General features: G+C 50.9%; 5 protein-coding genes across 8 annotated transcripts in view; 3 read left to right on the forward strand and 2 right to left on the reverse strand.

Annotated features, from left to right (window-relative positions):
* The first annotated feature begins 9,562 nt into the window (after window positions 1-9,562).
* DRC1 (dynein regulatory complex subunit 1) lies at window positions 9,563-44,637 on the forward strand. Its single transcript, XM_036263298.1, has 17 exons — window positions 9,563-9,717; window positions 11,772-11,859; window positions 19,133-19,245; window positions 21,811-21,994; window positions 22,722-22,859; window positions 23,814-23,900; window positions 24,720-24,842; window positions 31,682-31,821; window positions 34,447-34,581; window positions 35,128-35,360; window positions 37,430-37,542; window positions 38,778-38,867; window positions 39,407-39,504; window positions 41,529-41,732; window positions 42,804-42,947; window positions 43,281-43,383; window positions 44,514-44,637. The coding sequence occupies exons 1-17, from the start codon at window positions 9,563-9,565 to the stop codon at window positions 44,580-44,582; spliced, it is 2,217 nt and encodes a 738-aa protein (XP_036119191.1). The 3' UTR covers window positions 44,583-44,637.
* A 1,306-nt stretch (window positions 44,638-45,943) lies between these two features.
* Window positions 45,944-135,862, reverse strand: OTOF (otoferlin). Of its 4 annotated transcripts, XM_036262470.1 has the most exons (47): window positions 135,609-135,687; window positions 119,106-119,164; window positions 105,322-105,410; window positions 99,877-99,976; window positions 98,788-98,969; window positions 93,872-93,916; window positions 86,322-86,395; window positions 84,854-84,980; window positions 84,355-84,409; window positions 79,529-79,660; window positions 74,629-74,691; window positions 74,159-74,243; window positions 70,095-70,254; window positions 69,573-69,759; window positions 68,933-69,119; window positions 67,391-67,614; window positions 67,030-67,138; window positions 66,307-66,487; window positions 66,075-66,195; window positions 65,416-65,516; window positions 65,205-65,295; window positions 64,924-65,040; window positions 64,482-64,634; window positions 64,026-64,215; window positions 63,818-63,942; window positions 63,317-63,451; window positions 62,504-62,665; window positions 62,207-62,326; window positions 61,570-61,731; window positions 61,294-61,456; window positions 60,617-60,687; window positions 59,203-59,232; window positions 58,664-58,795; window positions 56,407-56,473; window positions 55,405-55,541; window positions 55,146-55,280; window positions 54,612-54,749; window positions 54,183-54,310; window positions 53,908-54,078; window positions 53,138-53,298; window positions 52,341-52,483; window positions 51,627-51,715; window positions 48,925-49,023; window positions 48,564-48,805; window positions 48,245-48,423; window positions 48,048-48,148; window positions 46,090-46,270 (listed from the first exon to the last, which is right to left on the reverse strand). In XM_036262470.1, the coding sequence occupies exons 1-47, from the start codon at window positions 135,685-135,687 to the stop codon at window positions 46,090-46,092; spliced, it is 5,982 nt and encodes a 1,993-aa protein (XP_036118363.1). The 4 variants fall into 4 exon arrangements, with proteins under 4 accessions (XP_036118362.1, XP_036118363.1, XP_036118361.1 ...); XM_036262469.1 differs by lacking the exon at window positions 93,872-93,916 and having other exon boundaries at window positions 45,944-46,270; window positions 60,617-60,747; window positions 135,609-135,862; XM_036262468.1 differs by lacking the exons at window positions 46,090-46,270; window positions 93,872-93,916 and adding an exon at window positions 47,606-47,802 and having other exon boundaries at window positions 60,617-60,747; window positions 135,609-135,862.
* A 5,937-nt stretch (window positions 135,863-141,799) lies between these two features.
* Window positions 141,800-156,728, forward strand: FAM166C (family with sequence similarity 166 member C). The gene is made up of 4 exons (XM_036262181.1): window positions 141,800-141,873; window positions 152,688-152,955; window positions 154,018-154,130; window positions 156,584-156,728. Exons 1-4 carry the CDS (start codon window positions 141,800-141,802, stop codon window positions 156,726-156,728), a joined length of 600 nt encoding a protein of 199 aa, XP_036118074.1.
* A 1,894-nt stretch (window positions 156,729-158,622) lies between these two features.
* CIB4 (calcium and integrin binding family member 4) lies at window positions 158,623-200,067 on the reverse strand. The gene is made up of 7 exons (XM_036263068.1): window positions 199,962-200,067; window positions 199,493-199,527; window positions 194,353-194,449; window positions 168,480-168,621; window positions 161,175-161,284; window positions 160,311-160,399; window positions 158,623-158,656 (listed from the first exon to the last, which is right to left on the reverse strand). Exons 1-7 carry the CDS (start codon window positions 200,013-200,015, stop codon window positions 158,626-158,628), a joined length of 558 nt encoding a protein of 185 aa, XP_036118961.1. The 5' UTR covers window positions 200,016-200,067; the 3' UTR covers window positions 158,623-158,625.
* A 48,262-nt stretch (window positions 200,068-248,329) lies between these two features.
* KCNK3 (potassium two pore domain channel subfamily K member 3) overlaps window positions 248,330-283,392 on the forward strand; it is a 35,469-nt gene continuing 406 nt past the window's right edge. Inside the window, exons 1-2 of the mRNA XM_036263235.1 lie at window positions 248,330-248,612; window positions 282,870-283,392. The exon at window positions 282,870-283,392 is cut by the window's right edge and continues 406 nt beyond it. Of these exons, the coding sequence (XP_036119128.1) occupies window positions 248,330-248,612; window positions 282,870-283,392 (806 nt within the window). The remainder of the gene's footprint in view (window positions 248,613-282,869) is intronic.

A 283,392-nucleotide genomic window follows, 5' to 3' on the forward strand; every position in this document is an offset into this window, starting at 1 on the left:
CAGGTGAGAAATTGATGCTGAAAAGTCTGGGTAATAATTTCATGTTCGTTGATAAGTTGCCAGCATAGAGGTCAGAGAACAAATCTGTGTACATTGTTCTTTGTCATCTGTAAAATTGAACTGGATAGTGTTTGGGCTGGGAACAGAGCTTTGTGTTAAGGTTTCTAAGCTAATGATTTTACTTTTTTTGGGTTGTTGTTGACCTTATACACAAGAATGAGATTAATCTGTATTATATAAGAAAGGAACTGATAAATATTTATAAAATGACAAGTTTGGACCACAGGCTCTCTTCACCTTTCATAGTATAGTCAGAAAATGTCTCCTACTTCTGGCACAGGGTCCATGTCCTATAATTTTGGGGCTTTTACCTCAAAGTGTGTTTCTGCTGTCTTTCTGTTGCATCAGTTTTATTTGGAAATTGTTTTGTGCCTATACTTTATGACTTATTTCCCTGTGGTGGTGAAGAATTATGCCATAGTCGGTTTTATCCACATCCTTAGATGAAGGAAAGGTGGCTTCCACAAGGTGGAAGTGGAACTGAGGCCTACCTGTCCAGAGTCCGCGAACGTGTGCACCTGGAGTGCTGCTGACCTCGCTCGGGTTTAGTCCGTCATCTTGAAAGCCCCCATTTGTTATGTGGTACTAGGGTGTGCGAAGCAGTTACAAATAGCTCTGTGGACTATGTCATGCCAATTAACATTTCCAAAGTATAAAAGACATTTTCGGCTTTTGCGTGATATTTTGGAGTGAGTTCACACCTCAGCCTTTCTCTCAGCATACACTGAGCTGCCTTGTGGGGGAGCAGTGGGAGGGCTGGTCACCCATCGTGTTTTCTGTCCATTTCGGAATAGAGTGCCTTAGCCGGGCCAGAGGCTTGCTTTGTGTTTCTGTTGGCCAAAGTTACTCAGACCTGTAAGAGAAGTTTCTTTCCAGGTTTTGGTATGAAAAAACGTCCTTTCTTGCTTGTCAGAAAATAATCCCCTACATTTGAGGGAGGCATGGGATAGAAAAGTTAGAAAATTACCTGGATAGAGCAGGTTAATGCTGCCTTTTGTGATCCTTTAATAACATCACCTTAGTGCTGTGCACAGTTTAAACCATCATTCCTCCACTATATGTAATAATTATAGTTGATGGGTTTTAGTCTTAATGGTAATAGAGTGAATAATTTCCAAATAAAAATAAATAATCTTCCTTGATATTTAATAATATCATGGTTAACATACTTCTAATATTCATTTCAAAAGTAAGTTAAATGCTGATTATAGTCTAGAATGTTACAATACTACCACCAACATGTCGTTTATTTTCATATAGAATTGTTGGGAAGATGAGTATATGTCTAGATTGACCAAATACTAAATTAGATATCAAAAGAGCATTGTCCATGACCTGAAGCCTGGGCATTGGGGGAATATGCAAGGAAGAGGCATATGTAATATCTACTTTGAGGGGTAAAGGAATCACCTTAATGCTAATGCCCTCAGGGCCCAGTGATTTAAATGTAATGCACAGTCTAAAATTGTTACAGTTTAGCTCATCATTCCTCCACTAGTTTCAGATTCAAATGTGAATTTGAAAGTTTCCTAAGTGTTTCATTTTCAAAGAATTAGTTTATTTTGTAGTCAGTCATAAAGCATTTGGAATGTACCTTGCTTTCCAAAGGAGACTTTGATTCTATAACTTATGGAGAATAAAAAGATAATATGAAGGTATTTGAATCAAAGGCTACTAGAATTCTGTTTATAACTCTTCCTCTTCAGTCTTCACCTGGGTTTCATTTTCACTAGCCACCGCCTGGGACAGAGATGCCCACTTGCCGTGTTGCCCTAGATCTTGCCACATTCAAATCTCCTTGATTGCCTTAGTTGTCCTGTCTAGTCGAGGACTGGGGACGTGCCAGAGGGAGCAAAGGAAACCTGATGAGCTAGAGCGTTTGACTTTGGGTCCCCAAATAAGCCAGAAACAGATCCAGACATTTTTGGTTATGTTGACGATTCCTGTGTTCAGAGTGGCCTTTATCTTGACCTCAGTTCTGGACTTGATGAGCACACCCTGTAGGACATTTGTGAAGTCAGACTAGAATTTTCTTTGTCTTGTGAGATTTCTTTGTAAGGTAGCCAGCCCTTTCTTGAACATCCTGGGGGTGAATAACCTAATTAACTTAGCTGCCAGTACTAGAACCTTCCAGGAGTTTAAACTAGTAAACTAGTATTTGAAGCACTTTGACGTGTACATTTAAAGTGACAATTTTAACAATAAAATGGTGTTAAATTAATCGCTGTGAAACTTGAAAGTGTGATGCTCTGCATTTTAGAAAGCTTATGTAGATTCTGATTTTCCTCTATTAATTATGAAATCCATGTGATTTGTATATTGTACTTTCCATCTTTGACAGTAGTTCAGATAACTGACATTGGCAGGCAGCTACTTTTAGGGTCCATGGTAAATCATGGTGGTTTAACTTTTCCAGAGAAAGTGGCGATGTGCTTTCTTCTTCCTTGTGTGGAGCCATGGGAATTGGATTTATTGGCTAGTTCATTTCCAGTGTTTCTAGAGTGCAAAATAAATGTAACCATACTTTTAACCTGCATGCTAGTAATATGCTTTGCTTTTTAGTGAACAGATATGCAAGAGATAGTAATCTGGCTGATTTTGTTTGTTTTTAATCAGGGTCTGCTCTTTATTGGACAGATCTTAAAAGCTAATATTTAGGGTAGTAAAAGCAGTTTTGCCATTTGTAGCCTTCTCACGGGTGGCCTGAGCCAAGGGAATTGTGTTGCATTTGGTCAGAAAGCGTTTCCAGAATTGGAAAGTAGCACGTGGACTGATGTTAGAATATTTTAATAAGGGCTTATCTTCTTAGGAAAGTCCATTTGGACGCAGCAGGAGTGTCTGGTCCTCCGCAGATCATTCACATTGCCTTAGTCTTCACAGAATCATTCCTAGAAAGCCAGACTAAATCAAAGTGGTGCTGTTTTTAAAGCATGTCAGTTGGATCATGGCCATAGTGTACCTAATGCTACATTGAGATTAGAGACAGGTTTGAAGATGGAGTGGTAGGTGCAATGGGTGCCTACTGGCTCTTTGGCTACAGTCTTTTCTTGAGCATTGTCTCTGGGTAACGATTAAATTAGAATTAAATGTTTTATTAAAACGTACACAGTTCTCCATGAATTCTAGATTCTGGTATTCTTGACAAACACTTTTTATTATCTAAAAAGTAAGTTCTTGACCAGGAACATGTTTAGTTAGTACTTGATATTACTAATCAGGAGCCTGTTTTAATTTTACAAGATCTATGAATGCTGCATTATAAACCTGTTTAAAATACTGATATCACTCAGTATCAGACTTTGAGTTTAATAAGTGCTATTTAAGACTGCCCCACGATATTAACAACTTTTTGAGGTTATTTTGTTTAGATAACTTACCCCATTAGAGCAGCCATTCAGGAGACGAAGACCCAGCTACATGTGTTATTTACTCATTCTGAAATGTGCCAAGAAAGCAGAATTTAGCATTTTGTCCAAATTCCAAATTTTTAAAAAAGTAGCAGTTGCGCTGGGTAAAGGGGGAGGCAGTGAGTAATTGCCTGGGTGTGTAGAGGTGTCAACTCCCTGCTGCCTCTTCTCCCCTTTCCCCCCCCCTCGTAAAATAATAGTTTGGATACTTTTCTGAGTAAGGTTTCATGCCCCATGACTAAGAATAGGGGGCAAGAATCATGGCGGAATGAATTATTGAGTTGTTCCTGTTGCAGTTTGCTTTCTGTAGTATTCTGAAACAAAAGGACGGTCCCATCCCTTCTCAGGTACCTGGAAACAATATCACTCAAGCAACTGGAATATATTTGCTACAGATAGAATAAATTAGAGAAGATGAAGAGGAGCACAAAATCTTACTTTCCTTTTCAAATAGTTTAATTGAACATACTTGTAACCAGTCTGTCTAGGACTTGCTGTGTTCATAGTAAATAATGTAGCATTTGTTTTGTCTGGTTATGTGTGGTGTGTGTATATACATATTTAATATGTACACATGTATTCTGTGCATATATATGTATGATATATTCATATCTACATGCAGTCTCCTCTTGATTATCAGCGAAGTGGTGAGCCCTCAACGCACTTTCTTCACGTTGACGTAGCCTGCATGCAGCCCGCAACTCCGTGGAGCCTCTCCCTCATCGGGAGCCACAGTCTTTCCTCTTCTAGCTCATCTCAGTCCCCAGGAACGGCCCTGGAAATAAGTCCCTTTTCAGTTCCCTTTCACCAGGGATTACTGTATGAGCCAGAAACACTGTTTTGGAAAGGTGGCTGAGGCTTCTGGCTCTGAAGGAGATTGGGGCCCATCCTTGGCCGGAAGGCAGCTCGGAGCTATAGTGCTCCTGGGTTTGTTGGGGGAGAAATCTACGTCTTGCAGAAGTGGGGCTTCACAGCTTGCTTAAATTCCTTAGCAGGAATGTTGCAAAATCTTAGATTAGCCTTTGACGTGCAAGTAGAGTACAACCATGTATTTTGCTGATATTTTTGCATCATCGGTATTGCTGTTCCTCATCACTAGCCCAGATAATCAAGACCTGACTGTTTTTTGCCACTGGATTCAAGAAGCCTTGTCTTTTCAACTGGATTTATGTTTATTTCTGCTGCTGTGAAACCCAAAAGGAATGCAGTAGGTTTTAATTTAAAATTGTTTAATTCTATTATTGATAAATATTTATTGTAGTAAAAGTAAAGAGTAAATAATTTTTAAATCCTTTCAATTGTTTTCAGACTGTCTTCTTTGTTTTTCCTTAGTAGGCACAAAATGGGAGGGAGCTGTGGGGAGGAAATATTCAGCCACGGGTCTCAGAGAATCATTGCTTGTTTTAAAGCAAAACATTAAAAGGATTCTTTTGTTTTTTTTAAAGAGAGATTGGGGGGGGAAGAGAAACATCTGTAACAAAAAATAAATCAATAAAATAAAATTTAAGAAAAGAGTGATCAGCCTGCTTGTTCCTGGGTGTTCTAGAACCATGAGACTTGTTTCACAAAGCAGAGTATTAAGCAGGTGGCACTAACAACTATTCATAATGTACTGTTCTTGACTCCCCTAGGACTGGGTGATGGACAATAGATAATAATAACTGGGTCACACTGAAATTAATTTGTAAGGTGGTTGTTTCATACTCCAACATTTTTCCATAGAAAGAGTGTTCATACATGGCATTAATTTTCCAGGCTAATTCCACAGGAACCCAATAACCCACTCTTAATACCCCAAAACTATAGTATATAAACCATAAGTTCTTATAAAAACTCCGATTTTCTAACATTGCTTCTGAGGAGAATTATTTCCTTTTTTAATTATTTTTATTTTTTGTTAATCCTCACCCAAGGATGTTTTTCCATTGATTTTCTGGATAGAGTGAAAGGGAGGAAGGGAGAGAGAAAGGGAGAGAAACATTGATGTGAGAAAGATACATCAACTGGTGCCAGGGATTGAACCAGCAACCCAGGCACGTGCCCTTGACTGGGAATCAAACCCGTGACCCTTCAGTCTGATGCTCTAACCGCTGAACCAAACCTGCCAGGGCTATTTCCTATTTTTTTTTACATCAGAATTGATCTCCCAGTTCTGATAGTGGGCATTTTTTTAAAATGTCAAGAAGGCGAAAGAAGAAATGTCCCATATTTTAAAGCAGGCTAATTGTCCAGCTGTGTGCTCTTAATCCTCTGCCCTCCCAACTTCTCGGTTGCCCTCGCAGTCGCCCTCCCTTCTGCCTGCAGATCTAAATGCCTAGCAAGTACCTGACGCGCGGTGGGTATGTATGAAGTAACCACACCGGGGTCTAAATTTTAAAGACCCAATGCATCTAAAGTGTCTTGCTCCTTTTCCTGCTCTCTCATCGTTCCCCCTCTGCTCACAAATTTTCTGAAAGAACACATTATAACTGCTCCTTCCATTTTTCTTCTTGCTTTCATTCTGAAAGTTTCTTCGGACCTCCCAAACTATTAATACATCAACTGTTTCTTAGTCATGTTCAAACTTTGACCCCAGGGCAAGTTACTTATTTTTTCTAACCCCCAATTTCCTTATATGTAAAATGGGATTGTTAATATTACCACAGTTGTGTTACATGTTATGAATGATGCATGTAGAGTGTTTAGCACAGTGGGTTGCCTGAGGTGGGTGCTGGGTTTCTCTACTAATACCTAGTTCTCAATTTTTACCTCTGAACTTTCCCTTAAGCCTTATGACCTACTTATGACTTCCCTTCCCTTCTCTATTTCCTCTATCTTAGGCAATGCATGGATATGATGGCGAGGCAGTTCTAAAAATAACTAAAACTGAATAAAACAAGATTGCCTTCTGAGAATATATTAGTAAAATTCACACCAACTGGGAGAAAGGAATAAACCAAAAATATTATGTAAATGTTTGATGAATACACAAACCCCAGTTAAGGTGACTTGGTGTACATTATGGATGTAGAATTAAGTGTGGGACTTGACTTGGGATGCTAAAATCTAATCAATGTAACATTCTTTTTCTGGAAAAAGACTATAAGCTGAAGGTGGATGTCCAGCCTGCAGCATAGCAGAGCAAGCCTACATAACCTTGATCACCCAAAACTTACCGAGGGATGGGGGTGCCATGCCCCAAGGACTCGACCTATATAGTCTGTGGCAAGTCATACCCATGTGGCCCCTTGAGTTCATTATAGTCAACTGTACATCATCAAGAAACTTCCTAATTATACTTTGATTCCCTTTGTAGATCAGCCACAGAGATGTGCTGGTCACAAGCCATAAACACACATATGCCCTGTTGTAGTTTGCTCAAATCAGTTAAGTGTATTCTCTATATGTTTTTCTTTCATGGGCTTATTAATGTAAGTCATTTCTCAAAAGCAAGTCTGCTTTTGGAATATTGGCTACCAATTGAGGACCAGACTGGAAGCTAGTGAATTATCAAGGTGGACATCACATACATCCCTCCCTTGAAACCTTTATTCCACGATTCTTGTCTACTGCAGCCTCATCTCCTGTCACCACTCTTTAAAATAACAAATGAATAAATAAACTATTTTTTCATTACATCAAAAGTGATTTGTGTTCTTTGTAAAATTTTTAGAATGAAAATCACCCATAGACCTAGCCCCCCAGAGATGCCAACTGATGTTCCTTCCTCATTTTTTGTGTATACATACTACATATGTTACAAATAAAACTGGGATCATCCTCTACATACTGTGCTATGTTTCCTTCCTCTTTAATATATCTTGGGTGTCTTTCTAGGTGAGATTCATTCTTAGTGGTTTCATTGTTTTTGATCCCATGAAGGCTTAATCAGTTCCTCTACTGATAGATTTTAGGTCATATCTAGTTTTAGTATTACAACTAACTGCAGTGAGCATACAGATACATCTGTGTACGTTTCTTTCATTTGGAAAATATTTGTTGAGCACTCCCTACGTGCCAGGTATTGCACTAGGTGCTATATGAACAGTGATGAATAAAGCCAAATGATTTTGGCCCCATAGAGCTGTAGCCTAGACTCATTATCTTTCTAGGATAATTCTTTTGGGTAGAATTCCCTAGTCAATGCATAGACTTATTCAGATGTTTAAAAAATATGTTTCATTGACTTTTTAAAGAGGAAAGGAGAAAGAGAAACATGGATCGGCTGCCTCCTGCACGCCCATGGGACTATGCTCAATCCACTGAGCCACACGGGCAGGGCTACTTATTCAAACTATTAATAGATTTTGGCAAGCTGTCTGAAAGGTGTCTTTCCACATCTATAATTGAAGCTGTCTGTGACCACTCAAGGAAGACCACCTTCTAGCTGGTTGGAAGATGGCTAGAGAGAGCCAGGAAAGGAGACTAGCTTGGGGCTTTCACTGTGGTTAGGGGGTAGGGCTGGGATGATGGCACCCAGCTCACACTGGAAGCTCCTTTCAGCTCCAAAGGAGAGAACACCGGGCCCCTTCCCCCCCTAATTTAAATCAGCTGCCCAGATGTGGAGCAGAAGAGAAGGATGAGGCTTAAAAGCCGTCAGCAATCAAACAGCAAAAAAAGGGTGAATCCTTATCTGTCTAGAATGAGATACCTGAGGATGGCTTTAGGGCCAATTATCTTACTGTTCAGTCTTCATGGGATTTTATCTCGTTTGTAATAGCTGATTCCCACTGACTTTCTCATGGCTGCCTACTCCCTGCTGTAGAAATGTTCACACTTGTTTGTCTTCTTCCAGATAGTGGAACCATGGACCAGGACCTGGAAAGAGTTCACTACCTTTGACTCTGGGGCCCCTGGGGAAGTTTAAGGCTTGAGGTTACAACCACAGGAGAGTGATTTGCTAGAGGACCCTGACGCCCAAAAGCAGACACCAGATATGGGACAAAGATTCAGGCAGCTATTGGGACTCTTGGCGCTCCAAGATTTTGGCACTCCTAAATCTCTCTACCACTTGCAGACTTGGGAAAATTAAAAAAAACAAACTAACAGAAACACCCCAAAACTCCATTTGCCTCTGGGTATTTCTTATTCATGAAGGGTGTGTCTTCTTCGGCCTCACTATTGCCTGTGAGTTAAGTAGGCAGACAGTTGGAAAAATGGTCCTCAAATAGTTGTGACTTATCCAAGGTTGCAGGGCAGTCTAGGACTAGGACCTGCTTTTTCTCACTACTCCAGTGCCCCTTCCAGGGTTTCCCCTGGCCAATGTGACAAGGCCCTGTCAACTGGTGTACAATTTGTTTTTCAAAGGGCTTTAATTTTTAAAAAAAACACTATTTTGTTGACATTGAGACACACAAAAACCACCCAGGAAATAGTGCTTTTTCAAGGGATAGTGCTTCCTTGAGAGTTTAATTGTGCTTCTGTATCTTTAACTTACTCCTCTCCCCCCCTCCCCCCGGTACTATTTCCCTGTGCTCCCCCTTTCCTCTTTCTGCAAGGTGGTGACGGTGGGATTGCCCTAGGTTTTAGCCCTACTGAAAATGGCTACAGAAGACAATAATCCCTTACTGGGTAAACTTTATTGATAGTATAGAGTTTCACATTCTAGGGGAGATGGGGCCCCATGCAGGCCCCATGTAGGAGCTCAAAAATGAATGATGAATAGATGGATTGCAATATACTTTAAGCTTTCCAACGAGGCAATAAGCTCAGAGTGGACCTATTAATCTATACTCTGAGGAAAGGACAATACCCATACCCTTAGCACAGTGCTTGGCGCTGAGGTGCTCAATAATATTTGATGAGTTTGAGGACTATTCATACGATGATGAATTAGTCATGAGAGTCAGTGAGGGATGAACCACAACTCGGTCCAGATCTTCAGTCTTCCGGTCTGCGCTAATATGACCGGGCCTTCGAAGGTGCTCAAGACAGTACATCCTACTGCAGGAGCGAGAACGCACCCCAAAGCTGGGACGCGGCGTTCGGCATGACGGTGGGCGGGGCCTGAGCTGCACGCGCTATCACCCAAGCCGGACGATTTCCTGGCAACGACTTGTTGTTAGCAACCGGCGGTGGTCCTGCCTTTGTCTTGGCGGAGCTGGGAGGCACCCGCCATGAATCCGTCGGGATCCCTGGTGATCCTAGAGGATAAGGAGGAGGAACACTTAACCACTCCGATTCTCGGGCCCTCGATCCATTCCGATAACCCTCAGGAGCGGATTCAGGCCCGGCGCCTCCGCATCGCGGCGCGCCTGGATGCCCGGAGGCGGTGAGCGGGGGCTGGGCCGGCCGCCGCGGGGCGCCCCGGGTGTTCCGGAGGCAGTGTGGGGGGTTAGGGTTCGGAGCCCCGGCAGTGAGGGGTCTGAATACCCTGTGTGTGAGAGGATCTTATAATAATAATAATAATAATAATAATAATAATAATAATAGATTGATTTTAGAGAGAGAGGAAGGAAGGGAGGGAGGGATAGACAAACATGATTTGTCGTTCCACTTTTGTTGGTTTGTTTTTAAATTGACTTTAGAAAGAGAGGGAGAGAGAGAAATATTGTCTGTTGCTCTAGTTATTTATGCATTCATTGGTCGATTCTTGTATGTGTCCTGATCACGGATGGAACCCACAACCTTGGCCTATCTGGAGGACACGCTCTGACCAACTAAGGGCCTCGTTTCTTGATGAAATAGAAAACATTTCTTCCAGAAGATTCAAGCAAAGTATGGGCTATTAAGACATTCAACACACTACACTCAAAAACAGAAGCAATTATCCCTGCAACATTTTCACTGGGAGCCCGGTGCACCCGGCACTGTGGGCCATACACTGCAATGCAGGCCACCCAGGACCGGCCCTCAGAGGTTTTCCCCTTCCCTCTGGCCTGCCTTCCTTCCGCAGCTACCACTTCTGCTGGCCTCGGTGGCTTATCTGCTTGCGTGAGACACGCCCCCATTCCTACAGTGTCTGAGACTGATGTCCTTTTTCCTTTCAGGCCAGGGTTGCCACGCCATCCATTCACAGACGCAGTGGACTGTCCTAGGGGGTGCCAAGAGGCACCTGAGTGATTCCCTGAATGCCTTAACGCCCTCACTGTGTAACAGCATTGGACTTTGTCCTCCTGGTCAGGGTCAGCTGCCCCACCAAGATGATGACTTCCCTTCTTATCTGCTGGCCACTGGACTCATGGGGCCCACAGTGGTGTGGCTGTGTTCCAACCAAGATTTAGTTAATGGACACTGAAATGTGAATTTCACACAATTGTCATTTTTTTATCTTTTTTATCCCCTAAATTAATAAACTTCATTTCTTTTAGAGCAGTTTTAGGTTTATAGAGAAATCAAGTGGCAAGTACAGAGTTTTCCCATGTACCTCCTGCCCCACCCCTATGCATAACCTCTCACACTAGAAACACCCCCCCCCTAGAGTGGTACATTTGTTACAATTGATGAACCTCATTGACACGTCATTGTCAGCCAAAGTCCAAAGTTTACATTGTGATTCACTCTTGGTGTTCTGTGGATTTTGACAACTATATAATAGCATATATCCACCATTATAGTATTGTACTATATGATTTCACTGCCTTAAAAATCCATGCTCTGCCTATTCACCCTGGTCTTTTTTTTTAAAACCCATTTAAAAATGTAAAAATTATTCTTCACTTGTGAGCCATAAAAAACAGGTGGGTCAGATTTGTCCCACAGGCCACACTGCCAACCCTGATGTGATTAATCACTGAGATGTTCTGTGGGAGATCCAGATGGTCCTGATCTATTCAGACTATATTTGGACAGAGATCAGGAGAATTACCATTGCCCCCTGAGTGTGAATATGTATTATCATCAACCTTTGAAATCTTTTCTAGTTTGATAGGAGAGTAATGATACCTTACAGAGTTTTCAGTTTCATTTCTCTGGTTATAGGTGAAGTGAAACATATTTGTATTTCTCCTGTGAATTGCCTGTTCACAATCTATGCCAACTTTTCGATTGGTTATGTTGTCTTCTTTTGTATTGATTTGAAGGAGGTATTTTTCTATTTTATAGAGAGCAAGACTTTATCAAATATCTTTTACCAGTTTTTCCCTTGACTTTTAAGGAGAAATTTTAAAATTGTAGGGAGTAAATTGTTTAATTTTTTCCCCCTGATTTTGGTCTTATTCTCTCTCCTGTATTTACTTGTAGTGTTTCATGATTGTGTTTTTTTAATATCTATATTTTTAACCATGTGGAAAGCATTTTTGTATATGGTGTGAAGTCCCATGGAACCTTTAAATATAGAATTTAAGTACTAGAAGTAACCAGTTTCCCTATTTTTTTCCATCACAGGGAAGCGCTTGGAGAATATTTAGATGGGAAGAAGGAGAGTGAGGAGGATCAAAGCAAGAGCTATAAACAGAAAGAAGAAAGCAGATTGGTATGAACTGAGTAGCAGATGGGTCCTGCCAGTCCTGTGAGACAAGAGACCTGGGTGTGATGTCGTGGTATTTGTATATAGATATAGACTATAAGAAACTCAGTAAGCCCTGGCCGGTTTGGCTCAGCGGTTAGAGCTCCCGCCTGCGGTCCGGAGAGACCCGGGTTCGGTTCCCGCTAAGGGCACGTACCTTGGTTGCAGTTTGTCACCGGCCCTGGTTGGTCGTGCGGTGGCAGCCACTCGATGTGTCCCTTTCACATCGATGTTTCCCTCTCTCTCTCTCCCTCCCACTCTGTCTGTACAAAAAATGGAAAAATGTCCTCGGGTGAGGATAAAAAAAAAAAAAAAAGAAACTCAGTAAGATGGAAACTCCATAAAGACCCTATTTCCTGTCTCTAGGCAGAACTGAATTGGCATCTTTTCCATTTGGGGAGCTCTCTAGGAGTGAGCTCTCATAGTTTCTTGTATTGATGCTGCCTCTTCTTTGCTCATACACTTTTATTTATTTATTTTTAATCCTCACCTGAGGACATTTTTTTCTATTTATCATCAGATAGAGTGGGAGGGGGGAAGGGGGAGAGAAAGAGAGAGAGAGAGAAACATTGATGTGAGAGAGACACATTGACTGGTTGACTCCCACAGGACCTGACCAGGGCCAGGGATGAACCACGACTGAGGTACGTGCCCTTGACCAGAATCGAAGCCACGACTCATTGGTCTGCAGGCGGACGTTCTAACCGCTGAACCAAACTGACCAGGGCTGCTCATAAACTTTTTTTTTTAATCCTCACTCGAGGACGCTTTTCCATTTTTTGTTCAGATAGAGTGGGAGGGAGAGAGAGAGAGAGAGAACAAAACATTGACGTGAAAGGGACACATTGAGTGGCCGCCACCCACACGACCAACCAGGGCCAGGGACAAACTGCAACGGAGGTACGTGTCCTTAGCAGGAACCGAACCCGGGTCTCTAGGGACCACAGGCCAACACTCTACCCACTGTGCCCAACTGGCCAGGGCTGTCGTTGGTATTTTGATGGGGATTGCATTGAATCTATAGATTGCTTTGGGTAATATGGATATTTTAATGATGTTAATTCTTCCAATCCATGAACAAGGTATGTGCTTCCACTTTTTAACATAAATCTCTATTTCTTTTTTCAAAGTCTTGTAGTGTTCTGCAAATAGGTCCTTTACTTCTTTGGTTAAGTTTATTCCTGGGTATCTTAATTTTTTTGCCGTGATGGGAAATGGGATTGTTTTTTAATTTCTCTTTCTATGAGTTCATCATTGGTGTATAAGAATGCTGTAGATTTCTTGACGTTAATTTTGTATCCTGCTGCTTTGCCAAATTCATTTATTAAGTCTAGTAGATTTTTGATGGAGTCTAGGGTTTTCTATGTATAATATCATGTCATCTGCGAATAATGACAGTTTCACTTCCTCCATTCCAATCTGGATCCCTTTTATTTTTTCTTCATGTCTGATTAGCTGTGGCTAAGACTTCCAGTACTATATTAAAAAACAGTGGCGAAAGTAGGCGTCTCTGTCTTGTTCTTGTTCTTAAGGGAAATGCTTTTAGTTTTTGCTCATTGAATATGATGTTGGCTGTAGGTCTTTCATATATGGCCTTTATTATGTTGAGATATGAGCCCTCTAGTCCCACATTGCTGAGCGTTTTTATCAGAAATGGGTGCTGGATTTTGTCGAATGCTTTTTCAGCGTCTATTGATATGATCATGTGTTTTTTATCTTTCATTTTGTTTATGTGGTGTATCACATTAATTGATTTGCGAATATTATACCAGGCTTGCATCTCTGAAATGAATCCCACTTGGTCATGGTGAATAATTTTTTTTATGTATTGCTGGATCCAATTTGCTAGTATTTTGTTAAGGATTTTGGCATCTATGTTTATCAGGGATATTGGCCTGTAGTTTTCTTTCTTTGTAGTGTCTTTTTCTGGTTTTGGAATTAGAATTATGCTGGCCTCATAAAATGAGTTTGGAAGTCTTCCTTCTTCTTGAATTTTTTGAAATAGTTTGAGGAGAATGGGTGTCAGTTCTTCTTTGACTGTTCGGTAAAACTCCCCCGTGAAGCCGTCTGGGCCTGGGCTTTTGTTTTCTGGGAGAGTCTTGATTACATCTTCAATTTCCTTAGTTGTTATTGGTCAGTTCAAGCTTTCTATCTCTTCCTGGTCCAGTTGTGGGAGACCATGTGTTTCTAGAAATTTTTCCATTTTGCATAGATTGTCAAATTTGTTGCCATATAATTGTTCATAGTATTTGTTAACAATCCTTTGTTTTTCTGTGGTGTCAGTTGTTACTTCTCCTCTTTCATTTCTGATTTTGTTTATTTGGGTTCTCTCTCTTTACTTCTTGGTGAGTCTAGCTAAAGGTTCATCAATCTTGTTTATCTTTTCAAAAAACCACCTCTTTCTTTCATTGATCCTTTGAGTTGTTTTTTTGGTCTCTATGTCATTTATTTCTGTTCTAATCTTTACTATTTCCTTCCTTCTACTTGCTCTGGGGTTTTCTTTTTATTTGCTTTCTAGTTCTTTAAGTTGTGAGGTTAGATAGTCTGTTAGAAGTTTTTCTTGTTTCTTGAGGTAGGACTGTAATGCTATGAACTTCCCTCTCAGAACTGCTTTCACTGCATCCCATAGATTTTGTGCTGTTGTGTGTTCATTTTCATTGGTTTCCAGGACGTTTTTAATCACTTCCTTGATATCCTTGGTAACCCATTCATTGTTTAATAACATGCTCTTGCCCTGGCCGGTTTGGCTCAGCGGTTAGAGCGTCGACCTGCGGTCCTGAGAGACCCGGGTTCGGTTCCCGCTGAGGGCATGTACCTCGGTTGCAGTTTGTCCCCGGCCCTGGTTGGTCGTGCAGGTGGCAGCCACTCGATGTGTTCCTTTCACATCGATGTTTCTCTCTCTCTCTCTGTTCCTCTCTCTCCCTCCCACTCTACCTGAACAAAAAATGGGAAAGTGTCCTCGGGTGAGGATGAAAAAAAAAAAAATAACATGCTCTTTAGCCTCCATGTGTTCAAATGTCTTTGCATGTTCTTGTTGCAATTGATTTCTAGTTTTATGCCATTGTGATCTGAAAAGATGCTTGATATGATTTCAATCTTCTTGAACTTGTAGAGCCTTAGTTTGTGTCCTAACATGTGGTCTATCTTTGAGAATGTCCCATGTGCACTTGAGAAGAATGTAAATCCTGTAGTTTTGGAGTGTAATTCTCTGTAGATATCTATTAAATCCATTTGGTCTAGTGCTTCATTTAGAGCCTCTGTTTCCTTGCTTACTTTTTGGGTCTAGAGGATCTATCCAGTGATGTCAGCAGGGTGTTGAAGTCCCTTGCTATGATTGTATTGCTGTTGATTTCTCTTCTGAAGTCCTCCAGATTTTTAATATATTTTGGTGCTCCGATATTGGGTGCATATATGTTTACCAAGGTTATATCTTTCTGTTGGATAGATCCTTTCAATATTATGTAGTGGCCTTTTTTGTCTCTAGTTATGGTCTTCATTTTGAAATCTATTTTTATCAGATATGAGTATTGCTACCCCAGCTTTTTTTCCTTTCTGTTTGCTTGGAAAATTTTTTTTCCATCCCTTCACTTTCAACCTATGTGAGTCTTTTGTTGTGAGGTAGGTCTCTTGTAAACAACATATATATGAGTAATGCTTTCTTATCCAATTAGCTACTCTTTTTCTTTTTATCGGAGCATTCAGTCTATTTACATTTAAGGTGATTATTGATATGTACTTATTTAATGCCATTTTTGTTTAGTGTGGTTATATTTTTCTTCCTATTTCTTCTACTAATTACAGCAGTCCTTTTAACATTTCTTGTAGTGCTGGTTTGGTGCTAATGTATTCCCTTAGCCTTTTTTTTTTTTTTTGTCTGGGAAGCTCTTTATTTGACCTATTTTGAATGATAGCCTTGCTGGATAGAGTAGTCTTGGATTCAGATCTTTGTTTTTCATGACCTTGATTACTTCATGCCACTCCCTTCTGGCCTGTAGTGTTTCTGTTGAGAAGTCAGCTGAGAGCCTTATGGGGGTTCCTTTGTAGGTAACCTGTTGCTTACCTCTTGCTACCTTTAGGAGTCTCTCTTTGTCTTTAATTTTTGGCATTTTAATTACTGTGTGTCTTGGTGTGGGCCTGTTTGGGTTCTTCTTACTTGGGGCTCTCTGTTCTTCTTAAACTTCAATGCCTTCTTTCTTCACCAAATTATGGAAGTTTTCTGTCACTATTTCTTTAAATATATTCTCTAACCCTTGCTCATTTTCTTCTTATTTGAGGACTCCTATGATGCAAATATTATTATGTTTCCAGTTGTCCCATACTTCTCTTAAGCTGTCTTCCTGTTTTTTTAATTGTTTTTTCCTTTTGGTTTTCTGATTGGTTGATTTTTTCTACCTTGTCTTCTAATTCACTGATCCAGTCTTCAGCTTCCTCTGGTCTGCTGTTTAGTCCTTCCAATGTGTTCTTTATTTCTGCTATGTCATTCTTTATTTCTCCTTGGTGGTCTTTTTTATTTCCAATTGGTTGATTTTCAATGTTTCTATGTCTTTACTCATGGTGTTGATGTCCTTACTCATGCTGTTGAACTTCCTCAAGATCGTGGCTCTGAATTCTACCTCTGATAACTTGCTTAACTGCATTTCATCTATCTCATCTTTGATAGAGGTTTCTTGTTCTTTCATTTTGGGATTTGTTTCTTGGTTTCACCATTTTGGCTATCTCAGTGGGTTTTGGAACCTGCCAAATTTTCCCTGTGGGTGTTGGTGTTTATGGCTCCCTCTACTGGGTTTGGATGAGCGTGGGAGAACCCATGTTAAAGACCACTGTCAACTCTTACTTTCCTGGGTAGAGTTGTAAGCCTAGGAATGATTCAGTTATTTTCTAGCTTTTTGCCTGGAGGCTATTAGTCATGGTTACTTGAAGAGCCTTGGTTTCTCAGTTGAATGAAAAACTCCCTCAGGTGTTCTGCATAAAAGGATTTCCCCAGGGTGGGGCAGATGCTGGTTGTTAATGAGCCTCAATTTGCATTTCAATGGCCCCCCTGGGTGGGATTGAATCTTCAAAGGAGGGGTCCCCACCTCTCCCCAGAGCCCTGGGAAGGAGTAAGATGGCCACCGTCCTGCATTGCTGCAACTCAGCAAAAGCTCTGAGCACCCTCCAAATCCCAAGTGTCCCCACACAGTTCCAGTCCTGTTTGCCCTCCCTCTGCCAGAGCCCAAGGTGAGTGGCTGTGGCTATTTTAGCGCTCTGTCCTGGTCCTCTGTGCTGTGGAGCCGGCTTGGGATTTTAACCCTGATGGTGTTGCTCACAGCTAAGACCGCTGTCTGTGGTCTCCCAGCCCCCCTCTCATGCCTCTGCAATCCTACCAGGATTGATTCAGTGTCCCTGGTTATATGATCCTTGCAAGCTGCTTTTCTGTTGCTTTTCCCCCACGATTTGTCTTTATTTTAGTTGTAATTCCAGTTTGGTCCTGGGAGATGGTCTGTGTAGCTTCCATTCACTCAGCTGCCATTTTGGAATCACCAATTGATTTTTATATATTGACCTGATATTCAGCAACTTTGTCAAATTTACTTAAAAATATTTTTTCTTTACTGATTTTAGAGAAAGAGGAAAGGAGGAGGAGAGAGAGATAGAAACATCGATGAGAGAGAAATTGATTGGCTGCCTCCTGCACGCCCACCATTGGGGATTGGGCCTACAACCTGGGCATGTACCCTGACTGGGAATAGAACTGGTGACCTCTTGGTGCATGGGTCAGTGCTCAACCACTGAGCCACATTGGCCAGGAAACTGTAACATTTTCTATTTTATTTTGAGTCTTAAGTACTTGATTTAGAAATTTCTGATGTTTACATTGTCTGAATAGAAAATAGAAAATTGCTCAAAACTACAGTACTTGCTCAAAATTACTTCCCTATGCATGTAAAAGCGTTTGGTACAAGTGATAAAGCTGTGGGCTTTTTAAACAGTCTGCAGTACCCAAGATATCTGGGTTTAATGTCTGTTTTGTATTTATTAAAACTGCATTTCAAAATTTCTATAGACTAGTGAGATGAAATAGAGTCTCTGATCATTTCAATGACTCCTTGGGATAAAGTCGTTTACAAGTTCTAGGTTCCAAAATGAGAATTTGTAAGTTCCAAAAGAGACTTGGAAAACCTTAGGCATAACATAAGGATACCTGAACTTTTTGGTGCAACTATGACATCACAAAAATGCCTGGAGTGAAGATACTGAATGTGGAATTTACAAAGAGGTATTAGAAGCGGGGTACCAAGAGCAAAATTCCTGAGCCCATCAAGGGAGAGGGCAGTGCAGCCAGCTACAGTACTCTCCTGTATTAGGACCCCTTGTAACAAAAGATCCCACATAACATTAGTGTAAATAAGACAGAAGCTTATTTTTCTGCCTCACGTAATAGTCCAGGGCTGACATGCAGGGTCTTCAATATTGGGCCCTCACTTCCTTTTGCTGCTCATCTGCTCATCATGTCATACTTTAGCACCCTATTTCAGCCTGGGAGAAGGGGGAAATGGAGGCTGAAGAAGGTACATCTTTTCCCTTCAAGGCACAATTCAGAAGTGGCACATCTCTGTTCTGCTTATGCTATTATTGATCAGGCCATTCTAGCTGCAAAGGAGTTTGGGAGATGTCTCTATTTTGGGAGATCAGATGCCTACCTAAAATTTGGGTGTTCGATTACTAAAAGAAGAGGAGAACATGAACATGGGAGAAAAACTGTTACTGTCTGCCTCACCTCCCCAACTGAGAGTCTTAGAAAGGATCCTGGCAGTGTCAGTCACTTGGAGGTCTACTGGGGAAAGTTTATGTACCAAGAGCGCATGCCCATACTAGTTGGCTGATCCCTACTCTGAGAATGACCTCAAGTACATCGAGAATTGCAGAGTGCTATTGAATTGTAAGATAGGACATCATATCACAAGTGTCCCGATGGAAATGGGCTGCTACATAGATGCTATTCTTAAAAATCTTAATGTAAAAACAAAAAGGAGAGAATTTAAAAAAAGCAAAAATGAAAAAGTCTTAAGGTAGCTTTTGATTCCTGTTTGGGTGGACAGAAGAGTTACCAACAGTTGTGCAAAGTGTTTGTAATTTTATACATTTTTTTAAAGTTATAAAGTTATGTTCATAGTTCCTTATAAACAGTTGTATAAATTTTATAAGTATATAAATTCTTTATAGAGTGTTCTAACATTATAAGTTCTTCTTGGTTTTTCAGAAATTGGTTAAACTGCTGCTCTGTGGCACCGAGTTGGTGACAAATATCCAGGTGGCTACAGACATCAGAGAGATCCACAGGAGAGTTGAAGAAGAGGAGATCAAGCGTCAGAGGTGAGGAGCCCCCTGCTCCAAAGGCTGGTGGTGTGTAGATGTCTCCTCTGTGGGTCCCTGAGTACTCTCCAATCATTGGAAAGGGGCTTTGTCAAACTTAGTCTAGTAAAATCTTTTCCTTCCCTCCTGGCTTTTCTCCCGTCCTCTTCCGTTTCTCAACTCTTACATTGGTGATAATGTGCCCAGCTGTGTGGTTAGAGAGAGGAGGGAACACGACCTCTGGGCCTGATGTCTAATCAGATAGACGTGGGAACACCCAACCACGGTTTGTGTTAAAATGAAGGTTATGTGTAAAGAGTTCTGGAAACATATAGGAGGAGGCCTCTCATTCTCTCTGGAGAGACTATAGAGGAAACTCTCCAGGCAAAGTGACATTTGAGTTGGGCTGTAAAGGATCAACAGGAATTTGAGGAGTGGGAATTTTAGGCAGAGGGAACAGCTTGTGCAGAGGCATAGATCACATAATGTGCTTGGGAATGGCACCACGTGAAGGATGTATGGGCAGGGGCTTGGGGGATGCAGAGAGATGAGGCTAAGAAGGTCATGGGCTGTCCATGAGAATGACCAGGCCCATAAACACCTCAGTGTGATGTGCAATGCAGCAGGTATTAACGAAGAGTAAAGACTCCACGCTGGAAGCACAGCGGGTCCGCGGATCACAGGGACCCATGGCAGACCTTCAGCTCCAGTCCTCCTCAGGAAGGCTGCGTGCACACCTGTCTTCCCAGGTCTCAGGTTGCCCAACAGTCTGTAGTCCAATTAGAAGAGCAACCCGTCTGACCATTTTAGCCCATCTCAGCATATTCACACATAGTATGATTTGAACAACAATATTTTTAGTTGTTCAGCATAAGTAGTTCCCCCACTGGCAACTTTACCACCTTTGTTAGTATTTAATTGGTGACTTTTTTCTTTTCTTTTTTTTATCCTCACCCAAGGACATTCTTTCCAGTTTTTGTTCAGATAGAGTGGAAAGGAGAGAGAGGAAGAGAGAGAGAAATATCGACGCGAAAGGTACACATTGAGTGGCTGCTACCTGCACGACCCAACCAGGGCCGGGGACAAACTGCAGCCGAGATACGTGCCCTTAGCGGGAACCGAACCCGGGTCTCTCTGGACCACAGGCCAACGCTCTAACCACTGAGCCAAACTGGCAAGGGTGGTGACTTTATTCTTGAGACTTCCCAATGGCTGTCATGGGCTGTACCAGGAACTGAATTGGCTGGTCCCCAGCAGGGTCAGCTTGTGAAGGGCCCCGAGTGCCAAGCCAAGGAGGCAGGCTTCGTCCTGGAGCCACTGAGGGCAAATGGAAGGGTTGAAGTGGCGGAGTTGCAAGGTACATGTGGATTTTAGAAAGATGACCTGATGGCTGTTGCTCATTTTTTGAAGAAGAAATTCAATGGAAATACAGTAGGTACTGTGTGTCCTAGCTTGGAAAGTGGGAAGAAGAGAGGGGATCACAAGATGATTAAGTTGTGACTCCTGTCCTTCAGGGGGTGTGCACACTTGTTTGGAGACAGTCTCACAGAAGTGTAGTCTGCTAGAGTAGGGGCGGAGCCTCTGGCATGTGCCCCAGCCCCTGTTCTAAGAAGGCGCCTCATATCTCAGCCCTGTGGCCTTCCTTCAATCCAGGCCCATCCATCAGGCAGTTTCTTTGGAATTCCTGGGAAGACCATCCCCGTTTTCTATTGCCAAGGGTGGAGTTTCTTACTTGTACATTCCACTGGACGTTTGTTGATAATTTGGGAGGGGAATGGCCAGACACTTGAGGTCATGTTGATAATGACAGTGAATCATATGAGTAGCATTTGTTAAGTGACTACTGTGCTGAGCATCATCTTATTTAATCCTGGCAACAGCCATGTGAAGGGAGATACTTTCATCCTCACCGTTTTATGGATGAGAAGAATGGGGCTTGCTGAGGTCAAGTAACTTCTCTAAAGTTGAGTGTCAGTTAGTAGCAAAGCCAGGACTTAATCCACATGTATGTGTAGCTTTACTGTTGATCTGTCTTTGTTGTGTCCTTTGTTTATTTGGTCTCAGTTATTTCTAGTCAAGCATTAAACTGAGAGCTTGGTTTGGTTTAGGGTGGGTGTATCTGGAGGCAGCGCTTGGTAACCAGGCCCTGTATTGTAGACCCCGGAGGACCTGCCCGCTCTGTTGTATTGTAGACCCCGGAGGACCTGCCCGCTCTGTTGTATTGTAGACCCCGGAGGACCTGCCCGCTCTGTTGTATTGTAGACCCCGGAGGACCTGCCCGCTCTGTTGTATTGTAGACCCCGGAGGACCTGCCCGCTCTGTTGTATTGTAGACCCCGGAGGACCTGCCCGCTCTGTTGTATTGTAGACCCCGGAGGACCTGCCCGCTCTGTTGTATTGTAGACCCCGGAGGACCTGCCTGCTCTGTTGTATTGTAGACCCTGGAGGACCTGCCTGCTCTGTTGTATTGTAGACCCCGGAGGACCTGCCCGCTCTGTTGTATTGTAGACCCTGGAGGATCTGCCCACTCTGTTGGAAGGCAGCTTTGGAAATGGAGCTGGCATGGCCTGCATGTTTGTATTTGCAGGCTTGAAAAACTGGAGAATGAAGTCAAGACCAGCCAGGACAAATTTGATGAAATCACTGTCAAATGGGAGGAGGGCAAACAGAAGAGAATTCCCCAGGACCTGTGGGAAATGCTGAACACGCAGCAGGTGCACTGTGCTGGGCTGATAGAAGACAAGAACAAGCTTATCAACGATTTACAGCAGGCAAGAAGCCCAGATCATTCCATGCCAGCCAGGTGGGATTGGTTGGGGGCTTCACTGGGTTTTTGGTGAGCTTCTCCCGAAGGGAAGAAGGTGGAGGCCTTACTTCAGGCCCCAGCATGCTGACAGCTCAGGCAATCAGCGTTTGACCAGAAGGAAAAGCTGTGTAATGATTTTATTTATTTATTTATTTTGTTCAGATAGAGTGGGAGGGAGAGAGAGGAAGAGAGAGAAAGAGAGAAACATCGACGTGAAAGAGACACATCGAGTGGCTGCCACCCACACAACCCAACCAGGGCCGGGGACAAACTGCAACCGAGGTATGTGCCCTTAGCGGGAACCGAACCCGGGTCTCTCTGGACCGCAGGCCGATGCTCTGACCGCTGAGCCAAACTGGCCAGGGCTGTGTAGTGATTTTAGAGTGATGGGTTTCCCAACAGAATCATGTCCTTTCCTAGCAAATTTTCAAGTTTATGTTTGTAGTTAAGGAATGGGACTTGTCTGCGGGGGTATGTCCCCATGCTGCAACCTGCACACTAGCTGCTCAGCGGGCACACCAGCCCGTGCTGCCATCCGCCCGGGCCCTCTCCTGGGCCTTGTCCGACTCTCTTGAGGCCTTTCTCCTTGTGCGACTATAATTCCTAGTGGTCACAGACGCTGATGAGAGGGGTCCAGGGGGCGTGTGCTTCTGTCTCAGTTTGTCACCAACCTCTGACATGCTCTTTTCTAGGAGTTAAAAATAAAGGATGACCAGTACGTGAAGGATTTGAAGAAGCAGTCGGAAGACATCTGTCTGCTCCTGGAGAGGATGGAGGAACAAGTGAAGAGCGTAATGAAAAGCTTTCGTCAGGAGCTCAACCACATTGAGGTAGCGGCATGAGAGACCTGCTTTCTGCCCTGGGAGGAGGGCTGGGTCTGTCCCAACCGCCCGATGAGGGTCCCAGGTGTCTTGGTTCTCCGCTTCCTGCCTCTGCTCTGGGATTCATTGGTTTACTTACTTATTCAACACATATTCTTCAAGTGTCTGCTATTCCAGGCACTGTACCAGGCCTGGGGATACCGTGATGAGCACAACAAGGTCCTCGGGGAAGCCTGTGCTCTAGTAGGAGAGAGCTAGACAACACGCAGTTGAATCGCTAAACATAAATTGACAGGTGGTGATAAGTGTTTTGAAAGAAAATAAAACTGGGTAAGGGTAAGAGGAGTGGAGGAGGGAGATCACTGCATAACCATCGTGTCTGATTTATTTAGGATAGTCAGGGATGGGGAATGGGAACAGGGAATGCCGAGCAGGACTCAGGACGCAGTACTTCCGACTGGAATGAAGTATCAAATTGAAATCGAGACTTGGATTTTTCCAAAATGAAAGAGAGCCGAGAGGAAGGGCACCTTTCCCTTTGGATTATTACAGACTCATTTCTGCATCCCACGCCCATGCCTCGTGAACTCTGTGCCGCCTTTGCTTCGTGGGAACCCCAACCACAGCGGCGCACCAACCCGACACGGTTGAGTCACATGCCAGGGATGGCCCCGTGACTGCCAACAAGGGCGCAGGCCTTCCTCCAGCTCCCTGCCTCACATGTCTACTCAGCCACTGGCCAGCTGGCACATTTTCTCTCTAAACTTGTGCGAAGTATAGTTTATAACACCAATTTCCACGCAGCTCCTTCCACAGCCGTTTACATGAAACTCGGCGTGTCTGCACTTGGATTTGACTGTGTGGTTGGTGAAAGGGCCCCTGACAGTTAGCTGTGGGCCCTTCGATACTGGGGGACCTGCCTGATAAGAACAGACACCGAGCCCTTTTCCTTCTTGGTCGTAGAAAGCATTTGAGGTGGAGCGGCAGGAGCTCCTGACCAGCAACAAGAAGAAATGGGAGCGGGCGCTGCAGGCTCACAATGCCAAAGAGGTAGGGGCGGGGCGGGCGGGGCGGGCGGGGCGTCGGGCGGTTCGGGAGCCCGAGCGACCTCTGCTGTGACTGGAGAAGCTGGCCTTCCCGTGTGTTGGGGAGGATTGCCGTGCACTCGGTACTGCGCTTCGCAGCTCATCAGTGTGGCCTTGCAGAGGCGGTTCTCCCTGTCGGTGCCACCTTGGCAGCTCGCTGTGGTTTCCGTGGCCCTGTCACTTTCTCCTTTGTTTCCTGGGCATCCGCCTCAGCCGTGGCCATTTGTGACCCAAGAAAGTGTTCTAGGACACATGTTAAGGGCTGTGGAGTTAGCACTTTATTTCAGAGACCTAAAGAACAAAGAAATAACTTGACCAAGATTCATTTTTTACTTTTTAGAAATACAAACATCTGACTTCAGAGTCTGTGCTTTCTTTTTGTTTTCAGTTTATTTTTCAATTACAGTTGACCTACAATTTTATATTAGCTTCAGGTGTACGACTAGTGATTAGACATTTATAAACCTTACGAAGTGATTGCCCCATTAAGTCAGGGACCGCCCTGCACCGTACATCAGTGATGACAAGATTGCCGACTGCTCCCCATGCTGTCCTTTACACCCCCGTGTGTAACGTTCCTGACGGAGCATTCCCCGCTGAGTTCCTGGAGTAAGGACCCTGCTGAGCAGTACGAAGCCCTGGGCACAGGGGCTTCTGACAGTGACAGACTCCCTCCAGAGCCATGGACTCTTGCAGGAGTCCTCTGTCACACTTGTCAGGCCACCTGCGGACTGCGTCGGGGCAGGGGCAGGGCCTGACTTCCCTTGTCCTCCTGTGCCTTCAGCTGGAGTACCTTATGAACCGGCTCCAGAAAGTCGAGGACTACGAGAAGCAGCTGAGCAAGCAGAGGATATGGGATTTCGAAGAGTACAACACGATTAAGATCAAGCTGGAGCAGGACGTGCAGGTATGCCCCACCCTCAGCCCGAGCAGGCGCAGGGCGCCCGGGAACCTTGCATCCTCGGCGTCTGCCCGTCACGTTCAGAGTCGGTCCACTCAACAGTAGTTAGCGATGATCCGATCCCCTTTACATGGCCATATCTGAAGGAGCTGGTACAGGAAACACGCGGAGGAATGCTTTCGTCTATAACCTGAGGGAGAACCACCAAGATGCCTAAAGGGGTCTGGAAACCATGACCCAAGAGGAATTATTGAGAGAATTGTGCATTTTAGCCTAGCGCAGGGAAAGTATCCCTAGAGCAAGTTAGCCATGCCACAGGGCCAAAACTGGGACAGCGGCCATCTAATGAGTGTCCACCGTATTCCAGGCCCTGAAGGCAGTTTCTCTAACCCTCACACTAACATGAAAGGGAGAAACCACTAACAGCATTTCTATACCAGCAAAAGGCTCAGAGACAAGGCTACTTGCCAGGTAAATGGTGAACTCTGGATTCAAACCCGGTTCTGTCTGGCTCTGTCGCCTGCATCTTTGCTGTCATTCCAAACAGCCCCCCGGCTGGCGGCTGGACATCGCTGTAGGGCAGATTCTGACTCACCACCAGAAAGAACCGTCCAGTAGTTTGGACTATCCCGTGTGAAAAGTTTATACCTCAAAACAGAGCTCTTTATCTCATCAAATATTCAACGTCTGACTGACTGTTTCTGTCTTAGTGTAGCAGGATCCCTGCAGTGGATAGGAGGTTAGACTTCCTAGTTTCTAAAGTTCTTTCCAAGTCTAGGATTTCAGGTTTCAACATCCGTTTTAAAAGGTACATCTATACTTACATTTATTTTTTTTTTTATCCTCACCCGAGGACATTTTTCCATTTTTTGTTCAGGTAGAGTGGGAGGGAGAGAGAGGAACAGAGAGAGAGAGAGAAACATCGATGTGAAAGGAACACATCGAGTGGCTGCCACCCGCACAACCCAACCAGGGCCGGGGACAAACTGCAACCGAGGTACGTGCCCTTAGGGGGAACCGAACCCGGGTCTCTCAGGACCGCAGGCCGACGCTCTAACCGCTGAGCCAAACTGGCCAGGGCTATACTTACATTTAGATGCAATACAATTTCACCTTAATATTCAAGCTTGGTCTATTCATTTGTCTCTGTCTAGAAAAGTATGTTAGATTAAAGCTTTTCCACATAGCCTCCGGTAGAATTTTAGTTATTACTCCTCTTGTCGTTTTTACTTAAAGAGGTGAAACCCCATTAGACTACAAATATTTTTACCACTCTTGAGAATTTTCCTTGGCCTTTCTCATATTAAGGTCATGGAAATGAGAGTTACTGACAAAGAACAGTAGAGTCTGGAATAGAGCAGTACTACTTGTGTGGGCTGCATACATTACATTTTTAATGAAAATGGCTATTGTTAAGCTTTCTGAAGTTATCTTGGTTCTATGATAATTTATGTGACAAAACGATACACTGTTGATCTCAAACAGTGAAATAATAGAACTTCGTGTTCTTTTTTTGTTGTTTTGTTTTGTTTTTCTTTTGTGGTAAGAGCACTTAATATAAGATCTACCCTTTTAGCAAAATTTTAAGTATAAAGTATGGCATTGTTAATCACAGGCCCTCTGTTGTAGAGCAAATCCCTGAATTTATTCATCCTGTATAACTGAAACTTTGTACCTTTGACCAACTCCTCCCACTTCTTCCACCCCCAGCCCCAGGCAGCCTCCTAGCAAATTCTGCTCTGTGCTTTGATGAATTTGATTATTTTAGTTCCCACATATAAGTGCGCTTATGCAGATCTTTCTGTGCATGGCTTTCTGTGCATGTTTCACTTCCCATAACATCCTCCAGGTCCATCCATATCGTTGCAAATAGCAGAATTTCCTTCCTTTTTAAGGCTAATATTCCATTGTATGTATATGCCACACTTTCTTTATCCATTAGTCCATTGCTAGACTATTGTGAATAGGTGGTTTCCATAGCTTGCCTATTGTGAATAGTGCTGCCGTGAGCATGGGGGTGCAGCCATCTCTGCAAGATCCAGATTTCAGCTCTGTGGATGCATACCCAGAGCAGGGACTGCTGGAGCAGATAGATGCTAATTCTATTTTTAACTTTTTTGAGGAGCCTCCATATTGTTTCAATAGCAGCTGCACCAATTTACATTCTTACCAACAGTGTACAAGGGTTCCCTTTTCTCCACATCCTCACCAATACTTGTTATCTCTTGTCTTTTTGATGATAATCACCCTAACAGGTGTGAGGTGGTAGCTCATTGTACTTTGGCTTTTAATTTCCCTGATGATCAGTGATGTGGAGCACTGTTTTCATATACCTATTGGCCATTTGTATGTCTTCTTTGAGAAATGTCTATTCGGGTCCTTTGCCCATTTTCTAATCAGATAATATTTTGCTATTGAGTTGTAGGAGTGGAACCTCATGTTCTTAATCTAATTTTCAAATGCGTGAACAAGATAAAAAAATTCTGGGACATGGGAAGATTATGGGGGTTTGGAGGTGAGGGACAGAGAGGCAGCGAGCCTGGGAGACCTGGCTGTCCCTGTCTGGATGAACTAACAGCGGAGTGTGGGTGGGTGGGAGGCAGGCTGACGGAGATATTCAGAGGGGGAAAGCGTGTGCAATTCCTCTGCAAAACAGTTTTTTCCCCTGTGTTAGAATGAAAACCAAGAGTGCACTGTGCTGCATTATACCCTGGGAAAATATAATCAGATCAGGGACCTCCCTGATCTTGCGATGTGTGCAATATTTTAGTAGGTTGGACTTCATCATAGCGCCTCTTAGCTGCACTGGCACCGGACGCGAAAGTCAAGCAGCACTGATTTTGCCCGGTAGACATGGCCTGCAGCTCAACCTCAAGCGCGCTCCTCCTAACGAATTCATAGCACTGTATCAGTTCTGAAACATGGAACTAAACTTTTTGTAAATTACAAAAATGGAACAGATCTAATACACATAGGTTTGGTTTGATGGGTAAAGTGGAAAAAGGAAAAGGAAAAAGAATGTATGCTTTTCAAGCGCTTGCTGCCCGTAGGTCACATTGTGAATGAGCAGAGAGAAGCCTAGAAACACTGTGCACTCCGAGGGGTCTCACCACCTCGGCCCATGCCCAGTGAAACTGCTGGAAAAACTTAGTTCTTGTCTGGCCGGTGTAGCTCAGTGGTTGAGCGTCGACCCAGGCACCAAGAGGTCGCCGGTTCGATTCCAGGTCAGGACACATGCCCAGGTTGTGGACCTGATCCCCAGTGCGGGGCATGCAGGAGGCAGCCAATTGATGTTCTCTCTCATGGATGTTTTTATCTCTGTCTCCCTTTCACTTCCTCTCTATCTAAAATCAATAAAGGGGAAAAAAATAACAGTTCTCGATGCAGGAAGTACATTTTTTAAGGGTGTTACGTGCTTATTTAAACTTGTAGAATGGTTTAGTTCAACTTTAAGAGCTGTTACCTTTAATACTAGAGTATTAATCACAAAAAAATATTATTATTATTTTTATTACCTCGCTCCTGCCCTAATCACAAAAAATTAAATATGAGTTATTTGTTTAACAAATATTGTGAACTTATATTGTACAAAGCACAAAGATAAACACTACACAGCTCTAGTCCTGCCCCCAATGAACTTATAATCTTTTGAGTAAGAAAGATGTTTACACAGAGAGGGACACACACACACACACACACAAATAGTATAAAAAGTGAGACATGGGGTGGAAAAGGACAGTAAGCCGATAGGCTGGGTTGAAGTTGTAAGTCTGCAGTTCCAAAGTGGAGTCCAGGTCTCATTCCAGGGTCGAGGCTGGTGATGAAGAGGCCAAGGGAAAGGCTATTTTACATTTCCATTTTGCTGGGGCGCTGGTGGTGGTGTTTTCCAAAAGCAGCTGTGCGGAAGCTCAGACTGCCCCGGGGAAAAGGCAAGGTGTCATCAGCCTCTGCAGAACCTGTAACACTGAAGGACTTTGTGACAGGCTAGAATGTCATCTTTATAAACTATTCTCAAAAACCAAAGGTGATGTTTTGCCTTGGGAACATAAAGTACAACTTTGCAAAAATATCTTTGGATAATTGAAAAATAAGTGGGGACACTGAACAAAAGCAATCATTTATTTTAAAACATAAAACTATATTCAATGTGTGACAATCAAGAACAGCTGTATGTCGAGTCTAAAACCTGAGATAATTAGCAATAGAGTCACCGGTACTAAAATTATGGTGAGCATAGGTGTTACAAACAAATAATGAGTGTAATTTCTGTAATTGCCTGCTGTAGACTCTGTACGGTAAGAGGCCCAAGACTATGATTAATTCTGTAAGTTCAGTGACAGCACTGCCCATGACATCATAAATGTGAAGCCCCCAGGTCGTCCTGGGACAGGGCTGAGAGGAAGGAGTGGCTGGCAGAGTGGGGGGCAGAGTGGGGGGCAGAGGCGTACGGTCAGAGCTGCTGGTGCCTCCAGGGTCCGTCCTCGGGGAGTGGGCTCCAGCAGAGACCGGGGGCAGACACTTCCCACAAGAGGAAATGAATCGCTAGCAGATATTTAACTGCACGCACAAACAGAGCAATGTAAGTGAAAACAATCAGGTGACAGTTATTATTATTGTTTGCCTAGAAAGTCACCACAGATTTAAGTTCTTTTGGGTCACAAAGGAAAAGATAGGACCTAATTACTTTAGTTCAGGGTTTTTTAAATTGTGTTCAGTGAGGTGAAATATGAGAGGTGTTTTCACAAAATTAACAAAAACAGTGATGATAAATATGATATATACGTACTTCGTATATGATGAATTATTATATAAAAATATTATCCATTAAAATTATGTTAATAAAACTTTACTAGCATAGAAAATTACGTTGTAATATTAAGGGAGAAAAATTGGATATAAAATTGCAGTTACAGTTTGACCTTAAGTATGTAAAGGACACTGGAAGGACACTTATCAATATTTTAACAGAGTTGCCTTTGGAAAGTGGTTTCTCTCCCCCTCTCCTGTCTTTTTTTTCCTTACTGTACTTTCTGCATTTTCTACAATTAGCAAATATTACTTTCTGCATTTTCTATAATGAGCAATCAGGGGAAAAAAGTTTTACAAGGAAAGCTATATAACCAGTAAAAGTAAATAAAAATTTGACTAAACTAGTAGAGAAAATGAGAGGCACATTGGTTATAATCCCAGTGACCACAGAATACCTGCTAAAGAATAGATAGCGCCCTGGTGGCTCAGAGGCCCTTGAACCAAAGAGTCCTGGGTTCAATTCCGGCCAGGGGCATGTACCTCAGTTGCAGTTCGTCCCTGGCCCTGGTTAGGTCGGGGTCGTGTGGGAGGCAACCAATCGATGTGTCTCTCTCACATTGATGTTTCTCTCCCTCCCACTCTATCTGGAGATAAATAGGGGGAAAAAAAAGAATAGGTTTAAAGATCTCCAGGAGAGCCTGGCTGGTGTGGCTCAGTGGTTGATTGTCAACCCATGCACCAAAAGGTTGCCGGTTCAATTCCCACTCAGGACACATGCCCAGGTTGTGGGCCAAATCCACAGTGGGGGCATGCAGGAGGCGGCCAGTCGATGTTCTCTCTCATTGATGTTTCTACCTCTCTCTCCCTCTCCCTTCCTCTCTCTCTAAAATCAAGAGAGAAAAAAAAAAATTTCCAGGAGAGTTAAGTAGGGCACTGTTCACTAATCCCTGCAATGACAACGTGGTCCTGACTCACCCTCTGATGTCAGTGCCAGCTACCTCCCGGAGGATGACTCACAGCGGGTCAGGATAGCTGTCGGGAGTCCCTTCCTCTGTTGATTCCTTGGCAAAGAGGAGGGAGACGGGAAGGAGGTGTGGAGGAGCATGCACAGTCGCTGCCTTGCCAAGACCCGGTTCCTGCATTTCTCCTCACAGAAGGCGAGCAAGCTGTCTGTATCTGCCCTGCTGCTCTTCGCCCCTCCCTGACCGTTTCCTCACCCGCGGTCAGCACGATCTTTCTGCTCCGCCTGAACTGACACTGCACTGTTCTGCTCACCGTCCCCGTGGCCCTCCATCGCCTTCAGGGCGAGGCGTTCAGTTCCCAGCGTGGTCAGGCCCTGAGGCTCTGTCAGCCTCCTTTCTGCCTGTCCCCTGCCTCACAGCGTAAAGTGCTCGGGGTTTCCAGTTCTCTCCAGAACTTTCTCCTCTCAGGTGTCCGCCCGAGTAACTCCTACCCATTCTCCGGGTCCCTGTTAGGCATGCTAATGCCATCTTTTCAGGGGTACCTGCCCTGGCCTCGAAAGTGCTCCTCTCATTGGTCCTGCATCACCCTGTGCCCACCCCTCTCTTAGTTCTCACCACCTGTGCGTGGCATCTGTCCCCTCCTGGACAGGGCAGAACTGTGCCCGTTTCCCCGGCGCTTCCCCAGCAGCACCCCGTGAAGTGTCTGACGTCAGGCGCTCCGTAAATACGTGCTGAATGCTGAGTACAGCTCATGGACACCCCAGCAGGGAGGGTGGTTGTGTCTGTCCTCCTTTAAAATGAACACGGTTTGCTGAACACCCACACTGCCAGCTGGAAGGTCAGAGAGGGGACGTGGCAGGTTAGGTGGAAGCCTCAACCTTTCCGGGGTTTCTGGTGGGGCTGCTTAGGCCTCGAAAGGGTCTGGAGTGGAGTTCCAGGGGGTAACTTGCAGTGGAACAGTGATTTATATGTTTCTGGTGGGTCTTGAACTTGCCTCTGATGATAGTTTTTCTAAGGAGTCAGGTGGGACTCTGTCGTTAAGGTTCCTCTGATGTGACTCCAGAATGTGCTATCAGGGACCCTTGGTGTAACAAATTATACCAGCCAACTAGTACTATTTTTTTTAAACTTTAGATTCTTGAGCAACAACTTCAGCAAATGAAAGCAGTTTATCAGCTAAACCAGGAGAAGCTGGAGTACAACTTCCAGGTGCTGAAGAAGCGAGACGAAGAGAGCACAGTGATTAGATCCCAGCAGAAGAGGAAGATCAACCGGTGAGCTGCACAGCATCCTTCTTCCGGGCCCTTCCGTGCTGGAGATAGGGGCGGGCCTGTCTGCTCCATTTGCAGAAGTAAAAACTGGCAAACATAGAACTGATTCTTATTAAAAGAGGTTTTTAGAAAAGATAATACATTCCGCTGGTTCTACTGTCCTCCACCTTCTCCTAGAAAGGAGTACACAGCACAAAGTGAGCCGGGAATGTGGGATGTGGCAGGTCCCAGGGCGAAGAGGGAGGCACCAGAAAGTTCGATGTTTGATGAGGAGGTTGCGCAGGGGGAGAAGGGAGCTTGGTAAGAGGGGCGGGAGGCAGAGCTTGGGTTTGGTCCACACGGCAGAACCATGAGGGCAGCATCCCAGCATCCTGTCTTCACAGGCTCTTCCCTCTCTTTCAACTCCCCTTATCTTGAAAAACCCTTCGCCTGACCCTGCTGCTCCTCTGTGAGCACACTGTCTCTTTTCTGGTCTTGTCTCTACCGCCATTTCCTTTCCTTGTCACTTGCCCCTCCCCCTTCCCCAACATTCATAGTTTGACCTATGACCCCATAGTTGGACAGACACTTCCCTCTGTAGGGCACCAATGACGCCATTCCGGCCGAGCAGCGTGGCTTTCCCTCAGGCCCGCCCTGTTATTGTTGGGTACCACATCTCAGAAATGTTCGCCTCTGGTTTTCACGACTAAAAGACATGCTCTTCTTTCTCAATGTATTGGTTTCCTCGGGTTGTTCTGCTTATCAGGGAAGGCCCTGATAAGATATTGCACTTTATTTATTTATTTTTATCCTCACTCCAGGACATTTTTCCATTTTTTGTTCAGGTAGAATGGGACGGAGAGAGAGGAACAGAGAGAGAGAGAGAGAGAGAAACATCGACGTGAAAGGGACACATCGAGTGGCTGCCACCCACACGACGAACCAGGGCCGGGGACAAACTGCAACCGGGGTACGTGCCCTTAGTGGGAACCGAATCCGGGACTCTCTGGACCTCAGGCTGGTGCTCTAACCGCTGAGCCAAATTGGCCAGGGCAGATATTCTAGAAAGCATTTTACCTACCCCTCCTTTTTTACTTCATTGCCCTGAACATCAGCCTCATGGCTTTGAATATTGTCTCTTTGTTGATGACTATGAGCTTCAATTCCCAGTCCCGACTGCACCTGCTGGCTTTACCTGGGACTGCCAACAGGCATTTCCTCTTGGAGCATCGCGGGCGTGTCCAGTGGACAGTTTCTGGAGCCAGCCTTGCCGACCTTCCCAGGTTTCCAGTCCCCTCCTCACTCCCCTTGGTCTCCTGCTCCCAGCCAGGCACTGAGGACTTGCCTCTGCAGCCATCGTCCCTGTCCACTCCCTGCTGCCCCGCTCAGACCTTCGGTGTGCCTCTTGGTTTCATTCGCTTCTCCAATTAGATGGCATAAAGAAGTCTCTTCACTAAATGACGCTGAAAAAATACTTTGCGATGGCTACTTCAAAAAAAATTTTTTTGACACCTATATTTGGAAGGTCTCCTAGAAGGCTATAATTAAGAAAATGAATTAGATATTTCTTTTTATCAGAGACTAAGTTAACTCATTTTCACGTATTATTGAGGATGAAAGTATGAATGATCAGTGTTTGTGTTTTAAGGGCCTTTTGATGATTTCAGAATAATGCTTAAGAGGGAAATTTTTATTTCTAGAATTTTTAAATGTCAAATATGTCAGCCTTCGGCCTCTCTGTTTCTGTGGAAATGGGGCGCTGACATAAGACACCTCCTCAGGAGTTAGAAGTCTGGCCTCCGGTGCTGGGTCTTGAGCTATGCGTGCTCTGCATATTTCATGGGCCAAGTTTCCATGTGCAGGGCTCCTGTCAGTGTGAGGTGGGGAGTGTGGCCCGCCTGCTTTCACGGTGCTATTGGCCAGGTTAGAATGTCCCTGTGCGGGGACCTCTGACCACTCCCCTCCCCTGCAAGCCAGGGTGGGTTAGGAGCCTCACCTCTGGGCTCCCCTGGCACTGGTGTAACTCTCCTGCGCCATTTTTCACACCGTACTGTAATTAATGTGTGTCTTTGTCTCTGATTGGACTGATATCCTTCTAGTCATCTTTGTGTTGGAACATATCTTTGGCACGGAAGAAACCTTGCATGTTTGATAAATGAATAAGTGAAGGAATGAGTGAAGGAATGATTGAGTTATTGAACCTATTAACAGTATCAGCTCTTTGAGAGTGGAGGACTCATATATTGTAGGCTTGTGACGTGCAGTTTTAATCTTTTTCTTTCTTTTATGCCTTCTTTCTGAAGGTCAGAAGTTGAGAGGGATGATTAAATATGTGAGGTTGGTACTAGATAGGAACATCTAAAATAGTGTGTTGAGGAAGATTCAGTCCCACCCTTGAATAGGAGATGGACTCTGGGTGGGTTTGGGCTTCTGGGCTGTTTTAAATGTGTTTAGTTCTGGGTGGTCCCGTGACCTCCTGTTGCTTTCCTGTCTTTGATCACAACTGGAGCTGTGTTGGGGAATATGTGGGTGGGTTTTCCACCCTTCCACAAGTCTGATCCTGGGTTCTCTAGAACTGAGCAAAGTAGATGAAAGGAACATTACTCATTCTGTTCAGCAACTCTAACTCCTTTTTCCTCTTCAACCCAGCCTGCATGATATAGTTAACCATCTGAGATCAAAATATGCCAAGCAGATAAAGCAATTTCAGGAGGAGAACCAGTCCCTGACCTCAGACTACAAACGCTTTGTGATACAATTCAAGGAGCTGCAGAAAGCCATGAGGTATTTGAGGGACTTGGTCTTAGAACAGAGGCTGCAGGGGTAGAGCTGGTGGTGGCTGGGATCTCATGAGATTCTGATATCAGCAGATTTTCTGGAGCTGGACCAGGGCACTAAAGAGTCCTTTGTGCTGTCTTCCTTGTTCCTCCATTTGCATATCACCTGCCTTTTCTTTCTTTTTTAAAGTTTTTTTTGCTTTTTAAAGAGAGAAAAAGGGAAAGAGAGATGGAAACATCAATGTGAGTTAGAAACATTGATCGCTGCCTCCTGCATGCCCCCTACTGGGGATTGAACCCACAACCCGGGCATGTGCCCTGATGGGGAATTGAACCTGCAAACTTTGGTGCATGGGACTATGCTCAATCCACTGAGCCACACTGGCAGGGCTGCCTTTTCTTGATGGGATGTCTTTCAGTCTATCATAGGTGAGGGTCAGTGGCCCAGGGATTGGGCCAGGCCTAGGAATTACCACCGATCTGTCTCAGTTCTTGCTCTCCTACTAATGGAAGGGCCCCTAGCCAGACCATGCTCAGTAACTCTCCTTCACAGGCATTTTGCTCTTACTGATGACAAGAAGTTTCAGGAGATTTGGCTGATGAATGAAGAAGAGGCGAAGGATCTGATAAACAAGGCCTTTGATGTAGACAGGATCATCCACACCCATCATATGGGGCTCCCCTGGACGGCACCTGACTTCTGGTTTCTGAAGAACGTGGGGCCCATATCTCAGCAGCGGCAGAAATCCGTCACACAGATATTAGAAGAAGTGCTGATGCACACAGGTGACTAGATCATAGAATCTTAGGACTGGAGGGTCCCTCTGAGAACAGCAGGTCGTCCCATTCATTTCTCATACACTACACTCTAGAGGAGAAGAGGTCTCATAGCTAAGAGGTCTGTAGGGTACGATCAATTGACATGGCTTTTAAGCCTCTCATTTATAGCTTTACCCTCTCCCTGTATTATAAACGGAAGTTAGATCTAGAAGCTTCACATCAGATTCAGGTTCAGTTTATTTTTGCTCTGCACCTCCATGGGGATAAACTAAGGTCAGGTTGTCTCTCTTTTTTTGTTTGTTTTTTTTATCCTCACCTGAGGACAATTTTGCATTTATCTTCAGATAAAGCAGAGAGAGAGAGAGGGAGGAGGAGAGAGAGAGAGAGAAACATCGATGTGAGAGAGACACATCGAGTGGCTGCCACCCATACGACCCCAACCGGGGACGAGGACAAACTGCAACCAAGGTATGTGCCCTTAGTGGGAACCAAACCTGGGACTCTCTGGCCCACGGGCCTATACTCTAACTGCTGAGCCAAACCAGCCAGGTCAATATAAACCATTTTTTTAGGTAAATGAGAGCATATGCTTTTCTCCACCTTGCTTTTTTCACTTACAGTATATCCTAGAGATCCGTCTTTAGTAGTCAGAAGAAATATTCTTTATTCCTTTTTTATCTGGTACTCTATTGTATCACTGGGCCACAACTTATTCAAGTAGTCCTCTGTTGATCATTTGGGATATTCCCAGTTTTTTGTTTGTTTGTTTTTGCTGTGACAAACATTGCTGCAGTAAATAGCTTTGTGCATTTGTGTTTCCACGTTTTACTGGTGAATTGTTGGGCTAGATCCCTAGAAGTAGGAGTGCTGGGTCAGGGGTAAAAAGCTCTGTAATTTTGTTGGATATGGCTTTGTAGGGTGGTACCTGTTTGCATTCCCACCAGCAATTTCGTCTTGTACTTTCCAAAATCTTTTCATATATATTATCTCATTTCACCTTTTGAACAACTAGTAAAAACTGGGTAGTATGATGATTTTTATTTCTATTTTCAGATGAAGATAAAACACTTAAAATCATTTGATTTTATTTATTATTTTTTCAAATCTTCACCCAAGGATATGTTTTTTATTGATTTTGAGTGAGTGAGAGAGAGAAAGAGAGAAAGAGACAGACATCAATATGAGAGAAAAACATCAATCAGTTGCCTCCCGTACGTGCTCCAACTGGGAATCAAACCTGTAACCTAGGTATGTGCCCTGACCAGGAATCAAACCTGCAACCTTTTGGTGTAGGGGATGATGCTCCAACCAACCAGAACACCTGGCCAGGATAAAAAACATTTCCAATTCGCCCTGGCCGGTTTGGCTCAGTGGTTAGAGCGTCGGCCTGCGGTCCTGAGAGACCTGGGTTCGGTTCCCGCTAAGGGCACGTACCTCGGTTGCAGTTTGTCCCCGGCCCTGGTTGGGTTGTGCGGGTGGCAGCCACTCGATGTGTCCCTTTCACATCAATGTCTCTCTCTCCTTCCCACTCTATCTGAACAAAATATCCAAAAATGTCCTCAGGTGAGGATTAAAAAAAAAATTTCAATTTTAATTAAGAAAATATTTGGCTCTTACTATCAGCTACTGATTCTTGCTGGTAATATTCTTCTGTGAGGTGGCCGCCTGCCCCGCCCCTACGTGGGCTGCTTCTCATCTGCTGGGGTTTAGGAACCAAACGGCACATGTGCTGGCCGAGCCCGAAACACGAGGGAATCGTCTCACGCTCTCCGGAGATCCCCATTCCTGGTCATGGCTGGATTTTGAGTAAGATGTTTCCAGGTGGATGAAATTTGGAAAAGCGGGCAATATAGGCTGTCCAAGAATGGCAGAATTCTCCAGATAGTCTCTTGTTTTGACCTGTTTTCCTCCATATTGGGCTTTCTTCAGTGAAAGAGACTTGACAGTCTTGTAAAGAGGCGGTTCAAGAGGTGAATTTTCTCAATGGAAGGCATTTGACTGTATTTCAAAGTCAACCAGGTCAAGGGATGATCTTTTTCTTTCCCTCTCTCTCTCCTTTCTGTGCCCACCTGCAGAAGAGGAGAGGGCGGGAGAGGCCAGCTCAGAACCAGAGTCTTACCTCGACCTGCCGAAGCAGGTCTCAGCGGACACGACCAGGAAGATCCTGATGCTGCTGTGTGACGAGTCGGTGAGGGGCTGCGCAGAGGGCTCCTGGCGGTGGCCGCCGACTTGCTCTCGCCACTGGCGTGCAATCCTGCTGACTCCGGCCGGGCCAGATGCGGCCTGGAGGCAGGAGCGGACTGGCCCTCAGGAGGATTGCTGGGGACGTTACAGCCCAGCCATGCCTCAGACCTGGCCCAGCTGGCAGATGGGTTCTCCCCTCGCAGGTCGGCCAGGTGTAGTCTAGGCTGGCCAACAGGCTCCTGCTAATTTTTTAAAAAAGCTCATTCTGGGAGAGGATGGGCGCAAGTGTCGCCTCTGTGAACCTATCCTCCAATTAGTGTGGCCACAGCTGGCACGGCCCTTCTCCGGGACTCCGTTTGTTCGCAGTGGCTGTGGGTGTTCCCCGTGGCTGTGGGCGTTCGCTGTGGCTGTGGGCATTCGCAGTGGTTGTGGGCGTTCCCCGTGGCTGTGGGCGTTCGCCGTGGCTGTGGGCGTTCCCCGTGGCTGTGGGCGTTCGCCGTGGCTGTGGGCGTTCCCCGTGGCTGTGGGCGTTCCCCGTGGCTGTGGGCATGTTGGGCTATGGCTGTCTGACTGCGTGTTAGTGGCACCCACAGGCTTAGGGATAGGGCTGCCTCGGAGCTGGCTCAGCTGGAAGTTAGGGTGTTACCAAACATGATGGATGTTCATTTAGATTTTACAGTTGTGAGGTGATGGCAGAGGTGGAGCAAGGATCAGCAGCCCCAGTGCCCTTGGGACAGGTGGGCTGGTTTCTTTGGCACACAGGCCAGCTCCAGCCGAGGCAGCTCCTGCTGAAGGAGGCAGCTGGCAGGTGTCCCCTCCGTACTGCGGGCTCGCTGCCAGGGCCACCTTCCACTGCCTGCCTCCACCCTTTCGGTGCCTGCGGTGTGTGCTGTAGCTGTGTGGGGACTAGTGTACCAGCGAAGTGACATTGGGTGGCTGGGAAGCTGTGACTGGATCAGGCCTGGTGGGCACCTCGGGTGTTTACCCAGGGACTTGCATGAGAAATGAGTCAGCGCCCTGCTGAGGTGGGGGGACCAAGTCCACGATGAGGACTGGCTTTGCTCCTGGGAAGGGCTCTAAGCACCCCAAGAAGGCCTTCCTCCGGGGAACCGCTGCCCAGGCTTGTCCCTGGGGTTGTGCTCCAAGGAGTCATCCTGGCTGGTTACAGAGGAGCTGCAGACCTGGGACGCGCTCCTGAAAGCTCTCTCTGACTGGAGATGTCTTCCCTGCTCTCCTCAGGGCTTCCTCATCGAGAGCAAGCTGCTGAGCCTCCTCCTTCCCCTGGAGAAGAGCGAGCGCTACCTGCTGAGGCTGGACGCCATGTTCTCAGTGAGTCTCAGGGGGACGAGTGGCCACGAGGGGGCCTCGTTTTAAGGCAGCCTCCTAAGTTTGTCCAACATTGCCTCAGCCCTGGGAGTAGATGTGGGTCTCCAGGGCCTCCCTGGGCTCCCCGTCCCTTCCCTTCTTCACCTCCTCTCCATGCACCCAGTTGGCCTCAGAGTCATTTTGGTGTCTCCCAACCCTGGCCTTTCCTCGGCTAGCTTCTCTCTCGTGGCCCAGGCCTCAGACGGCAGACTCTCCCCCACACCCCTAAACTCAGATGTGTGTTCAGCCCCCTTTAGCATTCTTGTACCCAGGCCCGTGTGGAGCAGGTCCTGCCCCTGAGACTTAACTCTGTTCTGTGCGTGTGTCCCCTATTCACTGCACTGTCCCATGTTGAATGGCTTCTACTCTGGGCCAGCGCAGGTGCCAGGGATGCTGAGGGGAGCAAGCTGAGCCTCTTGCTCCCAGGAGTGAGGGTCTGCCAGCCCCGGCAGCAGGTGGACTCCTGACGTGGTGTGGGAGCAGTCCTTCTGTTTCTCCCTCAGGCCCTTGGAATCGAAAGCGAGGATGACTTGTATAAACTGGTGAACTTCTTCCTTAAATACCAAGCTCATCATCTACCCTCCAGCCAGGTGAGTGAGGTGTAACTGAAAACAGAGCATTTTAAAGCTTCCTGGAAGCCCCCATAAGGCATTGCTACCACTGAACGATATTTCTAGAGAAACAATGAGGGTTTTATGGCAGGGATAGCTAAGTTAGCATTTTCCTTTTTTGTTATTGCTTTTTCTGTTTGCAAAGGGAAGAATGGCTGGGGATGAGAGGCTGTTCTCATACTGAGGCCCAAGAGGTCTTTTCCTGGGCCTCCCTCAAAGCCAGGCCTTCCAGGTGCGATCCGGGCCCACCAAGTTACCAACATTTGATCCATAACACTTTCCTGCAAAGCTGAGCCCACTTATAAGGCCTATCTTGACTGTAATGGGCTATTCTGAGGAAGTCATTAGGATAAATATACAAGATTTTAATTTAAAAATTAAAAACTTGAATTCAAAAGATGTTTTTAATATTGCTAGCCCCAGTGTGAGTATCCTGATATGTTTCTAAAAAGAGTTGGTCATGTGGACAAAAGCCAGAAGCCATAAAGAAAAAAACTCATAGTGTCCCATGCCAGAGCACATTGTGGCCTTGAACCATTGTCTGGCTTCTGCCGGTAGGCTGCAGGCACTGAAGGGGGTTGCACAGTGGGAAAAAAAAGAAGAGTAAGAAAAGGATATATTTGACTATATTTAAAAAATTCTGTAGGGCAAAAGTCACTATAAGTAAAGTTGAAATACACATGACAGCTGGGAGAAAATATTTCTAACTAGTGACAGTTACGAGCTAATTTCCTTAATATATAAAGAATTCCCATAAACCAGTAAGAAAAGGCCAGCTCTGTGGAGCAGACAAGGGATCTGAATAAACGCCTCCTAGAAGAGGCAATACAAATCACTTTTAACCATATAAAAAGATAATGAAGTTTTCTTGTAATAAGAGAAATGCAAATGAAAACTGCTCAGATTTATTTTCACCTGTCAGTTTGGCAAAAATCTGCAAGTTTGAGAACACATAGTGATGGTTGAGGTGTGGAAAGCAGGCTCACTCACAAGTTGCTAGTGGGAGTGTAAATTGTTGCAGCCTTCATGGAGGGCAGTTTGGCAATATCAATTACAAAACTATATACCTTACCCTGCAATTCCTCTTCTAGGACACACACACACACACACACACACACACACACACACACTTGAAATGTTTTATTGTAGCTTATTCATCGCAGCATTGTTTGAAATGGCAGAAGATTGGAGACAACTGAAATTTGTCTCATTAAAGACTAGATTAAATAATATATGGTGCATCTACACAATGGAATACTATGCAGCTGTAAAAAGGAACAAAGAGTTCTTTGTGTATTTATTCAATGAGATCACTAAGGTTAATTGGTATGTGAAAAGAGTGAAGTGCAGAATTATGTATGTTGGATAGCATCACTGATGTAGAAATGGGATGGAAAAGCATGTGCTTGTATGGGCATAATATGTCTTTGGAAGGGTTTGGAAGAAACTGACATTGGTTTGTTTGTGGGAAGTAAACTGAATGAACTGAGAGACAGGAGTAGAAGAAAGACTTTTTGAAATTTACAAATTAAAATTTATTTTGTATTATGATTCAAAAGGAGGTACATGTCATGTAGGCTTTATGAATGCCAGTAAACGAGCCCCTGAGCCCAGATTTAGAAATAGAGCATTTTCATGGTCGTGAAACCCCCTTGCGGCTCTCTGGTCCCCTCCGCTCCTTCTCTTTTCATTATTTTTTTTCTAGTGTAAATGTCTCCCTTTGATCTTTTCTGTAATTTTCTATACATTTTTCTGTCTTTTTTTTTTTCCTGTCTGTCTTTAAATTTTTTTAATTGATTTTGAGAGAGAGACACTGATTTGTTGTTCCACTTATTGATACATTCATTGGTTGCTTCTTGTATGTATCCTGACCGGGGATTGAACCTGCAACCTTGGCATATTGGGATGATTTTCTAACCAAGTGAGCTAACAGCCGGGGCCACTTTCACTCTGTCTGTATATGCTCATGCTTGTGTACTCCCCTCCCAGAGTTACCTCTGGCATCTTTCTCCAGATCAACCCCTGGCATCTGTCACTCCCTACAGGAGCAGACAAGCCCAGTGTCAGCCTTGGAGCCAGCAGAGCAGCCAGACCTCAAGGGAAAAGAGGAGGAAAGTCTTGTGGAAGAGAAGGAGTCCCCCTCTTCTCCCAGGCTCATACACCCCAATGATGTCCTTAAGATTCTGGAGGCCTTTGTCAAGGGTCTGAAGAAGCCCAGGTGGGCTGCGGTGCAAGGTCTTGCCTGAGAACTGGGGAAGCAGATGGGATGAGGGGCCAAGCAGATGCCATTGAGGGGAAAGGAGGCTGCTGAGCAAGAACTTGGGGGTGTGAGTAAAGGGATATGAGAAAAGAGGGCTAGAGGAGTCAGTGACATCATAATGAAAGAACTGGTGCGTAGAAGTGATTTCTTTCATTCGTTCGTTCGTTCATTCATTGGCATCTGCTATGTGTAGGCCCCATGGGAATAACACCATGTAATCAGAACAGTGGTCAAAGCATATGCAAGGTGTCACGTTGTGCAGAGGAGGAAGTAGTCAACTCCATTGGCACGTCACAGGGCTTTAGGAGGGGGTGGCACTGGAACTGGGTTTTCCTAGTTGGATAAAGTTGGGGGGGGGGCATTTCAGGATGTCAGCATGGGGAAAGGCCCGCTGTATTCAAGAATCATAGCAGAGAGGTATGGCGAGAGTATCGGGTGTGGTTCGTGGGACCGGTGGGAAGGAGACCAGGGCAGATCTTGGAAAGCCTTGCCTAATGTGCCCAAGGTCTTGATCCACCCGCTAGTGGACTGGGGCCGGAAACAGATCCTAAGCAGTGGGGGAGCTGTGATTAGGCTTGCACTGTAGAAAGATCATTTTGGCAACAGGGAAGGGAGGCGATGTGGGTACAAGGAGAGCAACGGGAAGGTGGAGGTGAGATTCTGGATCAAGGCTATCCTAGAGGGGATGGAGAGGCGATGACAAAGTTTGAGAGCCGTTTTGGATGCATTAGTGAGACAAATGGCCATAGTAATGAGCTTTAAATCCAGTGAGGTAAACTGAGAGGAAAAGGGTGGACAGTCTCCAGTGGTGCTCACAAAGGTGACAACGGCCCCAAGAATCAGCCACAGTGATGACACACGTGTCCTTTCTGAGAATCTCCCATAATCCGATAAGCTTGTAGAACTGACTGGGAAGGTGACAGGTGGAAAAGCAGCTAGTCTGTGAGGGACAGGCACTGTGACTGGCAGTGCTTGGGGGCCTGGGTGGTGCCAGGTGGACTTGATGGCACCAGTGCCCTTGACCTTCAGGGACTTTCGAGCACCAGTGAAGTTGCTGAAGGATGTGCGAGATAACTCCAAGGACTCCGAGTACTGGAAGGCCCTGGCCACGGTTATCCCTGACACCACGCAGAACCTCTGGGATAGTCTATACACAGCCTTGGAGAAATACCAGTGAGTGTGTGTCATGGCCCAGGGGGAGGAAGCTGGGCAGGGAGTGGGAAAGGATCCTGCTTGGAGCGGCCGCTTTGCCACCTCCCTCTCCATGAACTCTTGGAGGGGAGCTGCCTTTGGCAACTCCAGTTGGGGGTGTGCAGTGCTGGTGACTGGCCCTCTGGCCCTGCTCCTCTGTTCTGTTCCCGCTAGCCTGGCTCTGTCCAGGCAGGAGGGCTGTTCTGGTGCGTGCGGCTTCTGGGGTCCTCTTCCACCTCTAGCCAGAACAGAAACATAGATCCCTGGCAGAGGATGGAGGAGGCCATGGGTGTCTCACTGATTTTCTGCCCAAAGCCTCATCCTGACCCAGAGGGCCAAGCTGCTGCTAGAAAACGATGAGCTGGAGCAGCAGAACTCAGAGCTCCAGATGCTGTTGCAGCAGTACCTAGATGCCAAGGTGGGTGAGGGGACCCTCCGAGCAGGTGGGGGGAGCAGGAGGCTGGGGGGAGGGGGCACTGGGGCTGCTATTAGGAAATGAGCCCCTCCCCCACCAGAGGCAAGTGAGCTTTGAGATGCAGGTTGTCATGGTATCCGTGATGCCCATGGTTCTGGGCACCAGCTGCTCGTTGGACCACTCTCAAAAGCAGTGCCAGGGCTACTGATATGTCACAGCTTGCTGGGCCCTTCCAGAGTTTTCTTCTTTGGTCCTAACAACCAGTCTGTAAGGAAGAGAGGACAGAAATGCTTTCCCCCTGCCACAAAAAGGGGGATCAGAACCTGGAGACTTGGTGACTTGCCCAGAGCAGGGGCTCTCCCCGCTCTGCCAGCCAGTTGTCTGGCCTGGGATGTAACATGGGCAGAGGAGCATCCGACTGCTGCCGAGATTCCCTGGCCCCCACTTGCGCCCACTCTCATGACAGTTGGGCAACTTCCCCATGGCTTGACAAGAGGAGGAGTCTCACTGTCTCTGCTCCCTTTGGTTCGTAACACATTTGCTGGCGGGGTGTCCTTCACACGGTGCTGAGGTCGTGGACCAAGGGCTTTGTGACAGTGGGCTGAGCACAGTTCCTTTGCATCAGCTCTGTGTGAGAGGTGACAGGCCAGCCACAAGCCCAGGCACTGGGGCTGTGGTCCTGTGTGGTCTTGGGCTCAGGCTACACCTGAACAGAGGATGTGGGAAGCTTGTGTATCATGATGACCTCTTGGCCTGTGACAGGATTCAGATTTAGGGGACCATGTGGTCCACCCGTCCATCGATGCTCCTGTGTATAAGAGGATGGGGAGGAGGAGGGAAGCGCAGGGCTAGACTGGAGATGGGATGGCAGGTGAAGAGGGAAGAGGATTTTAGAGGATGGATCAGAGTGGAAGGTTAAGAACACTCAGAACAGCAGCCGAACAAGAAGTCCTGGGACTTGTCTTCTGAAGGAAGGCAGCTGTGGGCTTTCCCAGATACCTAGAAGCAGTTGGGGAGGAAATGCAGGGATCCAGAGGCCTGTGGGAGAGTCGACCTGTGCACCTGACCCCAGAGGTCCTGCAGAAGGAGGACCCTGGGGAAAACGGTAATGACCTTTACTCCTTCTTTTCCAGATAAACTCGGAACTGCAAGTTCCTCCGACTCAGGTGTTCCAGATCCCCACAAAGTCGAACCAGAACTGAAATCGTGCTGTTAGAGCGGACCGTGTTGGTGTTGGTGCCGGAGCGCATATGTGACCCGGGAGCAGTAGGGCGCACTGTGCATTTCCCAGAGCTGCCACCGGAAGGTCACAGAGGAGTCACCTGTATCCTGCAGTCATGATTAAAGTCTTTGCAAACTTGTGGCAGAATCTTTTTAAGGAGGTCAGGTCCAGAGAGACACGAGCCGCTACCCCACCTTATGTCATGAGAGGACCTTGTCCCCAGCCTCAGACTGTGGCATGAGAACAGGCACATTACTGTGAGATGAGGCCCAGGCCAGAGGCATGGGGCTCCCTTGCTGTTTGGGGGGCAGTTGGTGTCTGTGCATGGAAGCTGGAGCTTTGGGGCAGCTTGTGGGGTCTTACACTTTCAGACTGTCCTTGGGCCTGCAGGACCCTTTTGGTGAATTTTTGGGAGCCGTGGGGGCCCCCAGGATGTAGGGTGAGGCTCCTCCCGTGGGCAGCCTGGGCAGGTGGCCCTGTACCTTAGTCCTGCCTTGAACCCTGGGCTATGAGGCCACCCAAAGGAAAAGCCAGAGGGGCCAGCTGGTACTGAGTTTGCCAACCTCAGGGTGCCCACCAACCCTGCGCCCCACACCAGTCCCCGCACGTGAGCAGACTTTGCAGCCCAGAGTTTGATTTCTTTTATTAAGAGAAAAGTCACCACTCAAGATAGGAAAAACAGCCAAGAGAAACCCAACCCACGCAGGCAGGGGCAGCAGTTCACGGACGAACTCCCGCTGCAACTGGAGGGACCGGAGGGGCCGCTGTGCAGGGTGGGGAGGGCACAGGGGTTCACTCTCACTGCCCCTGGGGGGCGCTTGTGGGCACTAGCCGGGGCGGGGGTGGGGGGGGTGGGGGGGGGCACGGGAGGAAGCCCTGGAAATCTGTAAAAACCCACAGGTGGGCGGGGCTGGGGGCTGCCTGGGCAGGAGGCGGGGCCTCGGAAGTGCGCAGGGGCGAAAGCAGCCACCCCCGGGATTAGTAGGAGGGGTCTGGCCCACTTTTGCAGAGCAGGGACTGGTGGTGCTGCCCTCACAGGCTTATGTCTGGGGAGGGGAGGGGAATGTGATGCTTTTTGCTCGTTCATTTTTTTTAAAGCCCTGGGCACTGGCCCATGACATGATTCTGTTCATTTCATTAAAGATTTAATCCTTCCCTGGAAGGCCTCGGGAGGGTTTGGGGTAGCTTCCTTAGGAGCCAGGGCCTGAAGCAGGTGGTGCCTCAGCAAGGTGGGGCCGACCCCACCCCTGCCCCACCCCCCACCCCGTAGGCAGGACCAGGCGGGCAGGACTGGGTGAGCAGCAGGTTGGGAAGAGAGGACGTGCTGTGGGGCATCACCAGCCCCGCGAGCAGAAGACAGGCTCCTGGGACCGAGGCCTGAAGGGTGGACACGGGGCTCCTCAGGCTCCCCAGGGAGTCTGGAAAGTCCACGCCAGGGAGGGGCAAACGCACTGGCCCAGGAGGGGGCTGCGGGGAGGCTGTGGGGCTCAGGCCCCCAGGAGCTTCTTGACCATGTAGCCCGGGAGGCTGTAGAGGAACAGGCCCAGCATGAGCAGTGCCAGCAGCGCCAGCACGATCTTGATGATGAGCCACTTGTACCGCGTGCAGATGAGGTACTTGATGGACTTGAGCGGGTTGAGGAACCAGACGAAGGCGGTGTCGGGCCGGCTGCGGGAGGGGAACTCGGTCAGGCAGTGGGCAGCACCCACAGAACTCCATCCCCTCAGCCCTTCTAGACCCCTAGACCTGGTCCCAAAGGCGTGAGTGCTGGGTACAGGATTTGAGCCCATTTCTAAACCCCCGGTCTGCTGCTGACATTTCCATTCGCACAACCCGCTGGCGTCCCACCGCCCTCCCCAGTCTGGCGGGCACTTCTGGCCTGTGGGCAGCCATGGCGGCTCACTGCCCGCGAGGCAGCCCCAGCCACAGGCCTTCTGAGGGCCTGGAAGCCCCTCTGCCCAGCAGTTCACTGTGAGGGTGCGGGGCACCCTGCCTTGTCTCAGGGAGACCAGTTTCTCAACCTCTCCGCCTTCCTGACCAACCTACGCTTCTCTCAAGGGTCTGGGAGCCCCAGTGGGGTGCAGCCCCCCTCCCCGACCTGCCCCCTGCCAGGGTGGGATTGCTGCATGGCCCTCCGGCCAAGGAGTGCGAATCAAGCTTTACATTCTGTTGTTTGTGTTACAAAGCAATAGGTTTTACAAAATGTCAAGATATAAAATTAAAGTACAAATATGTTTTTTCAAACTCCTGCCCTGCTGACTCCTGGAGGACTGGACTGCAGCCCCAGAACTGTGCTCAGCACGGGGGGGGCGGGGGGGGGGCTGCAGAACGGGGCGTGGGTGCAGGGCACCTGTTTCCAATCCCAGCTGGCACAGGCAACTGCGCACCTCTGTGAGCCCCGGTTTCCTCACTTGTACCATGGGCTAACAGCAGCCCCTACCTCCAGGGCTGGTGAAAGGGTGGGGGCCAAGCTCTCAGCACAGAGCCTGGCACCGAGCAGGTGCGCAGCAGATGGTGGCTACTAGGATGTTGGAACTGGGTGGAACTACTTATTGTCCTGCAGGGCAGAACTGGGTGGAACTACTTGTCCTGTGGGTGGGCAGGTGGATGATGCAGGAACTGCTGGCTGAGACTAGCCAAAACCTTGCCCCTTTCCCTGTTCATATCTCAGCTTCTTTCTGCCGATGGCACTGAGTTAGTCTGTCAGGAATGTCACGGGGAGAGGAGGTGTGTAGTCTGAATGCTGGGTTGGCAACCTGGAAACCTAGCTGAGTCCTAGCTCTACCCTAATTCGCTAGGGGACCTTGGGCACATTACTTCCCCTCTCGGGCCTAATATGCAATCCTGTAAAATAGTCATTTCCAGTTCTGAGAGCCTATGAAACCACTTGAAAGCTCGAAAGCTCCTGAGTGTGTGTGCATGTGCGCGTGGGCATGTGTGCGCTTCACGTGCTGTCAAGCTCATGAGCCTGAGGTGCAGAGGAAGGAGGGAGGAGTACCAGGCCCAGGAGGATCCGGGCTCAGGCCCCAAGGATCTTCTTGACCAGGTAGCCAGGCACAGAGTAGAGGAAAAGGGCGAGGAGGAGCAGCAGCAGCACGAGCAGCAGCAGCTTGAGGAGCAGCCAGCGGTACGTGTGCCACAAGAAGTAGCGGGCAGACTTGAGAGGGTTCAAGAACCAGATGAAGCTGGTGTCGGGCCGGCTGGAGCAGCAAGAGGAGCAGAGGGAGCACGGAGAGAGGACGCAGAGGGTGAAGGCTCGGGCAGTGGAAAGGGGGCCCGGCCAAGAGGGGTGCCACCCTGGGCGGAGTAGTTCCCAGGAAGGCGTAAGAGGGCAGAGGTACTTGCAGAGTGGGGGCAAGAAGACCGGAAGGTTCTGGCCCCTCCTTTCTGTTTTAGTGCTTCCACGGACCAGCATGGCAGGGGCTTGGGCTGGCAGGGCACTCACTTAGGTTTCTCTAGGGGGTCAGGTTCATTTCGGGCAAGGCCCACTGGATTCTTCTCCGCCTCCTCGGCTGTCAGTAGATGCAGCTCAGCCTCCACCTTGCCCTGCAGAGAGGAACAGAGCTGTCCCAGTGCTGGGCCAGGTGCTAGGCCCGCGGCACGGGCTCAGCCCTGCCCAGCCAGAGCAGTGGCAGTGCTCACCGTGAGCTCAAACTCGTCATTCTCATTCCGGGCCAGGAGGGGCCACCAGCCTTTGACACGCTTCTGCTTGAAGATGGACACCAGGGGCACGTCCAGCTCCCCTGTGGCCATCTCCATGGTGCACTGCTTGGCTGTCTTTGCACCCCGTGGGAACCGGTTCAGGTCCAGCTCGATGGCCCCTGTGACAACCTCAGAGTCAGCTCTGACAGACTGGCGGGAAGGACCCCCCCACCCAGGGTGTGTTCTCCCTATCCCTCCCCGCCCCTCCCCTGCCCTCTCTGTCCCGGTCCTAATCCCTAAGCCCAGCCCAGCCCTGCACCCAGGAAGTCGTCGGCAGAGAAGTGGTCGGCGTCCCAGATCTGCAGGGTGAGCCGTGCTGGGATCTTATATTCGGTTTCATCCCAGGAGAACATGGACTCCTTTTTGGAGATGACGATCTTTTCCTCAGCAGCCAAGTAGTCGAAGGGGAAGAGGTAACGCCAGTTGAAGTTGCCCTCGCCGGTCAGGGAGTGGTAGTGGACGTCCGTGTCCTGCTTGTCCTCCTGCTGGCCCTTCAGCCACCTGCAGGGAGCCACCTGCTCCAGACTGGCAGCCCCTCCAGTGGGGCCTCTCCCCACCCCACAGCTCCCTTGGTGGGCTCACTGTGCTCAGCCCCTCCCAGCCAGGGACCGCTCACCCACCCCCGCACAAAAATGTCACTGGACTTCTCCCCAGTGAAGAAGTCGTCGTCCTCCAGGACCACCTCATCCGTGTTCCACACGATGACCCGCAGCTCATACCTGGGCAGGGGGAGAGGCTGATTAGCAGTCTGGGTGGGCGTGGGTTACCCCAGGATCTTGGGGCTGGGATGGGCAGGGGGCTGGAGATGACAGAGAGAAGTCCTGTGGACTTGGGGTGAACATGGGGTCTGGACAAGTTGGAGCTGAGAGAGCAGAGGAGGAGAGATGTTGGGTTCACCAGGTGTGAGAGAAGGTCAGCCCGTCGTCAGCATGGCTGTTGTGAGGAGAGCCCCGGGGGAAGCCCATTGGGCTGGACCGCCAGGACCAGAGCACGCTCCTGGGCATGAGGATGGCTCAGGGCAGGGAGGGCAGGGCCCGGCTGCTAGGGGTGGCTTAATAGAGGCCCAGAGTCAGGAGCAAGTCCCCTGTCTCCAAAGGCCAGAAGCTCCATTCCAGTTCTAACAGAAATTTACATTGAAGCCCAGCAGCCAGCAGTGGACGCCCATGCAATCTAGCTCCTTTATGTCCTTGTCCCCAAAGAGAAGTTTCCCTTTGAAATGTAATTGTCATTATAAATGAGGCAGTTACATTTCAACTTTCAGGAGTGAGGTTGAGTCATCTAGTAAAAATGGATTGGAATGTGGCTCTTGGAGTTACCTCTAGACTGCAAGTCCTGGTGACATAATAGGTTGGGGTGTCCCCTAGTGGTAGGCCGTGGAACAGCACATTCATGGCCTCAGAGGGGAAGGCTATTTCAGGCAGAATGGTTGGCATAATTTGCCTGCCCACAGCAAGATGGAAATACGGGTCCTCTTGTTAAAAAATCATTAAGAATTTCAAGATCATCAGGTTGGAGCAAGGGTGGGGCACCTCTGAGTGTGAGACTCTGTGTGAATCCATACGCCCATGCAGCTGGCCCTGATGCCAGGCCCTGAGGGTATCCCAGCTGGCAGTGACTTGAGCCTGCCACTGTGCAGGTGGGAAACTGAGGACAGGGAGGCAGAGTGGCCAGAATCAGCTGGGAGAGGCAGCCGGGCTGGCTCCTGATCCTGTGCGCTCTCCATTCCACCCTCCGCCTGCTTCCGGGCGCTCGTTCCTGCTCATTCCATTGGCAGGCGCTTTAAATAAACCTGGCAGAGGGTATCGACAGCCTGGCGTGGCGACTGTCAGAGAGCAGAGCAGGCTCTCAGGGGTCTGTGTCTTGTGTGTGACTGTGTATCATGTCTGTGGGAACCCACATTTTGGTGAAAGTCCACAGGAGGGCACTGACCTGTGCTCACAGCCAAGGGCAGGCCTCACAACTCTCTTGATGGGTTGGTCTGTTCCCATCACAAGGCCACGTGGGCTTAGGGTTAGGGTTAGGGTTAGGGTTAGGGTTTAGGGTTAGGGTTAGGGTTAGGGTTAGGGTTTAGGGTTAGGGTTAGGGTTTAGGGTTAGGGTTAGGGTTAGGGTTTAGGGTTAGGGTTAGGGGTTAGGGTTAGGATTAGGGGTTAGGTTTAGGGTTTATGGTTAGGGCTAGGGTTAGCGTTAGAGTTAGTGTTTATGATTTAGGGGTTAGGGTTAGGGTTTTGGGTTAGTGGTTAGGGTTAGGGTAGGGTTAGGGTTATGGGTTAGGGTTTATGATTTAGGGGTTAGGGTTTTGGGTTAGTGTTTAGGGTAAGGGTTAGGATTAGGGGTTAGGGTTTATGGTTAGGGTTAGCGTTAGAGTTAGGGTTAGGTTTGGGTTTTAGGGTTTAGCATTAGGGTTAGGGTTTATGGTTTATGATTAGGGTATAGGGTTTGGGTTCTGGTTCGGTTTTCAGTTAGGGTTTATGTTTAGGGTTAGGGTTTAGCATGTAGGGGTTAGGTTTTGGGTTTTGGGTTGGGCTTTAGGGTTAGGGGTTAGGGTTAGGGTTCGCTTTAGCTTTAGTGTTAGGTTTGGGGTTTAGGGTTTAGGGTTAGGGTTATGGTTAGAGTTAGGGTTAGGGTTAGGGATAGGTTAGGGTGGTCTGGGCTGTGGGAGGATCATCGTGAGGTGGGGGAAGAAGGAGTGGTTCAGGTTAGGGTTAGGGTTAGGGTTAGGTTAAGGTTAGGGTTAGGTTAGGGGTAGTGGTATGGGTAGGGTTAGGGTTAGGGTTTTGGTTAGGGGTAGGGTGATCTGGGTTCTGGGAGCAACCTCAATTGGATGTAGAATAAGGAGTTTGGGTTAGGGTTAGGGTTTAGGGTTAGGGTTAGGGTTAGGGTTTAGGGTTAGGCATAGGGTTAGTGTTTGGGTTTGGGTTTAGGGTTAGAGTTAGTGTTAGAATTATGGGTTAGGGTTAGGGTTAGGGTTAGGTTAGGGTTAGGGGTTAGGGTTAGGGTTAGGGTTAGGTTAGGGTTTTAGTATTACGGTTAGGTTTAGGGTTATGGGTTAGGGTTAGGTTTAGGGTTAGGTTAGGGTTAGGTTTTAGGGTTAGGATTAAGGTTAGGGTTAGGTTAGGGTTTTAGTGTTATGGTTAGGGGTTAGGGTTAGGGTTAGGGTTAGGTTAGGGTTAGGGGTTAGGGGTTAGGGTTAGGGTTAGGGTTAGGGTTAGGTTAGGGTTAGGTTAGGGTTAGGGTTAGGGTTAGGGTTAGGGTGATTTGGGCTGTGGAAGGTACATCGAGTGGCGTCGGAAGAAGGCTGGTGCTGGGTTCCAGCAACTCACTTTTTTGGCTTTCGGGGTGAGATGTCCAGAGGCGTCCCGGGGGCCGGCATATCCATGGGGAACATGTCCACCCACAGCTCCAGGCGGCCCTGAGGAAGAGGGGCATGGTAGTTCTCACGACGACTTTTTCACTGCTTTCCTCTCTCTCCCCGCCTTTATTTTGTCGGGACCCATTGCATCCATTTTCAGGCTGGGATGCCAGGAATTCCTATGACATCACCACTAACCAATCACAGCTTCTGAGGGAGACACACCAGATACATATTTTTTTTTTATCCTCACCCAAGGACATTTTTCGATATTTTGTTCAGATAGAGTGGGAGGGAGGGAGGGAGAGGGAGAGAGAGAGAGAGAGAGAGAGAGAGAGAAACATCCATGTGAAAGGGACACATCGAGTAGTCGCCACCCACACGACCCAACCAGGGCCGGGGACGAACTGCAACCGAGGTACGTGCCCTTAGCGGGAACCGAACCCGGGTCTCTCCGGACCGCAGGCCAAAGCTCCAACTGCTGAGCCAAACTGGCCAGGGCAAGACACACCAGATATTTATCTGAGCTGATGTGGTCCTCACTCAAGGCTGACACAGGTTACATTGGAGTTACCATGACAGGGCATGGTGGCAAGGTGCCACCAGGCTTTAGAATGCAGCCAATTCCATGAGGACTTATTTTATGGACCCGATCCCAAATACCAAAGAACCTCAGGGGAGTCACCTGCTCGATGCCCGGCTTGTCAGGGTTGAGGAGCGGCCGAGTCTCCACGTGTTCCGGCACCAGGCGGCAGCCCACTCTGGGGATGTCCTCCCAGTGCCGCAGGGCGCACAGTGCCACGTGCTCGTCTGTGGGCCCCCTCTGACCTGTGGATGCCAGTGTGTCAGCTGCATATGTGGGCTCAGCAGAACAAGACCTGTGCTGCGCTAGGGACTTGGGCACAAAGAGGCCCCTGAGCCATCACTGGTTTGCTCATCTCCATCTGACTGCTGGGAAAACTGAGGCACAGAGGGAGCAGCTCTGTCCAAGCTCTCAGCTGTCCCACAGGGCCCAGAGGCGTTGGAGTCCTTGGGTTTTCTCTGCCTGGGAATCCCAAGGGGGTGTGATCTCGGGGAGAGCAAGAATCCTCCCCCTGTCCCAGCGTCCTGAAGGCGGTCAGCACAAGGACCCCTCAGGTCTTCCTGATCCTCTGGGAAGGGCCACGTGGGCAGGGCAGTGGAGCCATGTGACCTTAGGCCAGTCACTGAACTCTGTGGGTCTCGGACTCCTCACCTATAGACTGGGGTCCTCCCTAGCCCACGGGGATGCTGAAAAGGAGAGAGAAGGCAACAAATGGCAAGCGCTGTGTCGCATGGGGAGGTGGGACAGAGGCTGGGCCGATAGGAGTGGGACCCTGGGCTGATGAACCACTGGGCCCAGGCTGAGGAGACCCCAGGCTAGGCCTCAGGGTCCTGTCTCAGGGAAGTGCTGGTCCCTCCTTGGTCTCTGACACCCTGTGGTTGCATCCAGTGCCCCGTTACCGTTCTCGTCCTCCATCTCGGAGGGCCCAGTGAAGACTCGGTTGGACACCTTTACTCTCCCAGGGGGCCCAAAGTGGGGGCCGTCCACTTTGCCCTCCTTGCAGAGGCGGGTCAGGATCTGGCTGGGCTTCATGGGGTCCCGCCAGATATTGTAGCCATGTCTGTGGGAGGGGGCACACAGGCTTGATGGGACTCGGGATGGGGCTGGGCCATTCCCAGGTGGCAGCTGGTTGTGGCCAGTTCTCTAAACTTGTCTCTTGCCCTAGGTTAGCAAGTGGGCTTCCCCCTGGGCTCCAGGCTCAGCCGAGGTGCTAGGGCTGCTGGAGGCTGGTCCCTCCTGCCCTGGGCTCTGACTCCAGGTGCCCAGTGTCCCAAGGATGAGTATCCAGGCTCCCCCCATGGTGCCCACTTCTCTGAAACCTCAAACACTCCCATGAGGAAACTGATGACTAGAGAGGTTAAGGGACGTAATCAGGGCCACACAGCTTGTCAGTGGCAGAGACCAGCCAGATCCCCAGGAAAGGGCACAGTGCCACCCCTCCTCCCGGCCACTTTACTCTCCTTGCCCTGCCTCTGTCCTGGACCCCCTGGCGGCTCTCTCCTTGTCTTGGACTCTGTCGTGGCCTCTGAAGGCTGTGCCCAGAGCCTGCAGGGGTTCAGGCCTGGCCTGGAACAGACCCTGTAATGTGTCTACCTTCCCAAACCACCTGCTCCGAATCTTATGTTTAGAGTCAAGGTACAGCAGCTGGGCCCCGCCCCGCCCCACGTACATGGAGTAGGTCTGGGCGATGCCACAGGTGGCGCGGTGCTTGCTGTAGAAGCGATTCTCCAGGTCGATCTTGGTTTCCCCAATGAGGTCGTCAGTGCCGACCAGGTCCCAGTCATACACGGCCACCGTCAGCATGGATTCCATGGGGAAGCACGCCTCGATGTCAAAGGACCTGGCGGTGTGGAGGTTGGGAGAAGGCGTGAGCGTGGGTAGGGTGGGAGGGGGTCTGGGCTGGAGAAGCTGGGGTGGGTGTGGGAGGCCACCAGGAGGCCTTACTTCCCAAAGACAGGGTTGAGCTGCTTGGAGATGTAGTTCTCCTTGTCCCGGATGTCAGTTTTGCCCAGCCGGATGGCGATGTAGGGGTCAGCTTTGCCATTGATGTCTGCGGGGTGCAGGTCTGTGGCCTGAGATGGGGGAGAAGTGCTCCTGAGCGGGCTCCCCAACCCACCTCATCTCCCAGTGCCCCTGCCCTGCTCCCTGCTGGTCCGTGATGCTGAAGGGCAGGAGCACTGGACGGGAGGCAGGAGACTTGCTGAGTGCCCCTCCATGGGCCTCGGCTTCCTCCTCTATAAAAGATGGGAACTAGACCAGCTGACCTTCAGGTGCCTCCCAGTCAGGGGCTGTCAGTTTGCAGCTGCTTCACCCCCTCCTGGGCAGGAGGCCTGGGCGATAGGGCGGGGCGGGGGTGTGCGAGGGGAGTCTCACCCGGACCACATAGACTCGGACCAGCACGTTGATAGGGTCATTGCTGGGGATGCCCTGGAACATGCCGCAGACGGGGTCGTACCCAGCTTCCCGGGACACATCCTCTGGGAGCGGCACTTTGTACATGCAGAGGGAGCCCTGGGGCAAGGCAAGCCTGGGTCAGGGTATAGGCTCTGTGAGCACAGGGGGTGGGGTGGGGGTGGCATTCAAAACAGCATCAGTCTGCACCCTGCAGTGGCAGGGCCTTAACTCTGGCTGCTGCATCCTGGGGAGGGCCAGGGGTTCTGGAAGGAGAGGCCAGGGCAGTGGCGGTGGCAGGAGGTGGGGAAGAAGTAACTTGGGGAGGCCTCAGGGCAGATGCTCTTTATCAATTGGCATGGAGGTATTTTCATGTTTCACCAACCAGTGCAGCTGACAGTTCCACGTGACTGTCAACCCTGAGCTCAGACTGGTGAGGTGGTGGGGGTGGGGGTGGCCGGGGGCTCAGGGTTCAGGGCCTGGGGCTTAGGGGCTAAGCCCCGCTCCTCGCCTGACCTTGAACCGGCCCACGATGCGCTCGTCCTCGGTGGAGCCATCCTCATCATCTCCTGTCTTGCCCCGAAGCAGGTTGAAGGTGTGCAGCCAGTCCTCAAAGTTGTCGAACTCGGACTCCAGCTCCTTGGGGTACACCTGAGCCAGGCCAAGCCGTCAGGGGGATGTGGCCTGTGCACTGGCCTCCCTCTTGTCCCATCTGCCACCTCATGCCCTCAGGTGTGACCCCACACCCCTGGCAGGGTCTGTCCCAGACCCTCACCTTGAGCTCATCAATCTTGGGTTTCTTCTTCTCAGGGGCTTCAGACCCCTGGCCAGGGCCAGGACTCTGGGTTCTCTTCTTCTTCTCCTCCTTTGCAGCCTTTGCCTTCTCCTTGCCCTTCGTCAGCCCCTTCAGAGCTGGGCAGAAACAGAAAAGGAGACCTACTCAGTTTGGGGCAGAAACGATGGAGCAGGAAGGCTTGGGCTGGAGATCCAGCTCCACTGCTCATTTACTTTATTAATTTTACTTGGCCCGTCTCTGTGTACTCATCTGAAATGCAGACAGTCCTCCCTGGCATGCCCCTCCCACATGGGTGGCAGGTGCCCAAGAAGGAGTGTGCACAGACTATTGTCATGCCCTTTGACAGAACGGGGCATGGGAGGCGCTCACTATTCTCTCTGGCCTCAGTCTGCTTGTCTGTAGCATTAAGAGGTTGTACTATATCAGCATTTCCCAAACTGTGTTCAGGGGGACACCAGGTGCATGTGTTCTTGTAATGCTTTAGGAAAAAGGGTATCATGGTCAAATATGTTGGGGAAATATTTTGTACTATAGCTTCCTTTTAGAGATTTATAATAACATTTGTATATCAAAGGCACTGGGAAGTTCTGCACCAAAAAAGTAAAAACCAAAAACTATTTTTCACATTAAACCGCAGAACCCTCTTCTCCCTCCAGAATACCCATTAACATTGCTCCACGGAAAAGGCCGGGCAAATGCTGGGTAAGATGAACTGTGAGATCCCTTCCAGCTTTATGTTCTGTGGCTCTAAATGTCTGTCCATTACTGTGGTTGTTGAACTGGTCAGAGTAAAAGCCACTCTGGAAAAGGGCCTAAGCCTGCTCACTAGTGCCCAGGGATGCCTGGTGAGATCTGCCCGTCGGCCGCAGCTGTGTGGGCCCCTGGGAGGGAGAAAGAGAAGCAGCTGGTGTGGTAGGCAGGGGAGCTGGCCACATGGGGCCAGGGCAGGGAGAGGCAGAGATCCAGGATGCTAGAGCTCACCTTCAGTATTGTCCATCTCCTCCTTCTCCTCCAAGTCCACTCCTGAGGTATCTTGCTGTCGAAGTTGCTGCCGAAAGATGAGGTGAGGAGGAGGGAAGGTGGGCTTCCTGGGGAGGGGCCTGTTGCCCTCCCCCACGCCACGGTGGTCTCAGACCAGTCTTAAATGTACTAGAAACAGAAACTCTTTCCTACTGGGTTAGAAACCCATCATGTGCTCTGCTTAGTGGGTTAAAAAAATTTATGATGTGTACAATATGACTAACTGTACTTAGGGGTTTATGATTCTTTTAAATTGTGCATCATTAAACATATAGTGTTCTTTAATGTTGCTTGTTATGTTACTATTTTAAAATTCTATTTCCTTTTTAAAAATATGTTTTTATTGACTTTTTTTTAGAGAGAGAGGGAGAGGGAGACATTAATGAGAGAAATATCAATTGTCTGCCTCCTGCACACCCTATACTGGGGATCCAGCCCACCACCTGGGCATGTGCCCTGACGGAGAATCAAACCAGGGCCTCTCAGTCCATGGGACAATGCTCAATCCACTGAGCCACACTGGCCAGGCTATATTATTATTATTATTATTATTATTTTTATTTTTATCCTCACCTGAGGACATTTTTCCATTTTTTGTTCAGATAGAGCGGGAGGGAGAGAGAGAGAGAAACATCGATGTGAAAGGGACACATCGAGTAGCTGCCACCTGCATGACCCAACCAGGGACGGGGACAAACTGCAACTGAGGTATGTGCCCTTAGCAGGAACAGAACGCGGGTCTCTTCGGACTGCAGGCCAACGCTTTAACCGCTGAGCCAAAGCAGCCAGGGCTATATTATTTCTTAATGTAGAAAAGTATAACAGAGTGAGAAAATCTGCTTTATTTTCTTCACTGGGTACACCCCACCTGCTGGAAACTAAATCACTGGGTTTCTACCAGAGCACCACTGTCACCTGGTGGCAGCCCATGCAAATTACAGGCATAGTGACAAGGAGAAAACAGGTTGCCTCTTGGAGCTCCAGCCTGGCCAAACTGTATGTAGGAGGTGATGGTGGCAGAAGATCTGTCCCCCAATTATCTGCTCTACTGTGCTTGAGGAGATTTTCTTGGCACACAGCCAACTTAGGTGAAGATGACATTTCCCAGCCTCCCTTGCAGCTATGTGGCTGTGGGACTAGGTCCTGGCCAATATGTGCAGCTTCTGGGCTGGGCCCTTAAGAGGAAAAGAATATGGTCCTCTTCTCTTCACCGCTTCCTGCGCACTGGTGTTAGGACATGATGGCAAGCCATCTCTGACTACACAGATGTCAGTAACAAGGTGGCAGGATCTTGATCCTGGACACCGTCGAGTCACCATGCCAGCCTTTTCCTCATTCACACTGACCTAACTTGCCGCAGCAGCTGAGCCTGCGCTCTGACCAATGTGGGTAGTAAACATCACTCACAGCCTGGGCCACAGCAGGGGCTGGGGAGAGTGTGGCTGCATCAGCTCAGCTGGGGGAACCACTGTGGCGGGCACGTCCCTCTGGGCCAGCCAGCCAGCCAGCCAGCCAGGGTGGCCCTGAGCTGGGAAGGCAGTGTGGGGACGGGACAGCTGAAGAAGAGGAGAAATTCGCTTTCTGGAACTTGTGATCTGGCTCAGCAGACAGAACCCCTCCCTGTGCACACAACAGGGGGAGAACATGTCATAGCCAGAGTGACCGAGATGTGTAAAATAAAATGGTATGAAGATGGGCCAGTCCTGCTGAGAAGCTGTAGTTTCCTTTTGGCCTCTGAGCATGTTCTCCTCTTCCCCAAATGTCACTTCCTCTGTGAAGCCTTCCTTGACTCCAGCAGGCACTGATTTGCTTTTGTCGTCACACTGTACGATATCTGTTTACATGTCCATTTCGCCCAGTGAGCAGAAGGCTCCCAAGGCAGGTATGGCGTCTTACAGTACTGAATATGGCTCCCAAGGCACCTAGGATCGTGTCTGACTCATATATATTCAAGAGATGTTTGTGAAATAAATGAATGAGGACAAGAGAAAAGCAAGCCAGAGAGGGCAGGCTGGGCCGCCATGCTGGGAAGGTGAGTCCTGACCTAGAACTTCCAGGCTGTGAGGCAAGGGTGTTCCAAGCTCATGTTAATGGAGCGGAGGAGCCCGCTCTGGTGCGGAGTGGGAAAGAAGTCGGACAGGAGGGCCTGATGTGGCGTTGCAGTCACCTCCCTTAGCCCAGCTCCTCCTCAGCCCCTGGCCCAGGCCCGAGGCCTCACCTCCTTCATGGTGTCGATGGAGGCGAAGTACTTGGACCACCAGTCCAGCATGCTCTCATCTGGCTCCTCGTCCTCTGGCTCTTCTGAGCTGCCCTTCTTCTTCTTTCTCTTCTTTTCCTTCTCCTCGTCAGCCTGGAGGGGTGGCCCGGTCCAGTCCTGCATACATCCCTGCACCCTGGCCATTCCCCGGGCCCTGGACAATCTAGGGTCCCCCATCCATTCTGACCATCTGCTCCCAGGAAGCTCTGGGTTCCATGAGGGTCTGTGGGGCCACCACTGTCAAAGGGGCAGGGCTTTGTTCTGTGGAGGAGGTCACGTGGCTGGAGAGGTCATGACCTCCCAATATGAGCCTCTGGCCAAAGCAGTTCTGGCACCCAGGCCCGCTGCCTACGCGGCTCTCTCCCTCTGCCTCTTTGGGTGGTGGTGGTGGTGGGGGGGGTACAGGGATGAGCATCCAGGGGCTGAGGCCCTCTGGCCTGACACCCTATGCCAGTGCAGGGTCCTCTTTCCCCAGAGCCCCCAATAGTCCCCACACTCACCACATCCACCTTGATGACGGCATCAGAAGTCTGCAAAGGGGACCAAAGAGACGAGGACAGAATTAGCCCCCCGCCTCCCCAGGCCTGGGGTGGAGGCAGCGGCCCCGCCAGGGAGCGTGGAGGAGAGGGAGCTCACGCAGGGACGCTTGCTGTGTGCTGAGTCCCTGTGCTCTCGGGGGCCACTCTGCTCTAACTGCTGGGGAGCCTGCCAAGGTCTGCTTTGCAGATGTTTCCTCGGACCTTACAGCGGTGGACTCCCCAGATGATTTCAATGCAGGGTCAGGATTGGGAGGGGAGGCTGGCCACATTCAGGAGTTCAGTGATGTTGGCTTGAGGGAGTCAACTTCAACTCCACTTTTCCTCCCTTAGCAGGTCAAGCACCTTAAAAACGAATTGGATTCGCGCGCACACACACACACACACTTGCACAGCCAAAGAGGACCCTGGTGAAAATACCCTACCAGAGCCAGGGCCTGTGTGATGACGGGGAAGCGAGGGTACCCATCCTCTGTCTTGTTTACTGATGGCCTGAAACTAGGGGTCCTCCCAGCAGACCCTTACGAGGAGCAGGCTCCTCAGGGAGGAGCTCAGGAGGCTGGGAGCTGAGAGAAATGGGGACGTTCAGGTGTAGCCCCAGAGCCTGGCAGTGCCATCCTAGGGCTGTGGGACAGGCACTGGACCTCCCCTTTCCTGAGAGTCATGCCCACTGCTAACTCAGCCACTGGCCGGCACCCTCTGGGGTCAAGGATTATGGGCTAAGAGAAGGTGGCCTGATGTGGAGTTGGCTAAGTTCCGATCTCAGAAGCTAGGAGAATACCCAGGTTGCATGAAGCAGGCGAGGTTGGAAATGAGATTTGGAGAAAGCGGTGGGGAGGAAGCCCACTGCCAGCCTCTGGGCGCTGTCTGCTCAGGATGGTGGGTTCCAGGCTGGCTTCTGTCCTGCCCTCCCCTGCGCGTGCCATCTCTGCACTCAAGCCCCAGGCGACAGTCTCTTTCTGGCAGATAAATGGCCTTAGTCCTAAGGCCAGGAGGCATAAGGAGCTTCCAGCTGGAACTCCTTCCCCAGCTGGGGCCAGGGGAGAGTTGTCTGTGGATGGCTGGGATGGAAAACCAGGCACCCGTTGGAAAGAACACTGGTGCTCCCACAAGGAATCCATCACTTATGGTGTTTGTTGGAGTGAGAATAATTGCAGGCTATTAGCTCAAATAGTTACTGCTCTTTCTGTCTCTCACTCATGCACGCCCCACACTCGTGCACATGTGCACACAGACTCACACACACAGAGTCTAGGATGCAGCCGATTGCACATGTAGTCAGGGTTAGCCCTGGACACGCTGAGGGAGCCTGGCTCCCAGGGAGTGTCCCGTGCAGCTGCGTGCTCCTAGCCAGGGTGGCCCGACCCATGCGCCTTACCGCGTCCAACTTCACCATGGTCTCCAGCTTCTTGACGGGCGCCTCCGGCTCCATGTTCACCACGACCTCCCCTGTGGGGTGAGAGGAGGGACCCCCATTGCACAGCACACGGCAGCCCCGGAGGAGTCTTACTGGACAGAGAGACGAACAGACAGACAGAGACAGGGAAGAGCAGGAGTAACAGTGAAAGTCAGGGGTGACCAGAAGGACTAGAGGCCTAAAGCTGATTCTCTCGCTTTCTGAGAATAGAGGGAGGGACGGAGCTGCTGAGGAAGTGATGGCCTAAGGAGAGAGAGAAGGTGAGCCGGAGGGAGGGGGGGCTGCAGTAGAGAGAAATAGTGGGGGCCGGGCCGGGGGGGAGGCCGGGAGGGAGGCCGGGAGGGAGGCCGGGAGGGAGGCCGGGAGGGAGGCCTGGGTCTTCTCCAGAAAGATCCAGCCTAGGGGGCTGTCTGCCCGCAGGCCCTCTAAGGACATCTCCAGCTCTGGCTCTTCCTGGCTCTCGAGTGAGGGGCAGCCCTGGGCAGCCTGGGCTCCCAGGAGAGGACCTGGGCACTGGCTCCCCCATGCCCACTTGGGGAAGCGCTGGAGGAGTAAACTGGTGGCCACATGGACTGGACCGGGAGCTGGGGCCCCCTCCCATGGGCTGCGTGGAGACAGGCTTTGGGGTGTGGCCATACCGGTGCTGTTCCAGTTGGGGGCTGAGTGGTCTGGGGGCCGGTAGATGAAGCGCCTAAGGGAGCTAACGGCGTGGGAGCCCACCAGGGTGTAGCGGCCAAAGGCCCGGCAGTCCACGACGCGGATGTTCAAGGGTGGGTGCAGCAGCTCGTTCTCTGGGAGGTCCTGGGGTGTTGGTCAATGGAGCCTAAGCTCAGAAGGGGGCAGAGGCACCTGGCCACGCCCAGCCGCACCAGCTGTACCCAGCTCTGCCAGGCTCTGCCTGGGCCTGCACCCACCACTTCAAACCACTTGACGAGGGTGTTGAAGTTAGGGTTCTTCTTGTAATTGTGGATCATGGATGACTGTACCCCCTTCCCCGCACACTCGATGTCTACCCTTGGGCGGTCCACCTGGGCCAGGTTCACGCGCTTCAGGTCCCGCAGGCCCCAGAACAGCACCTGGGTGGAGGAGGAGGGGGAGGACAGTTCCCTCGGTCAAGGGAGCCAGCGGTGGGCAGGCTGGGCCACCTGAGGGAACCGGGCAGTGGAGTGGGCAGTGAGTCAGGGGGCAGGGCCAGGAGCGCTGAGAAGAGTGGGTGTGGTGGGGCGGACAGGGGGCCTGGGGCATTCCCAGAACATGGCAGGGTGGTTCGGTGCAGACTGGCAGACCCTGGACTGGTGGGGCCCTGGTTCTGCTGCTGGCTCCAGGCGTGACCTTGGACAAGTCACTTCTCCTTGTCCCTCAATCTCCTTGTCTGAAAAATGAGGTGGCCCGAGGTTGCTGAAGACTCTTGGATTTTGATGTGAACGGTGTGATTTGTGCTTATGACCCTCGATGGAGTAAGAGAGTGAGGGGCACGGAAGAGAGAGCACAGCAGGACCTGTTCAGGGCACAGCCAGGAGGGCAAGAGGGGCACGTGGAGCCCTCACGCACCTCGATTCGGTATTTGCTGAGCACGGGCCGGATGCCCATGGGCACAGGCATGATGGGACCTCGATCCACGTCCACCGGTCCATCGATGGGCGGCAGGTCAGCCTTCCCTGCTGGCCCGATCTGGGGAATTGGGGTCACAGGGTCACACCCTGGGGAGCCCAGAGAGTGGGCCCTCCCTTCCTAGGAGTTAGTGCCATGTGATCTGGGGAGTCTGGAAAAGCCCAACATCCCAGGCCCCCAAGAACCACCCTCGCAGCTCGTCAGCTGGTCTCTCAGCAGGAGGGGAGGTGGCCCCACCTGCAGTAGCTCGAAGGCGGCCAGAAGGTCTCCAGCCGTGACGTTGCCTCGGTAGATCTGGTAGTACTCCAGCTGGGGCGGGAAGCGGGGTGGGCAGTACGCCTCGTCAGCCATCTTTACCACGGGCTTGGCGAAGGTCCGGCCCATGAAATCGAATTTGCCCTGATGTGACAAACAACCAAGGTAGCCACTTGGTGCTTGGGTTCACCGAGCATGGTCGCACCTGGGGTCTCACTCTGCCCTTCCCACAGCCCTGGGAGGTAAGGAGGCAGGTGTGATCACCCCATTTCCCCAGTGGGGAGACCAAGTCTCACCACAGACTTGCTCATGGCCATGCTGGCAGTGGTGGCAGAGTCAGGACAGGACTAGAAATAAGGCCCTCCTACCTCCAGTCTGGAGCTCAGGGGCCCCTAGTAGCTGAGGTGGCTCCCCGGGTCTGGAGGGATCACTCCAATCTTTCACACCTCCCACTCCTGAGCTCACTGACTGGTCGGTGTGCGCAGGGGCTGAGGGCCCCCTGGGATGGGAGGAAGGCTGGGGACAGCAGGACTTGATGACACATGTCCTGAAGACTTCAAGCCTGAGCACGGTCTGTCTGTGCTGGGGGTTGGGGACACCCCAGAGGCCCACAGTGTCGGGAAGAGGTCAGGCTGCAGTGACAGGCAGGAGCCACCTGGAGTCTCTTGGAGGGGAGTCAGCAGACCCCCACAGCCCCCGCAAGCACCTTGGTGGAGGGGATCTGGGGAGGTGGTCATCAATGCACGTGGAATGCAGTGAAGAAGTGGTAGGTCCCTCTTCTGAGTCCACCCATACCATGGTGTCCTGGTCGTAGATTTCGATGACGATGATGGGGGGATCATCCCGCAGCTCCTGAGCTTCACCGTAGAGCTCCAGGTTGTCGAACACCAGCATTTGGTCCCAGGTGGGGCACAGGGTCTCATTGAGCACCTGCAGCACGGGCAGGCCAGGGAGACAGGCAATGAGTGGAGGCGGATGGACAGATATCCGAGCAGAAGCCACTCCCAGTCACTGTTCCAGGGTACTCGGGGCAGGAGTGTCATGTTCCCTGACTCTTCTGGGAACCTTAAATGAAGGCTGATGTGAGGCCTGCTCCCGCCCCTTTGGCCTGCGTCTTCCCTGAGTTGAATAAACCACACGAAAGCCTTCACCAGCGTGGCCTGGGCATGCGGTTACGTGCAAGGCTCCCCTCCAAGGATCTGGGTGCTGGCCAATCTGCTTCTCCAGGTCCCACAAGCTCACAGGCCCCCCACTGCTCTGGAAGCCAGAGCCACGCCCTCCTGCCCAGGCCCTCACCTCTGTGCACTGACTCTGGTTGATGAAGAAGACGCGGGCGAAAGGGTCCGAGAGGCCGCTGCTGTCGGCGGCGAAGAGGCTGCGAGCCTGGTACATGTGGGCCCGGAGCTGGAATACCTGCTTCTCTGTGGGGAAGGGCAGGCTGAGGCTCGGGGATGCCCCCGGGCCCTCCCGGGGTGGGGGCCGGGCGCCAGGGGTCCCCACTCACTGGTGTAGACCAGGCTGATGGGTGGGAAGGAGTGCAGGCCCAGGCCCTGGGCCGCCTTGACCTCCTCGAAGCCGCAGGGCAGGCCACACAGGAAGTCCTTGCGCTGCTTGCTGAGGCCCAGCCACAGGTAGAGCTCCAGCTTGGCCTGCACGGTCCAGCCCATCGAGCCGAAGCCCCGCTTCCCTGGCAGCTGGGGGCGCGCATGGGGTCAGCGCTGAGGGTGCTGGGCAGGGGGGGACCCTGCTGCCCTCCCCACTCCTATTCTCTCTGCAGCTCTTTCCTCTCTGGGCACCTTCTACTTGAGGGCTCCACTCCAACAGCTTGGGCCTGCCAGACCCGAGGGTGGGGACTGCTCTCTCCATGGGGAAACCGACCTCTTGAAGGAGCAAGATGCAAACCCTGGACCCCAGACCCCCCTTCCTGCACCACCACCCTCGGTCCGGCCCCTCCCAGCACCTTGAGGAAGAGCGTCTTGACCTTGGCGCAGTCCTTGCCCAGCTCCTCCTCCACAAGGGAGAAGAGCAGGTCCTTGGAGGGCACCCGGGCATAGGCAATGCGTTTGTTGTTGCTCATCATCCAGATGAAGATGTCGGGGACGCTGTGCTGGGGCTGTGGTGAGAGCAGGAGGGGAGCGGTGATTGAGGGGCCCACCTCTCGGCTGGGCCCCCTGAGCCTCAGAGGAAGGACCCAAGAGGCTGGTCTTCCTTTGCCTCCCACCAGTGGGGTGGGAAGAACACACAGCAGAATAAAGGGCTTGTTCACTCCTGTCCCCCAGTGGTTGTCAGAGCAGGAGAGGTCTCCTAGGTGGTCCAGCCCAACCGCTGCCTGTGCAGACCGTCCCTCTTCTGGTCACTTGGATTTGGGGCTGGGCACCCCCGTGCACGCCGCCGGGGCACACCTCGTCTGCCAGGAAGCGCAGCTTCTGCAGGAAGTTCTGGCACAGCCTCAGCTTGTCCCGCACGGTGTGTCGCTTCACCTGAGCCCGCAGGGTCTTCGCCTGCTGCCCCATGCTCTCCTGTGGGGTGTGCGGGGTACGTTGGGCTCAGGCTATGATGTATGATGGAGGGGCTGGCCTGGGGCTGTGGCCTCAGACACATGTCCTCCCACCTCAGCTTCCCCTTTGCCTCTCCAGACCCCCCCATCCCGTGTGGTCCAGCACTGGGGGAAGTGTGTCCTCACCAGCTCCCGCATGCACGATTTGAGGCGCTCCCGGTCGAGCCTGGTACGAGACAAGTGACCCTGGTCCTTGTCAGCGAGGGAGAGGAAACGGCTGGGGGGTAAGGGGAGCAGGGCTTAGCAGAGCCCGCCCACCAGCAGGAGGCCTGCAGGCACCTCCTTCTCTTCCCAGCCCCCCACTTCCAGCCCCCACCCCATGGCCTCTCGCCCTCACTGGCAGCCACAGCTAAGCTCCTCTAGGACGCCCCGCAGTCGACGCTCAGGGTAGGACTTCTCCGTTTTGATCATCTCCTGTACGTCGTTCAGGCCTTCTTCCTGAGAACCGGGAGTGGGGGATGGTGCATGCGGAGCCATAGCCCCCTTCCCACCCAGCCTTCCCAATGTCTCCCCTATGCATCAAGGAAAATGGGGGGCTAGTGACCTGGGACCTGGCATCGCCCTCCAATGTCCCACCATCAGGAAACCACCAATTTCCCAGGTTCGGTTCCTGAAGGAAGAAGCCACCTGGGGCTCTGAATCTATGATCCTGGTGGACTCACAGGGGTGAGCAGCACTCAGGACCAGATGGGGAAGGTGCAGGCCAGAGACAGAGGGTTTGCTCAGCTGCAAACCCAAGACTAGCTGGGTCAGGAGTCCCAGACTCCACTCTGGATAGCCCTCAGGCCCTCGGCCCACTTCTGAGACCTGAGGGCAGGGACAGGACACAGGTTCTGCTGGGGCCTCTCCAGCAGTCCTTCTCCCCCACCCCCCACCCCTTCACCGTGAGCTGCTGGGAGAATGGGCCTTGAGTGGTGTAGAGGAGACTTCCGAGCTGGGCAAGCCCTCCGAGGCCTCCCCTCCTCACCTCCCCCCCCCCCAAGGCCTGGCACTGACCAGCTTGTCTGCAATGTGGTCCATGATGTTGGCGTTGTAGAGGCGGCGGCGCTGGTCTGGCCACCAGCTCTTGATGTAGATGCAGGGTTTGCGCTCCAGATAGGGCAGGTGGAAGTAGTTCCTGGGGTGGGAGGAGGTGGAAGGTTGAAGACTGGGGGTCCAGGGACGACTAGGCTTCCAGAGGATGGGAGGCAGCCGGCAGGCCCTCCCAGGACTCTGCCACCCGGCTCACCTGTCAGTGACCTGGGGCCGCATGGGTGGGGTGGAGGAGACTGAGGCCAGGTCCCCACCCTCCTCCGTCTCATCATCACTTGAGTTCTGGATCAGATCTACTTCCTCCTCGTCCCCGGGCTCCTTCTGACGACGAGGCCGCTGGGGTCGGGACAGGCCATCGACCTCATTCCCATAGTTGCCTGGAGGCAGGAGGGGACACAGGAGGGCCCAGAGTCCTTTCTCTACCAGGCCCCATCCTGCCCTCCAACCTAGGTGTTGTCTTGGGTTTGTGGGAGGGGAAAGGGAAGGCCAGGGAATGGAGAAGGTGCTGGGGGGTCTGTGCCAGCTCAGATGTGCCAGAGCACTTGCCAGAGAACAGTCCCCACGTCCTCCACACCTGCAAAGACCTCACAGAGCTCTGATGACCTGAGCTCAAGGTCCAGCCCGGGGCATGGCCCTGTTCCCACTCCCTTCTCTCCAGCCCCACGAGGGCCTTTCCCTTCTGCAGGGATGGTTCCTTCTCCACCCTGCCCCAAACATGGCCTAGCGCTTAGGTGGAAGCCAGGCCCACCGTGGGCATGTGTGCACCGCGGACGCGCACGGTGTGCAGTGTGCATGCCTGTGGGACCAGAGGAGCAAAGAGGTCAAGGTCTCCCTCCCTCCAGGGCTGTGCTGCAGGGCTTAGCAGTGACCACCCAGGAGCCCCGGGGCCTGAAGACCCCCCTGTGAGCCCAGCACTCACCTATGGTAACCTCAAAGGTAATTGGCTTTTCTCCATTTTTCCGGTCGACCATTGAGGCTTCCAGAAAGGCTCCGAATAGAAAGAATTCTTCTATTTTCCCCGTGCAGCTCTGTGGGGGAAGGTGGTCGAGGCCATCCCTAAACCTTCGCAGGGAGGCTGGGCCTGGGGCCAGGCCTCTTCCTACAAGTCCTTTGGGCTGATGGTAGGGACATCCCACCCAGCTATGGAGCTGGGCAGCCCAGGCCCCGAAGGACTGCAGCCCAATTCCTTTTGCCCAGGCAGAGCCCAGGCCCAGGCTGCCATGGTAGGAAGAGGCTGAGCTGGGGGCCCTGGACATCAGCACAGCCTCCCGGGACCTCACCTCTGAGACGGGCGTGGCCTGCTCCACCTGCACCTCCGTGGAGCTGGTGAGCTCCGGGTTGGAGGTGTCCAGGATCTCCACAGCCAGGCCCAGCATGAGGCGGGCGCGGAAGGACACGCCCTCGCCCAGGCCCTCGTTCAGGTCCTGGTGCTCGTCCAGCAGCGTGTAGTTGCGGGTGGAGCCGTACATGTTCACCCAGGCCGGGCCCAGCGTGGGCAGGAAGCCTGCGAGCGATGAGAGAGGAGTGGCCTGTGTTACATCCCAGTGCCCGCGTGGGTCAGAGGGACCTCTTCTGGGGGTTCCCAGCCTACACCTCCTGGTTCCTGAGCGGAGGACCCCATGCCCTGCTCGGTGAAACATGAGTCAGGAGGCGGCCTTCGGGGCAGCATGTTGCTCTCAGGAGGCTGCAGGGTGTGGGAGGGTGTGGAGCATTTCCTGGGGTCATGCTCCCCGCTTTCTTGTGCCTGGGGCAGGGGCTGTCTCCGATTTATTTGAAAGACAGACACCAGCTCTTCCCAAAGAGCTCAGCCCTTTGCCATCATGTGTGGGTATACATGCGGCTCGCCCTGCGTGTGCAGGCCCCTCCCCTCTCCTCCGCGTGTCCTCCCTGCCTTGGCCTGTTCAACGCTCTTCCTCCACGGAGCCCTCCCAATTCCTAGTCCCACCTATTTCTCCCATCCTTGGGATTTGTTGTGTCTCATGTACAACATGGATCTGATTCTGCCTTAAGTGTTTTGTTTGGTTTTTATTCTGCCTGGTTAAAAAGTAAATTATAACACTCAAAAAAATCAAGATATGCTTCACACAACATAAAATTCACCATTTGAAGTGTGCATTTCAGTGGTTGTAGTATGTTCACTATGTTATGCAATCACTCACCCAATTCCAGAACATTTCCATCCCCCTAGAAAGAAACCCTGTACCTGTTAGTCCCAGTCCCTCCCCCTCTCCCCGGCAACCACCAATGTATTTGTCTCTGTGGATTCACCTCTTCTGGACATTTCACATGAGTGGAGTCATATGCTAGTGGCATTGTGTGCCTTCTGCCTTAGGTGTGGAGCATTTGGGAGCACAGCCGTCTCCCTAACCCAGTGAGCACTGTGAGGACAAGAATGGGTTATTCTCTTGCTCTGTGTCCCTGGTCCCAGCACATTGCCTGGGTCCTAGGAGGGTCTGTTCCCACAACAAGTCTAAGGATAGGTACTGTCGCAGCAGTACACACATATAAGTAATATGTACGTATATTCACACACATATATAATTATTATTTCCATTTAACAGATGGGAAAAGAGGTACAGAGGTCACACGGCCACTCGTTGTCAGAGCTGGGGTTCAGGTCCAGGCAGCCCGGCTCTAGCAGCCTAGTCAGCTCTGTGCAGACCTGAGCCACGACCTTCCACCTCTCCCTCTCCCTGTTGGCAAAGCCCTCACCATGCCCAGCACCTTCCAGGATGAGGTGAAATGGGGGGGCGGTGAAGGAGGGTCTCATTCACTCATTCCTTCCTACCAGGATCCAATCCAGTGGGTTTCCTACTGCTGACCTTTGTCTCCATCGTTGGAAATCTTGCGCAGGTCGATGAAATGGGTGCCGATGGCCACGTCATTGACCTTGTCTGAGTCCCGGATCTGCACCTTCATGCGTTTGCAGAGTGGGGGGAATAGGTCCGTAAAGACCACCTGCTCATTCCACAGTGGCTCGTAGCTGTTTTTCTGCACTGAAGTCTTGCCCTGGTGGGAGGGAGTGGGCGTTAGGGTTTCTGTGTGAACATGTGTGTATGTGTTTACTCATGTGTGTATATGTGTGTATGCATGTGTGTATGTGTGTGTGTGTATATGTGGGGTGTGTGTGTGTACTTATCTCCCCCGCTCTTCCCCACCCCGGCCTCTCAGACCCCCTTCCATCCGCTGCTCCCCCTCAGCTCTTGGTCTCTAGAACCCAAAAGCAGGGAGGATTCCCTAAGGCCTATCCCCGCAGAGACAACTCCCAGCCTGGCCCACCCCAGCCCCTCTCAGTTGGAGCCCCCTCATCTCTCACTCTCCTCCCTTTGTAGGCAGGTGCACCAAGGCAAGCACAGGCCAGTCTCCTGGCTTCTGACTTTGCCCCATGTCTGCCCGCAGACCCGCACACCCACCCGATGCCTCTCACTCCAAACCCAGCCTCTGCACCTTGTACCCCTGTACCTTCTGGCCAGCAAAGTAGACTTGCACATAGGGGTCGACCAGGTCCTTGTTCTCCCCAATGAAAGCCTTCTTCACGTTGGCCATGAGGCTTGTGTTCATGCGGGGCAGCCCCTCTGCTCGATAGATCTTCACGTAGAACCGGGCCCACTGGCGTTCCGGGGGCACGCCGTCGGGGAGCAGCAAGTTCCTGCCGTCACATACAGCTAGGGCACCAGGCCTGGGCACCCCAACTCCTGCCCTAGCATCTACGTACTCCTGGGGCCTGGGACAATCTCTGTGAACCCCTGCTCTGCCTGAGTCCTTTCTCTCCTGTGACAAGGAACCTGTAGATGCTGAGGCCAGCCTCAGCTGCCCCAGCCCTGGCCAAAGTCCTTCCAGGAAGAGCTGGGCATCTGGGGGTGGGTGAGAACAGGGGTAAGGGAGGTAGAAGGTGCGATCTCTGGGCCCAGTCCACCCCAGGGGCTCCCTTTGGGGAAGAAAGGGCCAGGCCAGGTCTCGGGGGCTGGGGGCTGGGAGCCTCACCCTTCAATGTCATCCTCTTCTGTCTCGTTGGCCTTGTGGGGTGTCTTGATGTTGTCCCCCTTGCCCACCACTGCGACGTCACACTTCACGTAGCCCTTTAGCCCAGCGGAGATGTCATCGGGGTCGGACAGGATGGCCCACTTGTGGTGGAACTGATGCTCTACAGTGGCGAGGAGCAGGAACTGCACCTGACGCCCCCACCCCAGAACACCCCACCCTCGGCCAGGCCATCAGTCCCCCTGGACCAGGGGCTACTGCTCTGCCTCTGGGCCAGGGGGACAGAGGTCCCTGAGCAGGGACAGCTGGGGCAAGGCGTGTGCTATGACTGTTTCCTAACTGGTTTGTCTGCCTGCAGCCCTCCTACCCGCCCTCTGCACTCACCTGCACACAGCTGCCAGATGGAGCCTTCAGAGAGCACCCCTCACTCTGGGGCTCCTCAGTGCTTGGGGTAAAGACCCCGATACAGCTCTGCCAGCTCACTGCTCATCCCACCCCGTCCCTGTGTGCTGCTGACACCTCTCTGATCAATTCACTTGCTGTTCCACACTTTCGTGCTGTTGTGGCTGCGGCCCTTTGAGCTCGGAAGGCCCTAATCCCTATGCTCCCTCTGCCCCCACCCTCCTCCTCCCAGTTCAAACTTCTGCTCCTTCCGCTTAAGTATCTCCTCTTCCATGCAGCCTTCCCCGACTTCCTCAGAATTGCCAAGCCTGACCCTTCGGTGTTCTCGGTGGGTGTTCCATACACACACCTCCTATGTCACTGACAAGTGATTAACTACTTAGTGTCTGTCTCCGATTTCAGACTGAAAGCCTCCTAAAGACAGGGTAATGTCACCCAGTAGCCCCAGGACCCAGGACAGTGTGGAGGAAAGGACATATATCAGGGGAAGAGGCCATCCTTGGGTCTGCCCTTAAGGTTTATTTAAAGCTATTTGCAAGCAGAAGGCCTTGCAGCATAAAGGGCACATCTTCCTCTGGTTTCGTGTGGCCACTGAAATCTCCAGGGGCTCAGAACGTTCCTCTCTCTCCCCTTCACATTCTATGATAGCTCAGACCTGTCCCTGGCGAGGCTCTGTCCCCAGGGGGCTCCGTGAAGTGTGCTAGGGGCTGTGTGCAGAAATCAGCCTGCCTAGGGACAGGCCAGCCCAGCTGTGGCTCAGGAGAGACGGTGCCAGAGCAGAGCCTGAAGGGAGACCGGGTGGTGAGATGGAAGAAGCTGTGTGGTGAGCACTCGCTGGGGCCGCCGGCTGAATGGCACACCTCAGGAGGGGACCACGTCCTGGGCCGCCCCAGGGCTTCAAGATCTTGTCGGGGCTGATGTTTGTGGGATGGATACATGATAGCTAGACGCTGGATGGGGGGATGCATGGAGGATGGGTGAAGGTAGATTAATGGATGGATGGAGAGACAGTGAGTGGATACATGGATAAAAGATGGGTTAATATATGGACGGATGGGTGGGTGAACTTGTGGATGGGTGAGTGGGTGAACTTGTGGGTGGGTGAGTGGGTGAGTGGATATATGGGTAGATGGACAGATGTGCATGGCTAGATGAATTGGGAAAATTTGGCAAGAGAAGAATAGGACTCAGGTTTTGTGTGGGCACTGAAGTCTCCAGGGGCTCAGAACGTTCCTCCTCTCTCTCCCCTTCACCTTCTATCATAGCTCAGACCTGTCCCTGGCGAGGCTCTGTCCCCAGTGGACTCCGTGAAGTGTGATAGGGGCTACCTTCAAATTTAAAAGCTATTTGAAGAGGGAATAGCCCTGGCAAGTTTGCTCAGCGGTTAGAGCGTCAGCCTGTGGTCCAGAGAGACCCAGGTTCGGTTCCCGCTAAGGGCATGTACCTCAGTTGCGGTTTGTCCCCGGCCCTGGTTGGGTCGTGCGGGTGGCAGCCACTCGATGTGTCCCTTTCACGTCGATGTTTCTCTCTCTCTCTTCTTCTCTCTCCCTCCCACTCTATCTGAACAAAAAATGGAAAAATGTCCTCGAGTGAGGATAAAAAAAAAAAGAGGGAATGAATTTATTCTTTCTGTTTCTTAAAGGCAGACCTGTGAGTGAACATGGATGAAGATTACAGGGTGACATTTTGGTTTGATATAAACAAATGGAGATATCTAAAATTGGAGAAAGTGAGTGCTCCATTTCTGGAAGGTCTAAGCAGAGACTAGGGGACCAATCAGGGTCTGAGGGTCCCTATTGATGAACACTGGATTGATGACCTCTGAGGCCATTCCAGTCAAACACTGTGCGATCTCAGTGACAGTGTATTGCCACTGTCAGATGGCCCAGAGGTACAGAACAACAGGAGGCCCTGAGCTATATGCACCAGCCTGAAACATCATTTCCCTGCCTTGGGTCTGGCTCTGCCACCTGCCAGGGAAGGCTGGTTGGCTGGGGAGGTTGCTAGTACCCCAGACTTCCTCTGTGATTTACAGGAGGATGGGTGGAGCCCTGTACGACCCCTTCTGGTTGCCAGCAGAGAGTTGCAATGAGTGAGCAGTTTCCTGCTGTTGCATCTGATAATGCAAATGTGGTCCTGCCAGGGTGAGGTCAGACTGGTCCCCCAGCCATCCCTTCTGGCTCCATGAGATACTGACATCACCCAAGGCTCCCAGCAGCACTCAGGAGTCCGGTGTCCCTGGCAGCATGCAGTCTAACAATGCCCTGGCTAGGTCAGGACTCATCAAGAAGTTGAGGCCAAGCTGGAGATCACTGGCATGAAGACATCAGTGCTCCAATCATGGCTCCAATAAAGGGGCCAGGCTCAGGGGGAGATTCAGCAGGAGCAGCTAATTTTGCGGTGGGTGACCCCAGTGGAGAAACCAGGCTTTCGGCCCAAACAGACCTGGGTTCACATTGCCTTTCTGCCATGACTCAGTGTGGCCCTGGGCCAGCTATGTAAGCTTGCTGATCCTCAGTTTCCTTATTGGGGAATGGGAGTGGTGATGTCTGCATGGATTGTGAGGGTTCGACCCGCTAGGACAGCATGCTTAGCCCAGGGCCTGGCCCTTAGCAGGTGTCCCTGAGTGGCAGTGGATCCCTCCCCAGGACTCTACCACCTGGAAGCCCAGAGGCCCCTCACTGTCTCTCCACAGTGTCCTTCCAACCAACGGCCCGAAGCTGTGCGTGCTTTCTGGGGAGCCCAGAGCTGCAGACTGACCCTCTTCCCGCTCCCCGCAGCGCTATGGTCATGAAGGCCACCCTCTCCTGACCTTCATGGAGGTCATGAAGGGAACATGGGAGACGCAGCCTCTGTTCCCAGACTCTGAGCAAGTCCCTCCATCACCTTGGCCTCCGTTTCTCCGTCATCGGAGAGATTGGACTCGATGTTTTCGAGTTCTCTTGTGGCCTGAGTGTTGTATGATGTGATTTTTGTGTGTACAATCTTGGGTTTTGGACTCAGATGCCCCAGCCAGGTGTGCACCAGCTAAGTGTCTATTAGGTTGAATAGGCACAAAAAATCGCCAATTTGTTCAACCTGACAGTTTAGTGGCACCTTCAAGCCACTTAACCTCTCTTGGCTCCTTTGGTGTCGTCTGTAAGTGGGAAGGACTGCTGATGCTACCTCACTGTGTGGTGAGGGTCAAATGCGACAGCCTGGGTGACATTGTATTGCCACTGTCAAAGGGCCTAACGGGGTCATTGCTGCACCTTGAGTGGCGGCTCACTTCAGGGGCAGGGAGCGGGGGAGCCCAATGCCAGGCTGTAAGCCAGCGGTTCCCGAGCTGGCAGGTGGTGAGCCTTGAGGACAGTGGGGGTCAGTGGGGGCTCTGGAGTCACCCCAGACCAACTGGGTGACTGAGGAAGCCCTGGCACTTGGCAGAGCCCCAGGCCCCTCAACTGTAAAAGGGGTGATGCTACAAATCCCGCAGGGTCAATCTGCAGCTTTGGGGCTTCCCAGTATGCAGGCGGACCCGCACGGGTAGTCACCGCGTTTGTGTAGGACTGAGACCCCATCACCCATACCCCATGGCTGTGTGTGCTCAGGGCCCGCCAGGCTGGGGAGGGCTGAGTGCACCACACCCTCCGGCCGTGTGCACCGGTGCGGGGCGCGCAGCTACTCACCCGGCTGGGAGTACACGGTTCCCACATCCATTTTGAAGGAACCCACCAGGGTGCCGCTGCGCAGCAGGTTCTTGGAGTGAATCACCTTCCGGGCAGAACCACCAGACACCAGTCAGGCGGGGCGGGGCGGAGGCTTTTGTGGGACAGGGTGGGGCTGACGGGTGGTAGTACCCTCTCAATCCTTCTGGGGACCCAAGCTTCTCGGTGAAGCAGGAGAGTGTTTGGCAGGACCAGGGTGGCTCGCTGAGGCTCAGCATCAGTGCCCCATGCCCTTGCCTGCTTTTGCTGGCTGTCAGGTACAGGTGAGTCACCTGTTTAAGGGGGTGAGAGGGGCTCAAATCCAGCCTGTGCCCGCTTGCCCAGCTGTGTGTCTGGGCCCAAGCCTGCCTTTTTATGGTTGGTTCTCCCAGAGGGTCACCCTTGTCAGGTTTGCGCAAAGGTCAGTGTGAGCTGATTTGCTCCCCACTCACCGAGATCTTGATGATCTTGTCGAACATGACATCAGGAGAGACGTGGAAGTCGAAGACGAAGTACTGGAGGGGGGAAGGACCCAGACCAGCTGTCACCGGGTGGGCAGCAGCGAACAGCCTGGGGCTGTGCTGGGCCCCTCCCTCCTGGCAGTGCCTGTCTGCACCCCGGCCATTTCCCCTGAGCCCTGAAGTTCAGATGAGCAGCAGCGGCAACCACTGGTCTTCCCTGACCCGGGGCAGGTGGGAAGTCGGGCCCCGAACAGGTGGGCAAGATTCCAATCCCTAGGAGACTGGGGTGCTAGTCTCGGCTTTGCCCCTTTCTAGCTGCGTGGCCTTGAGCAACACGTTTTCTGAATCTCAGCTTCCTGAGCTGTACAATGAGGTAAGGACACCCATCTGAGAGTCTCGTAGAGAGAGACTGGAAGACACATTGTGGTTAAATGAGCTACACGGACACCTGCCATTCAACCACAAGGCTCCGCTCCTAGGAGAGGCGGCCCATTTCGGAGACGTTAAGATGTAAAGCACGTGAGCTTTAGGGCCGATGAACTCTGGCGTGTGTAGGCACTTTAACCGCTGGAAACGGCAACTGCTGTGGGCGCGAACCGTCCTCTCGAGCGGGGAGCTGCCTGCCTGTTTCTCTGGCCTCGGTGGGTGTGGGGCAGCGAGCAGAAGCATCCCTGCTTTGGTGAACTTGTGGGCAGAAGGAAGAAATGTTGCCCTTGTATTTCGGAGAATCTGCTCCCGGCTGCTTCAGGGTCACACAGACCATTGTGGGTAAAGTTGCTGGCTTTAGAGCCAGACAGACCGGGCTTTTACTGTTGGACCAATCACTTCCTTTCCTGAGCCTCGGTTTACCCCTCTGTGATGTGGGGAGAATGATTCAGGGCCACCATGTGAACCACCGGGGGCATCATTCACGGTAGGGGAGCTGGGGGTGCAGTTGTGCAGTCTCAATGAGACGACCCCCGTCAAACAGGTGTGCGCACAGTCAGTGAACAATAAACACCAACTGCTACGCATGGCGGCCATGCGTCGGTGGTGCTGGCCGTGGGGGACAAAAGCTCTGGAGAGATGCATAGAGATCCAGACACACAGATGGCAACCGACACACTGGGGCTGGGGGAGATGCCCAAGGAGTGTCGGAGGGAAGCAGGCCCCGGGCAGGGCTCCAAGAGGCACAGCATGTCAGCAGTGGGCAGAGCAAGTGAGGCCAAGGAAGACGGGGAGGGAGGAGCTGGCGAGAGGGGGAACGCAGAGAGGGCCCCAGAGGTCCTCAGGGGAGGGACCGGCAAGTGAATGAAATGAGCAGGCAGTCAAAGGAGGGGGGGTGATAGTGGATGCGTACTTAGGGACAGCAGGGTCCTTGGTGCATTTAAGGATGGGCAGTTTCAGTGGAGTCATGGGACAGAAAGGACTGTAGAGATTGAGGTGTGAGTGGGAGGTGAGGAAGTGGGAGGGAAGAAGTAGTAGGAGGTGTGTGGGACCGAGGAAAGGCATAGCTAGATGGATAGATGGATAGACAGACAGACAGACGTATAGTTCCTGTCCTTGAGCACGGTGATTTTCCATGGTTGTAGTTAGAATACGTGAGAGTAGAACACCTCATGGCAGTGGTTCTCAACCTTCCTAATGCCGCGACCCTTTCATACAGTTCCTCATGTTGTGGTGACCCCCAACCATAACATTATTTTTGTTGCTACTTCATAACTGTAATTTTGCTACTGTTATGTCTTAGGCGACCCCTATGAAAAGGTCGTTCGACCCCCAAAGGGGTCATGACCCACAGGTTGAGAACCGCTGTCTTATAGGCAAAGGAGGAGCCAAAGGAGAAGTAAAGACAGAGTCTGTTGAGCGAATGTACAGTGGCAGATTCATTGGGACGCAGAAAGAGAAAGATCGGGGCAAAGGACAGAGATGGTTTAGGCAGAAGGAAGATGCCAGTGGCCGGGACCAGATGCATCCACAGAGAAGGGACCTTGGCCTGGTCAGGGTGTTCTGGGAGGGGCATGGTGGCAATCCTTCCTCCACACAAAGACAGGCCCCGAGCCAGGCAGTCGGGCCAAGGCCAGGCCAGCGCCTCAGAGCTGTGTCAGCCCTAGGACAGCGAGCTGGCTAAGCTACAACCAGAATTTTTCACTCTCTGATCTGTCTGTGATCATAGTCCTTGCATTTCCTGAGCAGATTTCCCATGTTGATTGTTCTCACCTCCCTCTCTTGTGATTACTGGAGCCAAAGGAAGGTTCCCCTTCACCCAGAATTAGCCAGAAACTACACGCCTGGGACTGGGAGAATATTTTTCAATGAAGAGGAATGTGGCCAGGAGGATCATGGGAAGATAGCTTAGAGTGGGTTCTTAATTGGGGAGGGGGCAGACACTGAGACTCTCAGAGGACATTTGGCAATATCTGGAAACAATTTTGGTTGCTACACTGGATAGGGGATCACTGTGGCATTTATTGGGTAGAAGCCAGTGATGCTGCGTAACGCCCTACAACGCACAGGAAAGTCCCTTACGCCAAAAATGATCTGGTCCAAAATCACCACAGTGCTCAGTTTGAGAAACACTGGTTTAGAGGACACAGAAATTGAATAAATCAGAGAGACTTGGGTTTGTGAAAAAGAACAAAAATGTGACCAAGAACAAATTTAAGATTCATTTGAGTGAAATTAATAGTCTTAGTAGATGTAAATATTGAGTTTAGGAAATGGTTTCTAGGCTGAAACCTGTTGGGGCAAAACTGCTGGCTTTGCAGCCCCCGTGTTGGTGGGCTGGGCCTGGTCCGCACAGATGCTCAGCAAATGTGTGTTTCTTCCTTTGGGTGGTATTCATGCAGCAGGGTTACCAAACCCCTCCAGGTACGTACCAGGCTCTGGGCTGGGCCACAGTGATGCAGGAGACTGGGAGCCTCCAGTCCACCAGGGAGACAGAGACATGAAGGACCCACCACAATTCAGGGACATTGCTGTCACACAGAAAGAAGTGCGCTGACCTCTGACCCAGAGGGTGCAGGGAAGGCTGTTCAGCAGCAAGGACATTTGAGCTGGGCCCAGTAGGGTGAGTAGGAGTTTGCCAGGGAACCACAGAGTGGCAAGAGCAGCTGTTTCCTTGGGAAGGAGGAAGCAACTTGAATGAAACATGAGGTGTGTGGGCCTGGTGCAAGGTGAGCCCTTGAGTCAGGACGATGTGGCTTCGCCCCTATCACATAGCATGGCAGGCCACGGGCGCCTGTCTCCATATCTGCTAGGGGAAAGTAAACTATTTCTAGGCTGGAGGCTTTTCCGGTCAGGAAATTGTCCTGACGTAAGATGTGTCAGAGATGTTGAGCCCGAATGTCCTGACTCCTGGGAGGGCTGCTACGCTGGGCTGGAGGTTCCTCAGCACTGATGTCCCAGCCCTGGTGGGCCTGTGGGAAACCAGCTGTGAGCACAGGGCCTGTCTGTGGTCACACAGGAGACTTCGGCCAGGCCCCAGCCCTGGCCTGGCCCCTATGAAGGGCAGAGTGTGCCCAGCTCGGGCACTCCCACAGCTGCCCAAGAATGCCGTCCCCCAGTTACAGATGGCACCCTCAGCCCTCACCACCACTCAGGACAGACGCGGAGACACAGGACACAGATGCCTTACTTGGGCCAGTCTTGTACCCTTCACTGCCTGGAGCCACGGGGAAAAGCAGACGAGATGCCCTCCAGGAAAGGCTTCTGGGTTAGACTGATGTGTGCTCAGGCATCTGAGCAAGACTTGGGCATCCGTCACGAAAGCTGATTAAGGTGGGTTCCCCCTCTGGAGCCCAGAGTCTTGATGATGGGTCTGGGTGGCCATCCAAGGTGGCAGACAGAGTGCCGGGCTGACACTGGACAGGCCAGGCCCCTCTCCATCAACAATACTCTCTGTAATCTCGGTCTTTCCCATACTGAGGCCCCCGGCTCCTCTTCTGCAAGATGGGGAGATTGAACCGGGTCTCTTAGGTCTTTTGACCTTGATGTGACCTCAAATGGCTGTGAAGAACAGGAGTGGGTACCAGGCTTTTTCTCTCTCACACCCTAAGACTCCAGGCCAGCGCTCCGGAAGGAGCCCCATGGAGGCTCAGGCAGCCTTGCAGAAGGGTGAGCACGCAGAACCGGGCCCTGGCACCTAGCACCCGGGCAGGTCTTTCTCCAGGAGCCTCAATGGCCAGGGTGTAAAATGGGGACAGCCTCTGACAGCTGTTGTGACAGTCAGAAGAGATGATACACCTAAGCATTTAGGAGAATGCCTGGCACATAGCAAGTGCTCATTACTGTGCCAATGCCACCACGGGCAGGGGCTGAAATGAGGGGCACTACCCCAGGGCTCTGGCCTGGGGAACAGCTGGGCCCAGGTCTTACAGGGTGTGACGTTCACTGAGACACTGCTGAGGCCTGCGCAGGAGTGCCTGGGGCGGTGTTCCTTTCAAAGGGTGGCCCCCATGGCTGGTGTGGCTCAGCAGTTGAGCATCAACTCATGCACCAAGGGGTCACTGGTTCAATTCCCATTAAGGCGCATGCTCAGGTTGTGGCCCGATCCCCAGTGGGGGGCACACAGGAGGCCGCCAATTGATGTTCTCTGTCATCAATCTCTCTCTCTCTCTCTCCCTTTCCCTTCTTCTCTCTCTAAAAATCAATAAAGAAAAAAAAAATGAAAAAACCAAAGTGGTCCCCAGTCAGACCAGTGTCAGGCTGGGATCTAGACTGGGGGTTCAGAGGGTGTGGCACTGCATGCCAGTGTTCTAGGGTCAGAACAGGGTGGGTCAAGGTCACCCCTGCTGGTAGCTCCTTGTGCCCTTTGACTCCTAGATATTCCTTTCGAGCCCAGGTGGGGTAGGGTCCAGCCTCCTGCCACAGTTTGGAGGCGTCTTTCCCTACCTGGGGCGACGGGACTGACCTCGTTGTAGTAGGGGCAGTTAGTGGACTCCTTCATGGACGTGTACTTCTTGTCGTCGCCCACCTCTACACACACCACGGGGTCCATGTTCAGGCCCACCAGCTGCCGAGCCTCGATCACCGTGATGCTGACCTGCAGGCAGAAGGAGGGAGGCCAGAGGGGAGGCTGCGTGAGCCCTGGGGCTGGCTGGACCAGAACAAAGTCCACCTTCGGTGAAGTGGTTGTTCTCCCAAGGATGACGACTACCGTGCTTTCGGGGGACTCTCTTGAACTTGCATTTTAACAAAACAGCCTTTGCTGAGCTAGAATCTGCATTTACTTCAGAACATTCTTCTGATGCAACTATATGGGTCGCTTTTCATGCTGCTCATCTTGGAGATTTGGTATTTTAATCGCTGTGCTTTGATGCAACTTCTAAACATGATTTCACTCAAGAGAGTCGTTTTCCCTTTCCATAAAAAATAAAAGAACCACATAACTTATCATCCACCGTGCCCATGGGAGTCTTTTAACTATTCTAAAGGCCAAGAAAATGTCACACGTCAAAATTACAGATGTTAGAAAAACAGAAACCCCACTGCCAGTGGGAACGTTGCTGGGAAGCACGTAGAACTGGAAGCTGAACATCTACCAGTTGAAGTAGCACTGGGACCATGCACGCAGCACGTCTGTTTGGAGTGGAGGTGCCAAGGGAGTGGAGCTCGGGAGCTGGAGCTCTGAAGTTCAATGATCACCATTTCTGCAGGGAGCCAACAGGCAATAGAGCTAATTACCTGAACTGAGCATTTACTGTGAAGAGTAAACAGACACCAGAAGTCCTTCCTGAATAGTCTTTGCATAGTAGTTCATAGAGTTTCGACCTCGATGACACTTTTTACACCAAACATATGTTTTGAAATCTCATCATTTTCCTCACAACTAACTAATCCCTCCCTTTCATTAAAAAAAAAAAAGCTTTCTGTAACTCAAGACTAGGAAGTAGCCCTGGCCGGTTTGGCTCAGCGGTTGGAGCGTCGGCCTGTGGTATAGAAAGACTAGGAAGTAGGCAGACATAGTTTTGGCCCAATAAGGTACTAAAGATAGGCCACCAGGAGATTAACCTTCCCAATGTGAGCAGTTGGTTGGTTTTTATGATTTTCAAATAGAGGCCTGGCCATGGTGACGGCCTTTTCTCAGGACCCAAAGTGTCCACCTTCCTCCACTGAGCAGAGCCGATAACAGCACACAGTCCTGGTGGGAACTCTGACACGAGAGGTCGGAGCTGGAGGAAGGAGGCAGAGGGCTGAATGGAGCGAAGGGGGAAGAGAGGCCCCGGGGGGTGCCCTTTGCTGGCTGAGAGGTGGCCCCAGGGAACCCCTGAGAGTGTATGATTGAGGACACTGCATGGTACTAGTGACAGCTTCTCCTGGTGCTATTTTCATTTATTCTTTTATCCTCACTGAGGACATTTTTTTTTTTGCATTTATCTTCACATAAAGTGAGAAGGAGAAAGGGAGGAAGAGGGAGAGAGAGAGAGAAACATCCATGTGAGAGAGACACATCGACTGGTTGCCACCCACACAACCCCAATTAGGACAGGGACAAACTGCAACTGACATAGGTGCCCTTAGCGGGAACCGAACCCGGGTCTCTCTGGTCCACGGGCCTCCGCTCTAACTGCTGAGCCAAACCGGCCAGGGCTCATGGTGCTATTTTTAAAGCAGCATATATTTAAATATTTATGCTCTAGGAATGTCATCCTGCTGCTCCTCCCCTAACTGGGGTCCTATGGAGGGGAATGTATCACTTGAACGTGAAATTAAAAAAAAATATTCTGAGGAAGGGGATTGGCCATCCTTCTCTCCCTTTCTCTAATCATCAGCAGAGGAGCTGATTTTTCCAGGATGGAAAATGAAGAGGCAAACAGAGCCACCAAGGGACCAGCTGACCAAGGAGACACTTTTAGTAATTGACTCTTCCAACCTCTCCTTCCAAGATAAGAGACATAATCCGTAGGTGGCTTCATAAAAGCCATTGCAAGGAACAACGCTGAATGTAAATCTACACCTTTGTCTTGGGAGAACCCAAGAGTCATGGTGCTTTGTGACCTGCTTCTGAGTGATCTGATCGTGCTGTGCGAACATTAGCTGGGACCTGAAGATGAGAGGTGGTGGGCCCTTCAGTACTGCCCTTCCAAAGAATCCTTCACCTTCCGCAACCGCTGGTGGCAGAGATGTGATGTGACCAAATCTGCATTTTGAGAAGATGGAAGAGGATGAAGTGGAGGAGGTAATCTGAGGGCAGAGAAGAAGTGGGTGCAATACTGTAGTTGAGGCTGGGGGTCTAGGGTCAATGCAAGGAAGATGATATGGAGATGAAAACTGGAGAGATGTTGGGAGGTGAAAATGTATTAGGTCTTGGTGCTGGGAAGAGAGAGCAGGGACTAGACTCAAGACTTGATCACCCACCAAGAACATCTCTGCCACGCTCTGAGCTTGGCTCACTCTGATGGGGAAACTGCATATTCACAGGGAGGAGGCTGTGGCTTCTACCTTTTGAGATGTCAATAACCAGGAAAGGGTTTGCACATTACATACATCTAAACAGAAGAAACAAGAGGTATGAGTATGCTACGGTCTTTTCACTGTTCTGAGCCCTCAGGGCCTGCCTGGAGCTGAGCTGAGCTAAGTCCCTCTCCTGTCATCGATTGGCTGTGCTTCCTGAGGTCTTTCTAACTCAGCAAAGCCAGTTCTCCAAGACAGCCAAGTTCCTTCTGGTAGGTTTTCTTGCTTTATATGTTGTATTTACTGGAAGCTAGAATAATTCAACATTTGTGTCCTCAGCGCTCTCTCAAAGTGTGAGATGTGAATGAGCTTGTCAGGAAATCCCATGTTACCAGGTTAAAGTCAACTTATTTTGTTCAATTCAGATTGTTTACAAAGTCTTTGGAGGGAGGATGAGTGATCCAGTTAATAAAAGTCTCTGGCAGGAAGCAGTTTGAAACAACTTTGAAAATAAGCTGAAGATGAACAGAGACTGGAGGAAGCGACTGTCCAAAAGGCTGAACCAGAGAGAAATGAGCCATTCTCACTGCTCCAGCCAGACACCCTCGGGCTTGCACCCTGGCTCTAGCTCTGAAGAACTGTCCCTGGTCAAGCTCCTTACCTCCTCGGCTCTCAATGTCTCACCTATGAAATGTAGTAAACCCATATTTGGAGGGTTGTAGGAATGACATTAACTTAAATGGGAAACACATACAGCTTCTGACATCGTGTCTGGCATATAGTAAACCTTCAAAAAAATCCAGTTGCATTAACCACGGCAACAACTCCATTTTCTCTGTGCCCTCACCTGGCAGGCTGGTGACACTGTGCAGGGAACTCTATCTGACTATGGGGTCTTTGTTCTTTGGAACTCTCCTCTTCTCAGCACACAGAGGAGTAAACCCTGAGTCCAGTCCCCTGGAAAAGCCCTCAGAAGTCTCAGAACACTCTATGCTTGGGTTTTGGCAGAGAAGTGAGGGGGTGACATACCCAAATCTTCAAGGAGCCCAGTGGTTTGAGGTTGTCTGAAACCACAGGGGCAGGACCACGTAATACTTCCCGGGGCTATTTTTCAAGCACCTGGAAAGATGGTCAGGGACTGGATGAAAACAAACTGACACATAAGGAATAAGGGAGACGAGGTGTGTCTGGGGAAAACATGACCAGATGTAGCTGATACAAAGAAAGGTGCCATCTAGTTCATTATATCACCACCGGAGTGAGGTGAGGTGGGGCTGTCTCTAAAGAAGGGGTGGTGCGCAAGGGGTCTGGGAATCGGTGTAAAAGATACGCTCTAACCTGGCAGAGGGGACTCACACTGATTCTGGGGTCTGGCACTGGTACCTAGGGCAGAAAGTGTAGTGGTAGCCAGGTGGGGGTCTCCGGAAGCTCCTCCCTCTCACCAGCCAGCATACTCACAGGCTAGGGATGCCTATAGCGGGCCTCACTAGCCCCCAGTGGAAGGTCTAAAGCTGTGGGTGGTCTCTTGACCTGTCCTGATTTCAGTTTATAAATAGGCACTTGGTGCTGCTGGCTTGTACATTAGCCTATTTCAAGTTGTGTACGTAAATATAATTCAGCCTCTCAGGCTCTGATCAACTCTGGGAAAAGAGACAAAATTGAGGGTGTGATTTTGCAAAGCTGAGGATCAGTCCCAGGCTGGGAGGGCTGCACAGGTGTCCAGTTACCCCATATGGCCCTGTCCCAGCAGTGGTCAGTCTGCTCTGTGGCCACATTAACAACCTTACAGCTGCAAATCTCCAGTTTTAGAAGCATACAAACAAAAAAATTAAGTGTTAATTTTAGAGAATCCAGAGAAGCAAAAAGACAAAACACCCACACTCTCACTATCTATAAATAACCAAGATTGACACTGCTTACCGCATTAAAATAATACAAAACAACAATAAAAAGCACACACCAAAAAAAAAAGTCTTTCTGCAGAAGCTCTTATTTTCACTGTGGGAATTTTTTTGGAGGGGGTTGCTCCTTGATGTCTTTATGTTTTTTCCTGGTCCCTCTTACTTTATGAAGTTCAGTGCTGGACACAAAATCCTGGGAGGGCTTTGACCAGCATAAGCAGAGTTTTCAAGCCCCTCCGGGTTTGTACCTCCCTACGTATGCCACTTCTCTGTGTGCCTCCCAGGGACAAGCTTACTCTGGGGGTTATACCCGGTTGAGGTTGTCCATGACCCACAGACCCATGCCTCCACAGAGTCTATAATGCACATGTGGCTACACACCCATCCCCACTCCCGCCAGAGCAGAGTCTGAAAGCATGAGGCCTGCAGTTGCCCCACCGACCTGGTAATCCATGGGTCGCCCGGCACTCGGCTCCATCTTAATGTCTGGCTTGGACCTGGGGAGGAGAACGTACTGTCAGGCCTGGTGTAAGGGGATTGCTTGAGGGGTGGAGGAGGGCCCTGGCAGTGGTAGACTGTGAGGAAGAGCAAAAGAACAGAATTGTGGTTTGCAAACACCCCAAGACTGCTAAACAGAATAGGGAGTAGTTGTTCCCAGAGGCCCCAACAGAGAGGACCAACCAATGGCAGAATTAACAGGAAGACAGACATCAGATCAACAGGTTCAAATATGGGCTGGGTGGCTCTGTGACTTCCCTGGCCTGGGGGTATTCAGTGACTTGGGAACAGGCCCACACTGCCACACTCTGCCTTTGTAGGAAGAGAGGTGAGAGAGATATCCCGGGAAAGAAGAAAGGGGCAGGGTTAGGATAAACCTCAATTCCAGACATTCATGCCTGACGGGGTGGAGACAATTGGGGATGTGGGGCTCTGCCACTCACCGCTTGTTGGAGACATTGGTGGTGAGAGCTGTGACAGAGGCTAGAGACACGGAGTCTGGATCCAGCCCATCCCCCAGCCGAATGGCCAGGCGGTCAAGGTCCTCCATCTCCAGCACCGCTGGTTCATCTGGAGAAGAAGAAAGGCTGGGTAGGTGGGCTGGATGGTGGGATAGTGACTGTCTTTCCTCTTTTGCTTTGGCATCTGGGAAGCTAACAGTCAAATACAAGGTTTATCTAGTAGCAACTGCTAAGAATGTTATGGCCAATATATCTACAGTGTTCCCTACCTAATCTTGATCTTTAATTTTAATTATATCTGATCTTGCTTTTTAAATTTTAATTGAATGTAACTCTTTTATTTTAAGCACTGAATAGCCTCATGGAAGAAGGTAGGAAATAAAGAATGTATACTTATGTACCTCTCATAACAATAGCTACCATTTATTAAGTGGCTACTATGTGCCAGGCACAATGCCAGGCACTTTATACATATATCTCAATCTTAATAGCCATGCCCTGCCAAGATAGGCACTATTCTCATGTCACAGATGGGGAAACTGAGGCTTAGGAAGAAACATATCCATGTAAAATAGCTGATGGAATTCAGAACCTAACCCTGTACTAATGTGCATTAATCCAACGAGATGAAGAAATGATGATTCTAAGACGCCACACAGGGATGGTTGGTTTGGGCCTCAGCCAGCAGCTGCATCCTCTCCAATCTAAGAAGAAGGGAACAGCTGGAATTGGCAAGGGGCAAGAGGGAGGAAGAGAGATTCTGGGGCCAGTGGGCCACGCAGTCGATACTGGGGAGCACAGCCAGGAGCCGGAAGGGAGGGCATGTGATCAACAGGACCTTGGGTCAGAAAGCTACACACATCTTTTTTATTCACTCCATTCCTCCCGTTTTCTGCCTGTCTTCCTCATAAACAACGGTCTTGCCCCCTCTCCTGCCCTATGCTCCAGAGGGACCACTCCAGCCTCCAGGGCCCACCCTGCCTCTCTCCCAGGCCCTTCCCTGCAGCCCAGTGAGAGGGCAAGCATTCTCAGGATTCAGGGTTTGCTCCAGAAATAAGGAACTGATCAAACAACTTCGTTTTTGTTTTTGTTTTGTTATTTCCTACCCTAATTTAAAAATCTCTAGGCTTCTGTATGGAAAAGACAGAATGGGAGCAAAGAGGGCAGGAGGAGCCTTTCATAAACAGGCCCGCTGGGCAGGGGTTTCGGCTCAGCTCTAGACCACCAGAGATGCAGGTTCTACCCTCAGCGCTCAGAGCGACCCCTGCCTGCGGACCACTGTCAAGACCTGGCTCCTCCACCAGCCAATGGGAGGCCAGGCCCCGCCCAGGAGGCTCCGCTGGCCAATCACACAAGAGCCCGTTGGTGCTCTGCCTGCAGAGGGGAGGGGTTTGGTCTCAGAGGCGGAGAGAGGGCTGGCTGGACCGTGGGCAGGGGCACGAGGCCGTACCTTGTCTTTGGGTTTCCTCCTTGTGGAGCCGGCTCTTCCCAAGCTTCATGGCGGAAAACACGCTCCTTCCGGTTCTGTGAGAGGAGCCGCCAGAATGAGGAGGTGGAGGGAGATGGATGCAAGGAGGAAGACACAAACAGAAGAGCAAAACCCAAGAGAATACGTAAGGGAAAGGAGATCCAAACCCCAGCCCCTCACCTACAGGTACTGAGATATTCTGGGAGCCAGACTGGCCAAACTGGAAGCCAAGAGGGGGAGTTAGGGCAGAGGAAAGCCCATTACTTCCTCCTCCCCCATGCCTTCACAACACTGAGGCATCAGCGACCAGAGAAGGTGGCCTTCAGTTGGAAAGCACCATTTAATTGGAGCCCTTCAGAATCCTGGGCTGACCTCCGCTTCCCCAGTCCAGTCTTAGAGCTCCACTTTCTGCCAGTGCCCCCAAGCTGCTCCTCCATTCCCTGCACCCCACCTCAACTGGGTGAAAGAAAGCCAGCCAACCCGAGACAAAGCGTCAGAAGAGAGTCAGGAACAGGACTCAGAGGAGCAGAGGCCAAGGAGCTGGAAGACGTGGTTGAAACTAGCGGCTCAGTTCTCAATTGGCCCTGCTGCTCAAAGCCTGCCTTCTCCTTCCCAACCTCCCCGTGCCCTGGGATTCTCCTTGGTCCCCAGTGGAAAGGAGGGAATAGGCTCTTTCCCATCTCTCTTTGGTCCTGGCTCTAAAAAGGCCTCTTCTGCCTATCCCCTCTCACTGCGGAATCCCCCCTTCCACCAGCCCCCAGGAACGTATGGCAGACTCCATAGTTCCTACCTCTTCCTCTGGCTTGGTGAGGCCTTGTGCCCTCAGGTGAAGGGCCCTGCAGTCAGGGGGGCTGAGGGAAGGGGGCAGGGGTCCTCACTGTCCCTTCCGTGATGTCCCCGAAGCCGAGCCTGTAATCCCTGGTGCCAGGAGGGACCAGGAGTAGGATCAGCAGGGGGTAAAGTGCAGTATTCCATTACTCCATTAATATTGCATTAGCTGGATACCCGACTCCTTCCACTTCCCATTGTCCCTCCTCCTGGGCATGGCCCTGTCATCCTGTAGGCCCAAGTCAGGTGAGGTGCAGGCTTCAACTCTAAACTCAGCTATAGCAGGGCCCACCCATCTTTGGGCCATGCATCTCCCTGTGGAGGCTTGGCTATGGTTCCCAAGATCTCTGTTCTTTTTCTTTCTTCCTTTTTAAAAAGACTCCAGCCCTGGCTGGTTTGGCTCAGCGGTTAGAGCATTGACCTACGGTCCAGAGAGACCCAGGTTCGGTTCCCTGTACTTCAGTTGTAGTTTGTCCCCGGCCCTTGTTGGGTCGTGCGGGTGGCAACCACTCGATGTGTCCCTTTCACGTTGATGTTTCTCTTTCTCTCTCTCTTCCTCTCTCTCCCTCTCACTCTATCTGAACAAAAAATGGAGGAAAAAAAGTCTTCAGGTGAGGATAAAAAAATAAATAAATAAAATAAAAATAAAAAGACTCCACTTTGTGTCTCTTATAAGGGCATTTGTTATTGGATTTGGGGCCTACCTGGATAATCCAATATGATCTCCTCATCTTTAAGTTAAGATCCTTAACTTAATCACATCTGCAAAGACTCCTTTTCCAAATAAAGTAATATTCACAGCTTCCAGAGTAGGACATAGACATACTTTTTTGTGGCCACTTTTCAGCCCACTACAATTTTTTAATTATAGATCTAGATTCCTAAGGTGCCATGATATATTACTTTATTAGCTCAGTTAATAAACCCAGAAATGCTTTTCCAATAGTTATTTATTCCATAGGCAGATTACTTACCCAAGACCCCTGCTGTTTATGCTAGTACTGCGAGTAGAGAGAAACCATTCTGTCCTTGTAGAGATGGTCTAGAAACCTCGAGCCTCTCTACTCAGGGTTGGAGAGTCCATCGCATCCCCCCAAACCTGGCCTGATCCTAGCCCCAGGCCTTTTCTTTACTCTCCATCTGTCAAGGCACGGAGAGGTGTGTGGCTGTCTCCCAATGAGAGAGCAACCAAGAACCACCCCTGTCATGTGGCACCAGCTCACAGTTTAGGAAGCACTGGCATGTTCATGATTTCCCAAAAAGGCATCGGGCAGGTGAAAGAAGGCTGGGTGACATTGACCTCTCTGCACTCTCCAGCATCATGCTTTCTGGGATGTAGTAGTGGGAGGAGAGGGAAAGGAAGGTGCTCTCAAACAGGACAACAGATGCCTTTGGAATTCCTTTTGAAAGTTTCTCCCTTCTAGTAAGGGGATATATCATATATAAAATAGCCAACTAGAAATTATGTAACCTTTCTTGAGCAACAACTATGGGCCAACAGCTCTCTAGATGTTTGCACATTTCACAGTCATAGCTATCCAGGGAGGGACATATGCCTGTCATTCAACCCATGAGAAATCTGAGGCTCTGAGAGTTGGAATTGAAGCACAAAGCTCCTGTCTGAGGCCAGCCATATTTCCTACTCTGGAAGCTGTGAATATGCATCTTTGATGCGTGGCATTGTACTTTCTGTGAGTACGAATCCCATCATCCTGACCACTTAGAACTTTGGCAGAAAGTTCCCAGGGCCTGCCCTGGTAGGTATAGGCATGGGCCATGTACCAGCACAATTTGCAGATGTGGACGTCATCTGTGAAGAGTCCCATAGACCATGCCAATGTTTACAGAGAAGGGGCCATTCAAAAATAATCTAAGCATCAACACATTTTGGAAGAGACTGCCCTAAATGTTAAATTACTGTTGACATAACATTGAACAGATCAATTAACCCGTTAGGAAAAATTGTGTGATGGTGAGAAAGGGACCATCCTGCCTGGTTTGCTTTGAACTATCCAGTGTGATTTCTCCTTGCCTGGTGGTCTTAAAGTAGGGCTGCACTCTGACCCCTACGACAGGAAGTGTACCTAGTATGGGCCCTCACTCTGCTTCCTGTCTCAGTGTTTGGGATTCCTTTCTTCCAGCCTTACTCTTTTCCTAATTACCCAGGAGTCTCTGACTTTTTACAATCACTTCTTGGCCATTCCTGAGTTGTGCCATCCATAGAGTCCCCAGCCCACTCCATGTGTGACCCTCACAATGCTGTTACATGCAGCCTGTTCCAGTCACACCGCTCCCCATGCCGCCAACCTCCCTCCCTGGCCTAATGCCTCCCTGGAACGTGTCTCAGATGGGAGGTCAAAGCAGTGTGTTAGGTTTGAAGCAGTCCCTGCCTGGAAGCCAGCTTCTGGGCATTGTGAGCGGGGATCTGGCCTTGCAGCCTGAGGCCCAGAGCGGGTATGGGGAGCAGAGAATTGCGGCTTTTTGATGATGGTCCCAAGGACCCACCCAAATGAAAAAGGGCCTGGGCTTCTCTTGGGCAGCTATGGCCCTTGTATTCAAAAGTTATTTTATTCTTTACAACAAACATATTTGAAAGCAAAGACCTTTAAAGACACTGTACTTATCCAACCAGTTTCTACCATACCCTGAAGCAATTCAAAGGAGAAATCCCTCTCCCCAGGTCCTGCATAATTTTAACCATCTCAAGTGGACAGCTTCGCAGGAGGGACTCGTGTGTGCCTGAGCATGTCTAAATGATGATTTATTCCTCTAGGACAAATGCAGGATGTAGAGGGTGAATGTAATCGCCAGAATTCTTACTGTAGGCTCTGTGCCTCTGTTTGTTTCACCTCGACTCACTGTGCAGTTCATCTGAACTGTGGACAACAGAGCATGTCATCAGCTCTCACAGCCCTTTGCATTTTCCCATGGATGACACATCTGAAGTTCACTGTAGAGAGAGCCCATCACGGCCTGGCCAGTGTGGCTCAGTGGTTGAGCGTCAACCCATGCACTAAGTGGTCGCCGGTTAGATTCCTAGTCAGGGCACATGCCCAGGTTATGGGCCAAATCCCCAGTGGGGGCATGCAGGAGGCGGCCAATCGATGTTCTCTCTCATTGATGTTTCTCTCTCTCTCTCTCTCTTCCTCTCCCTTCCTCTCTCTAAAATCAATAGTAAGGGAAAAAAAAGTAAAAAAGAGAAGAGAAAGCCCATTGCAGCACCAGTGCCTGCAAAACAAGGTGCTTGGTTCTCTTGGCAAAGGGCAAAGTTTATTTTTGAAATACATGTTAATGTAATCAGGGAAATTGGAAGATTATCCCCTTGGATTAAAGACTTAGATTTTAAAATCTAATTTGTTGATTAGGTTACTGGTGGTTGAGATTTTTTAAATAAAATTCTGCACTTGGTCTAGGTGGGTTCTTCAATTACTAAAGACATAATGTGGTGAGAAAGCCAACAATCAGCTCAGTGAAAAACTACTTTGCAACCAAATGGCTCCTCTATTCATGGCTGCAGGAAACCAGGAGAAGCAGGGGCCAGGGGCTGTTGGCCTCTAGGACCCTTTGATGATTTAGGATCACATTTGGGCTACCCTGTTCCTGGATTCATCAAAGTCAGAATGCTATGTGCCTGCAGTTTAGACCGTGACTTCTCTCTAGAGAAAATACTTTCAAGTTAGTTTGCTCATTGTAAACTCTTTGCATCTATAGATCTGAAGATTTCTTTGCTGGTTTCATGGCTCAGACCTAGAAGGACATTGTTGTGGTTGGGTGATGCACTGCGGGTCATGGGGGAGAACTTGGTATTCATAATGACTGGGAACATGGGCCAAACTAAATGTAGTTAGCTGGGTCTCACTAGTTGGGTCTCTATCATTCTGGAGGTTGTGGCTTAGAGGGGTGTGCCTGAAGATAAACAGCTGGTTGTGGCTGCTCAGGGCTTCGGCCCCAGGTCTGCCTCTATTGGAACCATGTAGTCTCATTAGCTCAGACTTCAGGAGAAACAAAATCCTGCCGAATAGAAGCAGAGTCTGAGGATCTTCTCTGGATCGTTTAAACGGCCAAATTTTCAAAACCTGGGGACATGCTCTCCAAGTGCTCCTTTGTGGGTTTACTTCCCGTATTTTCCGTGCCCCACTACTGCTAATCTCATAATTGCAGCTTTTACCATCACCTTTCAAAGTGTGTTGAATGTCAGTTAGTTCTGAATGTCTTTCCGCATCTGGGCAGGACAGGTTGATACAGAACCTGTCTCTAAACTGGCCTGTCGGCTCACTCGCCCTTGCTACACCAACAGGCCTGGAATGGGGCTGGGTGGGCTGGGGGCTTGTGTACATATCCCCACGTTTGCTGGGGGATCTGGCTCCTCAGCTCTCCCTGGGGACCCAACCCCTTGCAAGGCCCAAGCAAACAGCATCATGGAAACAGCTTTCTCATCTCCCCAAGCCAGCCTAGCCCACTCTTACTCACAGGAAGCACACACTTCTTCATGGCTCTATGCTTAAAATTTCTCTACTGCAACTTCCATCCATTTCCACTTATCTCTCCTCAGGGGAGACAGGAACTAATAGCTTTGCCGTACAATAACCTTCCAGAGATTTCAAGCCAGTTCCCACACTTTTTCTTTTCCAGGCTAAAGAGTTTCAACTTTAATCTCCTCTTAGAAATCCCATTTTCCTCCTTTTAATTGTCCGAAGGCTCTCCACACTAAAATTAGAACAGTAAAGGCCAGTTAACTTTATCTCATATGTTAAGTGGAAATGTCGAGATTAGACTGGAGCAGGGCTAGGGAACCAGCATCGACAGTGGGCCTACTGTGTGCTCACACTCTGAGACACCTCCCAGTCAGTCTGGGGCCAGGCAAGGGATCAGAAGATTCTGAATCCTGGAGGACAAACTGGCCAGGACAGGCTGGGGAGCTGGAAATCCAGAAGGTCCTTAGCGAGCATTGCTGCTCTCAGACTGGGAATCTGGGGGTCAAAGGTCATTCCTGTCTCATATAGGCCTTTTATGTCTAAGTGCCCATGCAGACACCCAGCTCCTCAATGTCTGCAATCATCTTCCCACACCCCCAGGATTCGGCCCTCTAGCTCCCTCTCCAGGCCTGGAACATGCTGTGCCTGAGGCTTCCTCCCTTGCTTTGACCCTGGCAAACTGCCCGACCCTTCAGGTCTCTGGGCCTGAGCTCTCCCCAGGAGGTGCCATTGCCTTGTCCAGGCTTTGCTCACGTGTAACACTCTGAGTCTGAACTTGATATGCTGTTGTAAAAGCAACGAATAAGGCTGAGTCTCCATGGATCTTAAAGCAAGTGGACACCAGGCCCACACCAGTGTTAATCACCTCAGACCCCTACACACACAAGCCTTCTGTTCCCATGACAACCTCATGCCAACTAATTTTTAACTTATCAGGATCAAAGTTTTGAGCAAATCTCTTAACATCTCAGGGACTCAGTTTCCCTATCTGGAAACTAAAGACCACATTCCTGGCTTTTCAGCTCTCATTTGTATGATTGGAGAATTAAATTTAGAGTACAGTCAAGTGCTCTAAACTCCCTGGGTCCATTGTAGACTGTGGTCAAAAGTTAAACCTCTGTGGCCCTGGCTGGTTTTGCTCAGCAGTTAGAGCATCAGCACGCAGACCAATGAGTCGCGGGTTTGATTCCAGTCAAGGGCAGGTACCTCGGTTGCAGTTTGTCCCCGGCCTTGGTCGGGGTCGTGTGGGAGGCAGCCAGTCGATGTGTCCCTCTCACATTGATGTTTCTCTCTCTCTCTCTCTCTCTCCCCCTTCCTCTCACTCTATCTAAAAATAAATAGAAAAATATCCTCAGGTGAGGATTAAAAACAAAAAGGTAAACCCTGTGTTTTAGTCCCAGCTCTGCCCCTGTTCTGGGGCGAGTCGCTCCCCCTGTCTGGGACTCAGCTTTGCTAGCTGTGAGAAAGAGTGTTGGACCGAGGCCCCCTGCAGCATAGTGAGCCCCGACTGTCACTGACCTTGTGAATTTCCTGTGATGCTACAGAGTCCCTGACATGACATGGCTTTCTGGGGGAGCCTATGAAACCCACATCGACCCTCAGGCCCTGAGCCTCCCCTTCCCCTCGCACCTGGAGCCCCCTCCTCTTCTCCCCTCCCAGACAGCACTGATCTCTCTCCCCCAGGATCACCCGAGGGGAAAGGAGATGGTGAGACTAGAAACTGCTTGTTTCTCCTGAGCTTTCAGGGGCTTCCTGCTCCAGCCACCACCCTGCACCCACTCAGTGCCCAGTTTGTCCACCTTGGGCCTCCAGGCCTGCAAGTCCGCCTGCCCAGTCCTGTCTTGGTTCTGTGGGGGAGGCAGTCATTGGCTCCTTGAGTCTCCCCAACTCCGCTGACTTCATTCACACCCTCCCATGCAGGGACACCTATGGGCCTGAATCACAGTGGTGGGAGCTGAATAGGGAAGTGGAAGAGGAATCAAGACATTGAAAGGAGGGAGGGGGGAGTGAAACCAGAAGACCTGGCCACCTGCCCACCCCCACCCTAAACCTCCCTGTCCCTCACCCATGGTCAGGTGGAGAGACCTCCCTCGCCTCGCCAGCCCCTGGTGCTGACTCCACCAGGACAGCCCATGACTAAGCCCTCTGACATGGGCCATCCCAACATCCGCACCCTGTGGCGAGGACCCTTTAAGCCCCGGGGGCTCCGCCCTGGCCTGGGACACCTACTTGTGCTCGCCATCTCTGCCTCCCTTGGTCTTCTCTTTGCCTTTGCTGAGTAGGGAGAAGAAATGAGGAGACAAGGGGACGTGTGTGAGAGGGTGTGGACCAGAGATACTCAGTCTTAGCCCCTGGCCCTGCTGACCTGATGTTCCCCGATGGCCTCCTTATCCCACAGACCCCCTCACCCCACAGTCTCCCCTCAGCACACCTAAGCCTGCAGGGCAGGGATCCGATAGATCTGGGGAGAGAGGGACCTGGAACCCTGGTGAGGACAGAGGCCCCAGGGGATCAGCTGATTTCCTCCACCCCCAAGGTCTAGTGATTCCTGAATGTGGGTCACAGGTGCCTCAGGGAACTCAGAGGAGCCTGGCCACCCTCCAGGCCTGAGGCACCCTACACCTCCTCCATCTCCCCCATCTCCCTCAAAGGAGTGGGCGCCTTCCAGGCCCTGGGGGCCTCTGAGAAGAAAGGTGGGCCAGGCAGACTCTGGGTGCGCAAAAGTAGGTGAGCTACTGCCCCAGGGTTCAGAACAGGGCAAGGATGGTGCTCCTCTCCTTCCCTAGGGAGGCTTCCAGAAACCCTGCTGGAATGTTCTCGCCATGCTTCCCTGACGCTGTGGCAATGAGGATGAAAAAAGAAAGTGAACAACCATCAGCAGTTTCCCTCTCTCCTCACACTCTGTCCTGCCTGGCTCAGACCTTGCCCAGGTAAATAGGACTTCATGCTCAACAACTCAGGACCCAGAGGCCTAGATGGATGGCAGCTGAAATCCAGCTTTGGTCGGTTAGCCTTTCCAGTAGGCAAGCTGGTAAGTCTGTAACTTTTCAAAGGTCCCAAGGTGCTACAGTCAGCTGAGGCCGCAGAGCAGAGAACGGGGAAGGGGCAACTGTCTCAGCCGCGTGCTCTAGCCCTGAGTCGGCTAGTCCTGGGCTGGGCGGGGGTCGGCCGCCATTGGGATCCCCTGAGAGCCGCGTGGGGCTCGTTCCAATGGAGCGGGGGCTCCACGTTTCCACGAAGGGGAGCTGAATGGGAGATGTACTGGCCCCAGCCTCACATTGATCCAATCAGGGCTGCCTGTCTCTGAGTTATTGATCCAGGTTTTGAGGGAAGTTTGTTTATTATTTTTAAAGAATGCTTTGACCCAGAAAGTTTGAAAACCTTTGCATGAGAGAAACTGAAGGGGAAACGTGTTACCTGGCAGCAGGCCAGAGCAAGGCAGGAAGGTGAACTCTGTGTAGCTGGAGGATAAAATGGGACATTTTTCTCTTTCCCTGTGGGGTTTGCTCTGAAATCGCAGAGAGGTGTCAGGCCGCCAGGGCACAGCATGTACCCACAACCTGGGCACACACCACACACCACTGGAAACATACCTGCCCTGCCCCCTTCTCACACGCTCTGGGCCTCTGGGCCAACCAGGGGCTGCACACAGACCCACACTCTGAGTGTGGACATGCAGAAGGGACAAGCACTCTGCAGAAAATAATACCCTGCCTTGGCTCAGCTGGTTGGAGTGTCATCCCGTACTTGGGTTCAATTCCCGGTTAGAGCACATACTTAAGTTATGGGTTCAATCCCGGGCAGGACACGTACCTAAGGTATGTGTTTGATCCTGGTCAGAGTATGTACAGGAGGCAACCAATCCATGTTTCTCTCTCATATTGGTATTTCTCTCTCTCTCTCCCTTCCTCTCTAAAAATCAATGAAAACATATCCTCAGGTGAGGATTTTAACAACAATACCCTCATGATTCACTACAGCCGCTAGTGTGACTACATCTGACAGTATGGCAAGTGCAAGGCCGTTCTGAGAGTGCTAACGGGCTTGACATGGAGCCGTCCCTCTCACAGGCCGACACTGCCATCACCCTGCTTCCCGAGTGAGGAGCTGAGGCTCAGCCCCCTCTCAGCCCAGCACTGGGGGCGGGCCTGGACCTCGTTGCTAGGGGACCCTTCGTGAAGCCTGGATAGCCTGACTTTCCCTAGGGTCCACGCTGTGTTTTAGTTCCCGGCCTGGCTGGTGAGTTCTGGTCCTCAGCCCGCGCTCTCTCCCCGTGAGCCTGTCTCTGGCTTCCCGTCAGCTCCCATCCCCACGGCTCTGTGTGCACCGTTGGCAGGCACAGGGCGGAGGATCAGTATGGCACCCTCTGGGGAACTCTAGCATTTGCTTGTACCCAAGTGCTTCATGGTGCCAGGCCTCAGGTGGGCACTCAGCCCTGGGGGAGGGTTGGAGGGGAGCCCCAACCTCAGGTGAAGAGGCTGGGTTTGGGATGAGTCTTCTGAGTACTGCTTCACCCCCAGTTCCTAACATGGCCTTGTCCCTGGCTCCTCTGGGCTGCTTGGGGGCTGCTGCACCACTGGAGCTCAGCCTGGTGAAGGGACAAGGGGGTGGACACGAGGGGCGGCATAGGAACTGGTAAAGCAGCACCCTGGGGATGAGGCTGGGTGTGCTGGCCCCATCCACACATGCCTGAGCACATCCCCATGCCTATCTGTCAGAGCGCCCAGCCATGCACATGTGCCCTGCTACCCTCTGGCCCAGACGTGGGGGAGGTACCTGGCTCCCTTGGGTCTCCACCAGAGTGAAAGAATGACCCATAAGTAGGATGAGAAAGGTGTCCCCCACTGATCCCCCGAGATGAGACCCAGCAGAGAGGAGCCTAGCAAGGACCCCTACATTCCCAGGGACACCAGGAAGGAGAGCTGGGCAGAAGGAGGCGGGACCTGGAGGGCAGGAGGGCCAGGAAGGTGGAGAACATGAGAAGGAGAGTCCAGAATGCAGCGAATCTACAGGAAAGCCCCGCATCTCTAGAGGCCGGGCTCCTTTCTTTGTCCTTTCTAAGCAGTGGCTCCTAGAGCCACCAGCAGAGCCCAGAGACCAGCTGTGTGTGCAGCTCTCTGGCCTCACACAGAGGGAGAATGGGTGCATGTGATGCGTGCAAACACATGTGCACTTGTGTGTCTGTGTGCACGTGTGTGCTGAGCATCTCTTTGGAGACTCAGATGGATGTATACTGACGTGCAAGGGCCCAGAGCCCCGATTTTGGGCTTCTGAGAGTAAAGCACCTGTGGGGTTGGTGATTCATTCTCTGCAATGGTGACAGCCGGGGGAGGTGTGGAGAACCTTGTGGGTAAGGGAGACCCCACTCTGGCCCTGGGCAGAGTTTGTTTGAGAGCCCTTGGCACAGAGTGGGGTGGCCAGGGCTGGGCAGACGCTCCACCCACACCCTGGCCACTCCTGCAGCACTGAGAGAGGACTGGCTCAGCACTGCCCGAGTTAGGCTGCTCGGGCCGGCAGAGGGGGGCAGCCGTCTCCGCCGTCCTCAGCTCCCAGAGAGTTGTTGCCCATGGGTGCTACCCCAGGATCCAGAGTACCCCTGGGCCCCTCAGGATGTCAGCGTTAGAGGGGAGCCAGCATGCTCAACCCACTCCTGGTGCTGACCCAAAGGGGCTGGTGACTTGCCCAAAGTCATTCAGCTAGTTAGTGGCAGTCAGGATGGGACTTAACGGAACTTAGCTCATCTGACTCATGGCCAGCGCCCCTTCTCTTACATGGGTGCCCTTACGTGGCTTCCGATCCTGTCCCCAGAAAGCCCTTTCCCATAGCCCATCTGCAGTCTCAGCCTCCTGCCAACACTTTTCCCTACAAGGGACAGAGGATGGGGACCAGGTGGTGCCTTTTGTGTTAGCATCCCTGGCCCCCCACTGGGTCCTGGCTCCTCCTCTCACCATTTCCAGCAGATTCCTGACTCTTTGATTGTCGGCTGCCAAGCACCTGTTTGTCACCAGCCCTTAGATGGGGCAGCACTCGCCACCCCAGTTACAACCTGTCCCTCCATCATCCCTTTGGTTCTCCCAACAACAGGCAGGGAGGGACCTCATTGTTCTGGGCCCCACTTCACAGGTTAGGAGAGAGGGTGAAGAGGCTATGTGACTGGCCAAGGGTCACAAAGCTGGTAAGAGGCAGAGCTGGGACTCAGACCTGGATCTCCGGAGGCCAGTTTGCAGGCTCTTTCCAGCCCATGCTGGAGTGTAAGGCGCGCAGGCTCCAAGCTGCCTGGGTGATGCCGCCCCACCTTACAGCTGCCCGAAGCCAAAGGTCCAGCCGATTTGTCAGGGGCCTGGTTCCTCTGACCTTATCAGTATGACTCCCCAGCAGGCTCCCAGGGCCTCGTAAGCACCCATCTGTGTGTGCATCTGTGGTTGTGTGTGGGGCAGTGGTTCAAGGGCAAAGACGGAAAACATATTTGTCCAATAAAAGTATCAAATTCAATTCCACTAATTTAGAATGTGTGTTTTTTTGGAAGAGGGGCTGATTAAATTTTACTTGGAAAGGAAGGGTGGAAGGAGACTGGAGGGAGATGATTGCAATGGAAGGGGAGTGTCTCCTCTCCAAACCCACCCCATCCTCCTGAGCACCCTCAACTTACTGCATTTTAAATATTATCACCAGTGACCTGGGGACCTATAAACAGACTCTGTCTCCCTGGGCTCTGAGTGATACAACTGGGTTTCTTTTTTGTAAAAATAGAGTATTTGGAAAGCACAGGCTTGGACACAGCTTCCTGTCACCACATCGCAGGACATTTGTAGTTGTGAATTCTGGACACTGGGGGCACCAGGATGCGGCCTCCGGCTTCTCCTGGCAGAAAGAGGCCACCCTTGCTGGGCTTTCCCCGGGGCTGGTCTGGCACTGCGGGCCTTACAGAGAGGTCAGGGCCTCCCTGTTCCTCCCCGGTGTTCTGAGATAGGGGCCCGGTGCATGTGTGGGGGTGCTTCAGACACCTTCCTCCCTCTTACATGCCTTTTGAGCAACTCGGCCCTGTTCTCTGAGCTCAGTCAGGCCTACAGGGGCCTTCCCGGGGCACGAGGCATCTGCCCTGTGTCTTTGGGGACAGTGGGCAGCCAGACGTCCCAGCCTGTTACCTCCGGAAGCTTTTCTCCCCCGGTGGCCGCGAGCTGGGGCGGGAGCCGGGGAGCAGTCCATCTGTCTCCTGGCTGTCCTTCTCTTCCTCTTGAAGGGACTCATCTCCCATGAAGTCCCCATCGTCCCAGGAGCCCACCGTGCCGTCAGTGTCCTGATACCGGACCTCCACGCATAGGCTGGTCTGGAGGGAGAGAGACAGGTGCTGAGCAGCGAGGCCAGCAGTACATAAGCCTACACACTCCACGGTTTTGTGGAAATAATAGCTAACGATATTATTTTGTATATTAATTGAGCACTTACTATGTACATAGTTGTTCTAAGCACGTCCTATGTATTCTTTCAATCCTCTGAACAATTCTGTGAAGTAGATACTATAATTTTGCTCACTTTGTAGATGACATGTCACCTGCCTGAGTCACACAGTGAGTGAGTGGCCTAACTAAGGTTTGCACCCAGGAGCCGTATTTCTCACCACTAGGCCACACTAACCGGGAGTGGACATCAGTGAACTCAAGGGGGTGGATGCATCTGAGCAGAGCCTGGGGTCTGGGCCACGAGACTGCTGTACTCCTTCCTTTGTTGGAATGTGTGAGGTGCCAGAATGTGTACATTGTAAGTGCGCGTGTGCTTGTGTGGGAAGGGCTAAGATGGGATGTGACAAAGGGCATACCAGTGAGGTTCCTGTCCTCACAGAGTGGTAGTCAGAGAGGAGCCAACGGTGCAGAGTGAAGAGCATGTCCTGGAGTGGCCAGCAGAGCTCAGCCTGGCCTTCAGATGACCAGAGAGGCCCCTTCAGTGATTCCTGAGCTGGGTCCATATGGAATGACCCCCCAGTGGAGAAGGAAGGGCATCCCGGGTCGCCCTTCTCTTACACTCCAGGAAGGGCTGCGATGTCCGCCTTGGGACAGCCACAGCCACCAGGCGGAGAGGCCCCGGCAGAGCCTGCCCTGAGTCGCCTCTTCCCATCTCACCTCTCCATCCATAAGGAGTACCCCACAGACCACTCCGTGTGTGTGGAGGGGAGATGAAGCAGACCCTCGGGTCACCCCACAGTGGGCAAGTCTAGGGACTCTCTGGGGCACACCCACCTTCATAATAGCATTGTTGTCATCAATCAGCGTGTCGGTCACCTCCACGTGGTTCTCCTCTACCACCTTCTGCAGGACCATGCGGAAGGTCCCGATGAGCCTGTGAACAGCAGGGGACATGGTTTCAGCTGAAGAGGCCAGAGTGGGGAGCTGACGTCCCACGGGGCTGTGAGCGGCTGGGAAGGAGATGAGTGGGCTGGAGTGGGGAGGGCTTGCTCAGGCTCCAGGCTGGGGGTGGAAGGTGGCCCCGAAGCCAGGGCAGCCTGGCCAGGAGGGTATGTGACTCCTGACAGTGTGTGTGGTGTATGTGTGAGACCCTTTTTCCTGGGAGAGCTCAGGGCGGTGAGCACCAGGGTCGAATGGGGCAGCCTCTGTTCTCCAGGCAGGTGGAACCAGGGTCCCTGAAGAGCAGCTTCCAGATGCCCAGCACAGAGGCTGGTGGAGAAGGACTGGACACACGAGCTCCTCCACCTCCAGCCTCCCTGACTGACCGCTGGCTCATTCATCCCCTGTCCAGTCAGTGCTGATGCCCACGCAGGCGTTCTGCAAGCTCCTGGAGGCCGAGGACCCCTCTGATTGCGGGACCCCACATTCCCAGGGGAGACGCAGTGCAGCGCCGTGAAGAGCACAGTCTTGGAGTCAGAGAGACTGGAGCTTGAAACCCGGCTCCGACACTTACCAGCAAGTTACCCGCTTCCCGGGCAGTTTACTGAGGCTCTCTTTGTCCCAGTGCTCTCTGAACTTGATCCAGTTGTTTACAGGACCAACCGAGATCCTCTGTGCCTAGTTCTTGGCAGAGTGCCTAGCACATAGCCGTCGGTCATCATGGAGGGGGGCACTATGCTGTGAGTCTCCCCAGGACAGGGCTCCCCGTTTCCAGCCTGTTTGACATTTCCGGCCCCCCGCAGATCTGATCTGCTGGCTGAATTCATGAGCAACAGTGGGTGCCCCTAAATGCTGACTGAGTTGATTGGAACCCTGTTCTGCCCTGTGGTTTGGAGGTGGTTGTGCCGGGGGAGGCAGGACGACTCCGCAGGGAGTAGATGAGCTCATACACACCGCTTCCCGGTTGAAGGGACAAGCCGAGGGGGGCAGCCACCATGCGAGAGCTGGGGGAGGCTTGGGCACCTGTGCTGCCCTTGATTTAGAGAGGAGGAAGGTGAGGCCGAGCGAACAGGAAGCGAGTAGCTGATTAACAGCAGATGCAGGTGAGGAGAGGTAGCAGGTGAATTCCCACTCAACAGGCATCCAAGTGAGGGGTGGGGGATGGGCACAGCCTGCTGAATAAACATGAAATGCTTCCCTCTGGGCTGACTCCCACCTGCCAGCTCGCCCTTCCTCCCCGAGGACAGAACTGTCCCTACTCCCTCCACAGCCCGCTTAGACTTCCAGGAGCCCCGCAGACCGCGCCCCGCCTGCAGGCTTGTTCTCGCTGGTCCTGGCCTCTCCCCAGACGGGGCAGCGCAGAGACAGGTGCTGGCCCGAGGCGGGGGCCTGGAGCCATGGTTTTGTCTCTGTAAGGGAGGTGGGCTCCGCACCAGCACTGTGGGCATTCTAACAGTAGGCTGTAGGCGTGACAGAATGCCCTGCCTGTTTGGGTTCTAAATCAGTGGTTCAAACTTCAGCATAAACAGAATTGTCTAGAGAGGGCCTGTTGGAACACAAGTGAGGGGACCCACCCACCCCTGGTTGTGCTGGCCAACCTTTAATGACAGGCTGGGGGAGGGGCAGGGCAGGCCTGACCTGCAGCGTTTGCAACTTCGTGGTGTACCTAGTGCCCCCAGACCAACTTCAGGCTTCCCAGGTGAAGTCACTGAACTGAGTGGGGAGAGACTTGCCCCCAGCACACCTGCTCTTGGGAGCTGGGATGAGCCAGCCCTGCTCACCTCCGGCCTCCCCCCAGGGCACCTGATTCAGCAGTGGGTGGGGCCGGGGTCTGTGTACTTCTGACAAGTTTCTAGGTGATGCTGATGATACAGGCCCGGGGTGGGGGACACTGAGAATTCCTGTTCCGCTGCTGCCCTTTGCTGACTGGAACATCAGGCCACTCTCGTTCCGCTAGGAGCCATGGAGCACCTGATGAATGAGAGGCACTCCGGAACACCCTTCCCTAGCGGTGCCCAGATGGCAGAGGAAGGCCTGAGCACAAGCAGAGATGCTGCAATGTAACAAGACACCCCCAGGGGGCAAGATGGAGCTGTTCCCCACAAGGGCTCAGAGAAGCCTCTGGCGCCTTCCAGGCTTAACTGAGGTCAGAGTTTCAGACCTTTAGACTTGGGAGGGGCCTGAGGAGAGCTTGGCCAGCATACTACTGAGGAGTCCCTTAAATATCCTCGGTGACATGCTCTCAAGCCCCCGCCTGACACCCTCTCGCGGAAGCTCACTACCCCACAGCCACTCTCAGCTGGTCCATCTGCCTTGGCTTTAATCACACGGAGAGCCAAGGCCTGCCTCTGGCAAACCCCAGCCTCCCGGCTCCTCATGCCCTGGCCACGCCCTGCCGCACGCGGACTAAATGCCATCCCTAGAGGGAGGCAGTGTGGAGGGTGTGAAGAGTCTGAAGTCAGACAAGTGGTGTCTAAGGGGGATTCCACCACCTGGCAGCTGTGTGACTTTGCCTAGTTCTCCAACCTCTCCAAGCCTTGCTTTTTTCTATCTCCCCAAAGGAGATGATGCCCCTCATTTTGCTGCGCGGTGGTGAGAACACTCAAGTGAAGCCCCTCTAATACCACACGCGGGCGGGCCTTCTCTCCTCTCAGGTGCACGGTGCGCTGTCCAGCGGCTCGTGCCGGCTGGTGCCCTTTGCGGAACAGGTGGCGCGGATGTGCAGCCTCGCAGAGCTGGGCCCCAGCTGTGCCCACAGGGTGGGGCTGGATGCCGGGAGCTGGCGTGGCCAGGAATCAGCTTGTCGCATCCCACCAGGGGGACTAACTCCCAACAGCTCCCCCAAACTGCCTCAAACAAAAATAGAAAATAGCATTCTTTGAAATGGACAATAGATATTACCTCAATCTTATGTAAAGTATAAAAAAAAGCATCTAACCCGGGGATATTTTTTCCATTGATTTTTTTTTTAGAAAGAGTGGAAGGGAGGGAAGGAGTGGGGGGGGGGAGATTGGTTGCCTCCTGCCTTCCACACTCACCCCCAACTGGGGCTGGGGATCAAACTCGAAACCCAGGTATGTGCCCTTGACCAGGAATCTAACCTGTGACCCTTTGGTGTGAGGACTAACACTCTAACCACTGAGCAACACTGGCCAGGGCTGAAGAAAAGCATTTTTATAAACCTTCACTCTTCCTACAGGTCTGTAATGTACCATCTAAGCAAAACCAATGCTTGCTATAAAAACACAGCTTCAAAACAAGTACCTCAATCCTTAATACTGCTTCCAAAAGAATGTAGACAGGTAGGAAGCCCTGACTTTGGGGGTACATGGTGACCCCCAGGCAACCCCTCCCACCCCAGCTACCCTTTGTCCAGCCTGGCTGCAAACTCAGCAGAGTCTGCCTATTGCCTCTGCTCCTCTGGGTGGTCAGCAGGGAGGGTGGGTCAGCATGGAACAGCTGCCTGGGAGGGCGGGGCCCAGAGCATCAGAGGAAGGGTGGGCTTACATGCCCCGGGGCGAGCTGAGTCCCTGCCTGGAAAGCAGAGGTGCGAGGTCCTTCGTTCTGGGGCAAGGAGCACTGGCCCTGGGGTCAGGTCTGGGTTGAAGACCTGGCTCTTCTCGAACCCTGCTGTATGACCTGGGCAAGGAACCTCTCTGGACCTCAATATCCCCCAAGCTGTCAGGTGAAGGAACTGGGACCCAACTTTCCATCTTCTTACAACCTCCCTTATGGGACCCACCCAGGTCACCCATCAAAGAGGGTATCCCCCACAGTGCCCACAGGGGTCCAGGAGGCTGACTGGCCCCCAGGGAGGGTTCCCAGGTGATTAGCCAGCAGGGAGGGGCCTCAAGCACAGACCAGCCTGCAGACTGACCACAATGGAGCTGCAGCCAGGTGCCAGGACCTGTCAATAATTCATTGCTTTTCCCTGGGTGCTGGTGTCAGGTGCCTAAGGCGGCCAGGCCTCCACTGCTGTCCTGGCTCCTGAATTATTCAGGCGCCCCAGGAGACGGGCGCCTGGGTCAGGCCATCCCCCCAAGGGTCCTGGACAGGCAGAGGTCCTGCACAAGACCCTCTGGACCCAACGCTTATCCTCACGGGGAAGCCCAAGGCTCCTGAAGGATGACTTCACTCAAGGTGAGGCCAAGCAGACCTGGGGTTCCCCTGGTCCCTGACCAGGACAGTATGCTCCTCCTCCTAGCAGCCTGTGGAACACTGGGTGAGGGGGGCCAGTCTCCAAGCCACCCTCCACTTCTAGGGCGACTCGGTTCCATCTCTCACACCAGCCTCCTCTACCTCAGTTTCCCAAATGCATCCATCAGTCATGTGACTGGGCTCTCACCCTGGAGTGCCCTGAACCCTTCAGAGAAGGGTCACTCTGAGTCCTGTTCCCGGATCTTCCCACGCTGTGCACCCTCTGCCTCCTGATCCCACCCAGACATTTATCGGTTCACTCACGCAAAGTCATCAGGAGCTTACTGGGTGCCAGGCGCCGTCCCAAGCAGGGGTGTGGTTTTGATGGTTAGTAAGCCCAGAGCAGTTGGTTTTTGAACCCAAGACAGGAATCGACATTTATTATATTTAGCCATCATCCCAGACTGTTCAAATCATCCTGAATTCTGCTTGTCGCCCAAAGAGAAGGATGGGGACCTTGACTGAACCGCTAGGAGTGACGGTGCTCAGTGGTAGGTGTCCTTCACCGCAGAGTCAGCTCCCCGAGGGGAGGGGAGGCCCCTCGGAATCAGCGTCTAGTTCTGTGCCTGACGCACAGTAGGCGCTCAGTAAACCTTCGGGGGAATGAATGGATGAATGAATGAACAAACGTCTAGCTCAAGTGTATTGAACTCAGAGAGATTATGGAACTGCCCAAGGTCACACAGTAGAGGGCTGAGCTGGGACCTGAGATCAGGTTTGCCGGGCTCCTAAACCATCGTCCTTCACTGCCCTGGAGCGCTCATCCTCCACAGGTGAGTCACGTTTGCCCGCAAGGCCGGATGGCCTATGGGAGGATATTATCGGCCATCACATTAGCTTCTCTGATGGGTAACTGTCACCCAGCATGGCGTAAGGGGAAGACTTAAACACGGGGACAGGAAGCTGTGACGCACTGGGGACAGATGGGTGAGCAGGAGGGTGAGGTGTTCTTGACCCACTTGGGAGGGCTGTGGGACTCTGAGGACAACACGGGGGAGCAGGCAGGAGGGAGGTTCTTTGAAGATCCATCCAGAGCAGGTTATGGGTGTGGGTCCCCTTTTGAACCCAAAGGAGAGGGCAGCCCAGGGAGCAGGGCAGCCCCAGCCCCTTCGGCCCCACCTCCCCTCCCCACCCCACACTTACTTGTTGCTGAAGACTTTGCTGTAGTTGAAGATCTGAATCTCGAGTATCTCATTGTTGTCGATGCTGCTGGCCACTGGCCACCGGAAGATCTGAGGAGAGAGGGACAGCTGTGGCCTTGGGTGGAAACGACAGGAAGGGTGTGGGGACTGGGAGGGATCCCTGGTGAGCCGGCCCTCACATCGGCCCAGTGCTCCGCAGGGCAAAGTGCACACCTGGACTCTCATTTTTTTTTTTTTTTTTTTTTAGTCCGAGGATATTCCCCATCTATCTTCAGATAGAGTGGGAGAGAGAGAGAGACATTGATGTGAGAGAGACACACACACATCGATTGGTTGCCTCCCTCACAACCCAACCAGGGATGGGGACCAAATCGCAACCCGGGACTCTGGTTTGTGGGCCAATGCTCTAACCACGGAGCCAAACCGCCCAGGGCAACTCTCATTTGATTCCAACCAGTACCTGGGAGCATGGGTGTTGTTGCCCATTCCTCTCTCAAAGATGGCCCTGGGAGGGGTCTGGTGACCTGCAGGAGGCCATATGGTCAGTGGAGAGCCTAATGCTGACAGGACTTCTGGGTCTAGTCCAGTGCTCCTTCCATTGCCTCCCAGTGGCCTCCCAACGCCTGGGGTATGCTCATGAGTGGGTGGTGCAGCCAGGGGTATGCTCACGAGTGGGTGGTGCAGCCAGGGGTATGCTCACGAGTGGGTAGTGCAGCCAGGAGTATGCTCATGAGTGGGTGGTGCAGCCAGGGGTATGCTCATGAGTGGGTAGTGCAGCCAGGGGTATGCTCGTGAGTGGGTGGTACAGCCAGGAGTATGCTCGTGAGTGGGTGGTGCAACCAGGGGTATGCTCATGAGTGGGTGGTGCAGCCAGGGGTATGCTCATGAGTGGGTAGTGCAGCCAGGGGTATGCTCGTGAGTGGGTGGTACAGCCAGGAGTATGCTCATGAGTGGGTGGTGCAGCCAGGGGTATGCTCATGAGTGGGTGGTGCAGCCAGGGGTATGCTCATGAGTGGGTAGTGCAGCCAGGGGTATGCTCGTGAGTGGGTGGTACAGCCAGGAGTATGCTCGTGAGTGGGTGGTGCAACCAGGGGTATGCTCGTGAGTGGGTGGTGCAGCCAGGGGTATGCTCGTGAGTGGGTGGTGCAACCAGGGGTATGCTCATGAGTGGGTGGTGCAGCCAGGGGTATGCTCGTGAGTGGGTGGTGCAGCCAGGGGTATGCTCATGAGTGGGTGGTGCAGCCAGGGGTATGCTCATGAGTGGGTGGTGCAACAGCAAGGACTGTGGGTTGTGAGTTTGGTTCTTGCTGTCTCCCATCATAATCATTTCGACTGTCCAAGCTCTGCCCGGAATGGGAAGTTCAGGCTCCCCCTTTCAAGTCATACCATCCCTCACACTGGCAATGTTAACCCTGGGGACAGATTTTAGCTCTTCAGTGTTACTAGGATCAGGCCCACAGAAGAGAGATAGCGCATCTCCAACTCACTACTTCAATCTTGGCTTTATTATTAAATCAATCATAATGAACAGGAATTTGAGTGGGATTTTTCCTGATGCTACAGAAATGGCAGCCAGGGCCCAAAACAGTAGCCAAAGGTGCTAAGCACCCCATCCTGTAAGGAGAGCTGCCAACCGGCAGAGCCAGGCATGCCCGTCACTCTCCCTCAAAGGCCGGCTACCCCAACCATCACACAGCCCTCAGCTTTCCCGGGATGTAAGGAAGACCGGGGAAGGGAAAGGCAGGAAGAACCATGAGCTGGGCACAGTGTTCGTGTGGCACTCTCCTGGGAGAACAGCTCAGAGAGGTTGAGGAACCACAGGAAGGGGAGGCTGGCAGGCAAGACGTTCCCAGTGGCAGCTGCCTGTGCGGTGGACTCATTGGTTTGTCCGCTGAGCCTCTTGGGAGACCCATGGAGCACTCGGGGCCAGGACACAGGCCATGGAGGAGCCTGGTGTGCCATTGTTGGGTGTATCGAGTGTGTTGCTCTATGGGCCAAGTGGGGGCTGTGTAGGACAGTCAGGCTGGAGCTGGCCTGCTGAACTCACCCAAGGCTGCCTCCCAGGGAGTCCTGAGCTTAGAGAGGTGGTGATGCTACACTTCTCCAGGCAGGGGTTGGGGGAGGGGTGGAGCCAGCCCTCCTAGGTTGGGAATCCACCTGGTGTGGCAGGACACGGAGGTCTTCCAGAGCCCACCCGGATGGTGTCCTGTGAGACGGCCAGCAGGCCTGCCACAATGATGGCTTTCAGAGCTGGTTGGAGCCCACCAGACACGTGCCCCACCACAAGGAGGGGTCACGCCCACGGCAGAGAACAAGAATCAGACCCATCTCAGCACCCCAGCTGGAATGGAGGGAGGGCCTGAGCAGGCATCCCTGTCCCACTCTGTGTCTTGAGCCACAAGCCTGAGAGACGAAAGAAGACCAGGAATAAAGAGGATGGCTGACTGGAGTAATAAATAAACCCTTCTGAACTTGACTTTGAATAACTGAAAATGACCAGAAAACCAGGAGGTCTACTCAAACTGCCATTGAGAGATGGTATCAAGGGGATTTGACAGAGCAGTGGAAGGCAGATTTTGTTTCCTTGTTATACCAAATTCAGACCGCAAATAGGCTAGAGAGAAATAATAATGATAGTAATAGTAACAGTAGCTGCCATTTACAGAGAACTTTGTGTTATGCAGGGATCTGAATGCTTTGGATGCATTAATTCATTTAGTCTTGACTACAACCCAAGAGGCTGTAATGTGTTCTCTGTTGTATAACCAGAGAAACGGGCTCAGCGAAGCAACCCGATCTGGAGAACTTGGTCTTTAGTAGTTGAGCAGGCCCTGGGGAGGCTTTTGGGAACCCAGCCTACTAGTCTGCCATTTCAAAGCCATGCTTCCTTCTCCCAGACTGGGGACTGGGGGTTTGGGGAACACTAGGCCAGTCTGGAAGGTCACTTTTATTTATTTATTTATTTATTTATTTGTTTATTTATTTATTTTTGCTACGTGCCCCTAGTGGGAACCGAACCCGGGACTCTGGTCCGCAGACCAAAGCTCCAACCGCTGAGCCAAACTGGCCAGGGCTGGAAGGTCACTTTCAATGTGGGCAGAGACTGTTTCAGAAAAATGGGCTTCATGTCCCCTCTCTTCAGGACTGACCAAGTCCCAGGGAGGCCCCTGATACCAGTCCCCCACCCCACCCCCTTGCCCTGTTGCTCAGCTGGAGCAGGCAGGAGAGGGAGGCAGAAGCAGAGGTGGGAGCAGGCAGGTGGGGTGGGAGGGGGAGGGTTCTGGGCGGGGCCCTGGACTCAGAAGGAAGAGGGCAGGGTGAGGGGAGCCTGGGAGCCCCTCAGCCTGGCCCACAAGCCTCACTAAGTAGCTTCTGCTCCTGCTGTCTGGATGCCTCCAGCTCAGCCGAGTGTGCGATGTTCTTAATGAAGTAGTTTTGTTGGGCTTCGGGGAAATAAACAAGCTCATGAAAGCCCAGTCATTATCTCAGTGCTAAGGGGAGAGGGCTGGGGGAGCCACCAAGATTTCGGTTTTCTTGAGATGAAGGGGCAGGGGCATTTGATACACCTGGGGGTCTGTGGGTGGGATTTGGGCTTTGAAAGGAGAGAAAGATTAGGAAAAAAGGAGATGATTAGAGGAAGGGGGTGTTGAAAAGTGACATTAATTTGGTGAACACAGAGGAACAGCGGAAGTCATCTGGAGGAAAAAGGACCCAGAGAAGGAAACTGCTTGCAACTTCCGTTTGCCCATCACCGCTGACTTGCCCAGGATCGCGGGTGCAGTTCATGGGTCACAAGGGCCCACACGAAGAATCGAAAGCTGATCATCCTTAGGCGGGTTGCTGAGTAGGGAGAAGGGAGGTCAGGAGGGCTGGGGAGGGCGCCTCTGGCTGGAGAGGAGACTAGAGGGAGCCGACCTGTTTACATGGCCCCAAGAGCCCCTCCTGAACTCTCCCAGCAAGGAGCCCCGAGGAGAGACCAGAGCAAGTAAATGCTGGAGCAGGGCTGGGGTCCGGGTTGTCACTGTGGCCGCGGGAGACCAGGCCCTTCTCAGGCTTGTGGGATGAGAGGAAAGCAAGTCCTGAGCAAGTCCCATAAGCGTCTTTTACCGCTGACTTCCTCCCCCTTTTACGTATTCTTCCCCTTCCTCCCCTTTCTGGCTCCCAATTTCCATCCACACTATACTCTCCCCTGGTTTCTCCAGTTCCCTCTCTCCTGTCTGCTCCTCTGTTTTCTTCTCCTCCCATTCGCTTTAATCTTATACCCCCCCACCCCCCCCGCCCTGGCTTGTGCCAGGCCAACAGCTAGCAGAGGTGCTCAAGCCTGGCTGTACATTAGAAACACTTCTGGAAGCTTAAAAAAATCCCAAGGCCCAACCTGCATTTGAGACTAACTGGAGCCTCTGCGCAGGGTCTAGGTGTCAGTATGGTGAGCGCTCCCTGGTGATTCCACGCGTGGCCAAGTTTGAGGACCACTGCGCAAGGGAAAGACTTCCCTGTGAAAGCAAGCACCAGCCCCCCACCCCACTCCATCCCACCTCGCCGTCTCCCATTGGGGTTTGGGATAGGCAGGCTTTACAACTAGTAGCCAGCTTCCTAGCTCCAGGAAAGTGACTTAGGGACAGGAATTGGGCCCCAAGGTGCTCTTTGCTACTTCCGTTTGGCCTCCTTAGAAGCAGAGCCATGGGCTTTGGTTTTGTTTGAATTTTCCTTGGCTGTTTCCTCTCTTTGTCCCTCTCTTTTGCCTGAGGAGGTCTCAGGAGAGCTGGGAGTGTGGAGCTGTGACCCAGTTCACCAGCTCGAGACTCGGCCATGACCTGGCTGCATCCTATCAGCCCAGCGATCTAGGGCTCCACGGAAAGGTTTCCCTGATGCAGGCTGGAGAATGACCTGGATGATCCTGGGGCCATCAACTGGTCTGGACTGACCTAAATTGGCAGGACAATATCCTTAAAGAGACAGTCTTCTAGATTTTTTGGGGAAAATCTTAGAGTGTGTTGCAAAGCTTAAGGGTACACTGGGTAGAGGCTGCCTTGGGAATTTAAAGACCTAAGACTCAACTTAGGTTTGTTTTTTCACTCAGCTATATTCCCTGAGCCCGGTGTTGGGTGCCAAGCCACTTATGAACCAGACAGGTGCATCCTGCCCCGCGGAGCTCACAGCTCATGCCTTCCAGGTAAAAGCAAAGTGGGCAGCTGAGATCAGGTCCCCTGGATCCTCCACCCTCCAGGCTGATGACCTTTCTCTCCTCTGGCTCAGAGGCCCATTGTCCATCTTTGTCTGTTCTGAGTCCATCTCCCCACGAGACTGAGCCCCCTGAGGGCATGAATGAGCCTTGTCCACTCTGTCCAGGCTCTGGAATCAGATGAACTTGGGTTCAAACCCCTTGAGTTGCAGTGAGTTACAGCCCATGTAAAGCTCTCGGGCCATCCCGCCGTGTGCTGAGCGCTCAGCACATAGCAGCTGCTCTCCTCACTCCTCCCACAGGTACTGTCTGGCCTGTCCTGTGGGATCTGGGCCACACAAGGCCTGGCTTCCAGCCAAACCCAACTGGCTTGAGGTGGGTCTGGTGTACCCATTCCCATTTCCCCCGCAGGGCCTCTGCTGGCTGCTGGCCTGGCACAAAGCCTCTCCCTCTCTTCCCCAGGGCTGCGTTCATTGCAGGATCTCAGGTTCCAGCCTCGGGAAAGGAGACACCACCCCAGGCTCTGTTTCCACCCATTGTTGTCCGGAGCATTGTTTCCTTCCGGGCCACCCCCTCCCACCCAGGTTCCTGGGCCGCCTCCTCCCACCCGGGTTCCTGGGCCACCTCCCCCCACCCGGGTTCCTGGGCCGCCTCCTCCCACCCAGGTTCCTGGGCTGCCGCCTCCCACCCGGGTTCCGCAGCCCAGCCTGTGGCAGCCCCTCGCATCCTTGTCTGAGTAGAGGAAGGAGGTCTGTTCTCTTATTTTTTAAATTTCATTTCTCAGCAATGCCACAGGCCCAGGCAGAACAAGGTATATACCTTATACACCTTTATAGAAGGGGAAGCCGAGGCCCAGGGAGGTTGTGTGGCCAGCCACAGGTCAGAGTTTGTCAATATCTGAGTGAGGACAGTGGCCCAGGTCTCATGACTCCAGGCCAGTGTGCTGTGTTCCTCCCTGAGTTGCTTCCCAAAGGCCCTGAGCACAGGAAAGATGAGAAAAGGGATTTTCTGGGAAGCCAAGAGGCCTTCAGAGGTTTTGCAAGGAGCAGCCTAGGTTCCTTTTCCAAAGTTGTTCTGGGACCGCTGACAGGCTTCCTTGGGGGCCAGGCAGGGAAGTTTAGGATTTGTCCACTCCAGGCTGGGAGACAGGTGCAAGCAGCGTGCAGTTCCAGGCTCTTTTTGGACAGTCTGCTGGGCCCTCCCTGAGCAGGGGATGGGAGGGTTGCCTCTCCTGCTTTGTGCACTGCTGACCAGTGATGGCCAGGCGGTGATGGCCATTACTCGGAGGGAGAAATAGAGGCAGGGGGCAAGGGGAGACCCCATCCAACAAAGCCTTGCAGGGGTGGTCAGGCCCAGGAGTAGCTTTCTACTGCTACATCCAGAGGGGGCCTAGAATCAAACAGAACTCTGGCTTTGCCACTCACAGCTCTGTCACCTGGGGAGGGTTCGGACCTCCGAGCCTGTGTTCCATCCTCTGCAGGTGGAGAGTGGATGGAAGAGGGAGGCAGCTTGCTCAGGACTAGCACAGTGCTGCTGTTGCTGGGAATGGCTCTCATGGTCCTCCGATGGGCTGTCGGCAGGGGAGTGATGGGAGGACCTGAGTGCCCCGAGCCATTTAGCATCCTTTCCCCCACTCCACTTAGTGCCAAGGGTTCACCCCTATGACAACCAGAAACTTCCCTGTCCACCCTTGGGTGAGTAGAACTTTCCCCAGGTGAGAACCACTTCTTCCTGTCCCAGGCTCCTCTCTGATACTAGCATGTGCTAGGATCATAACTTCCTGGTTTCTGCCCCTCCCTGGTCTCTCTGCACCGGCCCAGAGGCGCCCCCATGCCCAAGTTCCTGCACGCATTTCTGAATCTTCCTGTGCTGTTGAGCCTGCGTCTCCCTCTGGGGTATGTCAGGCCTGGTCCCATATCCGAGTGCAGCAGGGACTTACTCTCCCACTGCCGCAGGCCGGGGCGCACTGGGAAGGACACGGTGATTAACTCTGAATGTCATGTATACCTGTGGCTCAGGTGTCCCAGGGTGCAGTTAATGGAAAGGAGAGGCAGTGCCCTTGGAAGGGTGTCAGGTTGCTCGCTGGCTGGAGGCCTGAGTGGACTTGTCCCCTGGGAGACTTGGTGAGAGGGAGGGAGTTAGACGTGTTGCCTGTTTGACTCAGGGCAGCGGCCCAGGGAGGTAGGACTGAGAGAGCCTGGGTCAGACCACCTGCATCTTCACCCAACCCACCCCGTCCTCTCGGGGCCCTGACTGAGGAAGTAAGAGGGGAAGAGAATGGACAGGTTGTGTAGTGGGGCTCGCCTGAGGCCAACAGGGCTGGCTGAGCACCCAGCAGTGGTTCCGCCATCTCAATGATCCCTCATTTTGTTCATCATTTTACAGACTTCATACCCATCCTCAGCCCCATTTGACAAATGTGGGTACTGAGGCTTAGAAACTGAGGTAGAAATTCACACAGCAGGAAGAGAGAAGTCCAGAACAGAACTCTCCTTGGGGAAGGCACCGCCTGGGGGCTGTAATGGTCGATGGTTGTTCCAGAGCCCAGGCGAGAAGGTCGAGGCCTTGCTCCCCTGTGCCTGTAGCTCTGTGGGGTGGGTCCATGGGGAAGAGGAGACAAAGGTTCTGGGTGGCCCCTCAGGATGGTGTCTGCTCAGCTAAATGCCAGCCTCACAGGGAACAGTCTGCCATGAGGCCCTTCCCAGTCCAAACATAAGAGATAAAACCTGGGAAAGAGGAGGCGAGCTATTCTGGGGGTCACAGCAGACCTTCTGCTTTGCGCCAAGGTGGTGACTGAAGACTGTTGTTTCTTGCCCCAAAGTCAACCCTTGAGAAATTGCAGAAGCAGGAAGTATGGATTCCAGGAAGAAACAAACAAGTCTGAGGCACCCAGGGAGCCCGGAGGCTGTGTGTGGGTAGGACAGAGGCTGCCCAGCGGGCTGAGTGGAAGCGGCAGGGGGAGACTAGGTCAGAGGACATCTTTGTACCTTCTGCTGTGGCCTCTCCCTGCCATTACCTGGGGCTAATCGCTGCTTGCTCGTTAACTGATAAAATTGTGACGAGAGTCTTACCGGAATGAGAATTGATGAAAATAGGTGCTCACACCTTCTCTCAGTGAACCCCCACAGCTAGTTTGTCAAAAATCTAGACGGTCTCTGTCGACCACATTTCTCCTTAAAGGCTCAGAGGTGAGACCCTGACTCTTGGTCTGGTGACTGGGGCCCTTCTGGTGCTCCCACCCGCCCACCAACCCCTAGAAGCTGACACAGCCGGCCTTTGAAGCTTCCCCAGGACCTGGGACCAGACAGAGTAGCGGACACCAGAGGAATTTGAACAGGGCAGAGTGAAGGGCCACTTGGAGAGGACCTAGCCTATAAAAGAAAGACAGCACACTGAACAGTACATACCAACTGCGGCAGGATCATTAGAACAAATGGACTATAAAGAAACATATTAGCAATGAAACAACAAGAAGGAATCACAAAGAAAGAATAAATTAGTAAACCTGGAAGATCAATTTGAAGAATTCCTTCAGAAAACTGCAGGAAAAGACACATAGACCAAAAAATATAAAAGCTAAGAAATGACAGCTAGAAATAGAAGTACTGACATCTGATCAGAGGAGTTGGCAGAGGAGAGAATGATATAAAAGCTGAATGGAAGGAATATTTGAAAAAAATAATGGAGATAGAATTTTCTATAATAAATGAAAGATAAAAGGCCTTCAATTCAAAAGAGCTCACAAAATCAGGTAAAACAGGAAAGATAAGGAAGCATACAATTAGAAGCATTATAATAAAATGTAAGAATATCAAAGATAAAGGAATTACACCTTTTTTTCCCAGAGAGAAAGAAAATGTCATCCATAAAGTTACAAGAATCAGATGGCCATCAGACTTCTCGATAGCAACATGGCATGATATTTTTGAAGTTGTGAAATGACTTTGAACTCAGGGTTTTATATCTAGTGAAACTCTCATTCAAATAGGAAGAAATAAGCCAAAATAGTCTCAGAGTTACAAAGCTAAGTTTGTTACACAAAGACCCAAACTAAAAATGCTTTTGGAGGAAGTACTCAAATAAGAAGGAAAGCAATTCCAAGAGATGCTTTGAGAGATGTGAGAAAGGTAATCAAATAGCTTGGTACAGACTGTTCTCCTCAAAAAGAAAAAAGACTAAGACAAAAACAAAATAAAACAAAAAAAACGAGAGAGAGAGAATACAATATCGGCTTGAGGGTGTGGGCTGAGGTGGGGAAACCAAAGAGGCATGAGAGAGTATTAAAGTACTTGTTATGTTATGGGAAATAATAATTATTGATTTATTTAAGCTATCAATAGGAATACATATTCATGAATAAGGGTAACTACCTTGAAAACAAAAATAGAATATATTACTTTTCAACTAACAGAAGAAAACACAATCTATTTAATGGAAAGCTGGAAAGAAGGGAAAAGCAAGCAAACAAACAAAAGTACAGTATATGAAAAATATAAAATAAGATGGTGGTAGAAATGAGCCCTATAACATTAACAATTGCAATAGATGTAAATGGATCAAACTAATTAATTAAAACACAAAGACTCTCATATTGGGTATGAAAATAAGATCTAATAATACATGTCCTAAGAAGACACTTGAATTTTAAAACACAAAAATATTAAAAATAAAAATATAAAATATATATATATATATATATATATACCAAGAAAATAAAAGGGCTGAAAAAGACCAGGCAAATAAACCAAAATAAGCTAAGAAAGCAATCCTAATATTTGACCAAATAGAATTTAATGCAAAAAAAATCCTAGGATTTATCCTAAGGAAGGATACTAAATACCAGTAAAAGGAAAAATATACAAGAAGGTACAGCCACCATGAGCATATAGGCAACTAGTAACACGGTTCCAAAGTACATCAAGTGACAACTGACAGAACTGCAGGGAGAAACATATAAGTCAATAATTATAACAGGAGATTCTATTAGTCAGTTTTGAACCTGATAGATTTGCAGAGAAAAATAAGCAGAAAATGGAATAATATAACTGATAAGCTTGAGCTTATAAAAAATAAGCCTGAGTTACGTTGCACTACGTAGAGAGCCCAACGCCAAACATATTCTTTAAGAAGAGGAAGCATTTATGACCATGAATTAGGTCATAACAGAAGTCTCAATAAATTGCATAGAAGTAATAGCATATGACTATGTTCTTTGATAGTAATGTAATAAAACTAGAAGTGAATTGAATAAGCAGCCAAAACATCATATATATTTGGAAATTAAATAACATTGTATAACTCTTGGGTATAAAAGAAAATCATAAAGGAATGTAAGAAATATTTAAAACTGAATAATAATGAAAACACTACATATTAAATTTTGTAGGCTAGAGTTAAAACTATATAGAGCAAAATTTATAGTTTAAGTACATTTATTAAAAAATAAGAAGAGTTAAAAATAAGCAGCTTAGTACTCAAGAAGTTGGGAAAGGAGTCACACAGAGAAAGAAAATAAACAGACAGGAGGGAAATAATTAAGAAAAGAGTAGAAATCAATGAAATGGAGAACAAAACAACAAGAAAGATTAATGAAGCCAAAGCTGGTTCTTTATGAAGATTGATAAGAGAAACAGATTTTTAGCAAGACTGCCCAACAGAAGAAAGATCAAATAAATTAAATATGGAATAAAAAAGGGGAAATAACTAGGCACAAACAAGATTTTAAAACATTATGATAAAATATGTGCTAATAAATTTGAAAACCTATATGAAATGTAAAAATGCCTAGAAAAATATAAAATCCATAATTGGTATAAGATAACAGAGAGACACTGAAATGGAAGGCCTCAAACTGTCTAGACTTAGATGTTTTTACATTCGATTCTTCCAATTTATCAAGAAGTAAATTCCTATTTTATGTATTGTTCTAGAAAATTTTATATATTATGGAATTATAAAAATTTTATGAATATAGCTGCAAAAATCCTAAATAAAAATATTTGTCAATTCAACCTACCATGCATTAAAAATAATACATTATGAAATATACTAAAGGAAGAAATTATGATTGTCTCCACTGATGCAGAAAAAACTTCTGATGAAGTTCAAAAACCTTTGAACTTTTTATAATAAAGTTTTTATAATAAATATTCTTAGTAAACTAGTAAGACAAGGTTAAGTGGTAAGATCCTATTACAACACCTATATTTGATGACAAAAGTTTAGATGCATTTATCTCCTTAAACACGGAGAACACAGACAGGATATCCAGTATCACCACTGCTATTTTACATAGAACTAGAGATCATGATCAATACTCTATGGGAAGATAAAGAAACAAGGAGGTAGGATTGGAAAGGAAGAGATAAAATACTTATTTTGTAGGTAATATTACCATGTATCTAAAAGTACCCGAGAATCAATAGACAAACTATTAAAATGAATAAGAGAGTTCAGCAAGTTTGCCAGATAAAAGCACTTATAAAAGAAAGAAAAGCATTTTTCTATGCCAGCAATAATCAACTAAAAATGTAATAAAAGTAAAATACCATTTATGATTACAACAACACCATAAAGCAGCTAGGAAATAATCAAGAATACATAAGACGTCTATGTAAAAAACTTTAAAATCCTTGTAAAGGATGATAGGTAATTTGAACAGATGATTTAATATTATTAAAAATTGACATCTTTCCCAAGTTAATTGTTAAATGCAATGAAATTTAATCAAAATTTTAGCTTTTGGAAGGACTTGATAAACTTACTTTAAAATGTATCTAGAAGAATACAGGTCTACAAATAAGTCAACTTTAAAAAAGAAGAGTAAAGGAAGGGAACTTGCCTCACCAGATAGGAAGACAACAAAACAAGCCATATTAGCTAATGCAGTGTGGTAAAGTCCAAGAACAGACAAATAGACCAAAGGGACAGACCTAAAGGCTCAGATAGACCTTAACATACAATAAATGGAGAGAGAATGATTGCTTAGCAAGTTGTTAGGAAAAGTGATTCCTTGTATGGCCAACAATAAAACTGGACCCTTATTTAAAACCAATACAAGGTAAAGATGCCATCATAAAATCAGAAGCTGTAGGAAAACATATTTGTAACCTAGAAGTGCGTTACAACTTCTTCAGCAAAACTTGAAAACACCAGGATTAAGGGGTACCAGGGACAAAGTGAATAGGTAGATGGCAGAGTGGGAGAGGATATTTTCAATATCTAAAACCAACAAAGGGTTGATATCTAGAACATACAAAGAGCTCCTGCAAATCACTAAGAAAAAAGATAGCTGGATCGACGGGAAAAGGGGGCAGAGAATATGGACAGGTAATCTGCAAACGGGAAACTCTAAATGTATCATTAAAACAACAATGAGGTTTCACTGCTAGACTGGTGAAAATCAGAAAGCTGATAACAGCAGGTGTTGATGAGGATGTGGGAAATAGGAGTCCCAAGTCACCGGTGGTGGAAGTGTACTCATGCATGGCGGTGCTAGGCCTAATTAAGTGTGCATGTATCCTATGAGCCAGCATTCCAGGTCCTGGTGTATATCCCAGATGCTCACGCAGGTCCAGAGGGGTCATGCATAAGATATTCATTGCATTTCTGGGGGTGGGGAATGGGGGGCAAAGTGGACATTCCTCCCTGGGGCAGTGTGTAGGTGAAATGTGTAGGGTGACCAACCCATTCTGATTTGACCAGGACTTTTCCACTGTTAGCTCTGAAAGTATGTGTCCCAGGCAAAACAGGATGACTGTTCACCCTCATATGTGTTGATGGGGCTCATGGAGCACCGTGCAGCAGGCGGAAGCAGCAGGTGAGCATGGCAAGAGGGACGGAACTTAAATATGGTGCTCAGTGAAACGAAATAAAATATACAGCCCAACACCATTTAAGTAAACATAAGTTATATGCTCATAAGACAATAATAATTTTGTAAAAACACACAGGAAACCAAGAGATACACATTAGAACGGTTGTCTGTGGAGGGAAGGGATGTGGGATAAGAGAATCCACACATACATGATACATACCTACATAAAAACAAGAGGGGCCTTGTAGGGACCAATGAGACAATGTGCCATCCTCTAGGGCAAAAATAACCCTCTGAGTCTGAGGTTCAAAAGGGGACAAAATGCTTCCTAGGGAGACAGTGAGAGAAGTACCCCAGCTCTTAGAGAGAAAGGGGTGAGGTTTCTGTGAGACTGGCTTTGTTGGAAGACAGAGTGGGGTTAGCCTGGACCCTCCACAAACCCAGGGAACCCCAGGAGAGAAGCCCCTCCTCCAGGCCCGCTGGGCCCGAAGCTGGAGGTCACACTGGGGCCTTCAACACCAGTGGGCCTTTCTCCAGAGAGAGCAAAAGGCTCCGACCTGCAGCGGGTGGTGCGTTGGGCCCTGCCGACCACTCTGTGTCAGTCACTGCATGGGGCTCTCTCATGCAGAAGTGCCTGATAAGGCCTGGCTGGAGGGAAGAGGAAGAGGAGGCTCCCTCCCAGGAGACAAACCAGAAAGAAGGAGCCCTGAGCAAACTGGCCTCCCAGGATTTGGGGCCAGTGCGCCCCCTCTGGGCTCAGGGCTTGAGCGGCCCCGGGGTGTCCTACCTCATCGAAGTCAGCCACATCCTCACAGTTCTCCAGGACCCGGGAGTGGAAGGATTGCCCTGGGTGGGGAAAGAGGACATTTTAGAGTCACACCTTCCTGGCAAGAAGCTTGGGGTGGACCTCTCCACCTGACAGTCGTCGTACCAGCTCTGGGTTGGCAGAGCACTTGTCATCGCCCATGGGACTCACGTCTGTGCAGCACTCTCCAGGACGGGCCGGTTCCCACGGTGTCTTATCTGACACCCCCACCCCCACCCCAGCAGCCTCCTGGGCATGCAGGTCCTAGGCCATTAGCTGCATTTTACGAACAGAGACACTAAGCACAGAAGGCACAAGGCTGGTCAGAGACAGACGTGGGAGTGGAACCCCGGCCTCTCTCCATCATGCTGCCTTCCCGTGGCTGGTCTGGCCTCTTTTGTGGTCTCCTCAGCTCCGCTGGCTTTCCCTGGCCTGCAGCTTCCCTGAGCAGAAGCCTGGCCCTGAGGGCAGCTGGCACCCTGCGGGATGACAGCTCCCTTCTGTGATGTGTCTGTAGCCAGGCCCCAGGACAACCAGGCACATCCAGACCTTCCCTGTAAGCCAGGGGCCTTCACCTTCCTCCACTCTCTCATTCCTTTCTCGTCAGCCGCCGTAGCAGAGGGGAAAGCTTGGGCGATTTCTCCATATACCCCCCGCCCCTTTTCCATTGGCGCAGGTAGCAGGGAGGATGATGAGGACACACATTTTCCCAGACCCCCACCCACATTCACACACCACCCAGCAAGGCAGAGGTAGAGCTGCTTGCTGATTTGGCTCATCCATCAGAACTGGCCCAGGTTGCTTGAAGAACCATCATCAGGAGAGAGTGAGGGTAGGTTGGGGGAGGGGTGATGGGGAGCAGTGTGTGGGAGACACAGGACAGTTCAGGTCGTTCAGTGGATTCTGTGATGCACCCGGCCACATCCTGGGGGCTCAGGAGAGAGGGGTTGATAAAGTGCACAGGATCCCCACATTCAGGGAACTGGCACCTAGCGGGACAGCAGGGAATTAGAGCAGGTCACCAGTTCAACACCATACAGTATGTACCCCAAGATACAACTTTGCACAAATAGAGAAGTGGTATGGAGAAGAAAGGAAAAATACTGAGTTTGGGGTGGGGGGAAAAGGGAAGGCACTGAAATTTCTATGAGAAGAAACCCAGAGATAGGGTGGATTAAAAAGAAATCATTACTTAGTATTAACTTATCATCTGTCAACTGTACACCAATAAAAGGTAACATGTATACTAGAATCCTCTTTATACAAACCACAAACCCAATTGTTTTATATATGAGTGAACAAAGATCTCGAATTCTTAGAAGTGGCTATCTCTGGGCAGGTGTGTGAGAAGACATTGAAAGCAACATACTCCGACTTTTTACTGTATACACTTGAGTTTGAAGCTTTTTGTGTGTGACCTGCTTTACTTTTGTAATTAAAAGAAAGAAGTTTAAATCCTTACCAACCTAAACCAGCAGACCATTTCGTTGAAGAGCTATCTCGAGGTTGAACTCAGTCCCATTCTGAGGGTTAGTTTGGGTTGTCACTGATGGGCAGCTGGGATCCAGGAGAGGCCTCGGCAGGGCATGCAGTGCTGTCCTCCCCCGGGACATCTGGGGGACCCAGCAGGACCAGCGCCAGGCCAGGGAGAGGTGGAGGTGAGCTCCCTCTGACCCTCCCCTAGACGGGGCTGGAGGGATGAGGAAGGAGGTCAGCAAAGCGGGCTCGCTCCCCCCAGGAACCAACTTCTCTCCTCCGGCCTCAGGGGTCTCACCTGTCTGATAAGAGGGTAGGTGCAGAGATCTCCAGGGCCTGCCTGGTGTTTTTTTTTATTATTTATTTATTTTTTTATCCTCACCCGAGGACATTTTTCCATTTTTTGTACAGATAGAGTGGGAGGGAGAGAGAGGAAGAGAGAGTGAGAGAAACATCGACGTGAAGGGACACATCGAGTGGCTGCCACCCGCACGACCAACCAGGGCCGGGGACAAACTGCAACCGAGGTACATGCCCTTAGCGGGAACCGAACCCGGGTCTCTCCAGACCGCAGGAGGACGCTCCAACCGCTGAGCCAAAGCGGCCAGGGCCCTGCCTGGTTTTATGACTCAGAGGAGAGTCCTGGTTCAGCACAGGGCTACCCCCACCCCTGAACACCCCCCTCCCCGCCCCCCACAAGGAGAACAGGGGCAGGTGGATGGTCTGAAGAAGAGTAGCAAACGTGTTTGGGCGGGGTGTGTGTGGGGGGGGAGGTGTTGCATCCGAGATAATGAGGAAGAAGCTATAAAGCAGAAGCTACATACACAGAAAATAGATGTGAAGTAGACAGATGGGAAAGAAAGACTCTTTAGCACTAGCCGGGGACAAAACAAAACACCAAAAAAGAAAAACCTCGACACCAAACCGCAAGGCAGCCGGGGGAGGGGAGGGAAGCATGAGAGACGATGCCTGAGCTTCCTTTAATTTTCCCCACAGGTAACGCACAGTATCGACTGAGTCAGATGAGCATGTCTGTGCACTGGGGAGTCCCCAGGACCTGCACTCGAATCGCCAAAGGCCCTTTTCATCCTGGAAGATCATAATGAGCCTCCTTAAGGCTGGGCCTCCCGGAGTGAAAATTAAGCAACTCAGCGGGTCAGGGTGGAGGACCAATCAAATGGTGTCAGGGTTCCAACACGCAGAAGGCGCCGAGGCTCACAGCCTCCCCTGCTCGGTATTTCCAGTGGCCTGTGAGCGGATGTGCCGAGCAGGGAAATTAGCCATTGCAGAATTCACACATTCGGGCTCTGCTTTGAAATGCTGCAAAGCCTCATTGCCATACGCCCTGGAGATTTAAATGTGGTGAATATTGTCAAACAAGATGAGTTACACTTTACCTCTAGGTATTTTTTTAAAACAGGGTTTGCTGAACCAAATCAAAGCGATCATAGAGAAACAGTGGAAAGGCCAATTTACGAAGAAAACAACATCCTCAAGCATTTGTGGTAAGCCCTTTTTAGCAGGCTTTGGACAGTGGCAGGGTCCTCCGGCAGTCCTTTTCCCTTCGTTAGCACAAGCCGGGGACTTTTGCCATCCCTACCAGATCACCAGTGGGGATTGCTAACCCCATCTTTCTTCTCAAGTTCATCTCCACTTAACATCTACTCCACTCAACACCAGTCCTGTCGAAATTTCAGCTCCATTTTAAATGGCTTTCAGACAAAACCATTTAAAATCCCGATACCCAATGTTCTTTTTTTTTTTTTTTTGCTACAGAGAAGATTGAGAATAAGACTTGGGAGAAAGAAAACAGCCTGTTCTCCGCAGTGGAGAGGCTCTTGTGGAGAGAGCGAGGCCATTCGGTGGGAAAACTAAACAGCATCCCTCTCAGGCAGAGGCAGCTGCTCATGGGGTAGCTGAGTGGCTCAGTTTGAAATAAACTCCTGAGCCAATAAATGAATTTGGATAGCTGTGCTCACAACTATAATAAGTGCCATGACAACGGATATACCCAAAGGAGGGGCTCAGGAGTCCAAAGCTTCATAGAAGTAATTTGTATGCCATTCGCCTCTTTCTGGACACCCTCCGAAATGAAGGTGAGCTCAGCTCCTGTCTCACACGAAGGATGGAGTGCTAGACTTTCATGGGACTTGACTTAAGGGGACAAAACGTCCCATCTGCACAAAACAGCTCCCTCTTCCAGACAGTTTACCTTGCTAGAGCCAGACCTTGAGCGAAGGCAGGCCTGTGGGGGCTGGGCTGTGAGTCTATGTGCATTCATCTATCCCCACATGCAAGAGGGTCATCTGCTCCTGCTGTGTCTGCCAGGCGCTGCAATCTGGAGGGGGGGAGGGTGGGACTACAGAGAATTCCCACGGGGTGCTGCCTGAAGACGCGTGTTACAATCCAGAAAGGAATTAGGTCAGGCCTTGGCACCCAAAAGGTGTAAATAAAGTGAGAACATAGGAGAAGGAGAAATGGCCTCAACTAGCAGATCAAGAAGGTGTTGCAGAGGTATGGACATTTACACCGGAAGGCTGATTGATCTAGCTATGCAGAGAGATTGGGGAGGAGGGAGAGAACGGACATTCGGGCTGAGCGAACAGGGTGAGCAAAATTTGGAAGTGTGGAGCTGAGAATGGACAAAGGGCAGAGCAGCGGGACACAGGACAGGTGAGTTCTGACGGTGAAGGGGAAGTGAAAAGGGTGTCCCCTCGGGGAGCAGCCCACAAAAAGAAGACCTTGGGGCTAGGAGGTCCTGGGGCCCTGAGAGAGCACTTAAGGGGGAAGGAGAAGTCCTGAGGACAAGCTTCAGGGACGTCATGGTTCTGCCCAGGACCTGGCGCTGTGGTCTACATCAGCGCTTGTTCTTTTCCCAGTGTGAACTAGATAGAGTGACACCTGCTTGTCACTCAGACCTGTCGCTCTTATTCCCTTTTGTTGTTGGAAGTCAGCAGCACCTCGCTGTCAGCATTGGCTGGGATGGACTGTATGGAGGGTCTCCTGACAGGCACCTATTCCTAGCTGCAATGCTGTGACACCCCCGATCAGCTCGCCTTCTGCCCCTCCATAGCAGCTCAGCGGGGTGGCCCTGCTGTGAGTTCATTCTCCCCAGTTCAGATCAGCCTGTTCCTTTTGGAAGACCAGCTACTCCCACAAGAGAGCTCCAGGGAGCGAGGCCCAGTCACGCCTGTGTGCAGAAAAAGAGCCAGGCTAGGCAGGCCTGGGGCCTGGTGGAAGGAAGGGGGGCTGGCTAGTCAACCCCTCGGGGTCTCAGAGTCACCATCTGTAAACTGGGACAATTCTCCTGGACCAGCCTGCATCCCAGAACCATTGTGAGAATCAGCAAGAGAAGCTTCTGTGAAAAGCTGAGTTAAGCACAGTTACAGGCCTTTGGGTAGTAGGAAGGGTGGATGGCCAGCCCGCCTGAGTTCAAACCCCGGCTCAACCACTTGCTGGCCAGGACCCCTGGAAGAAGTTCACCTCGCTTTGCCTTAGTTATCTCATCTATCAAACAGAGGAAATGTTAGCGCTCACACGCCTGCACGTAGTTCATCACCCAATGGGAAAAGGCTGTATTCTACTAATGAGTCCTTTAGATAGATATCTGTGTTTTAAATAGAAAAACGGTCTCCTCCACTATGAATCACTTTTTGTAATATATTTTTAGTACTATATAATCAGGAACAATTTTCTTCCTCATGTTACATACATTTTTCAAGTTTTAGGTATTTTAGGTGTAATTAGCTCCTTTTTAAAATTTTTCTTAACTAGGTAAAATTTATGTTCCGTGATGTTAAGAGCACAACTCGATGGATTTCCATAAATGCAAATACCTGTGTGATCCCCACACAATCGCTATGTTGTTTCTAGTCAATAAAATCAAGTAGTGTGACTCCTCCAACTTTCTTCTCCATTTTCAAATTGCTTTGGCTCGCCTAGATTCTTTGCAAGCCCATACAGATTTTAAAATAATTTTCAATTTCTACAAAATAGCCTGATGTGCCTTTTATTAGGATCGTGTTCAGCCTACAGATCAATGTGTGCAGAACTGACATTGTAACAATTCTGAGCCTTCCAATCCATCAGCACCATATATTTTCTTTGTATCTGTGTTCCTTTTATTTTTCTCAGCATTTTTTCTTTTAGTGTGAAGGTCTTTCATGTCTTTAGTGAAATTTATTTCTAAATGTTTTATGCTTTTTATGCTATTATAAAAGTAATTGCTTTTTAATTTCTACTTTCCAATTGGTTGGTTTCTATAGAAATATATTTTTTTGTATGTTAAGCTTAGATCCTAAAACCTTGCTAAATCCACTCATTAATTAAGGTAGCTTTGATGTAGATTCCTTAGAATTTTCTACATAACCCTTTAGTTTTTATGTGTGTGAAAAAGACCATTTTAGTTCTTTCTTTCCAATCTATATGAGTTTTCCCCCTTGCCTTATTGCACCTGCTCGAACTCTGGTACAAGGTTAAATAGAAGTGGTGAGAGTGGACAACCTTGCCTTGCTCGTGGTCCTAATGTTCAATATTTCAAGATCAAGTATGATATTAGTTGGATGTTTTCATAGTTTCCCTTTATCAGATTGAGGAGGTTCTCTATTCTTAGTTTTCTGAGAGCTCTTATCATGAATGGGTATTGGGTTTTGTCAAATACTTTACCTGTGGTTATTGGTGGGTTTTCTCTTGTATTGTGTTAACATGGTAAAAACTGATTTTCCAATTTTAAACTCACCTTGCATTCCCAGGATAAAACTCACTTGTCATGGTGTGGTATCTCTTTCATATATTGCTATTCAATGAACTGATACCTTGTTAAGGATTTCTGCATCTTTGTTCATGAGGGATATTAGTCCTTAAGTTTCTTTTTGTATAAGGTCTTTATCAGGTTTTGGTATCATAAAATGAGTTACAAAATGTTCTTCATTCTCTATTTTCTGAAAGTCTGTGTAAGATTAGTATTAGTTCTTCCTTAAGTGTTTTCTAGAATTCACCAGTGAGGTTGCCTAGACCTGAAGTTTTCTTTATCTGAAAGCAGTTTATCATCGTCATCCATCATCATCATCATCATCATCATCATCATCATTGGTCATCAGAATTTCTATTTCTTTTTGTGTTAGTTTTGGTAAGGTGTTTTTCAACGGATTTTTCTGTTTTATCTGAGTTGTAGAAATTTATTGAGAAAAAATTATTCATATTTTCTTATTTTCCTTTTAATGTAATGATAGCCCCTCTTTCATTCCTGATATTACTAATTTGTGTTTTCTTTTGTTTTAGATTTTTAAAAAATCCTCACCCGAGGATATGCTTTTATTGGTTTTTAGAGAGAGAGGAAGGGGGAGAGAGAGAGAGAGATTGATGAGAGAGAGAGAGAGAGAGAGAGAGAGATGAGAGAGAAACACCTATTGGCCACCTCTCCTATATTCCCCGACTAGGGATCAAACCTGCAACCTTTTGGTGTATGGGATGATGCTCCAACCAACAGAGCCACCTGGACAGGACTGTGTTTTCTTCTTTTGTTTTTTCTTGATCAAACTTACTATAGTTTACCTATTTAATTAATTTTTTCAAAGACCCAACTTTTGACTTTGTTAGTTTTCTTTGTCATTTGTCTGTTTTCGATTTCTTTCTTTTTTTTCCTCCTTGGATGTAATTTCTTAGGTTGTAGTTATTTTTACTTATTGAAATATAATTCAAAAATCCTAAAATTCAACCTTAATTCATCAGTAGCTAATTGCAGAATATTTTCGTCACTCCAAAAGAAACCCCATACTCATTAGCAGTGACTCCCCATTTTCCCCCCAGTCCCTGGCAACCACTAATTTATTTTCCATCTCTATGGATTTTTCTATTCTGGACACTTCATATGATGGAATCATATAATATGTCGTCTTTTGGATCTGGCTGGTTTCACTTAGCATAACGTTTTTAAGACTTGGGTTTCACTTGCTCTTCTTTTAGTAGTTTCTTAGGGAAGAAACCTAGAATATTGATTTTAGACTTTTTTCTTTCCTGCTGTAAGTAGTTAAAACTATTAATGTTTATATGTTGTATTTTGATTATCATTTAGTTAGAAATACTTTATAATTGCTGTTTGTTTTCATATTATTATTTAGAAGGGCATTGTTCATTTCCAAATATTTAGAGCTTTATAAAATATCTTATTGTTATTAATTTGTAATTGAATTCCAGTGTGGCCAGAGAACATCTCTGTAAGATGTCAGTCTTTTGAAATGTATTGAGACTTGTTTAATTACTCAGCATACGGTCAGTCCTGATGAGTGTTCCATGTGCGCTTGAGGAGAACATGTATTTTTCAGTTTTGGGGTGTAATGTTCTAGCAGTGCCACTTAGGTCAAGGTGGCTGATGGTGCTGTCAAATCTTCCATATCCCTAATGCTTTTCTTGTCTAGTTGTTTGTGATTATCTCTTGTAATAACATCTTTTTCCCTATGAGGAACACATATTCAATTTTATAATGACAGTCAACAGTAAGGTAGAATGGAAAAATTTAATTCAAAGAGAGTTTTCCAAGAAAGTGGCTATTTCTTGAGTTTCTTAAATAGTGTGCTCTCTGAAAATCACCAGCATTTCCAACCCTTTCCCCCATTTCTCAGCTAGATGGAGGTCCCATCAACATCTAACTCTTTATTTTCATGAGTCTTATTCAAATATCATTCCACCTCCACTCATTTATTTCCTCATCCCCCACCTTGTTGGTATGGAGGTACATACAGTAGAAGCTCAGGCTTGGGTCAGGGGTTCGTCTGAGAGGCAAGGAGAAACAGGGTGGGGATTATAAATGCGTCTCTCTGGCTCAGCTCAAACCTGTATGTCCTTCCAGATGTCACTCAGTCTCTGTAATGAACTGATAGCTCTGATCTCCATTTTTCAGACCTAGGCACTGAGACAGAAAGACTGTGATATTTCTCCTGGAGACTAGGACAGTGCTACCCACACACTCGGCAACTGCTGGGTCCCAGGACTTGACAGATGGAAGAGCTTGTGGTCCCAGTGGTCCACAAGCTGTAGAGAGTATCTGTTCTGTGCCAGGCACTGGTAATATAATGAGGCATACCGGGAGGGTGGCTTTTTTTGTATTCTCAAATGAGGTAAGGTAAAACTATTATTAACACTAGAGTCCTGAGTTTATTTTAAATTTTGGCTTAAAAAAAAAAAAAAGCCATTTAGTGAAAACTGACCTTTAACTAAGCCAATGAGCCCTTTTGCTTTGAGAAAAATAAAAAAGAATAGAAACAAAGACTATTGTGCCAGTGTCTAGAGATGGATCAGTCCAGGTGGGAAGCAGACAAGGGGCCAAAGGTAAAAATGATCAGATGGTATTCTCTGCCTCAGGAGACCTTTCTGGAACTGTCAGCGGATCACGGCCTGATGCTGCCTGCACCTGGGGGCAGAGTGGTCCCCGTTGCTAACTGCCCAGCTGCTCCTGCCACACCTGCAGGCCGTGCTCCTTCCTGTCACTTCTACGTCAGGTCTGTTCTGTGCCAGGCACCGTGCCGGCCCGGGGAACCTGCCAGGTGCCAGCCCTGGAAAAGCCCACCTGAATGGTAATAGCCCCAGGTGGTTTCACCACTTCTGTTTGGCAGAAATTGGGGTGTCAGCAATGGGCAGGAGTCCAGAGGAGGATCAACTGAGGCTCTGCTCCGCTACCCCACAAGCAAATCTCTGGGTCCATGGGGTCCCCAGGGTCATAATCTACTCTGTTCCATCTCCATTCCTGTCTCTCTAGAGGGCTGGCAGCGTGAGGAGTCCTGGGATGATTGGCTTACTCCTTACATTTGCAAGCACTTTACAGTTTGTAAAGCATCTTCTACATTTCACCTTTCTCATTTGACCCCCACGCAGCCCTGTAAGAGCTCCGGCACATCCCCCATCTCCTTGACCTTCCCTTGCCACCTGAACGCCCAAACCAATGGGCTCCGACCACTTTCCGGGGTGCTCACTGTAAGAGCCACATTTTTGGCTAGCCAGGGGACATTTTCACGAGAATGACCCACAGGCAAACTCATCCACTTTACACTCCCCACCCCCAGTCTGCTCTTTTCTGCGTGCTCCTGGCCCCTCTGGTGGCCTCACCGACCACCCAAGTAACCAGGTACCCCTTCCTGAACCCATGTCACCCCTCTCCAAACCCACAGCCTTGCCTGCTGGGGCACGGCCCTCAGCCTGCCCCGCGCCCCCGCTTCCCCCTTGGGCTCTGGTCTGGTTCCTGACCTGCAGAGTGTTCTTTGCAAACCCTATCTTTCCATCCCATTCTCTGGCTAAGGGCTCTGGGACTCCCATTCACTTACAAAGCAAAGTTGAAACTCCAGTGTGACACTGCAGACCCTCTGTGTTGGAGCCCCAGCCTCCCCTCCACCCCACTCCCCACACTCCCCACCTCTGCGCCTGTGCTGATATTGACCCCTCTGCCTGGAATGGGACTTCGTGGGGGTTTTGTCCCTGCTGAAATGCCGTCCTCGCTCAAGGGCCAGCTTTAATACCAGCCCGTCCTCCACTCAGTGAAACCTCCTCCCTGAGCCCCTCTGAACTTTTCCAGCTTCATTTGCATGGCCCCAGGGTGGCTGCCTTTGAGTGGCCCGCTCTCACCTCCGGTCACAGGTGCTTTTCTGCCGTCTCCTCCTAAGGACCTCTGACACCTACTCACGCAGCTTTTGGACCTCCTGGCCTATGGGCTTCCCCTGGGCCGCCTTGCACCTACCTGCACTTCCCTTTCCAGAATACTCATCACGCTCACAGTGACTTGTGCAGTGATTATCTTTGCCTTGAGGGCAGAGAGCACGTTGTCTCATTTAGTGCTGTCCCTCTGCCTAGAAGAGCACCTGGCACAGAGCTGGCCTTCAGTGAATGTTACAGCCTGGATGAATGAATGAAAGGATGAGTGAATGATTCATCAAATGCCTGACTTACCAAACACATTAAAATGTAACTTCTAATGAGTTGGAAAAAACTTAGGACATTGATAAGACAATTAGAAATTTGATCACTGATTGGATATTTGATAGTATTAAACAAAACTGTTATTTTTTAGGAGTAATAAATGTGGATTTTGTGGGGTTTTTTGAGTCTTTGCCTTTTATAACTATGTACTGAATACTTACAGATGAAATGGTGTGGTGCTTGGAATTTGCTTCCAAATAATGAGGGGTGTGGGAGCAGGCTGGGATACCAATGGAACAAGATTGGCCATGAGTTGGTCGTTGTTAAAGACTGTGTGGCGAGAACATGGGGCCATTATACTATTCTCTCTATTCTTATGTATATCTGAGATTTCCCATTTTAAAAAGTTAATAATTTGAAAAAATGGATGAGACCCAGGGGTGGGAGTTGGTGGGAGAAATGCAGTTTTTCTGTTCTCAGGGAAGGTGGCTAAGCTGACCAAGCCATCACAATTCAGGGAAATTATTTGCAAGTCTGTTCTTGACCACATTTCCAGCAGCATTTTGCCAAGGCTTTTGTAGCAGAAGACAGTTACATGGTCATTTCCATATCAAAAAAGCACAGTCTCATCAAAGCAGGAGAAGCCTGCAGAATTTTCATCAGCTCTGCTTGCCTCCCCAGGTCTGCACCTGCTTGCTCTGGGCAGGAGGGGACAGTCACCACTGGGGGCTTCAGGCAGAGAAGGTCTCCCCGGGTGGTGAGGGCTTGTGTATGCTGGGAGGAGTGGAGGAGGGGGCACGACCCTCAGATAAACAGCGAAAGCGCGGAGCTGTTCACAGCCAGCAGACGCTGTCCCCAGAGTCCCCTCTATCTGCAGCCTTCAGTGGGGCAAGTCCTCCCAGAGAGGGGGTGCGAGGCCAGGCCAGAGTGCACACACAGGTCTGGGGGTACTGAGACACTCCGCCTCCTTCACCAGGGAGCCAGCGGTGTCTTCAGATAGAAGTCAGCATCAGGAGGGAGAGCTCCACCATTGTAATGAGGCAAACAAATCTAATTTGGAGTCTGAAATGGTCCTAACAGCCAAGAGTAGGGGGAGTCTTGCCCCCAGTGCCAGGGCCCAATCCCTTCCCAGAACACAGCCACCCCCAACCCCATGTTCCTTTCCTAGCTCATCTCCCTCCCCACCCAGGTCCTGTAGCCTCTGCTCCAGACAAACCTAGTGGCTTCCCAGTCATTGTACTTATCTGAGATTTTCCTCCTTTGGCCTCTGGTCCTGTCAGTCCTTTACCCAGCATGACCTCACCTCCCACAACCACCGTTCCTCACCCCTCCTCTCGCATCTCCACATGTGTAAGCAGTTATTCAAGACCCGTCTTAAGTGCCTCCTCCTCCCCTCCTCTTCCGCTGCCCCTTTAAGGAAGCCTTCCCTGTGTCTGAGCTGGGAGGCAGCTGCCACCCTCGGGACACGTGGCAATGCGTGCCTACCCTAGCACACGCTGGCCCTCTCAGGCCTGGAAATGTTTCGCCATTAGGTCTGTACACGTTTCTTCTCTCTGGCAGATTATGAGTCCCTGGGTTGCCTCTTTATTTTATTTTTTTAATCCTTATCAAGGATATTTTTCTATTTATCTTCAGATAGAGAGAGAGGGAGAGAGAGACAGAAAGACAGAGACAGAGAAATATCGATGTGAAAGAGGCGCATCAACTGGTTGCCTTCCGCATGACCCGACCAGGGCCAGGGACTGAAGCTCTAACCACTGAGCAAACTGGCCGGGGCGTCCCTGGGTTGCCTTTAACTCTCACCCTGCACATTCAGTGACAGGAGGGCCACGTGCAGCCCCTCTGGCTTCCGACCCGTGGGCCAGAGCTGGACTCGTTCACTGGAGGATGACGTCACTCTCCCTCCGGCCCTGGAAGAGCCGCGGCCTGGGAGGAGGATGGAGGCAGCATGGGCCAGAGTTCTGTTTCCTGGCTCCCAAGCCTCTTCCAGTCCCTGGTGCCCCCTGGATAAAAATGGAGGAGGGGTTACGGTTGGGAAACTGAGCCAAAGAGCTCCAGTGCCGCAGTGGAAGAAGAATCTAAGCCCACCGACGAGTGAGCGCCTCAGAGAGAAGCCATTCGGCCTTCATTTCGATGACCAGGCGGGGGCTCTGCCTGGCTCACTGGACAGCTGTCAGATCCTGTGTTTTGTTTTTTTTATCCTCACCCGAGGACAGTTTTACATTTTTTGTTCAAATAGAGCAGGAGGAAAGAGAGGAAGAGAGAGAGAGAGAGAGAGAGAGAGAAGCATCGACGTGAAAGGGACACATCGAGTGGCTGCCACCCGCACGACCCACCAGGGCCAGGGACAAACTGCAACCGAGGTACGCGCCCTTAGCGGGAACCGAACCCGGGTCTCTCTGGACCGCAGGCGGATGCTCTAACCACTGAGCCAAACCGGCCAGGGCCAGATCCCGGTTTTAAAGGTGCGGGTGTCGGTGCAGCACAGAGCTGGGCGTTCCTGAACACAGAGGGCCCTAGCTGGTCTGTGGGAGGACAATGTCCACAGCGCTGCAAGGGAGGGCAAGGCTGCAGGGCAGGTGACTCACGCAGGAGCTGGGACCTGAAGGATGAACAAAATTCACGGGAGTCCTCAAGGTGGAGGGGTGGATAGCCATGCCAGGTAGAGGAAATACAATGTCTCAATGTGGAGGTACCGAGGGCTTGGAATCTGTTGGGAATGGCGGGAGGTTCAGTGGGAACACCGTGGGCTGGGATGGGGAGAAGGGTAGGAAGGAGAGATCAGCTGGGCCGAGGGGGAAGCCTGATCCAGCAAACCTTTGTGCCAGTTGCCAGTTCAGGGGGATCACGTGGAGATCAGATCAGCCTCCAGACAGCCCCCATCGCACATGTGAAATCCCCAAACCTGGGGTTCTGGCAAGAAAGCCCAGACAGTCTGTCACAGGTGCCCCTCAGCCCGCGTACCCCTCAGGTTTGAGGGGGCGGAGCACTGGGCAGGTTGGACCAGAGGAAGGAGAGGCCCTTCCCCCGAGGCTGTGTGACTCTGAGAACTGCTCTCGGCGTTGAAAACAGCCGACCCTAAGCTAACACTGCCTCCCTTCGAGGAGCAGTCTGTGGCCGAGAGGACGCCTCGGACAGCCGCCATCTGATTCTGGCTACAGGCCTCTGCTCAGTGGGGACCATATCTCGTTTTGTTCATGGGAAGCTGAGGCCCTGCAACCCTGTGTCCTGTATGACTGGGGTCCAGGCCTTCTGGTGTCCCTATCTGACCCTGCAGGACAGGGGCTGTGCTTTCTTCACTCCCGGGATTTTAGGCCTGTGCACAAATATCAGTACGTGCAGTGAATGATCGAATGGGGGCGGGGCAGTGAGAGCTCAGAGCTAGACCCTGAGCTGTACGGCTAGTGCTAGGTAGCTTGAGAGTGGGGTGGTCAACTGGCCTGGGGTGGCAGGAAAAGAGGGGTGGCCAGGAACAACGCTGGTGCAGGCCCACCCATGTGGGAACAGGGTCTCGGGCAGTCTGCCCCAGGAGCACTGGAATGGCCGCCTCACAGACACACCAGTCATCTCAGTGCCTTTCCTCGAACCCTCCATACCTACTGCCTCACTGAAGCAACCTGAGAGGTGGCTGCTACCATGCCAAGGCACAGATGAGGACACTGAGGGTCAGAGGCAAAGTAAGTGGCAGAACCCAGGGAGAACGGACTTAAGGTTCCTGGCCCCATATCTACAGCTTTCTCCACCACAGCCCCACAAGCTCCTTCCTAAGTGTCCTGGGAGGCACGGCACAGACAGTCAAGCTGTGTTCCAACCAGCGTGTCTGGTCCACGGGTCTACTGCCCACAGGCCAGCTCACCTGGGGCTCCCTCTTCCCTGGGATTAGGAGAACCTCTGACTACCCCCCAGTTCCTCATTTCTCCCTGCAGCGTATCTGCTTGGACACCAGCAGTTCTGGGCCGGATACCGTGGAGTATTCTAGATGGGCCGATGCCCTCTGAGCTATTGATAGGGTAGGTCTTTTGAGTGTCTGTTGTCACAGTGCTGGCTGCAGCAGGTGAATGACTGAGGCATCTCTAGTGGTCATAAAGGAATCTTTCTGGAAACCTGCTTGCCATCTGCTTATCCCTGCTGCCCAGCCCCTCCCGCAGAGCTCTGCCTAGGGCCACCTGCTGCAGACGTGAGCTTGGAAGTGGATTTCTTCCCTCAGTCCACAGGTTGCAAAGAGGCAAATCCCTGTGTGGCCAGCCCCACTGCTCGGAGAAAAAGGTGGCATGAAGTATGCTCACCAAGGTGGCCAGGGCGCTCACCAAGGTGGCCAGGAGGAGATAAAGGGCTGGAGGGGCTGGGAGGGAGGGCTTGTGAGCTGGGGCCACTGCTCCTCGGCCCCTCTAACACCACGCAGTTCTCTTTACCGACCGCCTTGGTTTCTCAGCCTGTACGTGGGACCGGTGTGCAGCCTGGACCTGCCCTGATATAGGTGTCTCAACAGAGCAACCTGTAGCTAAACCGCCAAACACCATGCTATCTGTCCAACACAGGGCACCTTTCACAGATGGAAGGACACACTTGCTTTTCCTAATGCCAGCCAAGCCAGCAGGTGGCACGCAGAGGATCCAGGGTGCTGCAGAGCAAGCAGTCCTCGGGCTGGTGTGGGAAGCAGCAGGCAGCCCAGCCCCCTCCCTCTCCCTCCTGCCAGCAGGGACACTGCGATCCCCTGCACCCCTGCCTGGCCCTGGGCACAGAGGCTGCAGCGTGGACATCCCAGAGCGTCCTGCCCAGAGCTGGCCTGACCGGGAGGAGGATGTGGGCAGGGGGCTGCCACTGGAGAGCCCCGGGAAGGCAGCCCGGGGCCGCCCTTTCCCTCCGCCGCAGGTGCTGATTCGCACTCACTTCTGTAATCTGGTGGTGTCCTCTCAGCTCTTCCCCGACTCCTCCATCCCCACCCCACCCTCAGACCCATCTCTGTATAGTGAGGAGTCCCCTGGCCTCTGGTCAAAGGCTGCCTGAGATGCCCTGGCCTTGAGATGCCCTGGACTGAGGCCAGGCAGAGGCAAAAGTAAGTGAAGAACAGAAGTAAGCCTGGCCTTGTCTTTGGGGGCTGCCCGCTGTCCTCGGGGTGCAGGCAGCTTCACCTTCTTGGCTCTGCCTGTCTTGCTCACCTCAGTTCCTGTACCCCACTCTAGGTTCCAGCCTCATGAAACTGTCTGTTCCTGTATTTCAGCTCCTCTCCCAGACTTGGGCATCCTGTCCCCTCTGCATCCTCAATTTGTTCCTTCCTGTTGGTCCCTCAGGTTTCAGGTGAGGTGTCACCTCCTCCTGGAAGCCTTCCCTGACCACTAGCCTGGGTCAGGGTGTTGCTTCTGTAGCTTGCATGCTGCACTTGCCCCCATCTTTGTCATATCACATACCTGTCCTATTTGTCTACCCTCTGGTCCTGCCCCACCGGATGTAGGCTCCTTGAGGACAAAGCCCGGGTCACGCTCAGCCCCCAGCCTTGACACACAGATGATAATAAATGGTTACTGGATGCACAAGTGGGAAGGAGGGCAGAAAGAGAACTGACAGAGGGGAGACAAGTGGGGCTCACAGGATTTCTGCTCATGAATAAATCTGCAGGAAGCCAACAGAATCCCCATCATGCTGGGGCCCAGAGGGCTACTGGCTACCCCGTCTCCAGGAACCAGTCTGGGTCTTCCAGGCTGCAAACCCCACCCCCACCCTGTGCCCAAGGAAACCAACCTTCTGGAGGGAGAGAGAGCAAGAGGAGGCCTGGGAAGGCTCCACAGGGCTGGGGCCCTCAGTCCCGGGTCCCCTGAGCCCAGGGATGGGGTCCTCACTTCTGCCTCTCCAGCACCCCTTGCAGTCAGAGGGCTGTGCATGGCACATTGGCAAGTGAGAGAGAGACAGACATAAATGCAAACATGAAAACACAGGGGTCACTGATTTTCCAGAAATCACAATGGCTAGTCAAGCCAGGGGCCGATGGCTGCCCATGAAAAGCCTCCTTGCCCCAGGCTGCCAGAACTTTTTCCACCCATCCTTCCTGCCCTGCCCTATCCCTGTCAACCCAGAGCTGAGGTCCTCCTGAGATAGGGGCTTCCCTACCTCGGAAAGTCACTTTGGCGATCCGGTCGCCCCTGCCCCGCAGCTCCGAGACTGTCTTGAGGTGGACGAGCAGGGCCATGCTGGTGTAGAGAGCTTGGGCACTGCCAGGCGGGAACAGCTAGGGAAGGAGCAAGCCCCAGAACGTGGCTCACACGCCGCCCTCCTTTCTGCAGCTGCCTCCTCCCTCTGCGCCCCCTCCGATGCTGCCCACAGAGACCAAGGCAACAGAACGGAGCTGCTCCTTCCAGCGACTCCACTCACGGAGACTCGCCGCCCTGCCAGCCCCCGCCCCTCCCTCCAAGTTGTCAGCCCAGCGTGCATCTGTGTGAGTGTGAGTGTGTGTGTGTGAGTGTGTGTGTGCACCCAGCGTGCAGCCTGGGAATGCAGACAGAGTTGGAATTCATTATTCAGCAGCCGCCTGCTCCCAGATAAAGCCCTGTCCAGCTTCAGGTGTCTGTCTTATCCTAGCTCCTGGAGCACAGCTGCGTGCCCCCCCTCCCCCCCCAGCAGGCTCTGCCTTACCGTTAGGTAAGCTCTTCTGGCACCAGGAGTCAGCAGATGAGAGTGGGCATGAATGTGAAGGGGGTAGGCATGTAGCTGGGGGTGCCCCCTCCCCTGGGGAAGGAGGAACCTCATGATCTGTGTGCACAGAGAGCTGGAATGTTGCACTGGTGTTTCAGGGTGATCCATGCCACCTCCCCCACAGTCAAGTTGGCCACCAGGGTCTCTGGTGCTCATGAGGCTCAGGGGGGCCGGATGGGCCAGGCGGTCAAATTGGGCTAGGTGGGTCAAATTGTGCCATGTAGAAATTCTAACCCAGGGGTCCCCAGCAGGGAAATCAGTATCTACAGACAACATCCCACTTGTGCATGATAGCTGGTCCCTCAGAAATGGGAGCCCTAAAAGAATAAGGAAATGTGCTTTCTGACCTGTTTGCACAGAGATGGTACCCCCAAGAGGCTGGGTCCTGACCCCCTTGCCCTGGGATCACTGAATCTGGGAGGACGGAGGTGCTGCTGGAACCGGGCAAGCATGATTGCAGATGCATGACTATGAAGGCTTCAGAAGCTCATGTTCTACTAAGGGCAACACTAAGGTCCAGGGCACTGACCTAGCCCCATCCTAGAGACCTGGGGATGAAGACTGAGGGTGGTGAGATGGGCTGGAGCAGCTGGTACGGAGGCAGAATTTCCAAGGGCCAAAGGAGAACTGCCCCCTCCTTTCTTCCAGCAGCACACCTGAGTAGGGACTCATGGGGCAAGGGGCCCTGGGGAGTGGCATCCTCAAACCTGGAGCCTTTGCCGGGCCAGCTGCACCCTTGCTCACACTGTTTGCTTTGCACAGCATGCCCCTACCGCACCCTGCCTCCTCACGTAGACGCACCTCGTGCCCATTCCTGGAAGTGCCTCTGTACCAGTACCCAGGCCGCATTAGGGTCCTCTGTGCCTCGGTCCCTCCCATCTCACCCCTTCACTGGGCTGCTTCACTAACCTCTCCCTGCTGACCCCAGGGCACTGCATCTTTGTATCCCCAGGGCCTGGCATGGTATTTCGTGTATAGTAAGAGGCCCAGTAAATGTTGGCAGGATAAGAGAGTGAACTTGGTGATTTATGTGTAACAGTTTGAGATTCAGAAAGAGAATGTTACATTTTCACAGCATGCTAACAAGTCATCACTCCCTTTGAATACTACAGTCCAAGAGACCTGCAGGGTGTCACAGAGCCTCCCTCCCTCCTTCTAGGTGCTTCCTTGCTACTTGGCCTTATTATTTTTTTCTATTTATGTTCCATTTCCTCCTCCCTCTTTTTTTTTCTCCATTTCCCATTCTCCTTTTTCACTTTTATCTAAACCATATTGAATCAAAGAATATTTTAGTAACATTGCATTTATCAAATACAAGTGAATGTCTAATTTTTTTTAAAACCAGATAAGTTTAATGTCTCTTAAAAAAAAACTAAATTGACTAGCAAGTTCCATTCATGAGGTCACCAAGAGATCTTTGTTTGTAAGGCTTGGTGGCACTTGATAGAAAAAAAATCCATCCCCTCCCTAGGCCCTCTGACGGTTCTCTCAAAGGGGGTGAGTTTCATGAGGCCTCCAATGAACCTGTGTATCTTTAGGAAAAGGCCCATGAACTTGCCCTAGGCAAGGCATTGGCTCTGCTAAACCTCAGTTTTCATATCTATAAAATGGTTTCATCTGCCAATTCTTCCCCCTCTCCCCCTGCCACATAGCATCCTTTAACTGAGCCCACTGACCTTTCTGAAATCTGAGCCAGATACGGCTATTAATTTCCACTCTCCCATTACCCATTTTGGTAACTCCTCTCCTCCTCCTCCTCCTCCTCCTCCTCCTCCTCCTCCTCCTCCTCCTCCTTCTTCTTCTTCTTCTTTCTTTAAATCTTTATTGTTGAATGTATTACAGATGTTCCTCATTTTTCTCCCATTGACCCCCTCCTCCCCCCTCCTGCCCCCCTCCCGCCTTTTCCCAAACTATTGTCTGTGTCCATTGGTCATGCATATAAGTTCTTTTGTTTATTTCTTTCCACCCCCCCACAACCCCTTTCCCTTTGAGGTTTGTCGGTCTAGCAATGAATTTGTACTTCTTAATCCCCTCACCTTTTTCACCCATTCCCCCAACCCCCCTCCCATCTGGCAACCAACAAAATGTTCTCTGTATCTATGAGAATGTTTCTGCTCTGACTGTTCATTTTGTTTGTAGATTCCATTGTCGATAGATATGTATTCATTGCCATTTTGTTTGTTCATATATTTTATCTTTTTCTTCAAAAAGACCCTTCATCATTTCATATAATAATGGTTTGGTGATGATGAACTCCTTTAGCTCTTTCTTGTCTGGGAAACTCTTTATAGGTCCATCGATTCTAAATGACAGCTTTGCAGGATAGAGTAATCTTGGTTGTAGGTTCTTGCTTTTCATCACTCTGAATATTTCTTGCCACTCCCTTCTGGCCTGCAAAGTTTCTTTTGAGAAATCAGCTGACAGTCTTATGGGAACTCCCTTGTAGGTAACTAACTGCTTTTCTCTTGCTGCTTTTAAGATTCTCTCATTGTCTTGAACCTTTTGCATTTTGATGATGATGTGTCTTGGTGTGGGCCTCTTGGGGTTCATCTTGTTTGGGACTCTCTGTGCTTCCTGGACTTGTATGTCTGTTGCCTTCACCAAGTTAGGAAAGTTTTCTGCCATTATTGTTTCAAACAGGTTTTTAATTTCTTGTTCTCACTCTTCTCCTTCTGGCACCCCCAAGATGCGAATGTTGGTACCCTTGAAGTTATCCCAGAGGCTCCTTACACTCTTCTCATTTTTTGAATTCTTTTTTCTTTTTGCTGTTCTGATTGGGTGTTTTTTGCTTCCTTATATTCCAAATCAATGGTTTGCTTCTTGGATTTACATACTCTACTATTGAAACTGTGTAAATTATTCTTTATTTCAGTTAATGCCTCCTTCATTTCTGACTGTGCATCCATCATTTCTGACTGGTCCTTTTTTATGCTCTTGAGGCCCTCACTAAGTTCACTGAGCATCCTTATAAGCAGTATTTTGAACTCAGTATCTGTTAGGTTGCTTATCTCCATTTCGCTTAGTTTTTTTCTTGGGATTTTGTTCTGTTCTTTCATTTGGGACCTGTTTCTTTGTCTCCTCATTTTGGCTGCCTCCCTGTGTTTGTTTCTGTGTATTACTTAACAAGAGGTATGGGGCTAGCTGAGACCAGATGCTGCTTGTTTGAAAGAATTTAGGAAAAACCTGAAGCAGGATCCAAGACAGGCCAATCCTATGGTTAAGAAAGTGGCAACAGCTTGGGTGGGCCTGAAAGCTGGGTGGGGCGGGGCGGGGCCTCAGGGAGTCACCAGGGCGGGGCTACCAGTGTGAGCCAGGTTGCTGGAGTCCCAGATATGGCTTCTGTCTGCCGCCCCAGGGAAGGGCTCACCAAAGGAACAAAGGCCTCTTACAGCATGTTTGTCCCAGAGAAAGCCCCCTCTCCAGCCCTTGCTCCAGTGCCAAACAGCTCAGTTCTTCCCTGTATGACTCTGGCGCCCCTCGGGCTGCCTCCCCTCCAAGCTTAGAGGGAGAGAGTCTGATAAGTCCGTGCACGGGCCCTTTAAGGAGCTGCCTGGGGCTCCAGCCGGGTCAGCCTCCCTGAGCCTCAGTTCCCACTGGTTTTTCCAGCCAGAAGTTATGGGGATTCTCTTCCTGGGACTGGAACCCTGAGCGGGGCACCTGGTGTGGGACAGGGACCCCTCAGTCCTCAGGAAGGACCTTCCCAGCCGAGGTGTCCTCCTGATTTTTATCCGCCACACTTGGGTGTGGGAGCAGCCTGTCCGCCTCCGCCCCTCCTACCAGTCTGGATGTGGCTGCTGCTTTAATTCTGTAGTTGTAGGACTTCTATTCAGCTTGATTTCAGGTGGTTTTGAATGATGGTTATTCTGTAGTTTCGTGGTAACTTTGATGTGGTTGTGGGAGGACGCGATACCGCATTTACCTACGCCACCATCTTGACCGGAAGTCCCCATTTTGGTAACTCTTAATATAAAATTTATTCAACGAACATTTTCTGAACCCCTTCTAGCACCAGGCCCTGGGGATTCAGGAATGAATATGATACAGCACTGGACCTCAAGCATGAGAGACAGATGGACTAGAACACAGATAACCAGACACAATGGTGGGTCCATGGGCAGAGTAAGCTCAGAAGCCATGAATGGAGGAAGGGAGTGGACACTTGACCTTGTCCTAAGCTGGGGTGGTGATGGGGAATGGTCAGTAGAAACACCTTCCTGGAGTATGGCACACCTAAATGGAGGGTTGTTCTTTTACAACTTTTATAAGTGTTTTTATTATAACCCAGGCTCTGCATGGATCATTTAGAAATAATGCAGTTATGGCTGCATTATGAAGGCTGAGTAAGGATCCCTCCCACCTCGTTTGCAACCACTCGCTCCCCTTCCACTCCTTTACCTCCTCAGGACTCATTTTTCTTCTTGAGCCTCATGGAAGCCCGTGGCTCCCCCCAACTCCACCATTATCTGCCAGAGAAAGCCTTTTGAGAATTCTGGTTGCGACAGCAGCCTGTGAGCTCATTAGTGTCCGTGTTCTTCATCAGCTGCCATTTACAGAGTCAAACTGGGAAGATAACACCTCTCAGCTGACAGATGAAATGAGACTATGAAGGACGGGGTAAATGGCAGAGTTCTTACTGACACCAGGACTCTCCCAGGGCTGCTGGGGAGGCAGGTCTGGGTCCAAGTTCCAAAGAGCAAGATGCTTTGGAGGCTGTGACCATACTCTCTCCCCCCACTTAGAGACCTAAGGCGACTCCCCCCCCCCCCCCCCCCATAGCTCAGGGCTGGTGTGAGGGTCACCAGAGAAATCCGGGTGTGGGTGCACCACATGACAAGAAAGCATGATTACAAAGGAACCCTCACCGAGGCCTTCCAAAGGTTTGCTCTCTAGGCAAACATGACAACCCTGTAGAGCTGGGCCAGACTGAACTGCGGCACTGGCGACAAATGTGAACCACACACCCCGACCTTTTCACCATTTGCTTTTTGTTCCTTATAAATTGCTCTTGTGGAGTAGTCTGGGGGGCAAGACGAGCTGAGAAGTCCCAGGGAGAGACGAGAGATAAATGGAAAAAAAAAAAAAAAATCCCCGCTGATGAACCGGGGAGCAGCGAGTAGCCTTGGGGAGCGATGACCCTTGGGGCCCTCGCGGCCCCTCAAACTCCCAGAGTTGAGCCGCGTTGGGGCTGCTGCTTTCTGCTCCTCCTCCAAAGCCAGGGGTTCGCGCCGGGACCCCGCGTCCTGCCACGGACAGGACAAGGGCGGATCGGCCCGGCCTCCTCCTCGCGTGTCCAACCCCGTCCCGCATCTGAGCGTCGCCACACCACGCGGGGGACCAGAGGTGAACCCACTCCTCGACGGGAAAGCGGAGCTCGCGTGGGGCCGGCGATCTGCGGTCACCCAGGACAGCTCGTGGAGAACGCGCTCTCAGGGGCGCCGGGCGGGGCTCCCGGGAGGGGATTTCGAGGGGGCGGGGACCCCGGAACCCCGAGGCGGCACGGCCCCACAGACGTTGCCAGGAGCGCCGTTGCCCGGAGACCCGGGCTGTTGACCCTCGGGCGGGCGGAAAGCTCCGGAGCGCCGGCTTGCTCCGTGCCCGCCGCACTCACCATGGCCTCTCGCAGCGCGGGGACCCTAGTGACCGAGTTCAATGCCGCCTACGTGCCCCCAGCCCTCATGCCCGGGTAAGGCCGCCGCACATGCAGGCTGAACCTGCGGGTCAGAGCCGCTGGAGCCCCTACCTTTCCCCTCCCCCTCCGCAAAACCCTCCCGGCGGTCGGAACTGCGCCCAGCGCCTTGCAGTTGAGGGAGCCCGAGGGGAACTGTCCGCCCGGCGCGGGGTCTTCCCGGGCGGGGCGTGCGCGCTCGCAGCGGGCAGAGGCCGGGCAGAGGCTGGGCCCCGGTGGGGTCTCTCCAGACCCCTTGGCAGGATGTCGCTCCCTAGCGGGCGCAGAGTAAACACTCAGGCCGGGAAAGGGGGACCTCCAGTGGATGGGGGCCGGTTAAGAGAGTGGAGAGGGAGACACCGTATGGGGTTGGTGTTTGGAGACGCCTAGGCAGGAGCAAGAAGGTGAGGAATTCCCGAAAAGTGAGCAGGCTCTTCAGCCCTCAGCACAGTTCGGGGCACCCAAGACTCGTGCAACGTTAGTGATTGCGGCCTGAAGACGTGAAGCAGGCCGGGTGGGCGCCTGGGGGCGGGGATCGAAGAATCTGGCGAGCCAGGACCGGCAGTGGTGCTGTTCATATGCGCTGTCCTCGGGCCTGTGGTCAGTTCTCCCACTGATCTCCCCGCATCCTCACAGCATGCTGGCTTGGACAGCTTCCCAGTCCCCAGAGCTGCCTTTTCTGTGGCATTTTCAGATGCAGAGTCTAACCTACCTTTTCTTTCTCTGGATGTTTTCAAACTCCAAACATCTAAGATGCAAGTCTGATTGTTTCCTTCCTGCCCTTTCTCCCAAAGTGTCTGCGATTTCCACTCCCAACCTCCTCTCCAGGGAAGAGGATTGTCTTATGTCTCCTACCAGTAACACAAGCATTGAGGGCAGGAGCTGGATTCTGAGAAGCCATCTGGACAGTATCGGCGCATCTGTACTGATGAATGAATGAATGAATGAATGAATGAATGAATGAATGAAATTAATGTCTTGAGAATTCTGCAGGCAGGTCTTGTGTGGGTGAAAAAAACATAGGCTCTCCCCTGCAAACTGAAGAGACTGAAAAAAAAAAAAAGCCCACAAGACCTCACAATATATTTTGTATGAAGTTTGGATTGTTTTGAAGCAGGACAAGAAAGACATTTGAGGGGCTCTGATATTAAAATCATGTCTGCACACAGAGGTAGTGCAGTAACTAGGGGCTTGTTCTGCAGTTTTAATCCAGCCCACGTGCGGGCAGGACCTCGGAGAGCTCAAAAGCTACTTGGGTTCCCATCGGACAAAGCTGATTTACCAGCTCAGTTTCCTATTAATTCTTTCATTCATTTGATAAAGACGTGTTGAGTGCTTGGGATATGCCAGGTATTGTATTAAGACAAAAACAGGGTAGGGGGCTGCCCTTGAGGAGTTCCCAGTCTGGGGTAAATACACAAGGTTTAGTCCAAATTCATCTTTGCAGCCTTGGATAGTGGTGTTTATAGCATATTTGGGATATTTATCATGAGATTTGATTTTATACATTGATATATTTTTCTTTAAGCCCCCCCCCCCAGTCTCTAGTTAGAATTTGACCCTCCCCCATGGTCACCCCACTCTGTTTAGTTCTGTGTGGGGTTGGGGGATGGGGTGGAGTGATTGTTTCAGAAGCAATCCCAGGATGCCTTTCTATCCACACACTTGTCTGCAGTTCCCTTGAGCACTCTGTCCTGTGATTGATTTAGAAATTGCAATAACAAGTGAATCCTAAATAAGGCTCCAAGCCTAGACTGGACCTGCTGCTTTCTCAGCTGGATCTTCCTGGGAGGGGTACCCTCTCCCTAAAGATCCCCATCAATAAGGGATGAATTGAGTTGTCTTATCTTTCCAAATGCTACCTCATTGGCAATTTTGTTTACTTAATGAAAGAATCCAAGAGTCCCACCACACTTGGATACTTATTATTTTTCTGTGTCCTTTCAAACATTGATCACAGGATTTTCAGTACAGCCAGTCTCTTCTGATACGCAGATCATCCCCCTTACCAGTTTTATTCACAGAGACAGAGAATATCCACAGTGGTAAGGATCTCAGAGATCATGTAGCCCAGCCCTCTCCTATTTCAGATGCCATCACTGAGATCCTGGAGGGCCTTGCCTGGGTCCTAGGCTGGGGAGAGAAGAGCTGGGCTGGGACCAGGTCCCTGATGCCCTGTGGCAGCACTGTGAGCCCCCCCCCCCCCCATTTATGAGCACCTACTAAGTGGCAGGCACTGTGCTGGGTTCTCTACAAATGCTTAAAATAACCCTTCACAACAACCTGGAAGAAAAATGATGAACTTTCTTAAAGTCATCCAGCAAGTTTCCCAGTCAGGCCATTCATTGTGCCTTCAACACCCTCTCTCCCCAGTCCCTCCAACTGTTAGCTGTTATTCTTAGTTAGATCCCTGCAGTGTTCAAGGCCTGATTTTTGGTACCACTGGGAAACAGGATGCTGTCTTCAGACTAGTTGGCCAGGGAGCTCCTTCTAGTCCCTGGCTGCTCCAGGTGGCACAGCCTTCGAGCCGCTGTCTGGCCTGTGTACCATCCCTGCAGTGAGCAGAGAACACTTGGGTCAGAGTCCCTGGGACCGAGGGATGAGACTGGCCTAGTGACACTCTGTGCCTCCTGCTTGCAGATCTGGGTAACATCCGTGTCCTTGCTCTGTCTCCCACCACACCTCACCAGGATCTCAGTGCAGATGCTTGGCCTGCCACTGTGCATTCATTCATGCCCAGACTGCTTCTGCCCCCGATGCCCACAGCTCCCACCCAGGAGGGAGTGCAGGAGGACTTGCACCCCAGCCTCTCCCTCCATCTACCTGGAGTGGCAGCTGTGCCCATATCTGCCACTGAGCTGGGCCAGGACCTCAGGGGCCTCAGGGCCCCGAAATCGGTGCATTCCATACTTGCCATTGGCAAGAGGGTGGTCTCACGAGGTGGCTGTGCTCCTGCCCTCGGAACCCCCATACAACAGACGGGCAAACCAGTGTTGTGCTGATAAATGTTTAACCACCAGCCTTGATTTGTAGCATTCACTCATATCTGTGCTATAAATACTCCTGCCACAGCTGATTTCACGCTATTAATATGATGTCACTGAACACAGCTTTGGGAAGAGATACACAGCAACACAGCCCACACAAAAATCCCACCGTACAGACACAACCGACAGAAATGACCCCAGAACACAGACAGTAGTGAAATGTATAAAATAATTAGGAAGTGATGAGTTCTGAGTATTTATTGCCTTTTTTATAGTAAAATTCCTTTTTTAATACTGGCTTGTTTAACAACAGGTTTGCAAAAATCCTGAAAATGTGATAGTCGGCTCTCTCGAGCTGGTACAATCTGCCCCTAGCACACCTCTGCCTGACCCTGCCTCCTTCCTCAGGCCTGAGATCTGACCCAGGGTGGGAGAGGTGCGGGCCAGGGAGGGCCAGGGAGGATGTGGCAACTGCGGCTCCAAGGCCACTTCCTTTCAGCCCAGGCTCTGGCACTGGAGGCACAGCGCTGAACGCAGCCCGTGCATCCCGCAGCCTGGAACAGAGGCTCTCTGCTCAGGATGGTGTAGGTGAGTCTGTGTGTCCAGACAGGTGACCAGTGCCTCTCACAGAACCCTGAGGAGCTGGGGAGCCTTCCTAAAAACGGGTCACAGGCCCTGAAGACCTGGGCTTTGTGACAAGGACCCCCTTTCTCTCCAGAAGAATCATCAGCCCTTAAAAATGTGCTTCTATCTGTCAGTTCAATTCAGCAAATACTTACAGAGCGCCATCCACTGAGTGCCAGGCATGCCAGGGATGAAGATAGGAGGAGAACACCGCCCTCCCTCCCCACAGAGTTTATAATTCCGGAGGAGAGAATATACTAGGGCCCAGGTAATTACAACACAGTAGACTGAGATGTGAGAGAGGCACAAAGAGCAAGACAGTTCTATGGAGGGGACAGGCACGGTCCCTGGGTGGGTCAGAGGAGGGTCCATGAAAAGGGGGCATTTGACACGCTCCTTGAAGGATGAATAAGATCCACGTGGGCAGAGGCGGAGAGCAGGGGGTTCTGGACAGAGGGCTGGCCTGTGCAAAGCGTGGGGTGTGGGTGCCGGCACGTCCACAATAGCAAGTGGCCCGTTCGGCGGGAGGGGGAAAGCGACGTCATGGAAGTGGACGATGAGACTGGAAAGGCCTTTTGCAGAGAATCGCACCCAGCAGGGCCTTGAGCGCCTGGCCCGGCTTGTTCATTTCATAGGCAACGGGAGCTGTGGAAGATTATGCTCGGGGGAGGGATCTGCAGGAAGAGCCTTGTGGAGAAGACGGTGCACGTGGAATGAGGTCATGCTAAATAGTAACAAGTTAGTTAATAGAGCTGCTGTGGGATCCCCGATGATTCATGGTAATTAATTTTCATGTTGGCTCTGGGACCAACCAGTGGTATTAAGAGGCAGGGAGGGCCCTGGCCGGTTTGGCTCAGCAGTTAGAGCCTCAGCCCGTGGACAGAAGAGTCGTGGGTTCATTTCCAGTCAAGGGCATATACCTGGGTTGGTGTTCGGTCCCCGGCCCCAGTTGGGGTCATGCGGGAGGCAGCCAATCAATGTGTCTCTTTCCCATCGATGTTTCTCTCTCTCTCTCTTCCCCTCCCACTCTGTCTGAAGATAAATAGAAAAATGTCCCCAGGTGAGGATAAAAGAAAAAAGGAAGCAGGGAGGGACTGCCCCTATCCGCACAGTAACCACAGTGGACTCTGGATGCACGCGTGATTGTGGCCAGGGGCTGGCTGGGCACTGTCCCCCAGCTGTGTGGTGGGCAGGTGGGTGAGGCACACAGGAGCACTGAGGGGGTCAGGGAGGAGGTGTGGTGACACTGCAGGGACTGTTTGATGCCCTGTCCTGAGACCTTCCATTCCCCTGTTCCTCTCCACATTCACCTGTTACACATCCAACCAAGCGGCCTTCAGAAGGCTGTCCAATGGAACTGCATGGGTCATGCTCAAGGCATACACATGCAAGTGCACACAAAAGACAGACCTCCGTAGTCAAGGTGTGCCCGCTGAGTGCTAAATAAGTGTGCGCACACACCCCCCTCCCTGAGCAGCAAGTTCTGAAGGGAATCGGAATCCAGGCCTAACCAAGAGGACTGCGGAGGAGAGGGCTTCTATTCTATTGGAATGCAAATACCTTGGCTTTCAGAGAAGGTGGAGAAGCTGGGAGCAGAGGAGGAGTAGCAGAGAGCCTGGGGGTGGCAAAGAGAAGAATCACAGGAACACATCACATTTCTATAGCTACTTTCTTTGGAGGAGCGCAAACGCCACCGTGGGTGAGACGCTTTGTGACTGAGCCAAGCCCCTTTCAAAACAGCGTTCCAGGACATGGTGCCCCCAGGTTTCTGGACTTCTGCCTCCTCCAGTGCACATTTATTGAACACTTATCACGTGCCAGGTGCTGTGCAGGTGCTAGGGAGGAAGGAGAACGCAGATTAGCAGAGGAAATGCGCTAACGTGAGTCCGCGTGGGTGAGGGGTAATCCCACCGTGAGGCGGAGATACTGGCGGAGGGTGTGCGGTCAGGGAAGGTGGCAGAGAGTCCTGGCTCTGCGAGTGAGTGGGAGGCGCCCTGAGGACAGGGGGAGACAGGTGCTCCAGGTGAGGGGGCCTCCAGAGCATGCAGAGCCCCAGAGAGGTGAGTGACACTCTCGGGCATAGGGAACCTGTGGGAAGTGATAAGAGAGAGAAGCCTCGGGCCTGCTGGGTGTGTGAGAAGGCGGCTCTGGCACTGGTGTGGACGGCAGGCTGGAAGGGACGAGACTTGGTCTAGGACATGAGCTAGGAGATTCGGGACTGTCCAGGTGAGCCGAGAGGAAGCCTCGCCACAGTGGGCGGAGGACAGTGGGAAAGTCACTGACCACGGAGCACAAGCAAGACTTGGGGAGAAGTTGGATGCGGAGGACAGCAGGGTGATTCCTGGTTTCTGGTGCAATCTGAGGATGGGGTTGGCCTTAGGAGGATGAGGATCTCCAGAAGGAGGAGCAGGCTAGTTTCAGTGGGTCTGTGTGGAGTCTGTGGGTGAGCCCTGTGCAGACGGCTGGGTGTGTGGAAGTTAGCCGGGACAAGGGTTGAAGACACAGATCTAGGTGACCTTTGCAATGGATGTCTAACATAGATGAGCTCCCCCAGAGGGAGTAGGTCTCTGAAGAGAGAAGAGAACTCTGGGGTAACACCAGTGCCCAGAAGAAGAACTGGGAAGAGAGCCAGACCCTAGTCTGTCCCCCTCCACACTGAGGTTCTCCTCAAAGCCTCATCCCATGGAAACCCCTTTATGGAGCTCCACCAACCACCCACCCCGTGGGAATGGGCCTTCCCTTCTTTAACAGAATTAGCGCCTTGACCACCAGCACCGCCTCTGGGCACACACCCGTGACTCAGTAAATACTGAATGGGGGAGGCTCAGGAAAGGAGGGCTGAGGGACCTTTGTCCCAAACACCTAGCATTTTGCCAACACACAGCAGGTTCCCAACAAGGTAACTCTTAATGCCATCTGACCCTTAAAAAAAACAGGTACAAAGAAGAAAGCAACAACCCTCCTCCACCCCCTCAGTCCAAACACCTAGAATTGATCAGAGTTAGTATTTAGCGAACTTCAATCCAGGTTTCTCTTTGTGTCTATAGTCAGATAAAAGGCAAGATGGACGAGTAGATGGATAGAAAGGTAGATGAAGCAGTTTTACAAAAATATAATCATACTGTATTGGCTACTTTCATGTGAAAAGCATGAAATTTCATCTTATTAGAATTAACTGAAGAGAAAGATACCGAAGTAAAATGGAAAAATAGCCAGACTTTAGATAAATGCTAATTCATCATAGGAGATAAGAGTTCGTAAAAGGTGCTTCTAAAGGAGAGAGAGAGAAACAGAGAGTGAGAGAGAGTATAAACCCCAGGGGGTTAGAGTCATTGTGTTGTGTGCATGTGTTTAACGACATCTTTCCGTTTTAGATGCCACGGTTGGTTGACTCTGCTTTAGAAAGTCTTAGTAAGTGCAATCCCATCTCTCCTCCACCCACTCCCCAATTTTTGTTGTTTAAACTCTTTTTTCTGTGCCAGGTTTTATAACATTTCGTTCTGTTCTGCAAGCAGCCTTCACCTACTTGCTCTTCTTAGTTCTGCACTTAAACAGATTTGAAGTGAACCACTAGCCATTCTAGCAGTTCCTCTATCACCGTTTTTCCTTTTGCGCGATCTCCTAGTTGGCAGGGTTTTGTCTCTGAGCACTGTTTTCCTGAAGAGGCCGGGGTGCTTTGTTCCCTGAGGTCTTTCGTGCCGGGAAGGATGGTCAGCTGCTCTATACATCAATGACCAGGGAGCACCGATTTGGGGAGTGAAGGCTTGGGTGAGGCAGGAGCGGGGAGCTCCCAGCCGGGGGGGGGGGGGGGGGGGCTCCTGGCCAGGAGCAGGGGAGCCATGGCAAAGACAGCTCTGTCCTAGTTGTGGCCAAGGTGACCCCACAGGCTCACGGGCACTCGCAAGCTCCACCATTTTTCCAGGGCAGGAGACATGGCCACTAGCAAAGAACCCAGGAGAGGCAGGCAGGAGGGCAGAGGCAGGTGGGAGAGGGCTAGGACCACCAGGGTCAGGGGGTCAAGAGCAGTCACCAAGGGACAAGAGAGGCGAGGCTGAGGGAGGCTCTCCCTCGCCCCTGCTCTGAGGAGCGATCACTCCCTGCTCGGGCCCAGGCACCCTCAAGTGCTGCGGGATTCCGGAAGGCACAGCTGCTGAAGGCGGTCGGACCAGAACCAGGGGGGGACTCCTCTCACCTTGCGCCTACGTTTGGAAGGCCCGTCACTGTGCTTAGCTTCCTTGCTTTCCACCTGGAGATGAGAAGGGGCCATGCACCCTTCCTCACGAAGGGCGGCAGCCACTCTGCTGGGGAGGAGACGGATGCAAGGCAGGCCCCAAGGCAACGTGGAGGCACAGGCTCCAAAGACCTCACGGTTCCTGAGCCCCGTGCAGGACGAGAGCCTAACCCGGAGAAGCCCGGGAGGTTCTGAGCCCCGTGCAGGGCGAGACCCTGACCCGGAGAAGCCCGGGAGGTTCTGAGCCCCATGCAGGGCGAGACCCTGACCTGGAGAAGCCCGGGAGGTTCTGAGCCCCGTGCAGGGCGAGACCCTGACCCGGAGAAGCCCGGGAGGTTCTGAGCCCCGTGCAGGGCGAGAGGCTGACACGGAGAAGCCCGGGAGGTTGCCGTGGCCGGCAGCTCCCCTCACTTCGGGGCTTCCCTGGGAGTGCTCTGAATGTGGTAAGGGACCCAGCGGAGAGAAAGTAAGATGGCGTGGCCACTGGCATCTATTTATTTATTTATCTATTTTAGGGTTTTATCAATTTATTTTGTTACAGATGTTTCTCCTTTCTCCCTCCTCCCGATCCCGTCCCCCACCCCTCCCCGCATTGCTGTCTGTGTCCATTGGTTATGTGTACATGCATATACATTCTTTGGTTTATCTCCCCCCCCCCTTACTCCTTCTTCTGAGTTTGTCAGTCTGAACCCTACTTCTATGTGACTGGGTCTATTTTGTTCATCAACTTATTTTATTCATTATATTCCACAAATAAGTGAGATCATGTGATACTTGTCTTTCCCTGATTGGCTTATTTCGCTCAGCATAATACTCTCCAGGTCCCTCCATGTCGTCTCAAAGGGTAAGAGATCTTTCATTCTTATAGCTGCATAGTACTCCATTGTGTATATGTACCACAGCTTTTTTATCCATTCGTCTACTGATGGACACTTGGGCTGTTTCCAAATCTTAGCAACTATAAATAGTGCTGCTACGAACATGGGGGTACATATATTCTTTCTGATTGGTGTTTCAGGCTTCTTAGGGTATATTCCTAGAAGTGGGATCACTAGGTCAAATGGCAGATCAATTTTTAATTTTTTGAGGTAACACCATAGTGTTTTCCATAGTGGCTGCACCAGTCTGCATTCCCACCAGCAGTGTATTAGAGTCCCCTTTTCTCCACACCCTCGCCAGCACTTGTTTGATGATTTATTGATGGTGGCCATTCTGGCAGGTGTGAGGTGATACCTCATAGTCATTCTAATTTGCATCTCTCTGATGTGCAGTGGGAACAGAGACCCACCTAGACCTAGAAGAGGCGGCAAGAAAGGCTCCTTTAAAGAAGTGCTGTTTGGGCAGGTCATAAAGGACCATTTCTGCTGAAAGGCAAGGAGCAGGGTTGGGGGTGTGGACAGGTGTAGCAGTCCCAAAGGCAGAAGGTACAGGGCAACAACCCACGGGGGAGGGAGAGAGAAAGGGGTAGGGGAGGGGGGGTAAACAGTTGCACGTGGAGAATTGCAAATGGCCCTGACTGCTGGGGTGTGGACTGATGCGGCTGGAGAGGAAAGCAAGGGTCAGACCACCGCTGGCCTTGACTGCCGCGCTAAGGATTTGATTTCAGAAAGCTCAGTCTGGTTGGAGTGTGGAAAGGGGTTGCGGTCCCAGTGCAGTTAGGACGCTGCTGCCACAGTCCAGGTGCAAGGTGACGTGGCTTGAGCTCGGGTGGGGCTCAGGGCTTGGTGACTGGTCGGATGTGAGGGATGCATCTGAGGGAGATGGGTGCCCAACTTTCCGACCTGGACATCTGGGGGTGCTCGTTGATGAAATGGACTAGACGGTTGGGAAGGTGGGGATGGGAAGTGATGCCCAGAGGACACCCAAGGGAGATGTTTTGTGTGTGACTGTCTACAGGAGTCTGAAGCTTGGAGGGAACCTCTGGACTGGAGATGTAGACCAGGGGTCATCCACACACAGGTGAAAGTTAAGGCCACAGCCCCCACGTCACCCCCCAGGGACACTATGTGGTCCAGGGGACATGAACGGAGGAGGAGACAGAGAAGGAGCAGGTCAGAGATGTAGGTGAAAACCAACAGAAAAAATGAGAGGATATGAAAAATAACAAGAGCGGTGTTTCAAGAAGAGAAAGGTTACCCACGTCCAGAGCTGCAGGAAGGCCACTGGTGACCTCATGGAGGGCCATTTAGATGGCATCACAGGGGCAGGGCCAGGTGTCAGAGGGAGAGGAGCGAAGGGAAGCCCTCGGCCCTGCCCACGGGGAGAGCTGTGATCTCTGGCCTTCGCACGGAGTCTGCTCCTGCTTTTTGGAAGTTGCCAGGTCCCCCTCGTTTAGCCAAAGTGAGTCTTTGGCGTCCTGTGTGTCTCACTTACCCGGGGTACTAAGCCTACTGTGTCTGCTTGTGCTCTCTGTGTCCCCAAGGGTCCCTGCTCCCCAGCCTGCAGTCCGTCTCGCTGGCCTCGTTGGCTGCAAGGGGGACGGAGCTCTCACGAAGCTCTCGGGGCTCCGGAACCCTGGGCAGGCTCCGCGGGCTGCCTGGGTGCACTGTGTGAGGGCCTCTTTCTGGAAGGGAGGCTGAAGCTTTCCAAACCCAGGCCTCAGACACTCATCACGTGTCCTTGCTGTGCCCCCACCGCCTCTGTCTGCCTCTTAATGAAATAAGTGCAGAACCTTGGACCTGCAGGAGATCCCCGCGTCTTCAGACTGGCCCTGAGGGGGACAGCGCTTTGCCTACAGCCTTGCCGAGGGGGCCAGGGCAGGAACCCCGGTGTTCTGGTCCGGAGACGCGCCCAGCCTGGAGGTCCGTGGGAGGGAGAGGTCCACCATCCCTCTCACTTGTCCTTCCCCAAAGACCCAAGCTGGGCCGCAGGGAGCCTCTCAAGGCCCACAGGTGACCCGTGGGGCCCACTGCCTCATCCTCAGTTTTTAGGGCCTCCTGTGGAGGTGGCCCTGGCGCTCTTCCCTGACTCCCTCTCAACTGCTGTCACAGGTACAAAGGCCATGTTCCGGGTGTGGACTTCTCCTTCGGCTCCACCTACGGCACCACCACCCTCAAGTACTTCCAGGACCACCGCAACGCAGCCCTGGAGAACGGCCACACTCCCTTCAGCAAAGGCGGCCACTTCCCGACAGTCTTCTCCCCAAACCCCAACCTGGCGCTGCGTGACCGTGACCGGCACTACTGGCTGCTCGCGCCCAGCTACACCCGCTTCAACCTGGACAGCGACCGCTCCACCGAGCTCAGCCGCTTCTACCAGGTGGGTCGGGGCCGGGCGACCTCTCTCCCCAGAGAGCCTTCGTTTGCTATTACAGAGCCCGAGCCAGCAGGCACCTGGTGGGTTTGGCAGGGCCAGAGGGGAGGGGGCTCAGGACCCTGCTTCTCTGATCTCCCCTCACCCAGGGGCTCCAGTGACTCTTGTCCCTGATCCCCCACTACTGGGACAGCTCGAGCCTTTGGGGATGTTCCCGCCCTCACCTCTGCCCTGTGGCCTCTCGGCCTGTGGACTCTTGCTTAGCTCCTGCCTGAGTAAAAGGCTGGAGATTCACCCACAGGATGAACTACGCATGCACAGAGGGCCCACTAGGTCCCCGCCGGCTCCAGCCCCAAGTTCCCTCCAACTGTACGTGCCCACCTGGAGCCAGGTGCCCCTCTGACACAGGCTCCACAGGCCTCTGAGGATGTGCCCCATGTCTACCTCAGCCCCAGACTGCACCCTAACTGCCCTCGTGGGAAGAGGCAAACGAGGGGGATCTGCCCACAAGACAGGCATGGTGCCCGGGCACTCAGCTACCTAGTGAGGGCTCCTTCTCCACTTGCTCCTGGAAACCCGGCTCTCCCTCACTTCTCTTGCAAACACCCTGCAGCCTGATCGAGGACATGGGTGCCCAGGAAGCTCCGGGGAGAGGACCAGGTTGATGCCGCCAGACTCTGAGGAGCCGTGGGACCGTCCCTGTGGGCCTGGGAAGGCCTCTGCTCTCCTCTGACTCACACAGAGCGCATTCTGTCCAGCAGGGAGGGACAGGGAGGAGGAGACCCAAAGAGCGTACCCATGACACCTGCTGAGTTGGGCCTCACACCTTCCCTCTTCTGGCCACTTGTCTCATTTACTCTCTAAAGCAAAGCTGGTGTGGTGTGTGCCCTCAGCCCCATTAGACAGACGAGAAGCCGGCCCAGAGAGGTCACCCAGCTGGGAACACCTCCAGGGGATTAGGGGAGACAGACACCACCGCTGCTCAGGTACAGCCAGGCAGGGGCTGTAGGTGCCCAAGGTCACTCCTGCACACTGACAACCTGTCATCTCTTCCTTCGTCAACCGGAGCTGGCACAGCAGCATCGACAGTACTATCGAGACAAGACAGGCATGGTGTCCCGGGTCCCCTACTTCGTGCTGCCTGTGAAGGAGTGGGAGCGGTACCCCATCCCCACCGACCTGTGAGTGCCTGCCCTCCCTCCATCCCTCCATCGAACACAAACATGTCCACAGGGCATTAAGACCTTGACCTAAAGAGCTTGGCCCTAAAGGTTGACAGTTACAGAGCAAGCGGATCAGGGCTCCGGAAGCCTCAACATGCCAGGAACCTGAATGAGCTGAACCAGGAAGAGCGTTCTCCTAGCCAGAGGCACTGGGAGTTTGGGAGCAAATCCCATGATTTTGCTCGGCTGAATCTGTAGGCTTCTTCCCTTGCGTCCGCAGCCTTGCAGCCACACGGGTCCAAACGTGGGTGCGGCTGCTCTGAGCAGCAAGGAGATGCTGCCCTCTGGTGGACATGGAGGGCACTACACAGAGCAGGGAATCCGTGCCCCCATCCCAACCAGACTTGGAAAATGTTCTCCTAGGGACTTGAAAATAGATTTCAAAGTCCAGCTGTCCATATGACAAAATATGAAAGTTCCTCAATGCCCTCACCTCACTGCTTTTATCCAGGAGAGCTTTTTTCCCCAGGGAAGGCACACGGGGAAGATGATCCAGGCACATGGTTTCTCCACATTTCCCTCCTGATGCCCAGACAGGGAGATCAGAAGTCTATGCCATCAAAGTGGCATGTGGGGTAGGGGCCATCAGGAGGTCAGTGGACAGATCTTGGGTTTCCAACTCCATGCTGACCCCCCTGCTTGCCTCAAGGACCCTGAGCCTTGCCATCATCGTTGTTGATAAAGCAGCAATGCTTTCCATAGAGTTTAATGCTTTTTAAAGAAACACATTGAACTGCCGATGTAGGTTCCCTCTGCAAGAGAGATGAGCCCACTGCATAAGTAGGAAAACTGAGGCCTAGCAATAGCCTCGGGAATTTGTGCTAGGAAGCAAGTCTGGTTGGAAGTAGAACCTGGAGGAACCCAGGTCTCCTGATGCCAACTCTAGGACCCTGAGTTAGCCATCTCTACCCATTAGGGTGGCTCTGAGTCAGCCCAAACCTGGGCACAGTGTGGGGACTTTCCTGGGGTCAGATCTCCTCTTGAAACCACTCTGGGCAAGACTTGCACTTCCTACAGCTGTGGGGAGTCCAGGACACCCCAGCTTTGTTTCTTCTCCAAACTGCCTGGCAGCCTATGCTGCTGCTGCTGGCTTCATGCCCAATACAGAGGGCCAACCAGGTGGCTGGGAGTAAGAGGGTCAGTGCCTGCAGTCAGCCCTTTCCTTGAATGCCTCTGTGGCCTGGGGCAAGTTCCTGCCCTTCCACGAGTTTCATTGCCATCATCACCATCACCATCACCATCATCACTATCACCATCACCATCATTACTATCACCATCATCACCATCACCATCACCACCATCACCATCACCATCACCATCATCACCAGCATTACTATCACCACATCACCATCCCCATCCCCACCATTCCCACCATTCCCACCATCCCCACTATCACTATCACCATCACCATCACCACCATCACTATCACCATCACCATCATCACCATCACCATCACCATCACCACCATCACCATCACCATCATCACCAGCATTACTATCACCACATCACCATCACCATCCCCACCATTCCCACCATCCCCACCATCACCATCATCACCATCATCACCATCACCATCACCATCATCACCATCACCATCACCATCATCACCAGCATTACTATCACCACATCACCATCACCATCCCCACCATTCCCACCATTCCCACCATCCCCACTATCACCATCACCACCATCACCATCACCACCATCCGCATCACCACCACCACAGTTACCATCCCCATCATCACCATCACCATCCCCACCATCCCCACTATCCCCATCACTATCACCACCACCACCACCACCACCACCACCACCTCCATCATCACCATTTCTCATAACATTTTCTGAGTGTTTGCTCCCTGCACAGCATTATGTTAAGTGCTTTATGTTTTTGGTGTTTTTTTTTCTTTACTGATTTTATAGAGAAAGGAAAGGAGAGGGAGAGAGAGACAGAAACATCAATGAAAGAGAACATCGATTGGCCACCTCCTGCATGCCCCCCACTGGGGATTTGACCCACAACTTGGGCATGTGCCCTGACCAGGAATCGAACCGGCGACTTCTTGGTGCATGGGTTGAGGTTCAACCACTAAGCCACACTGGCTGGGCTGTGTTAAGTGCTTTAACTGCATTACCTCATTTAATCCTCAGCACAAAGGTTCATTTGATACGTGTACACTTCTAGCAGGAGTTGGGCCAGAATCCATCCAGGTCTGTCGACATCCCTGTCCTCACTCTTCACTTGTGCAAATATAATCTGTGTCAGGTGCAGGGCAGCTTGTCAGATGTTAAGCTGATGAGTGGCCCGTAGGGCCATGGGCCGGGGGATGTGCAGGTCAGACTGTGGTTGGGCATTGTTCACCCTTCCTCCCTGGCACACCGAATAACACTGACTCCTTCCTCACCCCCAGGCCTCCTCTGAGCCCAAAGAATAAGTGGCACCTATTCAGAGTATCCCCCGAGAACCTGAAGACCTACCAGACGTTCCCATCGGGGAAGAGGGTCTCCTCACAGGAGCGGCAGAGGAGAGACTCCCACTTTGAGTTCCGAGCATGATGCCTGAGAGCGTGGCCTCGACCAGGTTGGCTCTTCGGAATAAAATCTTTAGCCGTGACTACCTCACCTCCTCTCCTCTGAGCCCCAGGAGCATTTGGCCACAGCAGGACAGCATCTGAGGGTCACATGGCACTGTCTTCGGGGTTGTGGAAAGCTCAGCCCAAGGGGCTCAAACCAAGAAAAAGTGGTGTCTAGTGACCTGCTCAGCCACCTCTCCCCCTGAAGTGAAGGGGGTCGAAATGAGGGCTGAGTCTCGGTGGCAGGTCACTCCGGTACACAGACGCCTTCCACCTGCGTCCAGTGGCCTAATCGAGGAAGCCCCTTTAGCCCATGTCTGAGAACGAGGGTGAGTGGCCCGGACAGTTGCACTGAGTGTCATATGCAAAGGAGTTCCCGTCTGAGCCCTGGCTCGGCATTGTCTGGTCCACACAATACCCTGTAAGAGAAGTGATGTTGTTGATAGACACTGAGGCTCAGAGAAGTTGCTCAGGCTCACACAACTTGGAAAGGATAGAGTCAGGATTTGAACCCAGGTCTTTGTGACTCCCAAGCCCTAGTCTTTCCACTACATATCCTGCTTTTGGTTCATATGGAGACTGAGGTGCGGGGACAACTCAGCCCATGGGATCCCGAAGGACCCTGTGGTACCCGGGAGAAGCAGCAGACCTTCCTGCATGCTGTCCAGATGGGCATGGACAGGCTGGCTTGCCATCTCCCCCGGGACTGTTTCTAGAAGCGCACAGGAGGGAGTGACCCAGGACGAAGCCAGTCTTCAAGGGGTCTCTCTGTTTCAGGAACCTCTAGGCCAGGGTGGGTGCCAGCAATGGATTCCGCGGGCACATGTCCGAGGTGGCCTGGGAGGGCCACAGCCTGGAGTATCTGCTCTCACCAGGCTGCTGCTTCCCACGTCCTGGGACGCCTCCTGCCTGGGACAGGGGTAGGATGCGGTGACCCCTCAGTGGACAGGGCCTGGGATGGGGACCTTCGGCCAGGTGTGTACCCACAGCGCAGGAGCCCGCCCACATGCCAGGTCTCCTGGATTTGATCAAGGGGCTCCATCCGGCCACAGGGCCTTTGCTGCCTGTGAATGGTGAGCCAGGACCTAAGGGCAAGGGGGGGCACTGCAGGTTTAAGTGCAGAGGGGGCAGCCCTCCCCCTGGGAGCCAGCATTTAGAACTCTCCCCACAAGACAGTGCGAATGAGAAAAACCACGTTCCCATCAGACAGGCGTCTGACAGCTCTCAGAGACCCCAGAAGGGGCTTCTCCTGTGTCCCAGGGTCCATGACCAGCTGGACCCCCAAGGGTCCCTGTGGGGGCCAAATTCATTCCAGGGCTTGGCCAAATAGCAAAGCAAATAAACACTGAATTCTGGTCATACACTGTCACATCCCAAAGGCCTGGGGGTGCCAGTGGGGGCCAAGACGTCTTCTCCCTCGGCCAGGGCTGGGAAGCCGGGCGCCAGCTGGAATGAGCGCTATGAGCATCTCTCCGTACAGGCTGCACAGAGCGATGGGGGGGCGGGGGGGAGCTGGCTCCAGCGAAGGGAGGGAAGACGTATCTTTTCCTGGTGAACTTGACCCCATTTCGCCTGGGCTCTGCCGTGACGACAGTTGGGACTTGAAGCTTCCCTCGAACGGCCATTCCAGCTTGCTTGGCGCCATCAGCGAACTTAAGCCCTAGACGAGCAGTTCTTAATAAAAAATACTTCTGTGTGACCCTGCCTTCAAAAATGATGAACTGAAGGGCAAAGAAAGGGCTCTTCTTTCACTTTATTAAATAAACAATATTCTGTAAGGGAGGGAGGGACAGGGACAAAGTCACGCTTCTTATCAGAGTCCCCTAGAGCCCGGAGGGGGTTGGATTCCAAGTTCCAGAGGTCCCCTCGAAGTCACCAGATCAGCATCCCCAGAAGTGGATCCGAAAGGAGCTGGAAGAATCCATGAGCCACATCGACCTGCAGGTCTAACGCGCCCTGACTTCCAGACTCGCGGGTCCTAGAGCATCCTCCCTTGCCCTTCTTGTGTCCCTTTTTCTCAGTCATGGCCCATTTGCAGCTCTCCCAAGCCAACCCAGAGGCTCCTTGAAGCAACTTTTAGCATCACTAGAATGCAAATGCTGTTAGAACCTGCGGTGCTGGAAACCATGGAAAGAAATGGGAGAGATTCCAAGAAAAACTCAAGGACAGGATTCTGGCCTCAATGATGTGGTGGCCTACTAAGGGAGAAGAGGATTTGCCCTTGCTTGGGGTGGTCCCACATGCAGACCGGCTTACGGAGAGGCTGCCCCAGCCCCAGCCCCTGCGCACGGGTTGGAATGGAGAGCCCTCTTCTCCGCCCAGGCGGAGGGCTGGGCACTGGACCCGAGCTGGGCCAACCGGACCTTCTCCCTCTGCAATGTGGAGTCACAGCTTTGACATTACTTAGGAGTCCCTGAGGGTCCTGCAAGCCAAAGAGATGTAAACTTGACCATGTGGGGAGCCCGTATTTGGCCCCAGGTCCGACAGAGCAGGGATGGCTGGTCTGAATGTAAAGCTAAAGCTAAGTACGGAGTCGCCGAGGGAGGCAGGGACCGGCGCGGGCAGCCAGTCCCTGACCGGCGCTCTCGGAGGCCGAGATGTCTGCTCTCTTTTGTTTGGTTTGTTAAATCATTTTGAACGGGCATTCTTTCTTGCCATGAAAATCACCTAGACTAGGAGAGCGAGGGCAGGATAGGGCTCGGTAGGAACAGACACAGTCCGAGAGGTGCCAGCTCAACACTGCGGGGCTCCACCAGCCCCCCGGGCCGGCGCTCTTCCCACAAACCCGAAGGCCCCGAACGAGACTGCTCAGCACACCAGGGGAATAGGAAGATGGCCAGTTATCTCAGGGCGTTTGGACCAGATGAGACCATGAAGGCCCCTTTCTGCCCGAAACGAGGTTTGGAAATACTTGAGTTCTTCTTTGAGCTCCACCACCAGCATCTTCACACCCCCTGCACACTCCCAGCTCCTAGTGCCCCTGGGGGTGGGGAGGGGAGGGGAGGGGACTAGCAGTGGCAAAGGCTGCTGCCCCCCATCGGTTCGAGCCCAGTGGGCTTGGGAGCAGGACCCTGATGTGCAGCTGCGGAGGGGCAGCCCCTGAAGCCTGGACCACTCACAGCATTTGCAAAGCCTGGAACGCAATCAATCCTCCTCTCGCGTTTTAAAACTCTACTCCCTTGCCCGGCCGGTGTGGCTCAGTGGTTGAGCATTGACTCATGCACTAAGAGGTCGCTGGGTCGATTCCCGGTCAGGGCACATGCGCAGCTTGTGGGCCTGATCCCCAGTGGGGGGCATGCAGGAGGCGGCCAGTAGATGTTCTCTCTCATTGATGTTTCTGTCTCTCCCTCTCCCTAAAATCAATTTAAAAAACTTAAAAAATAAAGCTCTACTCCCTCTTTCTAGGTCATCTCATTTCTCAGAAACTCCAGTTTCACTGATTCCGATAGAATCTGCAAAGTGCCCTGGAAACCCAAGACCCCTTGGGAAGACAGAGGTGCCCGTTAGCTTAGGGGAGACTGGGGGACCCTTCCTGTCCCCCCAGCCCCACTCCAGAACACCTTACTTCATGAAGTCTGGAGCCTTGGCCATTGCATGTTCAAACTCTGAGAACGACAGCATGTTGTCATTGTCCAGATCCGACTCATCCAGGACCTGGAGGGGTGCAGGCGGGGCCGAGAGGAGTCGGTGTGAGAGAATGAGATGAGGGCTCAAGGCGGGGGGACCCTGTATGCAGAGGCTCCCGGCCTGGAGCTTCACACACACCCCCAGAGCCCCCGGAGCCCTGTGCGCAGGCGTTCTCGGGGCCCACTGCCACCCCACCCCCGAAGAGCACATAGACGTGCAGGTAAAGGAGGCGACGTGCACTGAGGCCCAGGACCCCATCCTGGGAAGAGCTCTCGGGGTGCCCAAACGCAGTGAGAACAAGTGCAGGGGGATCCGGGTGACACCCCCACCACTTCTGTCGCCCGGTCACAAGCAGGGGCTCTGCGCTCAAGGGGCCGTCAGGGGGCGAGGCAGTGGTGGCCCTTCAAGGCTTCGGCTCTGCTTCTAGTTTGCACCCAAACCGAAAGCTGCCGAAGCTCACGAGGCTGTCCTGTCGCACTCTGGACCGTCACTCGTACATGTGCCGTTATGTGATGCGGGATAATGTGGGAAAGGGATGGTGCGAAGTGTTCATTTGATGCTCTTGGGCCACCTGCCTGCAATGTTGGTGGGAGGGACCCTTGGAGTGGGCGGCCTGGGCACACTGCTCTGGGGACCCTGGAAGGGAGTCATGGAAGGCAGTCCTGATCGTGGGGGAAGAACAGAAAACTGGGGGTCGTTGTCTCTAGCCATGTGCCCATCCCTCAGGGCACCTCCCTGCCTGCCATCTAGCTTTCGGGTGGTGGCCTGTCCCACCTGAGCCTGTGCAGCCCCAGGTACACACGTGGTTCGTGAGGTCAGTTAGCAGGTCCTCTGACACGTCATTACTGTTGAGCAGTCGGAGGACAATCCTCTGCAGGTCCTCCTCATCGATGAAACCATTCTCATTAAAATCTGCAAAGAGAAGGCAGGACCTGAGAACAAAGAGGCACCAGCCAGGACCCCACAGACGCCCGTTGGCCTGTGGGATGCCCGCAGAACCCAGCCGTCCCAGGTGGGCCTAGAACCTGGCACTCAGTAAGACCTGGCAGGCCTGAGGGGCGGGGCACTGCAGCAGCAGGGCAGCCTGCAGATGAAGGTGATGCTTAATAACAGGGTAAAAAGTGACAAGAAGCAGCAGCAGCATGGATTGTGTGCTACCTGTTCAAACTCGTCTTGAGAGTTTCACCTGATTTAAGTCACTGAATCTTCACCTTTTATTCACTTCACTTTACCAAAGGGAAACTGAGGCACAGAGATGTTATCCACACTGCCAGTGAGTGGAAGGACAGGGATTCAGACCCGGCTCGGCTGGTCCCCGGGCCCATGTCATCCACTGTGCTATGGGAACGTCCGTCGAGCTCACAAGCCAGGAGGTCGTCCTGTGGCTGGGAGTGGGCAGCCGGGAAGAGCAGGAGGAAGGCTGGATGGGGGCCAGAGGACACAGGCACAAGCACCTGCTCCTGTCACCCCGCATCCGGTGCAGAGATGTACCAGGCTGGTTCTTGCCCAAGGAGCTCCCGGAGTAAAGGGATGACTGTCTCCATGGAGAGGAACAGGCACCCCCAGGGCTCCGAGGGTTTTCAGATGGGCACCTCCATGCCAGGTTGGGGTCGGGGGTGAATGAGAGCCTTCTTGGAGGAGGAGGCATCAGAGAGCAGTGAAGTCGGGCCTACAGCGGTGATGACTGGGGAAGGTGTCAGGGTCTTTAGGATCAGAGGCAGAGAAGACGCAGCACTGGGCTGATCAGTCCAGTGTGAGGGGAGCAGAGGTCTGGGAGAAAGTCAGAGGTTAAGCCTGGAAGGTGGGCTAAGTTTCAAAGCTCCTTGAAGGCCAGAATGAGGCATCCCCCGCCCCCTCCCAGGACACCCAGCGCACCCCCTAAACCACTCATCAGCCAGGTGGTAGTCAGTAAACGCCGCACACCCCTGCCTCCGGGCCTCTGCACCACAGTCCCCCTCCCTGGACCGCTCGCTCACCCGGAGATTCGCTGGCTCTTTATTAAATGCCAGCTTCTTACCTGGGCACTACCCCAGAACCCATGGAAAATTGCACTGCCTGTCCCTTTCCCTGCCTTGTTTTCCTCCCGGCACAGAACACTGCCTGACACACTGTTTCCCCCACCGGCTCCTTCATGTCCCTCCTCCAGAATATAAATCCCACGAGGAAAGTGCTCCTGTTCATCGTTCATTCCTCCCCCAGCGCGTCTTCACGCAGCCTCCAGCTGGGCCAGAGGAACGCCCAGTGCCAACAGTAGCCCCCCTGCGATTCTCCGTGTGGGAGACAGACATGCAGCTGCCAGAGATCTTGGGAGCTATCTTGCATAAGCTGTTTGGGGTTCCCCATCATTTGCCATCCAATTTTATCCTAACGAATTCATTGCCTAAGCCTCAGTTTTCTCATCTGTGAAATGGGTAATAGCAGTACCTCCACACAGTTGCTGTGCAGATTAGATAGGAAAATACATGGAAGTCAGCGGGCATGGAGTTTGGAATACAGAAGATGCTTATTAGATATTATAGAGGCTCAATTCTCTGTCACTTGATTCTTAAATTTTAAAAAAATGCGAACCTTAGAAACTGTGTAATATTCTGCTTTGGAGAACGAGAGCTGGGGCTCTATCGGGCCCAGAGCGGAGGGGTGAGCTTGCTGATGTCACAGGACCCTTCAGCAGCAGAGCCAAGACTTTTGTCTGTTCCCCAAGGCAGGATATGGATGTGGAAGTGGCGACCAGCCAGCTCCCTCCTGGAGCAGGCAGCTCTCCCCTGGCTGAGTGTTTATCAGCCTCAGGGACTTGGGCGAAGGCCCAAGATGTCCCTCCCGGCTCCCCTGCACGGCTCTGCTGTCCTACACGTGGGTAAGGGTTCGAGCAGGTGGAGGGAGCAGAGGGCCTGTCACCAGGACTGGAGGCAGTGAGCTAGTGCAGTGACACTACACGGCAGGCGAGGAGCCTGCAGCCTGTCCCAGGGACCCTGCAGTGTCCCCAGGTGTCCTGCTGGCCCAGCTCCCATATGCAGAGACTGCAGCAGAGTGACATGGCTTTGGTCCTAAGCCATCTGGAAACAAAATCATTTGCTGGAGTGAAATGTAGTCCTGGACAGATCTGCAAGGGAAGAGCAGCCTGGGAAAGGGCTGGGGCCGGAGCCCTGGGCCAGCCCAGGGGGCCTCAACAGCCTCCGGACCTGCAGCCTTGAGCCACTCGAGGGAGTGGGTGGGTGAATGGGGGGTGGTGCTTCTTCTTGCTGTTCCCCAAAACATGGGAGATTAGAGAGCTGGTAGGGTTGGGGTTCAACCTTCAAGTCCCCTCAAAACATTTTTATCATCATCACCCCAACCTCTCTATCATATTACTCCTTGCAATTTACAAAGTACTTTCACAAAATAAGCCCTTCGATGGAGTGAGGCAGGGCACGCTTTCACTGCTGTATTCCCGTGAGAACGGAGGTTGTCGCCCTGGCCTCGCCCCAGCTGCTAGCATCCCTGCGACTGCGTCAGGTCGTGGGAAGTTCTGCATGGGTGCTCGGGCCCCTGCCCGAGGGTCATTCCCATCCAGCAGAAGCCATGCTGATGGAAGCAGCAAGGCGGTGCCGGGACAATGGTCTCTAACAGGTAGACACTCTCCCCAGAGGTGCTGAGACGGGGAGATCCATCAGGTGGGGCCAGGAGCATCCCTTAGAGCAGAAACTGGACCCCGGCTATGTCCCAGGTAGGTGTGGCTAGCCCCGCTGGGTTCCTGACCAATAGGCATGCACTCCCTTCCTTCTTACAATAGAATTGCAATTCTTGTTCAGGGTGACATCATGGTCAGCATAAAGTACTCAGCGTTCTCCCTTGTAGGTATGTGTAGCCGTGTCACAGAGGTCTGGCCAATGAACGATAAAGCTGCTGGGTGGGCCTTCCAGGAACTCTGCTAAGGGAGAGTGGACGTACTGGTGCCTTCCCATGTCCATGTGTCTGCCTGCTTTCTTCCATCCCCTTTCCTTTCTGCTGGAATGAAGATGACATGCCTGTAGGCACAGCAACCACCTTGTGATTTGGAGGACACGTTTCATACTAAAGATGGCAAATCAGAAGGCTTGAAGGAGCCGGGCCCTTGGTTACCTCCTGGGACCATTCCCGGCTCTGAACTGCCTGACTCCAGCATGGTTTTTGGGGGTTGTTTTTGTTTTTTAACCTGGATGTTCTTATTCATAGCTGAATGCAATCCTAACTGATATAGAAGGTCAGAGCAATAGTTCTCAAATTCTGCTCCACTTTAGAATCACCCAGGAAGTTATTAAAAAGCCCACGAAGCAGGGCATACCTAACACCATCACATCAAATTTCTGCAGCAGGTCCCGAGCACCCGCAGGTCTGCAAAGCTGCCCAGGTGATTCCAGTGAACCAGTAGGTTAGTGCTTCCGAAGCTTAAGGTGCAGAGGAACCACCTGATTCAGTAGCGGGGTGGGCGGGGGGATCTTTGTTTCTAATCAGCCTCCTGCAATGCTGATGCTGCTGGTGGGCAGGCCACACCAGGAGATACAGTGTCGGGGCACTGAGGTAGGTCTTTGGACTTGGGCTAAGAGTGATACCTCAGCTATTAGCATCATCCTCTTCTCCTTCCTGTCTCCTCCGTTTCCTTCCATTTTTCCCCCTCTTCTTCCTCCTTCACTGCTATCACCACCACCTCAATTTATTGAGCAGCTACCACGTGGCAGGCACCAGGCTCAGAGATTTGCGAGTCCCATCTCTAATCCTGCTGACAGCTGTGCGAGGTAACAAATCTTCTGAGCCCAAAGAGAACTGGGATTGTCTGGGTAAGTCTGATGAAGCCTTGGAGTTTATGAGTCCCTAGGCATCTATTTGCAGAGCTGATCTGCATGAAGGCTTCACACTTTCTGTTTTTGTATTTGAGCTCGGGGAAGAAGGAACCCCTGGAGGGGACTGGGAGAGGAGGGGTGGAGGAAGATGCAAGGGCAGCGTGGGGGACAGGTGGGGGACAGGAGGCACTCCGTCCGACCCCTTGGGAGTGGGGGTGTTCTCCCCGCTTCCGAGCTGAGCACAGTTTAGCTCCTGTGCCTTGAAGCCTGACGAGAACCTGCTGCTCTTCTAGTTCCCAGAAGGTTTAAGTGATTTCGTTTGTTTAGCTCTGGAAACCAAGGAAAGACAGCTGAGGTGGACATCTTTTGGGACATCTGCCCAGCCTACACTTTACCACCTCGGAGAAGTGTCCCCACCCCCAGCGGTGGGCCTCTGCAGCCATGCTTGTTTCTGTGACTCTGCTTCTTGGCCGTGGTTGATTGGACAAGGCTGATCACTGGTTGGCTGAGACAATCAGAATCCCCTGAGAACGTGGACATGAAAACCAGAGCGGCTTGTGGCCAGTCAGGGGGAGGCCCACAGGCCGTGTGAGGGGCCTGGGTAGTCATCTTTGGCCCATGGGCACAGAGGCATGAAAATCAGATCTGCAGCAAGAGGGAAGCAGAGATGACAGACCAGGCAGCCATAGAGAGAAAAGGAGAAAGTAGCTGTCCCGCCTCCGGACCACCTGCCAGCTGCACCCCAGGCCCTCAGGAGGCCGCTTCAGTTCCACCGTGGGTACCATACTCCTGGTGGCGGACAAACGCTAGTGCCCCTTTCCCCTATGATCTGCACTTCTTGGTGTTCACGTTTTTGTATAATCCACACCCCTTTGATGTGGGCAGAAACTGTTTCTTACTTCTAACCCACAGATTGGCAAAAGTGAAGGAATGTCCCTACCATGATTACAATAAATTATATAAGACTCCATCTTGCTGGCACACTGGCTCAGGAGACTCTCCCCAGCTGTCTTTGAAGAAGCAATGGGCCAGGTGGGAGACCCAGGTGGCAAGGAGCACAAATCAGCCTCTGGAAACGGACAGCAGCCTCCAGCTGAAAGCCAGCAAGAAGCCAGGCTGTGTGTTCTATACACACACGGGAATCGATTCTGCCCACACCCAGAGCGAGCCTGCAAGTGGACTCCTCCCAAGTCAAGCGTCCTCCAGGTGAGAGGGCAGCCGAGCAGAACCTTGCCTGCAGCCCGCGGAACCCTAAGAAGAGGACCTGACTCAGCCATGCCTGGACTCCTGATCCACAGAAACAGATATAATGTGTGTCATCTAAAACCACTAAGTTTGTGCTAATTTATTAGGCAGCAATGGAACACTAATATACTGCTGTTCATCAGTTGTCCTTTACACAGGTAGGTTCCTGTTACTTGCACCCTGAAGATTCTCAGATAAGACAAGGGCACCCAGCCTGGGCCAGCATTCTCCACCCAGAAGAGCTGCCTCATCCAGAGAGATCCTAACAGGAGATGGAAGAGGCTGGAGGCAGCACAGCTAGTCATCCGGCAGGAGGCCTGACAGAGGGTAGCAGCAGCTGGTGGACTAGGACTCCTTGGATGCACTGAAAACTTCCCGGGGACTCCCAGAAATACTTGGGATAAGGAAGGAGGACGTGGATGGGAGGCGGGGACTATTCAGTCGACGGAATTTGGGTAGGTGACTTCATTTGTATTTACCCTGCTTGAAGTTCTCTGTAAATGTGTGTTTCATATAAATTTAAGACACCTGGGGCCATTCTTTCTGCAAATATCTTTTCTGCTCTGTTCATTTTCTCCTTTCCTTCTGAAACTCTGATCGATTATATGTTAGATCGTTCTATGGCTCTGTGTGTCCCTGAGGCTCTGTTCCTTTTTTCTGTTCATTTTTTTTTTTTCCTTCTCTATTCTTCAGATTAGATTATATTTCTATTGATCTATCTTCAAGATTGCTGACTCTTTTCTCTGTCATTTTGATTCTCCTGCTAAGCTAGCCAGTGATTTTTATTTCCGATATTTTATTCTTTTAGTTATATATTTTCCATTAGATTCTTTCTAATAGTTTCTATTTCTCTGCTGAGAATTTCTATATTTTTATTCATTGTGAGCATACTTTTTCTTCTATGTCATTGAGCATAGTTATAATAGCTGTTTTGCATTTTTTTAATCCTCACCTGAGGACATTTTTTCCATTGACTTTCAGATAGAGTGGGAGGGAGGGAGAGAGAGAGAGGGAAACATCGATGTGAGAGAGACACATTGATTGGTTGCCTCCCACATGACCCCGACCAGAGCTGGGGATTAAACCGCATCCAAGGTACCTGCCCTTGACTAGAATCGAACCTGTGACTCTTTGGTCCACAGGGTGATGCTCTAACTGCTGAGCCAAACCGGCCAGAGCCATAATAGCTGTTTTAAGATACTTATCAGCTGATTCCAACATCAGGGTCATGTCAGAGTCACAGATGAGAAAACTCTTCCACTCCGCCCTACCCAGGGCCACCTGAGTGAGGCAGGACTAAGGTGGTGCCTACTCATGGAGGAGCTGCAGGAACAGCGGGCAGGTGCGGTGCCAAAATGCCTAAGCGAGCAAGTCCTTCAGCGCCACAGAGGGCTCCCGAGCTCAGAGCCTCGCACATGGTCTGTTTGAAGGCCTCCCAAGATTTCACTTTTCTTTCCTTTTGATTCCTTTTGAGAATGGCAAGCACCCAGCTATGCTAAGGGGACAGGGTCCTGCTGAAGAGCAGAAGTCTTGCAGAGCCTGTGGCTACCCAAGACAAAATCAGAGACCAAAAACGTCACAGTGCCTCAGAGATGCTCTCTCTCAACTCCCCTCATTTAGAAAAGTGAGATTATTTGCCCAAAATTGCTCAGCCATTTAATGGCTGTTTTACTGTTCAAATCTCTTCTGTGAAACAAGCATAACTCCTTTATATCCTTGATGTTCTCTCTCTCTCTCTCTCTCTCTCTCTCTCTCTCTCTCTCCCCCCTCTCCCCCCCTCTCTCCTCCCTCCCCCCCCTCACCTGCCCACACCATGACCATGAAGTATCAACATCAATTACTCCATTTGCCTCTGATGACATAGTGGAACATGTATCAGTCCACTGGAATAGTAACTCTCAATTCTTTTTTAAAAAACAACCGTCCTGAGAAACATGGTAATACCCTTAAATACCCAGTAAACCCCGATTATACCACCCCACCAGTGCACTGATGTTGATAGGCTCCAGATGTGGTATTGAGCCTCCGGCACTCGGCCCCCCTCGCTCAGCCCCCACCGCACGCACCGTAGATGCGAAAGGCGTACTCGACCTTCAGGCTGGGGCAGGCCTGCTCACTGAACACGGACGCCATGCCCAGCACGTCCTCAAAGGAGAACACGTCGTTGTGGGAGAACACTCTGCAGATCCGGTCTCTGAAAGGGTTGACCTGTGGGTGGGGAAGAGCAGGAGGAAGGAACTCTATCAACGTCAGGTCCGTGCCTCCCTGGGCCCTGCTTATCATCCCAAACTACAGTGTCCTGAGTTTGAGAGGAAAATAATAGTAAGTGTAAATATTGGAGCACGTGCCAGGTCAGTGAGCTAGGACCTGGCCTGAGAGAGGATGCCGGGATGAGGGGGCATGCTTAGCATCAGGTTCCCACTGTCCTCTCCTGCATGGACCTTCCAAAGGGGTTCTTCTTTTCTTACAGTTACTAATTCTTCTCCATTTTACGTATGAAACTTGGAGAACATCCAGAAAATAATAAAGAATGAGATAAAAATTGTTTGTAATTCACTGCCCAGTGTTAGCCACTGTCAACATATAGATGCAGAGGGCAGACAGACCTGACCAGTGCATGACTGCTTTAATAAAAACACCATATGGAGAAAACTGTCTGAGTGGAATCATTGCTGGACTGACGATTCCAAGGTGAAAAGGATTCTGGGTAAGGGTGCAGGGATGCGAAAGTAGTTCCCTGCCGATTCCTGCAGCCAAGAGTTCAGCCCAGAAGTACACGGGGAGCTGCAGGATGCACTGACATGGTTTGGGTTTTTTTGTTTTTTGTTTTTAAAGAGTTTAAAGTATAATAAAACTTATGCAATGATTTGCAGTTAGAGGGAAGTAACTGCAAACCTTTGGAACCACCTGAGGTTTGCCTGGCTGTCTCCTGCCTGGACAGAGCACTGAAAATAGCCATCAGATTTAAAGAGGAATTGTACTTGTTTCTTGCACAAAAAGAGAACAGTTCCAAATTAGCTGGACTTTTTATGACGAGTGGCAGTCGGCAGTTTGCTACCCGGTAGATAGCCACCAAAAAATGAACTCCAATTATCCCAACGCTTCAAGGTAAAAGTGACTCATTAGAACAATGAGTAAGAGAATATTTTGAAAATGAGATTTTTGTTGTTGAACACATGTGGTGTCACCGAGAAAAAATGTTTGTAGCTACATACCTGAAAATATTAAAACCAGATTTTTAAAATGTGTTTGAAAATCATCCAAATGAAGAGTGTCAGTGGATTTTGAGTCCATTTGTTAAAAATATGAAAGCGTAATGTTTTCCATTTAGCTTGTAAAGAGCCACTGGCTAACACAAGAGATGACGGCCATCTACTGCTTAATTTCAATAAAAAGCCAATAATTGGTGGATGGGACCAATAATGAGTACCGTAATTTAATACAGCCAGTGCTACATCTCCTCTCTGGATTAGCTATGACAGCCATGAAAAATAAACTCAGCTAAACCAGACCTCTGAATGACTCTGTGTCAAAGTGTTAAGGCAATATTTCAAAGAATAATGAAGCCCATCCAACCACATGTTTTTCCTTATACTCTTGTTATTAATTATAAGCAAACGAATAAATTGTGGGTAGAGAAATTTTATTGTATACAAATTTGTTATATAAAATATGTGATATTTCTCTAAAATATCTTAAAATAGTTTATGTAATCTTTAGCTTCTATATGTTAACATAGTGGTATTGCAGTAAAGGTACATAATTTAACAATGAACATATGTATGCTCCACACTTTTTTATTGCTGGGGATGCATGATCAGAAGTGTCTGGAGATCTCGGATCTGGACTAACCCCTCATATCACAGACGTGTAAATGCCACCTGGAGGAGGAGAGTGACTCAGCCTAAGACCCACATCTCCTGCGTCTTCCTGGCACTGTTTCCACCATGGTGCTTTGTGGCCAAAAAACATCAAAGAAAAAAGTAGTGATGGAGGCAGAGCTTGTGACCATTAAAATGTGGAAAACCTTGGAGGTAGAACCATCTTAAAATTTTTACTTTAATAAATAAATATATATATATATATATATTTTATCATCCTCACCCGAGGACATTTCCATTTTTTGTTCAGGTTGAGTGGGAGGGAGAGAGAGGAAGAGAGAGAGAGAGAAACATCGACGTGAAAGGGACACATCGAGTGGTCGCCACCCGCACGACCAACCAGGGCCGGGGACAAACTGCAACCGAGGTATGTGCCCTTAGCGGGAACCGAACCCGGTTCTCTCCGGACCGCAGGCTGATGCTCTAACCGCTGAGCCAAACCTGCCAGGGCTATATTTTTATGACACAAAGTGTAAAAACCGAGCCTAAATTGAAGTGAAGAGTGGCCCCTGCCTGTGAGAACTCTATCTGGTGGGCATCAGGCTGGGGAAGGATGGAGGAACCAGAGTGAGGATCGGGGACTCTGTTCCCCAGACAACTAGGGCCGGTCACCAGAGCTGTCCATCCTTCACATCCACAGCCCTGGAGGCCAAGGGATGGCTGGTGCCGTCTCTGTGGGGCCTGGTGGGCACCTTCCAGGAGAGTGTCCAGGCCCTGTCTCCATTCCAACAATGGCAGCTTCCTCTCCCCAGCCTCCCTGCTTCATCACTTCTGGGAGGGAGACCCCAGGGCACAGACTTCTGCTATGATGAGGTGTCCCTAGCACAGATGCAGCTTCATACAGAGGGACACCAGCGGTGCTGCAGAGGGTCTGTAAGAGCCCAAGAGATGCTACCTCCGTGCCTCGCCCTGCTCCCCATCCTGAGCCTATGCCAGCTCCGTGGAGTCCTGGGCTCCCGCCCAGACACCAGCAGACAAGAACAGCTGGGAAGAGGCAGGGGTGGGAGCAAGGCTCATTAGTGATCACAGTTCCAGTTTACTGTATTTCAGATTTTTGTGGCTATTACTTTAACAATCTGAAATCTGAACCAATACATTTCGGGAATCTGGCCACAGAGTTATAATCTGTATTAACTCTCACACTCATTGAGAAGCCTTCAATCCTGCAGAGAAGGAAGAAGATGACAACTGACAAAGCAATGCTCTCCTTTGAAGAATGACAGGTACCCTGGTGTGAAGGCGCTCTGAACAAGAGGATATAAACATGTCAGTGCAGAAATTTATACAGGTAACTCAGTGGTGCAATCTCCATCTATGCATGATAAAGCTAGAGACGGTGAAAATAAACCGCGCAGGCTGGAGATTTTTTTTTTGGAAACAGAAACTACAGTTTGTTGACAATAAAAAGATTGCAGTCCCTGCCAAAAAATGGAAAAATTTTTTTAAAGATCTTCTCAAAGTTATTGAACAAGAGATTTGATTTGAAGATGAAAGTCAGAGGGAAAATATTTGGACTTAGCTTAAAAATATCTCCTCTCCATTTCTCCAACTAACGCATAGTCAAAAGAGCTTTTGACAGTTGCTGGAAAAAATTCACACAAAAATACACCAGTGACTCAATAATGACATCATTGACGCACTTCGATTTTGAAGACCTCGGTTTTTTTTAAAAAAAGATCAAACAGTATTATTTCATTTACAATCTCTCGTTGCTAATGAAGCTTTTAATTTTTAGTTACTTTTGAATAATGCCTTATTATTAGTCATTTTATCTGCTACCAACTCTGTTTAAACTGATATGATTAGTGTTTATATTTTTACATTTTTAAACAGATGTAAGCACCTGTCAAGGGAAGGAGTGGATGCAGGTGTCTGATGAGAGGGGTGCAGAAGGGGCCAGCCCCTCCCAGGTCCTGGGTGGGGTCCCCCGGTTAGGGGGGAAGTGCTGCCTGAAAGATTCCGTCAGTTTCGTGCCAGACTGGGTGAGCAGACCCTGTGTCCCGGGAGAGAGGTGCCACAACATCTTTTGTGTGTCAGTGCTCTAAAACACTTCCCTCGGATATACCATGTTTATGTATTGGAAGGCTCAATATTATTAAGATGTTGATTCTTCCCAAATCGATCTGCAGAATCAATGTGATTCTAGTTAAAATCTTTCAGCTGATATTTTTGTGGAAATTGACAAGCTATTCTAAATTTTGTATGGAAATACAAAGGGCCAAGAACAAGTACCAGATATCAAGATCTATGCTAAAGCTTTAGGAATCAATACAGTGTGATATTGGTGCAGGGACAGACAAACAGACCAGTTGCCACAACAAAAATTTCAGAAACAGACCCACACATATGTGGCTACCTGAGTTATGACAAAGGTCATATTGCCACAGAGCAGGGGAAAGGAGGATATTTTCTTTCAAATGGTGGCCATAGATTTGGTATGTAGCCATGTGGGAAAACAAATCTCGATTCTCACCTCACACCATACACAAAAATCAGTTCCAGATTGATCATAGATCTAATGTGGAAAACCAATAGTAAAACTTTTAGAAGAAATCATCAGAGAACATACTCATGATCTTTAGGCAAAGATTCTTTAACAGCCCTGACCGGTTGCTCAGTGGTTAGAGCATCAGCCTGTGGTCCAGAGAGACCCGGGTTCGGTTCCCGCTAAGGGCACGTACCTCGGTTGTAGTTTGCCCCTGGCCCTGGTTGGTTGTGTGGGTGGCAACCACTTGATGTGTCCCTTTCACATCGATGTTTCTCTCTCTCTCTCTTCCTCTCTCTCCCTTCCACTGTACCTGAACAAAAAATGAAAAAATGTCCTCGGGTGAGGATAAAAAAAAAAAGATTCTTTTTAAAAAATTTTTTTATCCTCACCCGAGGACATTTTTCCTTTTTTTTTTCAGATAGAGAGGGAGGGAGAGAGAGGAAGAGAGAGAGAGAAACATCGATGTGAAAGGGACACATCGAGTGGCTGCCACCCGCACGACCAACCAGGGCCGGGGACAAACTGCAACCGAGGTACGTGCCCTTAGCGGGAACCGAACCCGGGTCTCTCAGGACCGCAGGCTGACGCTCTAACCGCTGAGCCAAACCGGCCAGGGCGAAGATTCTTTAACAATATATAAATAGCACTAACTAATGAGGGGAGAGAATCATAAATTGGAGTATATTAAAATTTGGAATTTATGTTGTTTGAAAGACATCATAAGATAGTAAAAATGCAAACCACAACGATCAATAATGTGTATTTCAACCAATGAATGGATAAACAAACAGCCATACAATGGAATGCTTCTCAGCAATAAAAAGGAACAAACTATTGATTTGTGTAACAGTGTGAATGTTTCTTCAATGTATTTTATCATGTAAAATAACTCAGATCCAAAAGACTACATATTGTATGAGCCTATTTGTATGACATTCTAGAAAATGCAAAACTATCGGGATAAAAAACAGATGGGTGGTGGCCCGTGGCTGGGAGAGGGAAAGGAGTTGACTACAAAGAAGCCTCATGAGGTAAGTTTCAGGGTCCTGGCACTGTGCTGCATGTGGTGCTGTGGTGAGAGACCCACACCTCAGTGCATATGTTTAAACCCACAGAACTATACACCATAATGAGTGGACTTCAATGGATACAAAAAATAAAACAAACAAAAGTTAAAAAACGCAGGATGCTAGTGAACCCAGGATGAGATGCAGACCATGACAAATAATAGTAACTGTATTACAAATGTATAGCAAACCTCACTGTAAGGAATTGGAAAAGAGGAACTGACCATGTAACATTGGGGAATGGTGTTTCAATGGGGTCCTATAAGTCTAAAGACAAAAAGAACCATGAACCATAAAACAATGATGTACTCTAGCTGACCATTTTGTTTCTCACAGGGGTCTGTATTAGCATTTCTGAAACTACATGGATACTGGGATTGAACAAATAGGTAAATAAATAACAGATAGTAGGAGCCAAGTTTCTCATCGGCACAAAAAGATGTTACAAGTAAGTAAGGGGAAAGGCTAGACATGTGCTAGATTGGTCAGAGACATCAGATCTACTCATGGGTATCTTAGGACAAAGAGAGCTGAACAGATACAGAAATAAATACTGGTGTGGGGTATGTATGGGCTAGTACACATAAATATATTTCTAGCTCTGTCTACCAACTAACTTTATAGTGGAGAAACCTGGAAATATCACCTTAACTAAATGATCAAGGTTAATATCACCAGTAATAAGTCATGTCAATATCATGTATACCTTGATATGATGTGATAAAAAGGGCACTTCACTGCTGTGGTAACCCCATAAATCCGCAACCCCAGTCTAATCAAGAGAGCGTTTGATATACTCAAGTTGAGGGATGTTCTACAAAAATACCTGGCCAGTGCTCTCCAAAAAAATCATGAAAGACAGGACAGAGAAACTGTCAAAGATTAGAGGAAACTAAGAAGACATGAAGACTGAATACAATGTGGGATCCTGGAGTGGATACTGGGACAGATAAAGGGCATCAGTGAGACACTGGTAAAGTCCAAACAAAGTTTGTAATTTAGTTAACAGTGTTCCACCAATTTTAACTTATTGTTAGTCTTGATAAATGTACCACGGTTATGTAAGAAAGATATACACTACTCGCCTTAATAAATCTAAAAACCCAGCCTTAAAAGGATTAAATTTATTTCAAGTAACAACGCTGCATCCAAGAACAAGGCTCAATAACATTTAAATAAATACAACAAAACTAAACACCTAACAAGATATAATTTACAGTGTTCAGCAACCAATAAAACATTGCCAGTCATATAAAAAAAAAAAAAAAAAAAAGGAAAACAATACCCACAACCAATAGAAAACTCAATGAAGAGACAGCCCACAAAAGAACACAAATGATGAAATAATCAGGCACAAATACTGAAACCATTATAAATATGCTACATATGTTTAAGAAAGTAGAGAAAAGCATAATGAGAAAAACTATAATCTCATAGATCCAAGAACCTAAACAAAACCCAAGTAAAGTAGAAGAAACCTGAAGAAAACTACACCACGGCACAGCATAATCAAATTGCTAAAAACCAGTACTAAAGAGAGAAATATGTTTCAGGAGTGAGGAGGGGATAAAATGACACTAGATTTCTTGTCAGAAACTGAGCAAGTCAAAAGACAATGTAGCAATATCTTTAACTCTCTAAAACAAAACAAAAGCTCTCATCCTATTCTTCTATACCCAGCAAAAATATCTTTCAAACCTAAAGGCAAAAACTTTTTTTCCCCGGCAAACAAACACTGAGTGAATTCATCAGCAGCAGTCCAGAGCTAAAAATATATTAAAAGTAGTTCTTCAGAGAGAAGGAAAATATCAGAAGGAAACTTGGATCTACACAAGGAATGAAGAATACCAAAAATGATAGATATGTGAGTAAATAAAGACATTTTTACTCATTTTGAATTCTTTCAAAGAGACAAATCCACATATATAGTTGAAAGTTTGAAACTCCCTCTGTCAGTAATGGATAGAAAGGGTAGAACATAAAATTATTAGGGATGTAAAATGTTTGAAAAGATTTCAGCCAACTTGAGCTACTTGACATTTTATTGAACACTCCACCCAACACAGTAGTATATACATTACTTTTTATGCACCCTTGGAACATCTACCAAGATAAAGCATCTGCTGGATCTCAATAAATTTAAGAGGATTTAAATTACACAAAGTATGTTCCTTGACCTCAACAAAATGAAAGTAGAAATCAATAACCGAAAGATATCTTGAAAACCCTCAAAGTCAAAGAAATCATGAGGAAATTAGAAAATAATTTGAACTAAATGAAAACACAACGTATCAAATTCTGTGGTATTCAGTGAAAGCAATGTATATATACTACAAGGAAATGGACAACATTAAGTACTTTTATTAGAGAAGAAATGATGGAATGTTTATTTAATTTTTTAAAAAAGGTCCCCCACTCTTTGGTGGGAGTTCTTCACTGGGGGAAAGGAGGGGTCAGGAATTCCAGGTTTATCAGGTGGAGTCCATTCTAACCCATTGCTCCTGGGTTACTTGCACCTAGGAAGTGGCTGCCTCTGGGACATGAAAGAGCATGTCACCAGGGGCAGTGGCTTCAAAGCCAGAGGTGGATGGAACTTCTGGGCTAAACTGAGAACAGATGAGCAAGATGCTTCTTCAACCCCTTTGCAGGGGAGGAACTCCTAGTTGTAGGTCTAAACCCAGTCACCCTTCAGCACTAGAAATTCTCTACCAGAAGGTGGCAGTGTTGAGTTGGAATCATTCAGTCAGTTCGCCAACCCAAGGTGCATGAGAACCTACTGTGTGCAAGGCATTGGGTTAGGCTCTGACTGTCTCACCAGCAGGTGGCAAGATAGGTATCACCAATCTTTTACAAAGAGGAAACCAAAGCCCAGAGGAGGACTCAGACTCTTAAGGCAGTGCTTTGTCTACAGTGCTACACTTGACTCCATTGGGTATTCAATTAATTTTTCCAAGAAAATGTCTCAAAATCACATCCTGCACACCCAGAGCAGCCCGAGTTCAAGGCATTACCCTGAGTCCCATGCCCCTGCCAGTTGGCAGCTGCTCAGAGAACAGTCTGCAGAGCTGAAGGATGTGGCTTCCTCAGTTAGGGATGAAAGACACAAAGCTCACAACCTGAACTTCAAATCCTTGTAGCAAATGCATCAGGCCAGTTACTGTGCGCCAGGCCCTGAACGAGGTCCTGGGGCCCCTAAATGATGGAGACACCACCTCGGTCCTCCATGGGGCTCAGCCCTGGCACTGACAGAAGTGTCTTCAGAAACAGGCAGGTAGAAGTGTCTAAATTAAATACAGACAAAGTGAAATGACAAGAGCTAGGACAGGGTAATGTTGCTGCAAGGTAGGACTAAGGGCCAGGGTGAGGAAAGCAACTAGAGGACAGAGACAAGGTCAGAGTCAAGGGTAGATTTAGGCAGGGGGCAAGAGGGGGCGGGGCTCTGGGAGATAGATGCTCTGGGCCAGGACAGAAACCCCCTTCTTCTTCACATGCCACTGCTCTCTCTCCTCCCCTTCCAGGCTGCCCAGGTTTCACCTGGATAGATAAAACTGTTAATAGAGGGGAGCAACCATGGGGCTTAACCTGGACCCTGAAACTCCTTGAAGGCCCAGATCATGCTGTGTAATCTTCACAGGTTGAGAGAAGCCTGATATTTTCATTTCAGGGGAGTTGGGAACAGAGAGCGTGGAGGATGAGAAATTCACTTAGGTGAATGCACTGCTTCTATTGGCCAGGCCCCAGAGACATCATTCTTGCCAGTTGTTTATAAGAAAGAAACAGCCTCTGTGTTTTAGATGTTCAACCTTCCTGAAGTCTAAAAACAGAGAGGCCCGTATGCAAGCTGTCTCCTAGTGACAGATGGGTTGGCAGGGACAGGCTGAGGATGTGTCCTGCCGGCAGCTGGAGGAGGACCGCTAATGGAACAAGTAGGGGAGAAAGGCAGTAAAAATGTTAAATATTATTAAACATCCACTGGAGCACGTGTCCTGGTCCTGGCTCAGACCCACCGGAGCGGTCTCCCCCCGAATTCTAGGCCTGTACGTACCTGCCACTGCCCTGAGCTACCTGCTAGCACATAGGGACTCGGGACTGTGGGCCTGAGACTTTGGGGTGGCCCAGAGGCCCAGCATTGTGCTTCGGAGGCTGGAGGTGGGGAGTGGAAGGAGCAGAGGCTCTGGAGTTAGACTGACTATAAAGTTAGTATAATACGTTTTTATTTGACAGCTACAAGTTTGGATATCTGGCAGCTTTCGAGGTTTAGACGATCTCAATTTTTCAGTAGTGCAACTTGCCCAAGCGAAAAAGCAAAAAAGGAACCAAAAGACCAATGGTCCCCTCTCTTGTTTATCAAAGCTATTACAAGAGAAACAAAGCTTACACTAAGACAAGTGTCTGTTCACATTTGTACATTACCATTTGTAAGAGCTTGAGATCAACCAACTCTATAGTGTCTGACAACACATTAAACAATATTCAAGTTCCTGGTTAACAAGAGTAACAACTGAAACAAGCTGTGTGGCCTTGGGCGGATTGTTGAGCCTTTCCTTTTTCCCATCTGTAAAATGGGCAAAATTATAACTTTGCTCATGGAGTTTATGGGGATCAGATGAGATCATATTTGCAAAATACTTGGTACTGGCAGGCCCCCAATAAACATAGCTGCAGTTAGTAATCCCACACCCTAAACTCACTGTCCGGCCATCAGCATCACCCGCACTCCCAGGCACTGCAGAGTGATAAATTTGGAGCTCCCAAGTAAAGTTGTTACCTGGGCCAACCTTTTGCCAGCTCACCCTGCCTGCCGATGGGCAGCAGAAATGCCAGTTCTGCTCCAGTGGGCACCTGTGGCCCAGCATTTCCTCAGGGTCACCTCCCTGTGAACCTCCATGGACTCCAGAGAACAGCGCTGGGGAGCAGAGGGTGAGAAGGGCTGGCGTGGGGAGAGCACAACCTCTCTTTGCAGCCGAGACAGCCAATCACAGAGAAGCTAACACACCTGCTACGCGTCAGCGTCCCATCATCCCATCCGGAGCTTTCCTCAAAACTCACCCCTTCACCCCACCCTGGGCTTTCTGAGCAGCACCTGGAGGGGTGGGGCCCAAGGATCTGCAAGCCGCCCAGGTGGTGTTTATGTAGCCAATCCTTAGATAACGCTAAGTCACAGCGCCAATGAATGGGAGACATGACATCAGATTCTGCGCACACATCCTCTGCCCCCTGCCACTGACTTCTCCAGGACACAGCCTCCCAGCCAGCAAGGACACGGGTGGGGACAGGGGCTGTGCAGGAACTGATATACAGCTCGAACCAACCTCTAACCTCACTCCAGGGCTAAGCCCCAACCTGAAAACCTTCGTTTCACAGACACCTAACAGAGCTTCACCTACTCCCCTCCCCCCATACACACACACACACCGGTCACACAGGCCCAGGCCAGGCCCTGCAGCGGCAGGCATGTTACATCACCCCCGGCCCACGTGGGGCCCTCCCTCCTTTGCTTTCTCTCCTTGCTCACAGCCAATTTTCCACCTGTGACGAAACTGTCTTTCCTACCATGTCCTTTCCCCATTTCCCCTCTCACTTCCCCCCTCTAGTTCCTGCCAGATTTATTAGGAAATGTTTCCATTTATTGCCTTAATCATTCTGATGAAAACCACTTCTCCCAGAGCACCAAATAAAGTGCTGTTGTTGAATGAATGACACTCTAGTTCAGTCCTATGACTGTGTTGGTTTATTGGATGATGGGAAAAGGAGAAAAAAATTGCCTGTGGGGTGGTGGGTCCTGTGAGCAGAAAGACCCCTGCTGGGGGAGGCCAGGACGGAGAGCAGAGCTGTCTGCCCAGGAGAGAAGGGGGCCCTGGAGGAGGTGGGGCTGACGAGGACATGGAAACGGGGGGGCCTGGAGGAGGTGGGGCTGACGAGGATGTGAAAACGAGAGGAGAGAAGGTGATGGACACAAATGCTCCAAGGTGGGACCCTTCCCGAGACCTACCTACCCCTCCTCAGCCTTCAGCTGTACTGACCAATATTCACACTGTGCTTGGCATGAGGGAGTTTCTGTGGAAATCAGCGAAAGGCCAAGAGTTTAATTTGGGTTTATAGGAAGTGAAGCACATGCGTGAGAAGGGACATAAGGGAGACACAAGAGCCTCTCTTTCTTGTCCATTGTGAGCCCCCCCAAAAGAAGAGAAGAATTGGGGAGGACTCTGTGTGCTCACAGGGCACAGCTATTTCGACCCGATCTGGGGGGCAGGAAGGCCCAGGCGCATTTGGACTCATGAGTGTTGTTCTCTGTGTTAGTGCTGCTGCATCATGACCAGCATTGGCTTGTGGCGCAGGCTGGGAACCTAACAACAGTTTATACGCTTTTCTGTGGAAAATGCAAACAACGTTCTGAACAGCCCATATAAAAACCTGTTCAAACACAATCTGTACCTGTACTTTAAAGGCAGTTTGTGCAAAGCAGGAAACTGTGACTAACGTGATGAGGTCACCCAGGGCATCCTGGGCACGGGACAGTTCGGGGAACCGCCCAGAACGGAGGTCCTCTGCTTCTCACGGGAGCGCCAGGGCCCTCCTGGTTCCGGCCTCCTGTTTATAAGCCGCCTTCCTGTCTGTAAGCGGGAGGGGTTCTCAGAGGGTGTCGGGGCTGCTTTGCAGCTGTGTGGGGACACCCACCCTGGGGCGCCCTGGGAACATGTTCCCCTGTGAACTCTGTAGGATGTATATCTTTGCCTCAAGACAACAACTTCTCTTTTATCAACACATCTAAGCAACAACAGTTGATCTATCTCGTCCTTCACTTTGAATCAGCTGATATAAACTGAAATGATCCTGTATCACCAATAGCTCTCTCTCCCTCCCTCTCTCTCTCTCCCAGTGACTCTTAAAATGCTACAGACTGAATGAAGCAATTCAAAGTTCCTTTTTTGTTTCCGTTCCCAGCATTTTAGGCTATTGAGATTTTGAAACCCCCAACTTCCTATTTTTCACTTTCCCCCATATTCTGGGAACATCACCTCAGGCCTAGCAGGCTGCCCTTGACTGCTACGGCCCGACCAGCCAGCCACGATTCATCATTACCTAGGCATCCAATAAGCACCTCCTGACGGCCAGGCCAGTCCTCTCCGCGTCACACTTGATTCACACTTTCCCTTGGGCCCCAGGGGGACAGGCAGGAAAGAGAGAAATGGGTGCTTGTTAAACACTTACTATATGCCCGGTGCTGTGCCAGCCGCAGACACGCGTGTTATGCCATGTGTTCTTTACGTCAACCCAGACAGTACATATCAGTACGTTTGTTGTATAGATGAAGAAAAGCAAGGAGCAGAGAGGTTAAATAACCAAATAAGAGAAAGACCAGGAACTTGATCCCAGACCATCTGACCCTCAAACCTGAGCTCTTTGCATGGAGTGTGTTCCAGGAAGATGCTGCATCAAACGGGAAGGGGGGGCGGCACACAGAGATGTCAAGCTCCTGGGCCAGCAGGCAGGTCCAGGCTGAGTGCCAAGGAATGTGCTGTGACTGGTGCCGATGCCAGCTCAAGGAGGACCAAGGGCAGGAGGGAAAAGTGTCCTGTGAATCCTGGCGTTTGGGGGTGGCAGGATCAGCCAATGCTGAGTTACTGGAGTGATGTGAGTTCTGCACCCAGGTCCACAGCAGCTCCCTCTAGAAGGGGACCAGCTAGACAGCAGTGCGGGAGGAGGAGACCTGGGGCTGGGGCTGGCCCAACAGTCAGCAGAAGATGCCGAGAGAGCAGCACATCTGAGCAAGTGCTTGAGCAACACTCTCATGGCGGATGAAGAAAACGGACTGGACCACAACCCAGGCACACGTGCCCTGTCGCAAAACCACATGCAAAGTGACCTTTAGGTCATCTTGGAGAGAGGTCTCTAGTGATGTGTCACACAGCTCTATCTTTTGACATTGACTTGGATTAAGGATAGTTAAGAGCCCAGGTTTTTTAATTTTGTGCTTTTTACTCCCCTTGAGACATAAATGTTTTTCCATGTTGCTACATAGTCAGTATTATTATCATTTTAATGGTTACCTTGTTCAAATTCCCAGAATGAATGGTCCTATTTTTCTAATGCCGCCAAGGAAAACCCGGAAATCTAAACTAGGAAAAAACATTTCTATAAATGAAGAAGATAATACATAAAGATGTTTATTGTGAAATTATTTATAGTAGCAAAAAATAATAATCCCAAACCAGAAACAATGTTAATGTCCAGAAATGAGACGCTGGCTTAGTAAATTAGAACTCAATGCAATTATGCAACCATAAAAACGATAATTACACAGACTATGTAGCAACATGAAAAAACATTTATGCCTAATGGGGGGGAAAAGGACAAAGTAAAATTATATTTCTGTCTGCGGTGATGTAAAATAAGGAGTGCCTCGGGGGGGAAGGTGGCAAAAGAAAATGACAACTTCTGTCAGGGTGGTTGGGTACTAAGCAATTACTTTTCGAGAATGTATTTGGATACTGACATGCGATTTTAACAATAAATAAAAAGCAAGTTAAAAAAGAAGGTAGCTCCAGGGACAATTGGCTAAGCAAGCCAACACGCTTTCCTTCCTAGGGGGCAGGAAGCAGGAGTCTTTGCTTCTCTTTTCTGCTTTGTAATCTGTACATCAAGGGCTGGGCCCCAGGCAGAGCTGGACCCGGCTCCAGCGCTCCAGCGAGAGGCTGGGCTGCGTCTCCTGCTCGGCCTGGCAGGAAATGCTCCATGGCAATGGAGGTTCGGTGGAAGAAGGCCGCAGTTCGCCTTGCAGTCTGAGTCTGCACCTTTTCAGATCCATTCCTAAGTACAGAGCCACGCGCTATTATTCCTCTGTGAATGCTGCCCGATATCCCGCTCACGTGCATGGAGCATCTTAGCGTTTTCATGTCCACTGTCATCCAGTCTTCAGAAGAAAACCCTGAGGTAGGCAGGGCTGCTAGGATTAGGTCCGTTTTTCAGATGAGGAAAACTGAGGTCATCCACAAACTGCAAACTCTAGTCCAGGACGTTCAGCAACAAGCCTGATGAGCATGGGAGACGTGAGGGGCTGAATCCTGGAGGCCTCGTCCTGCCCGCCACACAGAAGGTGCCTGTGGCTCCAGTAGGGGCTGAGGCAGAGCTGGGGGGGAGGGTCTTGGCAGGCCCCTCGGTGGTTGGGCCTGTGCTGGGCCTGGCCTGCCCTTCCCGGGCCTGGGTGAATGTGTCCCCACACCCCTGCCCAGTGGCCCACAGCTCAGGCAGGCAGCACACGCCGCCCCCCATGCCAGCCAGCCGCCCTGCCACCGGGAAGCCCGTCAGAGCTGCGGGGCGTTTTGTCCCTGTGGAGGTGGCAGCATGCCTGAGGCCTGCAGAGGGTCGAGAATCCTGGGAACAGAGCCCCGGCCAGCCTGGCCAGCACCTCGTTAGGAGGCCCAAAGGCGGGAGGGGCCACTTTAGGAAAATTTTGTTTATTTTTCTATTTTTAAACAAGTCTGAGGTCTCTGGGGGCACAAATGAAGTTATCAGGAAAGACATGAGTGGAATAAAGCCTCAAGCCAGCAGGCTGGGGAGAGCCCTTGGGACCAGGAACTTGAAAAGCTGAGATGGGGCTTGTTTATCTTGTGCTCTGAGAGCACAGGACTGGGACCGGGGTGCTGGACGAGCCTGTCCCCAAGCCCTCCGCAGCCGGTTCCCTCGGTGCCGCTGGGGAATTCGGGCGTGAGCCATGCTTTTAAACGGTTCCATCAGTGTCATGTGCAGCTGGGGGAGGCGGTTCCACCTCTGGAAGGGAGCCCGGGTTCACTTCTCACCTCGGCCATGTGAACGCTTCCAGGGGGCAGAGCCCAGAGGAGCGCTGCACCAAGGCAGCCACCCTCCCGTGCTGGCCCTGCCACCGCAGCCCCTCCGTCTGCCAGAGCCTCCATTTCCTCGGCGGCACCAGGGCCGGCCATTCCTGCCCGGAGTCCCAGCACCTGTCTCGGGGGGGAGCAATGGTTGATGTGTGCACCTAGGGAGGGCTGGGACACCCCCGTCACTGAGTGCTGGCACGGCCCTGAAGAGGGGACTGGTCATTCTCATCATCATGAATCACTGACAAAGTCAATTAAAGTGCACCCTGGCTGGTGTGACTCCGTGGTTAGCGCGTCAGCCCTTTGCACCGAAGGGTCTCGGTTTCTATTTCCGGTCAAGGAGACCTACTTGGGTTGCAGGTTTGATCCCTGGCCCCGGTTTCGTGTGTGTGGCAGTCATTCAATTCATGGGTCTCTCTCACACTGATGTTTCTCTCTCTCTCTCTCTCTCTCTCCCCTCCTCCCCCGTCCACTCTCTTCTAAAAAAAAAAATATATATATATATATATATATATATATATATATATATATATATATATATATATATATCAGGTGAGGATTAACAAACAAACAAAGCCTTTACAGGGCTGCATGGATGTAGCCAGATGAGAAATAGCTTCCAGGAAGTGAGAATCGAGAAGTGTGGTAAGAAACAGAGAGTTGGACTTGTGGTCAACGGTCCTGGTTTGATTCTGGCCCTTGCCAGGCACCAGCTGGGTGACTGTGGGCAGGTCATTTACTCCAGACCTGAATATTCCCCTCTGTGAACCAAAGTTGTTTACTTCCCAAGGTCGATGAGAGGGTCCAATTAAGACATGACATGTGAGCCCTGGCCGGTTTGGCTCAGCGGTTAGAGCATCGACCCACAGACCAAAGAGTCTTGGGTTCGATTCCGGTCAAGGGCACTTACCTTGGTTGTGGCTCGTCCCCGGCCCTGGTTGGAGTCGTGTGGGAAGCAACCAGTTTATGTGTCCCTCTCACATGGATGTTTCTCTCTCTCACCCTCTCTCTCTCTTCCTCTCCCTCCTACTCTATCTGAAAAATCAATGGAAAAAAATGTCCTCAGGGGCGGATAAAAAAAAAAAAAAAAAGACATGACATGACATGACACGTGAGGCGACAGGGGAATGCTCAAACTCTCTACAAATGTAAACAAAACACCTCCTCAGTTTCTGCCCCCAGACAACAATGTGAAATATGGTTTGAGCACATTGTACCAGGCAAGTAGTGGTGAGTCCTTACGCACCATCCCGTTCTGGGGGCACCATACATAGGGACCACTGAAAGGTACAGAATCTCCCACCCAGGATGCATCAGAGGGGTGACTGCCCTTGGCCATCCCTGCAGACTCCCTGCACCCCCGTCACCCCAGCATAGAGCCACAGGTCATCTGTGCCTTGCCCTGGGGTCCAGACAGAAAATTGGGGCCAAGAAAAAGGAAGGAATTGACCAAAGACCACTCAGCCAGAGGAGGGAAAAGCTAAAACTAGAACCCAGAGCTCTTTCCCACCTTTAGGCTTTCCTGACTACCTGCCTGGGGGGCATGACACATGGAGGACGAGGAAACTGAGGCCCCGAGAAAAGCAGTGACGTGCTCAAGGCCTCTGGGTCAGTGGTGCAGCCAAGCTGAACCCAGATCCCATCTTTCTGCTGCTGACTGCTCAGCTCAGAGCTAAGACTGCGTTCTACATCACTGAGCTTTTTCTGAAACCAACCACTTCTTAATTCTTTGGCTGAATGTCTAAATAAGGATTTTTGCCAATTCTAAGCCCTGCTAACTGATGAAGTTGTCAGAAAAAGATCTAATGATGCTTGAAAATGCAGGGAGCGAGCCAGCTGCCAAATTGTCCTCCCAGCTCTGACTCTGCATCAGGGAACCGGGACCCTCCCACTGAGGGGTGCTGGAGGTTGAGGCTCTGCTGCCTTCCATTGGCTGTGCCATGTGGATGAGTTGCTTGACCCCTCTGGTGCTCTGCTCCCAGCTGTGAGTGAGGACGATAACTCCCTCCTCGATGGATTACTTTGAGGATTAAATGAGATGGTGTGTGTGACATGTCAGAATGGTGCCAGGCACAGCACAGATGCAGGGCAGGCTGGGAGGACGGGATGAGGCCAGCTGAAGGGACTGAGGTGGCCATGCCTGCAGCCCTGGGTGACTGAGCTGAAGTCACCAGCTCCATCTGGGGAAGCACTGGGTCAGCCCCAGGATCGTGGGGTGGGGGCTCAAAGAGCCAGCATGCTCCTCTCCGATGAGATGAAGGCTCAGAGTGACCTAGGCCCTGTGAGGTGGGGCTTTGGAGTGGGAGCCTGGGAGGCTGGGCGGGCCTCACCCTTTGTTCTCTCTCCTTTCTCAGGAGTCTGGGCACTAGGAGTGGGCCTGGCGTGGGGCCTTGGGAATTAGGAAATTCTCAGGCCTCTCACAGAAGTCTGAGAAGCTGGGCTCTGAGAGGGGTACTCCTGAATGAGCTACACCTAAGTACAGGCCTCCCCAAAACATGAGACACACATATGTGATCTGCCGCCCAAGGGGGGGGCTCGGGTGAGTGTCCCAGCTAAAGATGGGAAGAGGCATTCCCCTCGATCACCAACTGTTCAGGCCACATCTCCCTATTTTCCTTCCTCCCCCACTACATACATGTACACACATGTAGACATGATGCATGCACCTGTCGCCTGTTTGGTGACTTTTCATCTTCCCCAGAAGATGGAGAAGAACAGACAGGTCTTGGATGCAAACAGATATTTGCAATTCTGTGGCTTTGCATAGAACTGTTAACTTCTCACAGACTCAGTATACTCGTTTGTCAGTGGGGCAAGACCACTGTGCTTTACAGACCTCCTGTGAGAATCGAGTGAAGCGGAGCATGAACAGGGCTTGTACCAGAAAGCACATGACTAATGGCAGTGGATATTTGGGGCTGGAAAGTAGTATTGCTATAACCATGAAATCTGCTTCTATTTTTAGCAAGCTAGGCAGTGTCTGAGGGTGAGGGAGGGGCTCAGGCAGTGGCCTAAATACAGCATGAGGATTATCACTAGGTCCAGCTGTTCTGGTCCGGGCTATAGGTGAGCAGGGATACCCCTCCTAGCATGCTGCCTTCCCTGCTCAATTCTACGTCCACCGGCTGAATGCAGTGGGCTCAGAGGACCACTCTGAGCTCATGGAAGCCAAGGGTGGGTGCTAGGAGTGGGCAGGCCAGCTCCTCACCAGGGAGCAAACGTCAGAGTTTCCTCAGGACGTGGTGGGAGTGGAAGCAGCCTAGGCTGCAGAGGGAAGCCTAGGTCCCATCCTCAGCCCAGCCTCTGATGGGCCCCGTGACCCTGTGGATCAGGTCCCATCTTTGGGCCTCAGTTTCTCCATCTGGAAAGGCCTGTCCACTCGGGAGTTGCAGTGAGGAGATGGCCATGAAAAGGCTCTGACAAAGTTGATCCAAAAAGGCACAGAAAGACACCTGGAGTCCAGGTACTGCCTTCCTTCCAACCGCAACCTCTTCTCAGATGGACAGGTGTGCCTGCCACCCCCCGTGGAAAAGGGGCTCAGGAGCCCAAAGGCCTCTGGGACCCCTTCCAGCCCTGGACTCTGCAAGACGAAGCAGGACAGTCATTTGTGATAACAGAGTTCTCCCTGGATGGATGGTTTGCCCCCACTGACCCTCTGCTTCCCCAGCTGTCAACACGGGTAATAACGAGCTGGCCGAGAACGGCCGGAGTTAGCGTAGGTGCCGGACGGCTGAGCACTGGCCGGGCCCGGCCGCAGGACACCACTAGGGGGTTCCTTCTGGGGTCTTCGGGGAGAGGTGCTGTTCCCAGACCTGCCTGGCTGCCCCAGAAGCCACTCAGCATCTCGAAGAGTGGGGAGGGGGCGCTGACAGGGCATGAGCGGTGTCTTGAGCTGGGTCTCTCCAGGAGGGGCAGTGTCCACCAGGTAGCCTGAGTGAGCCTGTCTGGGCCCCAGCGTTTGGCACCAGGGTCAAGAATGAGCTCTGTGAAGCTCTGAGATTCTCCCATTTGGTCTTAACCCCAACTTCCTGAGAAAAGGCCTCGCCGGCCCCCCAAACTTCCATCAGCGCACAGTGCATAGGCGTCCATAGTAATGACTTACAAATGAGGACCAGGTGTGAGAACCTTGGTTCATCCGACTCCAAAAAATGTCTCTTATCCATGGGACTCTCCCTCTGAGAATCGACAGGACCAGGGCTGACATTTCCCAGGGACCCTTGGGGAAGGAGGGCTCCCAGAACAGCGTGGCTGGGCTGGAGCGTGGCGTGGGGACGGGTCAGCGTGGCAGCAAGGCTCTGAGGACACCGGCCGAGTGGAGTGTCGGGAGTGGGGAGCGGAAAGCTCCAGGGAAGAGTCTGCGGCCGTGGCTGTGTGCGTGGAAGGCTCGGGGGCGGCAGCAACGGGGAGAGGCTGCTTCTGAGCTGTTTACTGAACGTCAGGAATGCAGGTGCTATTCCTCAGTAAATGACAGGTTGAACACTTGCATCTATTTCCGTTCCCTTCTGACACCCAGTAAACTAAAGTAAAGAGAGTCTTTAGAGGCTCGATCTACAAAAACAGAGAGGACGCAGGAGAACAGCATCAGGCACAGGGACACGCAGGGAAGCGGATGAATGAGTGCGGACCGACCCGCAGGCACGAGGCAGCGGGCCCAGGAGTGCGGTGGGGATCAACCTGTTCCACATCCAGAATCCTGCAAAGGCTCCGGAACTGAAAGCACAGGTCTCACTGGAGATAAGGTCGGCTAAAAGGGGGACACACTGAAAGTCCTGAATGGCAGCTGCAGTTCTAGACCTCACCCCCGTCAGACATGGTGGGGTGACTGCCCCTCCCCAGTCTCTACTGAGGATTGGAGGGGTGATCTCTGGCATGAGTGTAACAGAGGCTGTCTGCTCTGGGGATATCAACAGCTGAGATGGAGGTGAAATAAACACATGCACGCTGAAGTCTGAGACCACCAGCCCTCTTTCCCGACTCAGCCCCAGAACACTGGCGGCCAGGACTTGCCTCCTGTCTTCTCTAGAGTGTCCTCCAGAAATGGCCCCTTAGCTCACTTTGAGGACAACTCCAGTCAATAAACCCACCCAAGGACCTGAGCTTTGAACAGCTTTTTAGCAACCACCCCCCACTCTAAGGATGAGAAGACAATGACCAGATATCCGAGGGGGGTCTCTGGCAGGAAAGCTGGGCACCCAAACCAGCCAGTAGGAAAAGCATCTCGGAGAAAGGGTCGGAGAAAATACCGCCTCCAGGAAAAAGGAGGATACTATTGCAAAAAGAAATAAACATAGAATAAAACTGAGCTCTTGGTAATCAAAAGCATGATGGCAGAAGTGAAAAACTAAATTAGAGCAGGAAATAAAGTTGCGGAAAGTTCCCAGAAAGAAGCGCCAAGAGAGAAAGATGAGAAGCAGCAGAGAAGAGATGACGGATGTGCGACCCCAGGACATCAGAGCTCCAGAAGGAGAGAACAAAGAAAACAGAGGGGAGAAATTATCAAAGAAATAACTCATAGAAATTTCCTTGACTTGAAAGACAGTTTCCACCAAATGGGTCCTCTGTGTGCCCAGTACGTGGAGAAAAGGACCCACACTAACTTACATTGTTGGTCATTTAAAAATAGTAGGGGTCCAAGCAAAGAGCCTACAAGTTTCCAGAAAAATAAAAAAACAGGTCACAAAAAAGATCAGGAAACTTCTCAATAACAACAGTAACAGCTAAAATGCAATGGAGTGATGCTTTCCAAATTCTGAAGACAATTGATATCCAACCTATAATTCAATTCCCTCTAAACTCTCAATTAAGAGTGAGGAGAGAATCAGATATTTTCAGATATGGAAGGTGTGTTACAGCATTGACCTCCGCGCACCCTTTATCAGGAAGCTACTAGAGGATGTGCTCCACCAGAACAAGGGAGTAAACAGAAAGAACGGGAGGTGGTAAATGGCAGATCCCAGGGAGAGGTGAAAAGAATCTGGCCGATGGTGATAGGAGATCCCAGAATGACCACGTGTACCAGACTCAGTGGGCAACCCAGCCCTGATTCAGGCGGACCTGGGGGCTCCGAGAAAACTTGCTGAGAACATGGAATGTATGCAGAAGAGTCTCACTCCTGAATGCCTTCAGAGGAGATTCAGATGACTGGCAGAGGTTTGGTGTTGACTTAATGATAATGTAGAAAACTAAGCAAAAACAATAATTACACCAGGAAAGGCAACAACAACAAAATGTGCAGAAAGGGAAAAATAACCATAGTCTATTTCATGGCTCAGCTCCGAATAGTGTGTGCAGTCATAATAATGTAACAAGGAATATTGATCTACCCACATTATTATATAACTATATTGGGAGGACAGGGGGAGGAAATGCTGTGTAGGATGAACATGGACGTGGGGAGAGTTAAACCTCTTCTCTGAGGGAAAGGCCAAGGCGAGATGTCGAGAACAGGCAATACACGTGTGCCCTTTAGAGATATGGACGCAAATAGCAAGAATCAGCTCAGAGCTGAGAACGGTTGCCTCCAGAGAAGGGAGACGAGGGTAAGCCACACATGGCAACTTGACTCTTGGCATGCATGACTAATTTTGATTTAAAAACTATAATAATAATGATGATCATCATATTTAAATGCACTCCTATCCCTGCCTCTCCTACTTTGGTGATTTCTCGAGAGGCTGGATGTGAGAAGGTCTCATTGCTGAAAGCTCTGGGAATGAGTTCTTCGCAAGCTATTTATTCCACGCAGAGAGGCCCAGCCTACAAGCAGGCTTCAGACAGGCTTAGAAAGAGTGGGAATAGACGGAAACCGAGACGGGGCTGAGACCTCAGGAGACCCCCCTGGAGTGCCTCCTGACACCTCAGGCAGGTTTCCAAACCATCCCGTGTTTTTAGCGTTGACGCTGGGATAGAATGTAGGGGCCAGCCGGTGCCTAGACCACCCACCTGCAGGAACCCCAGAGGAGAAGGTGGGAAGAGACCAGAGGAGGGCGGTGGCCTGTTCAGTGTGAGCTTCCAGCAGACCCGACCTGAGACCCTGAGATCTTCCCGCAGGTCTCGCCACCCACAATTCTGGGCCCGGAAATTAGAAGCCCGGGTCACACCACTCATCCGTGTTTACAGAAAGCAAAATTGTTATTTACAGGAACAGAAACACTGAGCTAATTCACATTTAAATACACCAAATAGAGCAGCAAAGAGAAAACAGAAACCTTCTGAGTGGAAAAGGTAGGACATTGTCAGCATGCCCCCTGCTACCCAGGCCGCTCTCGCCCTGCTCCCTGCACACGGCAGACCCTTCCCAGTGTTGACCAGCCCACTTTTTCCACGAGCGACACCAAGTTAAGAAAACAGAACTTTCTTCCCAGACCACTCAAGACCCTGAGCCAAGTTACAGCCGTGCCTGGAGCTCCCTGGGGCCCCATTCTCAAAGCCTTTTCCAGAGATGTGTTCTGGGCAGTGTGAGTCACGCAGCTCCCGTCCTGGGGACCTCAGAGGACACAGGGACACTCGAGCCCCCACCTCCCAGCAAACCTCTTCTTGCTCGTTTTGGGAAGAAAGTTTTCTGCTTCGTCCAGGATTGGAAAGACACAGAGGGAAAGTTTAGCCCTAGATCTAAACCCCCAAAAGTTTTAGTCTGAGGACCAGTGATGGTCGGTGACAAAGTCTTGACAATCAGTAACAAGGGCAGAAAAATAAGGACAAAAAGGGATGTGTGTGGAAAGAACTACTCTTGCTTCTGGGATTCGATCCTTCTTACCTTTTTGTTCTAAAATGAATATTTTTAAAAAATAAAATGATGGTGATTGTGGTTGGCCTATTTTTTTTTAATGTCCTTACTAGGCAGAATTGGAAAGTTGACATCTCTAGGTAGTCCTTTCTCAAAAAAAGAATTGGGGCAGGGGGGAATTTTGTTGACTCTGAAAGTCCAAAGTCTGGGACACAGTGTGGTAGAGGACAGAAGAGAAAGTAAGACCAAGCCCCAGGTCTGGAACCGCAGACTGGGAGGGTGAAGAGGACACCAACACATGTGGTCCAGTCTCCTTTTGATGCCTAATTATGGGCTAGAACACCTCAGCTAAATGCTTGGCTGGCCTCGCTTGGTGCCCTTCGGTGACAGGGAGCTCATTCCTTCAGCACACAGCTCTGATTATTGGAAAGTGTTTCCCTGTATTGTCAAGAAACGGCATCCTTGCACCCAGGCATATGCCTGGGAGGGCCTGGAGCCAGGCCTGTCTTCTCTCAATGACAGCCTTTCACCTGCCAAAAACAGGCTCCACGTGGCACCCCCGCCCCCTGCCAGTTCTCTGTGGTTACCATCTATTTGCTTCCCCAACCCCCAATCATTTCTCCTGTGAAGTGACTTGCCTAAGATCACATGGCTAGTGAGTGAGTTCAAACCCAGCTCTGCTCCTGGCCCGGTGCCCTGCCCCCTAGTCTCTAGATGTGGTGATGGCTCAGTGTCCTCCATTTTTGAGATGGTTCTGGCTGCTGAGAGCCAGTTGGAAAAGCAACAACAATGACCAAAAAAAATGTTTAATACAAAAGTTCAATGTGATCCCAATAAACATATCTGCATAGGAAAAAGCATGGAAGGAAATGGGGCAAAATGGTCATGACTGTCATCCTTGGAGGTGGGCTACCCGATGATTTTTTACATTTTTTTTAGAGATACAGTAAAAAAGCGAGAGATAGGAACATCTATGTGAGAGAGATGCATCGATCGATTGCCTCCTGCACGTCCTCCGCTGGGAATTGAGCCCGAAACCTGGGCACGTGCCCTGCCTGGGAATCGAACCGGGACCTCTCAGTCCATGGGATGGCGCTCAGTCCACTGAGCCACACTGGCTAGGCTACCTGATGATTTTTATTGTATTTTTGCTTTTCTCTGTTTTCCAGTTTTTGTTACAATGACTTTGATTCTATTTGTATGACGAAATAAAATAATGACCATTTAGAAAGATGAAATAAGAAAAGTAAATTAAAGTAATCTCTTCCAAAGATCCCATCTCAGTTTCCAGCTGCTTTCCAAAGAATAAGTTCTTGGGAGTTTGGGGCTCCAGAGACAGCCCAGATCCCAGCCCCACCTGGGGGCATAGTCTGCCCATTGCCCCTCCCCCCAAGCTCTCCACCACTGGGCTCTACGGGCGCAGCCTGCATTCCTGCTGCATCACCCCAGCCCGGCTGCCAAATGGTGAGCCCACAGACGAGCAGACCCAGACCACTCGGGGTCATTGCCAGTGTGCCCATCTGCCCCGATTAGAGTGGAGAGTCCATCCTGGGGGTCTGTCTTGACTGATAGTCTGGGCTCTGCCATCAGGTGGCCCTGGGCAAGTCATTGCCCTACCAGGCCTCCGTTTCCTAGTGGGTAAAACCAGGGTGGAGAGCCTTGGACAGGGATTAGCCTGGGCAAGCTCTAGGCTTCTTTCCAGGCTTAACATTCAGATATTCTGGGACTGACCAGTGAAATCATCCCCCACCTTTTTGGCCTTATCTCTCTGGGCTACCCTCAGGTCCCTCAGTGGAGAGTGTAGGTCTGAGAGAAGTCCCAGCTACCACGTAGACGTGTGTTTGAGCACATGCGTGTGTGTGCACGTGTGCGTGTGTGGGTGGAAGGGTGTGTTCGTGAATAGGAGGTACCAGAGGGACAGGCTCCCAGTTCTGTACCTGGCACAGGCACATTGCCCAACTATTTCACCTTCTTGAGGACTCTGCTCCTTTCCTCTCCAAAACCCCAGCCATCCCACCACCCCCTTCTCATCCTTTTGTCTTCTCTGTTCCTACCTCTATGTCAAGCCCCAGCAACGTGTTCTTTTCCTGTCTCTAACCTAGGACGAGACCTGTCACTTTGTAGCTCTGTGGAATGTGTGCCCCCTCCACCCGTGTGGTCGCTCCCTCGGGGCACCTTCCGCCCAGGTCCCTGGCCCTCTTTCGAGAGGTGTCCGCAGCACTCAGAGTGCATCTTGTTCCAGACAGGAACGAAGATGGGTTCTACTGCACAGTGAAAAGTTCAGAGCATTTTTCCACCGAGATTCAAATGAAAAATCCGGAAGCCTGACACCACCGTGATTTGTTAACCTGACATCGCCTCTCTATGCATTGAACACATTTTAATTAAAATCTCAGGCGTGATTAGAGAGCCTTTGACTGTGCACTCCTGGGCTCTTCCAGGTCCCCGTGCATTTCATCTCAGGTTCTTTTCACAACAGGGACAAAGGCTCAAGAATCGTCCCTAAAAGATTGGGAGTGGAGGTCGGCCAGTGTGGCTCAGTGGTTGAGCACTGACCCATACACCAAGAGGTCAATGGGTCAATGGTTCGATTCCCGGTCAGGGTACATGCCCAGGTTGTGGGCCCAATTCCCAGTGGGGGCATGCAGGAGGCGGCCAATCGATGTTCTCTCCCATCGATGTCTCTATCTCTCTCCCTCTCCCTTCCTCTCTCTCTAAAATCAATCAAGAAAAAATTTAAAAAAAAAAAAAAAAGATTGGGAGTGGGGTCCCCGACAGCTCAAGCAAGCACAACCTGTTGGAGTGGAGGGAACCTCAGGGAGCACACGGGAAGTCCCAGCCACACCCGGCACCCACCCACTTCCTGTGAGGAAACTGAGACCAGCACTCAGCAGATCCCAGCGGCATTGCCCCCCATCCCCCAGCATCCTGGGCTCACCCTCAGGGCCGGCAGGGAGCTGACTTGGTCTGTGGTCAGGGTCGCCTCCTTGTAGTACTTCCCAGGGGGGCAGAGCTTCAGGAAGGTGTCGTGGATGCTGAGAAGAGAGACGTGATGGGCTGGGCAGCAGACGCCAGCAAGCACCGCCCGCTACCGTGCCCGCTCGGGAGGAAAGGACTCAGGGCTGATTGACACAGAAATGGCAGTTATGAATCATTCCACCCTTCCAGAAACATCCCTGAGACGCTGCAAGATGAGCCCGGCAGGAGGAAAGGTGTGTGAATGTGCTCTGTAGCCTGGAACACACGCTACAAGTGTCAGTCACAGGAAGTCAGAGCTGGAAGGGACTTCTGTCATCACGAAGTCCAGTCTCTCCTTTACAGATGGTGAAACAATAGGGCCTTGCCTGGGGGAGCCAGCATCTGCCTAGGCCCCCTTAGCCCAGAGTAAAGCGGTCCCTCTGTGGTGTGGCCGCGGCAGGGTTAGAACCCAGCTACCTATAGTCAGAAGCTACACGGCTGCCCCAGGTCCAGCAAGCCGGTTCCACACCCCCGGGGACTGAGAAGTCATCCTAGCCGACACTATGATCAGTGTCTGTCTGTAGGCCCCACACTGGTCCAGAGCATTTTGTTGTTGAGTGACAGGCAGAAGATGACAAGCTGTGTGACTGCTGAGAGGAGAACACTGCCAGGCCCTGGGAGGAAGCACCCATATCTCCCGGTCTCCCCCCATGTTCACGGAGACAGACGACATCAGTCTTGCAAGGGGCCCTGAACTGTCACCAGAGACTGACTCTGACAAGTTTGGGAGGAAGCCAAAAAGCAGGCCGTAGGCTGGGTGCAGGGAGCCCTTCTCCAGGAAAGTACTGGGGACACTGAAGGACAGCAGGGACGGGCAGCCTACTGCAAGGGGAGGGCTGTGGGAGTCGCCGGCCCCCTCGAAGGAGCACTTATCACTGCTATCGTTAGAATGCAGGTGGGAGACGATAATAAAAAGCAAACTGACTTTCAATACATTTTATTAATTTTTAAGAATTTTCTGGGGCCATGTGCCATTTGGCTGGTGCCGGGGGGCAGACTGCGCCCGCTGTCCCCCATCAAGGTTCCCCACGGGAGTGCCTGCTGCATGGTGCCAGCTCTCAGGGACATTTTTCATGGAACCTGCATGACAGTCTTGCAAGGACAGAATCATTATCTCTAGTGACAGATGAGAAAACTGAGGCTCAAGAAGGTAAAATAACCTACCTAAGGTCACCCAGTGGTAACAGTGAAAGCCAGAGCTGCAGACACCCCGGCTCTTCCCCCAGGAGCCCAGAAAAACGATGTGTCAGGATGGCTGAGGGAGACAGAAAGAACCTCTCCTGCCCCTGAAACCGTCCTCTCGTTGACCCAGCTCCCTGGGCCGGGTGCACTCAAGCACACTGTCATGGAATCTTTCCAACAACTTCTGGGAGAGACATAGGGGCGATAAATACCTATAGATGGGTAACCAAGGCACAGAGTTTAGGGAATATGCCCAAGGTCAGACAGCTTGGAAGAGGTGGAGCAAGGTCTGAACCCTAAAGCAGGTTCTTTGGGCTCTGCTGTCCACCCCTAAAGTGTTCATCCCCACCCAGGTGGGAGACTCGCAGCCCCACCCCCTGGAGAGCCTTCTGGGGAGGGGTCGCTGTGGGGAGGGCCCCGCCTGGCCACATGCCTTCCCAGGCAGCCGGGTGGGTAGGCTGCCTGCACATGATCGTGGCTGCGTGTCAGCTGCCATAGAATGTTCTCCTCCTCCAAATACGGATCAGCCAGCTCTAAGTGGAGCTCTGAATTAATCACTAATGGACTCAAAGTCAAAGTCATTTAAAAAACTCGCACACTCAGCCTGCCAGAAATCCTGCAGGCAGGCTGTGGCTCCTTGCACACCTAGCCCAGACACAGGGAGGGGCTGTCCGCGCTCGGAGAGGAGGGCACCAGCTCCGCTGTGCACACTCAGGGGCCCTTGAACCTGCCCTGCCTCCTCAGGCCTCAGTTTCCCCTGCGTGAGATGAGCCTCAGGGATCCCCTCTCCCCCCAGCTCCCACTAGTACTATGGCTGTTTCTGTCGCTCTCTCTGTTCACCCCTTGCCTCTGAGGGCCCCCTACAGTTAGTGGTTTTCAGCTCTCATTAGAATCATGTAGGGGTTGTGAAAGGATCCGTGTCCACCCCTAGAGGTTTTTTAGTCAAGGCTGGGGTGGGGCCCAGGCACCTATAGGTTCTGTAAGCTTCTAGGTGTCTATGCTACAGAACACTACTCCAGCCCTGGTCAGTTTGGCTCAGCGGTTAGAGTGTCGGCCTGCGGTCCGGAGAGACCCGGGTTCAGTTCCTGCCAAGGGCACATACCTCGGTTGCAGTTTATCCCCGGCCCTGGTTGGGTCGTGTGGGTGGCAACCACTCAATGTGTCCCTTTCATGTCGATGTTTCTCTCTCTCTCCCTCCCACTCTATCTGAACAAAATATTAAAAAATGTCCTCAGGTGAGGACTAAAAACAAAAAGTACAGAACACAGCTCCAGGGCAGGCCTCAATTTCCAATCCTCCAGGCCCTTCCTGGGCAGGTGACCTGGGCCATGGGATCAACAGTCCTTTGCCCATGGAACAGCCTGCATGTACTTTATAAATAGCCCTATCTTCTGGTCCCATGATCGGCTACTTCCAAGCTGTGTGACTTGGGCCAGTTTCCTCCTGTGCAAAAAGGGGATGATAATACTATGAAAATAACAAGGACCACATACTCAGAACTGACCCTTGTGCTGGGCACTGCTGTAGCTCCTGTCGTGGACTGGACCATCTCATTGTCTCACTAACAACCATGTGAGGGAAGGTTCCGTTACTCCTATATCACACTTTTTTTGTAAGTGTGGAAACTGAGGCTCAGCGAAGGTAAGAAACTGACCCACAGTCACACAGCTAGGAAGTGACAGAGCTGAACCTCGGACCCAGGTCTATGGTTTCCAGAATGCAAGCCCGTCACCACGCCACCTGCCGACCGTCTGGTGTTACAGGTAGACCAGGAGCCAGTGGCCGGGACAGAACCGGGAGACTGGAAAAGACTCCATTTCAATGACTGGAAATTTCTCCTATGGTTTATTCTCATTTGTTGGATAAGCCCTTTGTGCATAAATTTTTAATATAACATAATTTGTAAAACTGAAAAACCATAAACAACTTCAGTGTACATTATAGGGGGGTTGGTAAAATGAATTATTGTTCTTCCATAGGAAGGAATGCTCCATAGCCATTAAAAAAGAATAAGGCAGCCCTGGCCGGTGTGGCTCAGTGGCTAGAGTGTCGGTCTGAGCACCAAAGGGTCGTGGGTTTCATTCCCCGTCAAGGGCATGTACCTGGGTTGCAGGTTCGATCCCTGGCCCTGGTCAGGGCTCTAGTGGGAGGCAATCAGTCAATGTGTCTCTCTCACACCGATGTTTCTGTCTCTCTCTGTGTCTCTCTCTTCCCCTCCCTCTCTCCCACTCTCACTAAAAATCAATGGAAAAAATTATCCTCTAGTGAGGATTAACCAAAAAAAAAAGAGGCAGATCTCATGTGCTTTAAATAAAACTAACCAAGATGAAAACTTAAAAAAAAAGCTCCGGAACAGTATGAATGCTATACTATAAATGGGTAAAGCCGTGGCATGAATGGGATGCACTTTTTGAAGGCTGTATATGCAGGTCTGCCTCTGGAGATTCTTCAGGAAGCCTACGTGAGGGACTGACGGCAGTGGCCACCTCTGGGGACAACGTCTGGGAAAACAGGAGGGGAGCATTTCCTTTTCATTTAGAATTTTCTATGCTATTGGAATTTTCTAGCCATGCTCACTTATTACATTTTAAAATTCTGTTTTATTTTTATTCAGAGTTACTTTTCAGAAAAATCTCATTAGGGTAGTAGGATATGAGTCATTTGGAGTTTTGTCATATTTTTTTCTATATTTAAAAAAAATGAGTGAGTTTTAATTTTATTTTATTTTATTTATTTTTTTTTTTTTTTATCCTCACCCGAGGACATTTTTCCATTTTTTGTTCAGGTAGAGTGGGAGGGAGAGAGAGGAACAGAGAGAGAGAGAGAGAAACATCGATGTGAAAGGAACACATCGAGTGGCTGCCACCCGCACAACCGACCAGGGCCGGGGACAAACTGCAACCGAGGTACGCGCCCTTATCGGGAACCGAACCCGGGTCTCTCAGGACCACAGGCCGACACTCTAACCGCTGAGCCAAACCGGCCAGGGCGTGAGTTTTAATTTTAAAAGAAAACTAATGCAGCCCCGTGACTGGCCCTGGTCTCCATAGCTCCGTGTGTCCTGGCCACCCCTCAGTCCCCGCTTGTGCCTGGGGAGTCTCATGCTTGTGGCAAAGTCATGGCGGGTCTGGGACTCTGAGTGGGGCGTGTGGCTCTCAGGCTGGGCATCGTGGCTGGGGAGAGTGAGTCCAAGCAGCGACGAAGGGAAAGGGTCCCAGACCTGAGTCTAAACGCGGTCTCCTCTCTATAGCCTCAGCCCAGCCCGTGTCTCCGTGAGCTCGGTCACCCGGCTGACAAGTTTTGTTGAGCACCTGGCTTGCGCGGAGCACGCCCCCACCTCTCACGCCTTCCACCCCCTCTGCCATCCCACGAGGGGACTGTGATGGACTTTGCCTGGAGCCTTCCCCACTGGACACAAACCTGCCCAAGAACAGGGGCTGCCCTGCTCACCATTACACCCCCAGGCAATCACGGTGTCTGCCCCTCACCAGGCACTGAAGAGGGGCTGGGGGAGGGGCCTTAGGAGAGATGCATTGAACACATCAGGTTACCCAGCCAGTGAATCGTCCAAACGGGCTTTGGACCTGTTTCCCCGAGTCCTTCCTCCTCTTCCTCTTTACCCCAAGGAGGCCCTCTCCATCTCTGGACTTCTATGGAGAAACCCTGCCTCGGCTCCCAAGCAGCCTAAAGGTTGACATCTCACCCATATCCAGTCAGGCCTGGGAATCATGACCTCAGTGCTTGTGAGCTTGGGGCTGGGGTCTCTGCTGCTCCATGCAGCCTCATCTCCAGGGCACTGAAGCTCTGAGCAGGGACCACACTCAGGGACCAGAGCAGTATCCCAGCTCAGGGGGAGGGCAGGGGGCTCCTCTACTCACCACAGGATTTCATTTCTGGTCAGGAAGGTCAGGGCCTACAACAAACCACAGAGAGGTGACCTGTACACTTCAGCCAGCCTTGCCCGGCCTCCAGCGGAGCGGGGGCCTCCAGGGCTCTCATCCCACAGCCGGGGAACGGGGGCGCCCCAGGTCTCTGCAGTGGGGGCTGAGGTGGTAGCAGGAAAGGAAACGGTGCCCTTCCTCCTCCCTGTCTCTGCTGGTCTTGGAAAGGAGTGTGTGTGTTGGCACAGATCAGGAGAGAGAATCAGAGACAAGATGAAAAGTGGGCTACAGAGCGGGAGAAAGATGGGGCAGAGGCCTCGGGGAAGTGGACTGGACCTGCGCAAAGGCCAGGGCCCACCCTGCTCTGACTGGTCAACTCTGCAGCTTCAGGAAGCGTTTTTCCACTCGCTCACCTGCCTCAGGAAGCGTCCACCTCTGCCCAGAATCTCCAGCCTGATCTACCCACCTGGTATTCTTCCAGGTCCTCCCAATGTATCTGGTACCTCAAGCATTGTCCCATGCCAGCCACTCCTTACTCTCTGCTGGCAGCAGAACCTTTGTCCCAAGGGCTCACGGGTTTGTGTGACCAGGTGATCTGGTTGCCACGGTGACCTACATTCCGCCTTCTGCCCATTCTACCTAAGCTTCTGAGTGGGCAGAGAAATGGGTTCTTTGGGTTCCCAGGGCTAATAGGCACCACCCCCTAAACAACAAGCAGAAAGGCAGCCCAGTAGCAGGTTGCCTGTCATACTGTTGGCTCGGGAGTCACACTGCCTGGGTTCAACCCCCAGATCTGCCCTCGCTGACAAGACATGTGACCTTGGGCTAGTTACTCAGCCCCGCTGTGTCTTAGTTTCCTCGACTATAAAATGGGGGTGACAATCATGGGATGTTGTGAGGACTGAGTGCTCAACCATACCCCAAGCACTGTCCCAGCTGTGGGGACAAAAAAATGAGTGTGCCTAGAAGTGCCCGAAGAGCACCAAACGGGCATCCACCCCATCAGCCAGGGCCCTGCAGGAGCAGAGGGTGCTTGCAAACTGAGATGATTTGGAGAGGGTCTGCAAAAGGAACTTCACGGAACTCTCCACAAAGGCAGGGTCAGGGTGCAGAGAACTGCCCAGGGTAGTGCAGGGCCCTGGGATGGTACCAGAGTTGCTACCAGCCCTGGCCCCACATGCATGGAATCCGCACCCCAGCATCACTCCTCCTCTCATCTCCGCGGGGAGAAGTGCAGGGTGGAGAATGAATCTGGAAAGACACCGAAGTCCAGCACAGCATCAGTGTTACAGGCCAGCAGAAACTCCCCAACCTCACCTCCCTGCTCCTGCCTCCGGGGTGGTCTGCATGCCCCCCTCGCTGTGCTGGTGTGGGTTTCCTGGTTCCACCCAGGTCTTTCCACACGCTCTCCTCGCTAAACACCCCAAGGGCTTTCTGTTGGAGCGCATCTGTATCTGTGGAAATCAACTCCTCAGTTCTCTTCATTTCTCCTTCCCGGAGACAGAGCCTGGCAGAAGGAACCCAGGAGCCCTCAGTCCCTCACTGACTTGGCAAACACGGGTGGAGTACCTACAGTGTGCCAGGAGCCAGGCTTGACCCTGGGGAGAGATGAGTGGCTGTGGTTTTGGCCCTCAAGAAATGGATACTTGCCACACAAATACACACACACACACACACACCCCAAGGGAGATTGAGTAGAGGTCCGCAGATGCATAATAGTATACTTATGAGTGTTTAGAAGAGGTGAGACCACTGGGCAGGAAGTCTTTGCATAGGTGGTGGCATTTAAGTGGTTGTTATAAAGTCGTGGTTAAGAATATGGACTGGCTACATCACTGTGGGCAAGTCATAAAACCACTCTAAGCCTCGGTTCCCTCATCTATAAAATGGGAATAGTAAATCCCTAATTTATAAGATCAATGCAAGTATAAAATAAAATGACATATTTATTTAGCTCTTATTTAGCAAGGTACTGGGCACATAATGAATTCTCCATAAAGAGTAAGTAATATTATTACCTTTTGGAGTTGGGCTTGGAAGAAGGGTAGGGTATTAGCCAGCAAAGTCAGTAATTAAATCCCATCTTCTGCTAAGCCCTTTGAGCTTTAACCATCATTTATTGAGTAGCTTCTCTCCGCCAGCTGTGCCCATGGAAGCTGTCTCTTGTCATGCTCACCGAGGTCTGTGAGGTCGGCAGGGTACCGCCCCTGCTGGTGAGGTTCAGTGAGGCTGTGGATCCATCAGGTGAGCGAGCAGAAGGGGATCCAAGCCGGATCGCAGGCGCAGGCCTGGGGATTCCCACAGCAGGGAGTGGGGGCCAGGTGACCTGTGGGTGACACCCCCAGAAGCTGCTTCCGGCTCAAGTCTGACTCAGCCCTCCTGTTGCAGTGGCACAGGCTGGCGGGTGCCTTTGGCACCCTGTGGACACTCGCTGAAAGGAAACCAACTAGAGAACATCCCTGCAGCTCAGAGTTTTTAGCTCTTTATTCAATAACTGCTTATTGAGGTCGCAGAGGAGGCAGAGTGAATGAGACAAGGCCCTGCCCCAGGGAGCCAGACACACGTGGGAAAAGCAGCATCCCTCAGACAGTGATACGGGCCATGAAACAATAAAGCAAAGAGGGAATGGGGCAGGGCTGGAGAGGCTTCCTGAGGAGGCGACATTGGAATGGAGACCTGACGGACAAGGAGAGGTGAGCCAGGCTAAGTAGGGAGAGTTTTTTTGGGTTTTTTTTGTATATGCCCGTAGCAGGAACCAAACCCCGGACTCTGGTCCGCAGGCCGACGCTCCAACCGCTGAGCCAAACCGGCCAGGGTGGGAGAGTATTTCAAGCCCAGAAGACAAGAGCATCCAGCCAGAATTTAATAACACTGTTTGGTTTTCCCTATATTTGTTTATACACTTCCATGTTGAAAATGATGCAGGTTAGCCATTTATAACTGATATAAAGTTTCTTTTATAAATATCTGCTTAATTAAAAGAAATAGGAGCATATAAAAAAATGCTCAGGAAATAACTGTACAGGTGGTGAAGGAATATGCCAGAAATCACAAACGTGTGTGTGTGTGTGTGTGTCTCACCTCACACAGGTAACCAAGGTTTGCAAACTGCTACCCTCATCTCTCCTTTAGTTTCATCCCCCCACATGTGCCCCAACTCCAGCCCACAGCTGCCCCACTGCACACACAAGTTCCGTAATTTCATCCAAGAGAGAGTTTTTATTGGTTCTTAAAGAAAAATAGTAGCAATAAGAATATCACCTTACCTTTACATATCCCTTTGTAATTCCAAAATGCTTTTCTATGTATCATCTCATTTACCCAAGAAATAAATGTCTATGCTTCTTAAAAGAAAAGAAACAAAGAAAAATTTCCACCCCCATATGATCCTTCTAATACGCAATACAACCAGCATCCCTGCCCCTCCATCCAAACTCCTCTTCAGCAGGGATTTTGAAAGGGGTGTAGTCGAGCAGCAGTAGGCACAGGCCTGTCCCCATAGTTCTCGCCCTTCCTCCCCAGGTCTGCCCCTGCCCGAACCCTCCTGCATGGGATGGGATGTACTCTTTGCAAAGTTTCTGTCACCATGCAGTGAACTCTACCAACTGTTCAAACTGCAACCCCTACTCCAACCTTGAGTTAGATGTCTCTCAAAAAGGGCTGGGGAAAAACACAAAACCTTGTATCAGGAATATGTAAAGAACTCTTATAACGCAACACTAAAAAGACATATAGCCCACCTCAAAAAAATAGGCAATGGATATGAATAGACATTTCTCCAGAGAAGATACACAAATGGCCAATGAGCACATGAAAAGATGCTCATCATCACTAGCCATCAGGGAGACACAAATCAAAACTATAGTGAGATACCACTGCATACCCAAGAAATAAACGTCTATGCTTCTTAGCATAGACGTTTATTTCTTGGGTAAAGAATGCAGTAAGTGTTGGGGGGATGCAGAGAAATTGGAACCTTCATACACTGCTGGTGGGGATGTTAAATGGTGTAGCCACTTTAGAAAAGGGTTTGGCAGTTTCTCAAAATGTTAAGCAGAGTTATCATATGTTAAAAATAAGACAACAGGCCCAAGATGGAGTCACTTCTGCTAAGCCCTATATCATCAAACTTAATTACAGCTTTGGCTCTCACAGAAATGGAATCTTAAAACTAGTCAATCAGGAATCATCTAATTAGCATTAGTGAGGTCATCTGCCTGATAGATCCCTGCCACTTCCTATAGAGGAAGACGACCTTGCCACAACTAATCTGTTGGGGTTTTTTTTTTTTTTTTTGCTAATATAACTTCCTTGTTCCCGCCCTTTTCTGCCTATAAAAGTCTTTCGTTTTTGTACAGCTCCTTGCAACTTCTATCTGCTAGATTGCATGTTGTCTGATTTATGAATTGTTGAATAAAGCTAATAAGATCCTTAAAATCTGATGAACTTTGTTTTTTAACACATATGACCCTACAGTTCCAATGCCTGGGTATATACCCAAGAGAACTGAGAGCATTTGTCCACAAAAAAAATTGTACACGAATGTTCATAGCATCCTGGCTGACTGGAATGAAAAGGACAGAAGGACTGGCCTTCTGGTCTTGGGGACAGGGGATGAAGAAGACAGTGAAGACACCAGACTGTCATGAGCTCACTACCCAAGGAGGCGGGTGCAGGGGTGCTCAGAAACACCCCGGGTGCTGAGAATCCCAGTGCCTGAGTCACGCTTCCTCAAGCTCACTGTGGGAGGGTCGGGGCTGCACCCCCTAGAGGTCTGCCTTGTACTCTTGGCTGCTTCCAGCGGGGTGCAAGCAAAGATGCCCTAGTAGTAGCCGAGTCATGAGCAAGGCAGGGATCCTCGCTCCCCTGGCCGTGCAGGGAACTCTGCAGTTCCCACATGTCCCAGGGAGTGGGTCAGAGGGGCTGAGAGCTCAAGCAAAGGCCTGGCCAGGATGAACAGGCACCTCCATAGAAAGGAGTACGGTTCAGATGGACAAACCTCAGAGGAGGGGGCGGGGAAGAGAGAGGAGATGAACCAAAGGACTTTTATGCATGTATGCATAACCAATGGACATAGACAACGATGCTGGGGGGTGGGGCAGATAGGGAGGAGGGTGTCTAAGAGGGGAAAAGAAGAAACATCTGTAACAAAAATAAATTAATAAAAGTTGAAAAACAAAAAAGAAAAAAGAGGCACTCTCCCAGTGACAAATGGGACAACACAGACTCCCAAGGTGCGTGTCAGCACATGGTCCTTAAGGCCAGGTGTGACTGTCATGCCTTGTTAGACCCCAGCAAAAATGCACAGAACAAGCATGGATCTAAGGACACCTCCCCGTGGCCAGGAAGCCTCCTGCATGCTGCCAGATGGTGGCTTGAACTGGAGACGGGGGTACAGAATCTGAAACACTGAACACTTACGCAGAGGGACTAGCTCATCCAAATAGACTGTTTAAGCCAATTCTTCAGTTTCCCATTTACATCGCCTGGGGAGAGGAGGTCTGTTATGGTGGGGAGCTAGAAACAGTAAATCTCCCATGGATGGCACATTTAAATGGGAAAGAAATCATTCAACTTGGAAGATGCTGGAGCATTATTAATGGCAAGCCTAGAAGGTGGGAGCTTGGGATGGACATCTAAGTAGTTTTAGAGAACAAGCTGTCTTTTTTCTTGCACACACCAAGGAAAGACTGCATGGCTAGGCCCGGAGAACTCTGAGGTAAGAGTACCTAGAGGGGCCTGGGAAGCCAGAGAGGGCTGATCAAGGGGCCCTGGTGACCCTCGCAAGCCAGACGAGCAGCTAGCCTGGTCACGGACAGCAGGGGGAAGAGGAAAGGGTAGGAAGTTCTGTCCAGCACACCACACACCAGCCACTGCCTGCAAGCACTATGGCTGCTTTCCACGCTACACGGCGCTGTCCGCGGATTGCACTGGACACACTCGGTTCAGCTCGAGGGTGGTTTCCCTGCCTCTGAATCCGGCTCCTGGGATGAGGGTGGAGATGGGACTTACGTTTGGAAAAGACTGAGTCTCCTGACAGATGAGGGGGGCTCCCTAGGCAGTGGTGGGATGTGGTAGATACACCGAAGTAAAAAGTAAGGTTTTGCTCAGTGGTTAGAGCGACGGCCTGCGGCCAATGAATCGCAGGTTCGATTCCGGCCAAGGGCATGTACCTTGGTTGCAACTCGCCCAGCACTGGTTGGGGTGGTGTGGGAGGCAGCCACTCGATGTGTCCCTCTCACATCTCTCTCTCTCTCTCTCTCTCTCTCTCTCTCACCCTGTCTGAACAAAAATGAAAAAAAAGTTCTCGAGTGAGGATAAAAACAATTTTTTTAAAGTAAGTCTGACGCTAACTACCTCGTGTTAGTGCAGACTTCACGGGTCAAGGGCATAGTCCTCCACAAGACCACCCTCCCCTCAGACGCCAGCCACAAGTTCTGGGGCTCTCGGGCTACCTGCACTTCTGACCAATTGGCCACTGCCCCTCAGGTTTGATAATTCACTGAAACAACTCCGAGAACTCAGAAAAGCACTATACTTAGGACTGCAAACACATCAGGACCAGTCAAATGAAGAGACACAGAGTCTGAGGTCCCAGAGGGTCTCCAGTGTGAAGCTTCCATGTCCTCAGGAGGTGTCACCCTCCTGGACCATCAATGTGTGACACTGACTAGGAAGAACTCACCTGAGCATTGGTGTCTAGAGTTTTTATTGGGTTTTCATTATGTCAACATTACTGACTGAATCATTTGTCCTGTGATTGAGTGTCATCTGCCCCCTTCCCTCCCCAGAAGTTGAGCTGATATCATCTGTCTCAAAACCTTAACCCTCTAACAACAAGTTGGTCTCATCCTGAGTAATCTCCTCAGCATGAACTCAGACGAGGCCTGAGCTGCCCACTTGAATACCAAGGACATTCCTACCACTTGGGAAGGCCCAAGGATTTAGAGGTGACCTTCTGTGAGCCAGAGACTTAAGACAGACAAATTCTTTATTACTCAGCACTAGGAAATCTGAGGGTGGGGTGGGGGATAGTTAGAGAAACAGAGGAACCAGCCTTCTGAGAAGGACGAGGCCCTCTCCTCTCCAGAGGAGACTGATATTTCTTTGGGGATTAAAAGATTCAGCCAGAGGTAAAACATGGGCAGGTAATATCTTAAAATTTAAATCTTTGTGTTTTTTCCACTTTCTCATAAGAGATCTTTTCCCCCCCTTTAGTCTCCCGTTCGCGTTGCCTGGGGGAGAGCAGAATTGGTATAGCAGAGGAAAAGAGCCAGAAGCTGCCAACGTTCCTTTTTTTTTTAATTAAAAAAAAAAAAAAAAAGTGTGAGAATCAACAGGAAGGCTGAGGAGAGCAGGGTCCTGGATTTATAAAAGGACAGCGAGGAAACACTATGCCACTGAAGAGGCGGGCGAGGGTCTCTGACTGGGGCACTGCCCTGCCAGGCCTGGGGAGCCTGAGCCTGTAGTCAGAGCCTTGTTAACCTTGGGGAGCATCACTGGATGCCCGGCGGGAGGAGCCACGTGAACAACCAGCGTCCTCAATGTAGGTCCAGCCCAACCATTACTCAAGGATGGCCCAGCAGAAAGACAGTTTGTGTCCCAAGGCTCTGCTAAGCCCCCTTTGAATTGCCCAGGTAGACAGACACCCCCCACCCCATTTTCCAAAAGCTCCACAAAATGTGGATGGAGTTTGGGGGGGTCTCAGACTCATAGGGCCGAGGACTGGTGGGGTGCAGGAGGAAAGCTCCCGTGCCCTTTGTTGCATGGCGGGGGCTGGGGTGTGGTGTCCCTGCCCCACTGTGACTGGTATCTGATGCCCTGGTCCCACCATGACTCCAGGCACTGCTGTGAGGACAGGTCTGAGCACGGTCCGCTCAGAGTGCTGCCTTAAGAATTCTCTCTGTGAGATGCAAAGTAAAACAACAATGAGGTATCACCTCACACCTGTCAGAATGGCCGCCACCAACAAATCATCAAACAACAAGTGTTGGCGAGGATGTGGAGAAAAGGGGACTCTAGTGCACTGCTGGTGGGAATACAGACTGGTGCAGCCACTATGGAAAACACTATGGTGTTTCCTCAAAAAATTAAAAATTGAACTTCCATTTGACCCAGTGATCCCACTTCTAGGAATATACCCTAAGAAGCCTGAAACACCAATCAGAAAGAATATATGTACCCCCATGTTTGTAGCAGCATTATTTACAATAGCTAAGATCTGGAAACAGCCCAAGTGTCCATCAGTAGATGAATGGATAAAAAAGCAGTGGTACATATACACAATGGAGTACTATGCAGCTGTAAGAAAGAAAGATCTCTTATCCTTTGAGACTACATGGAGGGACCTGGAAAGTATCATCCTAAGTGAAACAAGCCAAACAGAGAAAGACAAGTTTCATATGATCTCACTTATTTGTGGAATATAATGAACATAACAGTCTGAGGAATGGGGTAGTCCCAGAGACGCGGAAGTGGGGTACAGACTGACAATCCCCTAAAGAGGGGGTCATGGGGGAGAGAGAAACCACAGAACTTATATGCATGTATGCATGAACAGTGGACATGGACAACAAACTGGGGAAAGGGCAGGGAGGGAGGGGGAGGGGAGAATCAGAGGGGGGAAAAGGAGAAACATCTGTAACAAAAATTAATTAATAAAAAAAAAGAATTCTCTCTGCAGTGTCTGCCAGGACTTCTCTACCAAGAAGCCTCCTCAGTCTATGAGTGAGCACAGCCCAGGTCAGGGTGACACTCCTGGAGGTGGGCGCTGGTGGGAAAGAGCAGCCGCTCTAGGAGGGGCTGTGGCTTCTCAGCAGGACTCAGTGAGGTCCTGGCTCTTCAAGACAGAAGTGGTGGGACACTGTCGCTCAGCTGGGCTTCTCCTTCCCCACCCCTCTCCCAGCCCCTCACTCCTGCTCCCTGGGACCAGTTCTTAAGTAAATCACCTACACAGAAGTCCTGGTGTCTGTCCTGCTTTCATGTGGCCGCTGCCTGGGGCACCCACAGTATTGCCTCTGGGGTGCTGCCTTGCTACTTGGCTTTCTGATTGGAGCCGTCCTGGAGTCTTAGTTCTAAATTTCCACAGACAAACCTTAAAGATCATCTCATTGGATCCCGATATTATGCACGTGAGCCCAAGAGGAAACTTGCCTGAGATCATGTGGGGAGGTGACGGCAGAGCTGGGTCTGGAACCCCGCTCGTTCCCTCATCTCCTCCTTCCCAACAGGCTCCTAAAAGCTGCTCATTGTAGGTCACCAAGCCGGTTTAATGAGATCCTGTCTGTGGAAATGCCTTGTAAAGTGTGAAGCATTTATAAATATGTCATGCGTCATGATTTGTGCCAGACCTGGGACTGGAACCCAGATCTGCTAACTCCCGGCCAGTGCATGAAACCCGGCAATAAGGAGACTGCATTAGGCAGCAATTTAGGATTCCTTGTTTTATAGTTACATCTCAGACGCCGGCTTACTACAAACCCCATCCCTCTGGCTCTCGCTGGGGAGCACTCCCTGTCACTTTCCGCCAGGTGGCTGGGGTCAGGGGTGGCTGCTGTCCTTGTCAATCTTTTGTTCACTTATTCAAATGTTCTAAGATGTCCCAGGCACTTTGCTAGGGGTGACCAAGACAAACAAGATTAGAGTCTGGTAGGGAAGAAATATACTCAGTAAACACTTGATTAATTGCATCATTTCAACGTACTGAGTGTTATCAGCAAAGGGCGGGATGCAATGACTGCGAGCCCACACCTACCCAACAGTGGGGTCAGAGAAGCTCCTCTGACGAGGGGACATCTAGCCGAGACCTGAAGGAGAGCAGGAAAGAGGCAGACATGAGGAGAAGGGGGTTCCCTGGCAGGGGAAGAGCATGCATAGAGAACCCAGCGGCCAGAAGGAACTCGAAATGCTGACCCTAAGAGTGAACTGTGTGTCAAGGACAAGAGTCAGGCAAGCCAAGACTGGGAGGGGCTTGGGCTCCTTGAGGGTTTATCTTCAAAGCTTACTTAAAAGCGATGGACGTCATTGAGGGTGTTATGCAGAGCAATGACATAATCGGATTTTTGTTTTCCAGGGGTCATTTTGCTCACAGGGTAGCTGGCGAACATGTTGGGAAGGGGCCAGCCTGGCTTTGGGGAGGAGTGTGAGGAGACTACCAAATAACGGAGGGAAGGGGAGCGGTCGCTGGGCCGGGGCTGTGGCGGCGACAGGAGAGAACTGGATGAGTTCATGTGACATTGTAAGGTGGAATCAGCAACACGGGGAGGATGGAGGTAGGAGGGGAAGGAGAGGGAACTGTCACCGGTAACCCTTGGGTTTCTGACAGAAGCAGCAGGGCAATGGGGGAGATGCCTCCTCCTGAGCTGGCAGCCGGGGGAAGGGACAGCTTTGTGGGGAAGAACAAGATGTGGGATGTGTTGAGTGTCTGTGCAGCGGTCACGTGGAGAGGGGAAGTGGCCGTGGGATGGGGGACTGAGCTCAGGGCGGAGCGCCGGACTGGGGCCGACACCTGGAAACGTCCAGGCACAGGTGATATTTAAAGCCCTGGAGTCAGCCAGGCATCAGGGCGGCGATGGAGACCAGGTTCCTGCCTTCAGGAACTCCATTCCAGTGGAGCGGGTAGAGGACGCCCCTTCTGGTAATGTCAGAGCAGCTCATGAGAGACCTCTCACTAACAATGAGCTGAACAAAATCCTAAAGACATCTGTTCAGGAAGCCAGGATATGAGAGGTCAGGATCCCAGAAAGAAGAGGAGCATACGGAGGTGGCATTTGGTGCTATTCTTCCCCTAAGGTATCGCTGATTCGTGAGTGGCAAGCGGGGAAGAGGACCAAGCCAAGGTGCTGGTGTAAGGAGCTGAAAACTTGAGCCGGGGATTTGGGCCGTCTCACGGGGTGTGAGACCATTGTCGTGCAGAATTCCTAGGCAAGCGGGACCTGAGGGCCAAGATGGCTGGGGGAGGAGACGCACATTAGGTTGAAAATTCCACGACCTTTGCCCCGAGGTACCTGCTGATTCATAAGCAGGACTCACCGGCGTCGTGAAGGGCTGCGCAGAAAGTGCAGCTAGAGACCCAGCAGCTGAGCAGAGGTTTTGGAAGTTAGATGGGACTGGGGAAACAAACTTGGAATCAAAGACTCACCAAAGAGCATAGGCCCTAGAACACAACACAGAGGACCCTGGAGGGCGAGGTGCCGGGAGGAAGGCTGAACTGGAAGCAGCTGCCTCCGCCGTCCGACAGCCAGCGGCAGGGCGGCGCCACGCCAGACTGGACCCGGACCCAGAGCTGGAACGGCCTCCCAGAAGGCCAAAGTAAACCCTCTCTGATGAGAAACACACCAGCCAGCGCCCAAGAAGTATCTCCATAATAGAAACAGACCCATGGGTGATCCAGATGCTGGTGTTATTCAATAAAGACTTTCAAATAACCGTGATTAATAGGGTCAAAAAAATGGATGACAAGATAGAGAATTTTAGCAGAGAACTGGAATCTCTATGCAAAAGAACCAATGAAAATCAGTAGAACTTGAAAATTAATATCCTTGAAGAACAATTAAAGTTTTTCCAACAGCCAAGTGGAAGGGTGTCCCAGGGGCAGGTAAGTGCCCCAGCAAACCCCAGGACAGAAGGTAGGGCTGGTGAGCGACAGCAGCATGCAGGGAAGGAATCATGAGAGTCGGGTTGAACCACATGATGTTGGAATTTGAATGCTGGATGAAGAAATTGAAGTTCTGGTCTGCAGAGAGTGAACAGTAGTTATGTTTGTCTATGTCTCTGTTTGGGTTTAGTTTGCCTCAGGGTCAATGTAGCAAAATGAGAATTTGCATTTTTAAACTTACTCTTTTCTCGAACATCAGGAAATACAATATCTACACCAGTACTTAAAGCATTTTTTAATTGCTTCTCTATCCTGAAGAGTTTCATCTTTTTGGCTATTTTTGCCAAACTATATAACAAGTCTATATTACAGTTTCAGACTGTAACATTGAACTTTTATTAAACAAATTTTGGTGTTGAGCAAGATCTTTTTGGCTGGTTTATTTTGTCCTTCCTTTGCTGACCTTGTAAACTACTTAATTGCGAAATATGGTTTGTCTCAGAGTGCCTCTTAACATTGTATTCTTTAAGATCGAGATTTTTCCATTGCATGGGACACCATTCTAACACACAAAGCTGGCCCCTCCTTCCACTTACTTAGAGACATATGGTTTTCATCAGCCACTTCTCTCTTCTTGGCAGAAACCATAGCAAGGATTTAAATTTTATTTAGCAAATAGCCCACTCCCCTCACACCAAGCCCTTATTTGCTGGTCTCCCTCTTCCCCTGTCCCTCGTGACTCCACTTCCATCTATTCCTAAGAGAGCTCCCAGGCTCCTGTCAGGCAAACCCAATTGATTGAGCTGCCCCACCTGCCAGACCTGACCAGGAGAGCCCTGAAACCAACCCAAAGGCCTCTGGGAGTTGGAGCAGATCAAGTGGAGTCTGAGCCATCTCTAGAAGAGAGGGTTCCTGAAATCGGATGGGCCGGCCAGCTGGGAGCTGTTCCTCACGCTGCAGACAACGGGCAGCTGATGATCGTTAGGGAACTGGAGGATGCTGACATTTGGGGTGTCCTGACTCTGAGCTGATCCAGTGGGAAAGCCAAGCCCCCTCCCCTTGCCATGGCCCCCCACTTTCTGTTTCTGCCAGGTCTTACCCTTCCTGGTGTCATTCTGAAGGAGGCAGGAGGTTCCACCTCAGTCACCTTCTAAGCTGGCAGCAAAGGTTGGTAAGCACCGTCTCCCTGACCCCCCTTCCTGGAGGCTGGCTGAGCCCCACTGCTGTGCAAATGGCCAGAAAGAAGTACCTGAGTGCTAGTGAGAACAGCTCTAAACTAGGTGCTGGGGGACCAGGCTGTCCAGCATCCTCACCACCTTCTTATTTATTGTCACCACTGACCATTTCTGCCCCACCCCCCACCCCCTTAATCCATGCACATTTCTCCACCTCCACTGCCGCTCTCTAGTCTCGGGCCCCGCCTCTCTTGCCTGGACCACTGAACTGCCCTGCCAGCACATCCCCGATTCCTCTCGGGCCTTCCCTTGTCCATTCTCCCCACAGAGGCAGAGTGCTCTGGCCAGGCCCCCACTGAAAACCTCCTCGGTGGTTTTCCATTGGACTCAGAATAAAATACCGACTCCTCACCATGGCCCTCAAGGCCCTGACTGTCTCTCAGCCTCCTCGAGTGACTCTCCCTCCCCGACTGTGCCCCAGCCACACTGGAGTCCCCTCAGTCCCTCGTGTCTCCAGCATCCTGGACCTCCAAGGCCAGAAGCCGGCACAGCCTCCTCCCCTCCAGCTCGGGGCTGCACAGCCTCTGCCCCTGCAGGCGGGCCTGGCTCCGGCATAAAATAGGCTCCTTCCTAAAGGTAAGATGTCCCCTCCCAGACGTGGGCTCCAGGGCCCTCAGTCTCATCTAGTCCACCCCCTCATTTTCCAGGTGAGGAGACAGAGACCCACTGAAGAGCAGGGGCTGTGCAACAGTTGAAGTAGGTTTATGGCAGGACCGGCCCAGAAGCCTTGTGTCTGCTCTTTCCCCCTCCCCAGGCCACCTGCTGAGGGACCTCCAGGGGCCCAGGAGGAGCAGAGAGGAGCCAGGTCTGCAGTTTGTGCAGCACTGGGGAGACCACATTCCAGCCTGACCGCTCCCTGCGGGGCCGGGGTGCAGTGGGGCCCTGATTTAGGCAGATGGCATTTCTCAATGCTTTCCATCAGCCGGGCGCTCAGTGTGTGCTGGGAACTAGCCAGAGCTCACCATTCTTTAACCATGGAGGGTAGGGGCCCTGGGTTCGAATCACACACTGTGAGACCCTCAGCCACATAGATGCAGGGATCCCAGGCAAGCAGCAGGGCTCCTAAGACCTCGCCGGAGGAGTCAAGGCACCCCACGGCTGGTGCTCCGGCTTGGGGGCAGCAAGAACTGGGAAATGAAGGCCTAGGCAGTTTCCAGAAGGCTCTTGTGCTGGGAGATAGGGTGGAGCTAAGGAGGTGCTGACCAGGGAGGGGTGGGCCAGACAGGAAAGGGTGTGTGAAACTAGGCAGGCGGAGTGATGGGAATATCTCTGGGCTGTAGTGAGACTTGAGCAGCAGGAAAGAAAGAGCTGTAATGTAAACAACCAACAAAATTATTCTAGTATTTCTGCCTTCCAAGGGGGTGGCATAATTCATATCAAAGGGGTGGGGATCTTTATGTGCCTGTAGTCAACTGGGGGAAGGAGTTAAGATGAATAATTTGATTGTGTTAAAGAGAAAAGTAATTTCAAAGCTGGTCCTTAATGCTTTCTGTGCAGGCAGAGCTGGGCCCAGAGGCAGACTCAGGCAGGGAGTGGGGACAGCTGCTCCACAGGAGAAATCGATGCTGTGAGAGGCTGGCGGGGGGGGGGGGGGGGGGGGGGGGACTGGAACCGCGTTGGGGCTGGGCCTCGAGGAAAGATGTCTAATGGGGGGGGGGGGTGTGGCCAAGGAAATGGCTGATAGTCAACTTTAAGGTGTTTTCTGTGCTAATGTGGTACAGATGCCCTATGCTAGAGCTACTTTGGGGAAATCAAGGAAAAGGGTCTATATTTTACATTGATCTTGACACAGGTAGAGAGACAAAAACAGTATCAGTGGGCAAAAAGAAAAAAAGAAAGAGGGGAGATGAAGGAAGGAAGGCAGGAGGGGAGGAAGGGGGAAGGAAGGAAGGAAGGAAAGAAAAGAAGGGAGGGAGGGAGGGAGGGAGGGAGGGAGGGAGGGAGGGAGGGAGGAAATTCAATAGAAACCAAGTAAGAAGGATTGAGAAAAAAATCCCCAGAAGTATTGCAGAAAAGCCTTAGTTTCCCTCTCTTATGGGTTGAGGGTTTGATCCATTTTTTCTTGGATATTAAAAGGCAAATTGACTCTGCCCTGGCTGGTTTGGCTCAGTGGTTAGAGCGTTGGCCTGCGGTCCAGAGAGACCTGGGTTCGGTTTCCCCTAAGGACATGTACCTTGGTTGCAGTTTGTCCCCAGCCCTGGTTGGGGTCGTGTGGGTGGCAACCACTCAGTGTGTCTCTCTCACATCAATGTTTCTCTCTCTCTTCCCCCCTCTCTCCCTCTCACTCTATCTGAAGATAAATGCAAAAATGTCTTCAGGTGAGGATAAAAAAAAAAGGCAAAGTGATTCCATATGGCCATAGGACTTGGGAACCACCAAAATAGTAGATATTGGGATTTTAATCTTGTGTGTAACTTACTAAGTGATCAGGAAGAAGAAAGAGGACGTGCGAGCTTCAGAGCAGTCTGTAAGGGCACTTGAGGAGATTCATCATCTAGGAGTATCAATCTAGGCCTGCCCTGTTGAAGGAAGGTCATAGAACCCTTGTAGGATCTGGAAGGACATGGGTTCACTATTTCCTTCTATACACACACACACACACACACACACACACACACACACTCAGATGGTGAGAAGGACAGGTCTGCCCCAGTGTCTCTCTGTCCCCTTCCTCTTGCTATTTCTTGAAGCCACCTTTAATTATGGATCAGCTCACTCACAGCCATTTAAGATGACTGAGTGGTTTCATCTATATTTCAAGACTACTCTGGGATTCTTTTGCCCAGAAATGAAGACACACTCCTTTCTACTTTACCTTTCAGAAACTGTAGTTGTCCAAGGTGCCGGCCTCTGAGAACTCTCCATGGTAAGCCAAGTTTCTTCATTCTTTATAGAAATATAGATACCTCAAATCATATATTGCCATGACCAGGGTCCCTCCAAAAGGTCTCCCTAGCACCTGACCTACAGGTATCGACCTTATATCTTGACTTCTTCAGAGAAGAGTCCATCATGTACTTTATTGTAATACAACTCTAAGAGAGAAGTCCCCAGGGATATTGGTGTGGACAAGTCCATCCAGAAGAGGATGACCAAGGTGGGAGGGATCTAGAAGCCATTTCAAATGTCAAATAAATTGAGAATATTGATTCTAGGGAAGAGAAAATCAGGGAAAATGTACAACTGTTAGTGAAAACTCTAACTGGTAAGTAAGATGAATGCAACAAATTCGGTTATTGGCTGTCCGGCATCCTCACCACCACCATATTTATCGCAACAACTGACCAAGGAGGACTGATGGATTGATTATGTAGGACTCAGGAATGGCTGGATCCAGTAGCTCAACAAAGTCCTTGGGGCTCTCTCTCTCTCTTCCAACTGCCTTTCTACTTGGCTTTACCCATGGCTGGATCTGGTGCCTCAATCTGCAGCCTGAGGGCTCTGTCTCATGCCATCTCTCAAATATATTATTTCCGTGTAGCAGGAAGCCTTCTTGGCCACCAGGAGCCCTAAATTCATATCCTATCAGTTTAGAGACCCCCACCAGAAAGAGATGGTCTTCCCTAACAATTGTCAGAAAAGTCCTGGGTTCAACTCACTGGCCCAAATTAGAAGCACAGGCCCCTCCCTGGACCAGTATTTGTGGCCGGGAGGTCAGGTGTGCCTGTTGGCCAGGCCTGGGTCACAGGCACACTCCCTGTTTTTGAGAAGATTACAGTCAGCCCTGCCCAAATCACATGGAATGGGTGCCCACAGGAAAGAGCAGTTCTGCTACCGCAGGAGAATAGAAGAGGTACTAGCCAAACAAAGACAACTGATGTCCACTACAGCTGTCTGCAAATTTATGAGAGTCTGGGTTATTTTTCTTTCTATATATAATGTAAGTTTGATCACATCACCATCTTGCCTAATATCCTTCAGTGGCTCCCCAGGGCCTACAAGATAAAGTCCAGTTCTTTCTAATGGCTTGCACAGCCCTCCATGCACTGGTTCTGGCTCCTACTCAGCTTCCCCGCCTCCCGCCCTCTGCTCAGTTCTCTCCTCCACCCCCAGCACCACTGCACCCAGAGCCAGGCAGGCCTCTGTCCCTCCACCCAAAGCACGGGCCAGGCTCTCTCCTCATTCTTTAGAACATTGCTAAAGACAAGTTCAACACATTGCCTGAAATCTTAAGGGGAAAAAGAAAGTACGTATTAGAAAGTACCCCTAGACTGTTCTCAGAAGTGGCTCTGCTGAGAACCTATGCTAACTTCAAAGTTCTTCCCAAGCCCACTGCCCAGCTCACCTGCCAACTGCCTCCATGTGGTCAGGGATGAATCTCCTCACACCACCAGGCATCTGGTAACTATTCCCTTTCCTTGGAGTTCAGGTATGACGCCCCTACCCCCCAACCCCAGCTCCTAGAAGTAGTAGTTTTTCCTTCTTGCTCACATCTAAGATCTGCCTCTCGAGCCCTCCTGTCCTGCCCCAGAATTTGCATCTTCCATACAATGCATTACTGACAATAGGAGTATCAAAACGAAATACCTATGAGGACATCTTTCAAAAGTTGGGATGGTCAGGCTAAAATAGAATCTCATGTGGAACACCAACTCCCAAGTCCAGGTGGGGCTGTGCCAGGCCCCGTCTGAGTCACTTACACAGTTGTTCTCTCCGGTCTAAGCTGAAGAAGTGAGCACTTCTCTCCCACATTCTTCTCCATCTCAGCCATCATCTTGTGCAAACAACCGATCCAGAGAAACACACACTGCTTTGCAAGAACACAGCAATTTCAGGTACAGGGTAGTTTGATTCCAAATTAGGAGATGCTCAGAGATGGAATGTTATACCTGACCTCCTGACCAATCTAAATAAAACAGTGTTCAGAGGCAGAATTCCACAAATTCATTCAATGTATATCACTAAAGGGTGTTAACATTTCAGACCAAGAAGTCTTATTTAGGGCCCCACCGTGCTTTCCCATACTCACCAAGAATGATGAGTAGGTCCTTGCTGTCCTTGCTTTATATTAATAGCTGAGAGAGCCAACTCCAGTGGTATGTTCCAAAACAAAGGAACATCTTCCATAAAGCACATTTTAGTCTCCATCCTGAAAGACAGACAGTTTATAATCCTAAATGGCATTTCCCCCCAGTTTTAGAAAAAACAGCTTTTTATAAACTCACTACAAAGTAATTTTATAATTCCAGGACAAAGGACAACAAGGAGAGCAATTGGGTGGAGGCTGATTTCAAAGTTTTGTCATGGGAGATCTAGTGATACATCTAATCAAAGTCAAAGACCAATTGGATATGGAAATTTTCCAAACCTGTTCCAAACACTGAGATTTTGAAAATAAATTTAAATTTTATTTTAAAACATAGCTAAACTCAAAAGCAAGAAAGAGAAAAATTCTCAGCACTAGAAATGAAACAGAAACCTATACCCATACAGAGTCAAGAGGAGCAAACCCCCAAAAGAGTAGAAACAGGCAATAGAGAAATCACCCCACAACAAGCCTTAATAACTCAGAGCAGTTACAAGACTGTTGTGAAAAATAACCCCTGCTGAAGATGAACTCACAGACAAGTATTATAAAATATACGGAAAGTCCAATGCCAAGACAGACATTCCATGGGCTTAACAAATGGAATCATTCACACCAGAGAAACTGGAGACTAAAAAATGATCTGAAAAGGACTTTAAGTTCGATGAAGAGTTTAAAGAGATAAAGAAAGGCCCATTTAACAGAGTAGAAATTTATGAATTAAGGACAAGAAGATTTACAGTCTCTGACTACAGTTGTGGGTTTGTCTCTTTTTCCAGTTCTGTTTCATTTCGTGTATTTTGAAGCTTTCTTATTAGGTGCATATACATTTAGGATTTCTGCATTCTTTTTATTAATTGATCTCTTTATCACTATGAAATGACGTTCTTTATCTGTGGAAATATTCTTTGCTCTGAAATCTTCTTTGTATAAGACGAATATAGCCACTCCAGCTTTCTTTTGATTAGTATTAGCATGGTATATCTTTACCCAACCTTTCACTTTTAATCTGTTTATGACTATATTTAAAGTGAGTTTCTTGTAAACAGTATATATCCTTCAGTGGCTCCCCAGGGCCTACAAGATAAAGTCCAGTTCTTTCTAATGGCTTGCACAGCCCTCCATGCACTGGTTCTGGCTCCTACTCAGCTTCACCTCCTCCCGCCCTCTGCTCAGTTCTCTCAGTTGTATCTTGCTTTTTAAAAATTCCAGTCTTGCCCTGGCCGGTTTGGCTCAGCGGTTAGAGCGTCCGCCTGCGGTCTGGAGAGACCCGGGTTCGGTTCCCGCTAAGGGCACGTACTTCGGTTGCAGTTTGTCCCCGGCCCTGGTTGGTCGTGCGGGTGGCAGCCACTCGATGTGTCCCTTCACGTCGATGTTTCTCTCTCTCTCTCCCTTCCTCTCTCTCCCTCCCTCTCTATCTGTACAAAAAATGGAAAAATATCCTCGGATGAGGATAAAAAGAAAAGAAAAGAAAAATTCCAGTCTCGTAATCTATGCCTTTTAACTGAGGTGTTTAAACCATTTATATTTAATGTGATTGTTGATATGGTTAAGTTTAAATCTGCCATTTCTTCTATTTGTATTCTATGTGTGCTATCTGTTCCTTATTTTCATTTTTTTTTTTTAAATTACCTAATGTGTTTTACGATATTTATTTTACCATAGGTCTACCTCATTCTTTTTAATCCCAATATAGTATTTTATAGTCTGGATGTATCATAGTTTATTTATTTATCAATAGAAATTTAAATGTTTTTCAATTTTTAAATATTATAAAAATATTGTAATTAAAATATTTATGCATGCCTCTTTGTATCTCTGTGAGTATTTCTGTAGAATCAAGTCTCAGAAGTGAAACTTCTGGTCAAAGGATAAGCACTTTTTCATTTTGATAGAGTCCGCCAAGTTGCCCTCTAAAAAAGCTGTATCAATTTTTTTCCACCAAGAAATGGCAGTTCCCTTATCCTTGCCAACCCTACACAGAATCAATCTTCTTTTATTATTATTTTTTGTCATTCTATTGGGGAGGTTGTCAGTTATTGTTTTTAATTTGCCTGTCTCTGTTTTTTTTATGATAGCAAACATATTGGCATATATTTATTGGCCATTTGTACTTCTGCTGTGAATTGTCTATTGTTTTTGGATGAATTGTACCCCACCCCCCAAATTCATAAGTTGAAGTCCTAACCCCTAGCATCTCAGATGTGACTATATTTGGAGATTAGGACTTTTAAAGCTGTAATTAAGGTTAAATGAAGTCATGTGGTGGGCCCTAATCCAATGTGACTTTTGTCCTTACAAGAAGAGCAGATTAGCACAAAGATTTGTGTGTACAGCAGAAAGACCATGTGAGGACACTGTGAGAAAGCAGCCATCTGCAAGCCAAGTAAAGAGATCTTAGAAGAAATCAAACCTATCAATACCTGGATCCTGGACTTCTAGCCTCTATAACTGTAATAAAATTAATTTCTGTTGTTTAAGCCACCCAATATGTGCTATTTTCTATGGCAGTCTTAGAAAATTAATACTCATGTTCATATATACTAATACTCATATATTACCCATTATTCTTCTGGATTGTTTTTTCTTATTGATTTATAGGAGTTTATTATATATTATCAATAATAACCTTTTGTCTAGGGTGACTATATAATTTATCATTTATACCAAAACACTTCTGAGAATGACAAATACTAAACCAGATGGGATACCAGGACAATAGATATAAACTAAAACTGCTCTGAGAAAACTAGAATGTATATTCACCATAATATTGTCTGTTATATTTGCTGCCAAATTTTTCACCAAGTATAGTAATTATTTTAAAATTTTTAATAGACTTTTTTTTTTTAGAGCATTTTTATGCTTATAGAAAAACCGAGCAGAAAGTTCCTCTATTATTAACACTTGCATTAGTGTGGTAATTTGTTACAATTGATGAACCAATACTGATACATTATTATTAACTAAAATCCATAGTTTACATTAATGTTGGCTCTCTGCTATACAGTTCTGTGGGTTTTCACAAATGCATAATGTCATGACATTATCTACCATTAACGACAGTATCATAGAGAGGAGTTTCACTGCCCTAAAAATGTCCTGTAGTCCATCTATTCATCTTTCTCTTTCTCCCCCAGAACCCGTGGCAACCACCGATTTGTTTTTTTACTGTCTCTATAGTTTTTCCCTTTCTAGAATATCATATTGTTGGAAATATACAGTATGTAGACTTTTCAGACTGGCTTCTTTCGCTTAACAATATGCATTTAAATTTCCTCCATGTCCTTTCATAGCTTGATAGCTCCTTTTGTATCATTGAAAAATATTCAATTATATAGATGCAATTGTAAAGAAAGCATAGTTTCTTTATCCCATTACCTACTGAAAGATATCATGGTTGCCTCCAATTATGGGCAATTATGAATAAAACTGCTATAAATATTTGTGTGAAGGTTTTGCACAGAAAAAGTTTTCAACTCCTTTGGGTAAATACCTAGGAGCAAGATTGCTGGATTGTATAGTAAGCCTATCTTTAGTTTTTTTTGTTGTTGTTGTTTTTTTATCCTCACCCGAGGACATTTTTCCATTTTTTGTACAGATAGAGTGGGAGGGAGAGAGAGGAAGGGAGAGAGAGAGAGAAACATCGACGTGAAGGGACACATCGAGTGGCTGCCACCCGCACGACCAACCAGGGCCGGGGACAAACTGCAACCGAAGTACGTGCCCTTAGCGGGAACCGAACCCGGGTCTCTCCGGACCGCAAGCCAACACTCTAACCGCTGAGCCAAACTGGCCAGGGCCTATCTTTAGTTTTTAAAGAAATTGCCTGACTATCTTTCAAAGTGGCTGTACCATTTGCATCCCTACCAGCAATGAATGAGATCCTGTTTTTCCACATCCTCATCAGCATATGATGTTGTTAGTGTTTGGGATTTTAGCCATTCTAATAGATGTATAGTGGTATCTCATTGTTGTTTTCTTTGCAATTCCTTGAAGATGTATAATGTTAAACGTCTCATATGTTTATTTGCTATCCGTATGTCTTCTTTGTTGAGGTGTCTGGTCAGACTTCTTTGCCCATTTTTTAATTGGGTTGGTTGTTATTGTTGAGTTTTAAGATTCCTTTGTATATTTTGGATACAAGTCCTTTATAAGATATGTCTTTTTCAAAACTGTTTCTCTAACCTGTGGCTTGTCTTTTTATTCTCTTAACAGTATTCTTCAAAGAGCAGAAGTTTTTCATTTTAATAAAGTCCAACTTAGCATTTTTTTTTCTTTTGTAGATTGGTGTTATATCTCCAAAATCATTGCCAAACCCAAGGTCACCTAGATTTTCTCCTATGTTATCTTCTAAAAATTTTATAATTTTGTATTTTACACTTAAGTCTATGATGCATTTTGAGTTAATTTTTGTGAAGAGTGTAAAGTCTGTGTCTAGATTCACTGTTTTTGCATGTGTATGTCTGATCATTTCAGTACCATTTGTTGAAAAGACTATCCTTTCTCTATTGCATTGCCTTTACTCTTTTTTTAGAGTATTTTTTATTATATTTGTATAAGTCTATTTGCAGTCTCTTTATTCTGTTCCATTGATCTACTTTTTAAAATTAATACCATGTCTTGATCACTTAGCTTTACAATAGTCTTGAAGTCATGTTGTATCAGTCCTCCAACTTCATTCTTCTTCAGGATTGTGTTGGCTATTCTGGGTCTTTTGCCTTTCGATATGAACTTTTGAATCAGTTTGTTGATATCCATGAAATAAATTGCTGGGATTTTTATTGGGATTGCATTGAATCTATATATCAAGTTGGAAAGAACCAACGTTTTAACAACTTTGAGTCTTTCTATCCATGTACATGGAATATTTCTCCATTATTTAGATATTCTTTGATTTCTTTCATCAGCATTTTGTAATCTTCATATATATTTTTCACATACTTTATTAGTAAAAGGTCTGAGCCAGCAGGAGATCACATCCACAATGCAAGGCCAATGTAGAGCAAAATGACTTTATTGCATGCGCCTGGGTGCAGGTGGGCTGAGCCGAGAAGGGTTCAGCTTCGAATCAGGGTTGGGGTATCAGTTATATATTCTAGTTTTAGCTTCCAGCAATTCTTGCTGATGTACTCTGTCTGGCCCATTGTCCACTTTGCAGTAGGACTGGTCTGGTATCTCATCCGGCATCTGCTGGGTTATCCATTGCCTTGTGGATAATCCAGATAATTCTTATCCATACTCAACAAAAGGCTGAGCAAAGGCCATGTCAAGCAACACAATTTACACAGTTTCCTCCTTTTGTAAACTTTTACCTTTACTTGTTAAAACATTATTGACCCTTTCAATTAGCTTTATACCTAAGTCTGCATTTCTTTCTTTCTTTCTCTCTTCCTTTCAAGCTAATGTAAATGATGTTGTTTTTTTAAATGTCAAATTTTAATGATTTATTTTTGGTATATAGAAAAGTAATTATTTTTTTCTAAATTAATCTTGTATCCTGCAACCTTGCTATAATCACCTATTAGTTCCAGGAGTTTTTTTATTGATTCATTGTAATCTCTATATAGACATTGACATTATCTGAAAATAAAGACAGTTTTATTTCTTCCTTCCCATTCTGTATATCTTTTCTTTTCTTTTATTGTCCTATTGCATTAACTAGGTCTTTTAGCATAATGTTCATAGAACTGGTGAAAGGGGATTTGTCTTGTTCTCAGTCTTAGATGAAAAGCATCTAGTTTCTCACCACTAGACATACTAGTGTTCATTACTTTTAAACATAGAAATAAATAAAAAATCATTTAAAATATGTCCCTTTGTTTTCTAGATTTTGTGTTTTTCTTAGAAAGGACTTCCTTATTCCAAGGTTACATAAATATGTCCCTATATTTTCTTCTAATAATTATATAGGTTTGCTTTTTACTTGCACCTCTTTAATCCATCTGAAATTTATTTTGCATGTGGTGTGAGGTAGGGGGTCTGTAGTAAATAGATAGTATAGATTGGCTGGGTCAAAATTCACATCAGTGCCCTTCTGGTGTGTCTTCCTATATTTCAGAAACTTCCTTAAATCTGGGATTCCAGATGTAATGGAGATCCCCTAGCTGGATGCCTTCAGGATCTGCCACAGCTCCAAGCCAACGACTAAGCATAGAGCGGAACATGCCATTTCTTCCCCACGTAGAGGGGCTCCTCTTACGAGCGATCTTTGTAAGTGGCCAAAACTTTCTCAAAGCTGGATCACAGTCTGAGGCTTTTTCTACCTGATCTTTCTTCCTTCTTTCTTTACGTTCGTATGTGTCAGACTTATATCACAAGTTTCCCTACTACTCTTGTTCCTTCTCTCCTCTATCTTTTTTTTTTTTTTTTTATCCTCACCTGAGGACATTTTTCTATTTTTTGTTCAGGTAGAGTGGGAGGGGGAGAGAGGAAGAGAGAGAGAAACATCGATGTGAAAGGGACACATCGAGTGGCTGCCACCCGCACGACCAACCAGGGCCGGGGACAAACTGCAACCGAGGTACATGCCCTTAGCGGGAACTGAACCCGGGTCTCTCGGGACCGCAGGCCGACGCTCTAACCGCTCTAAACCGGCCAGGGCTCTTTTTTTTTTTTAATCCTCACCCGAGGACACTTTTGCATTCATCTTCAGATAGAGCGAGAGAGAGAGAGAGGGAGGAAGAGAGAGAGAAAAACATCGATGTGAGAGAGACACATCGACTGGCTGCCACCCACACGACCCCAACCAGGGCTGGGGACAAACTGCAACCAAGGTATCTTTTATAGGCATTGTCCCTGCTCTTTATACTCCACGTTTGTGTCTACTTCCTAGAAGAACTAAGCAGACACAACTGACATGAAGCTTTGAGTTATACGGAGAAAAAGGCAGCAGAGCCTCCATTTCACTAGCACAGGTCCTGGCAGAGGGGGTATGGCTTTGGAACAGTCTCCATGGCTTTGGAACAGTCTTCCATACTGTGGCAATGACATCTTCAGTGGTTCAGTTCTGCACTGTGGCTTTAGAAGTTGTTCCGGTAAGCTCACCCTAAAGTCTTTCTCCAACACTCCCTACGATTCTGGCAACTACATACACCTTCTTTTCATAAATTTCTTTCTGATTAAAATAGCTAAAATAAATGGTCTTTTCAGGAAGTAAAACCATCACCAATATAATATCTAACTAATTTTGTGCCAAGTGGGTAATCTATTGTCCCCAAACCATTCTTGAATAGTCAATTCTTTCCTGATGATTTAAAATGCCATTTTAGCATACTCTAGATTTTCAAGGATAAGTTTGTTTGCTCTATTCCATTGTTTGGATTATCTGTTCGTCCACCAATAGCACTCTGTATGGACCACTTCATAGTAAATGTTTATATGTGGAAGAGCAGTTTCTCCCCCATTGTTCACTGTGTCAAAATTCTCCTGGCGTTGTGCTTTGTTTTTTCTTCTAGATGACTTTTAGAATGAACTTGTAAAGTCCCATTTTTAAAACTCTTAAGTTTGTTACTGAGATTTCACGGAACCTATAGATTTATATGGGAAGAATTTATGTCTCTATGATATAGGACCTTCACCAGGACCTATTTGCATTAGGGACTGGCTAAATGGCCTGGGACTGGGCCTAAAACTTGAAGGTGCAATGAACTTGGCAAAGAGTGGCTTATTGGTGTCACAGGTCTTAGAGAGAGGGGGAGAAGTTTTGCAAAATGGTCGGAATGCAAACCAGGCCACCTGGAGTTAAGGAGGGGTTTGATGAAGATACACTGAAGTATAAATAAACATCTTAGATGTAAAAGGAAGTACTGTAGCTGAGGAAGGGACTCTGTAGTCATACTATTCCGTGAGGTGGTTATCTCTATGTGCTGGTGTAACCAAAAAGGCCCCCAAATTCTGAATGACATCAAGATGGGACTGAAGAGGAAACAACGCTGAGGCCTCCAAAGAACTTGAAACCAGGGGAGAGTGGAGGAAAAGATCCAGTTTCTGGTTCCTCGCAGAACCAGAAGGGTGACCGAGAAAGAGCTTGGCAGGTGCTATTGGAGAATGAGGTGGGACTAGCAGGAGAGGACAGGCTCCTTGGCGAGTCAGGAAAGAAGGTCCAGCCTTGGAAGAGACTGGATGTCAACTGGAACAAGGTTGACAGAGTCGAGACATCCCTGTGCAAGGTTCGCCTGTAAAGGAAACACAGCTGAGTCCTGTGTCCAATCGGCAAGGTTTCCTTCATCAGTCCTCCCACGACAAGGAGACTCAGTTCCTCTCAATGCCACTGGCTCGGAGGCATGTTGTCATCGCTGCCCCGTTGTAAGGGGGGAGCGAGGATCCACGAGGTTTGTGTCTCCTTCCCAGGGCCGGAGCTTCAGGTCCTGACTGGAGGCAGGGCAAGTGTCGGAGCAGGCAGGGAGCCCCCCGGCACCTGCCCAGAGCTGGGCTGTTGGGATGCTCGCCAGCGTTCTGCACTGACCCGGGGTCTCCCGAAGCCATTTGTTTCCTCGCAGCCATGCTGAGCTCTGGACTGGAGCGTTCCTCTTCTACCTTTTTGTTTCTAAAAATGTGGCCAGCACTTGAGAGTGTATATTCAGTCTCTCCTTTGACCTCCTAAAAATACTATGATTTAGGAGTAGCTATCATTACTGATGGGGAAACTGAGGCTCGGAGAGATTATTTGACTCGCTACAAAGCTACTAAGTCTCAGAGCCATTTATTCATTCAGTAAATGTGTCCTAGGGGCCCACTGTGTGCCCAACACTCTGGAGACCCAAAGCGGAAATGAAACCTGCCTGTGGTTATCAGGGTGCTCCCAGGCTGGTGGGCAGGCAGGCTCAGGAACAGGCACTTGCAAAGCAATGTTACTGCCTCGGTGGTGGTCCATACCAATGCAGAGGTTATGCAGGAGAAAGTCCCCGGGATGACCTGGGGGATCCTCCCAGACAGAGAGGCAGCATTTGAGCTGAGACTTGAAGAATGACTAAGAATTTCTAGGAAGGGCAATGGGGAGACCGTATTCCGGGAAGAAACAGCACGGGCAGAGTACCCAGTGTCAGAGGGCATGGAGTGTTCGGGGAAACAAAAGTTGTTCTGGATCACTGAATCACAGGTGGTGAGGGGTAGGGGCGGAGGTGCAGGGACAGAGACCGACTAGGCTGGAGGGGCATTCACCTGATGGTCAATACATATGCCAGACTCTATCCTAACTGCATACAAACTTACAGAATCTTGCCTTGTCTAGGCTGGGACCCCTCTAAGCGTAACTTACACTCCAGAGCCCCAGCAGGATGGGCTGATTCGTCTATTCCCTAGCTTGGCCTCCTCCCTTTCCTGTCTGCTTCTCCTCCCCCTACAGCCTTCCTGGGAGAATTTAACAAATCCTCATCTCAGAGACTGCTCCTGGGCAGCCCACCCCACCTGCTTTATTACTTTCAACCACTTGCAGTAACTTGACACCTTGTTTTCCATTTGTTCACTGCCTGTTCCCTCCCGCGAGAATACAAGCTCCAGGGGGCAGGGACCTGACAGTCCATCCACTTGTGCCTCCTCACTCCTGGAGCAGTGTCTGGCACATAGTAGGTGCCAAACGATATTTTGCTGAATAAATGATCTCAGTAAATTCTCACAATGACCCTGTGTGGGTCATTTTATCATCTCATTTTACAAATAAGGAAACACTTTCGTAGAAGTTCAGTAACTTGCCTGGGTGCCCAGAGAGTGGCCAGGTTCCCATCTCTGCCTGTGACTCCAAACCAAAGCTTAGGCTTTAAACCCAAATCCATGTTTCCAATTTCTAGAACATTCCAGGCTATTTCACACCTCCTCAAAAGGTGTTTCTAAAGAAGCCCCCCCCTTTTTTTTTTGCAAAGAAATATCCTTTCTATTCCCCATCTCACCTCTTTTTCTTCTGTGAAGTCCTTTAGGATAAAACTTTACCTTTTTATTTTACCGTTTTTGCTTTCCTAGCCCCAAGCCGAAACCAGCGGAAGGCAAGCAATCCGTGAATGTACGTTGAATGGAAGACAGGAAGGACTTGTCGGGTTTGCTCATCTCTGTGGTGTGAATACTCCCACCATGGCCCATAGCAAGCTAACCAACCTCAGTTACTGCCTGTGGAACTGGGAAGAAATGCACACAGCTGGCTTTCAGGAACCAGAATGAGCCAGCTCCAGTACATCACTGAGCAAGTCCACTTTATTTAAGAGAAAACTGAGATTCAGAAACTTGCCCAACTGCACACAGTCAGTACTAGCAAGGGGTGGGGTTGGAGCCCAGGCCTGCCTGCCTGAAAGCTGGATACCCCTTCCTCTGTGGCTCATGAACAAACGCTCTCTGTTGCCATGTATTCATGGAAAGAGACTGAACCTAAAATCCAAAGACATAGGTTTGGAGCTTGGCTCTAGCACTTTCTAGCTGTGAGACTTCTGTTGCACCACTTAGCTTCTCTTAACCTAAGGCCTTAGTCTTCTCATCTGTTAAATGGGAGCAAATGCACAGCACACACAGTTTCTTTGTGGCTTCAATGAACACAGCCGGCCATGCTTTGAGGCAGAAAAGCACAGTCTCTAAGCAAAAGCAACCAGCACCACAGTGGAACGCAGAGGAGTTGCTGCTGGCCAGGGAGCCTGCCTGTTCTGAGGACACTGCTTCCCACAGGCCTGGGGCTCCCATCCTGCCTCCTTTGCCTGAGGATCTGTAGCCAAAGACAGGTGGAAGCAGCCTCAGTTGCCTGCTTCAGTCCTACCATAGACTCTCTGCCCGCTCACCTCCTAACTCTTAATATTCCTGCACAAGGTCCTCCCTTCTGCCTTTGCCTGAAAACTCAAGTGGCAGAAACCAGAACCCTTCCTAGAGCTGCTAGAATTCTGGCCGCCATAAATCAGGTTGTATCCTGAGCTGTGGGACCAAAGGAATGCTCTGGGAAAGGAAGTGAATCCCCTGATGATCATTTCCAAACATTATTCCACACCCCATCGAGCTCAGACGCATCCTCAGGATTAAGCCACCTTCCACACACACACACACCCAGTAAGAATATTTGGGCTCAAACCTCCCTCTTTTGGTATTCGAGCAGCATGTGGTGGAAAGAGCCCCATGGCAGGGCTAAAAGCTCAGGGCTCTGGAAACCATGCTCTGCTCTGTGACATGATCCAGAGGGCGTTCACCTGCCTCTCAGGACCGGCACTCACCCAACCTGGCTGACTTTGAAGGAGGAAGGCTGAAGGTCTTTGAGCAACTTTGTAAGAGGAGGACATCATACTCTCGCTGGCCCAAGCCTATCCCAAATCATGTGAATTCTCACACACACACACGTGCACAACACACTCCCATCTACACGCACCCTGGAGCATCACTGGATTTCTGAAATGCACCTTGTGATGTTGACTCTGAGCCTCAGAAGAGGCAAGAACGCGATTTCTGGGTGACCTGCATCTCTGGGAGCATGTAGGGACGCAGAGGGGGAACGCATGGGCTGGAAACTGTGGGAGGGCAAGAATCAGGAGAAGGGATTTCCTGAGTGAGGGGGGTCTTGGAACTGCCCTCAGGAGGGGCAGCTTCCCTGGCGCTAACTCACTGGTCAGTAGGTCTGACCTGGTGCTGAAGGGCTGACTTAGGATCTGAGAAAAAGACCACTCCTTCTGAGCAACTGGGGAAGCTCAGAGAAAGAGCTCTGGCCTTAGACGGAAGGGAGAAAGGAAGGAAGGAAGGAAGGAAGGAAGGAAGGAAGGAAGGAAGGAAGGAAGGAAGGAAGGAAGGGAGGGAGGGAGGGAGGGAGGGAGGGAGGGAGGGAGGGAGGGAGGGAGGGAGGGAAGGAGTGAGGGAGTGAGGGAGGGAGGAAAAGTTGGCAGGGATGAGGACTGGAAACCCCTCTCCAATAGGCTGGCCAAGCAGTCAGCAGAGTGAGTCACGACCAGGTCTGTCCTGCCCGGACTGTGTGCAGTGTCAATCCAAAACTTTCCTTGAAGTATTTGCCTGAGGAGTGGTCTGGGCAGAGATAGGCTGGGGACGGGCAGAGTTCAGAAGCAACAGTGGCCTTGGGTCAAGATTTGCCACATCTTGGCATCAGGGGAGAGGTAAAAGGCACTGAGAGGGATTCTCTCTGTGGGAACCTGAGCCAAGAAGAGGTGATTAATGGGGGTGGGGTGGGGGTCCAGGAGGCCAAGTAGCATTATCCTGGTGAACTCGTCAGGGTCTCAGAACCTATCCAATCCATGGAGCCAGCTTGCCAGTCAAAGCCCGAAGAGTCAGGAACCTAGACCAGCCTTGGCCAATGAGTTCAACCCTAATGAGGGCCTGGCACTAGACCCCTAGACAGCTGAGGCTGTGGGTATGGGATCTGTGCAAAGTCTGAGGGCCACTCTGTCCTGGCCACGTGAGGCCCAAAGACCTTCTCGGCCCACATCAGAGCATGAAGCCTGGTCCCTGGGGGGTTTCTAGATTCAAGGGCCTTCCCCCAAATGGTATTGGACAAACACTGCCCCTGTGGTTCAGGGCTCCTCTTTGCCTCTCCCAGGTCCATCACCCACCCTGTGTGCCTCCAGTCTTTGAGTGGGGTGAGTCCATTGCATTGCACTTTCCCTGAGCCTGCTATCAGAGATCACCCCCAGTGAACCCCAGTGGGCACTGAGAACCATCAGTCCCAGGCACAGCTCTGGGCTGACTTCCTTGAAGCATGAGTGCAAGTCTCTGAAAACAGCTTCTGAGAGTTGCCCCCAAGTCCAGCCCATGAAAGGGGCTCGCCCAAGGCAGGTGTGGAATGTAGGCCTCCATCAGTGGGATGCTAGGGCTGGTGGCAACTCTACAGACCTCCCTGTCCACCCCACACATTTCAGATGAGGGTCCTGGGATGCAGATTGGCGACGTGGCTACTCCTGGGTCACAGAGACAGGTTCAGGGCAGTCCTGGGTGGAACCTGGGCCTCCCACTGCCCACCCTTTCTGTCTCACTCATTCTACCACTGCTCAGCAACTGAGACACAGGAAGCTTCCCTGAGCCCGACCCAGGACCCTGCTCCGCTCCCCACTTTCCCAGGCTGAGCACTGGTAAGGGCCAGGGTGAACTCTGGCCAGGGCGGGAATGTGCTGTCTTAAACAGGCAGTAGGGCTGCATGTCTGGCTGGGCTAGCTGTCACCCAGGGCCAGGTGGGCCTCTGATGCTCTGCAGGAATTTTCCATTTGCGCATCCTCTGGCTGGTTGGAATCCAAGACATTTTTTTTAAGCTTCTTTTTTTTTTTTTCCATTTCACTTGTCTCCCCTGCCCCATGAAGATGCACCGGGGGTCCAGAGCATGAGCCCCTAAATTATGAGGGAGGCTCCAGGGAGCCCCACCCAGGAACTACCTGTTAGTGACTAAAATAGAGAATTCTAGAACATAGGAGGAAGAAAAGTATTTTTTTTTTAAATCTGCATAGACGGGAAACTGAAGTTCAGAGAGAAGAATGATATACCCAAGGTCACTCCACCAGTAAGTGGTGCAACCAACATCAAACACAGGTTTGTCTAACCCTGACACTATTACATTTCCATAGTACCGGTTTCTCAAGGTCAAGAGCCAAGGTCACTGAGGGACTCCATAAGCCATGTGAGAGTTCCACAGATGAGGCTGTAAGCGGGAGCTGAGGCGTCTGTGGGGAAACTGCCAGGTCCCAGAAGGCCCCAGAACGGACAGCTGAGTTGCCAAGGACACACACTTCCCCATGCTCCTTTGCCCGGACTAGCAGCAGCAATTCCAACAGCTCCTTCCCAAAGGCAAGGCCAGTGGGTGGTGGCCCCAACCTCCAGGGGCCCGTGACCCCTCATCTTACATCAGAGTGGTGGGGCTGTTTCCTGGCTCGAGGCAGACTTGACCTTGTGGCATTCCTTGTGCAGTAATAGGGCCTTGACCTGGTGAACATGTGTGAAATGCAGGCTGGGAGGCTGGGCCTGTGTGCTGAGACCAGCTGGGCTGGAGCCCGACTCTCGTGGGATCTTCATCAAGCTGTGCAGGGGCTGCAGTGGTCAGCCACAGGTGGAGGTCTGACCCCAGGACAGTGGTGAGAGCAATACCTGTGCAGGTCAAGGAGAGAAGACCAGCCCTACAAGTTGAGTGGCGTTCTACAGTCTCTTCCTTTGGACTCTGGGGATGTTTCCCCGAGTCCTAACTAACTCCCCAGAGAATGAGCCTTTGCAAAGCTGGACCTCACAGAGCCCCAGCCTTGTTCACAGAGGTGTGGGGTGGGGGGAGGTGACGATGTGAGACCCGCAGGCCTTTACCTTCATGAAACTTGTAGAACAAGATCCCCAGTTACCATCCCAGCATTTCCCCAAGTCAGTTCTGTGAAATAAAGTCAAAGGGTGTTATTTTATTTTTTGTTAATCCTCATTTGAGGATATTTTTTCCATTGATTTTTAGAGAGAATGGAAGGGAGGGAGGAAGGGAGAAAATGAAAGAGAGAGAGAGAGAAACATCGATGTGAGAGAGTCATATCAATTGGTTACCTCCCGCATGCACCCTGACCAAGCCCTGACCGGACTGGCACTGGGGAATGAGCCTGCAACCCAGGTACGTGCCCTTGACCGGACACCAAACCCATGATTCTTCCGCACGCAGGCTGACACTCTAACCACTGAGTCACACCTGCCAGGGCTCAAAGGGTGTTATTGAAAAAAAAAAAAGTTTCCATGGCAAATAAGTTTGAGAAACCAGGTTAAACCAATCCTCAAACATATTACAAGTTTCCTCTGATAGCAGATCTCTGAGAGCAGTGGTTCTCAGCTGGGGGCAAATTTATCCCCCAGGGGACATTTGGCAATGTATTCGACATTTTTAGTTGTCACAGCTGGAGAGGTGCTACTGGGCGTAGAGGCCTGGATGCTGCTAAAAATCCTACAATGCACATAGGACAGTCTCCCCACAGAGAAGTCTGACCCCAAAATGTCAACAGCACCGAGATAGAAACCCTGGGGCACTGCAAACTCCGAAGGGAAGTGTGTCAGGTCCGCGGTGAGAGAACAGCTTTGGGGGCCACTCAGCATCTGCTCTCCGGTCCTGCGTGTGAGCATTTCCCTCACCAGTGTGAGCTGCCACCTCGTACCGCGCCTGGAGTGGCTGATCCACCTGGTCCCAGCCTCTCTTGAGCTATGGGGCAGGCACATGGCCTCACTGCACCAACCGGATGCATTTCCCCAGGCTTGAACCCAGAGCTTGCCATGCAGAACCCTTCTGGTGAGCGTGGCGGCAGCAGCTCCACTCTGCTTCCATAGGCCACACTGTGATGGCTCTAGAGGCAACACTAAATGTTGGTGGAGCTGGTGACACAAGCTAACATGTCTGTGCCCAGTGGTGGCAGCAGTGGGGTCTTCCTGAGATCAGTCCTATAATGTGGCTTTGGACATTGATCCCGGACGCTTTGTCTCTGACCTTGGTTTTCTGACCCCACGGGAGATTCTGTGAGCTACTCAAGATCTACAGAATATATCCCTCGCCAGCTAAGTCAGCAAAGTTGGCTTCTGATGCGTGTAAAGAACTAACGCTGAGTGATGCTCGGAGTTTCTCCAATGCATGTGAGCACAGGCTCCTTTCTTTTATAGACTGTCTCAAGGTACTTTTGTTCCATGAGAACACTTTGAGGAATATTGACCAAATCGACTAACAGGGATTCTTACAACCTCTGCTCCAACCAGAAGCAGACACTGCAGTGGCCCACCTCTCCCCAAGGCCACTGAGGACGCTCAGCCCCTCCCTCCTGGTCCTCGCTGACTCAGGGCTAGCCCACAACTCCCCTCCTCCCCGGGGCCCAGAATAACTGCCGCTGGCTGCAGCCTCAAGGACAGAATGTAATCAAGGTGTGGAAACGCTTGGGTTTGTCAGGAGAAGATGGAACGAACTGAAATGTGGGTCCAAACTTTGTTGCTTGATGGAGCCAATGATGTTGGCAGGGCAGAGATCAGTTTAAAAGAGACTTGAGGTTTTGAGAATCTGCGGAGTCAGGAGGGGAAAGAGAGAAGCTTTAAGAAAGGTCGGCCATCCGCCCAGAGCAGAGTGAAGTCAGTTTAGGGAATTGATGCCCCGATGTCAGGGAAGGTGCTGAGGCTGGTCTCGGGTGTCTTTAAAGAGCGGTTTTAGACACATTCACTCATGTATTCGCGTAGACATTGAGCAGGCGCTGCTGACATAGCGCTGAAATAAACAGACACACTGCCCTGTCCCCACCCTCCTGGAGCTTACAGTCCAGTGGGGAAGACAGACCCCCAGTGCTGGAGGTGCGGCTGGTCTTTTCGTGGGGGTGGTGTTGGGGAGAGAGGGAACCTGAGGGCCGTGAGGGACCTGATCTCTCTGGGTCAAGGAGGACTCCCCTGAGAACGGACCACCAGAGGAGCAGGCTGAGCCAGCTGGAGACAGGATTGTGCTGGGGAGTCGGGGGGTGGGGTGAGATAGGGGTCACCGGAGGGCTGAGTTAGATGGAGCACAGTGGATTTGGGGACCTGAACAAAGGCCCCCAAAGCCCTATGGGGCAAGGCCCTGGAAGCCAGGCTGGAGAGGTCGGAGGAGAAGTTCAGCAAGGACGCTGCAGGCCACGCCCGGGGCCCAGGTCTTCGTTCTGAGAGCAGTGGGAGTCATTCCAGAGTTCTGACTGGGACCATGTGACACAGGCTGAGGGAAACCTAAAACTAGGAAAAACAAACAAACAAACAAAGTGCCTGTGTTCAGATGGGGGATGGGTGTCCAAGTGAGCTAAAGAAGGAGGTGGAAGGGACGAACATGGACTTTGGGGAGCGGCTACAGTGTGCTCAGGCCTCATGTGGGGTGCTCTACAGGTGGCCACAGAGCTGAAGTGACCCTGAAACCAGCCCTGGCCTCTCCGAGCAGAAAGACGCTTCCTCCCACTCCATCAAGCGCTGCTGTGCGGGCCTGCAGGCTGTCGGGGGAGTGCTGGGGGCGGGCAGGGCCCGGGGAAGTGGGGGCTGAGGGAGGGAGAGGAGAGGAAGCAGGGAACTGGCCCGGCAGCTCCAGAGTGTGCCGGGCAGGAGTCCTGCAGGCCCTGGTCCAGTCATCCCCTTCCAGATGAGGACACACGTCCAGGGTTCAGGAGCAGAGCTGGAAATAAAACCCAGGTTCCTCTGACGCTCTATCTGCTGCTCCAGGTGCACGTGTGTGTACACATGTGTGCACGTGTGTACATGTGTAACTGAGACGAGGCCATTGTGTCTCCATCATCCATAATCCAGGCTGGCCGTAGTGCTGGCATGAATTAAGATGTGTATAGAAATTTTGAAAAATAATGCGTAGGAAAGAATTTAATTTCTATATGGGGTGTGTTCAGCTTCAGAAGGTTAATATCTTGATTTTTTTAATCCCTTTCTGTTTTTTCAAAGAGAATTCCGTGTTCTCAGTCCCAGGCGGGAGCTTAAGAAAACAGAACAGTGTTTCCCCACCTGCTGCCTTCCTGCAGCTCTAGACTTCTCTTGCTGGACCCGGGGACAGTCCACCTCTGTGCCTCAATTTCCCTCTCTGTACAGAGCTGTACGGCTCCCCTTTCTGTGTCCCTCTCCCCATGCGTGAGGAGGAGGTTGGTCTGGCCCGAGAGCATGTGTTCGGCCAGGAGGCGAGAGTGGGACTCGCTGAAGGAGGTCAGGGGACCTGGCCTGGCCCGGCGGAGAATCATGCCCTCAGGGAGGCTCTGAGTGTGGCAGAGAGAGGGGAAGAGGCACAAACCAGAGTGTGTTGTGGGGAACAACCCAGGGGTCCTCTCCCCCATTCCCTGCCTGGGAACCTTGGAACCATCCTTCCTCCTCGGAAAAATGAAGATGACACTGAGAACATGTGCACCGGTGTGCTCTAAACACTGTATACCTGGGGTCACCACTGGTGGGCGGACAGAGGCCTTGGTGTGGCCATTTGTATCCCCCAGTCCAGCCCCTGGCGATCAGCCGGCTCTGGAGTCCCAGCCCACCAGACACCACGTCTCCCTGACCTAACACCTCCAGGAGAGAACCCCCTCGCAGGTGGGGCCCCTCAGGAAGGCGGTGAGTTGGAGCCCCACCCAGGGCTAGCTGGGCTCTCTGCAATTCTGACTATAATAGAAAAGGCAGGTTCCAGTTTCTTCAGATTCCAAAGGTCCACACAAGTGCTACTCTGAAGTCTGGTGCCCTGGCCGTTGCCTGGGATGCCATCAGCACCGTTAGGCAGGGCTCCTTGCTGTTAGGGGACTCAGCAGCAAGATTCGATCTCAGTCAAGACCCAAGTGCAGCCTGGCCAGTTCGGTTCAGCGGTTAGAGCGTCGGCCCGCGGACCAGAGAGTCCTGGGTTCGGTTCCAGCTAAGGGCACGCACCTTGGTTGCAGTTTGTCCCCGGCTCCAATTGGGGATGTGTGGGTGGCAACCACTTGATGTGTCTGTCTCTCAAATCGATGTTTCTCTCTCTCTTCTTCCCTCTCTCCCTCCCGCTCTATCTGAAGATAAATGCAAAAAAAAAAAAAAAAATGTCCTCGGGTGAGGATAAAAAAAAAAATTTTTTTAAATACCAAAGTGCATCATCATGTTACATGCCCTTGACCCTTACCCTCTGGGCCTCTGTTTCCTCACCCATTAAGTGGGAATTTAGACACTTCTCTAGACACACACATAAATTCCCCTTGGAACTCATTTCAAGAGTATAAATTTCCACTGAGTCTCTGCCTCTAATCAGCCCAGTCCTGCCACAGCCCACCCACGCCCACCCTAGGCCAGACCAGGAAGCCCCTTTCCCCAGCAGATCGCTTAGCCTCGGGGCTGGCTTCATACAGGTTGGTCCCCCCAGTCCTTATCCAGGAAGGAGGGAACAGAGGGAAGGGAAGAAAGCATTTTTGACATGCCAATCCTGATTTAAGGACCAGTGCTTCCTGTATCCTACCTAACCCTCCCAATCCCACCTTAAGAAGGTGGGTTACTCAGCTGGGCAGGTGTGGGACCCAGGCAGAACCCACCCAGGGCATGTTGACCCCAGAACTTGTGCTCTTTCCTCTGTCTCTCAGCTGCCTCCTTAGATCCACTCAGCTGAAACAGAACCGGGTTCTCTGGCCAGGTGGTCCGTCCTGACTCAGTTCATTGAGGCTCAGCGTATTAAGCCGGTATTAATACGCCAGGAGGTTTGCTTGGCATGGTTTTAGGGAACAGAAAAGGTCCACAGACCCTATGGGGTGATTCCCTTCTGGCCTCTCGGCTGGGGCTCAGTCCCTCCCCCAGGGCAGTGTCAGGCCATCATCAGACACCTCTGGGCCTCTGGCAGCCGTTTTCCCATTTATGCTTTTGGATCCAACAAGTTACAGCTCATTCCTTTGGCCACATTGTTCATTAACGACATCACTTTTTCCATCTCCCTGACGGCTCAGTGCCCTCTGCCTGAGCACTGCCTCCAGCTGATCTCCATCTCCCTGACATGCTGTGCATTCCACGGGTCACGGGACTGTGCTATCTGTGGGCCACTCGAGATCTGCTCAGCACAGAGCCCGGGTACCACCTGGGCCTCCCCATGGCGACCCAGCATCATGACCAACCCTCGTCCATGTGGTTGGATGGTAACTTCTCCTTCAGATTGCTTGGTGCCCTAGTGACCTTGCCCTTCTCCCAAACACCCAGCTCAGAGACATCCTTCAGTCTGTGCACAGTGATGGAGACCTTTCTGAGTGCCTGTCTAGGCTGGGTGCCTGAGCACCGTGCTGGGCCTGGGCAGTGGACAACTCGGCCTCCTCCTTCGCCTCCACCTCGGATCCATCACCGAATCCAGCTGGTTCACGGACAGTCCTGACTCCTGGCCCCTTTGCAAGCTGGAGTCACTTGGCCTTACACACAGTTCTGCCCTGTTTCCTACTCAAAGTCAAGCACCTGTTCCTCCTGGGCCAAATCCAGATGCTGCGTCCTGGCCCTTCTGTAGCCTTCTTCTCGGAGCTGCTCATTTATTCACACAACCACTCTTTTTTAAGCCTCTTAACTGTGCCAGGCTTTGTGACAGCACCTTTTGTTCTGTTCCCCGATTGCTACCTAGCTCTGCCCTCAATCATTTTCTGGTGAGGGAGTATGGCAGCGAAGTGGGAGCACAGACTTTGGAGTCAGACTTATTTGGGTTTGAATCCTAAATCTGCTGTCTATTTACCATTAAGAATTTAGACAAGTTATTTAGCTGTGGGCCTCCGTTTCCTCAACTGTGAGAAGGGAATGCTGCCATTCTGAGGGTGTTGGGAGCACTAATTGCCATCAAATATGTACCTGGCATAATGTGCATTTCTGGCAGAAAAGCGAGAAGAGCCTGAAGCATTTGGAGGAACCGTAAAGAATGCAGAATGACCGGTGCAAAGCGCCATAAGTGGAGTGAGGGGGATGAGGGCAGAGAGGCGGGCCGGATGGATCAGGCAAGACGGGAGGCCGAGCCGAGGAATGCAGGCTTAGATCTGAGCACCATGATCTTGTGCAGGAATAGCCCTGCCCTGCACCTTGTCCCCAGCTGCCTGCAAGTAGCTGTGCACATTTCTGAGGCTGGCACTCCAGGCTTCCCCACAGCCTCCTGGTCCAGCCTTCCTTCCCACGACTTCCGGAATAATGTGGGCAATAAGGCAGCTTCTTCCTTACCGCCCCTCTCCTGGCAAATGATTACTGTGGGGCTGAGGGGCAGGGCAATCCAGGCCTGCTTGGTGCCCGCACCCCCCAAACACACACACACATATCCTGCCTCCTGCCTTCTCTTCCCTGCCAACCTGATCAGGGAATCAGCTCTCCTCAACCCCAGCGTTGCTTCTCCTCCCCTGCCTACAAATGCCCAAGGGCTGTGCAGGGCCTCGAAAGGCCACTGGTTGCCAAGCCACACCAGGACTCCTCTTTGAGGGCAAACCGACGCTTTGGTCTAATTACACGGCACCAGCCATCTGAACTCACCAAGGCCAGGGAAGGCTGGAAGTCAGGTGGCCGCCACCGTGCTCCAGCAAGGCCATCTCACTCTCAAAGCTGCAGCCACGAAAATCACAACAGAGCCTGCTGCAGAGGGAGAGCTGGATCCCAGCTGTCCATAACAATCTCACCTATTTTTTTTTCTTATTTTTTAAATTGCGATATAATCTATATGTAACATATTCATTGTAGGTGTATAACATAGTGATATTTTTATATATAGTGAAATGATCACCATAATAAATTTAACTAACATCTATCACCACAAATAGTTATAATTTTTTTCTTGTGAGAACTTGGAAAATCTATTCTCTTAGCAACTTTCAAATATGCAATACAGTATTATTGACTATAGTCACAACGCTGTGTATTATATCCCCAGGACCTGTTTATCTGAAAGTTTATCCTTTTTGACCACCTTCATCCCTTTTGAGCTCCCCAACCCCTGTCTCTGGCATCAATCTGTTCTCTGTATCCTGTAGGTTCATTTCATTTTTAGATTCCAGGTATAAGTGAATCCATAGAGCATCTGTCTTTCTCTGTCTGACTTATTTCACTTAGCATAATGCCCACTAGGTCCATCCATGCTGTTGCATATGGTAGGATTTCCTTCTTTTTATGACTGAATAATATTCCATTGTATGTATGTACCACATTTTCTTTATTCATCCATCTATCAATGGACAGGTTGTTTCCATGTCTTGGCTATTGTAAGTAGTGCTATAATGAACATGGTAGTGCAGATATCTTTTGGAGTATGCGTTTTCATTTTCTTCAGATGAATATCCAGAAGTAAAATTGCTGGGTCAGATGGCAGTTTTGGTTTTAAATTTCTGAGGGACCCTCATACTGTTTTCCACAGTGGCTGCAGCAATGGACCTCCCCGCCAGCAGTGCACAGGGGTTCCCTTTTCTCCACAGCCTCACCAACATTTTTTATTCGTCTCTTTGATAACAGTCATTCTGACAGGTGTGAGGTGGTATCTCATTGTGGTTTTGATTTGCTTTTCCCTGATGATTAGTGACATCAAGCACCTTTTCATGTACCCGTTGGCCATTTGTATGTCTTCTGGGAAAAATGTCTATTCAGATCATCTATCTACCCATTTCCTTTTTTTAAAAAAATTCTCCCCAGAAGATATTTTTACATTTTTTTTATCTTCAGATAGAGCAGGAGGGAGAAACATCGATGTGAGAGAGACACATCGATTGGCTGCCACCCACACAACCGCAGCCGGGGCTGGAACGAACCACAACTGAGGTACGTGCCCTTGGCCAGATTAGAACCCAGGACTCTTTGGTCCAAGGGCTGGCGCTCTAACTGCTGAGCCAAATCGGCCAGGGCCATCTGCCCATTTCTTATTCGGATTGTTTGTGTTTTTTGTATTGAGTTGTATCTTTTTAAATATATTTTGGATATCAACCCTTTATCAGATATATGATTTGCAAATATTTTCTCCTATTCCATAGGTTGCTTTTGCATTTTGTTGATGGCGTCTGTGCTGTATAAAAGTCTTTTAGTTTACAGTCTCACCTTTTAATAGAATTAATTAATTCATCTTAGCTTCACTTTCATCATCTCACTTGGAGTCCCCCGACCACTGTGTGTGGGAGGCCACGTGGAGATTGCTGTCCTGGCTTTCCCTACTGCACAGAGGAGGAAACCGAGGCTCAGAGAGGGCCACGGCCTGCTTTCACAGCTGGTCAGAACTGCGTTCTCCTGGCTTCCGGTCCTCTCCACCCGTCTGCTTGTCTGGAGAGTCTGGGTCATACCACTTGCTTAGTACCAACCCGAACTGCTGGAATTTCAGCAGCGGGATGGACTGATATTCAAAATCGCTCCTCAGCATCCTGACAGTGTCCGAAGTCTTTCAGGGAGTCCCTCCTCCGGGAGGGAGACCAGCAAACGGAAGGGAGACTGCTGGGGCCTGGGCCTCACCTGTCTTCACCCTGCTCACCATGCTGCCTTTTCGGGGACCTCTCCCCCCATTTCTTCCAGCTCTCACATGAACAACTTCCTCAAAGAATCTGGGACTCAGAAGCCAATAAATCATGGTTTAAAGAAAATAATTGCTGTTTTTTGGAGAACACATATTTCATTAAACTTCTAGAGGAAAAAAGAATGCCAGAGGGTGTTCATAATTTTAAAAAACCTATTATTTCAGTATTTTTAAAAACATAGTGTGAATAGTTAGATCCTGCAGCATGTATTTTTCATGTCTGGAGATTTCAGACAGGGTCTTCTCTAGCTGGTCTGCTCCAAACCAGATGGATTAGCTAGACAAGGAGGTTTTTTGTTTTGTTTTTTAAAAACACTTAACTGCCCTGGCAGGTTTGGCTCAGCGGTTAGAGCGTTGGCCAGCGGACCAGAGAGTCCCGGGTTCGGTTCCCCCTAAGGGCATGTACCTCTGTTGCAGTTCGTCCCTGGCCCCGGTTGAGGTTGTGCAGGTGGCAGCCAGTCGATGTGTGTCTCTCACATTAATGTTTCTCTCTCTCTCTTCTTCCCTTTCTCCCTCCCACTCTATCTGAAGATAAATGTAAAAATGTCCTCGGGTGAACATTAAAAAAACACTTAACTGAGGTATGATTGAATGTATACAACATATACATCTGTGAAACCATCACTAAAGTCTATGCCATAGACATATGCATCGCCTCCAAAACGTTCCGTCTGCTTTCTGTGTTTATTATTATTATTATTTTATAAAAACACTTAAGAGCTTCCCTCTTAGGAAATTTTTTTAAAATACTTTAATTGATATGAAGAATGATTTTTTGTGTGTGTGGCATGTGCCCCTAGAAGGAACCAAACCCGGAACTCTCTGGTCCTCAGGCCAATGCTCAACCTCTGAGCCAAACTGGCCAGGGCATCTCTTGGGAAATTTTTAAGTATACAACACATTATCAAGATGGACTAGAATTTCAGACTTGGAGTGGATCTCTCTAGTCCATCCTACTCCCTTGACAGACAGGGAAACTGAGGCTTGGAGCAGAGATGTGCTCTCCTCATTGAAATCCAGCTCCTTAGTGGCAGAGCCAAGTCTCAACCCAGGTCTCTGAGTCCTCATTCAGCACTTCTCCCACAGTGCTGCAGCCCCGCTGCGGTCTGGCCGGGCAGCCTGCGGAAGGGGCGGGACCGCTTTCTGAGCAGCCCCTGGCCTCAGACCTACCTGCCCAACCCTGCGCCTCGGGCTGCTTTGATGATCCCCCTCACGCTCCTCCTCACACGTGTCTGGTTCAAATGGCTGTCCTGTCCCGTTGGACTGCAGCAAGAGGCTGATTAGATGTAATTGCTTTGCCTAGAGCGAGCTATCTGCTTAATAGAATCAGCTCCCAGTAATTAGCCTGCCAGAGGCCCATTTCCCCTGCTGGAGTCCTCTGACCTCCCGGCCCTTATTCCAACCTGTGAGCGTTGGGCCTCTGCAGGCAGCTGGGTGTCTGGTATATGTGGGGGTGAGGGAGCTTTGGGTGGGAGAGGAGAAGCTGGAAGAAGGCAGCGCGAGGAAGGCTCAGCAAGGACTCCAGGTGCAGGCCTCCCTGGGGCCAGGGAGCTACAGTATTTCATGGTTGGAGGGGCAGAGAGCCTGGCACTGAGACTGACTGCTCCATAAATGTTGAACTGAGCCCAACTGAATCACAAAGGGCATTGAGTCCAGCCCCAAATTCAGTACATTCGGCAATCAAGTCAAAAGGCATTTCTTGCAGACCTACTATGTGCTAAGAACTGTATTAGCTCCTTGGATTTTTCTAAAAAGGCTCAACCCAAGGGATCAGTCAGGCTATGCTTGCATACCTCCATTGACCGGGAGCTCATTACGTCCTGGGCAGCCCATTTCTTCTTCAGAGGCATAGAGAACATTCTGTCTGTTTGGGGCTGCCAGGTCTTTCACGTTAGCATCTCCTCACAGATCACTAGCCCCTCCTAGGCCACCCTGATCAAAGCTAATCCCTCCTGCAGGTGACAGCTCCCATGCCCCCTGTATCTTTTCTGTGGGCAGAATGTCCCAAGTTCACTTGGTTGTGCCACATACATCATGCTGGTGAGACCCTTATTAATCTGATTGATGGGCCTGAAATCTGCTTCTGTTGTCAATTCCTCTCTCCTAGCCTGGTCAGGAGCCCAGCAGCGGGGACCATGGGGAGAGAATTCCTCTCCTGGCAGAAAGAAATACCGCTTTAGCCAGAACAGGACACTCCCTATGGAGTGTCCTGGTGGCAACCCAGCGGCTCCACTGAGGGAAAGACACCTCAAACCTGCTCATTGGGAGTAAAGTCACCTCTCTTGTCCTCTCCCCCTCCCGGACACACACGTACACACACACACACACACACAATGCCGCGCACACTCACAGGCACCACTCAATACTCACTGCCTGATTAATCATTGCAAGTGCTATTATAATTATTGTGTTTGGTGCTGAGAACAGGCTGCCTCTGCTTGCTTCTCAGAAGCCATAAACCTGCAAAGAAGGATTTCAAGATTTGTGAGGCTGTTGACTTGATCTCCAGGCTCACTTTTTCCTTAGCAGCAACACGTTTGTTTGTCAGGGAATACAGGCCATGGCCACTCCAGAATCTCTGCAGAGGACAGGCTTAAGAGACTTAATTTTTGCAATGGGAAGGGGTCTAATTTAGGGAACTTATCTTTAGCTAAGGTTTGGAAGTCGCAATAGCTGGACTCAAGCCCCGGCTCTGGCCCAGCGAGCTGTGAGACTTGGACATGCTGTGGGCATAAGCACTATAACACTTCTGGGTATGTATCCCAGTGAAAATTCCCTGCAGGTCCTTAAGGACACATATACAAGGATACTCATCTCAGCATGGTACTCAGAATCAGGGACGGAGGCGGCCAAGGAAACCCGCCCCGGGGTAAGGGATCTGTCAAATGTGGTGGATGCTGACTTTGGACAAGGCTTTCTGCTAACGAATGGAGCAAGCCTGACCCCACAGCAGCTCCATGAAGACAGGTTGGTTCCCATTCTCAGAAATAGGAGACCCAAGTCTGTCGCCTGAGTTGGTCACATGTGGGGCAGGACTGAGAACAGAGCCAGGTGTCTACCTCCCAGCATGCTGCTGTCTCCCCCGACAGCTCCCAGAGCCTCTCCTTTGTGAACAGCTGACTTTTGTGTTTGGTTTGGGCTTGAGATGTTAAACAAATAGTGTCTCTTGACAAACGCAAGCCGGCTGCACTGGGACCAGTTATGCTCTGTAAATCCAGACTAATCCTCCATGTCTCTCCCTACAGAGATACACCAAGGAACACCTCAGTCACACCCTAAGCACCCTGAATTCCATCAGCTCGCCATCAGAGGCCAGGATCCCCGGTGCAGCTCTCAGTTACTTTCTTTCTGCTGCAGCTCTTGGGCCTATGGCTCCTTCCCATCTCAGGCTGCCCCTGGCTTGATGTTGAGATGTACCAAGGGTTGTGGGATTGGGAGGAGTAAGGCCCTTGCCTTGCCCAGCAGGGTCTGGCCTAGAGAGGATGGACCAGAACTTCAAGTGAAACTTCAATCCAGCTAGAAATTGATAGAGTCCGGTTTTGAACTCAGCTATCTGACTCAGGGTCAACTCTTTCACTCCCTACCTCCTGCCCCTTGCCCTCATCCTCCAGCCAAACTGGCCAATAAAGAGGGTCTTGAAAGCAACGGACAGAGAGGGCTCTGAGCCCCTCATCCTTCAGAACACATTCTTGACCATTTTAGAATGAACATTGCTGTTCACAGAGCCAGGCCTGTCATTAACATCACAGAATGTCAGAGTGGGAAGGAACCTTTTGAGATGGTCAAACCTCTCTTCTGAGCCACAGGGAGGCTACGGGACTCTTTCCAGTTCCCTCAGGTAGTTGGTAGTTGGTGGCAGCTCTAGGACCAAGCACCAGGTGTCTGAACTCCTGGGCCAATGCCATGCTTCCTCAGGCCTTTGGACACCCACATCTGTCTTTATCCTCTTCCCCTAAACCAGGCAGGGCTTGCTCCAGCTTTAACGTGTCTGCCTGCGAAGAGTCACAGAACTAGATTGATGGGGTTTTCTGCCTATGGATTCCACTTCTCGGCGGTGCCCCTCCGTCGCTGACACTGCTGGTCTCTAACCCAGCAGGTGTAGGGTGCTACTGAGGACAAAAGAAAGCATGTGGAGCAACTCTGATGCGCAGAACACTATGTTCCCCACTGCAGAAGACACAGTGTGAGCAAGAAGGGTCTCCACCCTGGAGACAATAGTGAACCAGGGCAGAAGACAAATACTAAAGGACCAACTAATCTACTATGCAGAAGAAATATCTAGTGAATTGAAGTTTAGACAGGGTACCTTGGAAACACAAAAGAACCAGTGGTTTTGACAGAGGGCAACTAGGGAATGCTTCATGGAGAAAGTGGCCTTTGAGTTGAGTCTTGAAGCCTGAATAGGAGTTCAACAGGTAGGAAATGGAGGAGTCAGGATCCCAGTTTATTGGAACCAGGTGAGCCAGAAGTAAAACATGAAAGTACTTGGATGTACCCAGAGCTTAGGAATGGAGTGAAAGATAAAGCTGGAAAATAATGTGTGCATAATATACAACAACTAAGGATAATTAAATTCTGTATCATTTGTCCTAACTCTGTGTCCTTTTCCTCACAAACTAAAGTCTTAAAAGCAGTGAATAGAACCCTCTTTTCCACTGATTCTTGGAAGAACTATGGGAGGCAGAAGCAGGCCAAGAAGATCATGGGATGTTATAAACAAAGGGAGCATAGACATGTCCTGGTCCAAACCCCTCCATTCGTGGGTGTGCAAACTGAGGCCCAGGGAGAGGGAGTGACTGGCTCCAAGTCCCAGAGCAAATAAATGGCAGAGACAGCACCCCAGCCCAGGCCTCCCCACTCTTCACCCTGTGTTCTCCACACTGCACAGGATTCCAGAAAATCATCATGCAGAAGGCTGACCAGCATCATGGTTTGAGAGATTTCAAAAAAATCTCTCTCTAACTGGTCTAAAGCTTCCTCCACTGAAGTCACCAATGGATTGAAAAAATAGAAAATGAAGAAGCCACAGCTGAGCCGTCATTCTCTTGTATAACAGACAAGGTTGACTGAGGTGCTTTCTGACACGTGGCCCTGGGCAGAAGGTGGGGCATGCCCATCAGGTGCAGGCAGGTCCCAGAAATCTTGGAGGAAAGGGCGTGTGATAGGCTGAGGTCTTTGGCACAATCCCACTCAGGTCGAGGGTGGGCCGATGGGACTCTTGCCTAAAGGCCCCAGGAGCTACTTAGTAGTCTAGACAGGCACCAGCTTGAATACCCCCACCAGTCCCACCTCCTTAAGGAAAAAGAAGGAGGAGGGGCAGCAGGAGGAGACCCAGGCTGCCCTCCTGGACTTCAGTGGCACTGTGGATGGGCCATGTTCCCCACACTGGCAGATGTACTGATCACACACATAATGGAGGCTACAGGAAAGACCCTATCCATGGGATATGTGCTCTGCCCAGCTCACTCACTGTGTGGCCTTGGGCAACCCCTCCCCTATGCTCCATGCCTCAGTTTCCTCATCTGTAAATGAGAGGGTTGGGCTAGACAATCTCTAAAGGTCCTTCCAGTTCTGAAGGGCTGTGAGAACAAGCTTCATCATAATGAATAATAAATGCCATGCCCCTAAAGACAGTGTTTTCCCTTTTCTGAAGCTCTTACACTCATAATACCACCTTTCATCTGCACAGCAGTCTGGCCTGGCAGCCAGAAGCTCAACACATAGGCTTTCACACTGAGAACCAGGTCTGGCAAACCACCGCTCATCTAGACCATCTTTGGGAGAACTGACTTCAGGGTGTGTTGGTCAGAAGCATAGAACCCAACTTGTACCCCTACCCCTGGGAGCCAAGAAAGCCAGAAGGTGCCGGGGGAATGCCTGCAGTAGGCTGGGTTCATGGCCAAAGGGGCAGGGCCAGAAAGTTTGTGTCTTCCAAAAATCAAAGATCTTGGGGGGAAGGGGATGCCAACGGGATGGGGAGAAGTAAGGTGCCACAAATCAGGGCCCTCCCATCAGGCTCTGGTCAGAGACCCGAGTCCTAGGGGAAAAGATGTTATAGAGACTCCTATCGTCTGATTTGCACACATGTGGTCTCCTTTGACCCTCACAACAATCTGTTCAAGAGCTAGTATAATTATCTATCCTATTTACAGATTTTTAAAAATTGAGTCTTGAGGAGTCACGGTGGAGAAGAGCATGGGCTTAGGAGGCAGATTAAAGTCTCTTCCTAGCTGAATGGTCTTGGGTGATTACACTGTTTTGAGCTTCAGTTTCCTCATCTATAAAATGGACATCACCATACCACCTTTTAGGACTGTGGTAAGGACTAGAGATAATGAGTGTAATAACATGCCTAGCAGACCCACAGCAGACGCTTGAAACATACTTGTTGAAGGAATGGTTGAAGGAAAGAATGGGTGGGTGGCACTCCTGGGAGAAGCAGCGGAGTATCCAGCAGTGACAGGCCAGCACAGGCTGTGGGCTGTGTTGTTCCCACTCTGGCTGGCTGCCTCCTAAACCTACCCTCAGTGAGGGGCCTTGGGGCCTCTTTCATGTCTCTCCTCGTGGCCCACGCCAGGGTCCCATGAAAGACTTTTTGACCCTCTTTGGCAGTGGGATTTGCATTCCAGTCATTCTGCTCACTCAGCCCATCCAAGTCTGGAGTGTTTGGAGCTAAACGAGGCCTGTGGGATCATCTGCCATGGCACCTCATAGAAGAGATAAGAAAGCGAGACTCTGAGAGCGGGCCGTGATGCCTCGCCTGAGGTCCCACAGCCTGCCCTCCTCACCACCGCTGCCACCGTGTTGCCAATTGAGGAAATTGAGGCATAAGGAGGATTCCTGGTTCCTCCAGTCTGTCAGCAAGCCTCCAGATCTGAGCCCCACCTGTCCTATTTCATCAAGATCTCACTTCTGCAGGGATGCCCCTGGTGGTGTCCAGCATCGTCTCTGGCAGCCCAAGCACATCCTGGCCTGCTGGTGCAGGATACAGGCCGTGAATGATGTCAAAACAGCCTGACAGCCCCTGGGGAGCAGAGCAAGAGCTCCTGGGACTGGGTGCTCTTGGCCTAGGCTGCCAGTCTGTGCTTTCTCAGCCAATTCCAGGAGCCATGCTGACCTGAGAAGGGACACATTTTATGAGAGCAGGGTTTTTCGTTGGGTGTTGGCCCACGTGTGGCCAGGTCCTCAGCTGTGCGCTCCTGTTTCTAAGACAGTCAGCAGTCTGGTGCAGAGGAGGGGTTGCGTCCTGGGAGGAGGGAAAGCTTGGCTGAGTCCCAATGCTGGCACTAACTCACTGTGTGCCTTTGCATGTCCCTTGACCTCTCTGTGCCTCGGTTTCCTCATCCACACAATAAAGAGCAGAACTTCAAGGCCAAAGTCCCTTCCAGCTATAGCGTTTGTGGTATCTGTGGAGGGATGGGGGTGGAGTGGGGGTTCACCCTGCCTTTCCTTTTCCCTTCCTTGTTTTTCTGTTTCTGTGCCTTCCGTTGGTCTCCCAGCTATCCAGGTCTCCCTGCCATGGTCGGCCGCTCTCTGCCTCTCTCGCTCAGTATTTTTCTGCCTGCCTCTTCTTTTTCTGAGTCTATGAGTCTACCTCTGATTTCATCTCCTTGTCTGTCACACCCCCCTCTGCCTCTTTTTTTCTCTCTTCCTCTGTAGTTATATGCGTTTCTCTGTCTAGTTATCTCTCTGGGTCTCTCTCTGTGTCCTGGCCGCTCTCTCCGCGGCTCTCCGGCTCACTCCCCGTCCCCTCCCCCTCCGCCAGCCCCCCTCCTCCCTCCCTCTGCGCGTCTCCCCAGTCCTTATTTGGCTGGGCGGGAGGGCTGGCGGGAGGAGGCGGCCTGCGGGCGGGGGGCGGGGGGCGGAGGGCGGGAGCAGGGCCGGGCGGAGGAGGGCGGTGGGTGGTGCTGAAGGGACAGCTCCGCGGCGGCGTTGGCAGCGGCGGCCCCGGGGCGCGGAGCGGGTGCCCGGCGCGGAGAGCGGTGAGCGCAGCCATGCCCCAGGCCGCCTCCGGGGCAGCAGCAGCGGCGGCCGAGGCCGGGGCGCGGGCCGGGGGCGCCGGGGGGCCGGCGGCGGCCCGGGCGGGACGATGAAGCGGCAGAATGTGCGCACGTTGGCGCTCATCGTGTGCACCTTCACCTACCTGCTGGTGGGCGCCGCGGTCTTCGACGCGCTCGAGTCGGAGCCCGAGATGATCGAGCGGCAGCGGCTGGAGCTGCGGCAGCAGGAGCTGCGGGCGCGCTACAACCTCAGCCAGGGCGGCTACGAGGAGCTCGAGCGCGTCGTGCTGCGCCTCAAGCCGCACAAGGCCGGCGTGCAGTGGCGCTTCGCCGGCTCCTTCTACTTCGCCATCACCGTCATCACCACCATCGGTAACTACTGCCGAGCAGGGGCGGGGACCCGGGGCTGGTAGTCCGGAGCCCACTGGGGAGGGGGCTTGGCCAGGAGAGGGTCTGGGCGCCGAACCCAGTGGTTCCAGAAACCCGCGTTCAGCCTGGCGTGTCTACTCCGCGGGGACAGGACTCGGGGAGGCGTCGATTCCTGGCTCCGGACCTGACTCTCCAGCCGGGCCAGCCCCAACTTGTCCCTGCCAGGCTGCGCGGGGCCCCAGGGGACTCTGAAGTGTGTGAGAGGGGCAGGAACAACCGGCGGAGGCTGGGGAGGAGGGGTGTGGCTCGGCCAGGCGGCTGAGCAGGGCGCTGAGTGTAAGCCGCTGGGAGCCTGCGACTCCTCCGTGTCCCTGCGGATGGGCTTCCGCCACCGGTACTGGGGGGGCTCCGGGAACACGTGTGGATGCAGGTACTCCAAGCACTCTGGACCACTCTGGGTTCTTGAAACACCCTGTAACTGTGGGCTATGCGTGTGTGTGTGTGTGTGTGTCCAGTTCCGAGAGTTTGAGCACCTCCAGCCAGTGCGTTTAATTTTGTTAGGGTAGCAGAGCTGGTTCTGGAAGCCAGATCCAGCCTTGTCTGCCTTTGCTGTCCCAGGAAAACAGTCACCTCACAAGAATGGCCCCAATTCTCTTCTCCAAGCCAAGGCCAACCCTGGCATAGAAAGCCACACACACACCTAGACTCTCTCACAACACAGGCACAGGCAGACACACACAGATACATACATAAGCACACAGAGACAAAGACACACAGCACACAAACAGATGTCCAGGAAAGAAATACCCAGTGAGGCCCTCAATGTGCTGTTCAAAAGTGTCCAGACAGGAGAAAGCACCTTACCCACCCCCAAGACTCTATGAATTCAGCCCAGCTCCCACTGTATGACCTTGGGCAAGTCCCTTCCCGGCCTGGGTCTCAGGCTCACCTCCAGACAACAAGAGGTTGGCTGAAATGATCTCGGCTCCTCCTAGCCCTGACGTGCTCCCAACCCACCTTCCCCCAAAGCCCACTGGGATGCCACCAGGAGCTGTTTCCGCCATCTTTCCCATTCCCGCTTCTCTCCCTGGTCCTTTCCTTGCCTTGGCTGAACTCTCAGGGGCTCCTTGCCACTTGGCATAGCCCATGACAAGATGGCAGTGTATTCCTGGGAATCAACAGAGTCCAGAGGTTAAAAGGCAGGACTAGATACTGTCCCTGCAGTCTGTCCACTGCAGGACTCTGTGCTGATGATCCACATTTCTCTGGGGATCACAGGGAGCTATGCTGTGTAGTTTCTGGATTCCTCTCTTGGAAGAGGAAAATAAGGGGCCACAAGTGGATATGGCCCTAGTGGGGGCACCTCTGGGTTCTGCTGACCCTGTGAGTTTAGAGCAAAATGATCAGACTCAGGTCTGCCCAAAGATCAAGCAGCCTGCTTCCCTGGGAAGGAGCAGACCAGGGGTGTTCTTCCCTCTCCCACCTCCCTGCCACCTGCCAGAAATTCAGGAGCACTGAATATTCTCAGGCCTTCCCTCTCCCTCTTCCCACACATCATGCCCTTGGTTATGTGTCCCCTTTCTTTCTCAGTCCCACTGTACCCTGCTGCCCACCTCCCCGGTAACCCCCCAATTGACCTCCTTGCCTCCAGCCTCATTCCCCCATGGGGCAAGTTCCCCTGGACAATGCTGCCAGGAAGAATCTCCCCAAAGCACAGCTCTGACCATACCAGCACCCTACTTAAAGCCCTAGATGGTTCCCCATGCATGGAATCTCGGCCATGTTCCTTATCTCAAGTTTTAAGGACCTTTATACTTGACTCCAATATCTTCATTTCTCACTTCTTACTGATAGGATCTCCACCCTGCAGCCAAACTGTTCCCTAAGAACATCTTAAGTGTGTCTGTCTGACACGCCTTTTTCTCTGTCTTCTACTTATCTTGTCCAAGCTAACCTTCCAGGTCCACATCAAACTCCACTTCCTCCTTAAAATCTCCCAGAACATTCCAAGTCACTGTTCTGGACAACTGCAGGACATTGTCAGGATGACCTGGGTGACAGTGGAGGCTCTTTTGCATGGTTATTTAAATTTTAGGGGATGTGTTTTGTCTTTTTAACCGCACTGTAATTAACCTTCATGTGGGCAGGGTCCTGTGGTCCCCATCTCTGTGCTCCCCATGCTGGCACAGTACCGAGGGGCACGCATGAGCACAGAGAACGCTGTTGATTGCTTTAAGGTGTGCAGAAATGAAAGGACATTGTCTTTTCCGTCCCTACCATCTCCCAAAGGGCTTGTAGTCCTCACCAAGAGAGATGCTAAAAGCTGGAGGTAGAGACAGACAGAGTGCAGTGCTGGTGATTATTTATTTATAAAGTGCTGGGCAACAGGAAAGGCAGCATGAAAGCACCAGTCTAGTTCTGTAGGGGCCCCAGACTGGCACTGCCCACTCCCTGCCTCACCCAACCATCCCTGGCCTTTTGTCACCTTTCACTCTGGCTATGCCACCTGTCTGGAAGCTGTCCACAGTAACTCTAGTCTAAGAAAAACCTGTCTGGGCTGTGATCGGATGGCTGGAAGGGGCTTTATATTAGACTGATCTTGATCCAAAACCCAAACGCAGCAGCCTCTGTCCATCTGACCCCTTTGGGGACCCAGATGGGTCTCCCAAGGTACCAGTAACCGCATCGGGATAGAGTAATGACAGAACCTCCCATTCATTCAGTACCTTAATAATGACAATGTGTTTTCATCTCATGTCTTGAGTCCCAGCCTTCATAGCTTAGGGAAGTTTTCAGAGCAGGTATTGTTAGCTCCATTGCACAGATGAAGGCAGAGACGGGGAGGGACTCCCCCTAAAGTAATGCAGCTGGTGAGCAGTGAGTTAAATCAAGAGGCTGGGTCTTTTGACTCCAAGTCTAGTGCTTTTTCCCTGCCGGTCTCTTTGCTGCTCCCCCTGCCTCCCTATGCTGTGAAGCCCAGAGCCAGCCAAGACTGGCATGACCAAGACGCGCTCAGTGATGCCAGCTCACAGGACAGCCCCGATTGGTTGAGGGTCAGCAGGGTCAGCGTTAGTCATTTACCTGGTTAGTCACAGTCTCTGCTGGCTGCAAGGATTCTTCAACTGCCTCATCAGTGGCCTCCCAGCCAGGAAACCCTTCCTTTGTTGAACCTTAAGTTCACCAAATGCAAACAGAAACTCTTTTCTGGGAAGCTTAACCTCTCTAGCTGTTGAGTCATTAAACTCCTTCAGGGCCCCAGCCCCATCTATTCATAGCCCAGAGGCTGTCAGAGCAGGAAGGGGCCTTGAGCTCAGCTGGGTCCACCCCTCCTCTTACAGAGAGGTGATGGGAATCGCACAGCCAGAGGGTGGCCAAAACCTGCCTCCCAGGCCCCCGTTCCTCCCACTCGTTCAGGATGCCTGTTTATTGGTCATTATTACTTACAGCCACAATAATAATAGTAGCCACCATGTAATACCTACTCTTTGGCAGGCTTTCTCTGAAACTCCTTATTTCTATCCCCTCAATTCATTCCCTCACCAACCCTTCAAGATGGGCATTATCACCTACATCTTTCAGCAGAAGAACCTAAGACTCTAAGTATAAGTGACACTCACCCATGGCCTTGTGACTTGAAAGGAGGCACCTTCCCAGATTCAGCTGAGCCTCTCTGACTCCCAAGCCCTGGATATCTTGCCAGTTCTTTCTCCACTTCAAGAACTTAGCTCAGATCCTTGTATCTCGAGGGCACTGAGTAGCCACAACTTTGCTTTCCCCTAACAAAGCTCTCTCCAGCCTGCTGCTTCCTGACCAACCCAGACCATGTGCCAGAGCTGTGCCCAGCACCAGGCCTACCTGAGTCTGCCACAAGCTCACAGGTGCCCATTTTCCCACGGCAGATCCCCAGAATCCTTGTGGCTCTAAGGCAACAAGAGACCAGGTGACCGATTAGCTGAGGGGCTGGAGCAGAAAAGCCTCGGCTCTGCTCTGTCCTCAGCTTCCAGCCTGTTCTCAGCTGAGCACAGGTTCCCACTGCCCACCACATGGCCTGGGAACCCTTAGATTTTGGATTCAAGCCAGCCACTCATGAAGGAACCTGTACTTGTTACATCTTTCCAAGAAGGAGAAAAGTACAGACGTGGCCTGCCACCCCCAAATCCCAAAGTCCTCAAAGAAAGAGTGAAAGGAAGCACGAGCAATCATCCAAACACCCAGAGAGGTGAGTGACTTGCCCAAAGTCTCACAATAAGTCGAAGGTACCACCCTGATTAGAACCTGCACGTTTGAGCGCACAGACTGAAGTTCTCTCCATCTCCCCAACTTGTTTCCCTCATGAGCCATCATCTCTCTTAGCAATGGGGCCCTGGCTGCTTATCGCTCCACTGTCCCCGGTCCTCCCTTGACTTTCCAGGGTGATGGAGGGCAGCCCAGAACAGTCCCACTGCCCACTTTCAGCCAGCATGTCCTTCCTCCTTGCCCACAAGCCACTCCTCTGCTTCCGCCACAGGAGCCTTTGCTGAGGGTGGGGTGGGAACACAGGTACTGACTTAAAAGCCGGAGCGCCTGGGTTCCTCTCTCAACCCACCTCTCCACTAACTGCCCCCCCCCTCCCCACACCAGCTGTATGATCTTGAACAAAATATTTAGTCTCTCTGAGCTTGTTTTGTCATTTACAAAGTGAGAGGATAGTATCCACCTCCCGGGATCAAAGGGGATAATATAAAGAAAGTGCCTGGGACAGAGCAGACGCTTAATAGACAGTATCTGCAACTATTAGTGTTATCAGTATAATTGTTCGTGTAGTATTACTTCCCCCACAGAAGGGAACTGCTCTTTCCCAAGGATTTCCAGGACCACAGCTACCTCTGCTCCTTTCTAACATGTGGGGACAGTGGGGTTGAAAACCAGAGGATGCTACCCCCTTTCCCTTTATCCTTCTAATCCCACTCCCCCATCCCAGGCTTCCAAGATCATCACCTGTGCCTGGAGTCTGCCTGACATTCAGACTCAGAGGCAACACGCCTCTGAGCAGGCAGATCCTGCAGGAAGCCAGAGAGAGCGAAGTGCACAGCAGAAGGAGAACCTGCCCTGGATTGGAGCAAGGAGGCAAAGTTTCAGTTCCACTTAGTTCAGTTGCTGATCCTCTATGCCCATCAGTTTTCTCATCTACAAAGCAGGTGTATTTGATCAGAGGTCCTTCTGACTGCCATGCCTCCTGCCTACATGTCTGGTTCCCACATATCACAACTGGGGCCGGAGACACAGAGGGAGTGGGGCGAGAATCGGACAGAAGTAGAAGACACTTGGCTGGCCACAGTGGAGACAGGACAAACACAATAAGTATTTTCAAAGAAAACATAAACAAGCACAGATGAATGCAGTGCAAATCACTACTATAAACAGCTTTCAGCTGGCAGCACAAACGGTGAATCTGTGAGTTGATTTTGTAATTTAAAAAAAATGTAAAAATGACTTTCCTGCAGTCAGCCAGCAGGAAGGGAAGAGACCCGGCTCTGACTGAGACCGTTATCAGTTTGGGCAAACCTCAGCTGAGACCCAGGGTGGGCACTCCCTCACTCTTGGTCAAGTTACTTCCTCGCTGCCTTGGACGCAGGGGAGTGCCATGTGTCTCCAACACGTCAGGCACTGTCCGAAGCACTTATCACCTGCATTCCCACAAGCGCCCTGGGAGGGCCGGCGTTATCATCCCGGTACAGCCGAGGAAGGCGAAGCCCAGAGAGGTTCAGAAATTGGCCCAGGGCCCTACAATATAAAACGACAGCATCAGGGTTTACATCCAACACTGCGAGGAGTATCTTTTCACAGAGCCCTGCAGCCCTCTAGTCCCCAGAGAGCCTCTGCCATCCCTTCTACATGAACATCACACATAATGGAAAGGGGGACCAGGGTCCATGCAGGGCACTCAAGCTGTGGCCTCAGTGTCAGGGTCTGTTGTCCTCAGGGCTATGGATAAAGCATGTAGCCCAAGGAGAAATCAGAATTTTCGCTCCGGTCCTCTCATCTTACAGGGTGGAAACCACAGTTCAGATTGGAAGAGGGGCTTGCTAATGGCCACACTGACCGTTGTCCTCAGAGCTGGCCTTGGAACCCTGTTTACTGATGCCTCACTCCATGTTCTGGGGTCCCCCCCAGACTCTTAGGAAAGAGAGCAAGCTGCCAGCTAGCCTCTCTGCTTGCCCTGGCTGCCCCTGCTCCCTCCCTTAGCCTCTGGTCCTCAGAGAGTCACCTGACAAATGCCTTTGTGGTTGTCAAGAGCAGTCATCTGCCAAGCTCAGGCCACCGCCTCTGTCTGTCCACATGTGCTCAGCGTCCAGAAACTGCCCATGCTCAGGCAGCTTTCTGGTGAATCCAGGAGACCTGCTTCTCACCTGGAGCCACCCGCCCCAAGCTACTGGCCCATTTGCTATAGGTGGCCTCAGCGGCTGCCCAGAGCAAACAGCTCCAGTTCTCCTGGTCCTGTGGCCTCCTGGGACCCCTGCCAAGCTGAAGCTAACCTCCACCCCTGCTTCCTCCAGTGACACCCAAGGACCTTTTTGTGGAGGGGGCACTGGTTGCCATGAGTACAAGGCAGGAGCCCTGGGAGCTAGAAACGGTGTTCTTTCCTCTTCTGAGAGGCTTAGACACACTGTTCTCTCTCTCGCTCTCTCCCTCCTGCCCCGGTACCCATGGGAGGAGCAAACACTTCTGTGAGCCTCAGTCTTCCCATCTGTATAGAGGCGTTTCACAAGGGGAGCGGATGTAGGCTAGCTCAGCAATGCAGAATTTTCTACATTAATGTTTCCCAAAAGGTCAGTTCCAGGGGATAATCTGGTTGATCTTGTTGTTATTGTTTGTTTGTTTATTCTTTATTTTTTAGAGAGAGAGAAAGGGAGAGGAAGAGAGAGAGAAACATCAATGAGAGAGAACATTGATTGGCCGCCTCCTGCATGCCCCCCACTGGAGATCGGGCCCACAACCTGGGCATGTGCCGTGACCGGGAATTGAACCAGTGACCTCTTGGTGCATGAGTCAACGCTCAACCACTGAGCCACACCGGCCAGGCTGTCTTGTTTAAATACATATTCTAAATCAGTAGGTCTGGGATGGGGCCTGAGACTCTGAATTTCTAACAAGGCCCCAAGGGACCTGATGCTGTTGAACCATGATCCATACTTCTAGTAGCAAGAATCTAAATAACCTGCAGACCTGACTTCTGGGAATGGGCATGTGGACTGTGGTTTGAAGGACAAGAAGATTTAGAGCTTAGGAATCTGGTCGCGTAATGTTAGAGCCAATGGCCTCAGAGCTAATAGACCCTTCTCTGAGGCTTAGAGTAGGGCTGTGCCTTGCCCCGGGGGAGCCAGCCATGGAGCCTGGGGCGGGGCTACGTGCTATACAGTCACTGGGGGTGGGAGAGGGGAAGTGGGGGAGGGCTGGGAAAGCCTCGTCCCCTAGAGAAGCCTGCAGACGAGAATCCAGTGTCCTCAGCTGTGTTCCTCTCCTCCCCAGCTGCCAGGCAGTTCCTGCAGATCCCTGGAATGAAATAGTGCCCCAGAAAGTAAATGTCAAAGTGGAAACTATCTCCTCCCTCATGGCATCTACCCAAAGTCCCAGGGGCGGCACAACATCCAGCCCCCACTAGAAGAAGAGGTTCAGGCTCATTTCTTCTTTTATGGGCTGGGATCCAGACACCAAAGGCCCATAGAAGTCGCCAGGCCCTGTGGCTACCGGATGCACTCAGCCCGTTGCCAGCTACAGTGTGGAATGCAGGCAGCAGGACAAGGCCTACTCTTTTCTAGGCCTGTCAGGTGACATGTGTCTGCACATTTTAAGAGGGACATAACCTGGGGAACATTCAGAGGAGGGGGGCAGCATGTCAAATGAAGGATACTTGGTGGAGTCAGGCCTGCAGAGCTGCCTTCAAATATCTGCTGGGCTATTGAAAGATAAAAGAATCAACCTTGGGCTGATTGGGCACAGGGGGTTGAACCAGCACCAGTGGATAGAGTCCATAGAAAGACTTAATTAAGTCCAATATAATTCAGAACTTGTTAGAGTTGAACCTGACCGAAGACGGGCTGTGCTTCCTTGAGAGGTGGGGAGCTCCCCATCAGAGAAAGCATACAAACCACACTGGATAGCACGCAGCAGAGGTCACCGAATCAGTCAGCGTACAACCAGAGAAGTGGAACCAGTAGGAGATACATACTGAGATGTGTTACAGGGCACTGGCTTATGTGGTGACTGGCGAGGCAAGTTCCAAATCCATAGAGCCGGCCATCAGGAAGGACAGGTTGAAACTCCTTCCAGCACAGATTGAAGCTGCTGTCCGCCAGCAGAATTTCTTCTTCAGGGAATCCTCAGCTCAGCTCATAAAGCCTTTCAACTGATTGAATCAGCCCCTTGCAGATTATCTAGGATAATCTCCTTTACTTAAAGACAACTGATTATGGACTTTAATCACATCAAAAAATGCCTTCACAGCAACCTCTAGATTAGTGTTTGATTAAAGAGCTGGGCCTTTATTTAGCCTAGCCAAGTTGATACATCAAAAAAATCATCACATGCTCCTATGTCAGACTGGGGGCTGCAATAAATATATTGGCTCTTAAGAATCTTCCCAACCCTGAAATGCTTTGATTTCTTGATCTTCAAGGGGGCATCCTGGAAAGTTGGAGCACCCAGAGCGGGACTCAGGCATGTCCTGAAGGCCCCTAGACCCTCTGGGTCACCTTCCAAATAGAACCAAGGTTAGCCTTTATTTTAGTCAGTTTACCAAAAATCACTGAGTTCTCCTGGGTGCTGGGCTTTATACAAAGAGAATAGAAAGCTAAGGCCCAGATCCTTCCCGCAGGAGCCTCTGGTCCAGGAAAATCCTGAAACCATAGATTGAAGAGTATATATGCCAAATCCTAGTGGAATGACTAACACAGGGATCTGAGGTTTCCTGGAGCAGGTGGTACTTCAGGGAGGCTTGAATGAAGAGTGAGGACTTCAGTAGGTGAAGATGGGCAGTGGGAGTCTTCCAGGATGAGGGGACAGCATGAGACTGGCTGAGGGGCGTGAGCATGCCCAAGGAAATGGTGTGAGCAGATCCTGGACTTTGGTGGACGGACTTGATTTGACAGGTGCTGGAGGAGGGACAGGACAGACTCCAACCTGAGTCTGGATCCACTACCTGGATCCTAACCAGTGGGTGCCCCTCTGACCCCAGATGAACTAGTGGTTACCCTCATCGGCTCGGTTGAACTAGTAGATGTCCCCATGACTCCAGTTGAACCAGAGGGTAATGACAACCTGAATCCTGATTGCCCCCTTCATCCTCTCCTGGTCACTCAGCAGACCTCAGCCAGACCCCCAGGACATGCTTTCATTCCCTCCCCCCGACACACTTCCTGTTCTGGCCAGAAGTCCACTGTGGAGCCCAGACCAAAGGCAGCCTTATGGGTGGTGTGCAGGAGCCCCTGGGACAGCGCTGAGCTGAAAGGGATGACACTCTGGATATTCTCTGCGTGGACAGCCCCAGGCCTCCGCTCTCAGATCCCCTTCCTCTCTGCTCAAGGCTCCACGGCTTGGCGCGGACTCAGTGTCCCTCTTCTGGAATGTGCAGGGCCTCTCCTGACCACAGCTCCGATGCAGAAATAACCATCTCAGAAACATCCGGAGAGGCACATTCCAGCCTGCCGGCCACAGCATCATCTGGGTGGCTCTCTCCAGAGACCAAATTGTCAGGCTCCAGTGGAGCTGCCCGGAGAGAGTGACGCCAAGCTCTCCTCTGGGAAGGGGCCAGTCCTCCTGTGGGTGCAGCGGAGCTCCCCGAGGCCTTGGGAGCAGGCAGGGGCAGGCAGTTCCAGGCAGAAGCAAGCCTCAAATCCATGCAACAGAGGTTCTTCCCTGGGTTACTCCATCCAGACCTTAGACCTGACACGAAGCAGCCGTGCCCCATGGAGCCTGCCTCGGTTTCCACCGTCATGAGCAAAGGCTGCCATTCACCGGGACGTTTCTCTGGGCTGAGCTCATCACGTGTGTTATCTCACTGCATCCTCACAGTCCCCAGTGAGGGCAGCACTATTGTAATCCTCATATTATAGGCGAGGACCCTGAGGCTCGGAGGGGTGGAGAAATGCTCCCAAACTCACACTGCCGGCAAGAAGCAGAGCAGGGCTGCTCTGCGTGAGGGTTAGACAGAGAGTGGGGTTTATAAAGGACTCGGCCCTACAGGTTCTCTTCTGAGCCTCAAAACAACCTGGAAGTGTAGGTATCGTTATTCCTACGTGGCCAACAAAGACACTGGACTTGAGAACATGAGGTCATTTCCTGCGACCCAGAGCCAGTAACTGTGGGTGCAGGAGTCAAATCCAGACCTTTCAACCCTAATCCAGACCTTTCCCCCTGAGGGCTAAAGATGGGTCATTCCCACTGGGTGGGTGTTAGTGCATTTGAGAAGCACGTGCCGGCCTGTGAAGGGAAAAGGCAGTGTTGTGGGGGCAGTTGTCACAGAGTGGCCTTAGTTCCATGCATAGGTCAATACCATCCTTCTGAACAGGACAAGAACCTAAAACTAGAAAGGGGAACAAAGTGATGATTCTTAAGAGTGGCCAGTGAGTAAGAGAGGGGGCCTTGTTGAGGGTGACAGGCAACTCACCTGCTCCCCAGTGCACTGGTGATGGGGGAGGTGAGGCGAGATGCCCCTGTGTGCAGAGTGGGAAGCTTGTCCCAGGAGCATCAGTGGTTTGGGCCAGGGCCCAGCCCCAAAGCGTTCATTCATTAGGCCTATGCGAAGCCCAGGAGGCGGTAAGTCTGAAACACTCCCAGATGGAAGAATCTACACAGGAGAACGGAGAACTTCGTAAGATCAGCTTTCTGCAGTTAGTAGGCTGGGCCCCTCGTGAGCCAGCGGCCAGCATCTTCTTTCTGGCTTTCCTTGGTGTTTAAGAAACATTCAAGGGACAGCTGAAGAAGAATCTTTGGAGTTCACAAGCCAAAGCACCTGGAGTGAGCCAGGTGGCAGAGACATCAGGAGTCAGTGGGTGGCCCCAGGAGGTCAGTTTCCCCACCCTCTCAGAGAAAAAAAGGGACTGAGAGTCTCAGTGGGGGTCCTGGAGACAAGCCATTTCTCCGCTTCATAGTTTTAGCTCTCAGCTTGCTCTCAAACAGCCTCAGGAAAGGGCGTAAGTCCAGGGGAGGCCGGGGAACAAACCCGGCTTTGGCCAGGCTGAGCCAGCGTGCCCCTCTTCAGCATGGCCTGCCTTGTGGATTTTCCGCCATGAGGGTTAGTCAGAGCAAGACCCTCTAGGGCTGTTCATGGTCCTTGGTCCACCTCCAGACGGGGCCAGGGAGAAAGACACCTGGAACCAAACTCAGTGGCAGCCTCCTCCCCTCTGGCGTCTTGCTCAGCTCAACCCCTAGAATTCTAAGCACTCCTGTCTTCCCGGGCACTAAAGAGACCCTGGTGACCCTGATGGCCCTGGCTAGTTTGGCTGAGCGGTTAGAGCGTTGGCCCGGGAACCAGAGAGTCCCGGGTTCTGTTCTCGTGAAGGGCATGTACTTCAGTTGCAGTTTGTCCCCGGCCCCAGTTGGGGTCGTGTGGGTGATAACCACTCAATGTGTCTCTCTCACATCGATGTTTCTCTGACTCTCTTCCTTCCTTTCTCCCTCCCGCTCTATCTGAAAATAAATGCAAAAATGTCCTCGGGTGAGGATAAAAAAATATATAAAATAAAATAAATAGAGACCCTGATGCCTGCTGCCTGCCCTCAGTATTGTCCCGTGGATTCACAGAGGCTACACATCCCTTCTTGGAGCTGCTACTGATACTTAGCCAGCTGACTGAGGGAAATGGGGCACACGGTCCCCTCCACTCTCCTGCACCTGGTGCGGATTCCCTGCTCCTACCTGACTGTGAGGCTGACAGCAAGTCTCCTCCCAGGGCTCATCTGCGCAAGCCTGGGCGGTGGCCTGAGCTCCTTACAGCTTGCATGGCCTTTGTTGGACCTGCTCCTGGCCTCTGTTCTTCCACCCTCCTGAGAGGCACATTACCCCGGATTCTGCTCTTGTCCCCATTTTACCCCATGCTGGCTGAGCCCTGGAGGGACTTCCTCTGTGTCCAATCCCAAGAACAGAGCTCTGACCAGGACCTCCAACACCCCCCCCCCCCCGGAAAGAAAGCATTTTTGACTGTGGCCTAGGCCCCGTTATCAGCAGAGTGAGTCCACTGCCCAGCCCCTGGGACAGCTGGAATGTAGGAGCCACCCACCCGGAAAGGGCGGCCGCTCACGCTGGCAGCTCCCACGGTAGCCCCTGGGTGGGGTGTGCGAGGAAGCAGTGGTGCTGAGAGCAGGCTGACCCCAGCCAGCGCTTTCTGAGGTAGCCTGGAGAGAGGTGGCAGCCATCTCACGTCCCAGATTGCCTCTGGACCCGAGCCAGCCCAGGGTGAGTGCCCTGGTGGCCAATCCCGCGATCCAGGCCCTAGGCTCACTCGGAGGCTTCCAAGGCCCTGGGAGCTAAGGTCCTGCTCATGGAACCTTGGACATCCCACCCGGACCAGTGACTAGGTAGACCTGTGAGGGGCCGCGGTTAGCCCCGTGGGTCTTCACAATGGTTTGATATCTCAAAACGTTTAGGAGACATCACACGATTAGCCACTGCAGAACACACACGGGCCAGCTGCCGTCACAGCAAGCATCTCCCTCTGCCTTTGGCTGGAACGGGGACCGTCCAGGGCGCAGACGCTGGCATGCTCATGCGGAACAAGGGCTCATATGGCCCTGGATTGCAACACCTGGGGTCCTTCAGGTCCCTTGAGAATCACTGATTCAGGCCAACCTTTCCCTCTTTCAGATGAGGAGACTGCGACCGAGGGTGGGGTGCAGGGAAAGATGGGGAGCAGCACCCCAGCCACTAGCAGTTCAGTCACAGAGCAGGTCCTCAACCCCAGGCCTCCTGACTCTATTCCTGAGGGACGACTCACACAGTCATCCTTCCATCTCTTTGTATTTCTTAGCATCTTCCATGTGTCGGGCGCCATTCTACGCCTCAGGGACTCAGCCCCTGTGCACTGTGCTCACATTTCAGAGGAAGCAGATAGTCAGAGACTAAATTATGTGATCACAGATAAAAACATCATCTCAATGGTAACAAGTGCCAGGAGTCAGTCAACACGATGGGCAATCCAGGAGAGCCTTCCCGGGAGGGATTGGAGTAACGCAAAGATCAGAAAAGAGCCTTGGGGGGGGGGGGGGCAAGTACAAAGTCCCAGGTAGGCCAGAGTTTGGCGTGTTGGAGGACTGAGAGAAGAAAGACAGTGTAGGTGCAGCACACTGAGCAGAGGAGGAGACTGGGAAGGGCTGGATCTTGGGGGACGTGGAGGCCCCAGTCAAGAGCTTGGATTTTATTCTAAGGATGATGGAAGTCACTGGAAGGTCTCAAGCAGGGTTGTGGGTGATATGACTTAAATGTTTTACCATATCCTCTGGCTGCTCTGTGGAGGTCAGATGGGTGTAGTCAAATGGGTGTAGAGTAAGAGGGAAGCTGGGAGACCAGCCAGGCTGCAGTTCATGACTTGAGAGGATGATGGAGGATTGGACCCGGTGGAGACTGTGGAGGTGGAAAGCAGGGTGGATTGAGTGTGTGTTTGCAAGGCAGACTTGGCCCGACCTGCTGATGGATAGGAGTGATGTGTCGGAGAGAAGGGAGGGAGAGGGCGGTGGGAGTCTGGGAAAGAAGATTATCAAGGATGGTCTTTGGCCTGCGACTGGGTGGAGGGTAAACCTTTTCTGAGCTAGGAAATAAAACCTGGAGAATAACGGGCGTGGTAAAAAAGATAAGATGCAAGACTTCTGTTTCAGACCCACAGGTTAATTGTGAGATGCTCATTACAAATCCATGCAGGCAGTTAGAGAAACAAGTCTGCAGCTCAAGGGAGAGGTCAAAGCTGAGAGATAAATTTGAGAGTTATCAGATGGAAATAATATTTAAAGTCATGTGGCCAAATGAGATCAGCTGGGGCGAGGGGAGAGAAGAGCCCAGGGCCAGCCCTTCTCCGACACCAGGAGGCAGACACGAAGTGGGGCTGCCAGGAGACTGGAGTAAACCTGGAGAGTACGGTGCCTGGGGGCCAGGAGGAGAGTTTCGGGAGAGAGAGCTGTCCACTGCCAGCTGCTGCTGGGAGATCAGGTCAGATGACTGCAGAGAAACAACAGTGGGTTTGGCAACACAGTGGCCACTGGAGACATTGACCATGAAAACGGTGTAACATTCAACGGCTCGTTCCAGGAGCATGGGAAGGTGAGAGCAGCAAAGGGCTCTTGTGTATTTGTCCAGCCCGAAGTGGAACAGAAGAGCCAGATTCTGGGAAAGGCAGGGGAGAGGAAAAACAGTATCGCAGTTCACAGTTTCAGGCCTTTTCATCAATGCTTAGAAAACCTCCTCCTGCAGAGGCCCAAGAGGTAGTTATCATTATGTCCATTATGCAAATGAGGCCCACAACCAAGCAAGGTTATCGGCTCAAGGCACCCAGCCAGGGACCTGAGTCCAGGCCTGTCCATCACCAAAGCCTCTGCTCATCGTGCGGCGCCCACCCCCCACCGCCGGCTCTGCCTGCCTCTCCCTGCAGCTCCTCCCACATCCCCTCCAACCTCCCCAGTGCATCCTTGTCCTTTGATCATTTCTGTCAGCTTCCAACAGTCTTGGCCTCTGCCTCCCTCCTCCCAGAAAGCTCTGCTTTTTCTCTTTGATCCTGCACATCTGTCCTCGGCTGCATCCTAAGCTGGGTTCTGTGTCCCCCTCTCCTTGTTGCTGCAACATGTCCTCACACCAAGGTGGGGGATCTGCAAGAGTTTCTGAGAGCCCTGGGGGAGCCTGGGCCTATGTGATGGGAGTGTGGCTTCTGCCTCCTTGACTGCCATTTGTAAAGAGCCTGGTGTTTCAGGCCTAGCCAACCTGCAGCTCGGCCCCTGCTCAGCACCGAGGGTCCAGCGATGGGAGGTCACAGGCCAGGGATGCCTGCAGAGGCAACCAGGACTAGGCAGCCAGAAAGGCCATGCATTTTTACCCCAATGGGACAAGATGGGCCTCAAAGTTCTTCTCATGAGAATGGCACAGATGAAAAGTGGTGGCCAGGAGCCCTACATAGGGAGATGTAATTGGCAAAAATGGCCACCAGGCTACCACCACCACCTCATGCACTTCAGAGAATGTGGAGGGCACTCAGGACCTCAGAGTCCCTTTTGCAGCCAGAGCAACCCCAGTGGGAAGTTGTGGACGAGGCCCAGAAACCAGCGAGGTAGAGAAGCTCCGGCAGGAGCTGACCATGGCGTCTGCCCTGCCCGGAGCTCTCCTCCCTCCCCGGGCCCCCTAGTCTCCCCAGTGAGGGGAGGCTGCCAAGGTTGTCCAGAGCCACCTCCAGATCCTCATCAGATTCTGAGGCCCTGTCTGCCCCCAGCTGCCCTCGGAGGGCCTGGTACCCGGCTCCGCACTGGAAGAGATGAACAGAGGGAACCCGACATACCGCTACCTGGGGCCCAGCTGCACACCCGAAGTCCTGACAGGGGGCTGCAGTAGTAATTAACTTCTCACACATCTCCTGGGTTATTTTTAAGCTTCGTTCTTCCCTGGTTTATTTTTAAAGTAACACTGGCACGTGGCTGGCCAGCTGCCCTTCCCAGGTGCGGGTGCCAATTTGGGCCAGGAATGGAGCAGAGCAAGGACCCCACTGAGTGCCAGAGTTAACCAGCCCCTCACAGCATGGCCAGGGAGGTTTCAGCTGTGCCGAAAGCCTGGGTCCATCCTGGGGTGAGCAGGTGGACCGGCAGTGGGGGACCCCAGAAAACTCTCACATCACTGTCCTTGACCAGGTCATCTCACCTGCCAAACCTCATCTTCCTCACTCCTCAGTGGGGTGTGTGATGGTGACAGCTGCCTCTCTGACTGTCAGACACTCAAAAGTAAGTGACAAGCTAAAACGCTGCACAAACACAAAAGAGTATCGAGATTAATCCCCCCTGTGCCCCCTCCCCACATGAACTTGCTGCCCCCACTGTCCTGCCCGCCCCCCTCCAAGCCAGGCCCTTCTCCCTGGGTGAGTGATGTCCAGTCTGAGACTCCTCCGTTCCCTTCGTCCCTGTCCCGCCTGCCCTGAGATCTGCCTCCCACATTTCCAACCTGGCTGAACTCTAATCCAGGCTGCTCAGGTGAAGGGCAGCTGTCAGGCTGCTGGTGACCATTCAAAGGGATGGGAGGGGTGAGGGCAGAAGCACCCGACCCCAGCACCTCTCCCACCTACCTCCTTCCTGGCAGCCTTCCAGAGAGCTGAGCTGTGGAAAGCATCGCCCAGAGTTAGCTATGAAACCCTGTCCTTGGGCAGGGTACGTAGCAATAGCTGAGGCTGGAGAGGCGTGACATATGGTGGAGGGCGTTGACAGGCAGGCTGAACGTTTGGGCTTCCTTCCCTGTAGGCAACAGGGAGTCGTGAAGTTTCTGAGCAGAGGAGTGACGGGCTCAGAGCGGAGCAGAATCTGGAAGCAGGTGTGGGGGAGAGGGGACCGGAAGCTGCTGGGAGATGACAGTTGGGAACAGCTGCCCAAGTCCAGATTGGAGAGTGTGGGGGTCCAAACGATGATGGTGGCTAAGGAACAGAAAGAAAGGGCAGACCTAGGGAAGGAGGAACGGCTGAGACTAAGTACGTTCACCTGGTTGGCTGAGGAATGAGGACATGATCAGAAATCAGGCAGCACAGAGAGGGCCAGCATTGGGGGGCGGGGGAGATGATGCAGTCAGGTGGCCACGCCAGGCTCGGGGTCGTGTTCAGCCAGGCGGTGGGTGGAAATGCAGCATGGATCAGAGCTGGAGGCACGGCCTTGGTGGCCTCCCTGGAACCAGCACCAGAGCAGCCCACACGGAGTCTTGGCCACTCTTACCATCAGGATGCAGACGGAAGCAGAGGCAGCAGGGGAGCCTGCAAAGGACCAGTGGGAAGCAGGAGGGTGGAGTTTCCAGGGGAGGAGGATTGGCCCTCAGGGCTGAGTGTGACAGAATATGAAGGAAATGAAGATGGCAACGGTCAAGGTTATCATGTGTGATCATCCAGGTTGCGTACTGCCCCAAAGAATCCAGCCGAGGGGTCTGGGTGGCTGAAGTCCAGCCTGCTCACCAAGTTCTGCCCTCCCAGGGGCTTCATCCACCCAGAGGAGCCCACTCTGTTCTCATTTGTCCCAGGGTGCCCTGGAGTAGGGCAGCCCTGCCCACAGGGCACTGGGTCTGGAGCTCAGGAAAGTCCTGATGCTCTTGGGGAGAGCCGTCCTGGGGACAGTCTGACGGTGAGGGGAAAAGCAAGACCAAAGAGAGGGCGTGGTGGGCCTGCCTCCCTTCCACCCTCCCTGTCTCCCTCCCTTTCCTTTTTTTAAAGGCTGAGGAGTCTTTAAAATAGTGAGGAGCTGGCCGAGGACAATGTGAAATGGCCTCAAGTGGGGTGGCCTCCAGGAGCAAAGCCAAGAGGAAAAGCACAGGGCCCCGGCAGAGTGCAGTTAGGGGGTCAGCCTTGGGAGGGGAGGCCCCACCTCCTCTGAAATGCGAGAAAGGGGAAGGGAGCGACCGAACAGTGTAGAAGAAGCCATATGGGCAGAGCCTGGCTCTGCCTTGTACTTTCTACATGACCTTGAACAAGTCAACCTCTCTGTGGCTCAGCTCCCGCATCTTTCAATGGGGAGGAGGTACTAACCAAACAGGGCTGTCTGAGGGTTAGCTGACTGGCTTGGAGCAGAACGGCTCATAGTAAGCACTATATAAAGGTCCACCGGTATTGTTTTGAATTAGGGGAGAGGGAGCAACCTCAGAGGCATTTAGTCATTTGAATAAAGTCAAGTGCAGAGAAGGCCAGCTCTCCCAGATTCCACACTGGAGTCGGGGGGAGGGGGGAGAGGCCCTGCAGAACTATAAGCAGTAGCTGAAGAGAGCTAGGTCCTGGGGAGGCGGCCTGGGTCCTGAGGACACTGCTCAGCTTGGAGCTCTTGGCATCATAAAGGCAAGCTCAGGACACTAGTGCATAAATATGCAGCCTCTGTAAGCCACAGGATCCATGAAGTCATTCTCGCCTCATACCCCGGCCCAGCCAGCCCGTCCTCCCATCCTGGGCTGGGAACAGTGGTGCGGATGGAGGGCTTGGAGGGTGGGCGGAGTGGCAGAGATCACTGAAAAGGCTGAAAATCAGAGATCGGAAGAGAGGCGGCGAGCCCAGGGTGAGTCAGGCAGCAGGAGGCAGCCCGGGGATGAGCATCTGCCCCCCTGTCTCTGTGTAAAGGGCAGTGTCCCCAAGGATGGGGACAGCTGCTTGCTGTCTCCATTGAGGACAGGCTGAGCGGGAATGGCCTGAGCCTCGGTCATTTCATTCTGCCTAAGGAGCATTTCCAACAGACAGGGTTGAGTGAAGTGTGTTTCCATGGAGAATGGTGGGATCTTAGCCTCTGAGGAGAGTCTCTCAGGTCCATTGGGCCTGCATGGGGGAGGGGCTGGATTTGGTGGCTTTTTTAGATCCCTAATGGTGTAGAACTTGAAGGAACAGCAGGGCCCAGAGGCCAGGCACTGTGAGGGCTTCTTCTCCCTTTATTGAGGTGCAGACTTTCCTGCTTCCCTGGGGGTGTCCACCCCACAGCCCATCTGGTTCTTGCGCTCTCTGCCCTGAATGGTGGACGGAGTTGTGCCAAGAGCCCACCGTGGGAGACATGTGGGGTGTTGGAGTGAGCGTGTAGGAGGGGACACCACATCTGCAGGCTGGCTTGGAGGGAGAAAAGGTCCTGGCAGCTGCCTCCAGGCTGAAGTCCCTGTTGCCTGGAGTCCCTCTCCTCCTGGGCACTATGCCAACCTACACCATCTGAGCTCCTGAGCCCTGGAGAGGGTGCTGAGCCTAAGAAAAGCCTCCTTCACATCTCCTGGCATCTGCTGCCAAATTGCCTGCCAGCCCAGAGCTGTCTGGGCCACTAGCCATGACCAGAAAGGAGAGTAGGGAAGCAGGTGATGGAGACGGGCCCACAGGGGCCACGCAAGCTCCCCACCAAACCCAACCCATCCATCAGGACTGGCTTCATGTATCCCCTGGGAATCCACCATGGACACTGAACAAAGTGGGCCACTGGGAGAGGGACCCACCTCCACGTAAAGCTGGGGGACAGGGGAAGGTGCTCCACAGGAGACAGCCCTGGAACTGTCCTTGGAGGGCAGAGGAGGTGAGGAAGGGGACCCGGCAGCCCCAACACGAGGGAGTGCTCAGAGGTGAGGCAGCGCACAGGAGAGAGAAGCCTTGGAACAGAGGGAAGTGGGATGGTTGGGGTCAGGAGAAAGAAGGCCGCTTGCGGGGTGGTCAGGTTGTGGGTGGCCAGCCCTGTGTGCTGGACCAGGAAACCCCCAGACTGTATTGTATATATTTGGGGAACTAAGGAAGGCTTCTGAGTGGTGAGTGGCACCTCAAATCTATGCTTTAGAAGATGATAAAATTAATAACAGCTTCGACTTCCTGAGACCCTCCACATGCCAGGTCTCATGCTCAGCACTTTACACACTGCATTTCTAACCCCAAGGCCACCCAGTTACCTCGTTAGATGGGGGATCAGAGTGGCAGTGTGGGCTGCGGGAGAAGCAGCAGGAGACCTGGGTCCCAGGTCCAGCTCTGCAGCTGCAAACTTGGCACCAAGGTTTCCAGGCTCCCCGTCCCCACCTGTCGAATGGAGACTCCTGCTGCCCAGTGGGCTGCACGGGCTGCTGAAAGGAGCAATGGGATGCTCCCAAACACTGTGGGATGCAGTGTGGATCCCCTGGAACCCAGCCAGGGCCCTTCTGCTGTGCTGTGCACCTTGCAGGCACACCTAGAGGCAGTGCTTGGAGCCTGGCCCCTCCATCTGGAGTGGCTGGAGCATAGCCTGGGCACAGTGCCTCCTTGTACCGGTGCAAGAGACTTCAGAAAGGAAGCAGTACCACTTAGCCAGGGTCGAAGGCCCCCAATCGCAAGCACAGGCCTCTCCCTCCCCCTCTCTCAAGCCACACCATTCGTTTCTCTGCTGTTCCCGATCACTCTGGCTTCTCTCCCCTTATAACTCTGATTTACATGAGACGTTGGCTCACCCTGGTCCAGCTAGGGTCAGACTCAGTAACCCTGCAGCTCAGCTCCCCAAAGTTGACCAGCCACTCAGCCTCTGATCACGATCTCTGGGAGAGACAACTTGATTGGCCCAGTGCAGCTGACAGTCTGGGTCCTCTTGGATTAGAGGTCCATTCTTGGCCCAATCCACTGTGGCCTGGGCCAGGGTCACATGGTACAAAGGGGCTGCCTGGGCCCACCCTTGACTAGGGTTGTTGCAAGAAGGACAGCTCCAAAGAGGCAGGAAGGGGCAGACACCCTAGACATCTCCACCATAGGTGGTCCCCCTCAGGGCCCGTACCCGCTGCCCTCCACCTTTCCTCTCCTTACGCCTGCTCTGTCTGCCTCAGGGCCATACTAACACATCCCCAGAGACCTCCAGGGGACTGCTTCCTAGTACAGAAGAGACTGGCCATCAACCTCTGGGTTCATAAGCCTGGCAGAGTGCAGGGGAGGGGCTCAGAGAGAGGGCCGTTGGAGGGATGCCATCAGGACACCATCTCCCTCCTCACACGGTTTGACCATCCACTGTATGCAGAGTACCAAGTCTCTAGAACCCAGATCCTGCCCTAGCGCTGAATGCTGGTCTTAGGAAGCAGCCGGTCAGACACCGTGCTCTAAAACAAAGTGGATGGGCCCAGGGGCACCTGAAGTGCCCGGACTGTAAGGTCAGAGGTCTAGGATGAATCCTAGCTTTGTCCATTTTTATCGGTCTGACCTTGGGCAAGTAGTCTCAATTTCCTCATCAGCATGGAGCTAATAGTGCCCACCTTAAGGTCATGGTGAAGATTAGAGAAAATTGACCAAGCCGGGTCTCTGGACTGCCATTATTGGTAGAGGCATCAAGAGCAGAGAACACACAGGCTCTGTTCTAACCTGTGAATGTCCTCCCTTCCTTCTTCCTACAGTTCATCCCCTCCTCGTTCCCACCTGCCACCCCAGACCCAACCTCACAGGGGAGGCCAGGAGGTGAAACCCTACCCGGGGGACCAGGCCTGGGCCCTGACCACCTCCTAAAAGCCTCATTCAGTGTCCAGCATCACCCCAGGCCCACCGCGCCCCTCCCCCCATTCTGCACAGACAGACTTGACTAAAAGGAGCTTTGCTCACAGAGGCATCGCTGTGCATAAGGAGATGGGTAAATAAGCCAGGCAGCATCTGCCAGGAGAGGCCGAGTGAGTGGCAGAGATGAACACTACGCAGAGAGCTGAGAGATGGGGATGCTCGAGGGGCCAGAGCAGGAGAGAGGCTCCCTAGGAGAAGGAGGAGGAGGAGGAGGAGAAAGAAGAAGAGGAGGAGGAAGCAAAAGAGAGTATGGCCTCGGACAGTAACCTTGATCCGACTTCTAGTGACAGCTGGGGCCAAGCAGCAGTGTGGACCGGCCAGGTGTTCAGGCTCACCTTAAACAACGCTTCAGGGCATTTTGAAGGCCACTGGGAACAGAGCATGCCATGCCCCCAGCCACAAGGTTGCTATGCCTCTGCCTCCCTTTGGTTTGGGGTGCCCACAGTTCCACCATCAGAGAATGGCCCCTCTGGCATAGACTTAGCACATCCTGGAGCAAGACTTTACTTAAGGGACAGTCTTCTGTCACCTGCCCACTGGTTTGTCTCTTTTCCCAGAGAGCCATCCTTGTCTCTGCATCCTCTCCCAGCACTTAGTCAAGTTCCTGGCACAAAATAGTAGCTCAAGAAATGTTTGCTCTATTAATTAAGACAGGCTAAGAGGGAATTAAGCCATTTTTGTTTCGTTGGTTTTCCAGTTGATATTCTTGAGTCTAGCCAAGTGCTACAAGCTCCCTGGGGCCCCTGTTGTCCCCCTCAACCTCTCCAGGTGCCACATCCCCATCCTCTCCTGGTGGAGATCCGTGCACCCTCCGGCCAAGCCTCCTGGGAGAAGGGCCTGCATGGGAAGGAAGAGGAATCTTAGCTGGAGAAGCACCCACTTTGTCAGACAGGGAATGAGCTGCCTGTGCCCTCCATGCCACAACTTTCTCACAACATCCTTAAGAGCGATTCATGAAGGTCCCTCTCAGAGGGGCCATGGACCTCAATTCCTGTGTCCATGAGACCCTGGAGGCCACTGCGAAGTGGAAAAAAGAGAGCAGGACTTGGCCTAGAAAGGCCTGTCTCTGCCACATACCTGTGTGGCCTTGTCCATGTCACCCAGCCACTCAGCTCAGTCTCCTCAGCTGGAAAACCAGGGCACCTGCTGTCCAGAATGTGGCATCTAATCAAGTCACATCAGTTAGGCCACACAATGTGACTCAGCCTCTCACTAGCTGTGTGGCCTTGAATGGATTATAGAAACTTTCTGTGCCTCAGTTTTCTCATCTGTAAAATGGAAATAACACCTAGCTCATAAAATTTTTATGAAGAATAAATGAAATATTGTAACTAAAGCACTTAGGACAGTACTTAGCACACAAATGCTAATAAATGTGAGCTTACTGTTTGCTACTATTACTACTGCAACTATTGTCACTATTTACCACCACCACCGTTACTATCAGCTACTGTGGGCCAAGCACTGAGCTACTGAAATGTACAAGACATGATCTCTGTCCTCTGAGCCCAGAGGGAGACTGAGAGGACAGAATGAGACAAGGAGGAGGAGGAGAGGAGGAGGAGAAGAGAAGGAAGAAGGAAGAAGCAGCTAAAGCAAATAGAAGCAAAGATTCAAAGCCCCAGGAGACTGGTCCCAGGGCCAGATGGAGGCAGGGTTAGGGCCCCTCAGGGCTCAGCAGTGAGTAGGGAGAAGCTTAGGACCAAGAAGACTTCTTGAGGCTCTGGCCTGTCTTGGTCCTGGGAGGCTCAGGCAGGGCTACGCAGCCATCTCCTCCTGACTCCGTGTGGCCTCATGTGCTGGGAGGCTGTACAGGAGTGGGGTGGAAGAGACACGATTTTACGTGTCTGCAGAACTGAGTCTGGCTGCCCCTCTGCTTCAGCTGGGGGGTTGTTACTCAGAGCAGTGCTGACCAGGCCAGCTCAGCTCCGCCCTCCCCTCCCAGGACAGCCCAAGGGTTCTCACCCCATCCACAGCATCTGCTCAGTGCCAACTGGGACAACCCTACAGAGACACGTGGGCCCCAGCTGCTATGGGTCTAATGTGCACCCAAATGCTCAGTGCCATTGCTTTGGGGACCAGTCAGTCAGTCCCACTGAGATTTCTGCTTTCTCCACTGTTTGTGGATGAGGGAACATGGCCACTCTGAACGCCCAGAACCTTAGAACATTGCAGGGCCCCAAGAATATCTCCCCAGCCTCTTCATTTCCCAGAGAAGGAGCTCCAGGCCCAGCAAAAGACAGGGTCTTGCCTGTGATCACACAGCGGCACAGCTAGAACCAGACCCCAGGCCTTCATCCCTGTGGACGAGCCCGGGGGGCAGCCAATTACTGTGGACAGAGAATTGCCTTTGAATTTCAAGTTTAAGTCTAGCATTACGGCCTGAGATAAAACACTTTCTATCTCTGAGCCTCAATTTCTACATCTGTAAAATAGAAATAATAATAAATAAGTAATAATAATAACACCTCTTCTACAGGATGGCTGTGTGAGCTCGAACAATAGGAGGTATAGAAACTGCTTGTAAATGACAAAGCCCCGCAGAAGGGCGACACGGGAGCTGCTAGGGTTGCTATTATTCTAGGACTGAAAGCACCGTACATACTAAGGACACAGGCGTCTGCCGGTTGAATGGATGGATGTTTGAACATAGTGAGTGGTGAACACAGGGCTCCAGGAGCACTCATTTGTTTAGGTGGGTGGGATCAGGAAGGCTGCACAGACGGGGGGACTTTTTAGGTGGGCTTTGATGAAGGAGTAGAAATCCATTGGGGGGGATCCATGAACAGTACCCGGAACTGAGGAAATGCAGCTGAGGCCCCTCTAAAGAGCTGTGGAAACCAAGTCCATGTGCAGGTTTGGGCTCCAGACCCTGCTCAGAACTCACCCCTCTCCCCTGGGCCTGTGCATGGTACATGGAACAGGGAGCTAGCAACGTATTAAACAGAAATAATCTAATTGAACATCCCATTTGATAGGTAAGAAAACTGAGGCTCAGGCCGCTGACAGCCTTAACAAAGGCCCTGCAGCAGGCTCAGCAAACTGGGACCCATGGACCAAATGTGTCCCACCACCTGTTTTTATAACTAGTTTAATTGGAGCACAGCCACACCCATTCATTTACATATTGTCTATGGCTGCTTTCTTGATACAATAGCAGAGGTGAGTAATTACAAGGGACCATATGGACTGTGAGAATCAAAATATTTACTATCTGGCCCTGGCCGGTTTGGCTCAGCGGTTAGAGCGTCAGCCTGCGGTCCTGGGAGACCCGAGTTCGGTTCCCGCTAAGGGCACGTACCTCGGTTGCAGTTTGTCCCCGGCTCTGGTCGGTTGTGCGGGTGGCAGCCACTCGATGTGTCCCTTCACATCGATGTTTCTCTCTCTCTGTTCCTCTCTCTCTCTCCCACTCTACCTGAACAAAAAAATGGAAAAATGTCCTCGGGTGAGGATAAAAAAAAAAATATTTACTATCTGGTCCTTTACAGAAAAAAAGTTCACCAACTCCTGAACTACAGCAAAATGGGGCAGAACTGGGGTGAAAGCCAGGCCTCCAGCTCTTTAACTCTGTGCACCCTTAACCCTCTGGGCCCCACCCCACCCCACCCCTGTAACACTGCCTAAAAGGTGAGGTTTCAGGCAGCCAGCCTCTGGGCAGGCTCAGCTCCAGGACACGTGGTACAGCCAAGGGGGAGCCCCGGGGTGGTCACTGTTGCCCCCTTGACCCAACAGGGCTTCTTTTTGGGAGCAGGTCAGCCCATTATGGGGGAAGCTGACGGAGATGCCAGCAGGCACTCGCTACTCCCCCATGGGCAAAACAGGAAAAGCCAGAGAGCGTAAGCGTAGGACTCGGGCCAGCCAGATGCCAGTTATAGACACAGCCTTTCAAGAAGTGCACAGAGGAGGACTGGCATCTCAGCAGATGGCCAAGTCCACTTTAAATTGTGCTGTAGAATTCTTTTCTCAATGCCAGGCTGTCCCTGGTGGATTCATGTAATTAAAACCCTACCAGATCCAATCTGTTAGAAGTTCTGAGTTCACACATGTCCTGTCCAGCTGGTAATAAAGATACAGCCAGACAACAGGCCTAGGCCATGGCCACCTGGTGTAGTGGCTGGCCTGGATCAGACCCCATGGACCCAGGTTGGTGCCCTGCCCAGGACACCTGGGTTGCCGCCCTGTTCTGTGACACTGCCCATTCTGGGCCTCACGCTCTGTCCATCTTCCTTATCTCCACCCCTTTCAATCCTCAGGCTCAGCCTTGATACCTCCCCTCCCTGAGTCACTCATTCAACATAGATTTATTAAATGCCAGCTATGTGCCAAACACTCTTCTAGGTGTGTAGAATAGAGTAGTAACAAAAAAGACAAAAATCCCTGCCCTCCTGGAGATTACAGTTTAAACCTACAAATGCAAGCGCATCTCACACATTATGTGTCTATTCTTTCCTCCCTTCTCTCTCCTCCCTTCTCCCTCCCCCTTCCCTTCTTAATTCAGTGCACTGCTGAGCACTTCACAATGGACCATGCAGAGGCCTCCTAATGAACCCTCCTGCTCCCATCTCCCACTGTGAAGCCCAGCACAGGGATGCCAGGAGATTCGTCTCGATACCTTTTTGACATGTCCATCCCCTATTTAGAAGCCATCAGTGACTCCTCACTGCCCTCAAGTCAAGATTTGAATTCCTGCACCTGCCCTTCAAAGCGTTTCACATCTTAGCCCTTGCCCACCTTACCAACTCTAGTAAACTGTCTGCTGCAAGATAACCAGCATTTCTGTTGTTGTTAGGTTTATAATACTCGTTACTTTCTACTTATAAAAGTAATAAATTTTTGTAGAAAATATAAAATATATAAAAAAACAAAAAATAATTTTAAGCCCATACTTCAAAGATAAACTCTATTATATTTCCTTCTAGCTTCTCTTTCTGAGTGTGTGTGTGTGTGTGTGTGTGTGTGTGTTACTTTTTTTAAATATGTTTTTATTTATTTTAGACAGAGAGAGGAAGGGAGAGGGAGAGAGAGAGAGAGAGAAACATCGATGAGAGAGAAACATCGATGAGAGAGAAACATCGATCTCCTGCACACACCCTGACAGGGGATCGAGACCGCAACTGGGCATGTGCCCTGATTGGGAATCAAACCAGCAACCTTTTGGTTCACAGGACCAAGGCTCAACCAACTGAGACACATCAGCCAGGGCAATACTTTTTTTTACATTTGTATATTCAGTGTGGGATCCCATTATATGTAAAGGGTTACATTCTACCATTTTTATTTAACATTCTATGGTGGTTTTCTATGTAATTAAAAGATTCCTCAAGAACAGCACTTTCATGACTGCACAATATTCCAACACATAAATATACCTTAATATGTTTAACCAAACCCTATCAGTGAACATTAGGACTGTTTACAATTTTTCACAATGAAAATGCTGCTATAAACATCCTTGCTCATAAATCTTTGTTCCGATCTCTGGTTATTTTCCCAGCAGAGATTCCTAGAAGTGGCATTGCAGGTTCAGCGGGCAGACAGATTTCTAAGGTTCTTGATGCATATCATGAAGCTGCCTGCCCGAGAGAGTACACTGGTCCTCCTTAACCACCATTTGTGAGAATGCCCACCAGCCTTAGGCGGGTCTATTTTCTCTGCCCCTAACACACCATGTGTCTTCCTAGCATTGTGCCTTTGCTCCAGCAGCTCCCTCTATCACAATTCTGCATTTCTCATCCATCTTTCAGAACTCAGGGTAAAGACCACCTCCTCCATGAAGTCCACCCTGATACCCCAACCAAAGTTCTCCACCTCTAGCCCTACTTCAGCCCCTGTCTTAAATTCTTCCTAAAATATTTCCCACTGTTGCCATGCATTGACATATATGTGTCATAATAACCTCTTCTTTGTTCAGGTCATTGATGTTTTCAAGTGCTTTCACTGAGATATATCATCTGATTCATTTCAGACAGAAAGTGTTTTGAGTCAAGGACCATGGCTTGATCATCTGGGTCTACTTACTTACTCTGGCCCCATCTGGTTGGGGTAGTCTAGCCCAACCTCAAGTTAGCCCTTGGTTTACTGGAAGACTTCACTATTCCTTGGCCTACAAGAACAGACTTTAGAATGTCCCCCTCTGCAGGGAGGACTGAGCTAGGACAGAGGGCCTTGGATTCCAGTGCTGGCTCTGTCAGTGACTCACCTTGACCTAGGGCTGGCGCCTGTCCCCTTCTGGGCCTCAGTTTATCCATGTATAAAATGAACAAGTTGAACACACAGTCTCCCACACTCCAGAACTGATTGCCCCTGCAGCCCCTGGCCCCAAGCACCCAGAGCAGCCCCAGGGTGCCTCTGAGGGCCCCTCTGCAAAGCCAGCCTCTGGGATAGGCCAGAGGGAGCTGGCCAGGGAGGCAGGCCTGGCTCCAGGCCAGGCTGTGTCTGCAAACACTGACCTTGGCTGCCGCAGGGATTTTCCATGACACCAGCACCCTCCCCCTCCATTCCCCCTAATCCTGTGGGCCTGGGGAGTGTGGGGGATGGGAGTGATAAAGGCTGTTGTACACCAAGGACCCTGAATTGGAGTAACAGGGGCACCTGCAGATGGTAGAGGGCTCAGAGAGAGAACAGAGAGCAGCGAGCCTGCACTGGAATGTCTGGGCGGAAAGCAGGGGTAGGGAGAGAACCTGCTGTGGGGAGAAGAGCGGAAAGACCAGCCACGAAGATGGGAAGAGAGGCCTTAGAAAGGGGCAGGGTGGAGTGAGGGAGGGTGCTATGCTTCAGAGCTGTCCTTCCAAGGAGCTCTGGCCTGGAGGGGACAAACTCCAGACCCAGTTCTGTACACTGGTCCCTCCCCCCAACCCTGGTCCATGAGGCCTTGGTGGTTTCCCAGGCCTACCACAGGCCTTAGCCAGGCTCCAGGAAGGGGGATTCCTACAGGGGCCCTGAAGCTGACTTCCTTTTGCAGGGGCCTGGGGGCCACAGGGAGGACAGGAGATGAGTCACTAAAGGCCCTCTGCCAAGGCTGCCTCCCCTCCCCTTGCTGGGTGTCTAGGAGAGGTTTCTCCCACCCACAACCCAGACTTCAGAGCTGTCTGGGTTGGGCAGCTGCTCCCACCAGGCCTTGTGCAGGACCTGAGGGGACTAGCTGGCCCTCCAGGAGCTTGGAGCCCTGCAGAACTCCTCTGCAAACTGGTACACGAATACCAGACATTTGAGCAAGACAGAAAGACCCCTCCAGCACTGGAAAATATCCTGAAAGGTTCTTGGAAAAGGTGGTGTCTGAGCTGAACTCTAAAGGATGAAGATGGCTCACACTTCTTCCCAACTCCACCAAGCAGGACAGCCTCCTCCATCCCTCCCAAGGGCCTGGGCACTGCGACCAGCTGCCTTCTGCCTCATCTCCTTTAACACACCCATTAGGCCTGTTAGAACCTCCGGCGCCACTTCCTGGCTCTACACTGCTGCCATCTCCGGAGCAAGGGCTGCTCCCTGTCTGTGCCTCTGGCCTCTGAGGAGTGGGTCCTTGGTGGGCCTTTCCCAGGTGCCACTCAGGCTCAGCCCAGCAGGAGGGCCCGGCCCCTCTCTGGGGCAGCTGCGTCTTCCAGCCAGTCTCCTGGAGCGCCTCTGTCTCCCTTGAGCCCGAGTTCCTCTCTGGCTGTCCCCCCAGGCCCAGGCAGCACCCTGAGGTCAGGCCCCTTCCCTATGTCCAGCTTTGTACCAGCCTGCTTAGCCCACAGTTCACAGCCTTTGGGCACCTCAGGCCACAGGTCACTCACCCATCTTTCTTAGGGCAAACATTAGCCCAGCCAGTGCCCGTATTTACATTAGATAACCAGGTCTGCAGAGAACCAGGAAACAGATCGCAGCCGGCATTGCCAAGGGCTGTTTGTTTCTAATCTATAGAAGGGCTGAGCGACCAGAGAGGGGTATCAGAGGACCTCACAGCCCTGGAAGAAGGACCTTACAGGTCTTCCTGCTACAGAGGAGTTTCCCAAACTGTGCTCCAGGGAACACTTGGCCAGCAATGTGCACTATGAGAGAAGTATCAGAAGGTCCAATAAGTGGGAAATTTAGCATGTTCTCCCAACTTTGACACCTTTCACATTAACACGGGTATGGCTCTGATGGCGCCGATACAAATGAAATGACAGCAAATCCTGTTAAGTTCAGCCTTCCTCCAATTTAATGTAACCAAGCAACTCTCTTCTCATCCAACATTATTAACAGTCTGCGGAACGGGTATTCCAGGAAATTAACTTTGGGCAATACTGGTCCTAGGATGCTGATGCTGAAAGGAACTTTAAAGACCATCTAATCTTGATGTTCCCTAAAATATTCATACTAATGATTCCTATTTATTGAACCCAAGGTCCTAAGCATTTTAAGTCTACTAACTCATCAAATTCCCACTGCAATTCTATGAGGTAAGCACTTCGCTAGTCCCATTTTACAGGTGAGGAAAATGAGGCATTTAGGTGAATTGATTTGGCCCAAGTTGAAAGCCGTTTGGCTCCAACGGCTGTGCCCTCATCTATGCCACTAAACTGCAGACGTCCCTGCGGAAAATAGAAATATTTTCAGTATTTCAAAAGCATAAAAACAACTTAACTCCGTCTCACAAAATCAGTTATCCCATGTTAATCAGAAGTTTTGATTGGCAGACACGTTCTTAATTTTGATGGGGAAAGAATTCATTATTGCTGCCACAATTATTTATTCAGTGCCTTTTTTATGTAGTAGCTACACTACACTGATCAGCACATAGTACTTCATAAATAAAATCTTTCAAAATGTAGGCTGAGTATAAGTAAACTGAAAAAATAATAAAAGGGAACCCTATCCTCCCATGTCACAGATGAGGAAAACTGAGGCCCAGAGAAGGAAAAGGACTTGCCCAAGGCACAAAGCTAGTTATGCTTAGGGTCAAGTCAGACCCTTAGAGCTCCTGCCTCGCAGCCCCGTGCTCTTTCCTCTACCCGAGGCTGTGGCCAGCATTCTGGTTTCGTGGCCAGCTAGACCAGGATACAAGGTCAGGCACTCAGGCTGGCGGCCATATGAGGTCAGTGGGGAGCAGGCAGCTGAGCCCAGTTCAGCCAAGGCCATCACCAAGGCTCAAACTGGTTACTTGTGCTTAACTAGAAGAAAACAGGCCACAGGGAGAAAAAGTCCACTGAGAGGTACTGCTGGACCCCAACCCTCTGCATCTCTCTGGAAGGCAGAACTTCAGCCATCTCTGAGCTCCTTGGTGACGCCGGGCGGGGGGGACAGAAGAACAGAGGCCCAGGGGTTTCCGCCTCACTTCTCATTTTTCCTGCTGCCCCAAAATATTCATAATTAATGTTTATGTCCAGCCACCTGGCTTCCTCAGGTGACTTCCAGGCCTCCAGCTAGACTCCAGGACCGTGTCTTAGCTGCACTGCTTCCACACAGGGGTTGCTGGGCCCTGGTTGGATGAACAGGCCAACCTTGGTCATACTGAGCCAGAGGGTAGGGCATTGAGTTCACAACTGAGTGTCCTGGTTTATAGTCCTAGCTCCGCCATTCACTAGCTGTATAATCTGGAGAAGGTCACTTTTCCTCTCTGTCTTCCATTTCCCCATCTGTACAATATAGGAACTGAGCCATCTGATCGCTAAGGGCCTCTCTGGCCCTTAGAATCTTTAAGTCAATGGTGAAATCAGGCAGGGTGACTGGAAGAGGAAGGGGTGGGGACAGCCTGGGTCAGCCCGGGTCAGCCCTCTGAGAGACAGCGGCTAGAGTCTTACTGCCGGGGCATGCGTTCTGGCTGGTTAGTCCATTGGATACTGTGAGGGAGGGTCCTCAGACATTCTGCCCCAGATGGCAGCCTCCGAGTGTATCAGTGACACACAAAGACTGACGGAGCCCTCCACCAGGAGACGCAGCACTGGCCAGGAGGGAGAAGATGGGGACTACCTTTCGCCCCTCTCTCCCTCAAACCCAAACCTGACATGGGCAAGGACCAAGCAGGCAGCGGGCCTGCTGGCAGGCAGACAGGCCTTGCCAAACTCCCAATTACTTCCCAGACCTTCCAGGGTCCCCTGGGAGTGGCTCCACCCCACCCGGCACCCCTCCAAGAGGGGCACCCACGTCAGCAGGTCCTCACAGCTCCCTGTCCTTTCACCCAGTAGAAAAGGCAGAGGGACAGGGGCATGCTGACCCTGGGCCCGATACTTGGGGAAGCATCTGATTCCCGAGGCACGGAGCTCCCCTTGCCGTTTCTCCCACGTCCAGCTCAGGGCAGTGCCCGAGGATGAGGCCCCAAGTGGAGTGCTCCCCTCTCGGGGCCCCAGTTTCCCAACCTAGTCTCCCTTCCCGGATGATGAATTGGCTCTAAGGCATCGGAATGAGTGATGAGTCAGAAAATCCTAGTGGCGTTGAGCCCTCTCCAGCCTTAATTACTCCAACTATCAAACGGGGATAGTCATAACGATGATCTCGTAGGAAATTTTGAAGACTTAAAGTTAAAAATTTACCTGAACAATAAAACCTTAAGCTTCAGCTTGTGGAGTGAGGGTGGGCCCTGGGGGCGGGGGGAATCTGACCCCAGGGTAAGGCACATCCCGACTGGGGCCACCCTGGACAGGACAGTGGCTGTAGTGAGGCTCTAGCCTGATAAGAGCCTGTGGGTAAGCCTGGATGTGCCACCTGCTTTGAAAACCACTGCATTCAACAGGAGGCGCAGGGAAAGGAGCTGTCCCTCCTGTCTGGGAGAAAGGGGAAGCCCGAGGGCACTCGGGATCTGGGCCGCGGAGGCAGGGAGGAGGACGCTGTGAGAACGCGCAGGGGAACGAGGTGGCTGTCCTGTCTGTTGGGACTTGGGTTGGATTCAGATCAGGGAGAGCCCCCTGAAGCTAGGGGGCTCTGTGGGCAGCCCACAATGGGCAGTGAGACTGCCAGGCAGGTGGGCGCTGGTCTTCCTAAAGGATGGTGGGCCAGGAGAAATCACAGACTATGAACAAATACAGGGTGTGGTGCTGGTGGTGGCCCAAGGGGGTCCTTCTCCCTGATGTTGAGATATGGCTGCCTGACCCCACAGAGACTGCCCCCAACTCCAGAACTGCATTCTCAGGCCAGCTGTCCCCTGTGAGGTCCCATCACTGCTGCTTCTGTGGCAAACTCCATAGGTTCCAAAGTACTTTCACATCCAGTCTCTCCTGTACCCCTAAAGACAGCTCTTCCAGGTGGCCAGGGCAGGGATTAACAGCTGTAGCTCAACCCCCCAGAGTACAGAATGGTAAGAGAGGTCCAGAGAGGGGGTGGATTTACCCACGGTCACACAGCCAGGGGCTGGGGCCATGCTACCCAATCCCTATCCAGCCCCCTCCACAGTGCCATGCCCTCCCCCACAGCCTGTGCGGTGCTAGCCTGGGGGACAGGGAAGGACAGGGTGAGAAGCGGCTCTGGCACAGGGCCTGCCCAGCTGTCGAAGTGAGTTGTGATCTGGCTGCCATGGCCTGCTGGCGGGCACAATCTGTTCTCACTCTGCTGAGACATGGACAGGCCAGGCATGGTGGCTCACCAGCTCAGCTGTCCAGGCCCCTGGCAAAGAGTGACACAGTCACCAGCTAGATGCTGGGGTAGGGGAGGAGGGGAGCCCACAGCCTTGCATCCCCCAAGCAACTGTCCCCAGACCTCCCTGAGCTTTAAGACTCAAAAGGCCTTGGGCTGGCAGAGATGCCCACTTTATTGGAACTGAGCTAACCCCCAGCCCAGGTGCTCACTTGGAAATGTGAGGGCAACCTGGTACTTCATTCATTACTCATAATAGTGAGCTGTTATTGAGCACTTGATATGTACCAGTCTCTAGGCTAAGTGCATTAAACACATTTTCTCACTTATTCCTCCCCCAAAGCCCTGTGAGGCAGATGCCGCTAAGATATGGAAACTAAGACACAGGTTTAAAAAACACACAGTCTATGGAAGAGTAGAGATTTTAATTCAGATCAGACACCAAAGCACACAGTATCCTGCCCTGCCTCATTAAACATGTTTTGGGCACATCCCCTGGGCATGAACTAGAGAGGAACGTGACATGGTCCAGCAGTGCCCATCCTACCATCCTAAGTTAGTGTTAAGCTGTATATTTCTAGTTGGTGACCCTGGGGGACAGGGCAGGGGGTGGAGGTAATATTGGCCCTGGAATTCAAAGCTGAACATGCTGTGCCACTCAGAGCAGAGATCACTTCTAGCTGTGAAGAATCTAGAACAGCTGCATGGAAGAAGCAAAATTTGATTAAGTTTGATAAGGCTTAGAAAAGGGGGGAAATTGGAAAGGCTGCCTGCATTATTTTATTATAATAATCTTATTAATAAAAGTAATATAGTATATCTTAACAGATCAGTGAAGGAAGCAGAGTCAGGACCAGTAGATCCCATTTTACAAATGAGGAAACATGCTCAGAGAGTGAGAGTAATTTGCCCACGGTCACACAGCCACGGGTCTCCAAGGAAAGTCATCAGAAAGCCATCCATGCCTCAGTTTCCCTCCCTCCACACTGAATCACAGGATGTCAGAAGCCATTCAGTCCAAACTTCTCCCCTGAGAGTCAAGGAAACTGAGGCCCAGAGAGGACAAGGTTCAGAACCAAAGCCCATAGACACCAAACTAGAACCCAGATCCCAACTGGCTTGCCATTACCCTCCACACCATCCCTCTGCCTCTGCCCCACAAGTCAGCTACTCCTCTAGGTAGAGAAAACGAATCGGATCTTTGAAGCCAAACAATTCAAACACGGGTTGCTCTGCTTCCAAACTGTGTGACCTTGGGGAAGTCACTTAACCCTCCCAATTTCTTCCTTCCTTCCTACCAATCCTGTGGTATTGTCACAAGAGTAAACGAGAAAGCATCAGCGAGGAACTAGCACGGTGCGGGGGGACAAGTATAGGCCCACGATTGTGTGTGGTCTTCTCTTCGGCTATATTTAGAAGGAAGGACAAGCCAGGTTCTGCCAGGTGGGGGAGGTGTAGGGCAGAGAAGGGGGAGGGGGACAGGGATTCTGGAAGGGCAGCCCCGCAGCTCTTGCTTTCTCTCCCTTTCCACCGCTTTCCCCCAGGCTACGGCCACGCAGCGCCCAGCACGGATGGCGGCAAGGTGTTCTGCATGTTCTATGCGCTGCTGGGCATCCCGCTGACGCTGGTCATGTTCCAGAGCCTCGGCGAGCGCATCAACACCTTTGTGAAGTACCTGCTGCACCGCGCCAAGAGGGGACTGGGCATGCGGCGCGCCGACGTGTCCATGGCCAACATGGTGCTCATCGGCTTCTTCTCGTGCATCAGCACGCTGTGCATCGGCGCCGCCGCCTTCTCCTACTACGAGCACTGGACCTTCTTCCAGGCCTACTACTACTGCTTCATCACGCTCACCACCATCGGCTTCGGCGACTACGTGGCGCTGCAAAAGGACCAGGCGCTGCAGACGCAGCCGCAGTACGTGGCCTTCAGCTTCGTCTACATCCTCACCGGCCTCACGGTCATCGGAGCCTTCCTCAACCTCGTGGTGCTGCGCTTCATGACCATGAACGCCGAGGACGAGAAGCGCGACGCCGAGCACCGCGCGCTGCTCACGCGCAACGGGCA

The sequence above is a fragment of the Molossus molossus genome, unplaced genomic scaffold (assembly GCF_014108415.1).
Source record: "Molossus molossus isolate mMolMol1 unplaced genomic scaffold, mMolMol1.p scaffold_m16_p_15, whole genome shotgun sequence".
Lineage (NCBI taxonomy): Eukaryota > Metazoa > Chordata > Mammalia > Chiroptera > Molossidae > Molossus > Molossus molossus.

What these genes read in the sequence shown, in the direction of transcription:
- FAM166C (XM_036262181.1), top strand. Translation starts at nt 141,800, where the DNA reads ATGGCCTCTCGCAGCGCGGGGACCCTAGTGACCGAGTTCAATGCCGCC. An exon ending in CCCCCAGCCCTCATGCCCGG is followed by an intron (nt 141,874 to 152,687) that starts GTAAGGCCGCCG and finishes CTGCTGTCACAG; the next exon opens with GTACAAAGGCCATGTTCCGG. An exon ending in AGCTCAGCCGCTTCTACCAG is followed by an intron (nt 152,956 to 154,017) that starts GTGGGTCGGGGC and finishes CGTCAACCGGAG; the next exon opens with CTGGCACAGCAGCATCGACA.
- DRC1 (XM_036263298.1), top strand. Translation starts at nt 9,563, where the DNA reads ATGAATCCGTCGGGATCCCTGGTGATCCTAGAGGATAAGGAGGAGGAA. An exon ending in GAGGAGATCAAGCGTCAGAG is followed by an intron (nt 19,246 to 21,810) that starts GTGAGGAGCCCC and finishes TTGTATTTGCAG; the next exon opens with GCTTGAAAAACTGGAGAATG. An exon ending in AGGCTCACAATGCCAAAGAG is followed by an intron (nt 23,901 to 24,719) that starts GTAGGGGCGGGG and finishes CTGTGCCTTCAG; the next exon opens with CTGGAGTACCTTATGAACCG.
- CIB4 (XM_036263068.1), bottom strand. Translation starts at nt 200,015, where the DNA reads ATGGGACAATGCTTGAGGTACCAGATACATTGGGAGGACCTGGAAGAA. An exon ending in AGGACCTGGAAGAATACCAG is followed by an intron (nt 199,528 to 199,961) that starts GTGGGTAGATCA and finishes GGTTTGTTGTAG; the next exon opens with GCCCTGACCTTCCTGACCAG. An exon ending in AAGGCTCCAGACTTCATGAA is followed by an intron (nt 158,657 to 160,310) that starts GTAAGGTGTTCT and finishes GGATTCTTCCAG; the next exon opens with CTCCTTTCGGATCCACTTCT.
- OTOF (XM_036262469.1), bottom strand. Translation starts at nt 135,687, where the DNA reads ATGGCCCTGCTCGTCCACCTCAAGACAGTCTCGGAGCTGCGGGGCAGG. An exon ending in ATGTGGCTGACTTCGATGAG is followed by an intron (nt 105,411 to 119,105) that starts GTAGGACACCCC and finishes CTCTCTCCTCAG; the next exon opens with ATCTTCCGGTGGCCAGTGGC. An exon ending in AGCAAAGTCTTCAGCAACAA is followed by an intron (nt 99,977 to 105,321) that starts GTAAGTGTGGGG and finishes TGCTGTTCACAG; the next exon opens with GCTCATCGGGACCTTCCGCA.